Genomic DNA, 288,358 nt, shown 5'->3' with positions numbered 1-288,358 from the left:
GGGCAAATTCTTGGATATATACTCTCTCAGTACTGCCGTGATGTTTTCCTTAATCAAAAGTGCAACTCTATCCAGATAAGTCTCAAATGTCACTAACGTGTTTGCCTCAACCACCTCACTTGGCAGTGCACTCCAGGCCCCCACCACCCTCTTTGAAAAAAACCTCCCCCCCGCACATCTCTACTGAACCTTCCCCCCCGCCCCACCCCCCCACTTACCTTGTTCTTGTGCCCATTTGTAATTGTCATTTTTGCCTGGGAAAAAGCTTCCAACTGTTCATCTTATCTATGCCCCTCATAATTTTATAAGCTTCTATCACATCGCCCCTCAGACTCCGTCTTTCCAGGGAGAACAATCCCAGTCTATTCAATCGCTTCTCATAGCTAATACCTTACATACCAGGCAACATCCTGGTAAAGCTTTTCTGTACTCCCTCCAAAGCCTCCACATCGTTCTGGTAGTGTGGCGACTAGAATTGGACATAGTATTCCAAATGTGGCCTAACCAACGTTTTATATAACTGTATCATGACATTCAGGAGTATTAACTGTATTCACACTCCTGGACTATGGAACTTGTACATGGAATTAATGAATCATTGTAGGTTGCACCATGGCATTCCATATCTGTGGATAGATGTCGTTTAGAATTTGTAGAGGTAGTATTTTGACAATTGTCCCTGTGTCAATCTTGACCAATAACAAATAGTTACCAACTTTCTTAGGGAAGGTACTTTAAATCTTCGGACGGTGAGATGGCACCTATGTTTTCCATGAGGTTTATAGTATGAAACACATTCACCACTCTTCATCTCCTCATACACTTCTTCATTTTTTGGGTTGTCAATCACCTTATATATATTTTTCTGATCGGATACTGGATGATCATTCTTACGCTTGAATGTACCCATTGTATACAGTCTGTTTGGGTCAGTGCATGGCTCTTTGTAACTGCATCTGCCTATGCTCGAGTGCACTGCCGCTGCCAATGGCTCTTTCTACCAAGTGCTTTGCAGAGTTGCTAGAAAGCTGGGCATTTCCTTAGTTCATACAGAAGACCACATTTTCGATGTGCCTTTCTAGATTTAGGTGTTCTTGTGAGTTAACAATTGGGGTTGTGCTTAGGACCTGTTGAATTGAACCTGAGTCCCTGGTACTGCCAACCTTTGCTTCACTTTATACTTATTTCCATCCTTGAATCACTGTTTGATGTTAGATGTTTTGGGCTTGTCTAGCAGATCTTTCTGGAATGATTCCATAGGAGGGGATGCAATCGTCAACTCAACAATTCTGTCTGCTGGCTCTGCATTTGAAAAATCACAGTTTCTATCCTTTTCTCTGCTGACAAAGTGGTTCCTGTAAGCTGCTGTCAAAGAGACATTATCTCTAGTTGATGAATAGAGAAGTTTAACCTGATTCTGAAGCAGTTTTCCAATGTAGACCATAGTTTTTGGAGTTCCCCCAGCTCTTCTACCGTTAATCCTGATGTGTTCTGCCTATGTAGACTTTCATTTCCATTTGGCAGGTGAATTTTTATGACTTGCTTGTCTGGTTCAGATACACCTGAATCAAGAGACCATAGCTCCGTATGCTATTTAAGTATTCTGAATTTGGATGGTAGGTCAGCTCAGGCTAGGGAATTTTGTGGACATTTTGACAATATCCCTTTGACCTTCCTTCTCCTGTAATTGTTGGGATGAGTGTCATTGTAGCCACTTTTGTGCAGTTTTCTGAAACTCCACTAGTTATAATCGCTACTTTCTCTGGCCCGGTTTTTATGATCATTTTGGGTTTTATTGTTTGACTCTCCCTCGCTCACTGTCAATCCAACTCACACTCTGGTCACTCGCCTTGCCTGACTGAACTAACCTCGTGCTGGGCCTTTTGATGTACTGTCCCATTGACTGAAATGACAGGGTTCACGCTTGTGGTGAACCATCGTTGGTTACCACTGGGGGTTGTTATTATGTTACTGTTGGGCTAGGGTGTTGTCACTGTGGGGGTTGTACAATGTTGTTGGGTTAGGGTGTTTACCTGTTATAAGTGTTATCATGGCACATCCCGGTGGGGCCCCGCCTCCGGTGGCGAGGTATAAGACCCTCTGCTCCGGCAGGACCCCTTCAGTCTGAACTGGTGTATTCGTGTTAGTAGTTCAATTGTTAGACAATAAAAGCCTTCAATACCGAAGCCTTGTTCCACGAGCTTGATTGTCGCGCATCAATGCTGCAATTTCACCATGAGAGATCCAACTGCCTACCAGCTCTATATTTGAGTACTGTTCCATCACAGCTTTTCTGTGCAGTCACCATGCTGTGATTTAGACACCCTCCAATGGTGTAGCTTTGTTGTGATCTGACCAAAACATCGAGGGTTTTCTCATGCAGCATGATCTAAGAGTGTTCACCATGTCGTACCTGTGCTGAACCTTGCTGCCAGACTATGTACCATGTCATTTAGAAAGAACCAGTACTGCTACACGTATTTTAAAAATGATGTAAAGACAGCAATCACTCAATAGGGATTGGGTAAACAGGTCGTGGGTTCATTTATTAAGACTAGGCATGTGAGAACAGAGATAGAAAGATATGAAGCTTGATGACACATCAGCAGAGCTGTCTGTGCTGTGCTCTGCTTAAGAGCAAAAGTGAAACTAAACTGGATTGTATGATGTGCTTCCTTTCCAGTGATGTCATGCTTGTATAGTTTAATGGCCACTGGGTGGCTGAGGGCACCCTGCACTCCCCACAGCTAAATGTGCTCTGGGGAGCTGGGCTGCCAGGATTTGGGACATTACCACCTGCACTCTAAGATTATATTGGCTGAGCTCCTAATTGAATTTTACACTTTCAGAAACTCCCTATAATATGTGCCTCCTTACAGGGAATGTCGAGAGGTCAGAGGCCAAACCTGCCTGGGTCACTCCCATAGACTCATAGTTAGAGTCATAGATTTACAGCGTGGAAACGGGCCCTTCGGCCCAACTTGTCCATGCCGCCCCTTTTTAAAAAAACTCCTAAGCTAGTCCCAATTGCCCGCGTTTGGCCCATATCTCTCTATACCTATCAAAGTTCATAGGTACTTTGTGGCATCTTATGCTCCATATGAAAAAGTCCGACTGTTAAAAAACAAAGCCAGAATTTCATTAAAAGTTATGAAATATCTGCAGTCATCAGGAGTCAGCAATTGTATCACAAAAGGATAAGATGCATATCAAAGCACTGCTGCTTCACAGCACCAGGGACCCGGGTTTGATTCCCAGCCCGGGCCACTGTGTGTGGAGTTTGCACACTCTCCCCGCATCCGTGTGGGTTTCCTCCGGGCACTCCGACTTCCCCCCACATCCTGAAAGACAAGCTGGTTAGGTGCATTGACCCGAACAGGCGCCGGACTGTGATGACTAGGGGATTTTCACAGTAACTTCATTGCAGTGTTAAAGTAAGCCTTACTTGTGATTAATAAATAAACATTAACTTTTAAGCAGATGCCCAAACCTGGTGACTGACTCAGCACATAACCACCTCATCACCCACCGAAAAGATTATATCAACCTGACCATCCCAGCACAAACAACGATAAAAGCAAAATACTGCGGGATGCTGGAATCTGAAACAAAAACAGGAAATGCTGGAAAATCTCAGTAGGTCTGACAACATTTGTCGAGAGAGAATAGAGCCAATGTTTCAAGTCAGAGCTCTGACGAAGGGTCGTCCAGACTCGAAACGTTCACCATATTTATCAGGACTGCTTAAATACATGCTTGCAAACTTTACAGTATCCAAGAGCTGTCTGGCTGCCTCTGCACAAAGCACTGTGGAGAAACATTAATACACTAGAGTGGCCTTGCAATTTAAATTAGGTTCTGGTGAACAATGACATTGGCCTGGCCTATAATCACATGTGGGAAATGATGGAGTGCCACATCAGAAGTAGTGAAATAAGGGTGGAACACCATTTTGCATTGAATGTATCTGAGCGGTAATTGGGTACTAATGAGGAGACTTTAATTTTTTATTCTTTCTTGCTCTCGTTCCGTGGGAAGAGCCATGGATTGCTACTGGTGCAGAATAGAGAAGCACACTTTTCTCAGGTAAGGACGGGACTAGGACTGGGGTTAAACTCCAGTGACTACATTTTTCAAAGGGTTCATTGTGGTATCATAGAACCCTACAGTGCAGGGGGAGGCCATTCGGCCCATCAAGTGTGCACCAACCACAATGCCACCCAGGCTCTATCCCCATAACCCCATGCATTTACCCTACCTCATCCCCTGACACTAAGGGGCAATTTAGCATGGCCAATCCACCTAACCTGCACATCTTTGGGGTGTGGGAGGGAACCGGAGCACCCGGTGGAAACCCTCACAGACCCGGGGAGAATGTGCAAACTCCACACAGACAGTGACCCAAGCCGGGAATTGAACCCGGGTCCCTGGTACTGTGAGGCAGCAGTGCTAACCACTGTGCCACCATGCCGCCCAGTGGGCAATCGTCTTGTTTCCATTCCTAGAATTAGCCTGTATGCAGGAGTTTCTGTCGACATGAATATATAAAAAAAGAACTTTGGTCATATAATTATAATTCAATTTAAATGGAATTTAAATGATTAAACATGATGAGTTCCCCAAATAAGCAGCACTATTCACACCAAATGTTTAATAAACAGATTTTAAAAATGTACAATAAGACCTTTATTTGCGATCAGATCATCTCTGGAGAAAAGTTGGTAAAATATCAGCCGATGAACAAGTATGTTGGAAAATCACAGCGAATAATAATACTGCTGAAAAAATGGGTCAAAATGACAGAGAGCAGCTGATGATTGCCATTTGCTAGAGGCTTTTAAGAGTATTAATGGGTGAATTATAATCATATGACCAAAGGTTTTTTTTATATATCCATGTAGACAGAAGCTCCTCTGCATACAGGCTAATTCTAGGAATGGATACAAAATGATTGCCCTCGATACCACAATGAAGCCTTTGAGGAATGTAGCCACTGGAGTTTAACCCCAATCCTAGTTCCGGCCTGACCTGAGAAAAGTGTGCTTCTCTATTCTGCACCGGTCACAATCCAGGGCTCTTTCCACGGAATAGGAGCAAGAAAGAATAAAACATTGCAGTCTCTTTATTACTAGCTAATTACTGCTCCATCAAACAGTGTGTTTCTCAGAGTGTTCAGTTCCACATTATCACCTTTAGATCCTCTTTAAACCCTCCTCAGATCTTTGTTGGGTTCTCTTTCAGCCCTCATTAGTCCTTCTTTAGAAGCTCGTTAGATTCTTGATATCTAGGGGATAGACATCAGTTGTGATGGAGTTACTGTTTTCTGGCCCTAACCATGCTTGAGGGTAGCATGGTGGCACAGTGGTTAGTTTTGCTGCCTCACAGCTGCAGGGACCTGGGTTCGGGTCACTGCCTGTGTGGAGTTTGCACATTCTCCCCGTGTCTGCATGGATTTCCTCCGGGTGCTCCGGTTTCCACCCACAGTCCAAAGATTAGCCATGGTAAATTGCCCCAAAGTGTCCTTGGATGCATAGGTTAGAGGGATTAATGGGGTAAATATGTGGGGTTACAGGAATAGGGCCTGGGTGGGATTGTTGTCAGTGCAGGCTTGATGGGCCAAATGGCCTCCTTCTGCACTGTAGGGATTCTATGATTAGTACAAGTAGTAACATTTAGGCTGGGGAAAATGTCAAGTGGTGAGGTATTGTTTCTTTTCAGTTCTGTTCATTTTGGGAAATGGAAATTGCTGTTCCTGCTTCTTGAGCGTCCACGACTTGCAGAGTCCTCAGTTGACAGGTGGCTTGTGTGTTAAAAGCTGCAAAGGAATTTGGAAGGTTCACTCAGTGACAGATCGATGGTGTTGCAGTAAAAGGATATTGTACAAGCTGCTCTCCTTATATAACCCCACAGCCAATTATATATCAAGTCTGCAAAACTGGCCTTCTGTACACTTTCTGTGAATATTAAGAGAGTTGAGATACAGAGGTACAAAAAGCAACCAAAAGTCACTCCATATATGGAAGAGTTTATATAATGAGATACACCGCTTTCCCTATGTCGCAGGGGTGATATTTATCAGAAGAATTCCGGAAATAGTCAGTTTTGTTTAATTCATTCGTGGGACATGGGCGTCGCTGGCTGGCCAGCATTTATTGTCTATCCCTAGTTGTTCTTGAGAAGGTGCTGGTGAGTTGCCTTCTTGAATTGCTGCAGTCCATGTGTTGTGGCTTGACCCACAATGCCGTTAGGGAGGGAATTCCAGGATTTTGACCCAGCGACTGCGAAGGAACGGCGATATATTTCCAAGTCAGGACGGTGAGTGACTTGGAGGGGAACTTGCAGGTGATGGTGTTCCCATGTATTTGCTGCCCTTATCCTTCTAGATGGAAGTGGCCGTGGGTTTGGAAGGTGCTGTCTAAGGATCTTTGATGAATTGCTGCAGTGCACCTTGTAGGTGGTACACACTGCTGCTACTGAGCGTCGGTGGTGGAGGGAGTGGATGTTTGTAGATGTGGTGCCAATCAAGCGGGCTGCTTTGTCCTGGATGGTGTCAAACTTCTTGAGTGTTGTTGGAGCTGCACCCATCCAGGCAAGTGTGGAGTTTTCCATCACACTCCTGACTTGTGCCTTGTGGATGTTGGACAGACTTTGGGGAGTCAGGAGGTGAATTACTCGCTGCAGTTACTTGGCATTGCCACCCACCGTTGCCTGTTGTTTATGATCACACTTGAAGAATCACCACTTCAATTTAATTCTGACAATTAAACTGGCAATTGGCCCAATTAGTCCGTTATAGTATTCACCCTCCATACAAAGCTCTAACCACATGTGGCTGTTCTGTACCTCTTATCTCCACAGAATGGCAAGTACCAGACACCTTCTAAAACCATTGCAAACAATGAGTTGCTACCATCAGAAAAGCAAACGTGAAAAGAGAAGGACATTTGGCCAAAATACAAATTATTGCCTATGGCTGTGTGTACTTCTCAGGGACCAGATTCACTTGGGTGAAGCAAGCTGGTGCAGCGGAATGGAATCCAGTGTTGGCAACAAGCATTCCCAGGTTACCGGCAGCAGATACAGGGTAAAGTTCCCTTGAATTCTTTCAGCACCGAAACACTGCCACCTACTGCACTAGTCTAGCTTTTTCCTCTTTCTGAAACCATGCTGTGTTTTGAATGGTGATTCTCAGTATCAGCGTTGTGTTGGGGCTCCATGCCCCAGTGTGTCTGGAAGCAGAGGGGACTCATCCTAGAAATCCAGTTTGCAATTGACTCCATGATCCGGGAGTGAAAGGGCAGAGTCGAAACCACTGCACAAATTCACCCTGTCCCCAATTCCAACTCCTCCCTGAATCCACCCCCACCCCCTCCCCAAATCCACCCCCTTCTCAAATCCACCCCTCCCCAAACTCACCCTCTCCCCAACTCCACCCCTTCCCTGAATCCACCCCCTCCCCATATCCACCCCTTCCCAACTCCATCCCCTCCCCAAATCCACCACCTTCCCAAACTCAGCCCCTTCCCAAATCCACCCCCTCCCCAAACCCATCCCTTCCCCAAATGCAACCCCCTCCCAAAATCCAACCCCCTCCCCAAATCCACCCCCTCCCCAAATCCACTCTCCTCCTCAATTCCACCCTCCTCCCCGAATCCACCCCCTCCCCAAATCCACCCTCCTCCCCAAATCCACCCTTCTCCCCTTTGTCCTGAGTTGCTAATTCTTATGTGCAATAAATCAGGATTTCAATGCTACAAGTGAAGAAATGAAAGTTTTGAAATCACCACGAGAAGCAATGCAAACAAATAGACCAGGTACAAATAACTAACAAATTGTACTTACGTACACAGGCATTTGGAGCAAGTAAGAGTAACATCTGTTGTGAAATTGAGTAGAGTAATTGTCAAATTTGGTGTTTGTAAAATTATTTTTAAAAATGTAAAATGCTAAGAGCAGAAAGCATTGCATGGTCCCACATAAGAAGCCCAGAATGAAACATTTGTATCGGAAGGCCAAGCAGCAGGGTTGCCTTGGTAACAGGATTTCAGGCTTTTTGAATTTTTTTGAATTCAACCAATCAGTTTAAATCAGGCACTTGGATACCAGCAACCTATTAGATTTAAATTTGATGTTGTGGTAACCTGGGACCAATCCTATTGTGGGGGATGTTGATAAGTCATCACAGGTATAAAAGAAGAGGATAGTGGGACAATAAGCAGGGAGAGCAACTGCCATCTGTCAGAGTAACAGCCTCATTTCTGCCTTAGAAAGACTCATCTTGATAGCGAAGGTACCAGAGAAGACAGATGTCCCAGACAGAAGAATCAACAGAGAAAGCCCAGAATATTCCGGAAGATGCTAAACCTGATTGTAATTCAGAGAGTGACTAAAATTCTATTTTTTTGTTAATAAGTGGAAATTGTATTTATCTGAACAGCATTCCATTAGAATCGTGTTTTATTCAGTTTGTTAATAGTTTAGTTAACTTGTTCATTGTTGGTTAGATAAATAAGTTGTTACTTGTTGACTTTAGACAGTGTGTCAGGGAGTTATTTTGAAATGCAGATCGTACTAGTTCACACTCACTTTAACAGATTATGAGGTGAAGTACTCCTCTTTGAGCATAGGTATTAGTTCTCAGAGGGGATCCACCTCCGCTTCATAACACATCATTGAGGGAGTTTTGCTTTTGCAGGAGAAATTTGTGACAATTCTGTCTGATTAATTCTCTTTATTGCTGCAGGTGTTCTAAATTTTTTCCCAAGGTGGAATTAAGGCAAATTACATTTGGAGTCCACCATCTTTCCTCAGGGAAGATGGAGGCAAGAGTGGCACCAAGCAACATGGATAGGGTCAGAGCACTGAACTTTTCCCGTGTAATTCAGATAGGTGAATGTTATCCGTGTGCACAGAGGTTCTATGTGGAGTTCAATTACTTTTCTTGGATAGTTCAGGTCAACATCTCACACAACAGTTCCACAGCATCAATGAGCATTAAGCTGCTGCCTGACATTCAAGGTGAAACTGAGCTAACGGGAAATGTTGAAGTGCAATTGCAACAGTTTTTATATCGTTGGAGTTATGGAGACCATTAGGATCAGTCTGGTGAGCGGGCATGTTTTGTGATAACATCTATTCTGATCAAATGTTGTTATATGAATCTGAGTGTCACGTACAGTTTTATCAGATTTGCTTTATGAAACACATGGAAATATAGAAAATAGGAGCAGGAGTAGACATTCAGCCCTTCAAGCCTGCTCCACCATTCATTATGATCATGGCTGATCATCCAACTCAATAACCTGTCCCCGCTTTCCCCTATATCCTTTGATCCCCTTCACCCTAGAACCAAATTTAAATCATTCTTGAAAACATACAGGGGGCTGTTCTCCCAGCCTGCTGTGCTGCTCTAGCAGAGCAATGGGCCAGGAGACATCAGTGGAGGCCGTTTTGCGGGTTCCCGCTGGACGCCATGGCCTCTGCGAGTCTCTGGGACCAAGTGGCGCGGAGCTGATTTCAATATTCTAATTCGGATTTCCATCTGATTAGTGGGCCTGGGACTGAGGTCTCTGGACCAGCTAGCGTCTCCCCCACCACCCCCGGCCCACCCGCTCCTCCCCCCTCACCCAACGCCAACAAGGGTGGTTCACTCCAGCGGGGTTTACAACAGGAGGCCTGACCCCACGGAGTGAAGAGAGGCCAAGAGGTTGGAGGTAAGGTGGAGGGGGGGGGGGTGACCCATGGGCAGGCCAGCCTGGCCCCCTGGTACTGCCCAAGGGGCAAACTGGCACTGCCCACTAGGCATTGGACAGTGCCAAGGGCATGGGACCTATTGTGGGGCAATCGGTGGAAGTAGGGGAGTCCCACTGCCACTTTGCACAGGCAGACAGAGGGAGGACGGCGATCGGGGCTGGCCATCGGGGTGGGGGGGTCACGGCTGTGCGGGGTGGGGGAGCAGTTGGAGAGATCGGGACTGGCCCGGAGAGGTCTGGGAGGCCAGCAATCAGGGGGTGGGAGGGTCGGAGGGGCAGAAATGCGGAGTCCGGGACTGGCCAGCAATCAGGGCCACTGCACATGCGCCAACCTTGACATTGACAGATTGGCGCATGCACAGTGGCCTGCTCAGCACTATGCTGCTGGCCTCTCAGGCGGGAATAAGCCCCATTCCTTGATTTTCAGAGGGAATCCTGCTAGGACACTCTGTGATGCACAGAGTGTCGGAGATTCAACCTGAAAATCACGCTAAAAAAACTAGTGGGAGTAACTTCCGATTTTGCGAATTGGGAACTTCGAAATTTTTTGAAGAATCCTGGCCTCAATGTTTGGCCTCAACTGCTTTCTGTGGTAGTGAATTCCACAAGCTTACCTCTCTCTGGGTGAAGAAATTTCTCCTCATCTCAGTCCTAAATATCCTTAGAATGTGAACCTTGGTTCTAGACTCCCCCACCATTGGGAACATCCTTCCTGCATCTACCCTGTCTAGTCCTGTTAGAATTTTATAGGTTTCTATGAGATACCCCTTCATTCTTCTGAATCCAGTGAATATAATCCTGACTGACTCAATCTCTCCTCATACATCAGTCCCACCATCCCAGGAATCAGTCTGCTAAACCTTCTCCGCACTCCCTCTATAGCAAGAACATCCTTCCTCAGATAGGGAGACAAAAACTGCATGCAATATTTCAGATATAGTCTCATTAAGGCCAACATACCATTTGCCTTCTTCACTGCCTGCTGCACTAAATGCACTACATGAATGCAAGTTGTTATTTTGGTATTCCTTGCTTCAAGTCAGGAAATTCCCTTTGGGTTAACACAATCACCCGAAGATTGTGTATGCCTGCACTGAGATCTCTTTATTCTGCCCAAATTTGCCCTTGTGACTTACTTTCAGCAATTTTGTACAAGGACCCCCAAGTCTCATTGCACATTCCCTTCTCTCAATCTATAGCCATTCAGATGATAACCTGCCTTCCTGTTTTTGCTACCAAAGTGGATAATCTCATCTTTATCCACATTATGCTGCATCTACCATGCATTTGCCCACTCACTCAATTTGTCCAAATCACAGTGAAGGATCTCTGCATCTTCCTCACAGCTTACCCTCCCACCCAGCTTTGTGTCATCTGCAAATCTAGAGACATTACATTTAATTCCCTCATCTAAATCATTAATATACATAGTGGATAGCTGGGGTCTCATCATTGATCCCTGTGGTACCCCACAAGTCACTGCCTGCTCCTTAGAAAAATACCCATTTATTCCTACTCTTTGTTTCCTATCTGCCAACCAGTTTTTTTTATCCATCTCAATACACTACCCCCATCCCATGTGCTTTAATTTTACAAACCAATCTTTTATGTGGGACCTTGTGGAGTCCATTTCATTGAGTGAGCTCCCCCTGCTGGAATTTCAGAAAGGTTACCCTGTCACAAATCATGGTTCAGGCCTGCTGTCACTGGGAATGTTTGTTTTTAATTTGGGCATGGTATTTGCTTTACGAATAGAATTACCGCCTTATGTCAAGTCCCTGTCTAGACAGACAGGAGGAAAGTGAAATGTTAGGTCTCGGGGTCAGGAGATTTTCTTGATTGTAGATGAGACTTCATGGGAAACCTTCTAAAGCTCTCCACATTGAGATGAGACACTGAAGTAAATGGTTGGCGTTTTCCAAATAATAGACTGTTTTGAGCTGATTTTCCAAGAATCTGCTGCTGGCTAGAACCTTGGTCGCTGTCTGCACTGGTTCAAAAAGAGGGTTGGCAACTTTGCACACCCAATTCCTGATAAGCTTTAATTGCCTCAAGGGTAAATTTGGGCAGAATAAAGAGATCTCAGTGCAGGCATACACAACCTTCTGGTGACTGTGTTAACACAAAGTGAATTTCCTGACTTGAAGCAAGGAATACCAAAATAACAACTTGTATTCATGTAGCGCATTTAGCATGAAAAAAATCTCCCGAGGTGCTTCACAGGACCCCTGTGAAACAAAATATGATAAGAGTTTTAACAACACCAGGTTAAAGTCCAACAGGCTTATTTGGTTGCAAATGCTATTAGCTTTTGGAGCGCTGCTCCTTCATCAGATGGAGTGGAAATCAATGAAGATTTCCACTGAGATTTCCACTCCATCTGACGAAGGAGCAGCGCTCCGAAAGCTAATGGCATTTGCTACCAAATAAACCTGTTGGACTTTAACCTCGTGTTGTTAAAACTCTTACTGTGTTCACCCCAGTCCAACGCCGACATCTCCACATCAAAACAAAATATGATACAGAGACACATAATGAGATATTAGTTAGACCAGCTGACCAAAAGCTTGGTCAAAGAGATAGGTTTTAAAGACCGTTTTAAACAAAGGAAGAGAGGTAGAGATCAGAGAGAAATGGGGCGGGAATTCCAAAGCTTGGAGCCTACCTAACTGAAGTTGCAGCTACCCAGAGGTGGTGTGGTTAAAATTGGGAATGCTCAAAAGGTGAGAAATATCAGAGAACAGAGATCTGGCCATTTATGCAGCTAGAGGTGATTTACCTTTTGGCTAAGGTCAAGCCCAAGATGGAATGCAATGTCTTATCTTGTCAGCTTGGATCTTGTTTGTGTCTCTTGTGGGGACCTTGAATTGGATTCAATTGGAATGTGAATTTGGTTTTTGGAGCAAGCAAGGCATGGATTTGGGTTTGTCCAGTCCACGCTAAGCATTGGCTTTGTAACTTTAAGATTACAGAGATAAGGAGCAGCAAGGACATGGAGAAATCTGAAAATGAGGGTAAGAATTTTGCAATGAAGGTGCTTCTTGATCAGGAGCAGTGGGACTTAGGGCAGACCTTGAGCATAGGAGATAGGAACATGGGACTTAGGGACATAACTATTAGTCCCTTGTCTATCAACAATCTGTCTAACTCTGCCTTAAGTGAATTCAGTGATCCAGCTGCCACTTCCACAGACTGACGACCCTTTGAGAGAGAAAAGTTCTCCTCATCTCTGTCTTAAACGGAGATTAAATTTAAATTTAAACCTTAAACTTGGGAGATCAGTCAAGAGCTCATTGAAATAATCAAATCCAGAGGTAATAAAGGTTTGAATAATGGTTCAGTAGCAGGGAAGCTGAGGGAAGGGCAACAACTGGTGGTTTCAGTGACATGTATTAGGATGTTCATCTCAATATATAATAATCTTATCAATATAGAAATGATAACAACGGTCATATAAATACACTTCGAATCGTTTTCTTTGAGGTAAGGATAAGTTGCACATTTGTTGTGCAGTGTAAGTTTTGTGTTCAATTTTGCTTTATTTTTTTCTGAGCTCAGTTTGCTGAACAGCTGGTGAGTGATGCAGAGCGATGCCAACAGCTTGGGTTCAATTCCCGTACCGGCTGAGATTATTCATGAAGGCTCCGCCTTCTCAACCTTGCCCTTTGCCTGAGGAGTGGTGACCCTCAGGTTAAATTGCCACCAGTCAGCTCTCCCCCTCAAAGGGGAGAGCCTATGGTCATCTGGGACTATGGAGCCTTTATTGTTTTCTTAGCTAAACCGCAATTATTTTCCTTGCCTTCCTTCATTGTTATAGGGTAGCTGTGATCATTTAAATATATGTAAAGTGAAGATGGAATTTCTTCAACAGTCCCAGTTGTGTTCCATGACTCAGCTGAAGAAGATGGTTTGTGTGAGGACAACAAGGTGGCAAGGTGGCACAGTGGTTAGCACTGCTGCCTCACAGTGCCAGGGACCCGAGTTCAATTCCCAGCTTGGATCACTGTCTCTACGGAGTCTGCACCTTCTCACCATGTCTCCCATAGTCTAAAAGACATGCTTGTTAGATGCATTGGCCATCCTAAATTCTCCCTCAGTGTACCCGAACAGGTGCCAGAGTGTAACGACTAGGGGATTTTCACAGTAACTTCATTGCAGTGTTAATGTAAGCCTACTTGTGACACTAATAAATAAACTTTAAAAACGTTAAGCTTTCATTCTGGGATGTGACTATCCCCTCCCCCTTTGTGGGGTGGATGGTGCATGATATGGACAGTCTCCAGAAAGAGAAGCAACACGCAAGGAAATGTTAACCGCTCAAATATCCTCAAACATCTGAACTATATCTCCTTAGGCCACAATCCATCATCACAACTCACTATATCCTTTCCCCAATTATTACTATTATTTTAATGCCTTAATAATAAGACTGGAAATCCTTTCCAAATCTATAGATACTCGCACAGTGCAATCTTCACAACATAATCTTGTGTAATTGGTCAAACAAACCCTCTGATAGCAGTTTTGTTTTGACCAGCATAAGGATCTTGCACAGTCCATTATTTTGCACTCTTCTTGTGGAAGTGACAACTCACCGCTCCAAAGAAAACACCCTTCGAGGAGTAACATTTAAAAAATAAAATTTACTATCTATCACAACAATTGGTGAAATGAATAAGATGAACAGTGCAGTGTCATTTGGCACATACATACTTAATTTGGACTCCTGGTTTCCCAACTAGGTGTCTGGAGTTTGAATACCAGTCTTTGTTGTCATTCACAGCTTAGCCTAGGTGCCTCAGCATCTATTTGCTGTTTTCCCCTCTTGACCACCTTTTGGAAAAGGATGCCCAAGAGTGAAGGAAAAGAGGCAATGGTTCCTCACGACAGATCAAATGGTATCTCTAAGAGGATGTGGCAGTTCACAACTTGTGGAATAGAATCACAGAATCCCTACAGAAGGAGGCCATTCGACTCATCAAATCTGCCCCAACAACAATCCCACCCAGGCCCCATCCCCGTAACCCCACGTATTTACCCTGCTAATTCCCCCGACACGAGGGTCAATTTTGCATTGCCAATCACCTAACCCGCGCATCTTTGGAATGTGGGAGGGAACCGGAGCATCTGGAGGAAACCCACGCAGACACGGGGAGGACGTGCAAACTCGACACAGACAGTCACGGGCGGCTGGAATTAAAATCGGGTCCCTGGTGCTGTGAGACAGCAGTGTTAACCACTGTGCCACTGTGCTGCCCAAACTTAGATTTCCTTCATTGTCAACAGCCTCCACAATAAATGTGACCACAATTCTGTCTCTTTGCTCACACCAGCAAACAACTTCTTCAATTGAAGTCACACAAGGGAGACTGGATGGTATTTTTAGACAATCGAGATCATGTTAGGTCATGAGCTAGGAGCTGTCACATGAATATTCACTGGACGGTAACCGCCAGCCCCGGTTACACACTCCCCTTTGGTGCCCCTCCAGCAGCAGAGCCTCCAACCCATCAGCATTAAGAGTAGAGCAGGGCCACATGTCAACTCGAGGCACACTTTTTCTATCACCACTACACTTTCCCCATCAATGGTGACTTATGCGTCTTACAGAGCTGTTGCATCACTAGATTCCACTCTGCCAATCCCTGTGCACTACAGGTTAAGGATCCTGTGCAAGATTGTTCAGGTACTTTCAGCCTATTTAGATTATTGGTAGGCTTAGAAGAATCATAGAATCCCTACGGTGCAGAAGGAGGCCATTTGGCCCATCAAGTCTGCATCGACCACAATCCCACCCAGGCCCTATTCCCATAACCTCACATATTTGCCCTGCTAATCCCCCTAACACTAAGGAGCAATTTAGCATGGCCAATCAACCTAACCCGCATATCTTTGCTCTGTGGAAGGAAACCGGAGCACCTGGAGGAAACCCACACAGACATGGAGAGAATGTAAGGCTTAAGGTTATCAACCCTTCAAGACTGGCCTGAAGGAGTCTCCAGGAATTGAAGATCAATCTCCAGTTCACTGCTCTGTGCGACCCTGGAAAAGAATCATCGGGACATTAAAGAAGTACTTTGTCATTTTTCTTTGAACTTTTCTCTTTACCAGATACAAAAAAATTGAAAATGGGAGGAAAAGGCTGTTTGACTGATGTTGGCTGATGAATGTCTGGATTGTAGAGGCAGGTCATGTGCTGAAACCTCCAGGAATACATAGAAGCGCAGTTGGCAACCCTCTGTAGGGACTTCCATTTAGACCCATCCTGTGAGCCAAAGTGAGCCTGCTCTCACCCATGGCTGAAACCCATTTTTGTTTTTCCCAATATACTTCTTAGAAACTTAAGACCATAAGACCATAAGACATAGGAGCGGAAGTAAGGCCATTCGGCCCATCGAGTCCACTCCACCATTCAATCATGGTTGATTTCAACTCCATTTACCCGCTCTCTCCCCATAGCCCTTAATTCCTCGAGAAATCAAGAATTTATCAATTTCTGTCTTGAAGACGCTCAACGTCTCGGCCTCCACAGCCCTCTGTGGCAATGAATTCCACAGACCCACCACTCTCTGGCTGAAGAAATTTCTCCTCATCTCTGTTCTAAAGTGACTCCCTTTTATTCTAAGGCTGTGCCCCCGCGTCCTAGTCTCCCCTGTTAATGGAAACAACTTCCCTACGTCCATCCTATCTAAGCCGTTCATTACCTTGTAAGTTTCTATCAGATCTCCCCTCAACCTCCTAAACTCCAATGAATATAATCCCACGATCCTCAGACGTTCATCGTATGTCAGGCCTACCATTCCTGGGATCATCCGTGTGAATCTCCGCTGGACCCGCTCCAGTGCCAGTATGTCCTTCCTGAGGTGTGGGGCCCAAAATTGCTCACAGTACTCCAAATGGGGCCTAACCAGTGCTTTATAAAGCCTCAGAAGTACATCCCTGCTTTTGTATTCCAAGCCTCTTGAGATAAATGACAACATTACATTTGCTTTCTTAATTACGGACTCAACCTGCAAGTTTACCTTTAGAGAATCCTGGACTAGGACTCCCAAGTCCCTTTGCACTTTAGCATTATGAATTTTGTCACCGTTTAGAAAATAGTCCATGCCTCTATTCTTTTTTCCAAAGTGTACGACCTCGCACTTGCCCACGTTGAATTTCATCAGCCACTTCTTGGACCACTCTCCTAAACTGTCTAAATCTTTCTGCAGCCTCCCCACCTCCTCAATACTACCTGCCCCTCCACCTATCTTTGTATCATCGGCAAACTTGGCCAGAATGCTCCCAGTCCCGTCATCTAGATCGTTAATATATAAAGAGAACAGCTGTGGCCCCAACACTGAACCCTGCGGGACACCACTTGTCACCGGTTGCCATTCTGAGAAAGAACCTTTTATCCCAACTCTCTGCCTTCTGTCTGACAGCCAATCGTCAATCCATGTTAGTACCTTGCCTCGAATACCATGGGCCCTTATTTTACTCAGCAGTCTCCCGTGAGGCACCTTGTCAAAGGCCTTTTGGAAGTCAAGATAGATAACATCCATTGGCTCTCCTTGGTCTAACCTATTTGTTATCTCTTCAAAGAACTCTAACAGGTTTGTCAGGCACGACCTCCCCTTACTAAATCCATGCTGACTTGTCTTAATCCTTCTGGTCAAACTTCTGGTCAAATAAAGGAATGCGGATGAATGCAGCTGCGTTATCTTTCGAAGAGGACGGCTGGAGAATGTTATAATACTGTAGATTTGATTCTCCAACCCACACTGACTTTCAGAGCACTGGATCACCTTAGAGAGAAAGAGGAAAGGAATAAATTAAAGAAAGCCATGCACACTAAAAGAATACTTCACAGAAACATTTATACTGTACTCAGGACGCAGTGTTAATTCAATGTTCAGAGGAAGAAACCAGGGCCATGTTGAGATGCCTGTTTATTTCACATGAAGTCACATAATGCAGAGAATCACCCATAAAAACTCAAATCTGTGAGTGGAGCTCCACTCATTGTCCATTCTCATTGTGCAGCATTACCCAAAGGTCACTCTCTCTGTGTGGAGCGTTATTCAATGGTCACTCTCTCTCTTTGGAGCGTTATTCAATGGTCACTCTCCCTGTGCGGAGCATTATTCAATGGTCACTCTCTCTGTGTGGAGCATTATTCAATGGTCACTCTCTCTCTTTGGAGTGTTATTTAATGGTCACTCTCTCTGTGTGGAGCGTTATTCAATGGTCACTCTCTGTGTGGAGCATTATTCAATGGTCACTCTCTCTCTTTGGAGCGTTATTCAATGGTCACTCTCTCTGTGTGGAGCATTATTCAATGGTCACTCTCTCTCTTTGGAGTGTTATTCAATGGTCACTCTCTCTGTGTGGAATGTTATTCAATGGTCACTCTCTGTGTGGAGTGTTATTCAATGGTCACTCTCTGTGTGGAGCGTTATTCAATGGTCACTCTCTCTGTGTGGAGCGTTATTCAATGGTCACTCTCTCTGTGTGGAGCATTATTCAATGGTCACTCTCTCTGTGTGGAGCATTATTCAATGGTCACTCTCTCTGTGTGGAGTGTTATTCAATGGTCACTCTTGCTGTGTGGAGCATTATTCAATGGTCACTCTGTGTGTGGAGTGTTATTCAATGGTCACTCTCTCTCTTTGGAACGTTATTCAATGGTCACTCTCGGTGTGGAATGTTGTTCAATGGTCACTCTCTGTGTGGAGTGTTATTCAATGGTCACTCTCTCTGTGTGGAGTGTTATTCAATGGTCACTCTCGGTGTGGAATGTTGTTCAATGGTCACTCTCTCTGTGTGGAGCGTTATTCAATGGTCACTCTCTCTGTGTGGAGTGTTATTCAATGGTCACTCTCTCTCTTTGGAACGTTATTCAATGGTCACTCTCTCTGTGTGGAGCATCTTTCAATGGTCACTCTCTCTCTTTGGAGTGTTATTCAATGGCCACTCTCTCTGTGTGGAGCATTATTCAAAGGTTACTCTCTCTCTTTGGAACGTTATTCAATGGTCACTCTCTGTGTGGAGCATTATTCAATGGTCACTCTCTCTTTTTGGAGCGTTATTCAATGGTCACTCTCTCTGTGTGGAGTGTTATTCAATGGTCACTCTGTGTGGAGCATTATTCAATGGTCACTCTCTCTCTTTGGAGCGTTATTCAATGGTCACTCTCTGTGTGGAATGTTATTCAATGGTCACTCTCTGTGTGGAATGTTATTCAATGGTCACTCTCTCTGTGTGGAGCATTATTCAATGGTCACTCTCTGTGTGGAACGTTATTCAATGGTCACTCTCTGTGTGGAATGTTATTCAATGGTCACTCTCTGTGTGGAGTGTTATTCAATGGTCACTCTCTCTGTGTGGAGCGTTATTCAATGGTCACTCTCTCTGTGTGGAGTGTTATTCAATGGTCACTCTCCTGTGAGGAACTTATTCAATGGTCACTCTCTGTGTGAAGGTGATTACATGGCTCTCTCTGTCTGTACACTTCTTCCTTTAGTTCGCAGGACATGTGGCTCAATTCTACATTAACAATAAGTATCGAATGCCAGATGAAGACATCAACAAGTTGATCGCTGTAGCCTCTGTGATGGATGCTGCTGGCCACTTTTAATCATGTTTAGGAGCACCCAACATATCTGGATACCTTGCAGCAAAACATCTCTCAGAATTACCCCATTATCTGGTGAGCGTCCACAATGATACAAGCTCATGTGCATTGAAGTGTACGTGAGTATCGGAGCATGTGTACCAGTGTACGAATGTATGTGTATGGGAACTCATTTCCTAAACCTAGGTGCACAATGGCCATGAAGTTCCAACCATTATAATGAACAGACAGACCGCTGTCTGTGGTCTGGCCTTGTAAAATTGTCCTTTATTCACTCACACCAACAGTGCTCAAGGCTCACAACTTCCTGTAGTAAAACTGGCATTAAAAATAGGAAGATAGGAACTGCAGAAGACCATTTGATTCCAAGAGCTTTTTTCTATATTCAATTAGATCAATTCCATTTATCTGCCTTTGCTACATATCCCTTTATACTTTTACCTAAAATTAATCTCTCAGTTTCGAACATTTCAATTGACTCGGTATCCAGAGGTTTTTTGCGGACAGAGTTTCAGATTTCCACTATCCATTGTGTGAAATTAATGCTTCCTAAATTCACTCCCATAAGGTCTTGCTCTCATTTTAGGATTATGCCACTTTTCTCTGGATTATCCCACTGGAGGAAATTGCTTCTCTGTATTTACTTGATAAAATCCTCTCATCGGTTTAAACACATCGATTAGATCACTGCTCAACTCTTTAAATTCAACGGAATAAAGAGTTCATACAATCAGTCCTCATAATTTAGCCCTTCAAGCCCTGGTATAATCCTGGTGAATCCGCACTGAACCCCTCCAAGGACAACATTGTGATCTAAGCTGAATGAAGCGCTCTAAATGGGGCCCGACCAAGGGTAGTCTGATTTCCATGTTTGTATTGAAATAAAGGCCAATGTTACATCAGCTTTTTTTCATTTTTTTAGTCTCCTGCGGATGACCTATGTATCTGCACACCTCAATTCCTTTACTCCTCCACAGATCCTGGTTTCTCATATTTAAGAAATATTCCAATGTGGCTCGAGTTTTCCACAAGTTTTCCACATTCCTTCATCCAAGTCACTAATATATCCGGTTAAAAGCTAAGACTGGGAGACATCAATAGTCACATCCCACCAATTCATGCTTCAAGTATACAAAACTCTCCTTAGACCATACCTAGCGTACCATGAGCAGTCCTCTAGTTAGGAACATAGAAACAGGAGTAGGCCACTCGGCCCTTCAATGCTGCTCTGCCATTTGATAAGATCACTGCTGATCTGTTCATGGTCTCATTTCCACTTTGTTGCCTGACCCTCATAATGCTGGATTTAAAAATTTGTCTAACTCCACTCTGAAATAGAGTCAATCACCCAGCCTCCACTACTTTCTGGGGAGGAGAACAAATTCTCCTCACTTAGTGGTAGGGGCGCGGATGGGGCAGAGTTTGTAAGGAGCATCCAGGAGGGCTTCTTGAAATAGTATGTAGATAGTCCAACTAGGGAAGGGGCCATACTGGACCTGGTATTGGGGAATGAGCCCGGCCAGGTGGTCGACGTTTCAGCAGGGGAGCAGTTCGGGAACAGTGACCACAATTCAGTAAACTTTAAGGTACTGATGGATAAAGATAAGTGTAGTCCTCAAGTTAAGGTGCTAAACTGGGGGAAGGCCAATTACAACAATATTAGGCAGAAACTGAAGAATGTAGATTGGGGGCAGATGTTTGAGGGCAAATTAACATCTGGCATGTGGGAAGTTTTCAAGTGTAAGTTGATAGGGATTCAGGACCGGCACATTCCTGTAAGGATGAAGAATAAGTATGGCAAGTTTTGGGAATCTTGGATAACGAGAGATATTGTGAGCCTAGTCAAAGAGAAAAAGGAAGCATTTGTCAAAGTTAGGATGCTAGGAACACATGAAGTAAGTGTGAAATACAAGGAAAGTAGAAAGAAACTTAAGCAAGGAGTAAGAAGGGCTAAAAGGGGTCACAAAAAAGCATTGGCCAGCAGGATTAAGGAAAATCCCAAGGCTTTTTACACATATGTAAAGAGCAAGAGGGTAGCCAGGGAGAGGGTTGGCCCACTCAAGGACAATGGAGGGAATCTATGCATGGAGCCAGAGGAAATGGGCGAGATTTTAAATGAGTACTTTGCATCAGTATTCACCAAAGAGAAGGACTTGGTGGATGATGAGTCTGGGAAAGGATGTGTAGATAGTTTGAGTCATGTTGAGATCAAAAAGGAGGAAGTATTGGGGTTTTTGAGAAACATTAAGGTAGACAAGTCCCCAGGGCCTGATGGGATATACCCCAGAATATTGAGAGAGGGGCCTTGAAAGAAATCTTTGTATCCTCACTGGCTACAGGGGAGGTCCCAGAGGATTGGAGAATAGCCAATGTTGTTCCTTTGTTTAAAAAGGGTAGCAAGAATAATCCAGGTAATTACAGGCTGGTGAGCCTTACATCAGTGGTAGGGAAATTATTGGAGAGGATTCTTCGAGACAGGATTTGTTCCCACTTGGAAATAAGTGGACGTATTAGTGAAAGGCAACATGGTTTTGTGAAGGGGAAGTCGTGTCTCATGAACTTGATCATGTTTTTCGAGGAAGTGATGAAGATGATTGATGAGGGTAGAGCAGTGGATGTTGTTTACATGGACTTCAGTAAGGCCTTTGACAAGGTTCCTGATGGCAGACTGGTCAGAAGATGAAGTCGCATGGGATCAGAGGTGAGCTGGCAAGGTGGATACAAAACTGGCTCAGTCAAAGAAGCCAGAGGGTAGCAGTGGAAGGGTACATTTCAGAATGGAGGGCTGTGACAAGTGGCGTTCCTCAGGGATCAGTGCTGGGACCTTTGCTGTTTGTAATATATATAAATGATTTGGAGGAAAATGTAACTGGATTGATTGGTAAGTTTGCGGACGACACAAAGGTTGGTGGATTTGCAGATAGCGAGGGGGACCATCAGAGGATACAGCAGGATATAGATCAGTTGGAGACTTAGGCGGAGAGATGGCAGATGGAGTTTAATCCGGACAAATGTGAGATAATGCATTTTGGAAGGTCTAATACAGATGGAAATATACAGTAAATGGCAGAACCCTTAAGAGTATTGATAGGCAAAGGGATCTGGGTGTACAGGTACACAGGTCACTGAAAGTGGCAATGCAGGTGGAGAAGATAGTCAAGAAGGCATATGGCATGCTTGCCTTCATCGGCCGGGGCATTGAGTTTAAAAATTGGCAAGTCATGTTGCAGTTTTATAGAACCTTAGTTAGGCCACACTTGGAATATAGTGTTCAATTCCGGTCGCCACAATACCAGAAGGATGTGGAGGCTTTGGAGAGGGTACAGAAAAGATTTACCAGGATGTGGCCTGGTATGGAGGGCATTAGCTATGAGGAGAGGTTGGAGAAACGTGGTTTGTTCTCACTGGAGCGACAGAGGTTGAGGAGAGACCTGATAGAAGTCTACAAGATTATGAGAGGCATGGACAGAGTGGATAGTCAGAAGCTTTTTCCCAGGGTGGAAGAGTCAGTTACTAGAGGGCACAGGTTTAAGGTGTGAGGGGCAAGGTTTAAAGGAGATGTACAAGGCAGATTCTTTACACAGAGAGTAGTGGGTGCCTGGAACTCGTTGCCGGGGGAGGTAGTGTAAGCAGATACGGTAGTGACTTTTAAGGGGCATCTTGACAAATACATGAATAGGATGGGAATAGAGGGATATGGTCCCCGGAAGGGCAGGGGGTTTTAGTTCAGTCGGGCAGCATGGTCGGTGCAGGCTTAGAGGGCTGAAGGGCCTGTTCCTGTGCTGTAATCTTCTTTGATCTTTGTTCTTTGTTCTATCTAAGTCTTTAAAGGAATCATCCTCCTGGTATCTACCTATCTAGTCTCCTCAGAATCTTATGTTTCAATAAAATCACCTCTCATTCTTCTAAACTCCAGTTGGTATAGGCCCAGCCTGTTCGACCTTACTTCAGAGGAGAAACCCTTCATCCCAGGATGAGCCTTCGCTGAACTGCATTGAACACAATTCTATACTTTTTCAAATAAAGAAAATAAAACAGTACACGGTATTCCAAATGTACTTTCACCAAGGCCTTGTACAACTTCAGGTAATCTTCCTTACTTTTATATTGTACTGTAAGAAGTCTCACAACACCAGGTTAAAGTCCAACAGGTCTATTTGGTATCATGAGCTTTTGGAACGCTCTCCTTCATCAGGGGAGTGAGAATTATGGAACTACGCCACCTACATGCACACCAAGATCAGGGAACTTGAGAAACTCAGCATCACCACCAGCAGCAACCAAGCCTCCCCACAGTAGAAAACAGTGCCACTGCAGGGAGGTACATTGTCAACTTGTTGGACTACACCCTTCAACCGGATGAAATCAAAGTTCTCAGCCAAGGGCTCAATTTCTGCCCCACCACCAAAATGGACCCCATTGGTCTCGTGGCAGACACAGAGGAATTAATCAGGCGAATGAGGCTCCGGGAGCTCTTCCACAAACCCCAAGAGGCCAACAGTGAACCCAATGAGAAGCCACTTACCTGATGAAGGAGCAGCGCTCCAAAAGCTTGTGATACCAAATAAACCAGTTGGACTTTAACCTGGTGTTGTGAGACTTCTTACTGTGTCCACCGTCCAATGCCGGCATTTCCACATTATATTTTACAGTTAGTGAAGGGCTATGACCCAACAATAATGAAAGAGTGGTGATATAGTTCCAAGTCAGGATGGTGTGCTACCAGGACTTGCAAGTGGTGGTGTTCCCATATATCTGCTGCCTACATCCCATGCCATAGAGGTTTGGAAGGTGCTACCGAAGGAGCCTTTGTGAGTTGCTGCGGTGCATCTGGTGGATGGCACACACTGCTGCCACTGTGCGCCAGTGATGGAGGAAGTGAATGTTGAAAGTGGTGGATGGGCTGCCAATTAATGGGCTGCTTTGTCTTTGACGATGTCAAGCTTCTTGAGTGTTGCTGGAACTGCACTCATCCTGGCAAGTGGAGATTGTTCCATTACACTCCTGATTTGTGCTTTGTCGATGGCGGACAGTCTTTGGGGAGTGAGGAGGTGAAATACTTGCCTCTGATTTCCCAATCGCTGGCCTGCTCTTGCAGCCACAGTATGTATTCAGCTGGTCCAGTTAGGTCTCTCATCAATGTGAGCCACAATAATGTTGATGGTGGGGATTCCATGAAGGTAATGCCCTTGAATATGAAGGGGATATGGCTGGAGTTTCTCATGTTGGAGATGGTAATTGCCTGGCACTTGTGTTGCAAATATTGCCTGCCATTTTTCAGCCCAAGCTTGAAAGTTGTCCAGGTCGTGCTGCAGGTGAGCACAGAATGCTTCATCTGTATAGTTGTAAATGGTACTGAACACTGTAATTATCAGCAGACATTCCCATTTCTGGCCTCATGTTGGAGGGAAGGCCATTGATGAAGCAACTGAAAATAGTTACACCTTGGAAACCACCCCTCACTCTGAGGAACGCTTGCTGTAATGTCCTAGGATGGGATAATTGGCCTCCAAAAACTACAACCATCTTCATTTGTGCTGGGTATGACTCCACCCAGTGGAGAGTTTTAATCGATGCCCATTAACTTCAATTTTGCTGGGCTTCTTGATGCCACAGTCAAATGCTGCCTCGATGTCATCTCTCCTCTGGAGTTCAGCTCTTTTGTCAGTGATTGGACCCAGGTTATAATGAGATCTACAGCAGAGTTGTCCTAGCCACCCAATTCCTCATTCAACCACAGAACGAAAGTCCTCCCTGTATGTACAAAATAGGGGTGCTATTCCAAATGAGTACGTTTGATGCTAAAACTTCATAAGAAAACTGTTCCACTCTTCAGGACTGAAATTCTTCACGGTGATGAACACAAATTATTCACCCTTCTCCTCCAATGCATGAGGACAATCTCTGGTCTAATACTTCTTAGCATTGCTATTGCAGTCAATAAGAGGCTGCTCTCTGAGGTATACGCTAACATAATCTGGCATTAGAAGCCAAAGTGAGATTGGCAGAGGGAAGGCGCCAGGGAAAAGAGCAGCGGTGGATGGTTGGAGGAAATCATGAGGTGGTTGAGGAGAGTCAGGCAGATTGCCACAGTGGTTTGGAGGGATGGGGCTGGGTGACAGCAGCAGTGATTAACGCCTGCGGCAATTCATTACAGTTCACCAGCTGCATCCCTAAACAGGGATTTCTTTTGTTTCTTTGCAGGTAATAAAATCTTTGCCACAATTTTGGCAATGCCAATACTTCAGGGAAACTCGATGAGCACTTGTTATGATGATCACTGGAATGAAGTACAGATACACCGCTTGTAAACATCCTTCAAATTAGAGCAGTGCAGAAAGGAAACAAAACAACTTAAGTCCATTGTGTGAGTCCAAGTGGTTTATAATTGCATATCTGCGCATATGTGTGTTTTGAGGATGTGTGTTAATGATTATACTTCTATATTGGTGAACTAATCTTCTGCAAATACAAATACAACCAGTTGTGATCGTGTGTTTCCTACAACACAATAGTGACTGCACTTCCAAAATAAGCCATTGGTTGTAACACACTTGAGGCATCCTGAGATTGCCAAAAGAGCTAGATAAATCTAAATAAGCAAAAGCAACTTGTATTTATAAAGCATAGAATCATGGAATCCTACAGTGCAGAAGGAGGCCATTTGGCCCATCAAGTCCTCACTGACCACAATCCCACCCAGGCCCTAACCCCATAATCCCATGCATTTACCCTGGCTAATCCCCCTGACACTAAGGGGCAATTTAGCATGGCCAACCCACCTAACCCACATATCTTTGGACTGTGGGAGCAAACTGGAGCAAACCCACGCAGACACAGGAAAAATGTGCAAACTCCACACAAACTAATGGTGGAGTGATTAAATTCAGGCTGCTCAAGAGGCTGGAATTAGAGGAATGCAGACACCACGGAGGGTTGCAGGGCTGGAGGAGGTTACAGAGATAGGGAAAGATGATAGAAGGATTTGCAAATAGTCGAAGAATTTTAAAATCAAAGCCTTGCTTAAATGGGAGTCCGTGTAGATCACTGATCACAGGGGCAGTGGGTAAATGGGACTTACTGCAAAGAGAGCAGTAGCAGAGTTTTGGATGATCTGAAGTTTACAGAGGTAGAGGGTGAGGGAGAACAGTCAGGAATAATCTAATCTCAAGGTAGCAAAGACATGGATGAAGGTTTCAGCAATGGGCTGAGACCAGAGTGAAGCTGAGTAATATTCTGGATGTGGCAAAAGGTGGTATTAGTGATGGTGTGAATATTTGGCTGGAAACTCATCATGGAGTTAAATATGAGCAAGGGGGGATTCTCACCAGAATTTGGCAAAGTGTCATTACTGGTGAGAAAACCAGTGTGGAACTCTCCAGCTCCACTGGACTGTTTTCTCCTGGAATAGTCACACGCCGATAGCAACAAAAAGAGTGGGTGGAGTTTGTGCCATTACACTGGCGGGACAGGGCGGGGACTCTTAGAGCTGGAAAAGCCAGCTGCACAGAGATCGGGGAACCCTTTTGAAAAGTCACCCCAATCTCCAAACAGAAAGTTAATTCCCTCTAACCCCCACATACCACAGAGGTATCAGGGGCTCCCCGCCCCCCCCCCCCCCCCCCGCCACACTGCCCCCACCAGCAATCATTCTTAGCATCCAGCCCCCGCACCCCCACAATCGTCAGCAGAATCCCCATTCTCCTCCCCACTGCCCCATGATCATCACCAGCATCCCTATTCCACGCCTCCCCCCTCTCAGTGCCTCCCTCTCCCCACACCACACATAAATGAAACCCCCCCCCCCATGGGGATCCCACTTGGGCCTGCCCCCAACAATGCCTTCTGGCAGTGCCAACCTGGCAGGGCAGTGCCAAGGCACTGCCTGCCCATGTCCCTCTCCTTTCGGGGACTATACTTACTTTTGTGCCCCGGGAGGGATCCCATGTTTGGGTAAGCCTGTTGAGAACCTTGCCAACGTGATGTTATTTATGAAAATGTATTAAACTCAGATTCTTGCCCATTATGGGATTGAACCTGATTATGGCATCGGTGAGAGCCAATGAAAATTAGAAAGTGCGGGCATGCCAGAGTGAACCAGGCTTTTTGATTCTCACGGAAGTTTGACCCCACTCCCCCAATCCCGCACACGGAGAATACAGGGTCAAAATCTCCCCCCTCCCCCAAGGGTGTGAGGAGTCTGGTTTAGATAATCATAGAATCATAGAAACCCTACAGTGCAGAAAGAGACCATCTGGCCCGTCGAGTCTGCACCGACCACAATCCCACCCAGGCCCTACCCCCATATCCTTACATATTTTACCTGCTAATCCCTCTAACCTACACATCTCAGGACACTAAGGGTCAATTTAAGCATGGCCAATCAACCTAACCTGCACATCTTTGGACAGTGGGAGGAAACAGGTGCATCCGGAGGAAACCCACGCAGACACGAGGAGAATGTGCAAACTCCACACAGACAGTGACCCAAGCCGGGAATCAAACCCAGGTCCCTGGAGCTGTGAAGCAGCAGTGCTAACCACTGTGCTACCGTGCCGCCCTCCATCCATGTCCTTCATCCATGTCTTTGCTACCTTGAGATTAGCTTTGGATTGTTGCCAGAGAACATAAACAAAAGTTTTATTATCTGGAGCCTGAAGATATGCATGTGCCAGCATGTTTGCCCTTTGTAGCATGAATTAGGGCAAACTTGTTACCATGCCAGTTTGAGTCAATGTTGGTTTGTTAAATGTGCAAGTTGGTTTGTTAAATTTGGTTGAGTGTAGCAAAGTGCATTAGTCTGAGTGCAACTGAGGGTAAGTGAATGTTCCCCGCACTGTGCTGGTGGGGTGTGGGAGAGACGGGGGAAGCACTGTTTTGAGTCAGAGTTTCATTATTGGGAAATTTAAAACTTGGCTTCAAGAAAGTTGAAATTAAATTGTTACTTTGCTGAAGAAATTTGCGTAGTGCCAAGGGCAGTTTAAATTATTAATGACCTATTACCATCAACATCAATAAGTAAAGTATACGTGAACCAATTAATATTGATTGTCATAAAATATTACTGATACTGTTTGTAATAGTGGAATAAAAGGTTTTATTCATGTTGTGTGGCTGTTTAAATGAGGGCTCTGATGGTACTCAGTGCATTTTATCGATTCAGTCTGGAGTATTGCAGCTAGTTTGTGACCAGTGTATCTCAAACCCTCACTAAATGTTTTGACAAAAGTATTCTTGTAAATTATAATAAATAGATTTGTCCCATGAGGACTGCACATGGCAAATATGGAAAGCTATTTGTATTTTGTAAATATATTAACCACATATAACAGGGTTAACTGTGCTTTTGAAATACCTGTGACAGTCGATTTAATGAATTTACCCTTCCAATGGGAGGCTTTGCCCACTAGGGTAGCATGTTGGAAAATTGTGTTTGAGCTTCTAATTTCTCCAGAACATTCCGGTCAGAGGACCCACAGTCTCCAGATATGTACCTCCTTGGGATAAGGTGCCCAACTGGTGAGATAACTCCTCAGAGGCCAGTGTCCTTGCACAGATTCCCTTTATTTACAAACTCAATTCCACTCCTAGAGTGCTTCAGGTACAAAGTCAGAATCTGGACTACAAGACAACCTGACACTCTCAGTTATATATACAGGTGAGGCTCCTTGATTGGACAGACAATTATGACCTCAATCAGGGAGTTCATACTCCAAGAGGCCAACCTCATGTGCCCTGCTGGAGTGGCATGGTGGCACAGTGGTTAGCAATGCTGCCTCACCAGTGACCCAGGTTCGATTCCCAGCTTGGGTCACTATCTGCGCGGAGTTTGCACGTTCTCCCCGTGCCTGCATGGCTTTCCTCCGGGTGCTCCGGTTTCCTCCCACAGTCCGAAAGATGTGCTGGTGAGGTGCATTGGCCATGCTAAATTCTCCCTCAGTGTACCCGAACAGGCACTGGAGTGTGGCGACTCGGGGATTTTCACAGTAACTTCATTGCAGTGTTAACGTAAGCCTACTTGTGACACTAATAAATAAACTTTAAACATTAAAACCTTCACAACCGGGAGCAGGCTTTTGTAAAATGAGCCCTCCTAAGTCACGATGGATGCTGTCACCTTATTAAACTCTAAGATGGAGGCGCAGTCACTATTTTGTTTGATCTGTATTATGGTGCAGAAGCTTTGACCAAGGTGAATAACACTCGGCTAAGCTTCAATATCGATGTGTGGCCTACACAAGTTGTGATCGTCTGTGGATCAAGTCCTTTCTCAGTACTTTAGCCCATCCTGTCTTTTTGGCCAATTTAATTGGCACCTCCATAATCAGAGGCCTTTTTATCTGACGTATACCGCTGGAAACAGAAACTTTCCTCAATGCTTTCAGCTCAGGTTGGTTAACTTTCTGGATAACTGGAGGCACACAACAGATCAATAACCTGATGCTACCACAGTAAAGTCTGAGCCAATTTGAGATCTGGGGCTCATTATATTAAACCAGAAAGCAGCAGCAATCCTGCTTGTCCTGGTTCCACCAAAAAATATCCATTTCCCTAGTAGCCGTCAGTGAATCATCGGTTAGTCTAATCAACATCTGGTACAAATAGGCAGAGCCTGCATCCATTTGTGCCTCATAATTATTGAACCTTCACTGTGCGGCCTCCAACGCAAGCCTATCCTTTCTTAAATATGGAGACCAAAACTGCACACAGTGGCCGCGATTCTCCCAAAAGTGCTGAATTGGCAAGAAAACCGTTCTAAATCCCGACTGTTCGGTCAGTTCAGCTCTCACCTGAATCTCCGCACTCAGGGAAACTGAAGAGGTCCCAGTTGGGGGCGGGGTCTACTAGGGCCGGAATTCGACAGTTCTGGAACTCTGCGCATGCGCAGAGGCCCCAAACTGTCAACCTCCCGTTTGTTGGTCAGCCCAGTTCGGGACCCCCACATTGCTGCCCCTCCAGCCCTCCCTACAGCCCGATCATGGCCCCCACAACAATTTCCGGGCAGCCCCGACCCCCTCCGCCCAGAGTGCCCCGATGTTCAGGCTCCAACCCCAGCAGTGGCGATCCCCCCACCACCCCTCACCCTGGCAGACCCCACCCCCACTGACCACCCCCCCCCCCCCCCCCGGGGTCAAACCCCCCCAGAGGCAGGCCCCTCCGTCAGACCACTCCTCCCAGCCCACCGCAATCACTGCCCTCTCTCCATCCCAGACCAATCCCAATGCAGAGTGGCAGTAGGACCCCCCACCCATCGCACTTAGGCCCCGCCCACAGTAGGCCCCTCCCCCTTGGCCATTGTCTGCTGGGCAGTGCCAAGGTGCCGCATGGGCATGGGCACTGTCCCTTGGGCAGTACCAGGGGCACAGGCTGGCACTGCCAAGATGCCCGTGCCCAGGGGGCACCACTTCCCCACCGGCCCAGGGCCCCGATTGCCCCCCCTTCATTCCGGCAGGGTCTCCAGCTAGTTCCCCAAATGTGGGGAGCTACTCTAAGCCCTGCCTGAAAGGTCCTGATAATGAACAAATATACATATTTAATATACATGCAGAAAAGATTTAAATTACTTACCTGCATCCTGTTGGCTTCCAGTATGGTCTGGCCGGCGACTGTTCACCAACTCTGGGAGATGCGCATGCATTCCCTGCGCATGTGCAAATCCTTATTCAAGGCCGCAGACACGCATCTCCCACCGCGAACCGACAGAAAAGTTGTGGGTCGCAATGGGAGAATCGTGGCCAGTATTTCAGATGTGGTCAAATCGACAGCAAGAAGCGATATAGGATCAGAAGGCATGGAATCTCTGAGGGTAGAGTTGAGGAATCGCAAAGGTAAAAAGACCCTGATGGGAGTTATGTACAGGCCCCCTAGCAGTGGTCAGGATGTGGGGCAGAAAATAAATCAAGAGATAGAAAAGGCATAAAAAAAAGGCAATATTACAATAATCATGGGGGACTTCAACATGCAGGTGGACAGGGAAAATCAGGTAGGTGGTGGATCCCAAGAAAAGGAATTTGTGGAATGTCTAAGAGAAGGTTTTTTGGAGCGGCTTGTGACAGAGCCTACTCGGGAACAGGCTATTCTGTATTTGATGATGTGTAATGAGGCAGACTTGATTAGGGAACTTAAGGTGAAGGAACCCTTAGGGGAGCAGTGACCACAATATGATAGATTCTACCCTGCAGTTTGAGAGGGAGAAGCTGGAATCAGATGTAACGTTAATACAAATAAATAAAGGTAACTACAAAGACATGAGGGAGGAGCTGGCCAGAGTTGATTGGAAAGGAAGCCTAGCAGGGAAGACAGTGGAACAGCAATGGCAGGAGTTTTGGGGGGTTATTCGGGAGGCACAACAGAAATTCATCCCAAGGAGGAGGAAACATGCTAGGGGGAGGACGAGCCATCCATGGTTGACGAGGAAAGTCAAGGACAGCATAAAAGCAAAGCAAAAGAAAAAGCGTACAAAGTGGCGAGGATTAGTAGGAAACCAGAGGATTGGGAATCCTTTACAAGTGAGCAGAGGATAAAAAGCAATCAGGGGGGAGAAGTTGAAATATGACTGTAAGCTAGCTAGTAATATAAAGAAGATAGGAAGAGTTTTTTTCAATATATAAAAGGTAAGAAAGAGGCAAAAATAGACACTGGACCACTGGAAAATGGGGCTGGAGAAGTAATAATAGGAAACAAAGAAATGGCAGAGGAAAGTGAATAGTTACTTTGCATCAGTCTTCACGGTGGAAGATACCAGTGGGATGCCAGAGCTCCAGGAGAGTCAGGGGGCACAGGTGAGTGTAGTGGCCATCACTGAGGAGAAGATTCTGGGGAAATTAAAGGTGGATAAATCACCTGGACTAGATGGACTACACCCCATGGTTCTAAAAGAGATAGCTGAGGAAATTGTGGAGGCATTGGTGATCTTTCAGGAATCACTGGAGGCAGAGAGGGTCCCTGAGGACTGGGAAGTAGCTAATGTAACACCGCTGTTTAAGAAGAGAGGGAGGCAGCAGACAGGACGTTCGAGGTTGGTTAGCCTGATTTTGGTCATTGGCAAGATTTTAGAGTCCATCATTAAAGATGAGATTGCGGAGTACTTGGAAGTGCATGATAAAATAGGACTGAGTCAGCACGGCTTTGTCAAGGGGAGGTCATGTCTGACAAATTTGTTAGAGTTCTTTGAGGAGGTAACAAGGAAGTTAGATAAAGGAAAATTTATTTAGATTTCCAGAAGGCCTTTGACAAAGTGCTGCATAGGAGACTGTTATATAAGTTAGGAGCCCATGGTGTTAAGGGTAAGATCCTGGCACAGATAGAGGATTGGCTGACTGGCAGAAGGCAGAGAGTGGGGATAAAGGGGCTTTTTTCAGGATGGCAGCTGGTGACTAGTGGTGTGCCTCAGGGGTCGGTGCTGGGACCACAACTTTTCACAATATACATTAATGATTTGGAAGAAGGAACTGAAGGCACTGTTGCTAAGTTTGCAGATGATACAAAGATATGTAGAGGGACAGGTAGTATTGAGAAAGCAGGGGGACTGCAGAAGGACTTGGACAGGCTAGGAGAGTGGGCAAAGAAGTGGCAGATGGATTACAATGTGGAAAAGTGTGAGGTTATGCACTTTGGAAGGAGGAATTGACTATTTTCTAAATGGGGAAATGCTTAGGATTTCAGAAACACAAAGGGCCTTGGGAATCCTTGATCAAGATTCTCTTAAGGTTAACGTGCAGGTACAGTTGGCAGTTAAGAAGGCAATGCAACGTTAGCATTCATGTTGAGAGGGCTAGAATACAAGAGCAGGGATGTACTTCTGAGGCTGTATAAGGCTCTGGTCAGACCCGATTTGGAGTATCGTGAGCAGTTTTGGGCCCTGTATCTAAGGAAGGATGTGCTGGCCTTGGAAAGAGTCCAGAGGAGGTTCACAAGAATGATCCCTGGAATGTAGAGCTTATCGTAAGAGGAACAGTTGAGGACTCTGGGTCTGTACTTGTTGGAGTTTGAAAGGATGAGGGGGGATCTTATTGAAACTTACAGGATACTGCGAGGCCTGGATAGAGTGGATGTGGAGAGGATGTTTCCACTAGTAGGAAAAACTAGAACCAGAGGGCTCAACCTCAGGCTAAAGGGATGATCCTTTAAAACAGAGATGAGGAGGAATTTCTTCAGCCAGAGAATGGTGAATCTGTGGAACTCTTTGCTGTAGGAGGTTCTTGATTAATAAGGGGATCAGGGGTTATGGGGAGAAGGCAGGAGAATGGGGATGAGAAAAATATCAGCTATGATTGAATGGTGGAGCAGACTCGATAGCCAAGTGGCCTAATTCTGCTCCTATGTCTTATGGTCTCACCAGAACCCTGTACAACTGAGCAAGACTTATTTATTCTTGTACTCCAATCCCCTTGCAATAAAGGTCAACGTGCCATGTGCCTTCCTAATTGCTTGCTGCATCCGCATGCTAACTTTCTGCATTCCTTGTGCAAACACAACCAAGTTTCTTTTAAAAAAACATTCTGCATTTTTATTCTTCTCACCAAGATGAATAACTTCTCACTTCTCTATTTTATACTCCATCGCCATCTTGTTGCCTTCCCAGCACCAACAAAGTTTGATGTATTACTCTCGGTTTCTTCATCTAAGTCATTAATATAGATTTGAATAGCTGAGGCCCCAGCACTGATCCTTACAGCGCTCCACTATTCACTGTCTGCCAACTTGAAAAAGCCCCCTCTGTTTCCTATACGTTAACCAATCCTGTATCCATGCTAATATAGTACCCTCGACTCCATGAGCCCTTATCTTATCTATTAATCTTTTCCGCGGCATCTTATTGAATGCCTTTTGGAAATCCAGGTATACTACATCTACTAGTTCCTATCTCCAGTTACATCCTCAAAAATATCTGATAGTTTTGTTAAACAGCATTTCCCTTTAGTAAAACCATGTTGGCCTGTTCCAATCATACTATGTTTTTTTAAGTGCAATGTTAAGATTTCCTTAATAATAGATTCTAGCATTTTCCCAATAACTGATGTTAGGCTAATTGGCCTTTGGTTTTTTTTTTTCCCCTCTTCCTCCTTTCTTGAAAAAGCCAATTTACAATCCAATGGGACCATTCCTGAATCTAAGGAATTTTGGAAAATCATAGTCAGCACCTCTACTATCTCTGCAGCTATCTCTTTCAGAACCGAAAGTGTAGGTATCAGGTCCTGGGGATATGTAGGATTTTGGTCCCTTAAGTTTCTCCAATACTTTGTTGATATTTATCTCCTTACTCTTCTTAGCCCCTAAATTACAGTCTATTTCTGGTATGAAACTTATGTCTCCTACTGTGAAGACAGACACAAAATATTTGTTCAATGCTTCTGCCATTTCTTCTTTGCCCATGATAATTTCTCTTGTCTCTGCTCCTAAGGCACCAATGGTTACTTCAGCTCCTTTTCCATTTTTTAATATAAAAGTTCTTGCAATCTGTTTATATATTCTGGGCTAGTTTACTCTCATATTCTGTTTTTTTCCCTTTATATCAACAGTTTGGTGGCCCTTTGCTTTTTTCTAAAACACCCCCAATCCTCAGAGTTGCAACTTTTTTTTTGCAACATTGTAAACCTCTACTTTTAGTCTAATATTATCCTTAACTTTGAGTGAACCACAGAAACATCTTCCTCACTGAGTTTTTGTTTTTCAATGGAATGTATTCTTGTTGAACATTTTGAGTTGTTTCTTTAAATGTTTCCCATTGCTCATTTACCACCATACCTTTTGCTCTATTTACCCAATTAACCTTCGCCAGTTCTCCCTCATACCTCTGTATTTGGCTTTGTTTAAGTTTAAGATTTTTCTTTGCAATTGAAATATGTCACTTTCAAACTTAACATGGAATTGATATTATGGTCACTATTTCCCAGTGGAGCTTTTACTATGGCATTACTAATTAACCCTGATTCATTACACAGTACTGGATTTAAGATAGCTTAAACCCTAATTGGTTGCAGTACATACTGCTTCAAGAAACTGACACAAACCATGCGACAAACTCATCTTCTAGACCACTCTTGCCAATTAAATTTTCCTAGTCTGAATGTAGATTGAAGTTCCCCACATTATATTTCTTTTGTTACACATTCCAATAATTTCTTGTTTAATGCTCTGCCCAATGGTATAACTACTGTTAGGAGGCCTAAACACTACTCTCATTAGCTTTTTCTGACTTGCTAATCCTGAATTTCCATCCACACTCATTCTACTTCACGATCTTCAGAGGCCAGATCCTTTCTCACTAATGTCCTTATTCCATTCCTTACTAGAAGGGCTATCCCTCCTCCTTCACCATTCTGTCTGTTTTTCTAAAGTATTGTGTTGCCTGGAATAGTTATTTCCCAACCTTGATCACCTTGTAATCACATTTCTGTAATGGCAATTAGATCAAAATCATTTACCTCTATTTGTGTCACAGATACCAGGCACGAGTCCTCAAATGTTGACCCCATGGTCTCTTCAATGGACAGAAATATCCATTCTGTGGTAACATCAAAACAGGAAGTCCAGAGTTTCCAGCAGTTTTCTCACCCAGTGTCGTATATTAACAGATTTCAAATAACTATATTCCAAAGATACTTTAATCCCTTGTAGACTAATTCTATTTTTATTGTTTTGTAAGTATTGGTATCTTCAATAGCTTATTATATACTCCCCCATCTGTGTAATCATTTGACTGGCAAGTAATCCTATTAGTCTTTTGTTCCAATGGCAGGGGCACACTGGATCCTCCCATACAGTCTTTAGTGTGATATATTGTAAGCAAGAAGCAATGTTTATTCCCCTAATGTGCTATTCCACTCATTATGCACAAAATAGTGCAGATCTTGGTTTAAAGAAAACTGGCTGTGTTGGAAAATGTCCCCTTGCTGAGAAAACAAGATCAAGAAAGGCCCAAATCATAACAAAAATACACGAAGCAATGCAAAAAATAGTAACTCAATAATTGCCTTAAAAATAACCCGATTGGTAAATCATTTATACTTGCATTTTCTCAAAGGAGGTTAAATTCATGCAGCATATCTTGCAGTTAACTCCCAATTACCTCTTTTATTCCCTGTGGCTTTGTGTTTGGTAATGATGTCTTCAGTATATCTGCTGTGTCTGGTGTTCTCTTCTAATCATGTGTGCACTGAAAACATTGACAAGGGATAGAGATGGTGCTTGGCTTATTGTCATTGGAGGTGAATAAAAGTGTTTAATCAGAACTTGCAAACCACTTAGACACTGTGGAGGAACACACATCAAATTCACCAGAATGATCCTGTTAAATAATGAGGACAGGCTGCAAAGATCATTGTATTCCCTGTCTCATCAGAAGTAACTCTTCAAATGCAGACAATAAAAATAGAACAAAACTTACCCCAACTTATAAATCAAAGAAAGGATTTAATAAAGAAACATCATTACTCCAAACTTGGGGCCTCACCCTGGGCCAATCCAAGCTTCCCACAATTCTACACCGGTTCTTATTTACAGTGAGTCAGCTGACTGTTACATCATTCTGTAATTGGTTCCATGGTTTACTGGGTCAGCTGACCGTTACATCTTGTTGCCATTGGCCACATTACATCCAATACAAAGTTGTCACCCGTTCCATTCTAACACATTCCCTTTATTTTTAATTTTTTTTCCAAAATAATTTCAGACAACCATCCTCCAGTATTCTCAATAACCTCCCAGTAAAACAGTCGGATACCTGTAGATTTGCATCAGCCCAGTTAAGTTTGGAAACTTCCTTGTTTTCCAGCATTTGTTTAATGCTGGCCAAATCAATCCTTAGTCGTTTTTCTGTTACACTTTTTGTTGAGTGAACGTTGTCCACATAACACTCAATTGGCACTTTCTTACCCAATGTGCCCATAAAAAATAATTCCGTTAACGTGTCAGACAAATATATCCCCATATCCAACGCTTCCACTAACACAAGAGTTTCAGCCGCCAATGTGCTTTTGACTACCCTTCTTATTTTCTTTGCTTCCCAGGCCAAAGAGCAACATTTTCCTTCCTTACCTACCAGGAACCTTATGAATCCAGCACCGCTCGAATGCCCACCTGGTAGATTGGCATGTGAAGCATCATTAAACACAACCAATTTCATATCTTCTGGTTTTCCGAGTGCTGGGAATTTAATTACACACTCCTTTAATTTTAACTTTTTTAACGTTTTATTAGCCTGCAAGATCTCTGTGACTGTGGTGCACTTCAACATATTACTGAGCTCTAGGACATTATAGCTCCCATCTGGTCTTGTCTGTGTGCATAGCCAATTTAGCTGTCCTGTCATACTCCTCAACAATTCTGTTTCTTCTTCGTTGGCCCATTCCTCTTTTTCCATTGACCTTTCTCTGGTGATGGGAATGGGACCAATACTGTTTAGATATCCTTGTTGACTCATCGTTACACCAGAGGTACTTTGTCGGATATCAAGACCAAGATATCGAAAAGCACCAGCTGCTTGACTCCCTTCTTTAAATTCTGAAATCATCCACATGCATCACAAAAATTCCAGCTAATTTTCCTTTAGTCTTCCAGTAAAACATTGCTGGATCTGCTTTTAACTGGACACAGCCAGTCTTCAGCAATACAGATCGTACAGAGAAATATCAAATCCTTGATGCATCACTTAACCAATTGACGCATTTGTTCAATTTCCACAAATGACCCCGTATATTACCTGCTTCTTTGGATGGCCTCAAAAAAACTTTTCTCTGAAATGTTTCACCCTGCAGAAACGCTGCTTTGATATCAATTGATTTACACATCCAATTATTAGATACTAGAACAGCAAAAAAAAATTTCAGTGTCACTTTCCCTGCTGTGGGTGAATCAACCCTAATGTTTCTCCCATCCAAATGTTCCTCATACCTACGGGCTACTAATCTGGCTTTAGCTTTATACGTTCCATCTTGCAAAACTCTCTCTGTGCAAACCCACCTATGGGACAAAGCAGGCTGCCTTTCATCTAGTACCTCGGTGTACACCCCAAACTCCTTCCAACTGCTCAGCTCCCTTTGTTTGGCCTCTCTTCCTTCTGCCAGTTCCATTTTGTTTGCAGCTATCAATACTTCCTTATCATGGGGGCTTCTGCTCCAATTCCTATCATTGGTTTGATTACTAGCCTTCCTCGTTAAACTCCGGCCTCTACTGCAGTGTCTGTTTCTGTCAGGGCTGCTACTCTCAGACCGCTGTCCTCTGTTGACACGCCTTCAGTCTTAGATTCGTGACTTTTTCCTGGGTTCACGAATACTTACTGTCTCATCCTCAGGACTTAGGTCTCGCTTTTTTTGCTTCCATCCAACCATCCCATTTTCTCAATCTATAGCTTTGGCTTCTTACCCTCGCTTTTGAATGTTGAGCCAGTGTTTGTATTTTCCTGAGGCCTTTCCTGCTTTCCCGATTATAGTGACCTCCCTCCACTCGCTTGACCCTTCAGTTATGTATGATACCACTGTGCCTACTTTGGGTAGCTGAATCTTTGAAGTAGCAGCTTCATCCCCTGCTTCACTGGTACTTTGTTGATCATCAGATTCCCTCTCATCTATCATTGACTGCTCCTCATAATAGTTCAGGGTATGTGCATGTGAGGTACAAGGTGCCTCCTGCACTTCTGCATCTTGCTCAGATGCTCCAAATTCAAACCCAAGTCCCACTACTCTCGAAGAGTGGGCTCGCACTGTCTTGCACCATAACTACCTTGCCATCTGTTCCTATCACTTTCCCAGGTCCTTTCCACTCTTTTTTGCTCTCTCTTTTATAGTAGACCCTATGCCCTTTCTCAAAATATACCCCCGATGGTCTTATCCGATGTGTTAGGACCCTTCTTATCGTTCTGAAACCTCAGCCTTAATAAAGGCTTTTCTCCCTGCATGTATAGCGTTTAAGTGTGCGGAAAACATGGAGCTAATGCTTGCCCCTTCTAGCGCCAGGGGAGCATCTGCTAATACTGACAGCAACTTTGGATTCCTCCCATATACCAACTGGTATGGACTATAGCCCCCCCACCATTTGTAATGAATTTTTCGTGTTCACTGCCCTTGTTAATGCAACTTGCCTGGTTGACCCGCCAAAATTTTTTGCAACCTGTCATCTATAACTGCGTGATTCTTTTCACAGAGGCCATTGCTGAATGGGCTCTCTGCTGCAGAGTGCATTATTACAATATTTAAATTTTCGCACATAACTTGAAACTCATCATTTGTGAATTCGCCCCCATTGTCCGTCACAAATTTAGACGGTGCTCCCAATCCTGTTCCAATCCAGTGTGTCATAATTTTATCTATAATGGTCTTTTTATCTTTGCTGTAAATCACCGTAGGTATGCTAAACCGGGTGGTCATGTCTATTGTGCAAAGATAGACACCTTTGTCCTTGTCCCATGTCTTTAGATCCATCGCCACTTCATCATTGAAATCTCGTGCTAACAGTAGACTCACGACTGGACACGGGGACGTCCTTCTAAATTTTATGTAAATTTCACACTGGGCTGATATTTGTTCTATGGGATCATTATATCCTTTGTCCAGCGCACCGCCATCCTGCAGCAGTGCTCTCAGTCTCTGTGGAGCTGGATGCGCAAATTGCTTATGGAGTTTCAGAATAATCTTCTTTTTGTCCATCATGCTGTTGTCTGTTAGCGACACTGATGCCTCATGAATCCTTTGGTCTGATAATTTTGGTTCCCTTAAAGGAAGACAATAATGGCCAGATCTTGTAAAACGTAGGTCCACAGCTTTCCCAAATACCATAGCTTTATCCTGTTTCGAATTGATGGTCATCTGAGCTTTCTTTATTGCAGACCTGCTTATCAACAAAGGTATATCACTGGAAACTACATCTGTACTTATAAATAAACCGATTCCCGCAATCTGATAGGGAAGTACCAACCTTTTGGAGGATGTTATAGTGTTGTCATCTGCAGATCTAAGGCAGGTGGAACTATCTTGTTCTTTTACTTTGTTTCAGTCTTTATGATCAAGAGACCCTAAATAACAATTTAGCCAATCTTGGCTGCAGACAGTGGACGTACATCCACTATCTAAACAGCACAGTTGAAAGAGTCTATCATCAGGACGCTCATTATGGGACTCAACTTTTCTGCCACCAGAACAATGCCTTCCTGGTCCTTATCCTCGTCACCGTCGGTTTCCACGTATTCTGCGTCACATGTGGTTTCAAAGACACAATTTCTTCTTTTCGGATAGTTTGCAATGTAGTGGTCTGGGGAATCACATTGGAAACAGCAATTCACAATCCCTCTAGCATTCCTTCGATTTAAACGTCTTCTATCAGTTTCCCATGTGCGTCTTCTTTTCCTATTTTCAAATCGGTTATAACCGTTTTCAACACTAGGTCTGTTATTAATGTAACTCTCTGTTTAAACGCCTTCGTGCACCATTTGGTCTGGCTCGCGCTTGAGTCACCATTGACTCCTCCGTTCTGGGCACTATGGCATTCCAGTCTGTATTGAACAAGGTGGCGGGGAAGGATTGTTTCCCGAAAAGCTTTTTTAATGATGCTGCCATTTGATCGAAGAGGGGCGCTGTTCCCCTTAATTGTACTCCAGTCATCACTAAAAGAGTATCCATGTGTGACAGACATGCACAGTCCAACAACTTAAAGGCCAATACTGCATCTGGAATCTCCAAATTAAATTTCATTAGCCTGTTACAGCCCCTATCAAAATCCATGATATACTCTCTCATCGACTGGGTGTCTTGATCACCCATCCTTCATAATTCTCCAAGAACTCATCTTTTTGGTAAAACTTATCTAAGTATTGTATCAGGAGCTGTAGCCCTTCTCTATTTAGGACATCTGCCGTCCAATCGGAAAATACTTTGCTTCTTATTTTGTTCCTAATTGGAAGTAACAAAGCTAATGTCATGCCTTGCTTTTTTTTCGGTATTATGGTGACAACGGTCCGCATTTCCACTGCTGTCTTCTATTGCCGATATGGTTCGGCATCTGAAAACACAGGGGGACAATCCAATCCCACTGGTTTACTTCTACCTTCTGCCATGTTTGTAACACTTCTTCAAAAACAAACACCAAATTATGATGGGTTTTCCTCTGCTACCAATAAGAACATAAGAACATAAGAAATAGGAGCAGGAGTAGGCCATCTAGCCCCTCGAGCCTGCCCCGCCATTCAATAAGATCATGGCTGATCTGAAGTGGATCAGTTCCACTTACCCGCCTGATCCCTATAACCCCTAATTCCCTTATCAATCAGGAATCCATCTATCCGTGATTTAAACATATTCAACGAGGTAGCCTCCACCACTTCAGTGGGCAGAGAATTCCAGAGATTCACCACCCTCTGAGAGAAGGAGTTCCTCCTCAACTCTGTCCTAAACTGACCCCCCTTTATTTTGAGGCTGTGCCCTCTAGTTCTAGCTTCCTTTCTAAGTGGAAAGAATCTCTCCACCTCTATCCTATCCAGCCCCTTCATTATCTTTATAGGTCTCTATAAGATCCCCCCTCAGCCTTCTAAATTCCAACGAGTACAAACCCAATCTGCTCAGTCTCTCCTCATAATCAACACCCCTCATCTCTGGTATCAACCTGGTATCAATGTCTCATCAGAAGTAACTCTTCAAATGCAGACAATAAAAATAGAACAAAACTTACTCCAACTTATAAATCAAAGAAAGGGTTTAATAAAGAAATATCATTACTACAAACTTGAAGCCTCGCCCTAGGCCAATCCAAGCTCCCCACAATTCTACACGGGTTCTTATTTACAGTGGGTCAGCTGGTTAGCTGATTATTACATCATTCTGTAATTGGTTCCATGGTTTACTGGGTCAGCTGACCCTTACATCTTGTTGCCATTGGTCACATTACATCCAATACGAAGTTGTCACCAGTTCCATTCTAACATTCCCATGAGGATTGAAGATCAAGGGGTGATCTAACTGAAGAATTTAAGATGATTAAAGGGGTGACAGACAGGAGGAACAATTTCCTCTGGTCGGAGTGTCCAGAAAAAGGGGGCATTTCATTAAGATTAGAGCTAGCTGGTTCAGGCGTGGTGTTAGGGAGATTAGTGTAGTAGAAATCTGGAATTCTGTCCCCTAATGTCCTGTTGAGGCTAGCCCAATTGAGAATTTCAAAACAAATTGGTAGATATTTTGCAGGAGGGACGGTTACATCACCGAAGCAGGCGGCACAGTGGTTAGCACTACTGCCTCACTGTGCCAGGGACCCAGGTTCAATGCCAGCCTTGGGCGACTGACCGTGTGAAGTCTGCACGTTCTCCCACTGTCTGTTTGGTTTCCTCTGGGTGCTCCAGTTGCCTCCCACAGTCCAAAAATGTGCAGGCTAGGTGGATTAGCTATGCTAAATTGCCCCTTAATGAGCCAAGGTGTGTAGGTTAAATGGATTAGCCATTGTAAATGTGTGGGATTATGGGGATAGGGCAGGGGAGAGGGCCTGGGTAAGATACTCTGTCAGAGAGTGGGTGCAGACTCAATGGGTCGAATGGCCTCTTCTGCACTGTAGAAATTCTATGATTCTAGATGGTGTTCAGATCAGTCATTATCTAATTGAATTAGCTTGAAGGGCTGAATGACTCCAGTTGCTATGCTCCTACTTTGGAGACAGCTAGTGCATTGTAGATCCCTCAGTAGGCTGCTTTAAGAAGTCTTCCTTACCTCTCCCTTCATTCTGCTCTTTGTGCTATTCATTACAAACTAATGTGGCAAGTACAGATTAACAATGAAAACAAGCTGAGCAAAAGAGCAAACATAAAAACATAGAAACATAGAAAATAGATGCAGGAGTAGGCCATTTGGCCCTTCGAGCCTGCACCACCATTCAATATGATCATGGTTGATCATGCACGTTCAGTATCCCACTCCCATTTTCTCCTAATGTCATGCCTTGCTTTTTTTTCGGTATTGTGGTGACAAGGCTCCACATTTCCACTGCTGCCTTCCATTGCTGATATGGTTCAGCATCTGAAAAGACAGGGGGACAATCCAATCCCACTGGTTTACTTCTACCTTCTGCCATGGTTGTAACATTTCTTCAAAAACAAACACCTTGATCCCTTTAGCCACAGGGACACATCCAGCTTCCTCTTGAACATACCTAACGAACTGGCCCCAACAGCTTTCTGTGGTAGAGAATTCCATAGGTTCACAATCTCTGAGTGAAGAAGTTCTTCCTCATCTCAATCCTAAATGGCTTACCCCTTATTCTTAGACTGTGACCCCTAGTTCTGGACTTCCCCAACATCGGGAACATTCTTGCTGCACCTAGCCTGTCCAGTCCCATCAAGATTTTGTATGTTTCTATGTGATCCCCTCTCATTCTTCTAGGAATTCTTCAAAGGAGAAAGATTCCAGAGGATAAATAAGGATAATAGAAAGAATGAAAGAAAATATATTTGAGGGACAGCGAGTTGTACATTAGATAGTTTTTAAAGCTATTATTACTTTCATAGAAATTTCATAGAAACCCTACAGTACAGAAAGAGGCCATTCAGCCCATCGAGTCTGCACCAACCACAATCCCACCAAGGCCCTACCCCCATATCCCTACATATTTTACCCGCTAATCCCTCTAATCTACGCATCCCAGGACACTAAGGGGCAATTTTTTTTTAGCATAGCCAATCAACCTGACCCGCACACCTTTGGACTGTGGGAGGAAACCGGAGCACTCGGAGGAAACCCACGCAGACACGAGGAGAATGTGCAAACTCTACACAGACAGTAACCCAAGCCAGGAATCGAACCCAGGTCCCTGGAGCTGTGAAGCAGCAGTGCTAACCACTGTGCTACCGTGCCGCACTTTAATGCTTTAGTCTAACACACAGAGTATACAGACAAGAATAAGCCCTTTGAGCCTACTTTGAGTCCAGGTTAGATGGATTAGCCATGGTAATTACCCATGGGCCTGGGTAAGATGCTCTTTTGGAGAGTCGGTGCAGACTCAATGGGCCAAATAACCTCCTTCTACACTGTAGCGTTTCTATGGTTCTATAGTCCTATGATACTTCGCCATTCAATAAAATCATGGCTGATCTTCTATCCCGACTCCACCTTCCCGCATTATCCCCATATGCCTTAATTTATTTGTGTCATTCATTATCTGGAATATGTTCAACAGCTGTGAATCCACAGTTCTCCAGGGTAGAAATTCCCAAGACCCACGACTCTCTGGTTAACGAAATTTCTCCTCGTCTCAGTCCTGAATGGCCAACCCCTTATTCTGAGAATGTCACCCTTAGTTCTAGGCCACAGTCAGAAGAAACATCTTTCCAGCATTCAGGCTTTAAGAATTGTATGTGTTTCAATGAGAATACCTCACATTTTTCTAAATTCTAGGGAAAATGGGCCTAGTCTACTCAATCTTGCCTCATAGGACAATCTTCTCATCCAAGGAACAAGTATAGTGAACATACATTGCACTCCCTCGAAGGAGTCTTTCAGTAAGACTTATACTCTAAATTCCTTTTTCATGAAGGCTAAAATACTTCCCTAATTGCTTGCTATACCTATTACACAGGCAGAGGAGATTAAAGATTTGTCTTTAGATACATGATCTTTGAACCTCTAATCTTATCTATCTTGGTCACTTCACTAATATTGATGTCACAAGGATATTGATAATGGACACCATATTGGTGAGGTAATGTGTAATGTATTTTCGTTTAATAAAACAAAAAGCCCTACAGGCTTATCCCAGCATCTTTGGCCAGTGAGTATCTGAGCTACTCAGATTAAGGTTTCAGATTCACGCCCCATTCTGGATGAGCTGATCACATGTGGTTACAATTGGCTTGGAAGCTGACTCATCCATTCTCTATAGCTGTTTGAGGACAAGATCTTTTCCTTTGGGTTGTCGGCGATGATAGTCGAGGACTATGTCATGAGGAACATCCAGGTTTTCAATGATTGATAGGATATCGCCCCTTGTGAGTCTGTTGGCTCTGAAAATGGCTTCCTGCTCGATATCAGTTGAAAAGAGTTTTGGTGGTGGTGTGTTACAGATCACTCAGGGAGTCTGAGGCAACATACACTTTTACATACATGTTGCACTCTGAAGCTATGGATGGTGATGGCAGAGGCTTCAACTTTCACAGAATTCCTACAGTGCAGAAGGAGGCCATTTGGCCTATCGAGTCTGCATTGACCCTTTGAAAGAGCACCCCCACCTGGGCCCACTTCCCTGCCCTATCCCCACTCATTTACCATGGTCAATCCCCCTAACCTGCACATCCTTCGACTGGGAGGAAACCGGAGCACCCAGAGTAAACCCACACAGACCCGGGGAGTATGTGCTAACTCCACACAGTCACCTGAGGCCAGAATTGAACCCAAGTCTCTGGTGCTGTGAGGCAGCAGTGCCAACCACTCTGCCACCGTGCCACCCTTTCTTTCCATCACACGGCTGACCAGGAATCTCTTGCATTCTTACCACCTGACATTGGTTTGTGTTTGTTGGAAGGATTTGCAGGTTCATTCTTTCATTCATGTGCATCCTATTTGGCCGCATTGTCCACACACCTTCCTTAGCCAACAAGTCCTGGGGTGGGACTCGAACTCAGAGCTCCTAGCTCAGAGGCAGGGATGCTATCCACTGTGCCAGAAGAACTCTTCACAATTGAATGTTAGGAAAAATTAGGCAGGTCGCCCACTCCTGACAGAAGCAGACTTGACCTGGTTGTCCTCTGCAGTTGAACAGATTGCCACCTCGTGCACGAATAATGCAAATTTAGGGGAGAATCTGGGCGGCAGTTGCCATAGAATTATATCCCAGAAAGAAACCACTAATGTTCAGGAAGGGAGGTAAGAGAATTGTGAAGTTTGGTTAGGGGGAAGACCTCAATTTGAGTTCTTTCACCTTTTGAAAATGTAATGATCGTCTATGAAAGTAATCTTATATTAGGGCAGCTGTGATTCAAGCTTTGAGGATCACAGCAATTTTTTAATACAGTCCTTATTCTACTCAAATCCAATTTAGAATTATTTTGTGAAATTTAATTCTCCCAGACCTGGTCCAAAAAACCAACTGAATTTCTCAGGTCAAGCATTGGATTAGTTGGAAGCACGAAGAAAGATCTGCTGCAGTCTAACCCGATAAATAAACTGTTTTTTTGGATCATTGTTTGAAACATTCTGACTTTGCTCTCCGCCCACATGACAGGGTCACTCTCCCACACAGCCATAGAGACACAAATCGACAATTCTAAGAATCGTGATGATTTTCCACTCTTAACAATCTCCACTATTCTGTAAGCTGAGGGAACAGAAGCTGCATATTCATATTTATACCATTCCCTCATTCTCAACAAGTTTCTCTTTAGTTATAGTTCCGACATTTCTCCTCAGTATTTCATTAGTGCTTTGGACCTTCCTTTCCCTGCACACTCAGATTTATTTCACATTTTCTTTGAAGTTTCATTCTTCTTCCTCTGTTGCTGTTTCCCTCAAGCTTTTCCCCCACTCGAATGTGTCGTTTCTTGGTCTCGATTTCACGTGGCCCTGACCTCCCTTGCATCCTCACCTTTCTTGCATTACCTGGTTGATCATTTTTGTGTCCACCCACGTTGTCACCGAATGAGGAGATCCTACTTTGATTCTCAGCATTGATTCTTTTTTTGACTGTTTGTTTTGTCCAGGTAGCCACTGTTGTTGCCGGATTCTGTTCTGCCTTCCATTCCCGTTGAAAACCCAGTGTTTTTCTCGTAAAAATGGAGGCAGCTAGATAAAATGCAGAAGTGGACAATAAAGGACTGTACGGTTCAGAGGACATTTACTGGATTGATACCTGGAAAGAGCGGGTTATCTTCCGAGGAAAGGTTGGACAGATTGGGCTTGTTTCCACTGGTGTTTAGAAGAGAGGGGTGACTTAACTGAAGTGTATAAGATCCTGAACAGTTTTGTCAAGCTGGACGTGGGAAGGAGTCTTCCTCTTGTGGGTGAAGCCAGAACTCGGGGCACTGTTTTAATATTAGGGGTTGCCCTTATAGGACAGAAATGAGAAGTGACTTTTCTCAGAGAGTTGTGCAACTTTGAAACTCTCTGCATCAGAAGGTGGTGGAGGTGTTGTCACTGAATATTTTTAAGGCAGAGGTAGATAGATTCTTGTTAGGCAAGGGAATCAAAGGTTATTGGGGGTAGATGGGAATGCGGAATTTGCAGCATAAATAGATTAGTCATAATTTTATAGACTGATGGAGCAGGCTCGAGGGGCCAAATGGCCTCTATTTGGTGTGTTTACCAGTTCATATGTAAAGGATGTGAATGTACGGAAGCAGACAAAGTAAATCAAGTAGTACAAATGAGACGATTCCCAGTGTGGGTTTTAAAACATCGGCACGATGTCAGAAAAGGCAAGAGAGCTGTCTCCATGCATCAGGCCTGCATTTTCATCCGGCATCTTCCCCTATCCATCTTTTCCAAGGATCTCTTTGCAATCTGCCTTTATCAGTATTTCTAACACTGTGTTCCTGTGCGTTCAGGTTGCCTCCATTGCTTGCTACACAGTGGATAATAAGCCATTGAATAAGAGGAGCACAAGTCCAACTAGAGGTTTATTTTGATGTAAACCACTCAGTCCTGCTGTGTCACCGTATGTTTTAAATAGAGGTGCTGACTCTGAATAGAGCTGCTGTGGGGGGAGCAGCTGTGAGTAGCTCAGCGAGTTGGCCAAGGTCAGATGGAGCTGTGAGGCTTTACTGTGAAGGAGTCAACAGAAAGGGATGGATGACATAATGATGACAGATATAGGGAAGCAAGGAACATACTCCACAGAGACAGACCAGAGAAACAGGCAGGTCAGAAACTCAGATGCAAGACTGCTGAGATTCAGGCTTGGATAGTTTTGAGGGACAGGTTTCAAACATTAATTATTTTTTAATATCTAGAGCTTGAAAGAGGAAGAGTTGTGGGAAAGTGATAAATCCTAGATCCGGTGTAGCATGAATCAGGCATATCGTTTCTTTCATTCACTGTCCTCCCCTTCCCCCTCCAGTTCTGATAACATGAGTGATAACACAGCAACAAAAAACCTATTTCTACAGGGCACCAACAATTTGCCCCAAATTCAATGGCGGAAACATGTCCTAGAATCATAGAATCCCTACAGTGCAGAAGGAGGCCATTCGGACCATCAAGTTTGCATCGACTCTCCAACAGAGCATCCTACCCATTAACCCCACATATTACCCTGCTAATCCCCCTAATCTTGGGACACTAAGGAGCAATTTAGCATGGCCAATCAACCTAACCCGCACATCTCTGGACTGTGGGAGGAAACCTATGCAGACACCAAGAGAACGCGCAAACTCCACACAGTCATCCAAGGCCAGAATTGAATCCGGGTCTCTGGTGCTGAGGCAGCAGTGCTAACCACCATGCCACCCTCAGTTGCATTTCTAAAACCAGCTAGCGGGACCTTATACCCACCACCCTTCCCCGCCCCCCCACACCCCAGGGATGCAATTCTGAGCAGCTCTCCAACAGAAATGAGTATTTTGAAGGGGCAAAAAAGGCAGAGCTGATTTTTGCAGTACCATGAAGTCTCAGTGCGTATCAGAGATGTTGTGCAAATCAATAAAGGGTGCACGAGGAAACTGGAGAATGTGTCTGAGGCAGATAGAGACCAAGTGAAGAACGAATTGGGTTCTTGCGGGAATTCAATACATGGGAGAAAGAGGTGCTTCAAGTAAGTTTTATTGCAACTTGTAAAATGTGTTAAGTTTTAGTCGGATTTATCAGTACTAGTGAGCGCTATCAATAGTTGTCAGCTTTATTAAGTTACAGTAAAGGAAAATTAATTTAAGTAAACCAAATAAAATAAAGTTAATGTAAGTGAAGTTAAGAAATGGCAGGGCAGCTGGGTCACATAGAATGCGTGTCCTATATACTTGTGGGAATTCATGAACATTACCAGTGATCTAGATGACCACATGTGCAGGAAGTGTCACCAGCTGCAGAAACTTGAGCGTCGGATTTCGGCACTCAAACGGCGGAGTCACTATGATGCATCCACAAGTCTGAGAGCTACCTGGATAGCACATTTAAAGAGGTGGTCACACCGCAGGCTAGGAGCATGGAAACAGAAAGGGAATAAACGACCACTAAGCAATCTAAGAGAATAGGGCAAGTACTGCAGGAGTCTCTTGAGATCCCGCTCACTAATCGTTTTTCCGTTTTGGATGCTGGTGAAGGCATTAGTTCCTCGGAGGAGTGTGATGTGAGCTAAGTTTGTGGTACCATAGGGCTCAGTTGTACAGGAGGGGCTGAAGAGAAGAGCAATAGTAATAGGAGATTCATTAGTTAGAGGGACAGACAGGTGCTTATGCGGGCACACACGTAATTCCGGGATGGGATGCTGCCTCCCTGGTGCCAGGGTCATGGATTTAACTGAACAGCCTCCATTCTGGAAATGGAGGGTGTACAGCCAGAGGTTGTGATCCACATTGGTACCAACAATATAGGTAGAAAAAGAGATGAGACCCTGCAGGCTGAGTTTAGGAAGTTAGGTAAGAGAATAGCAACTAGATCTCAAGGGTAGTAATCTCCTGATTACTCCCAGGGTGGGGTGCTAGTGAGGATAGAGCTAGGAGAATACACCAGATTAGTGTGCGGCTGGAGAGAAGACGCAGGAGGCAGAGCTTCAGATCTCTGGGGCTTTGGGACTAGCTCTGGGGAAAGGGAAATCTGTGCAAGCCAGATGGTCTACACTTGAACGGGACCAGGACAAATGTCCTTGTAGGGAGATTTGCTAGTGTTGTTGGGAGGGTTAAATTGGATTGGCAGGGGGTTGGAACCTGAGGGCAAATTTGGAGCCGAGAATGGGAGACAGAAAATCAACGAGTGATTCTGCAAGATAGAATATCAAAGGTTAAAAAGTGGACAGCACAGGAATTTGGCCATGTTAAAAGGTATATATTTAAACGCAATTTGTATAACAAACAAAGCCAATGAGCTGAGGGGCATAGATAGATATGTGGCAGCATGATATCATTGACTTAAAGAAGGACAGAATTGGTCGCTCAATATTCCTGGGTATAGTGTTCAAACAGGAGAGAGAGGGAGCTAAAAAAAGTGGGGGTGTAGCATTGTTTGTAGAAGAACTAATTACAGTTGTGAGGAGGGATGATAAATTAAATGAATCAAAGGAGGCCATATCACTTAAGTTCAGAAATAAAAAAAGGGGCATCGACATTAGTAGGAGTGCACTATAAACCCCCAAATAGTGAGAGGGAAATAGAAGAGAAAATACATAGGCAAATTTCGGAGTGCAAAAACAATAGGATAATAATAGTTGGGGACTTTAACCATCCTCACATCAATTGGCACAGAGTGTGAAGGGTACAAAAGGCACAAAATTCTTAAACTGCATTCAAGAATTTTTTTTTAGCCAGAATCTAACAAGCCCAGCGAGAGAGCACAATTTTAGATTAAGTCTTAGGAAATGAAACTTGGTCATAGAGTCATAGGTAAGTGGATGAAGTAACAGTGGGGGATCATTTTGGAGATAGTGACCATAATACGGTTAGCTTTAGCATAATTGTGGATCAGGATAAAGATAGAACAGGAGTAAAAGTTCTAAAGTGGAGAAAGGTCAATTTGACAAAAATGGACTGGATATAGCTACTTGGAGGGGGATTAGCGATGGACCTGTGGGATTCTATGGGCACAGTGTAGGCATATCCCCACAAAGAAAAATGATGGTACTACCAAACCTAGAGCCCTCTCATTATCTAGAAGCATACAGGCCAAGATAAAGCAGAAAAAGAAAGCCTATGACAGAAAGCCTAGAGGAGTATAAAAATATATATAGGGGTGAAGTAAAAAATAGAATCAGGTAAATGAAAAAATATTGGGAGGTAAAATCAAGGAAAACAGAAATATTTTATCAGTACATTAAGAGCAAGAAGATAATCAAGGAAAGGGTAGGGCCTACCAGGGATGTACAGATAACCTACGCCTTGATGCAGAAGATATGGGCAAGGTTCTTAATGAGTTCTTTACCTCTGTCTTCACAAAGGAGAGGGATGATGCAGTAGAGGATTGTGAAATATAAGATACAATAAGCATAACGGGAGGGGAAGTATTGGAAGGCCTGACACTCTTGAAGATGGATTGTATCCCAGGCTATTAAAAAGGAAGCTGGGGAGGAAAACGTGGATATCCTGAGGATCATTTCCCAATCCTCACTAGATACAGGTGAGGTACCAGAGGATCGGAGGTCTGCGATTGTTATTGTTTTGAAAAGGCACGAGGGAGAAGCCAAATAATTATAGACCAGTCAGCATGTCTTTGGTGGTGGGCAAATTATGAGAATCAATTCTGAGACGCAGGATAAACTATTACTTAGAAAGGCAAGGATTAATCAGAGATAGTCAGCATGGTTTTGTTAAGGGAAAGACTTACTAACTTACTTACATTTTTAGAGGAAGCAACAAGGAGGATTGATGAGGGTAAAGCACTCAGTGTGGTCTACACGGAGGCATTTGACAAGGTCCCAAATGGCAGACTGGTCAGAAAGATAAAAGCCCATGGGATACACAGGAATGTGGCGGGTTGGATCCAAAATTGGCTCAGTGACAGGAAACAAAGTATAATGATTGACGGATGTTCCAGTGAACGGAAAGTAGTTTCCAGTGGCATTCCACCGGGCTCAGTGTTGGAACCCTTGCTGTTTGTTATATATATTAGTGATTTGGATTTAAATGTGGGTGGCATGGTTAGGAAATTGGGGGGGGGGGGGTGGGGTGGATAGAGGAAGCTTCAGGGCGTGTCAACAGGTCCCTGAAGGTGACAGGACAGGTAGATAAGCTGTTAAAGAAAGCTATGGAATGCTTTCCTATATTGCAGTAGGTATAGAATACAAAAGCAGTAATGTAATGCTGCAACTGCATAAAACTCTGGTTAGGCAACAGCTGGAGTATTGTGTACAGTTCTGGTCGCCACATTACAGGAAGGACATAATTGTTCTGGGGAGAGTGCAGAGGAGATTTACAAGAGTATTGCCAGGGCTTGAAAATTGTAGCTATGAGGAGAGATTGGATAGGCTGGGGTTGTTTTCTTTAGGAGGCTAAGGGGTGACATAATTGAGGTATACAAAGGAAAGACTTGTTTCCCATAGTGGAAAGGTTAATTACCAAGTGGCACAAATTTAATTGGTAGAAGGATTAGAGGAGACATGAGAGAAAGCTTCTTCACCCAGAGGGTGATGGGTGTCTGGAATTTGCTGCCTGGATTGGTGGCTGAAGCACAAACTTTCAGTTCATTTAAAAGGCACCTGGATCTGCAACGGGCCAGGTGCTGGAAGGTGAAATTAAAATGGGTGGCTTATTCTTTTTCTAGCTGGCGCAGACACGATGGGCTGAATGGCCCCTTTCTGTGCCATATCCTTTCTATGGTTTCTCTGAACTGGTTTGTAGTTGAAGTTCAAAACAAATGGTGAAACCAACATGAAAAGCAGGTGAAGGGGATGAAAGATAACCAAACTACTGACATTTTGCAATAAACTACTAAAATGGGGAGACTATCATTACCGGCACAGAATGGACAGTTTGAAACATCATCTTTGCTGGACTAAATCCTGAAGGAAGCTATGGTTTGACCTGCAGATGCAAAACATATGGCATTATGGGATAGAGCCAGCTCCCCTCTGATCTATTTTTCATTGCCTGTCTCAATTCTTCATCTTCAAGAGAAGTCCGGATTTTTAAAAAGTTTTTTAAAAAGGCAAATATGAGTTACAATTGTAATCTGATGAATTTTGGAGTGCTTATACAAAGACAAATGATCCTACTTGGCAATGCCTTCCTTGAATGATATGCATCATCCACATAATACAGTTTGACTGGTTAGGTTCTGAAGAACTCATATCCTGACTACAGACTCACATTGTGATCATGTTACTGGATTAGTAACCCTTGACTCATAAACTCAAATCTCACCATGGCAGCTGAGGATTTAAAATTCAGTTAATTAAATAAATCTGGAGTATATTTTAAAAATGCTGGTGTCAGTATATGGTGACCATGAAACTACCAGATTGTTGGGAAAAAAAATCTTTGCTCTGCCCTTTATTATTCATATCGGACCTGGTTTATACACGACTCCAGGCCCACAACAATGCAATTAACTCTTAACTGTCCTCTGAAATGGCCAAGCAAGCTACTCAGTAATATTGCAAGGGCAATTGGGAATAAACAATAAATGTAGACCTCATCAATGATATCCACATCCTGTGAATGAATAAAAAGTGTTGTCACGATCTTGCACACAGTAAGTGATGCTCTTGTTACCTCACCATACAAGGCCAGAATATCTGGGGACGATTGCTTTAATCTGAAAATAATTAAGCCTTCATTCAACTTCCCCCTCCTCCCTGTAAGTCAATAGAGTCTGTGGGCATTGGAGAATGTGTGGAGGATTCAGCAGAGTCTGTGGGCATTGGAGGATGAGAGGAGGGGTCGGTAGTGTCTGTGGGCATTGGAGGATGAGAGGAGGGGTCGGTAGTGTCTGTGGGCATTGGAAGGTGTATGGAGGAGTCGGTAGAGTCTGTGGGCACTGGAGGACGTGTGGGGAAGTTGGTAGAGTCTGTGGGCATTGGGGAATGTGTGGAGGAGTCGGTAGAGTCTGTGGGCATTGGAAGGTGTGTGAAGGAGTCGATGGAGTCTGTGGGTATTGGAAGATGTTGTGTGGAGAACATACTTCATTTGAAGGTAGGTCAACTTTTGACATTCTGCCTCTTCCACCTGACACATTGTTGTTATTTCCACTGGAATAGGAAAGAGCTACATGGAGATTTAATAGGATATTTAAAATTAGGAAGGGATTTGATGGGGAAAGCTAGAAAGACTATTTCCTCTGGTTGGACAGTTAGTAACAAGGGGTCCTCAATTTAAAACTGATTGGCAGTGCATAGAGTTGCAGGGAGAAATGTCTCTCCCCAGAGTTGTTGAAGTACAGTGTTTTGTCACAGGCAGTGGTGGAGAATATTTGTACAGTTTAAAGAGTAGATAAATATTTGAAGCAGTTAGCTAATGTCTCTGTGAGAGACAGATTTACAGCAGGTTTAGTATTCACATGTTCTCTGTCAGCCGGTGCCAACAACCCAACCATCGACAGGCGTAGCAGGGTCTTTGCTATTACTCAGTAGTTTTATTATACTGGCACCAAGCCAAAGCCATGACATGCCGCTGCTTCCTCTATGCATGCTCAATGATGCTAGAATATAATTGGGTGCATTTTAGTCTTGTTACAGTTATCTTCCTTTAAATACAAAGATAATAATAAGGTCGGGTGTGCCCATTCCACTAATTGAAGAAATTCTGGGAGAAATCTTCCTGCTATCCAAGTTAACATTCTGCTCTCAACATCACCAGAAAAAGAAATATTGTTTCTTATAAAACCTGACCAAAACTATCATGGCAACTCAAAAGTAATTTGAATTTGAGTCACTTTGGAACCTTTACAGGATGCATAATGTGATATAAATCCTAGTTACTTTCACATCGACCTTGTCCGGAAGAGTGTGTTTGTGGTAGTGACTTTCCCACGAGACAGTTCCTGAATGAGGCAAATCTGACAGGTCACGTCATGTTTAGGTGACATGCATTTCATGCCATGTTTGAGAGTTTCATCTATACAGTATGGTGTTAAAGGTCACAGTACATATAGCATGTGGGTAGATGTCGACGCTGAGTTGCTAACCCACCTTAAAGAGACAGTGGGTTGGATTTTCATTTCAGGTTCAGGATCCGGCCAAGAAAACTTTCAACTTCCAATCCTGCGTTGTGTCTGGGTGCGACGTGATTTATTTTAGGGACGGTCAGTTAGTGGTCAGGGAGTGTGCTCACTGTCCAATTAACAAAGTAAGAGTTTTAACTACATCAGGTTAAAGTCCAACAGGTTTATTTGGTAGCAAATACCAATTAACAAAGTGTCAGTCAGTGTCTTCCCCCCCCCCCCCCCCCCCCCCGCCTTTTCTGAGATTTAATTGGCTAACTGCTGCTTACAGTTGGGTAGCTCTCACCCCCATCTCCATCAGCCAGCCACTTTTAAAATGGCTCGAAGCTAACAATATGCTGCTGAAATCTGCTCTCGAAGGCTTAGTTTCCAGCCTCACGCGTCCAGTCTTACCTCTCACACAAATCAGAAATCCAGTCTAGTCTGTTTGCTGCAAGTAGTGTATTCTAACTTCTTTATCGTACCATAGTTCTCCGCCTTCTTTAGGTTTGGTTATGTCACAGTGTGTCTGCCACACTTTCAATGTGGCTTCAAGGAAACACAATCACCCACAACCCCAAAAACCTACCATTGTTATCGTACAATCTTAGAATGCTACCACAGTTCATTTGGCCCACCAAATCTTTGCCTGGCCTTTTAGCACTCTCGCGCTCAGTCCCAGTACTACCCTTTCATAGTTTTCTTTTCCAAGGAATTCATTTTTAAAAAAAATTTCGAAGTGCTGAATTCGCGGGAAAACTGGTATAAATCACGATTGTTTTTTCGTTGGGAGTTCAGACTCGAATTTCCTACACTCTGTGCAATGCAGAGGTCACAATCGTGAATATCATTAAAAACTCGGGGAAGCAGGGCCTATTCACGCTGGAGTCTGACAGTTCCAGAACTGTGTGCATGCGCAGTGGCCCCGAAATGTCAGCCTCCCGTTTGCTGGTCAGCTCGATTACTGGCCAGCCCAGGACCCTCACAACGTTGCCACCCTAACCCTTCCACGGCCTGATTGCGGCCCCCACGACCATTCCCAGGCTAGCCCCGACCCCCCACACCCCTCCCCCCCACCCCGATCTCCAGCCCATCCCCTCCCCAGTAGAGATGATTGTGCCCCCCCCCCCCCCACCCCAACAGGAGGCAGGCGTATCCCCCCCACCCGGCAGACTACTCCCAACCCGCTCTGATCATTGGCCTCCCTCCACCACTGACCAAGTCCCAATGCAGAGTGGAAGCGGGACCCCCTACCCCCACCGATAGCCCCTAGGCCCAGCCCACAATAGGCCCTGCCCTCAGCACTGCCCCATGCCAAGTGGGCAGTGCCAAGGTGCCCCTAGGCACAGGCACTTTTCCCCTTGGGCAGTGCCAGGGGGCATAGGCTGGCACTGGCAGGGTGCCCATACCCAGGGGGCACCACCCCTCTGCCACCCGACCCCCTGAGGGACCCCCATTGCCCCCCTTCACTCCAGTGGGGTCTCCCGCTAGTTCCCCGAATGTAGGGGGCTACTCTAAACCCTACCAGAATGAAATAATCCTGGCGGGATGGGAGATGCTATTGGGCCTGGGTCCAATAATGACATCTAAGTGACATTAAAAACAGATTAAAATCACTTACCTGGTCTTCCCGCCGGTTTCCAGCGTGGTCTCGACTGCGCCTGCTCTCCGGCAGTGGGAGACGCGCATGTGTTCCGGACGCATGCACGAATCCCGCGAAATGGCCGACACGCGCATTTCCCAACCCGAAAAAGGTGCGCCAAAAAAGGTGCGGGATTTTCCGGCCCCCCATGACATGTTTCCCGCCGGTGCAGGTGGCTCCCAGTTGGCCGCCTGCGGGATCTTTCAGTCCTGCCTGGTGTTTATATTGTTTTGGGTGGCTTGACCCCTCTGCCAACAGGGAACCAGCCACAGCGGGGCGTCATTGGGGGCACCAGAAGCTCCAGCCAGCAGGAAGGGCTGGAAAGTTCACCCAATGGGCTTTGTTTGAAGAATGCTTTGCACAGGACACTGTGGCCAACAGTCATGTATCTTTTGGCTCTTGTGGCCCTCATTTCTAGGACAGCCTGTGGGAGACTGAGCCTGCTAGTCTCCTCTTGCTTTTGATCTTTGTGAGCATGCACGCCAGAAGGGTGGTTAAGGTCACAGCAACCACCCCCGCACCTCTCACTCCAACATCCCCTTCTCTACACCTACCCCAACACAACACGCCTGCTCCACCCCAACACCTCTTCCACACCCCCATCCCAATACCCCTTCCCCACCCTCGCCCAGCCTTGTGCTGACCAGCTAACCAACTCCTGTCAAAACGTTCATTTTATTTTATAAGAATTGATCACCTCATGAGAGAACTTACCAAGCATCCTTAGACAGCACCTGCCAAACCCACAACCACCGTCATCTGGAAGGACATGGGTCGCAGACACCATCGCCACATCCAAGCCACACACTTTGGGACTGTATTGCTGTTCCTTCACTGTCACTGGGTCAAAATCCTGGAATTTCTTTCCTAACAGCACTGTGGGTGTACCTACGCCACATGGACAGCTGGCCACTGCCATCTAAAGGGCAATTATGGATTGGGCAATAAATGCTGGCATGGCCAGCAACACCCACATCACAAGAATGATTAAAAAGAGTCCCTGTAAAAGCGGAGACAAAAAAGCAATTTTAGTATCTCCCCAATTTCCTCACTCTTCACTTCAGGTTTGCTTTCTGCTTTTGATGACAATACTACAAACATAGAAGATCGTTTTACTGCCTAATGGGCCTTCATAAGGCACCTCATTTTTATTTTATTAATTTAAACTCTTTTTGTACCTTTTCAATATTCTATCTTGGCTTTCATTTTTATTATCTGCTCCATAAATACTTAAAGTTTCACATTTGATTTAATTTCACTATTTATCCATGGAGCCTCAGATTGAATATGCTCCTCATTTGCCTTCTGCATCCTTTCAATCCCCCCAATTAAATATTTCCCTTACTGACTCGGGTTTTATTTGCCAATTTTTCCTTCCATATAGTCCAAGTCTGGTTCTTCTCGTTAAAATTTGCTTTAATCCTCAAGTACCTTTGTTCTTGATTTTTTTACCTTGTGCGTGCAAGGACTTAATCCAAGTCTATTACAGTCACTGTTCCCAAGTATTCCATCACTTTTCAGTTGTCTATTTGCCCTGCTTTATACATTCACAGATGTTTACAGCACAGGAGGAGGCCATTTGGCCCATCATATCCAGATGTGCTCATCCTATTACCCAGACAAGGTGCGAGGTTTAAGCAAATTACTGTGGATGCTGGAATCTGAAACAAAAACAGAAAGTGCAGAAAATCTCAGCAGGTCTGACATCATCTGTGGAGAGAGAATAGAGCTAATGTTTCGAGTCAGGATGACCCTTCGTCAAAGCAAGGTTTGTCTGATTGCCTTGAACAGTCTGATAACATGGCTTTGAGAAGCTCCTGGTATTAATATCTTTTGCTTTGAGGAGAAAGAAAACAAAAGATTTTGATATACATAGCACTTTTCACAACTACTGGATGTCTCAAAGAGCTTACGAACCAATGAAGTACTTTCAAAGTGTAATCATTGTTGTAAAGTAGAAAACACGGCACTAATTTGCCCACAGCAAATTCCAGCAACAACAATTTGGTAATGACCAGATAATGTGTCACTGTGATGTTGATTGAAGGATAGGTATTATGGAATCATAGAATCCTATAGTGCAGAAGGAGGCCATTCGGCCCATCGAGTCTGCACTGACAACAATCCCACTCAGGCCCATCCCCAAAACCCCATGCAATTACTCTAGCTAGTCCCCCTGACATTAAGGGTCAATTTAGCATGGCCAATCCACCCAACCCTCACATCTTTGGACTGTGGGAGGCAACCAGAGCACCCGGAGGAAATCCATGCAGACACGGGGAGAACATGCAAACTCCACACAGGCAGTGACCCAAGCTGGGAATCGAACCCGGGTCCCTGGCGCTGTGAGGCAGCAGTGCTAACCACTGTGCCACCTTCCCAGATTGACTCCCGACCCCCCCCCACCGCTCCCGCGCACCCTTTCTCCTGCTCCCACGCAATCTGTTCCCGGCAGGCCTTGACTTCTCAGACACTAACTCCTTCAGTGTTCCTTAATGCCGAACTCCAATTCACACCGACTGCCACAAGGCCTGACATCCACAGAATATTACTTTCACAATACCCGATCCAGACTACATCTCAGAACGTGGTTAGATGCCTTTGTATTCCATTAACGTGGGCATTGCAGTCAGTAATATTTTGGAATGGGCCTTCCAATAGTTGGCACCCCTCATGTATAATTCCTGTCCTCTTGACCTACACCCTCGACGATCATATCTCCCCCAACATCGGAACACCAACATAACTGATATAGACAATGGTAATAATACAATGAGCCTATGTGCATAACCACTGTAATAATCATTACAACCAAATAATCAGTGCCTGAAGACAGTAAATGAAAACACATAGTGAAATGTTTGCTGAAAGGCTGTCATTCAGACAGAACCAACAGCGGAAAGAAGCTAAGATTCTGCACTATTGGCCTTGTCTCCACTGATGGTAATCCTGCTCTTTCACACTGTCAGGCTTTGTAGCTCTTAAGATTTATTTGCAAGCTTACTTCTTAATAAATTTGATTTGGGGGTTGTTAGCTTCCTATGTTTTTTGCCAGTCTCAAAGATCAGGGGCCTGAAACTGGTTGCCAAAACAGGACATGGGCAAAATCTAGTTTCCTGCCCATTATCCACCTGAATTCTGGCAGCATCGGACAAGACACAATTGATCATCCACAACTGGATGTGGTATTGTGATGTTATGAATGTGAGGGCATGTGAGCATGCCTGATCCTTGGCATTACTGTGGGCAGCATTGGGTATTAATCATGGTAGTCGACTGATTGCTTTGGGGAAACTGGGCTCCAGTGAAAACTGCAACATTTTTTTAGGCTCCAAAGTTCAGCTCCACCCTATCCCTGAGCTCACCTACCCAGCAGTGGAACACTGCAGGGAATTTGCAACCTCATCTCCAGTGGGCATCACATCAGCACTTTAGATGATGCAGACACTACACTATATTGGCTGGGATACCAGGGAGATCTCCCTTCTCCTTTGCAAACTAGTGCCATGGGACACCTGAGAAGGCAGACTGGGTCTCAGCTTAATGCCTCATTGAAAATCGGCACCTGCAACAATGCAGCACTCCCTCAGTATTGCACTGGAATGTCGGCCTTGATTTTTGTCCAGGAGTGAGGCTTGAAGCCGGAACATTTTATCTCTGAGGTGAGGGCGCTATCAAGTCTGAGCTACAGCTAACATCTGAATGAAGTAACACAAAAGCCCTGTTAATCAGAGTAGATGGATGTCTTGGGGTTTATATGCTGGAGGAGGACATCATTGGCTGTGGCACCAAACATCTGGAAAGCCATGACATGATCTACATCTCAAAGCCAAAGCCATGGAAAAGCAGGATCGAGTTATAGGCAGTGACCTAATCGAGGGGTCCAGATAGTGAAAACCATTAGACAAAAGATCCGCGCTGCTACACACGATGATTTAACCGGAAAATGCCAACAAAAAATTGCTGCAATATTGAATTTAACAGATGTGAATTTATTTGCATTATGTATAAACAAAACTTGTATTTGCACAGCATTTCAAGTAGAGAAATTAAAACATACACAGCACCTGATGCACTGCTCTCCATTTCGAGCCTTTCAGTAAAACATGAAGCAGCAAAGATGAAGTCAGATACACAGCCATGCAAATCGGTTTGTACGTGGAGAACATTTCCTGAACATTGCACGGGTTTCTCCAAACCGAGAACATACCATGATGAACGTCTACACTTTGTGGTTCTCATTTTACCATCAGTGGAATTGATTGACAACATATATTTATTTGGCTTTGAGATGGCGTCTCAATGAGCATTCTGAATACTGACAATACAAGGAGCAGACAGATGTCAGTGCAGTTTGAATAGAAACAGATGAGTATAAAACACATACTGCACATACAGGGAAGGCTCATACATTTAGCGCAAATGGTACAGGCAAACAAATAGGGGAGATTTTAAACCAGGTTTTTTAGAACTCTTGAAGCACGTTACTTTAAACAATGGGGAACTGGGTGGTGTAAGGGGATGAGTAGCGGTCTTTCCACTGCAGACTCTGGATTTAGACCCAGCCCAGATTGATGGCCTATTTTGTCTCTATGGGTCTGATGTAAAATAAGGTTGGGCAGTAACACTACGTCCTCATTTAAAACTACCCAACTGGCACTGACAAACCCACCCTGAGATCCCATGCACTGCCCGGAGCTGCAAAGTGTCACATTGTTGTTGTGGAGGGTGCTCATTTAATTGAGTTCAAGACAGTGTTGAGACAGCGACAGCTTTACTTGACATCAGTGTTCAATGAATGTTTGATGCAGATACAGGATGTCATTAAAGAGGTCACAACACAAACAGAGTAAAAGATAAACTGCAGTGCAGTAAAGACTGTCTCTTTTCATACAACTCAAAGCCACAAGCAGCCAACTGACACACAAAGAAAAAAAAACTTGCATTTAGGTAGCAACTTTCACAGCCATAGCTCATCCCCAAGTGCTTCCTAGCCAATGAAGTACTGCTTTTTTGAAGTTTGGTCATTGGAATAACGTAGGAAACACAGCGGCCGAGTTGAGCAGAGCAGGTTTCGCCAACAGCTATGTGATGATAATCAGTTCACCTGTTTTATGTGATCTTGGTTGGGGGATAAACAATGGCTGGGGTACCAGGAGAATTCCATTGCTCTTCTTCAGATTGTGCCATGGGGTCTTTCACATTCACTCTCAAAGGGCAGACAGGGGTCTTGGTAAGTGTCTGATCTGAAAGATCCCTGGCCCTGGCAATGTAGCACTCCTTGGCTCTAGACTGAAGTGGCAGGCTGCATTGCACGCATCTCCCTGGTGTGGGACTTGAACCAATAATATTCTGACTTACCGGCGAGAGAGCTCCCATTGAGCCTCAGCTGAACTCAAGTTGCAATCTTAATGCTGAGGGCACAGAAAAGTCACTTCCCAAAACAGCGAAAAAAACCAACGTCAGAGCAGACTGGTTTAGTGTACTTCCTGGGTTTTAGTTATCATGCAACATAAGAGCACATTGTCTGGGTGCCCTCTGGACCAGAGATTACTGTATGCACCAATGAATCGAAACACGTCAGAATTACACTTTAGGATTTAGTTTCCTGTGCACAGTCCCAGTTAGTCAATCTTCTGGCAAGCATTCTATCACTCATTAAAAGAACCATCACCTCTGGGGCTCTCCTACAATAGCACAATAAACCTGATGTAACTGCAGTTGAAATCATTACCGCCAATTATAGGATGTCCATTGCCATGCATCATTGATTACTGAAAGAAGAGGCCAGAATTTCTCCCAGATTCATTAGTTGGGAGTTCTTTGCTTTTAAGCAGTTCTCCCCATCTGGACCCACAGTATGGGAAGCTGCGAGGTCAAATGTTTCCTTCTCTTTGTCGATGATCAGGCCCACTGATCTACCGTGATCGAACGCACTAACATCCAAGGAATTTTACCAGTGTTTTTGGGATTTCATTCCACATGGAATACACTTCGCTGGGACAACGAAGGGGCCTTGTCCATAATAAATAAACCCAAAACTACAAGGGATCAGCTGCACATTAGTGGGCTCTTTCTAGGATGGATTCAACAGTTTGCACTAGCTGCTGCTGTTGTGCAAATCTCAGGTAGATGCTGCTTTTTAAATCACGTATTTGAGATTGCAAATTGTCCCACCCAGTCTGTGACCTTCGGCGAGTCAAGTCTACTTAAGAACGAGCATATTGCATAGTATATGAATCATTCAGAATTTATCTGTTTCAAATGGGTGGAATGGAGAGGGAAAGATGTCTTGATCCTAATATCGCCGTGTTATTTTAGGAGGGAAAGAGCATTTGCGCCCAAAGTGAGGTAGGAAACTCTTCCCATTTCGGTCATGCATCTACCACTCCCAGGAGAGGTCCAAAGGATTAACAGCAGAGTTAAAGCTTCAAAACAGTTATATCCTGTTCCTCCCCCTACAAACACCTCATTCCCCAATCCCAGAAGAGTACCCCATATTATCCTTTGGCCTGGCAATGATACAATACAATCCAGTACCAGATCTGGGACAAGTTTGTGCTGCTGGCCTATTACCCGCCAGGGATTAGAAGGAAACTGCCAACTTCCATATAGCTAGTTGACAGAAGAGATTTTCATCTGAGAAACATCTGATATTAATGTGAGAAAAAAAACACGGTTGCCTACACTCAGGGCAGAACTCATGAACTTGGCTTTGGTCAGGATGAGAAAAAATATATATAATAATTTGCACTGCAGGTCTTGGCCAAGTCTTTCTCCATAACAATACTGGTTAAAAAGAAAACAGAATTAGCCATTCTGAAATGTACTCAATATAATTATGCGCACCGATACTTTTGTCTAGCTTACAATTAATATGCATGTTGATTTGCAAATCAACCTAGAAAATATTGTGGAGTATGCATTAAAATATATAAATGCAAAAATGCTAACAAGGTACAGTGATTTTTTTAATAAAAAACTGCTTTTGAACTCGGAAGGAAGTGAACAGCCCCAATGCAAGACACACCTCGGTCATAAATGATGAGATTAAGGAACTGATTTGCTTGGAAGCAATGATTAAAGTTGATGCAAGTAATAAAATTCTTCACCTGCCCACATTTTCCCTTTAGTTTTACACCGCGCCATGAAATATTTCATTGTCTCACCTTAGTTGCACTCATCTCCTAATTATTCGAGGTGTTCAGCAAAAGCTCAATAACTCCGACCAGTTCGCTCTCCTCCAAAGCTCTGATCAGCCGACTCATTGTAGCTTTCTTGCCTTCACACTGAATAAACTTGAGCAGCATTTGGTATGCCTGTTCATACAATCCTTCCCGCTCATACTCAAAGGCTATATTGTCGATGGTGGGATCCCGAAGACCTCGGCAGCTTTTCTGTAACATGCGACCCACCTGCTTCCAGTTCCTGCCCACGGTTTTGGCAAAGGTGTAGTGATCCTGTGTACTCAAGACATGGTCATCTGGGGGCAGAAAGATAACAAAAACATTACCGAGGGGGAAGACGCAAATTCAATCACTGCATTGCTGCTGTGTAATAATTACTTTGGAAATAAAACAAACCAATAAATTTATCCAAAAAGCTTTGGTCAGATTGCATTGTATTTACCAGCGTTACAAAGGGGCAAGACGACGATGCCAGGCCATCAATGCTGCAACAAGGGTAACTGTCAATTCTCAACTCACGGTCAATCTGGAGCACATCATTGCAGAATTAGCATCCATTAAGTCGCCAATTTAGTTCCGTGGAGATGCAAACTGCTTATGGAAGCTGACTAAGTTACAGCAGGTCTATGCCTGCAAACTCTATGTTTAACTCTCAATCTTAGGCACTGTGCCAAGAGGGGAGATCAAAGAAAGGGCAGTAAATTAAGAGGATCCCTATGCCCCACTTGTATGCTGACAGCAAGATCAAAAGCAACAATCACATTGACCTTATTAGGTTCATTTCCTGTACCTCTCACTGTTACACATTCTACTGACTGACCTACTAAAAGAGAGTAAAATATATCAGATAAATTTGCATAGAATTGTTTATTTTTAAAAAAAAACTTATTTCACTCGCTGGATCAAGGAGTCAATTACAAAGCCAACTTTAACTGCCACAGGCCCTCATTGCCTTCATGAGGGTGGTGATGAGCTACCTTGAGTTGCGGCAGTCTGTGAGGTGAAGGTACATCCACAGTGCTGTTAGGATTTTGACCCAGTGCTGATGAAGGAACAGCAATATCAGATGTGTGATTTAGAGGAGAACTTGCAAGTGATGGTATTGCCATGCACCCACTGCCCTTGTCCTTCCAGGCACTGGACATCGCAGGTTAGAAAGGTGCAGCCAAAGACCCCTTGTGGAGTTGCTGTAGTGCATCTTGTAGACGGTGCGGGTGGTGAAAGAAATAATAGATAGATAGTGGATGGGTCCTAATCAAGGAATCACTTTGTCCTGCGTCATTACTGAAAATTTAATAACACCCACTGAGGAATACCTAACTCTTAAATGAAATTGATGGAGCAGCCTTGAGGGTGATAGCAATGATTCTCTATTACCCCATGGGTAGTTTTCAATAACTGCAGGTGTGTGGAGACTGACACTCACCAAATAAAACACCCCGAAATTCAAAACGGTCTGTCGAGCGAAGTGAGCTTCCGTTTGCTTCTATTGAAGACGGAGAAGATGGAGACAGACTTGATGAAGCTGGTGAGGATGGCGATAGGGTTGAGGCCGTGGGTGATATTTCGGAATTGGTGCTGCACAGAGTTCCAGCATTCTGGCAGTTTGAATTGTATTCGAGAACCAGCCGCCTAATGTCTTCTTCCAACCTGCTGACCTCATCGTCGCGGAGGTGGTTCGGCTGAAATATATTTTGGAAAATACTTGAATTACTAAAAGGTCAGGCTCAGGCCTGTACAGTAGACCAACAGAACAGGCTAAAAGGCTCAAAACTGTCCTTGCAGCAGTTACATAATACTGTTGGGCATATCAGTGGGGCAATGACAGAGGACAGAATGAAAGTGCACAGCCCCTTCAGCGAGGAGGAAGCTTGCTTTCTTTTGAACCAAATGTAGATTGCTCCATAAATCTACCTCAACGTTTTGGATCAATTAAAGACAATTTTAAAACTTGCATTTATATAGTGCCTTTCACATTCTCGTCCAAAATGTTTTATGATGAAATGGAGTCACATATGATTTTCACAGGAAGTGGCTGCTCAGCTCATTATCCCTGTGCTACTCTGGTAGAGTCATCCAATTAGTCCTGTTCTTTCCCAAAACTCGATTAAAACGCTTCCCTTCGAGAATTTACCTAATTATTTTTTGAAAGTTACTTCTGAATCTGCTTCCACCGACCTTGCCTCTTAATCTGCTCTGTTCCAAGATGAATACATCCCAGCTTCTCAAAGCCCTCCACACAACTAAAGTCCCTTGACGCCAGGTAAATAGTTTCTGCATCCTCCCCAAGGTCTGGACACCCTTCCTAAAATGTAGTTGCCAACACTCCAGCTACGGCCTAACCAGTGCTTTATAAGGTTTAAGCATTATTTTTGTACCGTCTTCATTTGCAAAGTCAAAGATCCAATATGTCTTTTTTTTAAAACAGACTTCTCAACCAGCCCTGCCACTTTCAATGTTTGTATACATACAATCCCATGTCTGTTCCTACGATTGTACCTCCTCCTACTTATTGGTAATTTTTGTCCCAAAATGTATGGTTTTGCACACAATTTCATTAGCCATGTTTCAGACCAATCTATTTCCTCTTACAACCTGTTACTAGCCTCCTCCTAGTTTACCATGCTTCTGACGTTTGTGTCATTTGCAGCTTTGAGATTTGTTCTGTGTTCCTGGGTTCAGGTCATTGACAAACATCAGAAAGAGCAGTGATCCTAACACCCTGCAGAACTTCCACTGTATACTTTTCCCGGGTCTGAAAAACAGAAGTTAACCACAACTCTCTGCCGAACTGTGGCTTTATCAGTTTTATATCCATTGGGCCATTAAAATGAAATACTATTGAAGTGCTGTCACTGTGGTAACATTGGAAATTTTAACCTGTTTAACCTGATAACCTGTTTTATTGACATTGGTTGAGGAATAAATAGTGGCTGAGACACCAGAAAGAAATACTCTGCTCTTTTCCAAAATAGTACCAGGGGATCTGTTGCAGGTTAACGGGGGTTTAACGGGGGTGGCACGATGGTACAATGGTTAGCACTGCTGCCTCACTGCGCCAGGGACCCGGGTTAGATTCCTGCCTTGGGTCACTGTCTGTGCGGAGCCTGCATGTTCTCCCCATGTCTGCGTGGGTTTCCTTTGGGTGCTCCAGTTCCCTTCCACAGTTCGAAAGGTGTGCTGGTTAGGTTCATTGGCCATGCTAAATTCTCTCTCAGTGTACCCAAACTGGCGCTGGAGTGTGGCGGCTAGGGGACTTTTGCAGTAACTTCATTGTCCTGATAATGCTTGCTCTCTTATTTTCCCTTTGTAATTAGTTGCACTGAAGACAAAAACAAGGCAGTTATGTTAAATTTACACAAATCTCTGGCCCCACTTCAGCTAGTATACTGCGTAGAAATCTGGTCTGCACAACTTAGGAAGGATGTCAAAGCCTTATCAAGGCTTACCAAGGCATTAGCAGGGATGACGGACTTCAGTTATGGTAGAACAATTCCAGAAACTGGGATTGGTCTCCTTGGGCCAGGGTGGATTAAGGGACGACATAATGGAAGTATTCTAAATTGAGGGGCTTTGATGGATCCAAGAGGCTGAAGTGTGTTTCCCCTGGTTAGTGGGTTAATTGGATCACAGATTTAAAATAATTGGAAGATCCAGAGTGGAAATGAGTAAATATATTTTCACGCAGAGGATTGCTAAGATCTGGACTGAAGTGGTGGAAACAGGTACCATAAGAACTTTCAAAAGATAATTGGAATTATTCTTGAAGAGGACTAGTTGGCGGAGTTACAAGGAGGGACGTGGGTCTCACAGTAGGACAACTCACTTAAAAGAGGTTTGATTTATTATTGTCACATGTATTAGTATACAGTGAAAAGTATTGTTTTGTGCACGCTATACAGATAAAGCATACTGGAAGGAAAGGAGAGAGTGCAGAATGTCGTGTTACAGTCATAGCTAGGGTGTAGAGAACGATCAACTTAATGCGAGATAGGTCCATTCAATGGTCTGAAGGCAGCAGGGAAGAAACTGTTTTGAGTCAGTTGGTACGTGTCAGACTTTTGTATCTTTTTCCCAACGGCAGAAGGTGGAAGAGAGAACGTCTGGGGTGCATGGGGTCCTTAATTATGCTGGTTGCTTTTCCGAGGCAGCGGGAAGTGTGGACAGTGTCAATGGATGGGAGGCTGGTTTGCGTGATGGCATGGGCTACTCATGATCTTTTGTAGTTTTTGCGGTCTTGGGCAGAGCAGGAACCATACCAAGCTGTGATACAACCAGAAACAACTCTACGCTGCATCTGTAAAAGTTGGGGAGAGTTGTAGCGGACACGCCAAATTTCCTTAGTCTGCTGAGAAAGTAGAGACATTGGTGGGCTTTCTTAACTATAGCGTTGACATGGAGGGATCAGGCAGATTGCTGGTGATCTGGACACCTAAAAACTTGAAGCTCAACCATTTCTACTTTGTCTCCAATGTAGACTGGGTCATGTTCTCCACCACGCTTCCTGAAGTCGATGACAATCTCCTTTGTTTTGTTGACATTGAGGGAGAGATTATTGTCGTCGCATCAGTTCACCAGATTCTCTATCTCTTTCCTCTACTGTCTTGTCATTGTTTGAGATTTGACCCACTACGGTGGTGTTATCAGCAAACTTGAAAATCGAGTTGGTGGGGAATTTGGCCACACAGTCGTAGGTGTGTGAGTATTGTAGGGGGCTGAGGACACAGTCTTGTGAGGCACCGGTGTTGAGGATGATCGTGGAGGAGGTGCTGTTGCCTATCCTTACTGATTGTGGTCTGTGGATTAGAAAGTTCAGGATCCAGTCGCAGAGGGAGGAGCCGAGGCCCAGGCCATCGAGTTTGGAGATGAGTTTCATAGGAGTAATGGTGTTGAAGGCTGAGCTGTAGTCAATAAATAGGAGTCTGAAATAGGTGTCTTTGTTATCTAGGTGTTCCGGGGTTGAGTGCAGGGCCAGGGAGATGGTGTATGCTGTCGACGTTTTGCGGCGGTAGGTGAACTGTAGTGATGGTCTTGTGATGGTGCATTGGTGTCCCTGCCTCTGAGCCAGAAGCTGAAGGTTCAAGTTCCAGCCCAAGGCATGATAGCCAAGGAAGGTGTGAAGATGGCACGGCCACATGGCAGGTGGTAAGAGCAGGAGAGGTTCCTGGTCAACCATGTGGTGGAAGCAAATTGGAGCCTCTACCATCACTATCCATAGCTCTGGGACTACAACATGTGTTAGAGTGCATGTTGGCACAACTACTTCGACTCTACTTGGTAAAGGGTGGAGGGGGCTCAATTGGCTGGACAGCCCGGTGTGGATCAGATTGATGCCAACAACAAGGGCTTTGTCCCTATCTGGCCTGGGTGGATTGGGGACGTGTCATCAAGATTGTGGCTTTGTGGTCTGGGACCTGCCTACGGGAGACACATTTAAAAGCATTAGTATAAGACTGATGGGCCAAATGACCTCATTTCTGTGCTGTAAAACTCTATACCCACCTCATTCTCTTTGATGTGTCTTAGGCAGGTGTCTGGATTATCCAGGATATCATCCAGCGTCATCGTACCAGCCTTCAGCTCTGTCCTGAAAGTGGTATTGGGTATAGATTGGTTTTGAAAATGATACCCTAAAGCTTGCTGGAGTTTGTCATTTTTGTAACTGTGAAGAAACTTCCTGCATTTCTCTTCTTCTGTAAATTTCAACTGCAGTCCAAAGATACTTCCATAAATTTTCAGGATTTCGTAACCTCCTGCACTGCCGGTGGCATCTGTAAAAGAAATGATTGCACGTTAACCTTTCAGACACTTCCACTTACACAGGCTGCATGTAGATTTGAATTGCCTCATGGAATTGCAAAAGAAGAGTTTAGGATTTCTTCTAAAGTTTTGAGTCCAGAGAGATGCATCAAATATTCACTTGGTAGTTCAGAACCCCAGTGTTGCTGGAAAAAAAAGACATGCTGTCGAAGCTTTTTGTCTTGCACTCATCAAGATAGATTCGCAGGAATGCTTATTGGATAGGGAACACTAATTTATACTGCATGAGAAGAGAGTGCTGATTGGTTCGCTAATGGACACTTGGTTGAGGTGTTGCCATGGAGAAGACACCAGGGAACAGTTAACTGCCAAGCTTTTGTTTAAATTCAAACTAGTCAGGTTGACTCTGGTCGAGGCATTGCCCTTGGAATGAACCAAGGAAGCTGTCCCCCACAATTCCGTTTAGTTGAAAAAGGTGCAATTCGTGGACGCGTTCCTTCTGTCTGGAAAAGACCAAGCCCCGTGTTTGAATTATGTAAATTCCAGCACGCGCAAGTGAGCCATTCTGCAAGCTTCACCGTTGATCTTAAATTGGTTGTCAGTGTAATTACCACAAGATTGGTGCCAGCAGCAAGGGCTTTGTAAATACCACAATTCAGGATTGTTTAGCAAATGTTGTCCAATCGCTGAATCACATTTCATGTTGGACATTACAGGAGGATTTGCCGCACCTCCTACAGCTGCGGGAGGCAGCCGCTGTTGGCTGGTGTGGGATTTTTTAGTCCCACTATTGCCAATGGATTTCCCATTTAAACTGCCCCATACCGCCAGGAAACCCATGGCAGGGGTTCATTTTAGGCAGGACCAGAAGATCCCGCTGGCAAGAACAGCCGGAAAAATTCCAGCCTATGTTCTGAGTTTTGCAAGAACAGGGTGGTTGGATATGGTCAGTACTTTGCCTATTGTAAACAGCCAAAGGTATGTATTGTTTTATACAGTCCTCCAATCATTTGGAGGTATGGCCTTCGTACCTGGCATGACAATGGCACTGACTTCACATTATTCTACATCGTAACAGTGTGCAACGGTTACTTTCAATTGTTGCTCAAATTGATACACTTTACCCTTCCCAAGGTAATCTAAGGTAGACCAGGCACTTGTCAGGCCCAAAAGCAACTTTAGACCCATTCATGAGTTTGGCCAATATACAGTGAGCATGGTGGTTAGCACAGCTGCCTCACAGTGCCAGGGACCTGGGTTCGATTCCTGGCTTGGGTCACTGTCTGTGCGGAGTCTGCAAGTTTTCCCAGTGCCTGCGCGAGTTTCCTTTGGGTGCTCCAGTTTCCTCCCACAGTCCGAAAGACGTGCTGGTTAGATGCATTGGCCATGTTAAATTCTCCCTCAGTGCACCCCAACAGGCACCGGAGTGTGGCGACTAGGGGATTTTCACAGTAACTTCATTGCAGTGTTAATGTAAGCCTACTTGTGACACTAATAAATAAACTTAAACAATGATCTGCCCAGGGTAGTCACTATCCCGCAGGATGTATTTGATGTGCTCTATTTCAGCATTAAGCTTGCATGGTGAGCAGATGGCTCAGGCCCTATTGACAAGGTTTTCAATAAGACCAATCTTATAGCGTGTGGAACTGTAGGAATCCCAAATGCCCATCTTGACTAGTAAAGATATTGTCCCCTTTCTAAAGCATAAAGATCTTTCCTATTGTGTAGAGCCAAAGTACCTACCTCTTGAAGTCTTTTTATACAGGCTCATCAGTACTTTATTTTTATATTCAATGCTTTGAGATAAAATTTTGAATTTTATTAGCTTATTTCACTGCCCAATTGACCCAAGGTTTTGTCTTCATGCCCTGCTATTTCCTTTCAGAGTAAATATCTAACACGATTTCTTATCATAATTCCTGAATCCCTGCACTGGTCTCTTACTCTATTTCCTTCTCCCTCTTTCTATGAGACCACAAGGCAGATATTTGTGATGAAAATAGAAGACTTTTCAATATTTTATTAATATTAATCTGCGCATGTGCACGTGCGGTAATATTGCTGGAATTTTATAGATTAAAATCCATTAGGACTGTTGCCTAAAATGGATAGTGAGCTGAGTTACTTAAACAGAAATCATTGTGGAAAATGTTTGTAGAAGTATTATTAACTGTGTAAATGTAATCTTGTCTTCAAGTTTCATTTTTTTCCCTTTTTTAATAAATGCTAAATTTAGTTTTAAATCTTCACAAGTGGTTTGAAATTCAGATAGCTTCTCATAAAATTGTTTGCGCTTCCCTTTGGGATTTGGGCAGTCTGACACACTCACCATCATTTCCAAATATTTTCCAAATGAAGTCATCAAATTAGTGGATTATCTACACAGACTACTCAAATCATTTTGCTAAAGTTCCACAATGGCATTCTACAATGCCAAGAAGCAAAGGCAAGAATAAGCAGAATGGGTGGGTGTTATCTACAAGACATTTTTTGGCAAAACAAAGTGTACAATTTTGTTTTGGTTTCTTACATTACAACAATGACTACATTCCAGATGTACTTAATCAGCTGCAAGTGTTTGGGAAAGTCCTTTGGTCATGAACCATGCTATATAAATGCAATTTCTTTTTAAACTATATCCAGATTGGACTCCTCACATTTTGTCTAATTGGTCTCATTTTCCACTTATCCCAGGAGATAACCTGTCTTTCCAGTTGGATATACATGGCGATGCACTATATTTAAGGAAATATACAACCATAAATGTTACATTTCCTGATCTTATCCCTGGATATTTTCCCTCTGGTTCATATTGGCAAATATGCTATCAACATATTCAGGGAAATTGATGTCTCTTGTATTGCATTTTTGTTTCTCTACGGACAGAAGTGGAACATATTTGCTTCAGATCATTCAAGGCACGTGGAAATGGTCTACCTGAACAATTTGGAGAAAGCCAACCCAATCTGAACCTCACCTTCCTCTCACCTGATGCTGGCTACTGTATCCAAGACTGTATTGTATCCATGTCCAATATACTTTCCCATTTGAATCAGACAGTGAGAAAGTTGGCCCCAACAAACTCTCTCTAACAATACAGTTGTTGGAAATCTAGAAACTGGATCAAAAACAGATATTTTGAGAGATTGAAAATCTGATAAACGTAATATTCTGGTGGTTTAAGTTGTTCGATAAAGCCCCTCAGAAAGAGGAGTTAAATCTGGACTGGTTTATCTCATGGACCAAATAGTTTCCTCAAATATAAACGATCTGGAAGAAGGTGTAACTGGGGTGATCAGTAAGTTTGCGGACGACACAAAATTGGCAGGACTTGCAGATAGTGAGGAGCATTGTCAGAAACTACAGAAGGATATAGATAGGCTGGAAATTTGGGCAAAGAAATGGCAGATGGAGTTCAATCCTGATAAATGCGAAGTGATGCATTTTGGTAGAAATAATGTAGGGAGAAGCTATACGATAAATGGCAGAACCATAAAGGGTGTAGATACGCAGAGGGACCTGGGTGTGCAAGTTCACAGATCCTTGAAGGTGACGTCACAGGTGGAGAAGGTGGTGAAGAAGGCATATGGTATGCTTGCCTTTGTAGGACGGGGCATAGAGTATAAAAGTTGGGGTCTGATGTTGCAGATGTATAGAATGTTGGTTCGGCCGCATTTGGAATACTGCGTCCAGTTCTGGTCGCCACACTACCAGAAGGAGGTGGAGGCTTTGGAGAGAGTACAGAGGAGGTTTACCAGGATGTTGCCTGGTATGGAGGGGCTTAGTTATGAGGAGAGATTGGGTAAACTGGGGTTGTTCTCCCTGGAAAGACGGAGGATGAGGGGAGACTTAATAGAGGTGTATAAAATGATGAGGGGCATAGATGGGGTGAACGGTGGGAAGCTTTTCCCCAGGTCGGTGGTGACGTTCACGAGGGGTCATAGGTTCAAGGTGAAGGGGGGGAGGTTTAACACAGATATCAGAAGGACATATTTTACACAGAGGGTGGTGGGGGCCTGGAATGCGCTGCCAGGCAAGGTGGTGGAGGCGGACACACTGGGAACGTTTAAGACTTATCTAGACAGCCATATGAACAGAGTGGGAATGGAGGGATACAAAAGAATGGTCTAGTTTGGACCAGGGAGCGGCACGGGCTTGGAGGGCCGAAGGGCCTGTTCCTGTGCTGTATTGTTCTTGTTCTTTGTTCAAAGATACTCACTATACACTGTGCACACCGCTGAAAGCTATGGAGAACAGAAATAGCATCTTGCACTCCAGCTTATTTACAATAACTAGCACAGAGATGGAGAACACCACCATACCGGACAGCTGGAAGTTGCAACTTACCAGCAAGAGTCAGTTTCAGGGCTTTATAAATTCTCAGCTGTATCTGGGGGTCCCGGTACAAGGCCGATAGATCCATCTCGTCTGAATGAATGAAGAGAAAGACACTGCCCACCCAGGCTGGAGCCACAGAGTCCATCCTCAGCCCCTGCAACCAACACAAACAAACAGTTCACTCAAACCAGTGAGATTGTCTCGCGTACACTGAACGCCCGGTGACTGGAGTGTAGGTGGAAATGCACACACTTAACATAGAGAAATATGGGTCCTTCTCCAATACCAACTTATTACCAAATCATCCAGAAAACCTGGAGGTACTGGAGAACACAAGATTTCACCACTGACCGCATGAGCCTTAGAGCTAAGAATGATTTATAACATGAATGAAGATTGTGTTTGGTGAAACTCTGCTACTGCAAACTTAATGAAATGCTCACTTAGCCTTATATTTTGAGTGTGACCCCCCCCACCCCCAAAGTGCCACTTATATATTTTGTGTATTATTTATATATTGATGCTCAAGGGCAGAATGTCAGAAATATATCAACTTTTGTCCATTCTGACACCTTCATAGAATGATCGTAGAATCCTGCGGTGCAGGAGGCTGCCACTCGGCCCATCGAGTCTGCACTGACCACAATCCCTTCCAGGCCCTATCCCCATAACCCCATGCATTTACCTTAGCTAGCCCCCTTGATAATAAGGGACAATTTGGCATGGCCAATCCACCTAACCTGCACCTCTTTGGACAGTGGAAGGAAGCCGGAGCACCTGCAGGAAACCCACACAGACAGGTGGGAAATGTGCAAACTCCACACAGACAGTGACCCAAGCTGGGAATCGAATCCAGGTCCCTGGCGTTGAGGCAGCAGTGCTAACCTTTGTGCCACCGTACTGCCTTGAATGAACAAAAATTACTCTTAAAGATTGGACCAGACAATTTCTATTTCCTGGGTAGTTTGAAGCCTCAGTGTTATATACAGGCTCAGGCAAACACAATCTCTTATTTATAAGTCCAGATAATTCAGTCAAGCACATTGCCAGGCTGACAACTACTCTGAGTAAGCTGAAGCTGATTACCCAGGGGAGTGCTACCCCAGGAGCACGTGATATCTGCAGCAAGCTGGGAGGATCAGAGGTAGAAATGTGAAATGAAACACAGTAACACTGATGCACTGCAGTATTACATAGAAATAATAGTCACTGACAGAAACAATAAAACAAGAAATAAGTTTCTAAGTTGTACAAAGAGAATGCCATCACCTCAGGTTTACCTTCCAAGCCATTAGTGTAAGCTTTCCTATATCACTGACCTGCCATGCTATGGCCTACCTGAGTGAGATCAGCTATTTCGTGCTAACATATGCCATACTATTTTGCCCCGTGGACCATTTCTGAAAGAAATCTGCTACTGCCCAATCTAATGTCAATGGGAAACCACAAAGACCCACGGAGAGGACCTTCCATCAACCGGACGGAATTCAAAACTGGCGCCCTGGGGTGGAAGGTCAGTGGCTCACTACTGCCAATTTCCCCCTGTGGGGGAATCTAGAACTACAGCACACAGTTTCAGAACAAGACAGAGACGAGGACGAATTCCTTCTGAGAGTGCCTTCAATGTTTGGAGTTCTCGCTTCCAGTGAGCAGTGGAGGCTGGATCATCAAATACATTCAAGGTTGAGTGAGACAGATTGTTTATTGTCAAGGGTTGTAGGGGACAGGCAGGGAAGTGGAGTTAAAGCCAGATCAGATCAAGCAAGACTATACTGACTGGTGGGGCCGAATGGCCTATTTCTGCTCCTATTTCTTAAGTTCAATCAGCCCTTACCTTTCTGACAAATATAACCGAATGGCACACCCTTGAATACAACTGATTAAAATGTACCCATGTATTTCACCAAACCCACATCCGCCTAGGAAATACAGAATCTATGAAGAAACTTTCAAACTGTAGCATAGCAGTTTGGGATTTTTAGTTTCAGTCTCTAAGCTCTATCAACACCTGATGTTTTCACAGGCCCTTCCTGCTCTGGGTACATCCGGTAACTAAATGAATCAGGCTTCCTGTTCAAGCCTTAGGCAGACAATGTTTTTTCCACATTTTTATAATGAGGGCTCCTAGCAAGAACAAGCACATTAATTGTAATTCCCACACCCTCTTCTGAATGTTGGGGCATGTTCTTTAAACTTAAAACTTATCCCAAGCATTTCTTTCTAGAAAGCAGTTCTGCTAATTGTTCTCTGCCTCCCATACTGGGAGCCTCCTTTCGACAGTCCAGCTGAGATCGGGAGCACACAGCGTGGCAATCTGCAGATACAGACACGTATGCTGCCTCACCAGGCAGTGTACTGGCAGAGTAACTCAACAATCCTATTGGGAAAACCTTTCAGCTTGAGTGTGTGTGTTTACTGGCCCAACCTCAAAACAACTGGGCAAGCCAGTTGCCATGCGGTCCATCGAGCATGCTCTGCCACCCAATATGACCATGGCTGATCTTGTGTGTCAACTCCATTTCCCCACCTGCTCCCCATATCCCATGATTCCCCAAGAGACCAAAAAAATCTACATTTCTGCCTTCTGGGGGTGGAGAGTTCCGAAGATTCACAACCCTTTGAATGAAGTGATTTCTCCGCATCGCATTCCTAAATGATTGACGCCGCCTCTCGAAGCTTTTAGATTCTCCGACCAGTGGAAACAATGAACTGTGACCCCTGCCTCAGGCACATAAGCAAGAAGTGTCTGGCCTTTCATTATATAGTGTGGGGGGGGGGGGGGGGGTGTCAGGGAAAAGGAACCATCACCAGTTGTTACTGTACAGTACAGTTAATGTCCTCAGTTGTTCATGTTAAAAGCAGCATTGCTGCCAAGATAGAACCTCCCTCTTATAACACTTTTGCATTGCTGTATTTGAGAAAAATCACAATTTTACAGCCCTACATATTGTATACTTATGCCCCTTGTGGAGGAACAGGAGAACCAAGACATCTAATAATCTATTGAAAAGACTTTGAAGCATCCACTGGGATTTTCACATCAATTACACATCACACTGAGGAAAGACACAATTTCCTGTTTTTTTGGAATTCAAAATCCTTCCAATTCTGGTCATTTGAGAGTTTCAAAGTTCTGTCATCATAACTTTAGCTGCCAAGGTCCTAAACTCCGGAATTTCCTCCCTAAACCTCCACCTCACTTTCCCTCTTCAAGACACGCTTTAAAACCTTTGACCAAGTTGGGGGTCACATGTCCTAATATCGCTTTATGTGGTTTGGAGTCAAATTTTTGTCAAATAACGTTCCTGGAAGTGCTTTGTAAAGTCCCACTAAATTCAAGGTGTTATGTAAACACAAGGTGCTATAAAATTTAACCAACTCGGCTTGTGCAGATGCCAGTCTTTTTTCATGGTGTACGACACAACGCCCCCCCCCCCCCCCCCCCGAGTTAATATAATTTTCACTGGAACAATCCTTGCTCTTCAGATGAAAAGAACAGCCTGAATTTTAACCGTGGTTAATATTCCAGTTTCTACTAAATTTCTGCAAGTGGATGGGGCGGGGAAGGAGCTATTTCGAAGATTAAAAAACAACCTATTATTAGCTTTTTGTTCTGGACTTTATACCTGGGTTTACAGAGTCACAGCACCACCTGCTAGCAGGAAGACAGTCTCACATTGGCACAAACATTCTCCCAGCTGAAAACACCACATTCCACTGCCATCCTGTTGAGAGAGACAATTTTCCCTGACCCTCACTGACGATATACTTGCAGGAATAGTGCCCAGCTCAAGCACCAGTTAATGTGACAGCTCCTTTGAGGTGCAAGATATCCTGAGTCTATAAAATCATCCTTCATCTATCTGTGCACATAATTACAAATTTTGCATTTGATGTGCATCTGCTGCTGTGCCTTGCAAACCTGCCACACCTACTTAAAGTTGTTTTTTAAAAAATCACAACTCAATTAACAAACTACCAAATACTCGACTGGCTAAATGTGAAAGAATCACTAAGTGTTTTCTTCATGTAAAAAGCAGAAATAAAATATTGCAGTTTCCCCACCCGATAACATCTGAAAGCAATTTGTCTGCCACAAAGCCCATATCATTTTGTCGTCTCATGGTCATCTCTCAGTGTGCTGGAAGTGGCAAAATGCTTCACCACAGATTCAGAGTCTGACTCTAGGTGGGGCTTCTCTAAGCTATTGCATGTGAAGTACAAATGGTATCAATGCAGCACTGCCACAGAATCCTGGACCCCATTTTCCCTGGGATCCTAGCTTGATCCTCACTCCAAACAGTAATGATTCTATACAGACACCACCTATGCTCTTCCAATCTAAGCCTGCCAATCCTGCCCAGGCGAGCAGTGCAATGAAATAGCCCCCACCTGCCTGGATGAGCGCTGCTCCAACACTCGAGCAACTCGACACCATGCAGCACAAAGCATCCTGCTTGATCAGCACCCCATCCACCAACTTAACTATTAATTCCCTGCATGGCAGCAGCAGTGTGTACCCTGTACAAGATACACTGCAGCAACTCATCAAGCCTCTTTCAGTCACACCTTCCAAACCCATGGCCTCTACCACCTAGAAGAACAAGGGTAGCAGGTGGATGGGAACAACACCTAGGGTTACTATCCTTCCTGGATTGGCCTGGAGTCTCCAAGAATTGAAGATCAATCTCCAGGACATTGCCAAGTGCAACCCTGGAGAAAAATCTCAGAGCATTGAAGATTTCTATCCATTTTCTTTGAAGTTATTTTCTTTACCAGAAATAAAAGTACTGAAATGGGAGTGAAAGTCTGTTTGGCTAACAGTCAAGCATCATCCAATTGGGTAATGAGTCTCTGACGAAAGGTCATCCAGACTGGAAACGTTGCCTCTATTCTCTCTCCATAGATGCTGCAGACCTGCTGAGATTTTCCAGCATTTTCTGTTTTCGCTGTGGGTAATGAGCGTTTTTGCTTTCCAGTTGACAGAGGAAGGCAGAGTGTCACAAGGACGAATATGTTGGCGGATTAATGGCTGGAATGTGGAGGAAAGTCATGTGATGAAACCTCCAGAATTCCATAGAAGCACAGTTGGCAACCCTAACACCACCACCACCTGCAATGTTCTCCTCCAAGACACAAACTAATGCGACTTGGAACTATGTTGCCATAATGTCACTGCATCAAAATTCAGGACAAATTCAGGGAAATGCCTCCCTAACAGCACTGTGGATGTACCAAGACCACCTGGACTGCAATGATTTAACACCGTGACTCCTCACCATCACCACAAGGATAATTAAGTGCTGGCAATAAATCCTGGCTTTGCAGGCAATGCTGACAGTCCCTGACTGAATATTTAAAAAGATCTACTGCAGATGACTCCACGGTATCCAATCCTGCCAATTGGCAAATTAAAACATTAACAGAAAATAAAACACAGGCCATCTTGCTTTGTCCATACTCTCCTTCCTGTGAACCAGAATCAAAAGAATTCTGCCCACAGATTTACTAACTAACTCCAAGCTTCTTCTGTTCATCGGAATTTTTTTTAAAAACCCACAAAATGGAGGGCATAAGCAAAACAAGCCGGACGCTCAAGGCTTTAGATCCTGCAATGAATTGTAAAAGATGCAATTCTGCAAACATATCACCATCAGCTGCCAGAGTGAGCATGGCACATGTGGTGAACAGTTTATATTTCTGAAATATAAATACTGGAGACTGGCTTTAAAAAGGAAGAGCACTTAATTTGCAGCTTTTACAAAAACAGAAATATCTCAAGCCCAGCTGATCCTGCCTTTTAGTTTGCCTGCTGCACACGTCAACATGTCACCCGTTGCCTGGGAAACAGGATCTACTGTAGCGAGGTGGAACTTAGCTGCAATCCTTCTGCCCAAAAGGAAAACCATACCAATTTTTTAAGATACAAAATTATCTCATGCAATTCTTTTGACAAAATTGATACAATCACCGGTTACAAGAGGGCATCAATGGAGCGGGCTGCCTTTGACGTAATGTGTTTTCCCCAAACACTGCTGCAATGATCAGTGCCAGTCACTGGTGAAGTGGGTCATTTATAGGGAATGTTGCTTTAAGAGACTCCTGTTAGTTGAGGGTAAGGTCACAATGATAGGGAAGCAGCAAGCGAATCTTATTCCACTTCTTGCAATGAGAGTTCAGCTCCATCCTGCTGACGATCTGTCAGTATCCTCAGGCACAAATTCAAGCAGACTTTGCGTCTATTTATTTTGTCAGCCACTGCAAGCATCATCTGTGACAGCGACTATTGTAAAAGTATGCGTGCATTTTGGATAATGTTTAAATCCTTGAATAAGCTATCGTATCCTTAGGCACAATCCTATCTTCAGCACTAGAATGGCACTGGCGCATAAAGATTCCTCTCTCAGGACTAACCCACGCTCATTCCACTGACCACCAAACATGTTCTAGGAGAGTTGTTCTCAAATAATGAACACCGAAATGGCAAGCGCTCTTTCATAAACACACACCAGCTCTAATGCAATCCTTCTCATACATCTCTCATTTCTGCAAATCGCATAAAATCATAGAACCCCTAGTGCAGGAGGAGGCCATTTGGCCCATTGAGACTGCACCGACAACAATCTCACCCAGGCCCTATCCTCACATACTTACCCTGTTAATTCTCCTGACACTAAGGAGCAATCTAGCATGGCCAATCAACCTAACTCGCACATCTTTGGAACGTGGGAGAAAACTGGGGCACCCAGAGGAAACCCACACAGGCACAGAGAGAACATGCAAACACCACACAGTGACCCGAGGTCAAAATTGAACCTAGGTCCCTGGTGCTGTGAAGCAGCAGTGCCAACCACTCTGTCACCATGCAAAATCTCTCCAAATAAATTCATTCCAGTGAATAGTATTAAGAGATCTTTTATGCTCACTGGAGGGACAAAGCAGGGCTGTGGTATAATATATCAGCTGAAAGACAGCATCTCCAACAGTGCAGGACTCTTTCAGCATTTCATTGCAGCATCAGTCTAGGTAATGTGCTCAGTATGGGATTTGAACCCACTAACCCACAGTCAAGCGTTACCATAAAGCCATGGCTGATATAAATGGCATTTCTGTCAGTGCCAAAGTATTAATCATCATCATGAGATTGCAGATGGTCTTATTAATAAAGAGTTGAGCATTGAATGAAGGTCCCCGATCTTGCTAGAGTGAAAGGCATAAATGAGATGAATATTGAGGTTATAGATGTTGATCCTGACAAGGTGAGAAAGCAGGCTGAAAATGTTAGGATTTGCAGCAATAAATGCCACATTGAAAGATAATAAGCAAGGCACAGAGCTCTTTCAAGAGACACTCAAAAGTAGACCAGGGACTAATTTGAGTATGGATCAAGAAGGAATGTGATGGAGACAGAGTAAACGGAATTGGAGAATGGCTGGGTGGAGAAGGGAACATAACAGGTGGACAACCAAGCGCACAATGTGCAAGTAAGAGGGCTTGAATATGGCACAAGTATGTGTGAAAACGGAGATGTTAGGTTATGTCGAAGGAGCGGTATGAGCACTGGGCTTGTTCCAGGTATTAGGCCTGATACAAAATAGGAAAATCAGTTCAAGATTTTAAAAAATGTATTATTTCACAGGATGTGGACATTGCTGGCTAAGGCAGCATTTATTACCCATCAAAAGGTAATGATGAGTCACCTTCTTGAACCACTGCAGTTGATGTGGTGTAGGAACACCCACAGTGCAGCTAGGAAGGGAACTCTAGAATTTTGACCCAGCGACAGTGAAGGAATGGTGATATATTCCCAAGTCAGGATGGTGAGGAACTTTCCAGGTGTGGTGTTCCCATGTGTTTGCTGCCCTTGTCCTTCCAGACTGCAGTGGCTGTGGGTTTGGAAGGTGTTGCCTAAAAGACTTTGGTGAGCTGCTCTCGTGCATTCTGAAGCAAGAAGAGCTAGGTTCTGCTCAGCTTCCAAACAAGCAGATGCAGCGGTGTGAGGATTCAAAGCAGCAGCAGGTAGAGGTCAGGTTAGAAACTTCCCCAAACTTCAGAAGTGTTGTCTTAAATACAAAGCAGATGGTGTTTATCGGCAACTGGCTTTCTTCTTTTATATGACTGCAATTATAAAATCTAACTCAGATATTCAGGCCAAAGCTTCCCGTGTATATCTTGTAGGTGGCCTGTGACTTGGCCTCAGAGGTCAATGTTCAATGATGTGCTCGATGGTCTAATTAGTAGCTCCTGACACATGATGGGAGCATTTTAATCTTTGACCAACAGAGAAGGAAACATTATCTACCATGACCATTTCTGAAGTGATTGGTCACTGTTAATGGGCAAGGTTAAATCACTCAGGTTGTCCAGTTGGTTCTCCTGTGAGAAATCATTTCATAGAATTCCTACAGTACAGGAGACCATTCAGCTCATTGAGTCTGCACCAACTCTTCAGTAGAACATTTTATGCAGACCCACCCCCCCACCTTTTCCCTGCAGCCCGACACATTTACCCCACTAATCCCCCTAACCTATATATCTTGGGCACCAAGGGACAATTTAGCATGTCTAATCCACCTAACCTGCACGTCTTTGGACTGTGGGAGGAAATCAGAGCACCCGGAGGAAACCCACCCAGACACGGGGAGAACATGCAAACTCCGCACAGTCATCCAAAGCTGAAATCGAACCTGGGTCCCTGGTGCTGAGACAGCAGCACTACCCATTGTGCCAACATGCTACAGTTCCTCCAAGCATTGCACTGTTATCAATGCTGAAAGGCTTTGGCGACAGCCCAAATTGGCCTCGATTGCAAATTGGTTAGCCAAGATGCTCATGTCAAACTGGATTGGTATGTCTTTGTTGATGTGACACTTGTACTCTCTTGAGATTTCAGATTCAAGGCTTCAGTGTGGTGATATGAAGTTTGTCAGTACATGCACCCAGGGTGCTGGTGTGGATAAAAGCATTCTAAAATAATTCTCATATTGACATATTTGAGATGCAGAATGAATAGAATAGAATAGAAACCCTACAGCACAGAAAGAGGGCATTCGGCCCATCGAGTCTGCACCGACCACAATCCCACCCAGACCCTACCTCCATATCTCTATATATTTACTCACTAATCCCTCTAACCTACGCATCTCAGGACACCAAGGGCAATTTTAGCATGGCCAATCAACCTAACCCACACATCTTTGGAATGAATACCCATTCCAGGGAGCAGTGCTTTTCTGTAGAATAAATCAGGATGTGTGATGTCATACGCAGGTTTTTGAAGGTTCTGGAGAAGTTGTGTATATCACAAGGAGCCATTATGTTTGATGTGGGGTAACTGGTGGCCATAAGACTTCCTAGGCTTAGTTTGCTTGATGGGTGTTAGGTGGAATGTCGAAGTGACGTTTGCGTGCCTGCATGCACAGCCAAAGTCGCCATTGGCTGAAGTAGACCCTCATCCTTTGTAAATCACAGGTCTGGGCTTCCTCAGGCCGATTCTTGCAAGGCAATGCCACACACATATATCCATTTGCAGGACACTGCTGCAGGCAAATCGTTGGTGTAAACGCTGGGTAACAGGCTGCCGGGACTGATTTGAATCTGTTGTTCAGCATTGTGTATCTGCTCGCCTGGATGATTGCTCAACCCTGTTACGCAATCTTAAGTCACAACAAATGTCAGCACAAAGGACATTGAACGTTTGAGTAAATCAACTAATCGGTTCGACAACACATTGATAAAGATCTGCTCATCCACATACACACATTCTCACTCCGTTATATCTGCTGGTTCCCATAAGTAGGAAATAGTCACACTTTAAACTTAAAATGCTGGAGTTCCATCAAATGAATTTTTTTCAGCTCTCTGGTGGGCTGAAGACTGATACATTGTTACCCGGCACATGACTGCAATGTGACACAGAATGTGCCCCCCCAGGATATACTCTTCTGAAATAAAATGAAAATCGTGAGGGGGGAGTGACAGCCCCTGGTGGGGCACTGTAACTAAAACAAAACATCAAAAAGAAACTTACAGAATCAAACCAATCTGCCATTCCGGGTTTTGGGGGGGGGGGGGGGGGGGTGCGATGGTGATTGATGCACTCCAGCCCCTGTGGTGTCCACCGGTTGTGGAAAGTCTGGTGTGCCAGTGGACACCTCATGCTCCATCTCCAAAGTCACCTGACCGCAAACATAGCCATGGTAGTGGGACAGAGAGTCGGCTCGGACGAACCCCTCGACCACCCGCAGCCTAGAGCTCTGAGATATATATTCACATAACAATTAGCTCCAAGCTCTTTATGAACAATGCAACAGTATTACAATAAAAGGTCATCCATTCTGGGCCGATAACTCCTCCTCAAGAGATGTCAATCATATTGGCATGAAAACATCTCCATACTCTAGTGACAAGCACCATTGTCAAAGCAAGTTCACTGTTCAAAAGGTCACTTCAAACTACCTGAGTGACTCCCCCATTGCTAATGGAAATTGACCAAGCATTAGTTCAGAACTTTCAAGAAAGCAAGTTACTAAAAAGCAATGTACATCAAGGAGTTCATGCTCAACATTGTCTCTCCATCCCCAATCCCAGTGTTGACCAATACATCCTTTCTAGATGGTGAATCTGCCTTCTTGATAAGCAACTAGCCTTAGGGTCAGTGGAGACAGATACTCAGTTAGGTTGGTGCATGAACTGCTTGCCAACAATGAGGAAAGGTTCATGTTGCAGCACTTCCCATTTCCAAAAAAGTAGACCAAGTACACTTAGCAAATATAGAACCTCAGTTCTTGCTCCACTCTCTCTGTTATGAATCATAAGACAACAATCATAACAACACTTATACAGGTATTGAAAACAAAAACAGCCAATCCTGTTGATCAACCGTGCATGCACGTGATTGGTTATTCATTTTGACATAAACGGAGATTTCTTAAGGACCCATGGATACTGGAAAGCAACCTTTATCACATCACTGGATAAATTTCCTCACCAGTTTGTAGAGGGGTTGTCCAATCATTCATCATTCTCAAAGTCTCTCAGATTTCTGTTTACCATTTTCCTTTTTTAAACAAAAAAATAGGATCTTGCAAAATCCAAAGGTGCTTCCACTCAATCTCGGTCTTGATCCTCCATCTGGATCCTGCAGACTCTATGTCACTTCATTAAAAAACTCAATCAAATTTGTGTGGTACGACCTTCCCTCTATGAGGGGGTGCAGTGCTACTTTAATCCATCATCATCATAGAAATCATAGAAACCCTACAGTGCAGAAGGAGGCCATTCGGCCCATCGAGTCTGCACCGACCACAATCCCACCCAGGCCCTACCCCCACATATTTTACCCGCTAATCCCTCTAACCTACACATCCCAGGACTCTAAGGGGCAATTTTTTAACCTGGCCAATCAACCTAACCCGCACAGCTTTGGACTGTGGGAGGAAACCAGAGCACCCGGAGGAAACCCACGTAGACACAAGGAGAATGTGCAAACTCCACACAGACAGTGACCTGAGCCGGGAATCGAACCCGGGACCCTGGAGCTGTGAAGCAGCAGTGCTACCGTGCCACCTGAACAGCCCTTATTCTACCACTGTCTGATCACACACTAAGCTGAGAGTTTTGTACCATTTTCTGCAGGGCTGAATTAAAAATGTCCTTAAACTACAAATTGTGCATTCAATTTCACTCCAGGCTGTGAGCACACATCTGCTTTGACATTTTAACACAGTACTGAAGTCAAGTTGTCGGAGGTGTCTCCTGGGGGATTTTCACAGTAACTTCATTGCAGTGTTAACGTAAGCCTACTTGTGACACTAATAAATAAACTTTAAAAACGTTTCCTCCAGGTGAGTTATTAAATCCTCCCCCTCTGCTGCAGTTATCAAAGATGCAATGGTACCAATCTAGGTACAGCCAATATTCTCACCAACATTCCTTCCTCACCCCAAAAAAACTAGATTACAGTCATTTCTGTCATGGCTATTTGTGTGGGTAAAATGGCGGACGTTCTCCTGCAGAGATGAATGCATAACAAAGCAGGAGATGTTTCTGAGACACGAGAAGGGGGTGTTTAAATTCAAACTTCGCCTTTCTGAAAGGTAGCCACAAGTCTGAGGCCTTCCAAAAACTGGGACTTAACTATTTCGAGATAAGAAAAACAGATAAAGTTTAAAAAAACAGCGTGAGCATAGATCACTTTTAAAATTGTCCATTCAGTTAGACAGGAAAGACCCCTTCACTACTCCGCCCTGCAAACCGGTTGGGCCAAACTTGCCGTGGGTGGAGAAGCACTAACACCTTCCCAAGGGTTAATGCTGGGAACTGGTGTGAGAGGCACAGCAAATCCAGCCCTTCCCCATCAGACTGATCATGTCTGTCTCACTGACGACACAAGCGGCCCAGCTCTGGGGGACAAGGCACGCTGCTCCAGCCGAGCGAGCGGCCCCTTGGTACCTGGTTGCTAGGTGACCCTCCCCGGTACACCCCCTCCCCCCCGCGTTTACCTACCGCGAGCTCTCCGCCGCCTGCTCAGCCCACTTCCGCCCCCCCAGCGTCACAGCATCTTTGCTCTTGCGCACTTCAGTCTGTCTGGAAACGTTCCGCTTTGTCATCCACTGTCTGAATGAAAGGCCCTTTTAGGAAGCCGCCCGCCCTGTTTAAAAAAACATTCGGAAAGGGAATTTGCAACGCTTTGTTGCAGCGTTCAAAATGCCTTAAGAGTGAGTGAGCCCACGCCTTTCCCTCTCGGGTTTGATAGGCGCGGTAATGGAAGTAGGGAAGGACCACAATACAAAGTGTCAGAGAAACTGCTCTATGTTTCCTAAAGGATGCCGCTCTGCATTGTGGGACTGGCAGGCGGCACATGCGCATTGCAGGCTCAGTTATTTCCGGCCCCGGGCCCTCTCGCACGCCCCCTGCCGCCTTGGAGGTTGGTTCACCGGCGCCTGTTGTTGCTGTGTCCAGGACAAGTGGCCTATGGTCCCATTGAGAGCCTTTCCCCACCCCCAATAAATCAGAGGTAAGGATAATGGAAGGGAGACGGGCAAAGACAGCTGGAAAAGGCGAGTGGACTAAAGAGAGAGAGGTGGAGCTTTGCACTTCTCCAAAATAGTGCCATGAAATATTGAGAAGTCAGACAAGGCCTTGTGAGTTTAGTGCCTAATAGATAGGAAAGGGGTGAAGGAGATGAGAAGAGGAAGAGAATAACTTGCATTTCTAAAACACTTCTTTAGTCTCACAACCAATAATTTACTGTTGCATTCACTTATGTTGTAACAGCCATGGCAGACATAGCAAAGTCCCATTAATAGTGATCCAATAAAATAACTCCCTTGGTTGGGGAATGAATGTTATGATGTGGAGACAGTAAGAAGTTTAACAACACCAGGTTAATGTCCAACCTTGGACTTTAACCTGGTGTTGTTAAACTTCTTACTGTGTTTACCCCAGTCCAACGCCGGCACCTCCACATCATGATGTGGAGATGCAGGTGTGCACTTACGATGCCAGTGCATACAAGGCTAGGACCAAGTGTTGGAAAATGGGATTAGAATAGTTTGTCTTTCACTGGGGCAGACACGATGGGCCAAAGGGCCTTTTTCTGTGTTGTAGACATCTATGACTCTAAACCAGTCGCACACTCAGCTGATGTAGCATCTTTTAAGCCACTAGAACAGGGAGGCAGGATCTTGGTCTAATATTACAACAGAATGTGCTGGAAAAACGAAGCAAATCTGGCAGCATCTGTGGAGAGAGGAACAAAGTTAACATTTCAAATCTAGTATGACTTTCTGTTTTTATTTCAGGTCTCCAGCATCTACGTTATTTTGCTTTTATTCTCGGTTCAGTATGTTTAATCGGGAAAGACAATGCAGCACCCCAATAGTTCTGCACATGAGCGTCAGTCTGGAATACTCACTTAAGTCCTGGGATGGGGCTTGACCCTGCAGCCTTCTGAAGTTGAGGCTGGTGAGCTAGAAATTGTAGCAAGCTGAGGCTAAGTGAGAAAGAAACACGCAGAGAAAAGAAAGAGTGTTTTCTTCAGGCATAATTAGCACTTGTGGAGCTGGTTAGAACATAGAACATAGAACATTACAGCGCAGAACAGGCCCTTCGGCCCACGATGTTGCACCGACCAGTTAAAAAAAAAAACTGTGACCCTCCAACCTAAACCAATTTCTTTTCGTCCATGAACCTATCTACGGATCTCTTAAACGCCCCCAAACTAGGCGCATTTACTACTGATGCTGGCAGGGCATTCCAATCCCTCACCACCCTCTGGGTAAAGAACCTACCCCTGACATCGGTTCTATAACTACCCCCCCTCAATTTAAAGCCATGCCCCCTCGTGCTGGATTTCTCCATCAGAGGAAAAAGGCTATCACTATCCACCCTATCTAAACCTCTAATCATCTTATATGTTTCAATAAGATCCCCTCTTAGCCGCCGCCTTTCCAGCGAAAACAATCCCAAATCCCTCAGCCTCTCCTCATAGGATCTCCCCTCCATACCAGGCAACATCCTGGTAAACCTCCTCTGCACCCTCTCCAAAGCCTCCACATCCTTCCTGTAATGTGGGGACCAGAACTGCACACAGTACTCCAAGTGCGGCCGCACCAGAGTTGTGTACAGTTGCAACATAACGCTACGACTCCTAAATTCAATCCCCCTACCAATAAACGCCAAGACACCATATGCCTTCTTAACAACCTTATCTACTTGATTCCCAACTTTCAGGGACAACATTCGCTAACCTCCAATCTTCTGGTACTATACCAGAGGCCTTCTTAACAACCTTATCTACTTGATTCCCAACTTTCAGGGACAACATTCGCTAACCTCCAATCTTCTGGTACTATACCAGAGGCCAACGACGACCTGAAGATCAGAGCCAGAGGCTCTGCAATCACTTCTCTTGCCTCCCAGAGAATCCTTGGATAAATCCCATCCGGACCAGGGGATTTATCTATTTTCAGACCCTCCAGAATATCCTGCACATCCTCCTTATCAACTGTAATACTGTCTATTCTACTCCCTTGCAACCCAGTGTCCTCCTCAGCTATATTCATGTCCCCTTGCGTGAACACCGAAGAGAAATATTGGTTCAATGCTTCACCAATCTCCTCCGGTTCCACACATAACTTCCCTCTGCCATCTATAACTGGCCCTAAACTTGCCCTAACCAACCTTCTGTTCTTGACATACCTATAGAACGCCTTAGGATTCTCTTTAACCCTATCCGCCAAAGTCTTCTCATGTCCCCTTTTAGCCCTTCTAAGCTCGCTCTTCAACTCCCTCTTAGCCAATCTAAAGCTTTCTAGTGCACTACCCGAGTGCTCACGTCTCATCCGAACATAAGCCTCCTTTTTCTTTTTAACCAACAAAGAAACTTTTTTGGTGCACCACGGTTCCCTAGCCCTACCAATTCCTCCTTGCCTGACAGGGACATACCTATCACAGACTCGCAGTAGCTGCTCCTTGAAAAAACTCCACATGTCGGACGTTCCCAGTCCCTGTAATCTCCTAGTCCAACCTATGTTTCCTAATTCTCTCCTAATAGCCTCATAATTACCCTTCCCCCAGCTAAAACCACTGGCCCGAGGTTCATGCCTATCCCTTTCCATCACTAAGGTGAACGTAACCGAATTGTGGTCACTATCACCAAAATGCACACCAACTTCCAAGTCTAGCACCTGGTCTGGCTCATTTCCCAGCACCAGATCCAATATAGCCTCACCTCTAGTTGGCCTGTCTACATACTGAGTCAAAAAACCTTCCTGCACGCTTTGAACAAAAACTGACCCCTCTAACGAGCTAGAGCTATAACAATTCCAGTCAATATTAGTCAAGTTAAAATCCCCCATAACAATTGCCCTATTACTTTCACTCCTAAGCAGGATTGACTCCGCAATCCTTTCCTCAACCTCTCTAGAACTTGTCAGAAAAGTTTCCATTTTGGGCACAACTGAATCAGACTATTGGATTCTAGATTTATTGTTGAGGTTATTGCATCAGTAAATGTTGTGAGCAAATATGGGCTTAAGAGTATTGAAATATTTTTATTCCACAGTTCTAGATTTTGCATCAGTAACATTAAATTAGCCCACTCCTACCAAATTGACTAGCAGGCGTGCAGTGGGATCCCGCCCGAGCGTTCCCCTGCTCGGACGGAATTCCACATTGGCCCGAAGCCTAGACCTCCCCCCCCTGGGTCAGGTGCCCCACTGTGTGTGCCGCCTCGCGGAAATGCCCTCCGTGCCCTTTTCCACCGCGTGGAGGCGTTTCCTGTACGGGCTGCTGCTGCACACCTTTCACTACCGCGTCGTCGCCCGGATACACCTTGGCGGGCCTTGTTGCCGCCGGGCGGCGGAGGTCCCCAGTGGAGGTCCCTCTACGGAGGGATCTCCCCCAATTATCTCGGGGACCTGGGGTGGAGGGTGCTGCACGCAGCAGTGCCGTGCAACCGTAGGTTTTTCCGGTACACGGGCTCCCGAGACTGCCCTTTCTGTGGCCTCGTGGAGTCCGTGGACCATGTCTACGTTCTGTGTTTTAGGCTGCACACCCTTTTTGGTTTCCTCAAACACCTCTTATTGATGTTTTGTTTGCACTTCAGTCCCACGCTCCTGATCTACGGGCACCTGGTGCGGAGAGGGGCGGGTCGGGATGCCGACCTCCTCGTGAACCTGGGCCTGGCGAGACGCGCCATCAATAGGTCCAGGCAGCGGGCGATCGACGGGGCCGTCCATCCCGACTGTCTGCCCCTCTACCGCGGCTACATTCGCGGCCAGGTGTCTCTGGAGAGGGAGTATGTGGTGTCCACGGGCGCGATTGACGCCTTCCGCGACCGCTGGGCGCCGCAGGGGCTGGGGTGTATTATCGACCCCGATAATACACCCCCTTCCTTTTGGGGAGCCGCCCCTTTTACTTTGTCCCTAAGTTAATTTGAGTTCGTTTACTTGATTGGTATCGAAAGAGCTACCAAATTGACTAGCAAAAATGCAGAAACACATCTGGCCATTGTCACTTTATTTCATAATTTCATCAATTCTGTGTATAGTTCAGCGCAAAGGTTGTCAATTGGATTAACTGTTCAACAGTGGGAAGTTGCCAAGTCTTATGCAACCATGGTGACATTTAGGATATGCATGACATTTATAAAAATTCAATCCAGAGCTGAAGGAACTGACAAGAGAAGACAGGAAATGGATCATTTTCAAATAGTGAGAGGCCTCGCTTCGCAACCCATTCCCAAACAGTGAGACACTTGCACTATGAACCAAATCACCTCCAGGAGAAGGAGTTTGGGTTTGCCAATCTAGAGACACCAAGGTTAAGTAACATCACTAGCTTTCAAAAAGAACCTTCAAAAGCATCATCAGAACCAAAGCTAACAGAATCTTACATTACTGGAGGAGGCCGTTCAGCCCATCATGTCTGTCCTAACTTTACAAGAACAGTCGAATTATAGGCCCACACTCCAGCTTCCTCCACAAAACCCTGCAAATTGATTCTCTTCCAATTGCCTTTTCAAATTTCCTTTGGCATTTAATCCTCTCAGGCACTTCAATCCCAATCTTAGCAACCCCACATGAAAAATATTATTTTTCATTCCCCCTTAGTTCTTTTGTCAATTATTTTAAACCTATGAGACCTGCTACCAACTCTTGTGCCAAAGGAAACAGGAGAGGGATAAACCTGGTAACTACAGGCCAATCAGCTTAATGCCAGTGGTGGGAAAACCATGAGAAACCATTGTCAAAATAAAATTAATTCTCACTTGGAGAAGCATGGGTTGCTAACGGACATAGAACATGGACCTGTTAAAGGCAAATAATGTCTGATTAAACTGATCGAGTTGCTTGAATGGCTGTATTTTTCTGACTGTAGAGAAGTATTCTCCAGTATTAGGACCATTCTTATAAAAGTAACCTGGACTTCGGTATAGTGAGTAAAATTTCCAAGTTTGCAGATAAAAAAACTTGGCAAGATAGTAACTACTGAGGAATGGCAGCTGACTTCAGTGGGACAAAGACAGACTGTGAAATGTGTAGACGCATGACAGATGCAATATAATGCAGTTAAATAGGAAGTGATATGATTTGGGTGGAATAACATGGGAGACTGTATAATCTAAAATTGTAATTGGCTTTGTAAATAGGGGTATTGAATACAAAGGCAAGAAAGTTCTGCTAAACCACAAAAAAACACTGGTTGGACCTGAACTTGTGAACCACGATTTCGGAAGGATGTCCTGTTTTTGGAGAGCGTACACATGAGGTTTACCAGGAAGACATCAGGGATGAAGGACTTCTGTGATATGGAGAGTGGAGAAGCTGAAGTTGTTCTTCTTGCAGAGAAGGGTAAAGGGATTGGGGGGGGATCGAATAGTTATTCAAGATCATGAGGATTTTTGATAGACAAAATAGGGATAAACTGTTTCCTTTGGCTCGTGGGGTGGTAGCAGGTGTCACAGATTTAAAATAATTGAGAAAAAAATTAAGGGGAATGAAACATAATATTTTTCACGTGTGGTTGCTAAGATCGGAATTGAAGTACCTTGAGAGGATTAAATGCCAAAGGCAATTTGAACAGGCAATTGGACAGATGGGCAAATGTACTGGAAGAGAATCAATTTGCAGGGTTTTGTGGAGGAAGCTGGAGTGCAGACCTATAATTGGACTGTTCTTGCAAAGTTAGGACAGACATGATGGGCAAAATGGCCTCCTTCAGAATCTTGTAAGATTCTGTTCGCTTTGGTTCTGTTGATACTTATCCTCGTGTTTAACTCTCGTACATTAAAACTAGCATGTGGTGTATTCTGAGTCCACAACCTGGGATGGCACAGTGGTTAGCACTGCTGCCTCACAGTGCCAGGGATCTGGATTCAATTCCCGGCTTGGGCCACTGTCTGTGCAGAGTTTGTACGTTCTCCCCATGTCTGCGTGGGTTTCCTCCGGGTGCTCCGGTTTCCTCCTACAATCTGAAAGACGTGCTGGTTAGGTGCATTGGCCGTGCTAGATTCTCCCTTAGTGTACCCGAACGGGTGCCGGAGTGTGGCGACTAGGGGATTTTCACAGCAATGTCATTGCAGTGTTAATATAACCCTACTTGTGACAATAATAAAATAAACTTTTTAAACAGTCCAGCTGGCCAGTTAATCTTTGCAATTGCTCTGACTCTTTAGATATAACATCATCTTCCTGTGATGACCCAGCGCGATTAAGCAGCAGGATTGGAGTAACACTCTCAAAATAAGATCATTGATTTAAAGTTACCGTACGTCCCCACTTAAAGTTGTTTGATTTTGCATTGTCCTACTTTAATATTACGGATATACTGGAGCCGGTACTTGTGCTGAACATTCTGACTTCTGTTGCTTTGCATAGCGTCCCATGAACTGATTGGTGCCATCTTGGAATGAGTGTGAGGAGAGATGTTTGGTCACGTTCGAGTCTTTGCTGCAAACTCTGCAGTACAGTGCTGTACAAAGAAACACTACATACTCAATGTATTTTTTTTTCAGGGTGACATTGAAGTTGGGGCTGCTCACTTTAATGCAGTTCCTGACTCTGCAATCCTCCCAGGTGTGGTGGCTATGCAGCTGTGTGGCGGGCAAGGCAGAGAAGCCAGTTTGAAGTCATTGAGAGAGGCATTTGCTGCAGGTAAAATTGGTTTCCTTGGCTCTGGGGCTTGTTTTGGGTGAAAGATACAGGATGCAGTACTTGCCCTTCAGGACTCTTCTGATTAATTTTGGAGCCCTGAATGTGGTCTTGTTCAACGCTGCATTGGGTGGATGCAGATAAGTCATTTGAGATTGTTTTGAGTGTTTGATTTAGTGCTTCAATCCCTTGGAATCACTCTGAAACATGAGTCGAAAGCATCCAGCAGGTGATGGCAGTGAGTCTGCTGCTGCTAAGAAAACAAGAAAAACTATCACTTTGGAAATGAAGTTGGAGGTTTTAAAACGTTTTGAGGCTGGAGAACAAGCTGTCGCAATTGGCCGAGCTCTTGGGCTACCCGCTACGACAGTGAGAACAATCCGTGGTAACGCCGACAAGATCAAACAGAGCGCACAAAGTGTCACACCCTTCAGTGCCGGCAGGATCAGCCGGACTAGGAGCAGCATCATGGAAAATATGGAAAGACTTTTGGAAGTCTGGATCAAAGATCAAAACCAACGCAAGGTGCCTCTTAGTTTAGTGATCATCCAAGCAAAAGCGAGAAGCTTTTATGACAAGTTACAGAATGAGCAGGGTGGGAATTCACAGTCGGAGAGTTTCAGTGCTAGTCGTGGTTGGTTTGAGCGTTTCAAGAAACGTTCCTGTTTGCACAACATTAAAGTGACCAGTGAAGCAGCTGCTGCTGCGGCTGATGAATTTCCTTCCCAGTTGGAGGGAATTATTGAAGAAGGCGGTTACTCATCGAAACAAGTCTTTAACTTTGATGAGACGGGACTTTCCTGGAAGCGTGTGCCACAGAGAACATACATCTCCAAAGAGGAGAAGACCGAGTATGCCAGCAACCTCAAAGGGCCAGGTGACACTGTCCCTGAGGTTCAGCATCAAGCCATCACCGTGGCAAGGGAAGTCGGCTTTGATGAAGTGGACAAAGCTGACATGGTGGAATCGCTTGGGTCCCATGGAGAGAAATCATCCAGTGAAGATTTGATGCAGCTAGCGAGTCAACCAGCTGAAGAGGAAGTTGGCGCTGAAACATCCCCCCCTCGTGTTTTATCAACCAAACGACTATCGAGAGCTTTCCAACTCATCGAAGAGGCATTGGAAATCTTCACAGAGAGCGACCCAAACAAAGAGCGCAGTGCCAAAGTGAATCGGGCAATCAATGATGGCATTAGCTGCTACAAGGAGATTTACCGGCAGAAGAAAAGAGAAACCGTTCAACAGTCCTTGGATAAATTTTACAAGGTCGTTGATGAGCCTGGCCCTTCTTCCCATTAACTCTAACAGTATCTGTCTGTGCAACTTATGCTGCCTTTCATTCAAGACCAAAATAACTCCAGCTATCAGTATCAGTGAGTATCGGTATGCAGAAGACACTTTTGAGTGCAGTCAGAAAGCATAGAAGAAAATGGACCTTTCACTAAACATCTGGAAAATGAAGGTCCTCTTCCAACCAGCTCCCACAGCACAACATCTCTCCCCTTCGATTCAGATCAACTGAGAGATTCGAAACAATGTGGACCATTCTCTATATCTTGTAAGCCTCCTTTTGAAGGCAGACAGACAATGAGATCCATCATTGCCTCCAATGTGCCAGCTCAGCCTTTGGCCACCTGAAGTTAAGAACATTTGGTGATCAGGTTCTCAAACCTGATCCTAGGGTCAAGCTTCACCAGGCAGCAGTGACCCCTGCACATCCTACCTATACTTCTAAGACCTGGATAACCTGCAGAAGGGATCTCGAAGCACCATTAACGGTGCCTTCACAAGATCCTCCAAATTTCGTGTCAAGAAAGGCAATCCAACAACAGCATTCTCTCCCAGGCCAATGTGCCAATCATTGCAGCATCATCTCAAAGCATTTCTGAAGAGATCAAACATCTCCACCGACTCCTGGAAGCCCCTGGCTTGCGACCGGTCAAAGTGGAGAAGATTCATTTGGGAAGGCACTGACATGTCGACAGACAATGTCAGGAACATGCAGGGGCGAAGTCAGGGCATCGGAGACTCTGCACAGACTCCCAAGCTCCCTGGCCCTGCAAGAAGCACCTGCCTCATGGACAGTGCTCTGCAGATGGCACCTTGGATTCATCAGCCATCTCAGAACCCTTTGAACCAGACTGGAAGCAAGACATCCTCAAATCTGAGACACTTTAAGAAGAAAGAATGACCGGTGAGTGTTATCTCATTTGAATTTATACAGTAATTCATTTATATTTAGTGATTTATTTTACAAGTTATTTCTTTTAGGAATGCACATTACTGTCCATGCAGTGTACAGTATTTCAACTTGCGATAAATTTTTCCAGATGAGAAATGTCCAAAAGAACCGAGCTCCAGTTTATACATTGATTCCTTTGGGAGCCTCTGATTCACTTAAAGCTGTTTCATTTATAGTCGCAATTTTAAAGAACGCAGCTAGTATTTAATTGAGCAATTACTGTTTTCCAGATCTACTTTACTTAATATCGAAATCAATATATTTGAAAGTCCCACAAGCTTGACGGCCAATTTTAAATTCTGCTCTAGTCTTATTAATAAGATGCTTTGCAAATTCCACTGGGCCACCTCGTAAGAAATCAACATGCATCTTGAAAGTGCCAAAATGGTATGGTCTTTACTTCTTTTATGGTGCCAATGCAACATTGCGGGATCTGCTTTTAGCTGAACACAATCTTTATTCAGCAAAACCATCTCACCAAAATATACCATACCCTGTTCCAGTTCTGGAGGAATCCACTCCAACCTCTATCACTGAATCAGTCTTCAATACTCCCAGCAACCAGCCTGTCTTTAGCCTTATAAGTCCTGTTTCCATATCTCTTTTTCAGTGCAAATTTCTTGTGACAAAGCTGGTCGATCCTTATTTGGTAGCTCAGTAAAGTCCAAACTATCTCCAACTATCTTACCACTTTGTTCTGGCTCTTTTATTGGTTTATTTTCATGTTTTTGGCAGCCACCAAAACATCCTGAGAAGTTCTGTTTCGAGTTCTGTTCTAAGATTATTCTGTGGCTTTTATTTCATCATCTAATCAAGTTGAGCTATCACCCTTAATACCACTTTTGTGTCTTTCAGAACTCCTACGATGAAATCTCCCTCTTGCACAATTGGTGAGTTTTCACTGAAAGGTCATCTTTTTCTTACACTAGAGTCACTTGTCGACCCACTATCAGTACATGGACTGTGCTTTCCTACTCTCCACTCTTTCACCCCATTCTGCCAATCTACGGCCTTCCTTCTTGACCATCATCCTGGACATGCAACTAATATTGAAACTTACCAGTTGCCTTTCTTGTACATTCCACAACTGTCACATCCCTCCACTCATTCAACCACTCTGGAATGTATGTCATCTGAGAACTCACTCTGGGTCATTGGCCTTTGGATGTGATAATTCTGTCATGTGTGTCGAGGTCACTTGCATTACCACTACAAAGAATCTCGAACTAAAAATCTAATGATGACCATGAAACCATTATCGATTGTTGTAGCAACCCAGCTAGTTCACTAATGTCCTTTAGAGAAGGAAATCTGCCATCCTTACCTGGTCTGGGCTACATGTGACTCCAGAGCCACAGCAATGTGGTTGATTCTCAAATGCCCTCTGAAATGGAGGGCAATTAATACTTTTGGAACACTCTGATAATAAACATCAGGTTTTGTTAAGGGTATACAATAATGTCTGAGCTGTGTAGTTCCACTGACTTTCCAAAATCAATGACCTCATCATGTCCCATGTCAAGTTTCATTTGTTCTTTTTTCATAGAAAGTGTACTGAACAGCACAGGTATAAAAGTACCATGTGGTTTGAGAATGACATCACCTTGAGGTCACTAAAGAGAGTAGTAATGCCTTGTAAAATAGCTGCAGTAAGTCATTCTATAAATACTGATGTGGTTTCTACTGAGCTACCTGCGCTGAACGAAAGCAAAGCTCTGTTTCAATTAAAAGCCACTTAACAATATCCTCAAAAGTAATTGCTACTCACTTTCACCCATAGGTGTTGTTCTAGCTGAACTCGCAAAAGTGAAACAGTTCACCACCGTGAACCCAAAGAATTGAACTTAACATGAGTTGTCAGCTGAAGAATGTGCCATCTATCATTTCAAAATTGTTAGGATGATACATTGCTGTGGAATTTCTGCAGCTCACAATGAATTTTGAGGAAGCTGTAAGCTATAGAAATGCCAAAAGACATGAGGCATTTAAAATAGAAAGCCAGGAGGGGCTTACTGTTCTAATGAATGACCGTTTAGACTAGGTTACAGATGAATGGGACCACAGCAACTGGAGGATCTAATGAGGCAATGCTAATAAAAAGGTATCAGAGTGAAGCAGGAATACAAGAGATTAAAGGAAGGAGAAGTGAAGTATGTGGGCCTTCAACTCTGAGGATGGCCTCTAATCAGATGCTGCAAATGAAGGATCCATAGAATCCTTGGATTGACTAACTACGTCAAGCAGGTCAGACCTGCCCATACGTAAGCCTGTCTCTCGGTCAGCTATTGGAGATAGAACATAATGTTACATAGGACAACCACAGGAGGTGTTCTCATTCAGTTAAGAAAGTCAACTACCAGCTAGCAATGTTATCGCAATAAATACATTTGGCAATGTAACACATATCATGCAGAAAAATAAGGTAATTAGCCACAGACCATGAGGGGGCATTGGCATCTTTTCTGTTAGAGAGAAACAAGTGGCTATATATTGACTCTTAGTTAGGGGATAGGACAGGGAAGGGGGCTTGAGTAAGGTACTCTGTCAGAGAGTCAGTGCAGACTAATAGAATCATAGAATCCCTACAGTGCAGAATAGGCCATTTGGTCCATCAAGTCCGCAGGCTAATAGAATCGTAGAATCCCTACGGTGCAGAATAGGCCGTTCGGCCCCATCAAGTCTGCACCGACTCTCTGACAGAATATCTTACCCAGGCCCTCTTCCCCCATCCTATCCCTGTAACCCCACACATTTACCATGGCTAATCCATCTAACTTAGACATCATGGGACACTAAGGGGCAATTTAGCATGGCCAATCCACCTAACCTGCACATCTTTGGAGTGTAGGTGCAAACCTACGCAGACACAGGAGAATGTGCAAACTCCACAAAGACTGCTATCCAAGGCTGGAATTGAACCAGGAGCTGTGAGGCAGCATTGCTAACCACTATCACCGTATGATTCAATGGGCCAAAGAGCCTCTTCCTACAGTGTAGGAATCTATGATTCTGCACCACGGACTAGCCATCAAGTCAACCCCCCCTCCCCCGCCCCCATGTCCAAACGAAAGGGAAAATTATAATGTTCAAATTGAAAACAAACTTATCGCCTCTGTTCCTGGTTTGGAAAAATTAAAAGTGTACTTCTTTGGAAAGTGATCACAAGCCACTTGAAACCAAGTTTGGAAAAAGAGTCCAAATGACTGTAGTGAAGTTGCCTGTGAAGGAGGCAAGAAAAAGTTTCCAGTAGACCCACACTGCCAGAAAGGTAGATAATAATGGGATTGTGCCAATAGACTCCAGTTTGGCAGTGGCAAAAGTAAATAAACGCCAGGAATCTGAATTACTTACCCCTACCCAATGACTGAGACTTAGTAAGCGAGTTGGTGAAGATTTGAAAATGTTAGAAGTGATAGTAGGCAAAACTCTGACTTGCCACAGAGAGAAGTGGCACCCAGATTGCTGGATATTGAAATATTAGAGAGGAACAGGATGGCCTGATACTCAAAGTAAATGAAGTAACTAAATCACTGTCTGAGACAGCAGGACGTCTGGAGACCATGTTGAAATCCAAAGTTATCTTTGGAAGCTGGAGAAGTGATTTACTGACCTCTAGTGGAGCTAGACGCATGGACATGCATACCTATGTGTGATAATGAAAGGTGTTTCAAACAAAACAATAAAATCAACCAAAGTGGATGGCCCTAGCTTCTATAGTTGCACAACTACAATAAATGGGCACAGAAGAGACTGAGGCTGCCCTTCAGCAAAACAGTGAGTGAGGACTAAACCAGCACAGCTATAAGAAACTTGGGTGTTCTGGAGCCAAGACCTCACTCGATATTTTTATAAAATATATATATACAACTCCCAGACTAATCTCGAACTTTTAAAAACTGGACAAAGACTTCAAAATGACTGAAGCCATAACTGGCTATGACTCAAACAAAAGGAACTTGCTGGCAATCTGAACGGCTACCACCTTGTTATCTCTAAAGAGCCACTAATGCCCCCTCTGACTGCAGAGGTCAAATCCAAAGGAGGATTTGCAATTTGGTGTAGGAATGAAGATCCACAATTTGGGAACTTCCAATAAGAAATCAAAACGGCAACAAGCATGTCATTCCTCCTAGTCTGCAAGGATGAGTTCTTGAACAACTACATTAAGGACATCCTGGTATAGTCCAGATGAAGGAATTGGCATGCAGTTATTTTTGGATAGTTTGGATGCTCAGATTGAAGAAAAGTTGGAACAGTGTCAATTCTGTGCACAAATAAGAAATACACCACTATTGTCTCCTTTACAATGTTGGGAGTAGCCTAAAATGCCATGGCAATAATTGCATGCATATTTTGCTGGTTCGTTTAAAGGTTACATGTTCTCAGTCATAGTTGATGCACACTCAAAGTGGCCAAAAGCTGCTATCATGAGATTTACTACAACTGAACAAACTATTAGAAACTGGACAAATCTTTTGCAAGATTTGGTAAACCGGAACAGAATGTTAGTGATAATGGTTTACTTTACAAGAGTTCGAGGATTATCTTAAAATAAATGGTACTCCCCACGTAAAATCCATACCAGATCATCCATCAACTAATGCATTCGCTGAAACAATCCTTGAAACATTTTTTAGAAGCTTCAAAAGAGCAAAGTTCGATATCACATCATATGAATAGCTTTTTGGCATCTTATAGAAACACTACTCATGCGACTGCACAAAGTTCACCTGCATTACTACTCTTAGAGAAAGTTGAGAATTACATTTGATTTGTTTATTACCTCCAAAAACTTCAAAGATAGTAGAGCATCAACATCTCACGTTACGCTGTTTAAGAAAGGGAATAGAAATGACCCTGGTAATTATAGACCGGTTAGTCTTACTTCGGTGGTTGGTAAATTGATGGAAAAGGTCCTTAGGGATGGGATTTACGACCATTTAGAAAGATGCGGATTAATCCGGGATAGTCAGCACGGATTCGTGAAGGGCAAGTCGTGCCTCACAAATTTGATTGAATTTTTTGAGGAGGTAACTAAGTGTGTTGATGAAGGTAGGGCAGTTGATGTCATATACATGGATTTTAGTCAGGCGTTTGATAAGGTCCCACATGGTCGGCTTATGATGAAAGTGAGGAGGTGTGGGATAGAGGAAAAGTTGGCCGATTGGATAGGTAACTGGCTGTCTGATCGAAGACAGAGGGTGGTGGTGGATGGAAAATTTTCGGATTGGAGGCAGGCAGGTTGCTAGCGGAGTGCCACAGGGATCAGTGCTTGGTCCTCTGCTCTTTGTGATTTTTATTAATGACTTGGAGGAGGGGGCTGAAGGGTAGATCAGTAAATTTGCTGATGACACCAAGATTGGTGGAGTAGTGGATGAGGTGGAGGGCTGTTGTAGGCTGCAAAGAGACATAGATAGGATGCAAAGCTGGTCTGAAAAATGGCAAATGGAGTTTAACCCTGATAAATGTGAGGTGATTCATTTTGGTAGGACTAATTTAAATGTGGATTACAGGGTCAAAGGTAGGGTTCTGAAGACTGTGGAGGAACCGAGAGATCTTGGGGTCCATATCCACAGATCTCTAAAGGTTGCCACTCAAGTGGATAGAGCTGTGAAGAAGGCCTATAGTGTGTTAGCTTTTATTAACAGGGGGTTGGAGTTTAAGAGCCGTGGGGTTATGCTGCAACTGTACAGGACCTTGGTGAGACCACATTTGGAATATTGTGTGCCGTTCTGGTCACCTCACTATAAGAAGGATGTGGAAGCGCTGGAAAGAGTGCAGAGGAGATTTACCAGGATGCTGCCTGGTTTGGAGGGTAGGTCTTATGAGGAAAGGTTGAGGGAGCTCGGGCTGTTCTCTCTGGAGCGGAGGAGGCTGAGGGGAGACTTAATAGAGGTTTATAAAATGATGAAGGGGATAGATAGAGTGAACGTTCAAAGACTATTTCCTCGGGTGGATGGAGCTATTACAAGGGGGCATAACTATAGGGTTCATGGTGGGAGATATAGGAAGGATATCAGAGGTAGGTTCTTTACGCAGAGAGTGGTTGGGGTGTGGAATGGACTGCCTGCAGTGATAGTGGAGTCAGACACTTTAGGAACATTTAAGCGGTTATTGGATAGGCACATGGAGCACACCAGGATGATAGGGAGTGGGATAGCTTGATCTTGGTTTCAGATAAAGCTCGGCACAACATCGTGGGCCGAAGGGCCTGTTCTGTGCTGTACTGTTCTATGTTCTACTTGACAAGATGTAAAACAGTGCTCATTTCAACAAGGAGATTGAATGTTGGTGCGTAAGTGTGCCATAAATGAGAAATGGGTACTAGCCATAATTTTAGCAGAAACAGGTCCAATTTCTTACATGGTTCATTTCTTCCATTGATTCATTTTTTCCATCCTTTTTTAAAATCCCACTTTCCATCTTTCTTCTCTTCCCACTGTCTCCCCTCCGCCCACCCCACTAGGACCAAGTGTTACCTCTTCCAGGTTATCACTTGACACTCTGCTTATCTTTGCTCTGCCATTAACGTTCTGATATCTTATTGTGTTACTGTCAACACCCTTCTCAGCCATGATCACCAATATTTATATTCCCCTTGGCTTTTTGCCCATGACATCTTTGTCAATCTCTCCCCAGCCTCCACCTATTACTGACCCTCTATCGCTGCCCCTATTGCTCCATCCACCCCACTTCCCCCTCCCCTCAACAGTATAAATCGCATCCTATTTCCAGTTATCTTTAGCTCTGATGAAGAGTCATCTAGACTTGAAACATTAGCTGTGTTCTCTCTCCACAGATACTGTCAGACCTGCTGAGATTTTCCAGCATTTTATGTTTTTGTTTCAGATTCCGTAATAATTTGCTTTTATTTGGGCAGGGAGGGTTGTTTTCCTCAGAACAGAGAAGACTGAGGGTTGATTAGATTGAGGTGTGCAAAGTTATGAGGGGCCTGGAGAGAGTAGTCTAGGAAGACTTGTTTCCCCTTGTGGAGAGGTCAGTTACCACGGACCACAGATTTAAGGTGATTACTAGAAAGATTAGAGGGGAAACTTTTTCATCTACAGGATGAAACCGTATGAGGATGTTCTACAAACTTTATAGCAACAAAATTACAATATAACCACTCTGAGGCAGAGAGAGAACACATGGTGATGTTAAGTGAGGGTGAATTTCAATCTTTAAAACAATAGGTCAAACACAAATTGGCCAGTGTGCAACTTCCTGAATGTATGTTGCTATGAAAGAGCCTTATTCATCAAATGCACATAGCAGAAAGTCTAGGGCACATTCCTCACCATTTTCTGTCGATTAACTTTACTATGGATGGAAAAGCATGGGCACCCGCACCTGTGGTTTCCATGGAGGGCAAGGCTCCATCTTGGAATAAAACATTCCCAATATTGTTAACAGAGTGTAAATTAGTGACACCTGATCAGAAAATTTGAGTCGGGCTGTGAATTATTTTATTCCTATCGAATCAGATTTGACAGTGGATAAGCTCCCGGGTGAGTCACAACATTAGTGAACAGTGCTCAGGATAACATGTTGCAGAAAAGGCTGACAGTCATACAACCTATAACAATGTGCAAATTCCTGTCAGCTACTATTGAGGAATGTCTGTCAACTGAATTACAACCTGCCAACTGCTCATTGCTTAGCCTTTGGTGTTCCAGAGGCAGTGAAATAGTCTGTGCAACCTTACAGCTCTTACTCTGTGGGAAGTCAGATCTTATAAAAAGAAAGATTCAGACATGGCTCAGAAACAGTTCTGCAGTAACTAATGTCTTTATTGTTGCAAGGTACCCCTGTGCACATTTGCCATCTCCCAAGGAGTCGCGTTTGTGTCTAACTAGCAAGACAGCTAACCCAAATGAATGGAAATCCCCGAGGAGGTCCTGGCCTTGATATTTTCCTACTTGTCGGTGTGTGAGAGGCACTCAGCCTCACAGGTCTGCAGAAGATGGGCAGAGGCTGTTGTTTCTCCTGCTGTGTGGTATTATACGGTAGTGAGGTGAGTTGTCATTCTGCTGGATTTTTATCTGCAGATGGGTCAGAACCATTTCATGCTGTCTGTTTGCAGATAACCCTTTAAATGTTGGATTTGGAATTTTGCAACTTGCTTGTCACTGAACAAATAAAACCTTTTTTTTAGTTTTGAATGTTCCATTCAAGTTGAATCCTTGCTGGGGCATAAGTGTTGAGATAGAGACTGGTAGTTAGTGAACCCCTTCATCGCATTACACATTTGTCCAAGTTGCTTATATGTAGTGTGTTCCTTTAAACAGATACAAAATGTAAAGATGGAATTATGATGGTTAGCACTGCTGACTCACAGTGCCAGCGACCTGGGTTCAATTCCAGTCTTAGGTGACTGTGCAGACTCCCCGTGTCTGTGTGGGTTTCTTTCGGGTGCTCTGGTTTCCTCCCACAGTCCAAACATGTGGATTGGCCATGCTAACTTGCCCCTTAGCGTCAGGGAGATTCGCAGGGTATGTGGGGTTAGGGGGATAGGACCTGGGAGGTACTGTTGTCAGTGCAGTCCTGATGGGCCAAATGGCCTCCTTCTGCACTGTAGGGATTCTATGATTCTATATAGTACAGAAGGAAACCATTCGGCCCATCCTATCTGTGCCAACTCTTGGAAAGAGCTGTTTAGTGTCACTCCCCTTCTTTTACCCCATAGTCCTGCATTATTTTCCCAAGTATGTATCCCATTCACCTTTGCAAGCTGCTATTGAAACTCTCTACACCACCCTTTAGGCAGTGCAACCCACATCAGAACACCTGGAAAAATAGAGATGCGGCAAAATCTTCTGCCCTTAGGCTCTGAACGTTTTTTGGTCCTGACTCCAGTTGGACCGTCAGGTCACCAGCCTGTTGGATCTTCCCAAGGCTGCCTCTGGGCTACCATCCAATTAAGGACAAAGGGACAGGTTCCTCTGGGTGCAAGTCGAATCAGAGAGCCTGCAGTCTTGGAGGGATGGCAGTCCAGTCCCACCACCAGAGATGGGCGCTGCCACTATCAGAGAGGGAACACGAGGGCACCTCCCATCTCCAGGACCCCTCTGAGGAGTTATTTGTTTCACTTAAATAACCAGTAGGCACAGTTGTGAGGTAAATGCCATGTTGGCCTTTACTAAAGAGGTTTGGAGTGCAGGAATCAAAAGGTCTTGCTACAGTTGTACAGGACTTTGATGAGACCACACCTGGAATGCAGTGTGTGGTTTTGGTCCTCATGTTTAAGGATTTATTTGCATTGGAGGAGATACAGTGAAGGTTCACAAGGTTGGTCCCTGGGAGGAAGAGGCTGTCTTATGATGAGAGGCTGGGTAAATTGGGCCCATAGTCTCTGGAGTTTAGAAGAATGATAGGGATTCTCATTGAAACAAGCAAGATTGTGAAGGGCCTGACAGGGTCTACACTGATGATTATTCCCTGGTTGGGAAATCTAAAACTTGGGTCTCAGGATAAGGGATTGATCATTTAGGACTAAGGTGAGAAGGAATTTCTTCACTTTAATGGTTGTGAATCTTTAGAATTGTCTACCCTAGAGCATTGTGAATGCTCCATGGTTGACTATATTTAATTCTGGGATAGACAAATGTTTGGCGCCTCAGGGAGCAAGGAATATAGGGAGTGGTTGGGAAAATGGAGTTAAAGCCTCAGATCAACCATGATTGTATTGAAAAGTGGAACAATCTTGATGGGACATGTGGTCTACTGCTACTCCTATTCTCTTTTATTCTTGTGCTGCCTCAGTGAAAGGGAAACCTCTCCACAGAATGGCTGGCGGCAGCATCTATGGTCTAATGATAGCTGTGGCTCTGGTAGGACCGTATTTAGCACTTGAGACCTTGCCGCTCCTCTAGCCAAGCTGCTGGAAAGCCTCCTTCAGGCACCTGGTGGACTTGGCCATCAGTAAGGCGGACGGCTCTCTCCAGGAATATCCCAGCGGGGACCTCAATGAGCCCACAAATAAGCACGTAATGATGGAGATTGACAACTCGCAGCTGCTGAATGGGTAAGCTATGCAGGTACTGAGCTGCCCGGGAAGGTCCTCTGAAGGTGCACAGACTCACCATGTCTTTCTCGGAATATTCTCCCGATCTTACTTTGTGAAACCCTCCCTGTGGTACCGGGAAGATTCTGCCCAAGGCACCATCCATAAAAATGCAACATACACAGAGCTTTACTTGGCGACATATTTTGGGGGTAGCACAAATCTGTGCTTTTTAGAAGCATTTTAAGTGCTACCAACAAAGTCTGCCCTGCAGTAATCTACGTGCAATAGAGCTTCACATACTGCCTTATTGAGGCTGCAACAGACTGAAAGTAAACTCATTGTGACATAGATCCTGTGGCTACACATTATGACTAGGCATGTTCTGACTTGGAGGTGAGAGCATTACTGCTGAGCCATGGCCAACACTTTGAGGTATCCCTTGGCTCCAAACCCCTCCTGCAGCAGCAGATGAAGGGCAGCATTTTCAAGTGGGCCAGGATTTCTCTCCAGATTCCATTGCTCCACAATCCAAATGGTAATTTGCTGGTTTTATTGCAGCTAACATTCGGAGTCACTGCTTTCTCTCTGTCTTACCCACAGGCCCCAAATCAGCACACACCCTGTGCCTTGGGCAATCTTACAATGAATGTACATTTTCTTACACAGGGCACACAGTGTTTTCACTGTGACCTTGTCCCTGCAGCAGCATTGCTGGATCTGGAATACCTACCCTGAGATTCTCATGGATTGGAAACTGACACATCCTAAATCCAAAGGTATTGGTGCCCTTAAAAATATTGTTGTAAAAATATAGTTTGGTTTTGGTGGAGGGCGGTGTGGTGGTGGTTAAAATAGATGCGGCACGGTAGCACAGTGGTTAGCACTGCTGCTTCACAGCTCCAGGGTCCCGGGTTCGATTCCCGGCTCGGGTCACTGTCTGTGGAGTTTGCACATTCTCCTCGTGTCTGCGTGGGTTTCCTCCGGGTGCTCCGGTTTCCTCCCACAGTCCAAAGATGTGCGGGTTAGGTTGATTGGCCAGGTTAAAAATTGCCCCTTAGAGTCCTGAGATGCGTTGGTTAGCGGGATTAGCGAGTAAATATGTGGGGGTAGGGCCTGGGTGGGATTGTGGTTGGTGCAGACTCGATGGGCCGAATGGCCTCCTTCTGCACTGTAGGGTTTCTATGATTTCTATGAGATGCAGATGGTATGGAGTTCATTCGATTAAAAATGACATGACTCAAAAACAAATGACAGGATCCCTGAGATCAACACAAATATATGGCTGTGGGTGAAAGTTGCATTCATTCTATTTGATGGGAATGTCAGTTCATTTGTACGTTTAACTTTAAAGCAGACCTCTTATTCAGCCAAATGAAATAATTGACAGGATCTTATCCACAGGGTGTGTCCTAGGTAAAGATTACTTCACTGATTCCACTCTGTTTTGTGAAGTTTATGTGCAAAAGTGTGCACAGAATTGGTCTGGTAAATGTCCCATTTGAGAAGAGATCTGCATATTTTGAAAGATGAAAAAGTGAATATTTGCACAGTGGGCAATAAGGACAGCCTGAGAACTCAGGTTGGCAGTGTTGGAAAAGATTCTGCATTATTTATAATTCCCGTGTAGTTTTAAAGATGGTCTATTTTAAACTCAGTGGCATAGTGCCAGGTGAACCATCAGAGAGGAAATACAAGGTGCACAGAGCACTGGGAGTGACAAACCGCATTGGATTAAAGAGTAGTTCAGAAATAGGAGGAATCAGCCAGGGTAAAAATGCCAAGCTGATTAAGACATGTTTGGGATGCAAGTATGTAATTACACAATGTAATAGATAAGGCCAGTGAGCTATGGCACAGTTATATAGTGGCAATAATGGAGGCCTGGCTACAGGGTATTAAAGGACAGATAAAGGCAAAAGAAATGTTGTGGGTGAGTAGCAGGATTAATTAAAGATACTGTTCAAGTAATGAATGATATATTTAAGTGTTCAAGAATGGAATTAATTTGTTTAGAATTAAGGAACAAAGTAGTGATAATGGGAGACCCTAATCATCCAATATGATTCTAGCCTCTTGAGGAAGCAAACAATACTGGGTCTAGTTATGGACAATGGAGCAGGTAAAGTGGAGCATGTTTCATTGCAGAAGCATTTAGGAAGCAGTGATCACAACATCATTATGTTGAAAATAGTTGTGAAAAAGGACAAGGAAAAATCGCACGTGAAAGTATTCAACTGGAAAAGGGCTAAATTCACTGAGTTGAAGAGAGATCTGGCCCAGGTGAATCAGGTGGTAAAACAATAAAAGAGTAGTGGGAAACCTTCAAAGAGGAGATAGTTCAGATTCAGTCTAAATATATTCCCAAGAGGGGGGAGGTTAGGCCATTGAATAACTCAAGATACAGTTTTAAAAATGAAACAGACAAAGGAGCCTTATGATAAATGTCCAGTTCATAATATGGTAGAGAACCAAGTTGAATAAAATACAAAGGGGAACTGATGAAGGAAATAAGAGGACAGCATATAAGAATATATCAGTGGGGAATTTAAAAGCACATTCTAAACTTTGTTTTGTAAACATATAAATAGCAGTAATAAAGGAAGCGGGGATGGAGGTGGGGACTGCTTAGGGACCAAAAGAGTTTTTATTTTGAAGGTAAATTGCATGGCTGATGTACTGAGTACTTTGCACCTGTATTCACTAAATAAGTTGTTGCAGGTGTCGCAATGAAAGAGGAGATGGCAGAGAAATTTGGATAAGTTTAAAATAGATAAAGAGGAGGCACTTAAATGGTTGGCAGTGCTGATAGAAAAGTCACGCAGTCCACATGTGATACATCCTAGGTTGCTGAAAGATGTAAAGGTGGAAATTGTAAAACTCTGGCCCCTTAGATATAGGAGTGCTGAGGGATTGCAAATGTTACACTTCTGTTCAAAAGCGGAGAGAGGGATAAACCCATCAAATACATGCCAGTCCATGGAGAAAACTTTTATAGATAACAATTCGGGGATCCTTAATTGGGACAGTATCTCAAAACCAGTAAACTGGGACCGGGACTAAGACACATTTCAGATCTTGCTAGATTTTAGACCGGTCGGTTCAGGCCAAGCCAGGTCTGATGAGGTCAAGGGTTGCTTGGAGTGCGGGAAAAGATTGGCAGGCAAGCGGCAAGGCAGATAACTAGTATGGTACCACGCTACACCAATGCAGCGCCTAGCTGTATTGTCCAGGTTAGTTCAATTTTATTTTACTTGAGTAAATTGATGCAATGCACATTGTAAAAATGTCTGATTTTCAGACAACTCCAGTTTTTGGACAGCCTGATTTGCGACACTGTGTCTGTACTTGGAAAAATATGGGATAGATAATGAAGGAACAAACAGCAGAGTGTGGTGACTAGGGGATTTTCACAGTAACTTCATTGCAGTGTTAATGTTAGCCTACTTGTGACGCTAATAAATAAACTTTAAACTTAAAGAGACATCCATTTATTTGATGAGAGTGGTGCAGTTGATTTTGTGTATCTGGATTTTCAAAAGGCATTTGATAAAATACCACATAGTAAACAGTTTAGCAAAATTAAAAGCTGTGGGATTACAGGTGCAGTGGCTCTGTCAGTGGAAAATTGGATAAGGATCGTAAAGTGGAGAGCAGTTGTAACATTGAAGGGAGGTATACAGTGCTGTCCCCCAGGGGTCAGCATTTCCCTGAGCATGGGTAAATAGGGCATAATTTCAAAGCTTGTAGATGGCGCAAAACTTAGAAATGCAGTATACAGTGAGAAGAATATTGACAGACTTCAGTTGGAGACACATTGGTGAAATGGACAGACACGTAGCAGATGAAATTTTGTGGAGAGAAGTGTAAAGTTCCACATTTTGGTAGGGAGATTGAGGAGAAATGTCTGAAATGGTGGTTGGAGCAAATTCAACAGTAACGGTGAAAAGGAAATTGGATAAAGTTGCAGAGCTATGGAGAAGGATCCAGGGCATGAGGACCATTGGAAAGCTCTTTCAAGGGGCTGGCACTGGCATGATGGGCTGAATAGCCTCTTTCTATCCTGTGGCATTCTATGACCATATCGCGAGCTACTTATGACTTTCATTTAATTCTATGATTCTGTTTTTAGTCCAGAGGGAACAGTTGGGACTATTAACTGGGCAAAGCGAAGTCTGTTTCTGTGGCCCCACTTAATCCTTTTATGCTTCATGTTCACATACAATAAGCTGGATCAGTGCTTGTGCATGATCCTGAAATAACATTTCTGTCAGCCTCTGAACACATTTTTGAGATGATTAAATCCTTATTAAGCTCTAATTTGATCCTACAGTAGTCAACACTGGAGCAGTCAGCGGATTGTGTGTAGTCTTACTATGTTGTGGTCCTGGCTTATAGCAAGAGCACATTCCATTCACCATTTTCTCTTTGGATTGTTTGTTCCTAACGTATTAACGTCTTGCTATGCTTTCGATTGACAGGTGTGACTCCGGAGAGGAAAATGACCGGAATGTGCATTTTTGCCAACAGTTCCAGCGTAATGTGAAATATCTGAAGATTTTGTGTGATCAGTCTTTGAAGGCAAATCGCAAGAACTTTGCCCAAATTCTGCACAACATGTCTGAATTGGCGACTGATCTGTTGGGCCTCTCCATGGTGTGCACTGGCGAAAATCCTTACTTCTATTCTGGACAAGACTTGCTGCAAAGTGTCAACAGTTTATTCAAAGCAAACTCCTGTTTACGCCTCCGACACATTGACTTCCGAAAAATGCCGTTCAATTTGGATGATGGCACCATTCAACTTGTCACCAGCAGAAGTCCATGTTTGGAGAGTCTATTCATCAATAATAAGACATTTGTGTGTACAGTGACTTCAGAAAGCCTTAAGGAGGCCCTGAGGTGTTGTCCAAATCTGTCTGCTCTGGGATTGTTTTATTCAAGCTTGACAGAAGAAGTCCTTGCTGAGCTGCTAAATGACAAGCGCCCACCCCTGAAACTCCTTCAGCTGCACTGTGAGCGTATGGATAAATACAACCCAGCTATCTCCGCTGAGATGTGGGAGGCTGTGGCAAAGAGACACCCGACTCTCTCTGTGGACGTGGAGCTGGATCATACAGTCCCTGCTAAGAAAATACCCCAAATCCTGCAGCCTGCTATCCCCGTGGCTCGTATAGAATTAAACACCTTCACATTTATGGTGCAACAGGTTAGCTTTATCTCTCAAAACTACCACAGCACTTTGAAAAGGATAGTCCTGCAAACAACGTCCTCTGATAAACTGAACCAGGCCTTGATACAGCTAGCATCTTGCTGCCTGTCGTTGGAGGAGATTCATTGCTACTGTGTGGTGTCTGCGGATGTCGTGCAAGCTTTCCTCCTCCACTGCCCCAGACTCTGCAAATATACACTGAAGACATCCATAGAGCCACATCCCTGGCTGCCTGAAATTCTACAATGAATTTGGAAGTTGACGAAAGTTGTCTTCTGACATGAGAATGGATCATCCATCGATTTTGCTTGACTTCGAAAGTGCGCTCAGGATCTGTTTTGCAGGAACTCCGTCCAAGAGAAAACCTGTTTGTTTTGCAAGTTGAAAAAATATCAACTTTGAACAAAAAGATCCAGTTGAATAAAAAACACCCAACAAGTTGAAACTTTCCAACTTCTGCAAAGCAAACATCCTTGAAAATCATTGTGTAACTGCTGGGAGGAAGATGAGACGGATAATTGTCTCCTAACCCTATTTCCCCCCCCTTCTGTATCTCTCTACTCTCTTCCCCCCCGCTCCCGCTTCCCCACCCTCCCGCTTGCCCCCCCCTCCCGCTTGCCCCCCCTCCCGCTTGCCCCCCCCTCCCGCTTGCCCCCCCCCCCCGCTTCCCCCCCTCCCGCTTCCCCCCCCTCCCGCTTCCCCCCCCTCCCGCTTCCCCCCCCTCCCGCTTCCCCCCCCTCCCGCTTCCCCCCCCTCCCGCTTCCCCCCCTCCCGCTTCCCCCCCCCTCCCGCTTCCCCCCCCCCTCCCGCTTCCCCCCCCCCCCGCTTCCCCCCCCTCCCGCTTCCCCCCCCTCCCGCTTCCCCCCCTCCCGCTTCCCCCCCCCTCCCGCTTCCCCCCCCCCTCCCGCTTCCCCCCCCCCCGCTTCCCCCCCCTCCCGCTTCCCCCCCTCCCGCTTCCCCCCCCTCCCGCTTCCCCCCCCCCCCGCTTCCCCCCCTCCCGCTTCCCCCCCTCCCGCTTCCCCCCCCTCCCGCTTCCCCCCCCTCCCGCTTCCCCCCCCCTCCCGCTTCCCCCCCCTCCCGCTTCCCCCCCCCTCCCGCTTCCCCCCCCTCCCGCTTCCCCCCCCTCCCGCTTCCCCCCCCTCCCGCTTCCCCCCCCTCCCGCTTCCCCCCCTCCCGCTTCCCCCCCTCCCGCTTCCCCCCCTCCCGCTTCCCCCCCTCCCGCTTCCCCCCCCTCCCGCTTCCCCCCCCTCCCGCTTCCCCCCCCCTCCCGCTTCCCCCCCCTCCCGCTTCCCCCCCCTCCCGCTTCCCCCCCCTCCCGCTTCCCCCCCCTCCCGCTTCCCCCCCCTCCCGCTTCCCCCCCCCTCCCGCTTCCCCCCCCCTCCCGCTTCCCCCCCCCTCCCGCTTCCCCCCCCCTCCCGCTTCCCCCCCCTCCCGCTTCCCCCCCCTCCCGCTTCCCCCCCCTCCCGCTTCCCCCCCCCTCCCGCTTCCCCCCCCCTCCCGCTTCCCCCCCCTCCCGCTTCCCCCCCCTCCCGCTTCCCCCCCCTCCCGCTTCCCCCCCCTCCCGCTTCCCCCCCCTCCCGCTTCCCCCCCCTCCCGCTTCCCCTCCCCTCCCGCTTCCCCCCCCCTCCCGCTTCCCCCCCCCTCCCGCTTCCCCCCCCCTCCCGCTTCCCCCCCCCTCCCGCTTCCCCCCCCCTCCCGCTTCCCCCCCCTCCCGCTTCCCCCCCCTCCCGCTTCCCCCCCCTCCCGCTTCCCCCCCCCTCCCGCTTCTCCCCCCCCCTCCCGCTTCTCCCCCCCCCTCCCGCTTCTCCCCCCCCTCCCGCTTCCCCCCCCCCTCCCGCTTCCCCCCCCCTCCCGCTTCCCCCCCCTCCCGCTTCCCTCCCCCCTCCCGCTTCCCCCCCCTCCCGCTTCCCCCCCCCCTCCCGCTTCCCCCCCCTCCCGCTTCTCCCCCCCCGCTTCCCCCCCCTCCCGCTTCCCCCCCTCCCGCTTCCCCCCCCTCCCGCTTCCCCCCCCCTCCCGCTTCCCCCCCCCTCCCGCTTCCCCCCCCCTCCCGCTTCCCCCCCCCTCCCGCTTCCCCCCCCCTCCCGCTTCCCCCCCCCTCCCGCTTCCCCCCCCTCCCGCTTCCCCCCCCCTCCCGCTTCCCCCCCCTCCCGCTCCCCCCCCTCCCGCTTCCCCCCCTCTCTCCTCCCCCTCCCTCCCCCTCTCTCTCTTCCCCCCCCACCCCTCCCTCCTCCCCCTCTCTCTCCCCGCCTCTCTCTCCCTCCCTCCCCTCCCGCACACAGTTATTTCTCTGGTGGTGGTCCTTACTATGTTTTAGTATCCTGCTCAGTCGGCAAAACTCTCTCCTTAGTCTTCAAAACATAGCAGAATCAATTGAGTGCATGATTTACATCATAATGTGAAATGAGGTTGTGACACACCAGGCCCACTCAGCCTCTTTTCATCAGCCCAGAAATTCCATATTTTAAAATCAACTCACTTGTAAGCCCACTGATCAACAAGTATTTTGGAAAATAAGCAGCCAGTTTCTGAGCAGGTGAGAAGCAAGGCTCTCCATTTTATAAAGTAGCCTTCAGAGGGCATAAGACCACATACAACACAAACAGCAGTACAGACCTGACCACCGCCTGAGTTGCCAGGTGGATAGTCGACTCACTCTATATTCTCCAGTTCAGAGCCACATCAATAGAAAGTGTAATCAGAGTTACACATCTTGTGGTACTTAAAATAACAAACTCCAGTGTTTCACTCTCTCCTCATTCCCCCTGCACAGTCATCACTTTTGACTTTTTTATTATCTTAATTTTACTTTTGCAGAATGCAAGGGTATCTGCATAAATGAAGCACATAATCAAAAGAGCCCAGAAATGGAATTTCACTGTTTGACCATCTATTTACTTTAAGAAACAATCTTTCCTTTTTCATAAACAGACTTTATAATCTGTTGGAGAGTTTGTTCTAGTGACCATTTGTGACTGTTAGCAGAGGGGAATCACTCAGGAGTGCCAGAACCTTAGTTTTATAAAATATATTGTTCCTAATTCTAACTATTAGCTATACAGAGTGTTCAAAAAAATCTAGAATCTATAAACTACATTTAAAAAAAAATTACAGTTAGAATTCAAGACATCAGATAAACAAATGCAATAATCAAAAAAGTTAAAATACTTTATTTTTGTTAGACATTAGTATTGTTCTCTTGAATGTAAACTGCCAAGCAGGAGCCTTGCAAACGATGAATAATTTTCTGTAATGGAGATATGACCAGTCTATGAGCCTCACTGAATCCCACAAACATATTCTTTGATCTTGGGTGTCGCTTTTGTAATGTAAATCTCTAGATCACCTTTCTATTCTCATAACCTTGAAAGTGATAAGGAAGTATCATGTTGTAAGGTCCTTCTTAATTGTTGAAAATAACTGAAGTGTCATTTCCATTCTGAATACATTTGTAGATAAGTGCTGATCCATGATTAAGGGCCTCACCATCCCTGTAACCTCCTCCAGCTGTATAACCCTTCTAAATCTCTGAATTCCATTCATTTTGGCCTCTTTCATATTGCCAGTTTTAATCGCTTCCTTATTGGTGGCTGAGGCTTCAGCTACCTGGGTTCTAATCTCCCGCAGCAAACCTCTCCCATCCTTTCAGATGCTCTTGGAGCTCATTTTTATTATCAAGTTTTTGGTCACCTACCCCAATATTTCTTAAACCAAAAGAGAAAACGCTGGAAAATCTCAGCAGGTCTGGCAGCATCTGTAAGGAGAGAAAAGAGCTGGCGTTTCAAGTCCAGATGATTCTTTGTCAAACCTGCTGAGATTTTCCAGAGTTTTCTCTTTTGGTTTCAGATTCCAGCATCCGCTGTAATTTGCTTTTACCCAATGCTTCTTCTGTAGCTCAGTTTGACAGTGCTCATGTGAAGTGCCTCAGGATGTTTTACTGCACTGAAGGTGCTATTAGTATAAGATTTTGTTGTTGAGAGACTCTTAATCCATCAGTCAGTGATGGTGCAAGTACTATATGCTGTGACTGTCACACTCCTATATTAATACATGATTCATTACTGGGTATAAAGCACTTCTGTATTTTTAAAAATTCTTTCATGGGATGTGGATGTTATTGGTAAGACCAGCATTCTTTGCTCCCTAATTGCTTTTGGAAAGGTGATGATGAGCTTCCTTCTTGAACGCACAGTGCTGTAAGAAAGGAATTCCAAGAATTTAATCTAGCGATAGTGAAGGAACGGCGGTAAGTTCCAAGCCAGGATGGAATGCAGCTTGGAAGGGAACTTGCTGGTGGTGATGCTCCATTGCATCTGCTGCCTTTGTCCGAGATGGTAGAATCATTGGTGAGTCACAACAGTGTGTCTTGTAGATAGGAAATTCTCCTGCCACGGTGCATCAATGGTGAATGGGATGCTGATCAAGCGGATTGCTTTGTCCGGGATGGTGTCGAGCTTCTTGAATTTTGTTGGAGCCACATTTATCCAGGCAGGCACGTGGAGTGTATTCCATCATACTCCTGACTTGTGCCTTGTAGATGGTGGACAGGCTTTGGGGAGTCAGGATGTGAGTTAGTCACTGCAGAATTCCCAGTCTCTGACCTGCTCCTGGAGCCACAGTATTTATATGGTTGGCCCAGTTCAGTTTCTAGTCAATGGTAAACCCCAAGATGTTGACGGTAATGCCATTGAATGTCAAGAGGAGATGATTGAATTCTGTCTTGCAGGAGATGGTCATTGCCTGGCACTTGTGGAGCATGAATGTTATTTGGTTCTTTTCATCCCAAGCCTGAATGTTGTCAAGGTTTTGCTGCATATGGACACTGACTGCTTCCGTATCTGAGGGGTTGCATATGGAACTGAACATTGTGCAATCATCCTCACTTCTGACCTTATTGTATGATCATAAGAAATAGGAGCAGTTGTAGGCCATTTAGCCCATCTAACCTGACCCAGCGTGCACTGCTGCTTGTGGAATTTCAAAGACTAACGACCCTATGGGAAAAGAAATCTCTCCCCATCTCTGTCTTAAATTAGAGACCCCTTATTTGTCAATGGTGTTCCCAACTTCTAGATTCCCCCATGAGGGGAAACATTCTCTTAGCATCAACCCTGTCAATCCCTTTCAGAATCTTAAATATTTCAATAAGATCACCTCTTATTCTTCTAAACTCTAACGAGTATAGGCCCAACCTGTTTGAAGACAACCCCTTCATGCAGTCTAATGAACCTGCTCTGAACTGCCTTCAGTGTAAGCACAGTATATCCTTCCTTAAATAAGGAGTCCAAAACTGTACCCAGTACTCTCAGTGCAGCCTCATCAATGACCTGTACAGCTGTGTCAAGACTTCTCTATATTTACATTCCATTCCCCCTTGCCATAAAGGTTAATATACCTTGTGCTGCCTTAATTACTTGCTGTATCTGCATGCAGACTTTTTGTGATTCATGTGCAAGGTCACCCAGGGGTCCCTCTGTACCACAGCATTCTGCAATCTCCGTCCATTTAAATAGTAAACTCCTTTTCTAATATTTCTGCCAAAGTGGACAATTGCCTACGTTCTACTCCATCTGCCAAATTTTAGGCCACTCAATTGACCTACCTATATTCCATTGCAGACTCTTTGTATCCTCCTCACAACTTACTTTCCTACCTACCTTTGCATCGTTAGGCACTCCCTTCATTGAAGTCATTCATGTAGATCGTAACTAATTGAGACCCCTGCACTGATCTCTGCAGCACTCCACCAGTTACAGTTTGTCAACATAATGTTGCATTTATCCTGACTCTCTGCTTCCTATTAGCTAGCCAATCCTCTATCCATGCTAATATATCACCTCCAATACCTTGAGCTCTTATTTTGTACAGTTATGATGGAGGGAAGATCATTGATGAAGCAGCTGTAGATGGTTGGGCCTAGAATTCTGCACTGAAGAACTCTGGCAGATACGTATTTACAAATCATTTTAAGATATTAATTTCTTAAGTTCCAGTCCTTTGGGTTTTGATATGTGGCACATTCCGTGTATCTGTTATCGAAGATCCCTCACTGAGCTACGTTGAGTTGCTATTTTAATTGCAGCATTGATTTTGAGTTGGGCCTCTCTAAGTATAACTGGAGTTTTTGATTTGGCTAATCCAATTGGTTAATCTATTACAGGTTTTATCTCAAGGCTGCATTAAAACAGCAGAATCATTATGATGATGACTTCTTTACATGTGCTGAATGTTGTGAAATGCCGCACATATCTCTATCTGTGAACATACTTTAGCTTAATTTTAATAAACAAGAATAAAACTATTTGGAAGACCAATTAAAAGTTTGTCCCCTTGTCACACCATCTGTTGCATTTGGTATAGCACTTCATGCAATGTCCCATGTCACAGATGCAGTCGACTGGGTGTATTAATATCTCCGCAGTGTGGCTGGTTTATTGAGATTAATTGTGAAGTTTGTATTCATGCTGTTCTTCATTGATGACGATGTCAGCTTTGAGTAGGAACACAGGACAGAATTTGCTTTGCTGAGCTGGCTATCCAGAGTAATGATGTCGTGTGCACTGGCACACTGCCAGCCCTGTCCACACAGCTGTTAACCCCATGAGGATTCAGCACTCTCTCACATTTTGTATTGCTTATGCTAATCATTCACGAGAATGGCCAAAGTTAATTGTCTGCATTTCAGGAAGAGGGGAGGTATTGAATGGAGTGATTGGGGCGTTTATCAGCTCCGGATCACACAGCATTTGATCAGACTAAAAAACCAATGATTGTGATGGGTCAAGTGGTCTTTCACTTAATATTCTTAATTTACTTGTGGCCTTTATCAATAAAAGTTTGGGTGGGTTCAGTCAACCACCTTACAAATAATGTTCTGACTCACTCCAACTATTCAAAATATTGTATCTGTTCCTTCTGGCTCAACACACACCCAAACAACATGGAAGATGTTGCAAACCTTTCACTGAATCAAAGTATCCTCATTAATCTTTAAAGTATGGAGTTTATTCCAATGCTTTGCCATCATAATTTGTGAGCCTGGAATTTGAAGCATTCCTTGGATGTGGGTAATGCTGGCAATTGACTGCCCATCTCTAGTTTCCCTCAGAAGGCAATGGTGAGATTACTTCTTAAACTGTTACGTCCTTGTGCAGATGGTGTTTCCATAATGGTGTTAAGTAGGAAATTCCAGAATTTTGACCCAGTGACTATGAATAAATGAATAGTTCCCCAAGGCTGAGTGGTCTGTGATTTGGTGGGGAACGTAACCCGTTCACTTACCCTTTTTAATATGGGTTGGGGGGATGGGGAGAGAAGTTGCTGGAGGGAGGAAAGAATTTGGACTGAAGTTCCAGCCGTGAACAGAGGAGGGGGGAGTCCAGGATAAAGGTGACCTAAAGTTTCCACATGAGTCTTGGAGTGGCACCTGGTGCGCAAGGCCACCTATAAGAAAGTTTCAAAACTTAAAATCAAAAAAGAAAATGCTGGAAAACTCAGCAGGTTTGGTAGCATCTCTGGAGAGGGAAATGGTTGACGGTTTCGAGTTTGTGTGACTTATCTCCCTGGGTCTCCTCTGATACATGATCCCCCTCTCATCAAGTCAGGTTTGACAGGGACTCGGTCACTACTCCCAAGTTCAGGTGCTCGCCTTGTATTGAAGTTGGACCCCAATCATGTAAGTTTAAATTGGATTCCTTTTCTGTTGGTGTCCTGCTCACTTACTGAACCTGCTCACTTACTGAAAAGGACAAGTTAAGATTGAGATATGGTGGAAAGGCAGTGGGATCAGAGGGACTGGCTTAAGGTGTTATTGTTCAATTCCCCATCCTTGGAAGAAGCGGTTGGGCCTTTTCCTGTTTAAATTGAATTCTGACCTTTAACTGGAAGGGAGAGTGGCAGAAACCCCAGATGGGGAATTTATTTTTTTACAGAATTTCTCCAAGGTTTAATTGCAGGTCTCCAGTCAAGCAACCATGGGGTAGCCCCACGGCATTTTAGGAGTATTGTGTGGGAGAGCTTTTCTGTGAGTCTATTTGGTGCTGAGCTGGCAGTATTTGTTGGGGGCAGTGGAGAGGGAGCTTTATCTTGTATCCAGCCAGGATCGCTATAATCTGTCAGGCTCAATGCTGACTTTGGACTTTAAGGTTTGTGTACATCAGTGAAGAGTTTGGCATGAAATGGAAGTTTGTATTGGAAACTATTTTACTTTGCTGCTCTCATTAGGGCCCCACTTTGTGAAAAGGTGACAGTCTTATTGGATAGTTTTTTAAAAAACAATTAAATATCAAAAAATAGAGGGGCCAGATGGCATATTTTGCATGTAAAACGAATTTCCATACAGTTAAATTAATCTGATATACGGAGATAGTGGGAAGTGCCATTTAAGTGACTTCTTTCCCCAGATATGAGTTTGAGGGGAGTTTTTTTGTTTCCATGTGTTGGTTATGTTAGGTGAAATACGGTAACATTGGCTGAGACCCACTATGTTTGAGGTCCTCTGCCCACTGTTGGTTGGGCAAAGCTGAAACGCAGCGTTTGCTTGTAATTCTTCGTGGCCTGACTGTTGTGTGAAGTGTTTGCAGTGTTGGGAGCATGTACATGGATGGAGCCATTGTTCTGGACGAGTGACTGTGCAGGAGAGGGGATGGATGGTTTGCTCTTGTCATACTGGGGTCAGGTGGTGTGTAAAGCGGGTCAGTGTCAGGTGGCATTGTATTTGGGATCAGTGTTTGGTGGTGTTATCCTGGAGGTCAGTGTCAGATGATGTTGCACCGCTGGTGCCGCGGTCAGGGTCAGACGCTGATGCATTGGGACAGTTTTTGGAGCGAGCTGAGAGTTTGGATGTGATGAACGCAGCGAGGCGCAGTCAGTGCTCTGGGTCATGGATGGATACAGCAGTAACGTGCCCGCTTTCCTCACCAAGCTGTGGACTCTGGTGGAGGATCCCGAGACCAACGACCTGATCTGCTGGAGTGAGGTGAGTCCCTGAGACCCCAGGTCGGGAGAGAGGGGGGATTGCAGTCTGGGGGCTGCTCAGTGGAGCCAGTGTGTGGGAGAGATCCGGGATCCCCATCCCAACAGCAACAAGTCTTAGCAGAGCAGGGAGGCAACGGGTGTGAATGTTAGCACAATTTGGACATACAACCCAGCCCGTCAAATGTTCCATTTTAAATCACTGGACCGATTTCTAATTTAAAAACCCTAGTTTACTTTCAAAAGGCGAATTATTTTTTAACCCGCTGAGAATTTTTTTTATTGGAGAAAATGACATAGAAATCCACGTTTCAGTTTGGCTGTAGGGTCTCTGGCCGATTGGATAAGGTTCTCGCTTGGTCCCTTGTCCCGGGCAGTTTGCCAGTCTGGGTTGTATCGACTTTGAGCACCCACTTAATAATAACCCCTGTTCTCATGTGCTGTGGGGTTGTGCTAGTGCCCTGTCCTTCTCACAAATTAAAAGTCAATCCAACCATTCTCATTTCAACCTCTAGCCCTGGATTCAAGAACAAGGAACCAGCAATTCCTGAAATCATGTCATAGGGGATCCAGCAGATCCCAAGAACCATCGTATAACCACTCCCAAAATCCACCGTGTGACTCAGCTCACTACCCCAAAGCAAATCTTGTCATATCATTAAGATAAAATCCAGTAAGTCACAAAACAATATACACCTTTCCACAAACATCCCCTTTCACTCTGCAATTTCAAATCACTCCATCAAAAAAAAGGGTAACCTTTATCCCCAGTATACTGTCAGCAACAGGGCCTGGTCCAAAACTCTAAAGCCTGGTGTGTGAAGAACACACACGGCAGGGCAGGCCAAAGATTACGGGCGATTCTCTCTATCCCTGCCTTAATTGCCAACAGATTACCTGCATTATTATAGTGGTTAGACTTCAAGAGTACTTACATTGGCTGTGACATGCTTTGGGATGTACTGAGGATGTGACAGATGCTATACAAATGAAAAATTTTGAGCCTCTCCCACATACCCCCCCCCCCCCCCACCCCCCTCTTAGCATTGATAGCATTGACTGTTCCCCACAGTTCCACTTTGGTGATTCCAGCTGCCTCAACTCTCGTGTTGGCACCTGGGTCCCAGTTCCTTCCCTGACCCTCCTACATCCCTAGAGCAAGACATCACCGACTTGGCTCCATCCTCTCAGTATTGGCAAGCTAACCACCTGACCAAAATGACAATGATGCTTGGATACAGAGTGATGAGAGTTATTCCTCTGCCTCGAACAATAGATTCCTTCAAATCGGAAAAGTACCCAATTTGAAATGGATCAAGAACTGCAAAAATGAAGAAGGGAAGAAGACTGAAATAGATCCCAAACTCTTGCAGTATGATCAGCTTTCACCTTGCTCCTACAGTTTCAGATATTCAGGCTTTGCATCTTTTTTATATTAATCAGGGGATGTGGACATCACAGGTAGGCCGGCATTTATTGTCCACTCCCAGTTGCCCATGAGAAGGTGATGATGTGACATCTTCTAGACTGGCTGCTGTCTGTATGGTGGAAGTACTCCAGTTCAGTTCATTCATTCCATCTCTCTCTCTCTTTCTCCCTATCTCTATCTGTCTCCTCTCTCTTTCTCCCTATCTCTATCTGTCTCCTCTCTCTATCTCTCTCTCTCTCCAACCCTCTCCTTTCTTTCCCAATTTTGTTAGTCAGGAGTTCCACGATTTTGACTCAGCATCAACGAAGGAACAGTGATCAATGCATGTCCTTGTCAGAATAGAGTCATGGGGGTTTACGGCATGGAAACAGGCCCTTCGGCCCAACTTGTCCATGCCACCCTTATTTTTTTTCAAAAACCCCTAAGCTAATCCCAATTGCCCGCATTTGGCCCAAATCCCTCTATACCCATCGTACCCATGTAACTATTGAAATGCTTTTTAAAAGATAAAATGGTACCCGCTCTACTACTACCTCTGGCAGCTTGTACCAGACACTCACCACCCTCTGTGTTAAAAATTTGCCCCTCTGGACACTTTTGTATCTCTCACCTTAAACCTATGCCCTCTAGTTTTAGACTCCCCTACCTTTGGGAAAAGATATTGACTATCTACCTTGTCTATGCCCCTTGTAATGTTGCATAACTGGCGGGAGCTTGGATGTGATGGTTACCTCCTGCACCAGCTGCCTGTTTCCTTTCAGGTGGTGGCAGTTGTGTGTTTGGGAAATGCTGTTGAAATGCTGCTGAGTGTCCTATAGACAAAATACATTGTGACCACACTGAGCTGGTGGTGGAGAGAGTGAATCTTTAGCCTGGTGGATGATCTGATCAACTTGGATGGCTTTAAACTCCTTGAGTGTTATTGGGGCTGCACCCATCCATGCAAGTGGAGGGTTTTCCATCACTCCTGACTTGATGCCTTGTAGGTGGTGGAGAGGCTTGAGGGTGTCAGAAGATGAACCACTTGGAAGAATGCATCTGCAGCGAGAATGGGTCAAGCCTGTGATTTAACTGTTCATTTTCATGCATGGAGGATGTCATTGGTTGAATTCCTGGCCAGTTTTCAGCTAATCAGAAGCCAGTTCTCGAGGTGAAATAAGAGGTTGAGAAACAAATTTAGTTTTTCAAAAAATGGAAATGTTGTCTATAGTTTTTGGGTAGTTCTTGGTTTGTTTCCATAATGGGTCACCACGCTGTAAGAATTGTGCATTGTAAGAGGTTCTTTGAAATATTTCCATGGGATCAAACAATAAATAAAGGTAACTTTTCTAATATTGTTTGTTACAAAAAGTGGAGGATAAACAATGTGGTAGATAGTGTGACATTACTTGTATACAGTAATTCTAGAGAAGAAAATTGGAATTTTTGTGTGTCTCTCACAATCTCTAATTCTTTCTCAGTGTTTCACTCTTCCCATCTCTCCTTTTGCATGCGTCTTGTCCACTTTCTCTCATTGTTGCCCTGGTCTCCTTTTTATTAAATATTCCTGATAATTTTATAGCCCCTCTACAGCCTGGATTTTCATGGCATTGGAGAGCCTCCATGGAAGTGTAAAGATGGTGGCTGGGACGCGAGTGCTGGATTTCCAACCCAATTCCCAGCACTCCCAATTTTCGCCAGCATTGGTTAAGGGTGCGGGCTAGTGTGGGCCACAAGCCCGCATCCCTGCACTCCGACCTGGCCAGTTCCATAGTGGGCATGGATAGGCATCCCCTAGTCCCCTGCAGATATGTCATAAAACATAGTCTGGATCAGGGAATCTTTTGAAAGCTAAAATTCAAAAGGTCTTACCCAAACCCCTCATGTCAAGCTAATGTCCCTCCTCATCCACCCGCCCCCCCCCCCCCCCCCCCCCCCCCCCCCCCCCCACCCCGGCCCTTCATACCCTCCATGCCAAACACCACTACTCCATCCGCACCCGTGGCCCCTTACACCCTCCATTCCAAGCTATGACCCACCACCTGCTCCCCCAATAGCCCCTCATACCATCCATGCCCATCTATGACACTACCATATCTATTCACCACTCTGTACAGAAGCAATAAACTCTATGGTAAAAGTAGGATGTATGAGAAAGTTTAATTAAACAGTAATTCATTCACAAATATCTACTTTCTTAAACTCTTTTTATCAATCAATCAGACCCTTTAAAGCATGAATATCAGCAACTGCAAGAAATTGAAACATCTTTATCTTGTGTAAATAAACATCATACAGTTGACAGAATAGATCATAGAACAAGAGGTCAATCAAACAATGTTTTCCCTGGGATGCAGATATTTCAACAGTCTAATGGATGCCTGGGCACTTAGCCAAAAATGCAAAATGAGGTTTTTGCTATCGATACTTAAAATGGTCTGGATATTTAACATTTATAAAGCTTGTTTACACCTCATCGTTGTTGCAGTAAGATTCAGCCATGATTGAATGACGGAGCAAACTTGATAGGCCGAATAGTCTAATTCTGCTCCTATATCTTATGGTCTTTGATAAGAGGGGCATGAGATCATGAGGAACATGGATGCTGCCTCCAAACTCTTTCTGGTGTTGGCAGGCCTGACCCTTGATATCTCCCCCGCCCACCCCCCCCCCCCCCCCCCCCCCCCCCCCCCAAAAACCTGGAATGAAGATCCTGCGTTCACTGGCACTTTCCCTGAGATGAATCAGCCTCTGCACTTGGTGTGCCTCCCTCGAGGATGAACGTCCAACCCTACATGCCTGGTTTGCACATTTCCTATTTTCATCTCTTTCTGCTATTTTTCTTTTTTCTGATTATTCCTTCCCCCGCGCCCCCCCCCCCCCCCCCCCAACCTTCAGAAGCTTTTTAAAACGTATAAACAGATTGCAAGAATCCCAAATAGATTTTTTAAAAAATGCTGCAAGAAAATATTTAAAAGAGAGCTAAAGTTGGGTTAGGACTGTTCTGGCCTGGCAGTCTATGGCAGTACCGAGGAAAAGCGGCATTGACACAAGTGCCTCCCTCCAAATCAGACTTTTAAGATGTTCAGATGGATATTACAGGTTTTATCGGACCCTTTTACATACAGAAAGCAGATAGTTTTTGTGTTAATCCAGCCAGTTTTCCCTTCTCATCCCATCTATAAACAGAGTAACTGGTCGTTCATGACATGGCTGATTCAGAATAGTTGCTTAATTTGCCTACATAACAAGACATAATTTCATAGCGTAATTCATTGTGTCAGTGTTTCAGATATGATAGGGTAAATGCAAGTGGTAGTACTGGGGGGCCCAAAGGAGGTGAACCCAGGCAAGTTTACTTAAAGTGAATATAAGTTTATTTAGTAGCATCACAAGTAGGCTCACTGCAATGAAGTTACTGTGAAAATCCCCCAGTTGCCACACTCCAGCGCCTGTTCGGGTACACTGAGGAAGAATTTTAGCATGGCTAATGCACTCAACTAGCATGTCTTTCGGACTTGTGGCAGGAAACTGGAGCACCCGGAGGAAACCCACGCAGACATGGGGAGAACGTGCAAACTCTGGGTACTTGGTGCTGTGAGGCAGCAGTGCTAACCACTGAGCCACCATACTGCCCATCTTTGGATATCTAAGGGGGGGGGGGCAGGGGGCCCATCTAAGGGAGGGGGGGCAGGGGGTGGAACTGGGTGAAAAATACCTTTTTTAAAAAGGTTACAATGGTTCTTGCATATTTTTAACCCGTGCAATGTTTCACTTGATTCCACACTTGCTACTTTCACTTCCCAAAATAGTTCATTCATAAAATGGAGCTCTTTCTTTGCACATGATCAACTTTCCAAAGGTGGTTCTATCTTGAGTCATAGAGGTTTACAGCATGGAAACAGGTCCTTCGGCCCAACTTGTCCATGCCGCCCTTATTTTTTTTTAAAAACCCCTAAGCTAATCCCAATTGCCCACATTTGGCCCGTATCCCTCTGTACCCATCATACCCATGTAACTATCTAAATGCTTTTTAAAAGATAAAATGGTACCCGCCTTTACTACTACCTCTGGCAGCTTGTTCCAGACAGTCACCACCCTCTGTGTGAAAAAATTGCCCCTCTGGACACTTCTGTATCTCTCCCCTCACCTTAATCTACCTTTGGGAAAAGATAATGACCATCTACCTTGTCTATGCCCCTCATTATTTTATAGACCTCTATAAGGTCACCCCTCAGCCTCCTACGCTCCAGAGGGAAAAGTCCCAGTCTATTCAGCCTCCTTATAACTCAAGTCTACGGTCATTATTTGCAGTAAAAACCATAAATGTCCTTTCGCAAATCAAATCTCAAACACACATTGTGATAGATGAATACAATTAATTCAAACTATCCACGCACAGTTAAAAGATTGTGTTGTATGCTTGGGAGGGTAACCACTGGACATGCATGTAATAAAGCCTGATTGTCTAGTGATCACCATTGAGCTTTGGAGCTAACACTTAGTTATGTGAACTGTCTGTCTGATGGTAGAGGGAAATGGGTGCTTTACTCTCTATCTAAGTAACTATACCTTAGAGTTTAAGATGCTAAAAATGGCCAAAGAGTGGTCAGGTGTCCAATTCCCAGCACTGACTGAACAAGCATAATGCCACACAAATGGAAAACCATGTAGTGGGCATCAGTTGTTTTGATTATGGGACAATAGTTTGGCATGGTTAAAGTTTATTTATTAGTCACAAGTAGGCTTATATTAACACGGCAATGAAGTTACTGTGAAAATCCCTGAGGCGCCACACTCCAGCGCCTGTTCAGTTACACTAAGGAAGAATTTAGCATGGCCAATCCACCTAAGCTGCACATCTTTGGATTGTGGGAGCAAACCGGAGCACCCGGAGGAAACCCCTACGACAGTTGGATAACGTGCAGACTCCACACAGACAGTGACCCAAGCCGGAAATCGAACCCGGGTCCCTGGCGCTGTGAAGCAGCAGTGCTAACCACTGTGCCAAGGTAAGGAATGGATTATAGTTTATGTTCCAAAGCAAAACAGAAAATTATGTCAACTAAACTGACTCTTATAAAAACTAGCTCTTTATAGCAAGTTTGAAGGGCTGAATGGCCTACTCCTGCTCCCAAGTCCTCTGTTTCCACGTCGACTCTCGGCGGTATCTCTGGCATTTCCCTGTATTCAGTGTGAACAGTGAATTGTAGAGTATGAGGCGTATGACTGAGATTCAATGCATGACACCTGCAGTGGAACAAACCATTGAAAGTCAAATGCATTTAAAGGTACGTTTTCAGAATTGGAAATGACTGAAATTTATTATAATAAGGGACTGTTTCGTTTCAGAATTTTATCCTCAATAAAGGAGCTGCAAACCATGGTTGAAAATCAGATATTTGATGCCCAAACCCTGGCTTTAACCAGTCTGAAAATATTTTACTTCTGAAACATAAAGAAAATGTTTTCATTGAGCTGATTTATTCCTAAAAGTTCCAGGACCACAATAAAGAAGTGATTATCCAAGCAGTCAGGCTAGCCTATTCTGCATTCAGTAAAGGTCACAGTAACACGTCTAATGGATTGCAGTCTGCTGCCAGCCAAGGTTCCAGTGATTTCATCCAAAATCAAATGATTGACTCTTGCAACATCCAACTTTAGTTACGGGTTACTGGGGAAGAGTTTTGAGTGATGAGAGACTAATCCATTGAACGAAATACTGACCAGTCATGATTTAACATGGGAAAAGCTGACTAAAGTTGCAAGCAATTGTGGTGGGCACTTTTTTTTTTAACCGCCTCATTGAGTTTCATCTTGCTGATGTTAACACTTCAACCCATGTCACTAAAACTAATCTCCCACCCTCTCAAAAGTGAAGTTCTTTCCAACTGGGCAGTTAACCATACAGTTTTAAATAAAAGTATTTGTAAGCAAGGTGTTACGAAACCCCGTTCATGTTATGTGTGAGAATGTCCCAACCTAAAACTAGTTTCCCGTGGTGTATTAGCGAGAAACATTGGCAGAAACAGTCAGAACTCTGAGTTTACTTGCATTAAACAACAAATAAAAAGTATTTATTAAAGTAGGAGAAAGAAAATAAAACACTACAAGGAACAACCTTTTAATTCAGCAAGTTAACAATAAGCACTTAGTCCCTCAAAGACTGAAAACCTGAAAGTATCTGTTTCCCCCATAACCCTAAACTCTGCTGAGACTCCCGTTTCCCAAATAACAGACATATTGGTCAATTCTAGCCGGTCATTACCAAACCGGACAGCTTAAATGACCAGGATTGGGAATGGTCTTTGTCTCAATGAAAAGAACGATCTTTTATGCAAACTGGAGTAGTCGGTGCCGGTTAGGGAGCGGTCGATGCCGGTTAGGGAGCGGTCGATGCCGGTTAGGGAGCGGTCGATGCCGGTTAGGGAGCGGTCGATGCCGGTTAGGGAGCGGTCGATGTCGGTTAGGGAGCGGTCGATGCCGGTTAGGGAGCGGTCAGTGCCGGTTAGGGAGCGGTCGATGCCGGTTAGGGAGCGGTCGATGCCGGTTAGGGAGCGGTCGATGCCGGTTAGGGAGCGGTCGATGCCGGTTAGGGAGCGGTCGATGCCGGTTAGGGAGCGGTCGGTGCCGGTTAGGGAGCGGTCGGTGCCGGTTAGGGAGCGGTCGGTGCCGGTTAGGGAGCGGTCAGTGCCGGTTAGGGAGCGGTCGATGCCGGTTAGGGAGCGGTCGATGCCGGTTAGGGAGCGGTCGATGCCGGTTAGGGAGCGGTCAGTGCCGGTTAGGGAGCGGTCGATGCCGGTTAGGGAGCGGTCGATGCCGGTTAGGGAGCGGTCAGTGCCGGTTAGAGAACGGTCGATGCCGGTTAGGGAGCGGTCGATGCCGGTCAGGGAATGGTCGGTGCGGGTCAGGGGGCGGCCGTTCCGGTTTGGGGGGCGGCCGGTGCGGGTCAGGGGGCGGCCGGTGTGGGTCAGGGGGCGACCGGTGCTGGCCAGGGGTCGGTCGGTGCCGGTCATGGGGGGGGGGGTCGGTGCCGGTCAGGGGGTGGTCGGTGCCAGTCAGGGGGCGGTCAGCGCCAGTTAGGGAGTGATTGATGCTGTTTAGCGGGCAGTTGGTGCTGATTAAGGAATGATTGATGCTGTTGAGGGGGCGGCCGGTGCCGGTCAGGGAATGAGTGATTTAGGTCAGGGAGTCGTCAGTGCCAGTTAGGAAGCGGTCAATGCCGATTAGGTGGCGGTTGGTGCCGGTTAGAGAGCGGTTGGTGCCGGTTAGAGAGCGGTTGGTGCCGGTTAGAGAGCGGTTGGTGCCGGTTAGAGAGCGGTTGGTGCCGGTTAGAGAGCGGTTGGTGCCGGTTAGAGAGCGGTTGGTGCCGGTTAGAGAGCGGTTGGTGCCGGTTAGAGAGCGGTTGGTGCCGGTTAGAGAGCGGTTGGTGCCGGTTAGAGAGCGGTTGGTGCCGGTTAGAGAGCGGTTGGTGCCGGTTAGAGAGCGGTTGGTGCCGGTTAGAGAGCGGTTGGTGCCGGTTAGAGAGCGGTTGGTGCCGGTTAGAGAGCGGTTGGTGCCGGTTAGAGAGCGGTTGGTGCCGGTTAGAGAGCGGTTGGTGCCGGTTAGAGAGCGGTTGGTGCCGGTTAGAGAGCGGTTGGTGCCGGTTAGAGAGCGGTTGGTGCCGGTTAGAGAGCGGTTGGTGCCGGTTAGAGAGCGGTTGGTGCCGGTTAGAGAGCGGTTGGTGCCGGTTAGAGAGCGGTTGGTGCCGGTTAGAGAGCGGTTGGTGCCGGTTAGAGAGCGGTTGGTGCCGGTTAGAGAGCGGTTGGTGCCGGTTAGAGAGCGGTTGGTGCCGGTTAGAGAGCGGTTGGTGCCGGTTGGGAAGTGGTCAGTGCCGGTTAGGGAGCGGTCGATGCCGGTCAGGGAGCGGTCAGTGCCGGTCAGGGAGCGGTCGATGCCGGTTAGGGAGCGGTCGATGCTGGTTAGGGAGCGGTTTATCAATAAATCTGAAAACAAAGAAGGACTTGCATTTTTGCAGCACTTTAATAATTTCAGCACATCTCAAAGCTCTTTACAATGAATGAAGGAACTTTGAACTGTTAAGACCACCCCCCCCCCCACCCCCACCCCCACCCCCATCCCACCAGTAAAATCATCAGATTTTATTTTTATGATATTGGTTGAGGGTTAAACGTGGTTCAGGGTACTGGGAAAACCTCCTCTCTCCTTTGGATAGGTCCATGAAATTGTTTAGTCCACATGAGAGGAGAGAAGGAACCTTGATTTAACATCTCAACTTAAAGATGGCATCTCCGGCAGTGCAGTACTCCCTCAGTACTGCACAAAAATATCAGCCTCTAGTTTGTGCTCATATCTCTGGAGTAGAACTTGGAACTGATAAGTGTCTGACTCGGGGTGGGATTACTACCACTGTAGGGTTTCTATGATTTCTATGAACTAAGGTCTGGCTGAAAATCATACTTGCAGGATGCTGCAATGTGGCAAATAATTTACACCAATCATGATCTCCACTGGAGTGAGTGGTCAGTGACATCCTCGGGATTGGGGAGTGCTCCCCTGCAGTATAACCCGGGCAATTTCCCTTAACTTGTTGACTAACCTCACATTACACACGTCCTACAGCACAGAAAGGCCCTTCGGCCCATCACGTCTGCACCAGTCAGAAACAACCACTTAACTATTCTAATTCTATGTTCCAGCACTTGGCCCATAGCCTTGTATGCCTTGGCATTGCAAGTGCATTTCTAAATAGTTATTAAATGTTATGAGGGTCTCTGCCTCCACCACCCTGTCAGGCCGTAAATTCCCAACTGGGTGAAAAGGTTTTTCCTCACTCCCCCTCGGAACCCCCTGCCCTTTACCTTAAATCTATGCCCTCTGGTCATTGATCCCTCCACCAAGGGGAAATGTTCCTATCTATCAATGCCCCTCATAATTTTCTAGATCTCAATCATGTACCCTCAGTCTCCCTTGTTCCAAGGAAAGCAACCCCAGTCTATCCAATCTCTCTTCATAACTAAAACTCTCCAGCCCAGGCCACATCCTGATAAATCTCCTCTGCATCCTTTCCAGCGCTATCACATTCCTCCTATAACGTGGATTCCAGAACTGCACACACTAACGCTAGCTGTGGCCTAACCAAAGTTTTATACAGTTCCAGCATAACCTCCCTGCTCTTAAACTCTATGCCTCGGCTAATAAAGGCAAATATCCCATACAACTTCTTAACTGCTTTATCCACTTATCCCAATACCTTAAGAGACCAGTATACATGCATACCAATGTCCCTCTGATCCTTGGTGCTTCCCGGGATCCTGCCGTTCATCATCTATTCCCATGTCTGTTTGTCCTGCCAAAGTGCATCGCCTCACACTTATCTGGATTGAATTCCATTTGCCACTGATCAGCCCATCTGACCAGCCCGTCTATATCATCCTGTAATCTGAGGCTATCCTCCTCACTATTTACCACCTCACCAATTTTCATATCACCCGCAAACGTACTGATCATCCCTCCCTAAATCATTTGCATAAACCTCAAACAGCAAGGGCCCCAACACTAATGTCCCCACTGGACACAGGCTTCTGTTCAGAAAAACACCCTCAACCATCACCCTCTGCTTCCTGCTAACTCTGGATCCAATTTTCCAAAGTTTCTCGGATCCCATGGGCTCTTACCTTCGCTATCAGTCTCACATGTGGGACCTGCAGTGAGTATTCTAACCTCACTGACTAAACAGCACTTCTGTATAGTTACATATTAAGTCACTCTTATGCAAGAACTCTATAGTTGTGTAGTGACGATTCCTCCCTTATCGCTCCAAGTTACACAGTAAGCAACCCTTACCCTGCTGAACAAACGGAATTTCTTTATATTTATACTGAACAGGCAATAAATCTTGCCTTGCTGAATGAAGGGTTGCTCTGCCCAGTGTCTAAGAGAATCATTCTTACTCAGCTCCCAGCTCCCCACCCCTCCTGTCCCAATTAGTGGCAGATTTTCAGCTGCTTCGGTCCTAATCTCTGAAACTTCCTGCTCGAACCTTTCCATCTTTTCAAAACCTCAAAACCTATTTCCAACCAACCTTTCACTCATGCCTCCTAATCTCTCCCTTCCTTGCTTAGCATCTGTTTCCTTTTTCCTATTTGTCAAGTTGCCTCAGTCATTTCTTTACACTAATGACACCCAGGGTGGGATTCTCTGATCTTGCCCATACCGCCCCACTGCAAATGAGAGCGAGAGTTTGGAGTCCCAGCCAAAACTCCATTGACTGCAGCGGCACCAGGGAATCTCAGCCGCGAAGGAGGAGGAAAGTTTACGGCACTAATAAATGAGTTTTATTTTTAAAAGTGGGATTTGGGTGTAACACAATATTTATTTCCTATTACGTTGTCATTCTGAACACATGAAGAGTCAACCCCGTTGTAGAAATGTGAAGTTTACACTTTAGTAGGATTCATATTATTTTCAAAAGATGAAGAGACTGGGGAAATGTTGATATTTAGGTGGACCTGGGTGTCCTTGTACATGAATCGCAACATTCTTTTGCAGCTATAGCAAACAATTAGGAAAGTAAATCATAGAATCCCTACATGCTGTGTGATACAGTGCAGAAGGAGGCCATTCGGCCCATCGGGTTTGCACCAACTCTCTGGGCGGCACGGTAGCACAGTGGGCGGCACGGTAGCACAGTGGGCGGCACGGTAGCACAGTGGTTAGCACTGCTGCTTCACAGCTCCAGGGTCCCGGGTTCGATTCCCGGCTCGGGTCACTGTCTGTGTGGAGTTTGCACATTCTCCTCGTGTCTGCGTGGGTTTCCTCCGGGTGCTCCGGTTTCCTCCCACAGTCCAAAGATGTGCGGGTTAGGTTGATTGGCCAGGTTAAACAATTGCCCCTTCGAGTCCTGGGATGTGTAGGTTAGAGGGATTAGCGGGGAAAATATGTGGGGGTAGGGCCTGGGTGGGATTGTGGTCGGTGCAGACTCGATGGGCCGAATGGCCTCCTTCTGTACTGTAGGGTTTCTATGATTTCTATGATTTCTATGACAGAGTATCTTACCCAGGTCCTCTTCCCTGCCTATCCCCGAAACCCCACACACTTATCATAGTTAATCTATTTAATCTATGCATCTTTGGACAGTAAGGGGTATTATAGCATAGCCAATCCACCTAACTTACACATCTTTGGGAGGAAACTGGAGCACCCGGAGGAAACCCACGCAGACACAGGGAGAACATGCAAACTCCATACAGTCATCCGAGGCCGGAAACAAACCCAGGTCCCTGCCGCTGTGAGGCAGCAGTGCTGACCATTACTAACTAATCATATGTTATATTTTGTTATAAAGGGATTGGAGTATAGGATTAAAGAAGTCTTACTGCAATTGCGTAGCAGTTTTGTGAGACCACACCTGGGATACCGAATATAATTTTGACCTCCTTATCTAAAGAAAGATATATTTGCCTTTGTGGGGAGTGACCTCTGAGCTGCGATTGAGTAGACCAAGCCCCTATTGACTAGAGTTTAGGGGAATGAAGAAGCTTGACATGGTGGATCCTGGGAGGATGTTTCTGCTGGCTGGATCGTTGTCAAAAGCCTCAGGGCAAGGCGTCAGCCATTGAACACTGAAGAGAAATTTCTACACTCAAAATCTTTGGAATTCCTCACCCCAGAAAGCTGTGGATTATCAATCATTGAGTGTGTTCAGGACAGAGATTGATAGATTTTTGGACAGTAAGGGAATCAAGGGAAAGGAAGGTAGAATGGGAAGCCAGATATTTGATAGATCAGCCATGATCTTATTAAAATAAAAACAGAAAATGCTGGATAAGCTCAGCAGGCCTGGCAGCTTCTGTGTTGAGGGAAACAGGATTAAAGTTTCAAGTCCATACGACCCTTCTACAGAACTGTTTCTCTCTCCGCAGATGCTGCCAGACCTGCTGAGTTTATCCAGCATGTTCTGTTTTTATTTCAGATTTCCAGCATCCACACACAGTATTTTGCTTTGATATGATCTTATTGAATGCTGGAGCAGGTTCAAAAGGCAGAGTGGCTTAGTCCTGTCCCTAATTCTTTTCTTATCTACATGGGTCTGGAGTTTTGTGTAGGCTGGACGAGGTGAGGGAACTCGGAATGATACTAGTCGAACTATTTGTATTTTGACAACAATCCAGCAGCTTTAATGGTTATATTCTGTTCTGATGCCCACCCATCCATCGCTGCATTTACTGAATTCACAGTGAAAACAAGATGCTGTGCTAATGGAGTGGTGTTGTTTCGTGAGAAACCCACTCGCATTGTTCTCTGCTTCTCTCCAGAAGGCAGTGACTTTGTGCTGGGGTGTGGCTTTGCAGTATTTTATTCATCTTCACGTTTGAGTGTTGGCAGCCTATTTTACTGTGAGGTCACCATCACAGATCGACCTTGGCCACAGGATCTAGATTCATGCTTTATGTAACGTGGGGTGTCTGGATAGCGGTCAGGACTGAGAACCCTGTCTGTGACTTTCCACTCCCCTTCCTGAACCTGTAGATACGGAGGCAAAGGTTATTGGCCTGGCCACTCCTTTCGCTAACAGCGCAGATCAGGGATCAAATCTGGAAACCTCAGCCTCAGTATTAAATTGTTTATCCACTTGAGCATTCACTGAGCATTATTAGGGGATGTTTTATACACGCAGATTGTTTCATTATTTGTCTAAATTCTTCGGCTGTTCATGCTGGCAGGATTCTCCAGTCCCTCCGGCAGCCCACCCCTGCCTGCGGGTTTCCCGCTGGTGTGGGGTGACATCAATGGGAATTCCCATTGAAGCTGTGGGACCAGAGAATCACGCCACTAGCAAACAACGCGCCACCTCCCACCAGCGGGAAACACACGACTGGGAGGCTGGAGGATCTCGCCCAATATCTGCATTTATTGACCATATGCTATTTATTATAATTTACACTGATCTCCAAAATGTTAATATTCTGCAATACATAATTTATATTGTTTGTTAGTTTTATATGTAAAAATATATATAATATAGTTTGAGCAGCGCTTGTCTACAGAAAAACTTCCCAAACAATAGAGAATAGCTTCTCTTTGGTAGCAGGTTGTGTTTAGTTACAGCAACTGGAGTTTGCAACCTTTCCCAAATGTCCTCATTTATAGAATGTATACTGACTATATGATATACAGCATTATATAATATACAATATTGAATGGGGCAGAAATTGTGGTAAATATTCTATCTTGATGGTTAGGAATAGGCAATCATGCAGTCTGTAGACTACTATAGACTACTGTAGACTACTCGTGCTAGCCAACACCATCCTTTTTCCTCGGATGGTGTTGGCTAGCACGAGGGGACATAGCTTTAAATTGAGGGGTGAGAGATATAGGACAGATGTTAGAGGTAGGTTCTTTACTCAGAGAGTAGTAAGGGCGTGGAATGCTCTGCCTGCAGCAGTGGTGGACTCGTCAATGTTGAGAGCGTTCAAGTGGCTATTGGATAAACATATGGATGATATTGGAATAGTGTAGATTAGAGGGGCTTTAGATTGGTACCACTGGTCGGCGCAACATCGAGGGCCGAAGGGCCTGTACTGCGCTGTAATGTTCTATGTTCTATAGATAGAAACTGTCTAATAATGTTTTCTGACCAGTGGAGTACCTCTGTTGCTCCAACAGTAAGTAACATAATGTACTATATAAGGACAGGTGTAAGGACAAATGTATTATACCGGGGGACGCTCAATATGTTATTCTACTGCCAAGAGATGATGCAAAGGAAATGCCGCAGGTCTCTCGAAAGCCACATTGTCAATTCACTGCAAATAGGCACATCCTCAGTTAACATCATGGTAAATCAGGTATTTTATTCAGAGCTGGTGGTGCTCACCAAAGATCTGATAAATCCTTTTCAATTCCTTCTGCTTTGCATTCATGTTGGGCATCCTGGATTGGACTTCTTGGCAAGTCAGCATTTTGATTATACAAGGGGCAATGTTATGAGCCTGCACTGCCATTGGGGTCCCTCGTGCTTACAGAGCAGTTCAAATGCACACTGACTGTTGGTTAGAAAATCATGGACAGGAAACACACAAAGTCCCAGTATTCACTGCCAGTGCCCGACTCATCACATGACCCCTCAACCCCTTGCTTTATACCGGTGTTTTGATTCTGGTGGAGCTTGAGAATGTGCTTTAATATAAACCAATCTTCACACACCCTCAATTGGAGGACAGCAGTAATGGTTGGGATTTATGTGTTGATATGAATATTGATTCTCTTCATTGCCCTGTGATTCAATGACGTGACAAGTGTGCTTTCTCTCTTTTTTTTGAATTTTTATTTCTAGAGTGGGACCAGTTTCCATGTCTTTGATCAGGGCAGGTTTGCTAAGGAAGTGCTGCCCAAATACTTCAAACACAACAACATGGCCAGCTTCGTGAGGCAGCTAAACATGTGTAAGTGATACAGCCACCCGACTGAGGGTCATAGACAGCTGCTCTGGATACACTAACATATCCTTCCAAATGTGCAGTGCCCAGAACTGAATGCAATTCTCCAGCTACCGTCAGACCAAAGCTGTATATGACTAGAGCACAACATCCATCCTTTCATATTCCAGCCCCTCGAAATAAAGACCAACATTTCATTAGTCTTTTAAATTACTTTGTGTACCTGTTAACTAGCTTATGGTGATTTTTATACTTGAAACACAAAATCTTTCTGCTCCTCCACAATCCCTACCCATGCACCATTTAGAAAATATATCCATCTTGCATGGGTCTAACGTTGTTGATCTCAAACTTCCCCACATTGAAATACATCTGCCACAATTTTGCCCATTCATTTAATCTACCATTATCCCTTTCCAACTTTCCGATCTGGACTACAATCTTTAACATGCCTATGAACTTAAGTGCTTTACATTGGAGTAATTACCAATTAAATGATGGGAAATTGTCCACACACACTCCCCACTCATAAGCTTGTTAACTTTTGATTAACCTCTGTTGTCTCGAATTATAAGCACAATGCTCGGCGTGCAAATTCTTTCAACAGATTAGTGTTTGTAAGTGATGTTTGAAGGTGGCTTAGAAAAACAAACATTTAAAAAGAGTGTGGCTCCAAAACCACTTTATGGGTTGCTGAAAGACAGTTGCCACCAGCAATCGGGTAAGGCAGACACCAGTTTGCTTAACAGCCGTAATACAGCAGGAAGGAGGATGAAATATCCCAGGATACAGGAGTGAGCTTCAAGCTGGGTGACCAGGATTGGGAGTAGGAGAGGGGAAGGGGAGCTCCCAGAAGCAGCAAAGCTGCTGACATTGCTACTTTGGCTTTCACAATAATTTTCTGAATGAAAAAAGAAGTGTCACAGCAGCAAGAGAAGCAGCAGAATACCTTCATATTAGGGGGAGAAGGTGCTGTAGTGGTAATGCCACTAGTAATCCGAAGGTCCACCTGAATGCTCTGGGGACGTGAGTTCGAATCCCACCATGGCGTCTAGTGGAATTTAAATTCAATAAATAAATCTGGAATTAAAAGCTAGTCTCAGTAAGGGTGGCGGTGAAACCATCATCAGTTGTCGTAAAAACCCAGCTGGTTCAGTAATGTTCTTTCGGTAAGGAAATCTGCCCTGTGATGACGTAGAGGTTGACTCTTGATTGCCCTCTGAAAAGGCCTAGCAACCCACTCAGTTTAAGGGCAACTGGGGATGGGCAACAAGTGCTGCTCCAGCTAGTGATGCCCACATCCGTGAAAGATGAGAGAGACAGATAGAGAGAAGCTTAGGGTGAGACATTGAAACACATTGAGAGGTAGCATTACACAGGGAGTCAGAAAGATCCAACTACAATGGCATTGTTGACTAATGCCACCTTTGCCATGATCCAAAATGTCTTCCTTCTTAATTATGATAGCCGAACTGTGCATTTCTATCTGCCATTGATTATCATATTCAGTTAGTTTCCCAAACGCTCACCTATAGATAGGCTGGGACCAACTTTCTTTTTCCACAATCAACCTTCTGGACCTTGCATTAGAATTTCTGCTGTAACTGCAGTGGGAGATTGGAAAAGCCGCCTTTGGAAACTCCAGATGGAAATCTCCGAACAATCTCAAGAAAGAAGGTGAAAGACTGACCAGGTTTGAAATATCTTTCAGAAGGCACTGCAACTCCTTATAAATGAGCCACCAGAAAGTAAGAATACTTCCTGCCTTTCCATAGGAAAAGAACTTAAGTGTTGGGAAGATGCAAAATGGTCAAATCTACTCATTATTTTTCTGATGAGACAATTTAACTGTTGGTCAAGAGAACGGAGAAACTTTGCAACAGAAATTGTGACTTGAGAAGTCAGTTGGAGACCATTTGGTCATTGTTCTGGACAGTCAGATGAATGAAGAAATGATGAGATTTCCTGCACCCCTACCTATCCCTCACTTCCCTCCCACCATGATGACTTTGAGCAATAACAGTGGAGGGAATCATCATCGTAAGGACTGTTTGAAGATTCTGATTGACAAAGTCCAGGACATTATCCTTAAATAAACTGAACAAGTGTGAATTCAGTCACCTTATTTTCCTAATGGCAAACCAAGCTGGAAAAGAAATAGGAGTTGACATTGCTGTGCTGATTCCCTGACCTTGTGCTGTCTTTGAATCGTAGAATCACTACAGTACAGGAGGAGTCCATTTGGCCCATCGAGCCTGCACTGATAATAATCCCTCCCAGGCCCCATCCCCATAACCCCACATACTTACCCTGCTAAACCATCTGACACTAAGGTGCAGTTTGTCATGGCCAATCAACCTAACCTGTACACCTTTGCACTGTGGGAGGAAACCGGAGCACCCGGAGGAAACCCACACAGACATGGGGAGAATGTGCAAACTCCACACAGACAGTCACCCAAGGCCGGAACCGAATCCAGGACCCTGGTACTGTGAGGCAGCAGTGCTAACCACTGCTAACCATCTGTCTTAATAGCTGCTTAAGTGGTTCAGTGTTGAATGTTGTTTGATAATGATCCTGTGATGGGCCTTTATGACATTAAAGACACTTTATAAATACAACTTGTTCTTGTTCCTTCGATCCACTATCCAGCCTATTTGATAATTGCCCCGGAGCCCTCCCTATCTGCTGCTGCAGCTTCACGGGATGTCAGATGCAAATCCCATTCGTGAATTTAATTGAGGTTTTGGCTGTAATTCTGGCAAATTGACGGCAGCAAAGTGAGCGCAGCTGGGAGGAACATCCCGCTGAGGTCTCGAGAGTGTGAGATAAAGATCTATATTTATAACAATTTGAATGATGTATAACAAAGTTACCAGTGCCTTGAGATGTGCTGTACAAAATAATTATTTGATTTATAAGATGTATTATTTAACTGGGCAAATCTTGGAAATAGTCGAAACAATGTTGATTATATTGAAGGTGCTTCCAGTGGCAATAGCATAGCATCTGATTTGTAATAAGTGATCATTTTTTTCTCAATATCTTCAAAAATTGCTGATTTACAAACCAACCTAAGGCAGTATTTGTTCATCGCAAGGGCCGACCCTGGAATATGTCAGAGATTAAGAGGAGCCCTGTTGTAATATTTGAATGATTATTTCAAATTGGAAAGGTGAACTTTCCTGAAGAATTGACTGTTACAATAGGCTGGCTGGACTGTTAGCCACATTCCACCGAAGAGTGCAGATATTTGGGTTCACAGAAACATTACAGCACAGAAGAGGCCATTTGGCCCATCGTGCCTGTCTCTGAATGAGCAATGTATCCGGTGATGTGAGGAATTGCTGCAAGAATCTACATCATCTTTACCTGAAAATAATCAACATGATAGACAGCGCTGCCTTACTTACCTCTTTCTTTCATCTCCTCCTTCAGTTCTTTCACAAGGTTTGAAAGTTGTGCCCTCCTTACATGGAGCTTGCCTCTTGCACCTGACAATTTAGATTTCTTGAACCCACGTCAAACTTTGCCTCAGTTCCTCCTTCACGTGCTCCAATTTACTCGTCCATTTTCATATCCTTACATCTATTATTTTTTCAGTTCTAGCTTGCTGCTGCTTCAGGTCAGCCGACAAGATTTCAGTTCCTTTTTCAGTCTTATGGGCCAGCCTTCAGTATTGATTAACATGTCTTTATGTCTTTCTGGGTGGCCAGGAGAACTGATTTCCGATCAATCATTAGTTGCTTTGCCAACCCAAGCAGCAATCATCCCTTCTCTCTGACCCTCTCTTCCGCTTGAACACACTGCCCCTGACACTGAATGTGATGGATTACTGATTCGGCACTCAGCAGCGACTTTACATTGCATGGTGCATCCCACAGAAAGCAATGTGAGACTGAGGGTCGAGAATTATAGGAGGCTTTTGAAGAGAGGTGAGTTGGTGAGTGATACTATAGAAAGATTCTTGCAGAGAGTAGGCAGAATTACCAACGCAAGTTCCTTCTCAATTTTGTACAGGATATTCATTATTTCTTCAAAAGGACCTGCTTGTATTCATTGTTTGGCCCCAGAAACCATTGATTATTTACTCAAAACAGATTGGGTATGATAGCCCAATAACCTCAGTACTGAATCAACAATCCAATGATTGCGAGTTCAAAATGCAAGGTGGGAATTTGTGGAATTTGAATTGTATAGAATCCCTACAGTGCAGAAAGAGGCCATTCGGCCCTTCGAGTCTGCATTGACCACAATCCCACCCAGGCCCTACTCCCATAACCCCACATATTTACCCTGCTAATCCCCCTGACACTATGGTCAATTTAGCAAAGCCACTCCACTTAACCCGCATCTTCGGACTGTGGGAGGAAACCCATGCAGACACGGGGAGAATGTGCAAACCCCACACAGACAATGACCCAAGGCTGGAATTGAACCCGGGTCCCTGGTGCTGTGAGGCAGCAGTGCTAGTGTTGGTGTGAACTGGAATACTTTTTTTCATTCATTCATGGGACATGAGCGTCACTGACTGGCTAGCATTTAATGCCCATCCCTAGTTGCCCGAGGACAGTTGAGAGTCAACCGTATTGCTGTGGCTCTGGAGTCACATGTAGGCCAGACCAGGTAAGGATGGCAGATTTCCTTCCTGAAAGGACATTAGTGAACCAGATGGGTTTTTCTGACAATCGACAATGGTTTAAACGTGGTCATCAGTAGATTCTTAAAACTTCATTGCAGTGTTAATGTAAGCCCATTTGGGACTAATAAATAAACTACTTTTTTAAATTCCAGATATTTTTTATTGAATTCAAATTCCGCCATCTGCTGTGGCGGGATTCAAACCAGGGCCCCCAGAACATTAGCTGAGTTTCTGGATTAATAGTCTAGTGATAATACTACCATCGCCCTCCCCACATCAGTTGTCGGTGAGCACCAAAAGAACAAAAGAACAGTTGTTTTATTAATGTTCTTCAAGCAGAGACTAACCACCTCTGGTCTTGTGAACATATGATCCCAGTGAACATATGATCCCAGTGAACGTATGATCCCAGTGAACGTATGATCCCAGTGCCACACCATGTGGTTGACTCTTAATTATGGCAGTTATTCTATCTGCTCAACAATGTCAGGAATTCTGTCTATATTTACCTGGGGATAAGACCACTCCCAAATAATAACCAGCTTATCATATTAAGGGATCATCAGTTGCTAGGTTTAAGGACCATTCCATTGCCATCAGCAATTGTGTGAAACCTGTCTGACAACTATTGTTCAGGAGAAGCACTGGTGCTTGTGAAAAAGTTTCAATTCTAGTGTGAATCCTTTATTCTTTGTTATCAACAACACCAAAATAATTTCAATAATGATTTGTTCATCATGCCATTTTTCCTTTGATTAGAATTAAAATGCAAACAATTTTAATTCCTATCTGGGATTGAACAAATCCACGGGGAATGGGGAGACAGCATTTTAACTGTCATATATCTATATTTCACATCCTTTGTTTCTGCACTGCAACGAATAAGACACATGTAAATTTTCAAATATTTGCATATTGTTTGAAGCATACTTATTTATGGCTAAAATATTTGTTTGACACATTGACAACATTCTCCCGACAAACAGAATTTGGTTATTTTTACGATGGATCAGTTTCATTCCACATTCAGGTCAATTTTGTCACCTTGGGTTAAGATATAGTAGTCATGACAAAATAAATCCTCATTTGGCACTTGGGTGATATTTTGTGCTGGTTTAGGTCAAGCATTTCTGAGAGTGAGTAAGATTCTTTGAAGCTATTAGAGTCAAAGTTGATGATTAAAAAAGCACCTTCCTCCATCTTGTTAACATTGCCTTTCTCCATCTTGTTAACATTGCCTTTCTCCATCTTGTTAACATCGCCTTCCTCCATCTTGTTAACATCACCTTCCTCCATCTTGTTAACATCGCCTTCCTCCATCTTGTTAACATCGCCTTCCTCCACCTTGTTAACATCACCTTCCTCCATCTTGTTAACATCGCCTTCCTCCATCTTGTTAACATCGCCTTTCTCCATCTTGTTAACATCGCCTTCCTCCACCTTGTTAACATCACCTTCCTCCATCTTGTTAACATCACCTTCCTCCACCTTGTTAACATCACCTTCCTCCACCTTGTTAACATCACCTTCCTCCATCTTGTTAACATTGCCTTTCTCCATCTTGTTAACATCACCTTCCTCCATCTTGTTAACATCACCTTCCTCCATCTTGTTAACATCGCCTTCCTCCATCTTGTTAACATCGCCTTCCTCCACCTTGTTAAAATCACCTTCCTCCATCTTGTTAACATCGCCTTCCTCCATCTTGTTAACATTGCCTTTCTCCATCTTGTTAACATTGCCTTTCTCCATCTTGTTAACATCGCCTTCCTCCATCTTGTTAACATCACCTTCCTCCATCTTGTTAACATCGCCTTCCTCCATCTTGTTAACATCGCCTTCCTCCACCTTGTTAACATCACCTTCCTCCATCTTGTTAACACCACCTTCCTCCATCTTGTTAACATCGCCTTCCTCCATCTTGTTAACATCGCCTTCCTCCACCTTGTTAACATCACCTTCCTCCATCTTGTTAACATCACCTTCCTCCACCTTGTTAACATCACCTTCCTCCACCTTGTTAACATCACCTTCCTCCATCTTGTTAACATTGCCTTTCTCCATCTTGTTAACATCACCTTCCTCCATCTTGTTAACATCACCTTCCTCCATCTTGTTAACATCGCCTTCCTCCATCTTGTTAACATCGCCTTCCTCCACCTTGTTAAAATCACCTTCCTCCATCTTGTTAACATCGCCTTCCTCCATCTTGTTAACATTGCCTTTCTCCATCTTGTTAACATTGCCTTTCTCCATCTTGTTAACATCGCCTTTCTCCATCTTGTTAACATCGCCTTCCTCCATCTTGTTAACATCACCTTCCTCCATTTTGTTAACATCACCTTCCTCCATCTTGTTAACATCGCCTTCCTCCATCTTGTTAACATCGCCTTCCTCCACCTTGTTAACATCACCTTCCTCCATCTTGTTAACATCACCTTCCTCCACCTTGTTAACATCACCTTCCTCCACCTTGTTAACATCACCTTCCTCCATCTTGTTAACATCGCCTCCCTCCATCTCGCTAACATCGCCTTCCTCCATCTCGTTAAGATCGCCTTCCTCCATCTCGCTAACATCGCCTTCCTCCATCTTGTTAACATCACCTTCCTTCTTCCTCCATCTTGTTAACATCGCCTTCCTCCATCTCGTTAACATCGCCTCCCTCCATCTCGCTAAGATCGCCTTCCTCCATCTCGTTAACATCGCCTTCCTCCATCTTGTTAACATCACCTTCCTTCTTCCTCCATCTTGTTAACATCACCTTCCTCCATCTCGTTAACATCGCCTTCCTCCATCTCGCTAACATCGCCTTCCTCCATCTTGTTAACATCACCTTCCTTCTTCCTCCATCTTGTTAACATCACCTTCCTCCATCTCGTTAACATCGCCTTCCTCCATCTCGCTAACATCGCCTTCCTCCATCTCGTTAACATCGCCTTCCTCCATCTCGTTAACATCGCCTTCCTCCATCTCGTTAACATCGCCTTCCTCCATCTCGCTAACATCGCCTTCCTCCATCTTGTTAACATCGCCTTCCTCCATCTTGCTAACACTGCCTTCCTCCATCTTGTTAACATCGCCTTCTTCATCTTGTTAACATCACCTTCCTCCATCTCGTTAAAATCACCTTCCTCCATCTGGTTAACATCGCCTTTCTCCATCTTGTTAACATCACCTTTCTCCATCTTGTTAACATCACCTTCCTCCACCACTTTCTCGGTTAACTGCAGTTGAAATTCTTCTTTTGCAGCTATGAAGTTCTGCTGGTCAGCCTCCTATTCTCAGAGCTCTGCGAGCTTCATCTCACCCTAACCTCTGTTGTCCTCTATCCTGTATCAAATGTCGCTCACATATCACAGAGACCTGAGTCTCGAGTGAGACCTCAGACAAACCTGTGTACGGGAGATTAATATCATCTTTTGCATAGACTGCTGTACTGGAGAAATCTATCAATCATTGACGTAACTGCCATGTGTCTAAAGTGTTGACTGTCTGAAAATGTAGCGTGTTGGTGTGAACTGGAATACTAAGCAAACCTTTTTGTAAGTGGAGCTTAACGTTGGTCTCTCGAGCTGGCATAGTCGTGTTCCAGTTAAAATGTAACTTTTCTCGAGTGTTGATTGATGTCAGGACTAGAAAATTCCACATGCTAAAACACCAAGGCCAAAGCTATTCTCCTACTTCAGTGAAGCTGAGAGCAAAGCAACATTCCAGCTTAAATCAGTGACCATGATCCCCATCTGATATAACCTTCAGTGTATTTGCTTCTTCATATTCAATCATACAAGACTCAAGTGTATTTCCACAACCAGTCCCTCCATTTATTCTTCCTGCCTTTTTCAAACAAACATTGAAAGGCCTGACTCTCCATTCTTCATTTTCTCTCCGTTTGTTTCCCTCTTCTATCTGGCCTTGTCTCTTCTGTTTCTATTCTTCCTACACATTGATTGAATTTTTCGAGGAGGTGACTAGGTGTATAGATAAGGACAGTGCTGTTGATGTAGTCTGCGCGGACTTCAGTAAGGCTTCTGACATGGTCCCACGTGGGAGACTGATCAAGGAGGTAAGAGCCTGTGGGATCCAGGGTAATTTGGCAAATTGGATCCAAAATTGGCTTAGTGGCAGGAGGTAGAGGGTGATGGTTGAAGGTTGTTTTTGTGACTGGAAGCTTGTGTCCAGTGGCGTACCGCAGGGATCAGTGCTGGGTCCCTTGTGGTGTACATTAATGATCTAGATGTGAATGCGGGGGGTATGATCAGTAAGTTCGAAGATGACAGGAAAATTGGTGGTGTAGTAAATAGCGAGGAGGAAAGCCTTAAATTACAGCATGATGTAGACAGGTTGGTCAGATGGACAGAACAGTGGCAAATGGAATTTAACTCTGAAAAGTGCGAGATGATACATTTTGGGAGGACGAACAATGCAACGGAATACACAATCGGAAGCACTCGGAAGTACAGAGGACCAGTAGGATCTTGGGGTGCATGTCCAAAAATTCCTGAAGGCATCGGGGCAGGTAGAAAAGATGATTAAGAAAGCATATGGGATACTTGCCTTTATTAACCGAGACATAGAATATAAGAGCAGGGAGGTTATAATGGAGCTGTATAAAACATGGAGTACTGTGTGCAGTTCTGGTCGCCACACTTTAAGAAAGACGTGATTGCTCTAGAAAGGTTGCAGAGGAGATTCACCAGGATGTTGCCTGAACTGGAGCATTTCAGCTATGAAAAGAGGCTGGGTAGCCTGGAGTTGTTTTCCTCAGAGCAGAGAAGGTTGAGGGGGGACCTCATTGAGGTATACAAAATTATCAGAGACATGGATAGGGTAGATAGGAAGAAACTTTTCCCCTTAGTAGAGGGGTCAATAACCAGAGGTATAGCTTTAATGAGCGAAGTTGGTGGTGTCTTCTTTTGAGAAGAGGTTGAGAGAAGATTTGATTTGATTTATTATTGTCACATGTATTAGTATACAGTGAAAAGTATTGTTTCTTGCGTACTGTACAGACAAAGCATACTGTTCATAGAGAAGGAAAGGAGATGGTGCAGAATGCAGTGTTACAGTCATACTTGAGGTGTAGAGAAAGATCAACTTAATATAAGGTAAATAGAGCATTGTTAAAGAGTCTATAAGAATTAGAGTTTTAAAAGCATAGAATGAGAGTAAAAGATATAATTAGAGGGTGTGCTGGGAACAGCTCATGAGAAGTTATCACACTCTGGCACCACCTTGAATTCAACAATGTAACTAAAGAACAAAGAACAGTACAGCACAGGAAACAGGCCCTTCAGCCCTCCAAGCCTGTGCCGCTCCTTGGTCCAACTAGACCAATCGTTTGTATCCCTCCATTCCCAGGCTGCTCATGTGACTATCCAGGTAAGTCTTAAACGATGTCAGCGTGCCTGCCTCCACCACCCTACTTGGCAGCGCATTCCAGGCCCCCACCACCCTCTGTGTAAAAAACGTCCCTCTGATATCTGAGTTATACTTCACCCCTCTCACCTTGAGCCCGTGACCCCTCGTGATCGTCACCTCCGACCTGGGAAAAAGCTTCCCACTGTTCACCCTATCTATACCCTTCATAATCTTGTACACCTCTATTAGATCTCCCCTCATTCTCCGTCTTTCCAAGGAGAACAACCCCAGTTTACCCAATCTCTCCTCATAGCTAAGACCCTCCATACCAGGCAACATCCTGGTAAACCTTCTCTGCACTCTCTCTGACGCCTCCACGTCCTTCTGGTAGTGCGGCGACCAGAACTGGACGCAGTACTCCAAATGTGGCCTAACCAGCGTTCTATACAGCTGCATCATCAGACTCCAGCTTTTATACTCTATACCCCGTCCTATAAAGGCAAGCATACCATATGCCTTCTTCACCACCTTCTCCACTTGTGTTGCCACCTTCAAGGATTTGTGGACTTGCACACCTAGGTCCCTCTGTGTTTCTATACTCCTGATGACTCTGCCATTTATTGTATAACTCTTCCCTACATTATTTCTTCCAAAATGCATCACTTCGCATTTATCCGGATTAAACTCCATCTGCCACCTCTCCGCCCAATTTTCCAGCCTATCTATATCCTGCTGTATTGCCCGACAATGCTCTTCGCTATCCGCAAGTCCAGCCATCTTCGTGTCATCCGCAAACTGGCAGGGGATTTAGAGGGGATTTGAGGAAAAACGTTTTTACCCAGAGGGAGGTGGGAAGCTGGAACTCTCTCCCTGAAAGGATGGTAATGGTGGGAACCCTCACAACACTTAAGAAGCATTTAAATGAGCGCTTGAAACGCCATAACATACAAGGCTGTGGATCAAGTGCTGGAAAATGAGATTAGAATAGATAGGTGTTTGATGGCTGGCACAGGCACGATGGGCCGAAGGGCCTCTTTGACATTGACATGAAAGTTGTGTTTAACTCGCGTGACAGTTTAAATAGTTTTCTGCCAAAAAGTTAATTTGGGAAAAACACAGTTTTGGAAACTGCAGTTTAATATTGAAACATGTTTTTCCATATTGGCTTAAAGAAACCTATTAATTCTGGGTGAATGTTCTGCATTCACTGGTTAAGCTCTGCAGTGTGGTATTCATCAGGTACACACCAGTGACTCTTCACACAACCATCCTGATCTTCGAATCAGGCAGGGTCAAGGTGAGGTCACACGATTCTTAATGTTGGCAGCTTAAAACCAGTCAGCAAAACATCCCGGAACATTCCAGTCTGATCATAGCAATTGATTACAAAGTGGTGAAGGAGCTGGAGCAGATTGGTGAGTCCTTTCAGAGAGCACCCAACAATGATATCTATTGACTCAAAGATATTTGATTTAAAGCAGAGTTTTATTTCTCCTTTTCTTGTCTTTGGCCAGATGGTTTCCGGAAGGTGGTGAATATTGAACAAAGCGGCTTGGTGAAGCCGGAACGAGATGACACAGAATTCCAGCATCTGTACTTTCTGCGAGGCCAGGAACAACTGCTGGAACACATCAAGAGAAAGGTGGGACTTTTCCTCCGCCCAAAAACAGGAGCCTGGATTTGGCTCAGACAAAGGGTCATCCAGACTCGAAACGTTGGCTCCATTCTCTCTCCACAGAGGCTGCCAGACCTGCTGAGATTTTCCAGCATTTTCTGTTTTTGTTTCAGATTCCAGCATTTGCAATTTGACCTGTATTTGGGTTCAACTCACATTGGACCAACGTCAAACGTCAATGCTGTTATAAGAGGGTTCGCAAGGAGAGTTCTAGAACTGATCCCGGGCTGAACTGAGGAGCATCTTAATGTAGTTGAACTTGGTGTGAACCCACACAACAGATTGCTGCGAATTTGGCTTTGGGAATGATACTGTGTGGGATGTAGGGCACTGGTGGTGATGCTGTGTGGGATGTAGGGCTCTGGGGGTGATACTGTGTGGGATGTAGGGCACTGGTGGTGATGCTGTGTGGGATGTAGGGCTCTGGGGGTGATACTGTGTGGGATGTAGGGCTCTGGTGGTGATGCTGTGTGGGATGTAGGGCACTGGGGGTGATACTGTGTGGGATGTAGGGCTCTGGGGGTGATACTGTGTGGGATATCGGGCTCTGGGGCTGATACTGTGTGGGATGTAGGGCTCTGGGGGTGATACTGTGTGGGATATCGCGCTCTGGGGCTGATACTGTGTGGGATATAGGGCTCTGGGGGTAATACTGTGTGGGATGTAGGACTCTGGGGATGACACTGTGAGATGTAGGGGGTGGGGTAATGTATTGGCATGGATTGAAGATTGGCTAGGTAACAGCACAAGGAGAGTTGGCATAGCTGGGTCTTTTTCAAGTTGGCAGGGTGTGACAAGTGGTGTATTACAGGGATTAGTGCTGGGGCCTCAACTTTTTATAATTGATATAAATGACGGGTGAAGGAACTAAAGGTTGCTAAATTTGCTGATGACGCAAAGATGGGTAGAAGAGTCAATTGTGTAGTGAATGGAAGGAGGCTTCATAGGGACATAGGTTAACTGATGGGCAGAAATCTGGCAAATGGAGTATAATATGGGCAAATGTGAAATTCTCCATTTTGGCAGAAAAAATAAAAAAGAAGCATATTATCTAAATGGTGAGAGTTTGCAGACCTCTGAGAGGCAGAGGGACCTGGGTGTTCGAGAAAATAAATCAAAATTACAGCAAGTAATTAGGAAAGTTAGATGAATGTTACTGTTTATCGTGAGGGGAATTGATTGCAGAAATTATGCTTCAGTTGTACAGGACTGGAGTATTGTGTATAATATTGGACTAATTTAAGGAAATATGTAAATGCATTAGAAGCAGTTCAGAGAAGGTTTATTAGACTAGGGTGGACACAGTGGCATAGTGGTGAGCATTGCTGCCTTATTGCGCCAGGGACCTGGGTTCGATTCTGGCCTCGGAGCACTGTCTGTGCGGAGTCTGCACGTTCTCCCCGTGTCTAAGTGGGTTTCCTCCAGTTCTTCAGTTTTCCTCCCACAGTCCAAAAGACATGCTGGTTAGGTGGATTGGCCATGCTAAATTGTCCCTCAGTGTACCCGAACAGGCGCCAGAGTGTAGTAATTAGGGGATATTCACAGCAACTTTACTGCAGTGTCAATGTAAACCTACTTGTGACACAAATAAATGAACATAAATAAAATAAATAAATAATAGACAATACAAGGTGGGCTGCCTTAAGGAAAGGTTGCAGAGATTAGGTTTGTATCCACTCGAGTTTAGAAGAGGAAGAAGCAATTTGATCAAAGCCTTTAAGATCCTGAGTGGTATTGACAGGATGGATGTGGAGAGGAAGTTTCCGCTTGTCGGAGAACGAGGGGGTCACTGTTTAAAAATAAGGGGTCACTGATTTAAGACAGAAATGAGGAGAAATATTTTTCTCTGAGGGTTGTGAGCATCTGGAACTCTTCCTCAAAAGGCAGTGGAAGCAGAGCAGTTGAATACTTTAAGGCTCAGCGAGACAGATTCGTGATTAATAAGGGGCTGAAAGGTTATCGGGGGTAGGCAGGAATGCGGGGTTGAGGGTACAATCAGATCAGCCATGATCTTACTGAATAAAAGAACAGACTCAAGGGATGGGTGGTCTGCTTCTGCTCCGAATTTGTATCTTTGTATGGAATGCAATGCCCTGTGGGAGGTGAGGTGTGGGTTTGAGTGCCTGGGGAGATATTGTGTGCGCTGGAGGGCACTGGGGAAAGTGTTGTGTGAGATGCAGCACTCTGGGGAAAGTGTGTGAGATGCAGCACTCTGGGGAAAGTGTGTGAGATGCAGCACTCTGGGGAATGTGTGTGAGATATAGCGCTCTGGAGCAAGTGGGTGAGAAGTAGCGCTATGGGGAAAGTGTTTGAGATGTAGCGCTCTGAGGAAAGTGTTGTGTGAGATGAATTACTCTGTGGAAAGTGTGGTGTGACATGTATCACTCTGCGACAGTGTTGTGTGAGATGTAGCACTCTGGGGAAAGTGTGTGAGATGTAGCACTCTGGGGAAAGTCTGTGTGATGTAGCACTCTGGGGAAAGTGTGTGAGATGTAGCATTCTGGGGATACTGTGTGAGATGCAGCACTCTGGGGAAAGTGTGTGAGATGTAGCGCTCTGGGAAATGTGTGTGAGATGTAGCGCTCTGGGGAAAGTGTGTGAGATGTAGCACTCTGGGGAAAGTGTGTGAGATGTAGCATTCTGGGGAAAGTGTGTGAGATGTAGCATTCTGGGGATACTGTGTGAGATGCAGCACTCTGGGGAAAGTGTGTGAGATGTAGCGCTCTGGGGAAAGTGTGTGAGATGTAGCACTCTGGGGAAAGTGTGTGAGATGTAGCGCTCTGGGGAAAGTGTGTGAGATGTAGCACTCTGGGGAAAGTGTGTGAGATGTAGCATTCTGGGGAAAGTGTGTGAGATGTAGCATTCTGGGGATACTGTGTGAGATGTAGCACTCTGGGGAAAGTGTGTGAGATGTAGCACTCTGGGGAAAGTGTGTGAGATGTAGCACTCTGGGGAAAGTGTGTGAGATGTAGCGCTCTGCGGAAAGTGTGTGAGATGTAGCACTCTGGGGAAAGTGTGTGAGATGTAGCGCTCTGGGGAAAGTGTGTGAGATGTAGCCCTCTGGGGAAAGTGTGTGAGATGTACCACCCTGGGGAAAGTGTGTGAGACGTAACACTCTGGTGAAAGTGTGTGAGATGTAGCGCTCTGGGGAAAGTGTTTGAGGCGTAGCATTCTGGGGTAAGTGTTGTGTGAGATGTAGCACGCTGGGGAAAGTGTGTGAGATGTAGCACTCTGGGGAAAGTGTGTGAGATGGAGCGCTCTGGGGAAAGTGTGTGAGATGTAGCGCTCTGGGGAAGGTGTGTGAGATGTAGCACTCTGGGGAAAGTGTGTGAGATGTAGCGCTCTGGGGAAAGTGTGTGAGATGTAGCGCTCTGGGGAAAGTGCGTGAGACGTTACGCTCTGGGGAAAGTGTGTGAGATGTAGCACTCTGGGGAAAGTGCGTGAGACGTTACGCTCTGGGGAAAGTGCGTGAGATGTTGCGCTCTGGGGAAAGTGTTGTGTGAGACGGAGCACTCTTGGGGAAAGTGTGTGAGATGTAGCGCTCAGGGAAAAGAGAGTGAGAAGTTGCACTCCGGGGAAAATGTATGAGAAGTCGCACTCTGGGGAATGTGCGTGAAATGCAGCACTCTGGGGAAAGTGTGTGAGATGTAGCGCTCTGGGGAATGTGCGTGAGATGTCGCTCTCTGGGGAATGTGCGTGAGATGTACCACTCGGGAAAGTGTTGTGTGAGATGTCGCACTCTGTGGAAAGTGTGTGACATGTAGCCCTCAGGGAAAAGAGTGTGAGAAGTAGCACTCTGAGGAAAGTGTGTGGGATGTTGCACTCTGGGGAAAGTGTGTGAGATGCAGTACTCTGGGTAAAGTGTTTTGTGAGATGTAGTGCTCTGGGAAATGTGTGTGAGATGTAGCACTCTGGGGAAAGTGTGTGAGACGTAGCACTCTGGGGAAAATGTGTGAAATGTAGCGCTCTGGGGAAAGTGTGTGAGATGTAGCACTCTGGGGAAAGTGTGTGAGATGTAGCACTCTGGGGAAAGTGTGTGAGTTGCAGCACTCTGGGAAATGTGTGTGAGATGTAGCACTCTGGGGAAAGTGTGTGAGATGTAGCGGTCTGGGGAAAGTGTGTGAGATGTAGCACTCTGGGGAAAGTGTTTGAGTTGCAGCACTCTGGGGAAAGTGTGTGAGATGTAGCACTCTGGGGAAAGTGTGTGAGATGTAGCACTCTGGGGAAAGTGTGTGAGATGTAGCACTCTGGGGAAAGTGTTTGAGATACAGGATTCTGGGGAAACTGAGTGACATGTAGCACTCTGGGAAAAGTGTTTGAGACGTAGCACTCTGGGGAAAGTGTTTGAGACGTAGCACTCTGGGGAAAGTGTGTGAGATGCAACTCTCTGGGGAAAGTGTGTGAGATGTAGCACTCTGGGGAAAGTGTGTGAGATGCAGCTCTCTGGGGAAAGTGTGTGAGATGTAGCGGTCTGGGGAAAGTGTGTGAGATGTAGCACTCGGGGAATGTGCGTGAGATGTAGCACTCTGGGGAAAGTGTTGTGTCGAATGTAACACTCTGGGGAAACTGTTGTGTGAGAGGTAGCACTCTGGGGAATGTGTGTGAGATGTAGCGCTCTGGGGAATGTGCGTGAGATGTAGCACTCTGAGGAATGTGTTGTGTGAGATGCAGGACACTGGGGAATGTGTTGTGTGAGATGTAGCACTCTGGGGAAAGTGCGTGAGACGTTACGCTCTGGGGAAACTGAGTGACATGTAGCACTCTGGGGAAAGTGCGTGAGACGTTACGCTCTGGGGAAAGTGCGTGAGATGTTGCGCTCTGGGGAAAGTGTTGTGTGAGACGGAGCACTCTTGGGGAAAGTGTGTGAGATGTAGCGCTCAGGGAAAAGAGAGTGAGAAGTTGCACTCCGGGGAAAATGTATGAGAAGTCGCACTCTGGGGAATGTGCGTGAAATGCAGCACTCTGGGGAAAGTGTGTGAGATGTAGCGCTCTGGGGAATGTGCGTGAGATGTCGCTCTCTGGGGAATGTGCGTGAGATGTACCACTCGGGAAAGTGTTGTGTGAGATGTCGCACTCTGTGGAAAGTGTGTGACATGTCGCCCTCAGGGAAAAGAGTGTGAGAAGTAGCACTCTGAGGAAAGTGTGTGGGATGTTGCACTCTGGGGAAAGTGTTGTGTGAGATGTAGCACTCTGGGGAAAGTGTGTGAGATGTCGCGCTCTGGGCAAAGTGCGTGAGATGTAGCACTTTGGGTAAAGTGTTGTGTGAGATGGAGCGCTCTGGGGAAAGCGTGTGAGATGTCGCGCTCTGGGCAAAGTGCGTGAGATGTAGCACTTTGGGTAAAGTGTTGTGTGAGATGGAGCGCTCTGGGGAAAGCGTGTGAGATGTCGCGCTCTGGGGAAAGTGTGTGAGATGCAGCACTCTGGGTAAAGTGTTTTGTGAGATGTAGTGCTCTGGGAAATGTGTGTGAGATGTAGCACTCTGGGGAAAGTGTGTGAGATGTAGCACTCTGGGGAAAGTGTGTGAGATGTAGCACTCTGGGGAAAGTGTGTGAGTTGCAGCACTCTGGGGAAAGTGTGTGAGATGTAGCACTCTGGGGAAAGTGTGTGAGATGTAGCACTCTGGGAAATGTGTGTGAGATGTAGCGCTCTGGGAAATGTGTGTGAGATGTAGCACTCTGGGGAAAGTGTGTGAGATGTAGCACTCTGGGGAAAGTGTTTGAGTTGTAGCACTCTGGAGAAAGTGTGTGAGATACAGGATTCTGGGGAAACTGAGTGACATGTAGCACTCTGGGAAAAGTGTTTGAGATGTAGCACTCTGGGGAAAGTTTTTGAGACGTAGCACTCTGGGGAAAGTGTGTGAGATGCAACTCTGGGGAAAGTGTGTGAGATGTAGCACTCTGGGGAAAGTGTGTGAGATGTAGCGCTCTGGGGAAAGTGTGTGAGCTGTAGCACTCTGGGGAAAGTGTGTGAGATGTAGCGGTCTGGGGAAAGTGTGTGAGATGTCGCACTCGGGGAATGTGCGTGAGATGTAGCACTCTGGGGAAAGTGTTGTGTCGAATGTAACACTCTGGGGAAACTGTTGTGTGAGAGGTAGCACTCTGGGGAATGTGTGTGAGATGTAGCGCTCTGGGGAATGTGCGTGAGATGTAGCACTCGGGGGAAAGTGTTGTGTGAGATGCAGGACACTGGGGAATGTGTTGTGTGAGATGTAGCACTCTGGGGAAAGTGTGTGAGATGCAGGATTCTGGGGAAACTGAGTGACATGTAGCACTCTGGGGAAAGTGTTTGGGACGTAGCATTCTGGGGAAAGTGTGTGAGATGTTGCACTCTGGGGAAAGTGTGTGAGATGCAACTCTCTGGGGAATGTGTGTGAGATGTAGCGCTCGGGGGGAAGTGTGTGAGATGGAGAACTCTGGGGAAAGAGTGTGAGATGTAGCGCTCGGGGGGAAGTGTGTGAGATGGAGAACTCTGGGGAAAGAGTGTGAGATGGAGAATTCTGGGGAAAGTGTGTGAGATGTAGCACTCTGGGGAAAGTGTGTGAGATGTAGCACTCTGGGGAAAGTGTGTGAGATGTAGCGCTCGGGGGGGAAGTGTGTGAGATGTAGCACTCTGGGGAAAGTGTATGTGATGGAGCGCTCAGTGGAAAGTGTGTGAGATGTAGCACTCTGGGGAAAGTGTGTGAGATGTAGCGCTCGGGGGGAAGTGTGTGAGATGGAGAACTCTGGGGAAAGAGTGTGAGATGGAGAATTCTGGGGAAAGTGTGTGAGATGGAGCGCTCTGGGGAAAGTGTGTGAGATGTAGCGCTCTGGGGAAAGTGTGTGAGATGTAGCACTCTGGGGAAAGTGTGTGAGATGTAGCGCTCTGGGGAAAGTGTGTGAGATGTAGCACTCTGGGGAAAGTGCGTGAGACGTTACGCTCTGGGGAAACTGAGTGACATGTAGCACTCTGGGGAAAGTGCGTGAGACGTTACGCTCTGGGGAAAGTGCGTGAGATGTTGCGCTCTGGGGAAAGTGTTGTGTGAGACGGAGCACTCTTGGGGAAAGTGTGTGAGATGTAGCGCTCAGGGAAAAGAGAGTGAGAAGTTGCACTCCGGGGAAAATGTATGAGAAGTCGCACTCTGGGGAATGTGCGTGAAATGCAGCACTCTGGGGAAAGTGTGTGAGATGTAGCGCTCTGGGGAATGTGCGTGAGATGTCGCTCTCTGGGGAATGTGCGTGAGATGTACCACTCGGGAAAGTGTTGTGTGAGATGTCGCACTCTGTGGAAAGTGTGTGACATGTAGCCCTCAGGGAAAAGAGTGTGAGAAGTAGCACTCTGAGGAAAGTGTGTGGGATGTTGCACTCTGGGGAAAGTGTTGTGTGAGATGTAGCACTCTGGGGAAAGTGTGTGAGATGTTGCGCTCTGGGGAAAGTGTGTGAGATGCCGCGCTCTGGGCAAAGTGTGTGAGATGTAGCACTTTGGGTAAAGTGTTGTGTGAGATGGAGCAGTCTGGGGAAAGTGTGTGAGATGTAGTACTTTGGGTAAAGTGTTGTGTGAGATGGAGCGCTCTGGGGAAAGCGTGTGAGATGTCGCGCTCTGGGGAAAGTGTGTGAGATGCAGCACTCTGGGTAAAGTGTTTTGTGAGATGTAGTGCTCTGGGAAATGTGTGTGAGATGTAGCACTCTGGGGAAAGTGTGTGAGACGTAGCACTCTGGGGAAAATGTGTGAAATGTAGCGCTCTGGGGAAAGTGTGTGAGATGTAGCACTCTGGGGAAAGTGTGTGAGATGTAGCACTCTGGGGAAAGTGTGTGAGTTGCAGCACTCTGGGAAATGTGTGTGAGATGTAGCACTCTGGGGAAAGTGTGTGAGATGTAGCACTCTGGGAAATGTGTGTGAGATGTCGCACTCTGGGGAAAGTGTTTGAGATACAGGATTCTGGGGAAACTGAGTGACATGTAGCACTCTGGGAAAAGTGTTTGAGACGTAGCACTCTGGGGAAAGTGTTTGAGACGTAGCACTCTGGGGAAAGTGTGTGAGATGCAACTCTCTGGGGAAAGTGTTGTGTGAGACGGAGCACTCTTGGGGAAAGTGTGTGAGATGTAGCGCTCAGGGAAAAGAGAGTGAGAAGTTGCACTCCGGGGAAAATGTATGAGAAGTCGCACTCTGGGGAATGTGCGTGAAATGCAGCACTCTGGGGAAAGTGTGTGAGATGTAGCGCTCTGGGGAATGTGCGTGAGATGTCGCTCTCTGGGGAATGTGCGTGAGATGTACCACTCGGGAAAGTGTTGTGTGAGATGTCGCACTCTGTGGAAAGTGTGTGACATGTAGCCCTCAGGGAAAAGAGTGTGAGAAGTTGCACTCTGAGGAAAGTGTGCGGGATGTTGCACTCTGGGGAAAGTGTTGTGTGAGATGTAGCACTCTGGGGAAAGTGTGTGAGATGTCGCGCTCTGGGCAAAGTGCGTGAGATGGAGCACTTTGGGTAAAGTGTTGTGTGAGATGGAGCGCTCTGGGGAAAGCGTGTGAGATGTCGCGCACTGGGCAAAGTGCGTGAGATGTAGCACTTTGGGTAAAGTGTTGTGTGAGATGGAGCGCTCTGGGGAAAGCGTGTGAGATGTCGCGCTCTGGGGAAAGTGGGTGAGATGCAGCACTCTGGGTAAAGTGTTTTGTGAGATGTAGTGCTCTGGGAAATGTGTGTGAGATGTAGCACTCTGGGGAAAGTGTGTGAGATGTAGCACTCTGGGGAAAGTGTGTGAGATGTAGCACTCTGGGGAAAGTGTGTGAGTTGCAGCACTCTGGGGAAAGTGTGTGAGATGTAGCACTCTGGGGAAAGTGTGTGAGATGTAGCACTCTGGGAAATGTGTGTGAGATGTAGCGCTCTGGCAAATGTGTGTGAGATGTAGCACTCTGGGGAAAGTGTGTGAGATGTAGCACTCTGGGGAAAGTGTTTGAGTTGTAGCACTCTGGAGAAAGTGTGTGAGATACAGGATTCTGGGGAAACTGAGTGACATGTAGCACTCTGGGAAAAGTGTTTGAGATGTAGCACTCTGGGGAACGTTTTTGAGACGTAGCACTCTGGGGAAAGTGTGTGAGATGCAACTCTGGGGAAAGTGTGTGAGATGTAGCACTCTGGGGAAAGTGTGTGAGATGTAGCGCTCTGGGGAAAGTGTGTGAGCTGTAGCACTCTGGGGAAAGTGTGTGAGATGTAGCGGTCTGGGGAAAGTGTGTGAGATGTCGCACTCGGGGAATGTGCGTGAGATGTAGCACTCTGGGGAAAGTGTTGTGTCGAATGTAACACTCTGGGGAAACTGTTGTGTGAGAGGTAGCACTCTGGGGAATGTGCGTGAGATGTAGCACTCGGGGGAAAGTGTTGTGTGAGATGCAGGACACTGGGGAATGTGTTGTGTGAGATGTAGCACTCTGGGGAAAGTGTGTGAGATGCAGGATTCTGGGGAAACTGAGTGACATGTAGCACTCTGGGGAAAGTTTTTGGGACGTAGCATTCTGGGGAAAGTGTGTGAGATGTTGCACTCTGGGGAAAGTGTGTCAGATGCAACTCTCTGGGGAACGTGTGTGAGATGTAGCGCTCGGGGGGAAGTGTGTGAGATGGAGAACTCTGGGGAAAGAGTGTGAGATGGAGAATTCTGGGGAAAGTGTGTGAGATGTAGCACTCTGGGGAAAGTGTGTGAGATGTAGCACTCTGGGGAAAGTGTGTGAGATGTAGCGCTCGGGGGGGAAGTGTGTGAGATGTAGCACTCTGGGGAAAGTGTATGTGATGGAGCGCTCAGTGGAAAGTGTGTGAGATGTAGCACTCTGGGGAAAGTGTGTGAGATGTAGCGCTCGGGGGGAAGTGTGTGAGATGGAGAACTCTGGGGAAAGAGTGTGAGATGGAGAATTCTGGGGAAAGTGTGTGAGATGGAGCGCTCAGGGGAAAGTGTGTGAGATGTAGCGCTCTGGGGAAAGTGTGTGAGATGTAGCACTCTGGGGAAAGTGCGTGAGACGTTACGCTCTGGGGAAAGTGTGTGAGATGTAGCACTCTGGGGAAAGTGCGTGAGACGTTACGCTCTGGGGATAGTGCGTGAGATGTTGCGCTCTGGGGAAAGTGTTGTGTGAGACGGAGCACTCTTGGGGAAAGTGTGTGAGATGTAGCGCTCAGGGAAAAGAGAGTGAGAAGTTGCACTCCGGGGAAAATGTATGAGAAGTCGCACTCTGGGCAATGTGCGTGAAATGCAGCACTCTGGGGAAAGTGTGTGAGATGTAGCGCTCTGGGGAATGTGCGTGAGATGTCGCTCTCTGGGGAATGTGCGTGAGATGTACCACTCGGGAAAGTGTTGTGTGAGATGTCGCACTCTGTGGAAAGTGTGTGACATGTTGCCCTCAGGGAAAAGAGTGTGAGAAGTAGCACTCTGAGGAAAGTGTGTGGGATGTTGCACTCTGGGGAAAGTGTTGTGTGAGATGTAGCACTCTGGGGAAAGTGTGTGAGATGCCGCGCTCTGGGCAAAGTGCGTGAGATGTAGCACTTTGGGTAAAGTGTTGTGTGAGATGGAGCGGTCTGGGGAAAGTGTGTGAGATGTCGCGCTCTGGGGAAAGTGTGTGAGATGCAGCACTCTGGGTAAAGTGTTTTGTGAGATGTAGTGCTCTGGGAAATGTGTGTGAGATGTAGCACTCTGGGGAAAGTGTGTGAGACGTAGCACTCTGGGGAAAATGTGTGAAATGTAGCGCTCTGGGGAAAGTGTGTGAGATGTAGCACTCTGGGGAAAGTGTGTGAGATGTAGCACTCTGGGGAAAGTGTGTGAGTTGCAGCACTCTGGGAAATGTGTGTGAGATGTAGCACTCTGGGGAAAGTGTGTGAGATGTAGCACTCTGGGAAATGTGTGTGAGATGTAGCACTCTGGGGAAAGTGTGTGAGATGTAGCACTCTGGGGAAAGTGTTGTGTCGAATGTAACACTCTGGGGAAACTGTTGTGTGAGAGGTAGCACTCTGGGGAATGTGTGTGAGATGTAGCGCTCTGGGGAATGTGCGTGAGATGTAGCACTCGGGGGAAAGTGTTGTGTGAGATGCAGGACACTGGGGAATGTGTTGTGTGAGATGTAGCACTCTGGGGAAAGTGTGTGAGATGTAGCACTCTGGGAAATGTGTGTGAGATGTAGCGCTCTGGGAAATGTGTGTGAGATGTAGCACTCTGGGGAAAGTGTGTGAGATGTAGCACTCTGGGGAAAGTGTTTGAGTTGTAGCACTCTGGAGAAAGTGTGTGAGATACAGGATTCTGGGGAAACTGAGTGACATGTAGCACTCTGGGAAAAGTGTTTGAGATGTAGCACTCTGGGGAAAGTTTTTGAGACGTAGCACTCTGGGGAAAGTGTGTGAGATGCAACTCTGGGGAAAGTGTGTGAGATGTAGCACTCTGGGGAAAGTGTGTGAGATGTAGCGCTCTGGGGAAAGTGTGTGAGCTGTAGCACTCTGGGGAAAGTGTGTGAGATGTAGCGGTCTGGGGAAAGTGTGTGAGATGTCGCACTCGGGGAATGTGCGTGAGATGTAGCACTCTGGGGAAAGTGTTGTGTCGAATGTAACACTCTGGGGAAACTGTTGTGTGAGAGGTAGCACTCTGGGGAATGTGTGTGAGATGTAGCGCTCTGGGGAATGTGCGTGAGATGTAGCACTCGGGGGAAAGTGTTGTGTGAGATGCAGGACACTGGGGAATGTGTTGTGTGAGATGTAGCACTCTGGGGAAAGTGTGTGAGATGTAGCACTCTGGGAAATGTGTGTGAGATGTAGCGCTCTGGGAAATGTGTGTGAGATGTAGCACTCTGGGGAAAGTGTGTGAGATGTAGCACTCTGGGGAAAGTGTTTGAGTTGTAGCACTCTGGAGAAAGTGTGTGAGATACAGGATTCTGGGGAAACTGAGTGACATGTAGCACTCTGGGAAAAGTGTTTGAGATGTAGCACTCTGGGGAAAGTTTTTGAGACGTAGCACTCTGGGGAAAGTGTGTGAGATGTAGCGCTCTGGGGAAAGTGTGTGAGCTGTAGCACTCTGGGGAAAGTGTGTGAGATGTAGCGGTCTGGGGAAAGTGTGTGAGATGTCGCACTCGGGGAATGTGCGTGAGATGTAGCACTCTGGGGAAAGTGTTGTGTCGAATGTAACACTCTGGGGAAACTGTTGTGTGAGAGGTAGCACTCTGGGGAATGTGTGTGAGATGTAGCGCTCTGGGGAATGTGCGTGAGATGTAGCACTCGGGGGAAAGTGTTGTGTGAGATGCAGGACACTGGGGAATGTGTTGTGTGAGATGTAGCACTCTGGGGAAAGTGTGTGAGATGTAGCACTCTGGGAAATGTGTGTCAGATGTAGCGCTCTGGGAAATGTGTGTGAGATGTAGCACTCTGGGGAAAGTGTGTGAGATGTAGCACTCTGGGGAAAGTGTTTGAGTTGTAGCACTCTGGAGAAAGTGTGTGAGATACAGGATTCTGGGGAAACTGAGTGACATGTAGCACTCTGGGAAAAGTGTTTGAGATGTAGCACTCTGGGGAAAGTTTTTGAGACGTAGCACTCTGGGGAAAGTGTGTGAGATGCAACTCTGGGGAAAGTGTGTGAGATGTAGCGCTCTGGGGAAAGTGTGTGAGCTGTAGCACTCTGGGGAAAGTGTGTGAGATGTAGCGGTCTGGGGAAAGTGCGTGAGATGTAGCACTTTGGGTAAAGTGTTGTGTGAGATGGAGCGCTCTGGGGAAAGCGTGTGAGATGTCGCGCTCTGGGCAAAGTGCGTGAGATGTAGCACTTTGGGTAAAGTGTTGTGTGAGATGGAGCGCTCTGGGGAAAGCGTGTGAGATGTCGCGCTCTGGGGAAAGTGTGTGAGATGCAGCACTCTGGGTAAAGTGTTTTGTGAGATGTAGTGCTCTGGGAAATGTGTGTGAGATGTAGCACTCTGGGGAAAGTGTGTGAGATGTAGCACTCTGGGGAAAGTGTGTGAGATGTAGCACTCTGGGGAAAGTGTGTGAGTTGCAGCACTCTGGGGAAAGTGTGTGAGATGTAGCACTCTGGGGAAAGTGTGTGAGATGTAGCACTCTGGGAAATGTGTGTGAGATGTAGCACTCTGGGGAAAGTGTGTGAGATGTAGCACTCTGGGGAAAGTGTTTGAGTTGTAGCACTCTGGAGAAAGTGTGTGAGATACAGGATTCTGGGGAAACTGAGTGACATGTAGCACTCTGGGGAAAGTGTGTGAGAAGTAGCGCTCTGGGGAAAGTGTGTGAGCTGTAGCACTCTGGGGAAAGTGTGTGAGATGTAGCGGTCTGGGGAAAGTGTGTGAGATGTCGCACTCGGGGAATGTGCGTGAGATGTAGCACTCTGGGGAAAGTGTTGTGTCGAATGTAACACTCTGGGGAAACTGTTGTGTGAGAGGTAGCACTCTGGGGAATGTGTGTGAGATGTAGCGCTCTGGGGAATGTGCGTGAGATGTAGCACTCGGGGGAAAGTGTTGTGTGAGATGCAGGACACTGGGGAATGTGTTGTGTGAGATGTAGCACTCTGGGGAAAGTGTGTGAGATGTAGCACTCTGGGAAATGTGTGTGAGATGTAGCGCTCTGGGAAATGTGTGTGAGATGTAGCACTCTGGGGAAAGTGTGTGAGATGTAGCACTCTGGGGAAAGTGTTTGAGTTGTAGCACTCTGGAGAAAGTGTGTGAGATACAGGATTCTGGGGAAACTGAGTGACATGTAGCACTCTGGGAAAAGTGTTTGAGATGTAGCACTCTGGGGAAAGTTTTTGAGACGTAGCACTCTGGGGAAAGTGTGTGAGATGCAACTCTGGGGAAAGTGTGTGAGATGTAGCAACTCTGGGGAAAGTGTGTGAGATGTAGCGCTCTGGGGAAAGTGTGTGAGCTGTAGCACTCTGGGGAAAGTGTGTGAGATGTAGCGGTCTGGGGAAAGTGTGAGATGTCGCACTCGGGGAATGTGCGTGAGATGTAGCACTCTGGGGAAAGTGTTGTGTCGAATGTAACACTCTGGGGAAACTGTTGTGTGAGAGGTAGCACTCTGGGGAATGTGTGTGAGATGTAGCGCTCTGGGGAATGTGCGTGAGATGTAGCACTCGGGGGAAAGTGTTGTGTGAGATGCAGGACACTGGGGAATGTGTTGTGTGAGATGTAGCACTCTGGGGAAAGTGTGTGAGATGCAGGATTCTGGGGAAACTGAGTGACATGTAACACTCTGGGGAAAGTGTTTGGGACGTAGCATTCTGGGGAAAGTGTGTGGGATGTAGCGCTCTGGGGAAAGTGTGTGAGATGCAACTCTCTGGGAAAAGTGTGTGAGATGCAGCACTTTGGGGAAAGTGTGTGAGATGTTGCACTCTGGGGAAAGTGTGTGAGATGCAACTCTCTGGGGAACGTGTGTGAGATGTAGCACTCTGGGAAAGGTGTGTGTGATGGAGCACTCTGGGGAAAGTGTGTGAGATGTAGCGCTCGGGGGGAAGTGTGTGAGATGTAGCACTCTGGGAAAAGTGTGTGAGATGTAACGCTCGGGGGGGGAAGTGTGTGAGATGGAGCGCTCGGGGGGCAGTGTGTGAGATGGAGAACTCTGGGGAAAGAGTGTGAGATGTAGCGCTCGGGGGGAAGTGTGTGAGATGGAGAACTCTGGGGAAAGAGTGTGAGATGGAGAATTCTGGGGAAAGTGTGTGAGATGTAGCACTCTGGGGAAAGTGTGTGAGATGTAGCACTCTGGGGAAAGTGTGTGAGATGTAGCGCTCGGGGGGGAAGTGTGTGAGATGTAGCACTCTGGGGAAAGTGTATGTGATGGAGCGCTCAGTGGAAAGTGTGTGAGATGTAGCACTCTGGGGAAAGTGTGTGAGATGTAGCGCTCGGGGGGAAGTGTGTGAGATGGAGAACTCTGGGGAAAGAGTGTGAGATGGAGAATTCTGGGGAAAGTGTGTGAGATGGAGCGCTCTGGGGAAAGTGTGTGAGATGTAGCGCTCTGGGGAAAGTGTGTGAGATGTAGCACTCTGGGGAAAGTGTGTGAGATGTAGCGCTCTGGGGAAAGTGTGTGAGATGTAGCACTCTGGGGAAAGTGCGTGAGACGTTACGCTCTGGGGAAACTGAGTGACATGTAGCACTCTGGGGAAAGTGCGTGAGACGTTACGCTCTGGGGAAAGTGCGTGAGATGTTGCGCTCTGGGGAAAGTGTTGTGTGAGACGGAGCACTCTTGGGGAAAGTGTGTGAGATGTAGCGCTCAGGGAAAAGAGAGTGAGAAGTTGCACTCCGGGGAAAATGTATGAGAAGTCGCACTCTGGGGAATGTGCGTGAAATGCAGCACTCTGGGGAAAGTGTGTGAGATGTAGCGCTCTGGGGAATGTGCGTGAGATGTCGCTCTCTGGGGAATGTGCGTGAGATGTACCACTCGGGAAAGTGTTGTGTGAGATGTCGCACTCTGTGGAAAGTGTGTGACATGTAGCCCTCAGGGAAAAGAGTGTGAGAAGTAGCACTCTGAGGAAAGTGTGTGGGATGTTGCACTCTGGGGAAAGTGTTGTGTGAGATGTAGCACTCTGGGGAAAGTGTGTGAGATGTTGCGCTCTGGGGAAAGTGTGTGAGATGCCGCGCTCTGGGCAAAGTGTGTGAGATGTAGCACTTTGGGTAAAGTGTTGTGTGAGATGGAGCGGTCTGGGGAAAGTGTGTGAGATGTAGTACTTTGGGTAAAGTGTTGTGTGAGATGGAGCGCTCTGGGGAAAGCGTGTGAGATGTCGCGCTCTGGGGAAAGTGTGTGAGATGCAGCACTCTGGGTAAAGTGTTTTGTGAGATGTAGTGCTCTGGGAAATGTGTGTGAGATGTAGCACTCTGGGGAAAGTGTGTGAGACGTAGCACTCTGGGGAAAATGTGTGAAATGTAGCGCTCTGGGGAAAGTGTGTGAGATGTAGCACTCTGGGGAAAGTGTGTGAGATGTAGCACTCTGGGGAAAGTGTGTGAGTTGCAGCACTCTGGGAAATGTGTGTGAGATGTAGCACTCTGGGGAAAGTGTGTGAGATGTAGCACTCTGGGAAATGTGTGTGAGATGTCGCACTCTGGGGAAAGTGTTTGAGATACAGGATTCTGGGGAAACTGAGTGACATGTAGCACTCTGGGAAAAGTGTTTGAGACGTAGCACTCTGGGGAAAGTGTTTGAGACGTAGCACTCTGGGGAAAGTGTGTGAGATGCAACTCTCTGGGGAAAGTGTTGTGTGAGACGGAGCACTCTTGGGGAAAGTGTGTGAGATGTAGCGCTCAGGGAAAAGAGAGTGAGAAGTTGCACTCCGGGGAAAATGTATGAGAAGTCGCACTCTGGGGAATGTGCGTGAAATGCAGCACTCTGGGGAAAGTGTGTGAGATGTAGCGCTCTGGGGAATGTGCGTGAGATGTCGCTCTCTGGGGAATGTGCGTGAGATGTACCACTCGGGAAAGTGTTGTGTGAGATGTCGCACTCTGTGGAAAGTGTGTGACATGTAGCCCTCAGGGAAAAGAGTGTGAGAAGTTGCACTCTGAGGAAAGTGTGCGGGATGTTGCACTCTGGGGAAAGTGTTGTGTGAGATGTAGCACTCTGGGGAAAGTGTGTGAGATGTCGCGCTCTGGGCAAAGTGCGTGAGATGGAGCACTTTGGGTAAAGTGTTGTGTGAGATGGAGCGCTCTGGGGAAAGCGTGTGAGATGTCGCGCACTGGGCAAAGTGCGTGAGATGTAGCACTTTGGGTAAAGTGTTGTGTGAGATGGAGCGCTCTGGGGAAAGCGTGTGAGATGTCGCGCTCTGGGGAAAGTGTGTGAGATGCAGCACTCTGGGTAAAGTGTTTTGTGAGATGTAGTGCTCTGGGAAATGTGTGTGAGATGTAGCACTCTGGGGAAAGTGTGTGAGATGTAGCACTCTGGGGAAAGTGTGTGAGATGTAGCACTCTGGGGAAAGTGTGTGAGTTGCAGCACTCTGGGGAAAGTGTGTGAGATGTAGCACTCTGGGGAAAGTGTGTGAGATGTAGCACTCTGGGAAATGTGTGTGAGATGTAGCGCTCTGGCAAATGTGTGTGAGATGTAGCACTCTGGGGAAAGTGTGTGAGATGTAGCACTCTGGGGAAAGTGTTTGAGTTGTAGCACTCTGGAGAAAGTGTGTGAGATACAGGATTCTGGGGAAACTGAGTGACATGTAGCACTCTGGGAAAAGTGTTTGAGATGTAGCACTCTGGGGAACGTTTTTGAGACGTAGCACTCTGGGGAAAGTGTGTGAGATGCAACTCTGGGGAAAGTGTGTGAGATGTAGCACTCTGGGGAAAGTGTGTGAGATGTAGCGCTCTGGGGAAAGTGTGTGAGCTGTAGCACTCTGGGGAAAGTGTGTGAGATGTAGCGGTCTGGGGAAAGTGTGTGAGATGTCGCACTCGGGGAATGTGCGTGAGATGTAGCACTCTGGGGAAAGTGTTGTGTCGAATGTAACACTCTGGGGAAACTGTTGTGTGAGAGGTAGCACTCTGGGGAATGTGCGTGAGATGTAGCACTCGGGGGAAAGTGTTGTGTGAGATGCAGGACACTGGGGAATGTGTTGTGTGAGATGTAGCACTCTGGGGAAAGTGTGTGAGATGCAGGATTCTGGGGAAACTGAGTGACATGTAGCACTCTGGGGAAAGTTTTTGGGACGTAGCATTCTGGGGAAAGTGTGTGAGATGTTGCACTCTGGGGAAAGTGTGTCAGATGCAACTCTCTGGGGAACGTGTGTGAGATGTAGCGCTCGGGGGGAAGTGTGTGAGATGGAGAACTCTGGGGAAAGAGTGTGAGATGGAGAATTCTGGGGAAAGTGTGTGAGATGTAGCACTCTGGGGAAAGTGTGTGAGATGTAGCACTCTGGGGAAAGTGTGTGAGATGTAGCGCTCGGGGGGGAAGTGTGTGAGATGTAGCACTCTGGGGAAAGTGTATGTGATGGAGCGCTCAGTGGAAAGTGTGTGAGATGTAGCACTCTGGGGAAAGTGTGTGAGATGTAGCGCTCGGGGGGAAGTGTGTGAGATGGAGAACTCTGGGGAAAGAGTGTGAGATGGAGAATTCTGGGGAAAGTGTGTGAGATGGAGCGCTCAGGGGAAAGTGTGTGAGATGTAGCGCTCTGGGGAAAGTGTGTGAGATGTAGCACTCTGGGGAAAGTGCGTGAGACGTTACGCTCTGGGGAAAGTGTGTGAGATGTAGCACTCTGGGGAAAGTGCGTGAGACGTTACGCTCTGGGGATAGTGCGTGAGATGTTGCGCTCTGGGGAAAGTGTTGTGTGAGACGGAGCACTCTTGGGGAAAGTGTGTGAGATGTAGCGCTCAGGGAAAAGAGAGTGAGAAGTTGCACTCCGGGGAAAATGTATGAGAAGTCGCACTCTGGGCAATGTGCGTGAAATGCAGCACTCTGGGGAAAGTGTGTGAGATGTAGCGCTCTGGGGAATGTGCGTGAGATGTCGCTCTCTGGGGAATGTGCGTGAGATGTACCACTCGGGAAAGTGTTGTGTGAGATGTCGCACTCTGTGGAAAGTGTGTGACATGTTGCCCTCAGGGAAAAGAGTGTGAGAAGTAGCACTCTGAGGAAAGTGTGTGGGATGTTGCACTCTGGGGAAAGTGTTGTGTGAGATGTAGCACTCTGGGGAAAGTGTGTGAGATGCCGCGCTCTGGGCAAAGTGCGTGAGATGTAGCACTTTGGGTAAAGTGTTGTGTGAGATGGAGCGGTCTGGGGAAAGTGTGTGAGATGTCGCGCTCTGGGGAAAGTGTGTGAGATGCAGCACTCTGGGTAAAGTGTTTTGTGAGATGTAGTGCTCTGGGAAATGTGTGTGAGATGTAGCACTCTGGGGAAAGTGTGTGAGACGTAGCACTCTGGGGAAAATGTGTGAAATGTAGCGCTCTGGGGAAAGTGTGTGAGATGTAGCACTCTGGGGAAAGTGTGTGAGATGTAGCACTCTGGGGAAAGTGTGTGAGTTGCAGCACTCTGGGAAATGTGTGTGAGATGTAGCACTCTGGGGAAAGTGTGTGAGATGTAGCACTCTGGGAAATGTGTGTGAGATGTAGCACTCTGGGGAAAGTGTGTGAGATGTAGCACTCTGGGGAAAGTGTTGTGTCGAATGTAACACTCTGGGGAAACTGTTGTGTGAGAGGTAGCACTCTGGGGAATGTGTGTGAGATGTAGCGCTCTGGGGAATGTGCGTGAGATGTAGCACTCGGGGGAAAGTGTTGTGTGAGATGCAGGACACTGGGGAATGTGTTGTGTGAGATGTAGCACTCTGGGGAAAGTGTGTGAGATGTAGCACTCTGGGAAATGTGTGTGAGATGTAGCGCTCTGGGAAATGTGTGTGAGATGTAGCACTCTGGGGAAAGTGTGTGAGATGTAGCACTCTGGGGAAAGTGTTTGAGTTGTAGCACTCTGGAGAAAGTGTGTGAGATACAGGATTCTGGGGAAACTGAGTGACATGTAGCACTCTGGGAAAAGTGTTTGAGATGTAGCACTCTGGGGAAAGTTTTTGAGACGTAGCACTCTGGGGAAAGTGTGTGAGATGCAACTCTGGGGAAAGTGTGTGAGATGTAGCACTCTGGGGAAAGTGTGTGAGATGTAGCGCTCTGGGGAAAGTGTGTGAGCTGTAGCACTCTGGGGAAAGTGTGTGAGATGTAGCGGTCTGGGGAAAGTGTGTGAGATGTCGCACTCGGGGAATGTGCGTGAGATGTAGCACTCTGGGGAAAGTGTTGTGTCGAATGTAACACTCTGGGGAAACTGTTGTGTGAGAGGTAGCACTCTGGGGAATGTGTGTGAGATGTAGCGCTCTGGGGAATGTGCGTGAGATGTAGCACTCGGGGGAAAGTGTTGTGTGAGATGCAGGACACTGGGGAATGTGTTGTGTGAGATGTAGCACTCTGGGGAAAGTGTGTGAGATGTAGCACTCTGGGAAATGTGTGTGAGATGTAGCGCTCTGGGAAATGTGTGTGAGATGTAGCACTCTGGGGAAAGTGTGTGAGATGTAGCACTCTGGGGAAAGTGTTTGAGTTGTAGCACTCTGGAGAAAGTGTGTGAGATACAGGATTCTGGGGAAACTGAGTGACATGTAGCACTCTGGGAAAAGTGTTTGAGATGTAGCACTCTGGGGAAAGTTTTTGAGACGTAGCACTCTGGGGAAAGTGTGTGAGATGTAGCGCTCTGGGGAAAGTGTGTGAGCTGTAGCACTCTGGGGAAAGTGTGTGAGATGTAGCGGTCTGGGGAAAGTGTGTGAGATGTCGCACTCGGGGAATGTGCGTGAGATGTAGCACTCTGGGGAAAGTGTTGTGTCGAATGTAACACTCTGGGGAAACTGTTGTGTGAGAGGTAGCACTCTGGGGAATGTGTGTGAGATGTAGCGCTCTGGGGAATGTGCGTGAGATGTAGCACTCGGGGGAAAGTGTTGTGTGAGATGCAGGACACTGGGGAATGTGTTGTGTGAGATGTAGCACTCTGGGGAAAGTGTGTGAGATGTAGCACTCTGGGAAATGTGTGTCAGATGTAGCGCTCTGGGAAATGTGTGTGAGATGTAGCACTCTGGGGAAAGTGTGTGAGATGTAGCACTCTGGGGAAAGTGTTTGAGTTGTAGCACTCTGGAGAAAGTGTGTGAGATACAGGATTCTGGGGAAACTGAGTGACATGTAGCACTCTGGGAAAAGTGTTTGAGATGTAGCACTCTGGGGAAAGTTTTTGAGACGTAGCACTCTGGGGAAAGTGTGTGAGATGCAACTCTGGGGAAAGTGTGTGAGATGTAGCGCTCTGGGGAAAGTGTGTGAGCTGTAGCACTCTGGGGAAAGTGTGTGAGATGTAGCGGTCTGGGGAAAGTGCGTGAGATGTAGCACTTTGGGTAAAGTGTTGTGTGAGATGGAGCGCTCTGGGGAAAGCGTGTGAGATGTCGCGCTCTGGGCAAAGTGCGTGAGATGTAGCACTTTGGGTAAAGTGTTGTGTGAGATGGAGCGCTCTGGGGAAAGCGTGTGAGATGTCGCGCTCTGGGGAAAGTGTGTGAGATGCAGCACTCTGGGTAAAGTGTTTTGTGAGATGTAGTGCTCTGGGAAATGTGTGTGAGATGTAGCACTCTGGGGAAAGTGTGTGAGATGTAGCACTCTGGGGAAAGTGTGTGAGATGTAGCACTCTGGGGAAAGTGTGTGAGTTGCAGCACTCTGGGGAAAGTGTGTGAGATGTAGCACTCTGGGGAAAGTGTGTGAGATGTAGCACTCTGGGAAATGTGTGTGAGATGTAGCACTCTGGGGAAAGTGTGTGAGATGTAGCACTCTGGGGAAAGTGTTTGAGTTGTAGCACTCTGGAGAAAGTGTGTGAGATACAGGATTCTGGGGAAACTGAGTGACATGTAGCACTCTGGGGAAAGTGTGTGAGAAGTAGCGCTCTGGGGAAAGTGTGTGAGCTGTAGCACTCTGGGGAAAGTGTGTGAGATGTAGCGGTCTGGGGAAAGTGTGTGAGATGTCGCACTCGGGGAATGTGCGTGAGATGTAGCACTCTGGGGAAAGTGTTGTGTCGAATGTAACACTCTGGGGAAACTGTTGTGAGAGAGGTAGCACTCTGGGGAATGTGTGTGAGATGTAGCGCTCTGGGGAATGTGCGTGAGATGTAGCACTCGGGGGAAAGTGTTGTGTGAGATGCAGGACACTGGGGAATGTGTTGTGTGAGATGTAGCACTCTGGGGAAAGTGTGTGAGATGTAGCACTCTGGGAAATGTGTGTGAGATGTAGCGCTCTGGGAAATGTGTGTGAGATGTAGCACTCTGGGGAAAGTGTGTGAGATGTAGCACTCTGGGGAAAGTGTTTGAGTTGTAGCACTCTGGAGAAAGTGTGTGAGATACAGGATTCTGGGGAAACTGAGTGACATGTAGCACTCTGGGAAAAGTGTTTGAGATGTAGCACTCTGGGGAAAGTTTTTGAGACGTAGCACTCTGGGGAAAGTGTGTGAGATGCAACTCTGGGGAAAGTGTGTGAGATGTAGCAACTCTGGGGAAAGTGTGTGAGATGTAGCGCTCTGGGGAAAGTGTGTGAGCTGTAGCACTCTGGGGAAAGTGTGTGAGATGTAGCGGTCTGGGGAAAGTGTGAGATGTCGCACTCGGGGAATGTGCGTGAGATGTAGCACTCTGGGGAAAGTGTTGTGTCGAATGTAACACTCTGGGGAAACTGTTGTGTGAGAGGTAGCACTCTGGGGAATGTGTGTGAGATGTAGCGCTCTGGGGAATGTGCGTGAGATGTAGCACTCGGGGGAAAGTGTTGTGTGAGATGCAGGACACTGGGGAATGTGTTGTGTGAGATGTAGCACTCTGGGGAAAGTGTGTGAGATGCAGGATTCTGGGGAAACTGAGTGACATGTAACACTCTGGGGAAAGTGTTTGGGACGTAGCATTCTGGGGAAAGTGTGTGGGATGTAGCGCTCTGGGGAAAGTGTGTGAGATGCAACTCTCTGGGAAAAGTGTGTGAGATGCAGCACTTTGGGGAAAGTGTGTGAGATGTTGCACTCTGGGGAAAGTGTGTGAGATGCAACTCTCTGGGGAACGTGTGTGAGATGTAGCACTCTGGGAAAGGTGTGTGTGATGGAGCACTCTGGGGAAAGTGTGTGAGATGTAGCGCTCGGGGGGAAGTGTGTGAGATGTAGCACTCTGGGAAAAGTGTGTGAGATGTAACGCTCGGGGGGGGAAGTGTGTGAGATGGAGCGCTCGGGGGGCAGTGTGTGAGATGGAGAACTCTGGGGAAAGAGTGTGAGATGTAGCACTTTGGGGAAAGTGTGTGAGATGCCTAACTCTGGAGAAAGCATGTGAGAGGTAGAGCTCTTCGGAAACTGAGTGAGATGTAGCACTCTGCGGAAAGTGTTGTGTGAGATGTAGCACTCTGGGACAAGTGTTTTGAGACGTAGCAATCTGGGGAAAGTGTTGTGTGAGATGTAGCACTCTGGGGAAAGTGTTTGAGATGGAGTGCTCAGGGAAGATTGTGAGATGTAGCACTCTGGGGAAAGAGAGTGAGATGTCGCGCTCTTGGGAAAGTGTTGTGTGAGATGATGAACTCTGGGAAATCTGTGTGAGATGTAGCACTCTGGGGAATGTGTGTGTGATGGAGCGCTCTGGGGAAAGTGTGTGAGATGTAGCACTCTGGGGAAAGTGTGTGAGATGTAGCACTCTGGGGAAAGTGTGTGTGATGGAGCGCTCAGTGGAAATTGTGTGAGATGTCGCACTCTGGGGAAAGTGTGTGAGATGCAGCACTCTGGGGAAAGTGTGTGAGATGTAGCGCTCGGGGGGAAGTGTGTGAGATGGAGAACTCTGGGGAAAGAGTGTGAGATGTAGCACTCTGGGGAAAGTGTGTGAGATGTAGCACTCTGGGGAAAGTGTGTCAGATGCAGCACTCTGGGGAAAGTGTGTGAGATGCCGCTCTCTGGGGAATGTGCGTGAGATGTACCACTCGGGAAAGTGTTGTGTGAGATGTCGCACTCTGGAAAGTGTGTGAGATGCAGCACTCTGGGGAAAGTGTGTGAGATGTAGCGCTCTGGGGAAAGTGTGTGAGATGCAGCGCTCTGGGGAAAGTGTTGTGTGAGATGTAGCACTCTGGGGAAAGTGTGTGAGATGTAGCGCTCTGTGGAAAGTGTGTGAGATGTAGCGCTCTGGGGAAAGTGTGTGAGATGTAGCACTCTGGGGAAAGTGTGTGAGATGTAGCACTTTGGGGAAAGTGTGTGAGATGTAGCACTCTGGGGAAAGTGTGTGTGATGGAGCGCTCTGGGGAAAGTGTGTGAGATGCAACTCTCTGGGGAACGTGTGTGAGATGTAGCACTTTGGGGAAAGTGTGTGAGATGTTGCACTCTCGGGAAAGTGTGTGAGATGTAGCGCTCTGGGGAAAGTGTGTGAGATGTAGCGCTCTGGGGAAAGTGTGTGAGATGTAGCACTCTGGGGAAAGTGTGTGAGATGCAGCACTCTGGGTAAAGTGTTGTGTGAGAAGTAGCACTCTGAGCAAAGTGTTTGGGTGTAGCGCGCTGGGGAATGTGCATGAGATGTAGCACTCTGGGGAAAGTGTTGTGTGAGATGTAGCACTCTGGGGAAAGTGTGTGAGATGTAGCGCTGTGGGCCAAGTGTATGAGATGTATCGCTCTGGGGCAATTGCATGAGATGTAGCACTCTGGGGAAAGTGTGCGAGATGTAGCACTCGGGGGAAAGTATTTGAGATGTAGTGCCCTGGGGAAAGTGTGTGAGATGTAGCACTCGGGGAATGAGCGTGAGATGTTGCGCTCTGGGGAAAGTGTTATGTCGAATGTAACACTCTGGGGAAACTGTTGTGTGAAAGGTAGCACTCTGGGGAAAGTGTGTGTGATGGAGCACTCTGGGGAATGTGCGTGAGATGTAGCACTCTGGAGAAAGTGTTGTGTGAGATGCAGGACACTGGGGAGGTGTTGTGTGAGATGTAGCACTCTGGGGAATGTATGTGAGATGTAGCACTCGGGAGAAAGTGTGTGAGATACAGGATTCTGGGGAAACTGAGTGACATGTAGCACTCTGGGGTAAGTGTTGTGTGAGATGTAACGCTCTGGGGAAAGTGTGTGAGATGCAACTCTCTGGGGAATGTGTGTGAGATGTAGCACTCTGGGGAAAGTGTGTGAGATGTAGCACTCTGGGGAAAGTGTGTGAGATGTAGCACTCTGGGAAAAGTGTGTGAGATGTCGCACTTTGGGGAAAGTGTGTGAGATGTAGCACTCTGGGGAAGGTGTGTGAGATGTCGCGGTCTGGGGAAGGTGTGTGAGATGCAGCAAACAGGGGAAGGTGTGTGAGATGTAGCGGTCTGGGGAAAGTGTGTGAGATGTAGCACTCTGGGGAAGGTGTGTGTGATCTCGCACTCGGGGGAAAGTATTTGAGATGAAGTGCCCTGGGGAAAGTGTGTGAGATGTAGCACTCTGGGGAAAGTGTGTGAGATGTCGCGCCTTGGGGAAAGTGTGTGAGATGTAGCACTCGGGGAATGAGCGTGAGATATAGCGCTCTGGGGAAAGTGTTGTGTCGAATGTAACACTCTGGGGAAACTGTTGTGTGAGAGGTAGCACTCTGGGGAAAGTGTGTGTGATGGAGTGCTCTGGGGAATGTGCGTGAGATGCAGCACTCTGGAGAAAGTGTCGTGTGTGATGCAGGACACTGGGGAAAGTGTTGTGTGAGACGTAGCACTCTGGGGAAAGTGTGTGAGATGTAGCACACTGGGGGAATGTGTGTGAGACGTAGCACTCTGGGGAAAGTGTTTGAGATGTAGCACTCTGGGGAAAGTGTGCGAGATACAGCATTCTGGGGAAACTATGTGAGATGTCGTACTCTGGGGAAAGTGTGTGAGATGTAGCACTCTGGGGAAAGTGTGTGAGATGGAGCACTCTGGGGAAAGTGTGTGAGATGTAGCACTCTGGAGAAAGTGTGTGAGATACAGGATTCTGTGGATACTGAGTGAGACGTAGCATTCTGGGGAAAGTGTTGTGTGAGATGCAGCTCTCTGGGGAAAGTGTGTGAGATGTCGCGCTCTTGGGAAAGTGTTGTGTGAGATGGTGAACTCTGGGAAATGTGTGTGAGATGTTGCACTCTTGGGAAAGTGTGTGAGATGTAGCGCTCTGCGGAAAGTGTGTGAGATGCAGCACTCTGGGGAAAGTGTGTGAGATGTCGCGCTCAGGGAAAAGAGAGTGAGAAGTTGCACTCTGGGGAAAGTGTGTGAGATGTAGCACTCTGGGAAATGTGTGTGAGATGTTACACTCTCGGGTAAGTGTGTGAGATGTAGCACTCTGGGGAAAGTGTGTGAGATGTAGCACTCTGGGGAAAGTGTGTGAGATGTAGCACTCTGGGGAAAGTGTGTGAGATGTAGCACTCTGGGGAAAGTGTGTGAGATGTAGCACTCTGGGGAAAGTGTGTGAGATGTAGCGCTCTGGGGAAAGTGTGTGAGATGTAGCGCTCTGGGGAAAGTGTGTGTCATGTAGCGCTCTCGGGAAAATGTTGTGTGAGATGATATACTATGGGAAATGTGTGTAGGATTTTGCACTCTGGGGAAAGTGTGTGAGATGTCGCACTCTGGAGAATGTGCATGAGATGTAGCACTCTGGAGAAAGTGTTGTGTGAGATATAGCAATCTGGGAAAAGTGTTTCAGACGTAGCATTCTGGGGTAAGTGTGTGAGATGTAGCACTCTGGGGAAAGTTTGTGAGATGTAGCAATGTTGGGGAATGTGCGTGATATGTAGCACTCAGGGAAAAGAGTGTGAGCTGTCGCACTCTGGGGAATGTGTGTGAGATGGAGCACTCTGGGAAAAGTGTGTGAAATGGAGCGCTCTGGGGAAAGTGTGTGAAATGTAGCACTCTGGGGAATGTGTGTGAGACGTAGCACTCTGGGGAAAGTGTGTGAAATGGAGCGCTCTGGGGAAAGTGTGTGAGATGTAGCACTCTGGGGAAAGTGTGCGTGATGTAGCACTCTGGGTATAATGTTGTGTGAGATGATGTACTCTGGGAAATGTGTGTAGGATTTTGCACTCTGGGGAAAGTGTGTGAGATGTAGCACTCTGGGGAATGTGTGTGAGATGTTGCACTCTGGGGAATGTGTGTGAGATGTAGCACTCTGGGGAAAGTGTTGTGTGAGATGATGTACTCTGGGAAATGTGTGTAGGATTTTGCACTCTGGGGAAAGTGTGTGAGATGTAGCACTCAGGGAAAAGAGAGTGAGAAGTTGCACTCTGGGGAAAGTGTGTGAGATGTAGCACTCTGGGGAAAGTGTGTGAGATGTAGCATTCTGGGGAAAGTGTGTGAGTTGTAGCGCTCAGGGAAAAGAGAGTGCGAAGTTGCACTCTGGGGAAAGTGTGTGAGATGTAGCACTCTGGGGAAAGTGTGTGAGTTGTAGCGCTCAGGGAAAAGAGAGTGCGAAGTTGCACTCTGGGGAAAGTGTGTGAGATGTAGCATTCTGGGGAAAGTGTGTGAGATGTCGCGCTCAGGGAAAAGAGAGTGCGAAGTTGCACTCTGGGGAAAGTGTGTGAGATGTAGCATTCTGGCGAAAGTGTTGTGTGAGATGATGTACTCTGGGAAATGTGTGTGAGATGTTACACTCTCGGGTAAGTGTGTGAGATGTAGCACTCTGGGGAAAGTGTGTGAGCTGTCGCGCTCTGTGGAAAGTGTGTGAGATATAGCACTCTGGGGAAAGTGTGAGATGTAGCGGTCTGGGGAAAGTGTGTGAGATGTAGCGCTCTGGGGATATTGTGTGTCATGTAGCGCTCTCGGGAAAATGTTGTGTGAGATGATGTACTATGGGAAATGTGTGTAGGATTTTGCACTCTGGGGAAAGTGTGTGAGATGTCGCACTCTGGAGAATGTGCATGAGATGTAGCACTCTGGGGATATTGTGTGTCATGTAGCGCTCTCGGGAGAATGTTGTGTGAGATGATGTACTATGGTAAATGTGTGTAGGATTTTGCACTCTGGGGAAAGTGTGTGAGATGTAGCACTCTGGGGAAAGTGTGTGAGATGTAGCACTACTGTGCAAAGTGTTTGAGATGTAGCATTCTGGGGAAAGGGTTGTGTGTGATGTAGCACACTGGGGAAAGTGTGTGAGATGCAGCACTCTGGGGAAAGTGTGTGAAATGTAGCACTCTGGGGAAAGTATGTGACATAGAGTGCTGTGGGGAAAATGTGTGAGATGTAGCGCTCTGGGGAAAGTGTGTGCGATGTAGCACTCTGGGGAAAGTGTTGTGTGAGATGATGTACTCTGGTAAATGTGTGTAGGATTTTGCACTCTGGGGAAAGTGTGTGAGATGTAGCACTCTGGGGAAAGTGTTGTGTGAGATGTAATACTCTGGGGAAAGTGTTGTGTGAGATGTAGCACTCTGGGGAAAGTGTGTGAGATGCAGCACTCTGGGGAAAGTGTGTGAGATGTCGCACTCTGGGCAAATGCTGTGTGAGATGATGTACTCTGGGAAATGTGTGTGAGATGTAGCGCTCTGGGGAAAGTGTGTGAGATGTAGCACTCGGGGGAAAGTATTTGAGATGTAGTGCCCTGGGGAAAGTGTGTGAGATGTTGCACTCTGGGGAAAGTGTGTGAGATGTAGCACTCGGGGAATGAGCGTGAGATGTAGCGCTCTGGGGAAAGTGTTGTGTCGAATGTAACACTCTGGGGAAAGTGTTGTGTGAGATGTAACACTCTGGGGAAACTGTTGTGTGAGAGGTAGCACTCTGGGGAAAGTGTGTGTGATGGAGCGCTCTGGGGAATGTGCGTGAGATGTAGCACTCTGGAGAAAGTGATGTGTGAGATGCAGGACACTGGGGAAGGTGTTGTGTGAGATGTAGCACTCTGGGGAATGTATGTGAGACGTAGCACTCTGGGGAAGGTGTGTGAGATGTAGCACTCGGGAGAAAGTGTGTGAGATACAGGATTCTGGGGAAACTGAGTGACATGTAGCACTCTGGGGTAAGTGTTGTGTGAGATGTAGCGCTCTGGGGAAAGTGTGTGAGATGCAACTCTCTAGGGAAAGTGTGTGAGATGTAGCACTCTGGGAAAAGTGTGTGAGATGTAGCACTCTGGGGAAAGTGTGTGTGATGTAGCGGTCTGGGGAAAGTGTGTGAGATGTAGCACTCTGGGGAAAGTGTGTGAGATGTAGCACTCTGGGGAAAGTGTGTGAGATGGAGCGGTCTGGGGAAAGTGTGTGAGATGTAGCACTCTGGGGAAAGTATGTGAGATGTAGCACTCTGGGGAAAGTGTGTGAGGTGTAGCGCTCTGGGGAAGGTGTGTGTGATTTCGCACTCGTGGGAACGTATTTGAGATGTAGTGCCCTGGGGAAAGTGTGTGAGATGTAGCACTCGGGGAATGAGCGTGAGATGTAGCGCTCTGGGGAAAGTGTTGTGTCGAATGTAACACTCTGGGGAAACTGTTGTGTGAGAGGTAGCACTCTGGGGAAAGTGTGTGTGATGGAGTGCTCTGGGGAATGTGCGTGAGATGTAGCACTCTGGAGAAAGTGTCGTGTGTGATGCAGGACACTGGGGAAAGTGTTGTGTGAGACGTCGCACTCTGGGGAAAGTGTGTGAGATGTTGCACTCTGGGGAAAGTGCGCGAGATACAGCATTCTGGGGAAACTATGTGAGATGTCGTACTCTGGGGAAAGTGTGTGAGATGTCGCACTCTGGGGAAAGTGTGTGAGATGTCGCACTCTGGGGAAAGTGTGTGAGATGTAGCACTCTGGGGAAAGTGTGTGAGATGTAGCACTCTGGGGAAAGTGTGTGAGATGTAGCACTCTGGTGAACGTCTGTGAGATGTAGCGGTCTGGGGAAAGTGTGTGAGATGTAGCACTCTGGGGAAAGTGTGTGAGATGTAGCACTCGGGGAATGTGCGTGAGATGTAGCACTCTGGGGAAAGTGTTGTGTCGAATGTAACACTCTGGGGAAACTGTTGTGTGAGAGGTAGCACTCTGGGGAATGTGTGTGAGATGTAGCGCTCTGGGGAATGTGCGTGAGATGTAGCACTCTGGGGAAAGTGTTGTGTGAGATGCAGGACACTGGGGAATGTGTTGTGTGAGATGTAGCACTCTGGGGAAAGTGTGTGAGATGCAGGATTCTGGGGAAACTGAGTGACATGTAGCACTCTGGGGAAAGTGTTTGGGACATAGCATTCTGGGGAAAGTGTGTGGGATGTAGCGCTCTGGGGAAAGTGTGTGAGATGCAACTCTCTGGGAAAAGTGTGTGAGATGTAGCACTCTGGGAAAAGTGTGTGTGATGGAGCACTCTGGGGAAAGTGTGTGAGATGTAGCGCTCGGGGGGAAGTGTGTGAGATGGAGAACTCTGGGGAAAGAGTGTGAGATGGAGAATTCTGGGGAAAGTGTGTGAGATGTAGCACTCTGGGGAAAGTGTGTGAGATGTAGCACTCTGGGGAAAGTGTGTGAGATGTAGCGCTCGGGGGGAAGTGTGTGAGATGGAGAACTCTGGGGAAAGAGTGTGAGATGTAGCACTCTGGGGAAAGTGTGTGTGATGGAGCGCTCAGTGGAAAGTGTGTGAGATGTAGCACTCTGGGGAAAGTGTGTGTGATGGAGCGCTCAGTGGAAAGAGTGTGAGATGGAGAATTCTGGGGAAAGTGTGTGAGATGTAGCACTCTGGGGAAAGTGTGTGAGATGTAGCACTTTGGGGAAAGTGTGTGAGATGCCTAACTCTGGAGAAAGCATGTGAGAGGTAGAGCTCTTCGGAAAGTGTGTGAGATGTAGCGCTCTGGGGAAAGTGTGTGAGATACAGCATTCTGGGGAAACTGAGTGAGATGTAGCACTCTGCGGAAAGTGTTGTGTGAGATGTAGCACTCTGGGAAAAGTGTTTTGAGACGTAGCAATCTGGGGAAAGTGTTGTGTGAGATGTAGCACTCTGGGGAAAGTGTTTGAGATGGAGTGCTCTGGGAAGATTGTGAGATGTAGCACTCTGGGGAAAGAGAGTGAGATGTCGCGCTCTTGGGAAAGTGTTGTGTGAGATGATGAACTCTGGGAAATCTGTGTGAGATGTAGCACTCTGGGGAAAGTGTGTGTGATGGAGCGCTCTGGGGAAGGTGTGTGAGATGTAGCACTCTGGGGAAAGTGTGTGAGATGTAGCACTCTGGGGGAAGTGTGTGTGATGGGGCGCTCAGTGGAAATTGTGTGAGATGTCGCACTCTGGGGAAAGTGTGTGAGATGCAGCACTCTGGGGAAAGTGTGTGAGATGTAGCGCTCGTGGGAAGTGTGTGAGATGGAGAACTCTGGGGAAAGAGTGTGAGATGGAGCACTCTGGGGAATGTATGTGAGATGTAGCATTTGGGAGAAAGTGTGTGAGATACAGGATTCTGGGGAAAGTGAGTGACATGTAGCACTCTGGGGTAAGTGTTGTGTGAGATGTAACGCTCTGGCGAAGGTGTGTGAGATGCAACTCTCTGGGGAAAGTGTGTGAGATGTAGCACTCTGGGGAAAGTGTGTGAGATGTAGCACTCTGGGGAAAGTGTGTGAGATGTAGCACTCTGGGAAAAGTGTGTGAGATGTCGCACTTTGGGGAAAGTGTGTGAGATGTAGCGGTCTGGGGAAAGTGTGTGAGATGTAGCACTCTGGGGAAAGTGTGTGAGATGCAGCACTCTGGGAAAAGTGTGTGAGATGTAGCGGTCTGGGGAAAGTGTGTGAGATGTAGCACTCTGGGGAATGTATGTGAGAGGTAGCACTCTGGGGAATGTATGTGAGATGTAGCATTCGGGAGAAAGTGTGTGAGATACAGGATTCTGGGGAAACTGAGTGACATGTAGCACTCTGGGGTAAGTGTTGTGTGAGATGTAACGCTCTGGGGAAAGTGTGTGAGATGCAACTCTCTGGGGAAAGTGTGTGAGATGTAGCACTCTGGGGAAAGTGTGTGAGATGTAGCACTCTGGGGAAAGTGTGTGAGATGTAGCACTCTGGGAAAAGTGTGTGAGATGTAGCACTTTGGGGAAAGTGTGTGAGATGTAGCGGTCGGGGGAAAGTGTGTGAGATGTAGCACTCTGGGGAAAGTGTGTGAGATGTAGCACTCTGGGAAAAGTGTGTGAGATGTAGCGGTCTGGGGAAAGTGTGTGAGATGTAGTGGTCTGGGGAAGGTGTGTGTGATCTCGCACTCGGGGGAAAGTTTTTGAGATGTAGTGCCCTGGGGAAAGTGTGTGAGATGTAGCACTCTGGGGAAAGTGTGTGAGATGTCGCGCCTTGGGGAAAGTGTGTGAGATGTAGCACTCGGGGAATGAGCGTGAGATGTAGCGCTCTGGGGAAAGTATTGTGTCGAATGTAACACTCTGGGGAAACTGTTGTGTGAGAGGTAGCACTCTGGGGAATGTGTGTGTGATGGAGTGCTCTGGGGAATGTGCGTGAGATGCAGCACTCTGGAGAAAGTGTCGTGTGTGATGCAGGACACTGGGGAAAGTGTTGTGTGAGACGTAGCACTCTGGGGAAAGTGTGTGAGATGTAGCACTCTGGGGGAATGTGTGTGAGACGTAGCACTCTGGGGAAAGTGTGTGAGATGTCGCACTCTGGGGAAAGTGTGCGAGATACAGCATTCTGGGGAAACTATGTGAGATGTCGTACTCTGGGGAAAGTGTGTGAGATGTAGCACTCTGGGGAAAGTGTGTGAGATGTAGCACTCTGGAGAAAGTGTGTGAGATACAGGATTCTGTGGATACTGAGTGAGACGTAGCATTCTGGGGAAAGTGTTGTGTGAGATGCAGCTCTCTGGGGAAAGTGTGTGAGATGTCGCGCTCTTGGGAAAGTGTTGTGTGAGATGGTGAACTCTGGGAAATGTGTGTGAGATGTTGCACTCTTGGGAAAGTGTGTGAGATGTAGCGCTCTGCAGACAGTGTGTGAGATGCAGCACTCTGGGGAAAGTGTTGTGTGAGATGATGTACTCTGGGAAATGTGTGTGAGATGTAGCACTCGGGAGAACGTGTGTGAGATGTAGCACTCTGGGGAATGTGTGTGAGATGCAGCACTCTGGGGAAAGTGTGTGAGATGGAGCACTCTGGGGAAAGTGTGCGAGATGTAGCGCTCTGGGGAAAGTGTTGTGTGAGATGATGTACTCTGGGAAATGTGTGTGAGATGTAGCACTCGGGAGAAAGTGTGTGAGATGTAGCACTCTGGGGAATGTGTGTGAGATGTAGCGCTCTGGGGAAAGTGTGTGAGATGTTGCACTCTCGGGAAAGTGTGTGAGATGTAGCGCTCTGGGGAAAGTGTGTGAGATGTAGCGCTCTGGGGAAAGTGTGTGAGATGTAGCGCTCTGGGGAAAGTGTGTGAGATGTAGCACTCTGGGGAAAGTGTGTGAGATGCAGCCCTCTGGGTAAAGTGTTGTGTGAGAAGTAGCACTCTGAGCAAAGTGTTTGGGTGTAGCGCGCTGGGGAATGTGCATGAGATGTAGCACTCTGGGGAAAGTGTTGTGTGAGATGTAGCACTCTGGGGATAGTGTGTGAGATGTAGCGCTGTGGGCCAAGTGTATGAGATGTATCGCTCTGGGGCAATTGCATGAGATGTAGCACTATGGGGAAAGTGTGTGAGATGTAGCACTCGGGGGAAAGTATTTGAGATGTAGTGCCCTGGGGAAAGTGTGTGAGATGTAGCACTCGGGGAATGAGCGTGAGATGTAGCGCACTGGGGAAAGTGTTGTGTCGAATGTAACACTCTGGGGAAACTGTTGTGTGAAAGGTAGCACTCTAGGGAAAGTGTGTGTGATGGAGCGCTCTGGGGAATGTGCGTGAGATGTAGCACTCTGGAGAAAGTGTTGTGTGAGATGCAGGACACTGGGGAAGGTGTTGTGTGAGATGTAGCACTCTGGGGAATGTATGTGAGAGGTAGCACTCTGGGGAATGTATGTGAGATGTAGCATTCGGGAGAAAGTGTGTGAGATACAGGATTCTGGGGAAAGTGAGTGACATGTAGCACTCTGGGGTAAGTGTTGTGTGAGATGTAACGCTCTGGCGAAAGTGTGTGAGATGCAACTCTCTGGGGAAAGTGTGTGAGATGTAGCACTCTGGGGAAAGTGTGTGAGATGTAGCACTCTGGGGAAAGTGTGTGAGATGTAGCACTCTGGGAAAAGTGTGTGAGATGTCGCACTTTGGGGAAAGTGTGTGAGATGTAGCGGTCTGGGGAAAGTGTGTGAGATGTAGCACTCTGGGGAAAGTGTGTGAGATGTAGCACTCTGGGAAAAGTGTGTGAGATGTAGCGGTCTGGGGAAAGTGTGTGAGATGTAGCACTCTGGGGAATGTATGTGAGAGGTAGCACTCTGGGGAATGTATGTGAGATGTAGCATTCGGGAGAAAGTGTGTGAGATACAGGATTCTGGGGAAACTGAGTGACATGTAGCACTCTGGGGTAAGTGTTGTGTGAGATGTAACGCTCTGGGGAAAGTGTGTGAGATGCAACTCTCTGGGGAAAGTGTGTGAGATGTAGCACTCTGGGGAAAGTGTGTGAGATGTAGCACTCTGGGGAAAGTGTGTGAGATGTAGCACTCTGGGAAAAGTGTGTGAGATGTAGCATTTTTGGGGAAAGTGTGTGAGATGTAACGGTCGGGGGAAAGTGTGTGAGATGTAGCACTCTGGGGAAAGTGTGAGAGATGTAGCACTCTGGGAAAAGTGTGTGAGATGTAGCGGTCTGGGGAAAGTGTGTGAGATGTAGCACTCTGGGGAAAGTGTGTGAGATGTAGCGGTCTGGGGAAGGTGTGTGTGATCTCGCACTCGGGGGAAAGTATTTGAGATGTAGTGCCCTGGGGAAAGTGTGTGAGATGTAGCACTCTGGGGAAAGTGTGTGAGATGTCGCGCCTTGGGGAAAGTGTGTGCGATGTAGCACTCGGGGAATGAGCGTGAGATGGAGCGCTCTGGGGAAAGTATTGTGTCGAATGTAACACTCTGGGGAAACTGTTGTGTGAGAGGTAGCACTCTGGGGAATGTGTGTGTGATGGAGTGCTCTGGGGAATGTGCGTGAGATGCAGCACTCTGGAGAAAGTGTCGTGTGTGATGCAGGACACTGGGGAAAGTGTTGTGTGAGACGTAGCACTCTGGGGAAAGTGTGTGAGATGTAGCACTCTGGGGGAATGTGTGTGAGACGTAGCACTCTGGGGAAAGTGTGTGAGATGTAGCACTCTGGGGAAAGTGTGCGAGATACAGCATTCTGGGGAAACTATGTGAGATGTCGTACTCTGGGGAAAGTGTGTGAGATGTAGCACTCTGGGGAAAGTGTGTGAGATGTAGCACTCTGGAGAAAGTGTGTGAGATACAGGATTCTGTGGATACTGAGTGAGACGTAGCATTCTGGGGAAAGTGTTGTGTGAGATGCAGCTCTCTGGGGAAAGTGTGTGAGATGTCGCGCTCTTGGGAAAGTGTTGTGTGAGATGGTGAACTCTGGGAAATGTGTGTGAGATGTTGCACTCTTGGGAAAGTGTGTGAGATGTAGCGCTCTGCGGAAAGTGTGTGAGATGCAGCACTCTGGGGAAAGTGTGCGAGATGTAGCGCTCTGGGGAAAGTGTTGTGTGAGATGATGTACTCTGGGAAATGTGTGTGAGATGTAGCACTCGGGAGAAAGTGTGTGAGATGTAGCACTCTGGGGAATGTGTGTGAGATGCAGCACTCTGGGGAAAGTGTGTGAGATGGAGCGCTCAGTGGAAAGTGTGCGAGATGTAGCGCTCTGGGGAAAGTGTTGTGTGAGATGATGTACTCTGGGAAATGTGTGTGAGATGTAGCACTCGGGAGAAAGTGTGTGAGATGTAGCACTCTGGGGAATGTGTGTGAGATGTAGCACTCGGGAGAAAGTGTGTGAGATGTAGCACTCGGGGGAATGTGTGTGAGATGTAGCATTCTGGGTAAAGTGTGTGAGATGTCGCGCTCAGGGAAAAGAGAGTGAGAAGGTGCACTCTGGGGAAAGTGTGTGAGATGTAGCACTCTGGGAAATGTGTGTGAGATGTTACACTCTCGGGTAAGTGTGTGAGATGTAGCACTCTGGGGAAAGTGTGTGAGATGTAGCACTCTGGGGAAAGTGTGTGAGATGTAGCACTCTGGGGAAAGTGTGTGAGATGTAGCACTCTGGGGAAAGTGTGTGAGCTGTCGCGCTCTGAGGAACGTGTGTGAGATATAGCACTCTGGGGAACGTGTGTGAGATGTAGCACTCTGGGGAAAGTGTGTGAGATGTAGCGCTCTGGGGAAAGTGTGTGAGATGTAGCGCTCTGGGGAAAGTGTGTGTCATGTAGCGCTCTCGGGAAAATGTTGTGTGAGATGATATACTATGGGAAATGTGTGTAGGATTTTGCACTCTGGGGAAAGTGTGTGAGATGTCGCACTCTGGAGAATGTGCATGAGATGTAGCACTCTGGAGAAAGTGTTGTGTGAGATATAGCAATCTGGGAAAAGTGTTTCAGACGTAGCATTCTGGGGTAATTGTGTGAGATGTAGCACACCGGGGGAAGTGTGTGGGATATAGCACTCTGGGGAAAGTCTGTGAGATGTAGCAATGTTGGGGAATGTGCGTGATATGTAGCACTCAGGGAAAAGAGTGTGAGAAGTAGCACTCTGGGGAAAGTGGGTGAGCTGTCGCACTCTGGGGAATGTGTGTGAGATGGAGCACTCTGGGGAAAGTGTGTGAAATGGAGCGCTCTGGGGAAAGTGTGTGAGATGTAGCACTCTGGGGAAAGTGTGCGTGATGTAGCACTCTGGGTATAATGTTGTGTGAGATGATGTACTGTGGGAAATGTGTGTAGGATTTTGCACTCTGGGGAAAGTGTGGGAGATGTAGCACTCTGGGGAACGTGTGTGAGATGTAGCACTCGGGGGAATTTGTGTGAGATGTAGCATTCTGGGGAAAGTGTGTGAGTTGTAGCGCTCAGGGAAAAGAGAGTGCGAAGTTGCACTCTGGGGAAAGTGTGTGAGATGTCGCACTCTGGGGAAAGTGTGTGAGCTGTCGCGCTCTGTGGAAAGTGTGTGAGATATAGCACTCTGGGGAAAGTGTGAGATGTAGCGCTCTGGGGAAAGTGTGTGAGATGTAGCACTCTGGGGAAAGTGTGTGAGATGTAGCGCTCTGGGGAAAGTGTGTGAGATGTAGCGCTCTGGGGAAAGTGTGTGTCATGTAGCGCTCTCGGGAAAATGTTGTGTGAGATGATGTACTATGGGAAATGTGTGTAGGATTTTGCACTCTGGGGAAACTGTGTGAGATGTCGCACTCTGGAGAATGTGCATGAGATGTAGCACTCTGGAGAAAGTGTTGTGTGAGATATAGCAATCTGGGAAAAGTGTTTCAGACGTAGCATTCTGGGGAAAGTGTTGTGTGAGATGTAGCACACGGGGGGAAGTGTGTGAGATGCAGCACTCTGGGGAAAGTGTGTGAGATGTAGCGCTCTGGGGAAAGTGTGTGAGATGTAGCGCTCTGGGGAAAGTGTGTGAGATGTAGTGCTCTTGGGAAAGTGTTGTGTGAGATGATGTCCTCTGGGAAATGTGTGTGAGATGTTGCACTCGGGAGAAAGTGTGTGAGATGTACACTCTGGGGAATGTGTGTGAGATGTAGCAATGTTGGGGAATGTGCATGATATGTAGCGCTCAGGGAAAAGAGTGTGAGAAGTAGCACTCTGGGGAATGTGTGTGAGATGGAGCACTCTGGGGAAAGTGTGTGAGATGTAGCACTCTGGGGAAAGTGTGTGAGATGTAGCACTCTGGGGAAAGTGTGTGAGATGTAGCACTCTGGGGAAAGTGTGTGAGATGTAGCACTCTGGGGAAAGTGTGCGTGATGTAGCACTCAGGGGATAATGTTGTGTGAGATGATGTACTCTGGGAAATGTGTGTTGGATTTTTGCACTCTGGGGAAAGTGTGTGAGATGTAGCACTCGGGGGAATGTGTGTGAGATGTAGCATTCTGGGGAAAGTGTGTGAGATGTCGCGCTCAGGGAAAAGAGAGTGAGAAGTTGCACTCTGGTAAGTGTGTGAGATGTAGCACTCTGGGGAAAGTGTGTGAGATGTAGCACTCTGGGGAAAGTGTGTGAGATGTAGCGCTCTGGGGAAAGTGTGTGAGATGTAGCGCTCTGGGGAAAGTGTGTGTCATGTAACGCTCTCGGGAAAATGTTGTGTGAGATGATATACTATGGGAAATGTGTGTAGGATTTTGCACTCTGGGGAAAGTGTGTGAGATGTCGCACTCTGGAGAATGTGCATGAGATGTAGCACTCTGGAGAAAGTGTTGTGTGAGATATAACAATCTGGGAAAAGTGTTTCAGACGTAGCATTCTGGGGTAAGTGTGTGAGATGTAGCACACCGGAGGAAGTGTGTGAGATATAGCACTCTGGGGAAAGTTTGTGAGATGTAGCAATGTTGGGGAATGTGCGTGATATGTAGCACTCAGGGAAAAGAGTGTGAGCTGTCGCACTCTGGGGAATGTGTGTGAGATGGAGCACTCTGGGAAAAGTGTGTGAAATGGAACGCTCTGGGGAAAGTGTGTGAGATGTCGCACTCTGGGGAATGTGTGTGAGAGGTAGCACTCTGGGGAAAGTGTGTGAAATGGAGCGCTCTGGGGAAAGTGTGTGAGATGTAGCACTCTGGGGAAAGTGTGCGTGATGTAGCACTCTGGGTATAATGTTGTGTGAGATGATGTACTCTGGGAAATGTGTGTAGGATTTTGCACTCTGGGGAAAGTGTGTGAGATGTAGCACTCTGGGGAATGTGTGTGAGATGTAGCACTCTGGGGAATGTGTGTGAGATGTAGCACTCTGGGGAAAGTGTTGTGTGAGATGATGTACTCTGGGAAATGTGTGTAGGATTTTGCACTCTGGGGAAAGTGTGTGAGATGTAGCACTCAGGGAAAAGAGAGTGAGAAGTTGCACTCTGGGGAAAGTGTGTGAGATGTAGCACTCGGGGGAATGTGTGTGAGATATAGCACTCTGGGGAAAGTTTGTGAGATGTAGCAATGTTGGGGAATGTGTGTGATATGTAGCACTCAGGGAAAAGAGTGTGAGCTGTCGCACTCTGGGGAATGTGTGTGAGATGGAGCACTCTGGGGAAAGTGTGTGAAATGGAGCGCTCTGGGGAAAGTGTGTGAGATGTAGCACTCTGGGGAATGTGTGCGTGATGTAGCACTCTGGGGAATGTGTGTGAGATGTAGCACTCTGGGGAAAGTGTTGTGTGAGATGATGTACTCTGGGAAATGTGTGTAGGATTTTGCACTCTGGGGAAAGTGTGTGAGATGTAGCACTCTGGGGAATGTGTGTGAGATGTAGCACTCTGGGGAATGTGTGTGAAATGTAGCACTCTGGGGAAAGTGTTGTGTGAGATGATGTACTCTGGGAAATGTGTGTCGGATTTTGCACACTGGGGAAAGTGTGTGAGATGTAGCGCTCTGGGGAAAAGAGAGTGAGAAGTTGCACTCTGGGGAAAGTGTGTGAGATGTAGCACTCGGGGGAATGTGTGTGAGATGTAGCATTCTGGGGAAAGTGTGTGAGTTGTAGCGCTCAGGGAAAAGAGAGTGCGAAGTTGCACTCTGGGGAAAGTGTGTGAGATGTAGCACTCGGGGGAATGTGTGTGAGATGTAGCACTCTGGGGAAAGTGTGTGAGTTGTAGCGCTCAGGGAAAAGAGAGTGCGAAGTGGCACTCTGGGGAAAGTGTGTGAGATGTAGCATTCTGGGGAAAGTGTGTGAGATGTAGCGCTCAGGGAAAAGAGAGTGCGAAGTTGCACTCTGGGGAAAGTGTGTGAGATGTAGCATTCTGGGGAAAGTGTTGTGTGAGATGATGTACTCTGGGAAATGTGTGTGAGATGTTACACTCTCGGGTAAGTGTGTGAGATGTAGCACTCTGGGGAAAGTGTGTGAGCTGTCGCGCTCTGTGGAAAGTGTGTGAGATATAGCACTCTGGGGAAAGTGTGAGATGTAGCGGTCTGGGGAAAGTGTGTGAGATGTAGCGCTCTGGGGATATTGTGTGTCATGCAGCGCTCTCGGGAAAATGTTGTGTGAGATGATGTACTATGGGAAATGTGTGTAGGACTTTGCACTCTGGGGAAAGTGTGTGAGATGTCGCACTCTGGAGAATGTGCATGAGATGTAGCACTCTGGAGAAAGTGTTGTGTGAGACATAGCAATCTGGGAAAAGTGTTTCAGACGTAGCATTCTGGGGAAAGTGTTGTGTGAGATGATGTACTCTGGGAAATGTGTGTGAGATGTTACACTCTGGGTAAAGTGTGTGAGATGCAGCACTCTGGGGAAAGTGTGTGAGATGTAGCACTCTGGGGAAAGTGTGTGAGCTGATGTACTCTGGGAAATGTGTGTGAGATGTTACACTCTCGGGTAAGTGTGTGAGATGTAGCATTCTGGGGAAAGTGTTGTGTGAGATGATGTACTCTGGGAAATATGTGTGAGATGTTACACTCTCGGGTAAGTGTGTGAGATGTAGCACTCTGGGGAAAGTGTGTGAGCTGTCGCGCTCTGTGGAAAGTGTGTGAGATATAGCACTCTGGGGAAAGTGTGAGATGTAGCGCTCTGGGGAAAGTGTGTGAGATATAGCACTCTGGGGAAAGTGTGAGATGTAGCGGTCTGGGGAAAGTGTGTGAGATGTAGCGCTCTGGGGATATTGTGTGTCATGTAGCGCTCTCGGGAAAATGTTGTGTTAGATGATGTACTATGGGAAATGTGTGTAGGATTTTGCACTCTGGGGAAAGTGTGTGAGATGTCGCACTCTGGAGAATGTGCATGAGATGTAGCACTCTGGAGAAAGTGTGTGAGATGTAGCGCTCTGGGGAAAGTGTGTGAGATGTAGCGCTCTGGGGAAAGTGTGTGAGATGTAGCGCTCTGGGGAAAGTGTGTGAGATGTAGCGCTCTGGGGAAAGTGTGTGAGATGTCGCGCTCTGGGGATAGTGTGTGAGATGTAGAGCTCTGGGGAAAGTGTGTGAGATGTAGCGCTCTTGGGAAAGTGTTGTGTGAGATGATGTCCTCTGGGAAATGTGTGTGAGATGTTGCACTCGGGAGAAAGTGTGTGAGATGTACACTCTGGGGAATGTGTGTGAGATGTAGCATTCTGGGGAAAGTGTGTGAGATGCAGCACTCTGGGGAAAGTGTGTGAGATGTAGCACTCTGGGGAATGTTTGTGAGATGTAGCAATGTTGGGGAATGTGCATGATATGTAGCGCTCAGGGAAAAGAGTGTGAGAAGTAGCACTCTGGGGAATGTGTGTGAGTTGGAGCACTCTGGGGAAAGTGTGTGAGATGTAGCACTCTGGGGAAAGTGTGTGAGATGTAGCACTCTGGGAAAAGTGTGTGAGATGTAGCACTCTGGGGAAAGTGTGTGAGATGTAGCACTCTGGGGAAAGTGTGTGAGATGTAGCACTCTGGGGAAAGTGTGCGTGATGTAGCACTCGGGATAATGTTGTGTGAGATGATGTACTCTGGGAAATGTGTGTTGGATTTTGCACTCTGGGGAAAGTGTGTGAGATGTAGCACTCGGGGGAATGTGTGTGAGATGTAGCATTCTGGGGAAAGTGTGTGAGATGTCGCGCTCAGGGAAAAGAGAGTGAGAAGTTGCACTCTCTGGTAAGTGTGTGAGATGTAGCACTCTGGGGAAAGTGTGTGAGATGTAGCATTCTGGGGAAAGTGTTGTGTGAGATGATGTACTCTGGGAAATATGTGTGAGATGTTACACTCTCGGGTAAGTGTGTGAGATGTAGCACTCTGGGGAAAGTGTGTGAGCTGTCGCGCTCTGTGGAAAGTGTGTGAGATATAGCACTCTGGGGAAAGTGTGAGATGTAGCGCTCTGGGGAAAGTGTGTGAGATGTAGCGCTCTGGGGATATTGTGTGTCATGTAGCGCGCTCGGGAAAATGTTGTGTGAGATGATGTACTATGGGAAATGTGTGTAGGATTTTGCACTCTGGGGAAAGTGTGTGAGATGTCGCACTCTGGGGAACGTGTGTGAGATGTAGCACTCTGGGGAACGTGTGTGAGATGTAGCACTCTGGAGAAAGTGTTGTGTGAGATATAGCAATCTGGGAAAAGTGTTTCAGACGTAGCATTCTGGGGAAAGTGTTGTGTGAGATGTAGCACACCGGGGGAAGTGTGTGAGATGCAGCACTCTGGGGAAAGTGTGTGAGATGTAGCGCTCTGGGGAAAGTGTGTGAGATGTAGCACTCTGGGGAAAGTGTGTGAGATGTAGCACTCTGGGGAAAGTGTGTGAGATATAGCACTCTGGGGAAAGTGTGTGAGATGTAGCACTCTGGGGAAAGTGTGCGTGATGTAGCACTCAGGGGATAATGTTGTGTGAGATGATGTACTCTGGGAAATGTGTGTTGGATTTTGCACTCTGGGGAAAGTGTGTGAGATGTAGCACTCTGGGGAACGTGTGTGAGATGTAGCACTCTGGGGAACGTGTGTGAGATGTAGCACTCTGGGGAAAGTGTGTGAGATGTAGCGCTCTGGGGAAAGTGTGTGAGATGTAGCGCTCTGGGGAAAGTGTGTGTCATGTAGCGCTCTCGGGAAAATGTTGTGTGAGATGATATACTATGGGAAATGTGTGTAGGATTTTGCACTCTGGGGAAAGTGTGTGAGATGTCGCACTCTGGAGAATGTGCATGAGATGTAGCACTCTGGAGAAAGTGTTGTGTGAGATATAGCAATCTGGGAAAAGTGTTTCAGACGTAGCATTCTGGGGGAAGTGTGTGAGATATAGCACTCTGGGGAAAGTTTGTGAGATGTAGCAATGTTGGGGAATGTGCGTGATATGTAGCACTCAGGGAAAAGAGTGTGAGCTGTCGCACTCGGGGGAATGTGTGTGAGAGGTAGCACTCTGGGGAATGTGTGTGAAATGGAGCGCTCTGGGGAAAGTGTGTGAGATGTAGCACTCTGGGGAATGCGTGTGAGAGGTAGCACTCTGGGGAAAGTGTGTGAAATGGAGCGCTCTGGGGAAAGTGTGTGAGATGTAGCACTCTGGGGAAAGTGTGCGTGATGTAGCACTCTGGGTATAATGTTGTGTGAGATGATGTACTCTGGGAAATGTGTGTAGGATTTTGCACTCTGGGGAAAGTGTGTGAGATGTAGCACTCTGGGGAATGTGTGTGAGATGTAGCACTCTGGGGAATGTGTGTGAGATGTAGCACTCTGGGGAAAGTGTTGTGTGAGATGATGTACTCTGGGAAATGTGTGTAGGATTTTGCACTCTGGGGAAAGTGTGTGAGATGTAGCACACTGGGGAAAGTGTGTGAGATGGAGCACGCGGGGGAATGTGTGTGAGATGTAGCATTCTGGGGAAATTGTGTGAGTTGTAGCGCTCAGGGAAAAGAGAGTGCGAAGTTGCACTCTGGGGAAAGTGTGTGAGATGTAGCACTCGGGGGAATGTGTGTGAGATGTAGCACTCTGGGGAAAGTGTGTGAGTTGTAGCGCTCAGGGAAAAGAGAGTGCGAAGTTGCACTCTGGGGAAAGTGTGTGAGATGTAGCATTCTGGGGAAAGTGTGTGAGATGTAGCGCTCAGGGAAAAGAGAGTGCGAAGTTGCACTCTGGGGAAAGTGTGTGAGATGTAGCATTCTGGGGAAAGTGTTGTGTGAGATTATGTACTCTGGGAAATGTGTGTGAGATGTTACACTCTCGGGTAAGTGTGTGAGATGTAGCACTCTGGGGAAAGTGTGTGAGCTGTCGCGCTCTGTGGAAAGTGTGTGAGATATAGCACTCTGGGGAAAGTGTGAGATGTAGCGGTCTGGGGAAAGTGTGTGAGATGTAGCGCTCTGGGGATATTGTGTGTCATGTAGCGCTCTCGGGAAAATGTTGTGTGAGATGATGTACTATGGGAAATGTGTGTAGGATTTTGCACTCTGGGGAAAGTGTGTGAGATGTCGCACACTGGAGAATGTACATGAGATGTAGCACTCTGGAGAAAGTGTTGTGTGAGATATAGCAATCTGGGAAAAGTGTTTCAGACGTAGCATTCTGGGGAAAGTGTTGTGTGAGATGATGTACTCTGGGAAATGTGTGTGAGATGTTACACTCTGGGGAAAGTGTGTGAGATGTAGCACTCTGGGGAAAGTGTGTGAGATGTAGCACTCTGGGGAAAGTGTGTGAGCTGTTGCGCTCTGTGGAAAGTGTGTGAGATGTAGCGCTCTGGGGAAAGTGTGTGTCATGTAGCGCTCTCGGGAAAATGTTGTGTGAGATGATGTACTATGGGAAATGTGTGTAGGATTTTGCACTCTGGGGAAAGTGTGTGAGATGTCGCACTCTGGAGAATGTGCATGAGATGTAGCACTCTGGAGAAAGTGTTGTGTGAGATATAGCAATCTGGGAAAAGTGTTTCAGACGTAGCATTCTGGGGAAAGTGTTGTGTGTGATGTAGCACACCGGGGGAAGTGTGTGAGATGCAGCACTCTGGGGAAAGTGTGTGAGATGTTGCGCTCTGGGGAAAGTGTGTGAGATGTAGCGCTCTGGGGATAGTGTGTGAGATGTAGCGCTCTGGGGAAAGTGTGTGAGATGTAGCGCTCTGGGGAAAGTGTTGTGTGAGATGATGTCCTCTCGGAAATGTGTGTGAGATGTTGCTCTCGGGAGAAAGTGTGTGAGATGTACACTCTGGGGAATGTGTGTGAGATGTAGCATTCTGGGGAAAGTGTGTGAGATGCAGCACTCTGGGGAAAGTGTGTGAGATGTAGCACTCTGGGGAAAGTTTGTGAGTTGTAGCAATGTTGGGGAATGTGCATGATATGTAGCGCTCAGGGAAAAGAGTGTGAGAAGTAGAACTCTGGGGAATGTGTGTGAGATGGAGCACTCTGGGGAAAGTGTGTGAGATGTAGCACTCTGGGGAAAGTGTGTGAGATGTAGCGCTCTGGGGAAAGTGTGTGAGATGTAGCACTCTGGGGAAAGTGTGTGAGATGTAGCACTCTGGGGAAAGTGTGTGAGATGTAGCACTCTGGGGAAAGTGTGCGTGATGTAGCACTCATGGGATAATGTTGTGTGAGATGATGTACTCTGGGAAATGTGTGTTGGACTTTGCACTCTGGGGAATGTGTGTGAGATGTAGCACTCTGGGGAACGTGTGTGAGATGTAGCACTCTGGGGGAAGTGTTGTGTGAGATGATGTCCTCTGGGGAAAGTGTGTGAGCTGTAGCAGTCTGGAGAAAGTGTGTGAGATGTAGCACTCTGGGGAATGTGTGTGAGATGTAGCGCTCTGGGGAAAGTTGTGAGTTGTCGCACTATGGGGAAAGTGTGTGAGATGTAGCGCTCTGGGGAAAGTGTTGTGTTAGATGACGTACTCTGGGGAAAGTGTGTGAGATGTAGCACTCTGGAGAAAGTGTGTGAGATGTAGCACTCTGGGGAATGTGTGTGAGATGTAGCGCTCTGGGGAAAGTTGTGAGTTGTCGCACTATGGGGAAAGTGTGTGAGATGTAGCACTCTGGGGAACGTGTGTGAGATGTAGCACTCTGGGGAAAGTGTGCGTGATGTAGCACTCAGGATAATGTTGTGTGAGATGATGTACTCTGGGAAATGTGTGTTGGATTTTGCACTCTGGGGAAAGTGTGAGATGTAGCACTCTGGGGAAACCTGTGTGAGATGATGTACTCTGGGGAAAGTGTGTGAGATGTAGCACTCTGGAGAAAGTGTGTGAGATGTAGCACTCTGGGGAAAGTGTGTGAGATGTAGCGCTCTGGCGAAAGTGTTGTGTTAGATGTACCACTCTGGGGAAAGCGTTGTGTGAGATGTAGCACTCTGGGGAAAGTGTTGTGTGAGATATAGCAATCTGGGAAAAGTGTTTCAGACGTAGCATTCTGGGGTAAGTGTGTGAGATGTAGCACACCGGGGGAAGTGTGTGAGATATAGCACTCTGGGGAAAGTTTGTGAGATGTAGCAATGTTGGGGAATGTGCGTGATATGTAGCACTCAGGGAAAAGAGTGTGAGCTGTCGCACTCGGGGGAATGTGTGTGAGATGGAGCACTCTGGGGAAAGTGTGTGAAATGGAGCGCTCTGGGGAAAGTGTGTGAGATGTAGCACTCTGGGGAATGCGTGTGAGAGGTAGCACTCTGGGGAAAGTGTGTGCAATGGAGCGCTCTGGGGAAAGTGTGTGAGATGTAGCACTCTGGGGAAAGTGTGCGTGATGTAGCACTCTGGGTATAATGTTGTGTGAGATGATGTACTCTGGGAAATGTGTGTAGGATTTTGCACTCTGGGGAAAGTGTGTGAGATGAAGCACTCTGGGGAATGTGTGTGAGATGTAGCACTCTGGGGAATGTGTGTGAGATGTAGCACTCTGGGGAAAGTGTTGTGTGAGATGATGTACTCTGGGAAATGTGTGTAGGATTTTGCACTCTGGGGAAAGTGTGTGAGATGTAGCACACTGGGGAAAGTGTGTGAGATGTAGCACTCGGGGGAATGTGTGTGAGATGTAGCATTCTGGGGAAAGTGTGTGAGTTGTAGCGCTCAGGGAAAAGAGAGTGCGAAGTTGCACTCTGGGGAAAGTGTGTGAGATGTAGCACTCGGGGGAATGTGTGTGAGATGTAGCACTCTGGGGAAAGTGTGTGAGTTGTAGCGCTCAGGGAAAAGAGAGTGCGAAGTTGCACTCTGGGGAAAGTGTGTGAGATGTAGCATTCTGGGGAAAGTGTGTGAGATGTAGCGCTCAGGGAAAAGAGAGTGCGATGTTGCACTCTGGGGAAAGTGTGTGAGATGTAGCATTCTGGGGAAAGTGTTGTGTGAGATGATGTACTCTGGGAAATGTGTGTGAGATGTTACACTCTCGGGTAAGTGTGTGAGATGTAGCACTCTGGGGAAAGTGTGTGAGCTGTCGCGCTCTGTGGAAAGTGTGTGAGATATAGCACTCTGGGGAAAGTGTGAGATGTAGCGGTCTGGGGAAAGTGTGTGAGATGTAGCGCCCTGGGGATATTGTGTGTCATGTAGCCCTCTCGGGAAAATGTTGTGTGAGATGATGTACTATGGGAAATGTGTGTAGGATTTTGCACTCTGGGGAAAGTGTGTGAGATGTCGCACTCTGGAGAATGTGCATGAGATGTAGCACTCTGGAGAAAGTGTTGTGTGAGATATAGCAATCTGGGAAAAGTGTTTCAGACGTAGCATTCTGGGGAAAGTGTTGTGTGAGATGATGTACTCTGGGAAATGTGTGTGAGATGCTACACTCTGGGGAAAGTGTGTGAGATGTAGCACTCTGGGGAAAGTGTGTGAGATGTAGCACTCTGGGGAAAGTGTGTGAGCTGTTGCGCTCTGTGGAAAGTGTGTGAGATATAGCACTCTGGGGAAAGTGTGAGATGTAGCGCTCTGGGGAAAGTGTGTGAGATGTAGCGCTCTGGGGAAAGTGTGTGAGATGTAGCGCTCTGGGGATATTGTGTGTCATGTAGCCCTCTCGGGAAAATGTTGTGTGAGATGATGTACTATGGGAAATGTGTGTAGGATTTTGCACTCTGGGGAAAGTGTGTGAGATGTCGCACTCTGGAGAATGTGCATGAGATGTAGCACTCTGGAGAAAGTGTTGTGTGAGATATAGCAATCTGGGAAAAGTGTTTCAGACGTAGCATTCTGGGGAAAGTGTTGTGTGAGATGTAGCACACCGGGGGAAGTGTGTGAGATGCAGCACTCTGGGGAAAGTGTGTGAGATGTAGCGCTCTGGGGAAAGTGTGTGAGATGTAGCGCTCTGGGGATAGTGTGTGAGATGTAGCGCTCTGGGGAAAGTGTGTGAGATGTAGCGCTCTGGGGAAAGTGTTGTGTGAGATGATATCCTCTGGGAAATGTGTGTGAGATGTTGCTCTCGGGAGAAAGTGTGTGAGATGTACACTCTGGGGAATGTGTGTGAGATGTAGCATTCTGGGGAAAGTGTGTGAGATGCAGCACTCTGGGGAAAGTGTGTGAGATGTAGCACTCTGGGGAAAGTTTGTGAGATGTAGCAATGTTGGGGAATGTGCATGATATGTAGCGCTCAGGGAAAAGAGTGTGAGAAGTAGAACTCTGGGGAATGTGTGTGAGATGGAACACTCTGGGGAAAGTGTGTGAGATGTAGCACTCTGGGGAAAGTGTGTGAGATGATGCACTCTGGGGAAAGTGTGTGAGATGTAGCACTCTGGGGAAAGTGTGCGTGATGTAGCACTCATGGGATAATGTTGTGTGAGATGATGTACTCTGGGAAATGTGTGTTGGATTTTGCACTCTGGGGAATGTGTGTGAGATGTAGCACTCTGGGGAACGTGTGTGAGATGTAGCACTCTGGGGGAAGTGTTGTGTGAGATGATGTCCTCTGGGGAAAGTGTGTGAGATGTAGCACTCTGGAGAAAGTGTGTGAGATGTAGCACTCTGGGGAATGTGTGTGAGATGTAGCGCTCTGGGGAAAGTTGTGAGTTGTCGCACTATGGGGAAAGTGTGTGAGATGTAGCGCTCTGGGGAAAATGTTGTGTTAGATGACGTACTCTGGGGAAAGTGTGTGAGATGCAGCACTCTGGAGAAAGTGTGTGAGATGTAGCACTCTGGGGAAAGTTGTGAGTTGTCGCACTATGGGGAAAGTGTGAGAGATGTAGCACTCTGGGGAACGTGTGTGAGATGTAGCGCTCTGGGGAAAGTTGTGAGTTGTCGCACTATGGGGAAAGTGTGTGAGATGTAGCACTCTGGGGAACGTGTGTGAGATGTAGCACTCTGGGGAAAGTGTGCGTGATGTAGCACTCAGGGGATAATGTTGTGTGAGATGATGTACTCTGGGAAATGTGTGTTGGATTTTGCACTCTGGGGAAAGTGTGTGAGATGTAGCACTCTGGGGAACGTGTGTGAGATGATGTACTCTGGGGAAAGTGTGTGAGATGTAGCACTCTGGAGAAAGTGTGTGAGATGTAGCACTCTGGGGAAAGTGTGTGAGATGTAGCGCTCTGGCGAAAGATTTGTGTTAGATGTACCACTCTGGGGAAAGCGTTGTGTGAGTTGTAGCACTCTGGGGAAAGTGTGTGAGATGTAGCATTCTGGGGAAAGTTGTGAGATGTTGCACTATGGGGAAAGTGTGTGAGATGTACCACTCTGGGGAAAGCGTTGTGTGAGATGTACCACTCTGGGGAAAGCGTTGTGTGAGATGTGGCATTCTGGGGAAAGTGTGTGAGATGCAGCACTCTGGGGAAAGTTGTGAGATGTTGCACTATGGGGAAAGTGTGTGAGATGTAGCGCTCTGGGGAAAGTGTTGTGTGAGACGATGTACTCTGGTAAATGTGTGTAGTATTTTGCACTCTGGGGAAAGTGTGTGAGATGTAGCGCTCTGGGGAAAGTGTGTGAGATGTAGCACTCTGGGCAAAGTGTGTGAGCTGTAGCGCTCTGGGGAAAGTGTGTGAGATATAGCACTCTGGGGAACGTGTGTGAGATGTAGCACTCTGGGGAAAGTGTGTGAGATGTTGCACTATGGGGAAAGTGTGTGAGATGTAGCGCTCTGGGGAAAGTGTTGTGTGAGACGATGTACTCTGGTAAATGTGTGTAGTATTTTGCACTCTGGGGAAAGTGTGTGAGATGTAGCGCTCTGGGGAAAGTGTGTGAGATGTAGCACTCTGGGCAAAGTGTGTGAGCTGTAGCGCTCTGGGGAAAGTGTGTGAGATATAGCACTCTGGGGAACGTGTGTGAGATGTAGCACTCTGGGGAAAGTGTGTGAGATGGAGCGCTCTGGGAAAAGTGTGAGAGATGTAGCGCTCTGGGGAAAGTGTGTGAGATGTCGCGCTCTGGGGAAAGTGTGTGTCATGTAGCGCTCTCGGGAAAATGTTCTGTGAGATGATGTACTATGGGAAATGTGTGTTGGATTTTGCACTCTGGGGAAAGTGTGTGAGATGTCGCACTCTGGAGAATGTGCATGAGCTGTAGCACTCTGGAGAAAGTGTTGTGTGAGATATAGCAATCTGGGAAAAGTTTTTCAGACGTAGCATTCTGGGAAAAGTGTTGTGTGAGATGTAGCACACCGGGGGAAGTGTGTGAGATGCAGCACTCTGGGGAACGTGTGTGAGATGCAACACTCTGGGGAAAGTGTGTGAGATGTAGCACTCTGTGCAAAGTGTTTGAGATGTAGCATTCTGGGGAAAGGGTTGTGTGTGATGTAGCACACTGGGGAAAGTGTGTGAGATGCAGCACTCTGGGGAAAGTGTGTGAAATGTAGTACTCTGGGGAAAGTATGTGACATGTAGTGCTGTGGGGAAAATGTGTGAGATGTAGCGCTCTGGGGAAAGTGTGTGCGATGTAGCACTCTGGGGAAAGTGTTGTGTGAGATGATGTACTCTGGTAAATGTGTGTAGGATTTTGCACTCTGGGGAAAGTGTGTGAGATGTAGCACTCTGGGGAAAGTGTTGTGTGAGATGTAACACTCTGGGGAAAGTGTTGTGTGAGATGTAGCACTCTGGGGAAAGTGTGTGAGATGCAGCACTCTGGGGAATGTGTGTGAGAGGTCGCACTATGGGCAAATGCTGTGTGAGATGATGTACTCTGGGAAATGTGTGTGAGATGTAGCGCTCTGGGGAAAGTGTGTGAGATGTAGCACTCGGGGGAAAGTATTTGAGATGTAGTGCCCTGGGGAAAGTGTGTGAGATGTAGCACTCTGGGGAAAGTGTGTGAGATGTAGCACTCGGGGAATGAGCGTGAGATGTCGCGCTCTGGGGAAAGTGTTGTGTCGAATGTAACACTCTGGGGAAAGTGTTGTGTGAGATGTAACACTCTGGGGAAACTGTTGTGTGAGAGGTAGCACTCTGGAGAAAGTGTGTGTGATGGAGCGCTCTGAGGAATGTGCGTGAGATGTACCACTCTGGAGAAAGTGTTGTGTGAGATGCAGGACACTGGGGAAGGTGTTGTGTGAGATGTAGCACTCTGGAGAATGTATGTGAGACGTAGCACTCTGGGGAAGGTGTGTGAGATGTAGCACTCGGGAGAAAGTGTGTGAGATACAGGATTCTGGGGAAACTGAGTGACATGTAGCATTCTGGGGTAAGTGTTGTGTGAGATGTAGCGCTCTGGGGAAAGTGTGTGAGATGCAACTCTCTGGGGAAAGTGTGTGAGATGTAGCACTCTGGGAAAAGTGTGTGAGATGTAGCACTCTGGGGAAAGTGTATGAGATGTAGCGGTCTGGGGAAAGTGTGTGAGATGTAGCACTCTGGGGAAAGTGTGAGGGATGTAGCACTCTGGGGAAAGTGTGTGAGATGTAGGACTCTGGGGAAAGTGTGTGAGTTGTAGCGCTCAGGGAAAAGAGAGTGCGAAGTTGCACTCTGGGGAAAGTGTGTGAGATGTCGCACTCTGGGGAATGTGTGTGAGAGGTCGCACTCTGGGCAAATGCTGTGTGAGATGATGTACTCTGGGAAATGTGTGTGAGATGTAGCGCTCTGGGGAAAGTGTGTGAGATGTAGCACTCGGGGGAAAGTATTTGAGATGTAGTGCCCTGGGGAAAGTGTGTGAGATGTAGCACTCTGGGGAAAGTGTGTGAGATGTAGCACTCGGGGAATGAGCGTGAGATGTAGCGCTCTGGGGAAAGTGTTGTGTCGAATGTAACACTCTGGGGAAAGTGTTGTGTGAGATGTAACACTCTGGGGAAACTGTTGTGTGAGAGGTAGCACTCTGGAGAAAGTGTGTGTGATGGAGCGCTCTGAGGAATGTGCGTGAGATGTACCACTCTGGAGAAAGTGTTGTGTGAGATGCAGGACACTGGGGAAGGTGTTGTGTGAGATGTAGCACTCTGGGGAATGTATGTGAGACGTAGCACTCTGGGGAAGGTGTGTGAGATGTAGCACTCGGGAGAAAGTGTGTGAGATACAGGATTCTGGGGAAACTGAGTGACATGTAGCACTCTGGGGTAAGTGTTGTGTGAGATGTAGCGCTCTGGGGAAAGTGTGTGAGATGCAACTCTCTGGGGAAAGTGTGTGAGATGTAGCACTCTGGGAAAAGTGTGTGAGATGTAGCACTCTGGGGAAAGTGTATGAGATGTAGCGGTCTGGGGAAAGTGTGTGAGATGTAGCACTCTGGGGAAAGTGTGAGGGATGTAGCACTCTGGGGAAAGTGTGTGAGTTGTAGCGCTCAGGGAAAAGAGAGTGCGAAGTTGCACTCTGGGGAGAGTGTGTGAGATGTAGCACTCTGGGGAAAGTGTGTGAGATGTAGCACTCTGGGGAAAGTGTGTGAGATGTAGCGCTCTGGGGAAGGTGTGTGTGATTTCGCACTCGTGGGAAAGTATTTGAGATGTAGTGCCCTGGGGAAAGTGTGTGAGATGTAGCACTCTAGGGAAAGTGTGTGAGATGTCGTGCCTTGGGGAAAGTGTGTGAGATGTAGCACTCTGGGGAAAGTGTGTGAGATGTAGCATTCGGGGAATGAGCGTGAGATGTAGCACTCTGGGGAAAGTGCTGTGTCGAATGTAACACTCTGGGGAAACTGTTGTGTGAGAGGTCGCACTCTGGGGAAAGTGTGTGTGATGGAGTGCTCTGGGGAATGTGCGTGAGATGTAGCACTCTGGAGAAAGTGTCGTGTGTGATGCAGGACACTGGGGAAAGTGTTGTGTGAGACGTAGCACTCTGGGGAAAGTGTGTGAGATGTTGCACTCTGGGGAGAGTGCGCGAGATACAGCATTCTGGGGAAACTATGTGAGATGTCGTACTCTGGGGAAAGTGTGTGAGATGTAGCACTCTGGGGAAAGTGTGTGAGATGTAGCACTCTGGAGAAAGTGTGTGAGATACAGGATTCTGGGGAAACTGAGTGAGACGCAGCATTCTGGGGAAAGTGTTGTGTGAGATGTAGCATTCTGGGGAAAGTGTGTGAGATGTAGCACTTGGGGTATGTGTGTGAGATGTAGCATTCTGGGGAAAGTGTGTGAGATGTCGCACTCAGGGAAAAGAGAGTGAGAAGTTGCACTCTGGGGAAAGTGTGTGAGATGTAGCACTTGGGGGGTATGTGTGTGTGATGTAGCATTCTGGGGAAAGTGTGTGAGATGTCGCGCTCAGGGAAATGAGAGTGAGAAGTTGCACTCTGGGGAAAGTGTGTGAGATTTAGAACTCTGGGGAAAGTGTGTGAGATGTAGAACTCTGGGGAAAGTGTGTGAGATGTAGCACTCTGGGGAAAGTGTGTGAGATGTAGCACTCTGGGGAAAGTGTGTGAGATGTAGCATTCTGGGGAAAGAGTGTGAGATGTAGCACACTGGGGAAAGTGTGTGAGATGTAGCATTCTGGGGAAAGAGTGTGAGATGTAGCGCTCAGGGAAAAGAGAGTGCGAAGTTGCACTCTGGGGAAAGTGTGTGAGATGTAGCATTCTGGGGAAAGTCTTGTGTGAGATGATGTACTCTGGGAAATGTGTGTGAGATGTTACACTCTCGGGTAAGTGTGTGAGATGTAGCACTCTGGGGAAAGTGTGTGAGATGTAGCACTCTGGGGAAAGTGTGTGAGCTGTCGCGCTCTGTGGAAAGTGTGTGAGAGAGAGCACTCTGGGGAAAGTGTGAGATGGAGCGCTCTGGGGAAAGTGTTGTGTGAGATATAGCAATCTGGGAAAAGTGTTTCAGACGTAGCATTCTGGGGAAAGTGTTGTGTGAGATGTAGCGCTCTGGGGAAAGTGTGTGAGATGTAGCACTCGGGGGAAAGTATTTGAGATGTAGTGCCCTGGGGAAAGTGTGTGAGATGTAGCACTCTGGGGAAAGTGTGTGAGATGTAGCACTCGGGGAATGAGCGTGAGATGTAGCGCTCTGGGGAAAGTGTTGTGTCGAATGTAACACTCTGGGGAAAGTGTTGTGTGAGATGTAACACTCTGGGGAAACTGTTGTGTGAGAGGTAGCACTCTGGAGAAAGTGTTGTGTGAGATGCAGGACACTGGGGAAGGTGTTGTGTGAGATGTAGCACTCTGGGGAATGTATGTGAGACGTAGCACTCTGGGGAAGGTGTGTGAGATGTCGCACTCGGGAGAAAGTGTGTGAGATACAGGATTCTGGGGAAACTGAGTGACATGTAGCACTCTGGGGTAAGTGTTGTGTGAGATGTAGCGCTCTGGGGAAAGTGTGTGAGATGCAACTCTCTGGGGAAAGTGTGTGAGATGTAGCACTCTGGGAAAAGTGTGTGAGATGTAGCACTCTGGGGAAAGTGTATGAGATGTAGCATAGAAATCATCATAGAAACCCTACAGTGCAGAAACAGGCCATTCGGCCCATCAAGTCTGCACCGACCACAATCCCACCCAGGCCCTACTCCCATATCCCTACATATATTACCCACTAATCCCTCTAACCTACGCACACTAAGGGGCAATTTTAGCATGGCCAATCAACCTAACCCGCACATCTTTGGACTGTGGGAGGAAACCGGAGCACCCGGAGGAAACCCACGCAGACACGATGTAGCGGTCTGGGGAAAGTGTGTGAGATGTAGCACTCTGGGGAAAGTGTGTGAGATGTCGCACTCTGGGGAAAGTGTGTGAGATGTAGCGCTCTGGGGAAAGTGTGTGAGATGTAGCACTCTGGGGAAAGTGTGTGTCATGTCGCGCTCTCGGGAAAATGTTCTGTGAGATGATGTACTATGGGAAATGTGTGTTGGATTTTGCACTCTGGGGAAAGTGTGTGAGATGTCGCACTCTGGAGAATGTGCATGAGCTGTAGCACTCTGGAGAAAGTGTTGTGTGAGATATAGCAATCTGGGAAAAGTTTTTCAGACGTAGCATTCTGGGGAAAGTGTTGTGTGAGATGTAGCACACCGGGGGAAGTGTGTGAGATGCAGCACTCTGGGGAACGTGTGTGAGATGCAACACTCTGGGGAAAGTGTGTGAGATGTAGCACTCTGTGCAAAGTGTTTGAGATGTAGCATTCTGGGGAAAGGGTTGTGTGTGATGTAGCACACTGGGGAAAGTGTGTGAGATGCAGCACTCTGGGGAAAGTGTGTGAAATGTAGCACTCTGGGGAAAGTATGTGACATAGAGTGCTGTGGGGAAAATGTGTGAGATGTAGCGCTCTGGGGAAAGTGTGTGCGATGTAGCACTCTGGGGAAAGTGTTGTGTGAGATGTAGCACTCTGGGGAAAGTGTGTGAGAGGCAGCACTCTGGGGATTGTGTGTGAGATGTCGCACTCTGGGCAAATGCTGTGTGAGATGATGTACTCTGGGAAATGTGTGTGAGATGTAGCGCTCTGGGGAAAGTGTGTGAGATGTAGCACTCGGGGGAAAGTATTTGAGATGTAGTGCCCTGGGGAAAGTGTGTGAGATGTAGCACTCTGGGGAAAGTGTGTGAGATGTAGCACTCGGGGAATGAGCGTGAGATGTAGCGCTCTGGGGAAAGTGTTGTGTCGAATGTAACACTCTGGGGAAAGTGTTGTGTGAGATGTAACACTCTGGGGAAACTGTTGTGTGAGAGGTAGCACTCTGGAGAAAGTGTGTGTGATGGAGCGCTCTGAGGAATGTGCGTGAGATGTACCACTCTGGAGAAAGTGTTGTGTGAGATGCAGGACACTGGGGAAGGTGTTGTGTGAGATGTAGCACTCTGGGGAATGTATGTGAGACGTAGCACTCTGGGGAAGGTGTGTGAGATGTAGCACTCGGGAGAACGTGTGTGAGATACAGGATTCTGGGGAAACTGAGTGACATGTAGCACTCTGGGGTAAGTGTTGTGTGAGATGTAGCGCTCTGGGGAAAGTGTGTGAGATGCAACTCTCTGGGGAAAGTGTGTGAGATGTAGCACTCTGGGAAAAGTGTGTGAGATGTAGCACTCTGGGGAAAGTGTATGAGATGTAGCGGTCTGGGGAAAGTGTGTGAGATGTAGCACTCTGGGGAACGTGTGTGAGATGTAGCACTCTGGGGAAAGTGTGTGAGACGTAGGACTCTGGGGAAAGTGTGTGAGTTGTAGCGCTCAGGGAAAAGAGAGTGCGAAGTTGCACTCTGGGGAAAGTGTGTGAGATGTAGCACTCTGGGGAAAGTGTGTGAGATGTAGCACTCTGGGGAAAGTGTGTGAGATGTAGCGCTCTGGGGAAAGTGTGTGTGATTTCGCACTCGGGGGAAAGTATTTGAGATGTAGTGCCCTGGGGAAAGTGTGTGAGATGTAGCACTCTGGGGAAAGTGTGTGAGATGTCGTGCCTTGGGGAAAGTGTGTGAGATGTAGCACTCTGGGGAAAGTGTTGTGTCGAATGTAACACTCTGGGGAAACTGTTGTGTGAGAGGTAGCACTCTGGGGAAAGTGTGTGTGATGGAGTGCTCTGGGGAATGTGCGTGAGATGTAGCACTCTGGAGAAAGTGTCGTGTGTGATGCAGGACACTGGGGAAAGTGTTGTGTGAGACGTAGCACTCTGGGGAAAGTGTGTGAGATGTTGCACTCTGGGGAGAGTGCGCGAGATACAGCATTCTGGGGAAACTATGTGAGATGTCGTACTCTGGGGAAAGTGTGTGAGATGTAGCACTCTGGGGAAAGTGTGTGAGATGTAGCACTCTGGAGAAAGTGTGTGAGATACAGGATTCTGGGGAAACTGAGTGAGACGCAGCATTCTGGGGAAAGTGTTGTGTGAGATGTAGCATTCTGGGGAAAGTGTGTGAGATGTAGCACTCTGGGGAAAGTGTTTGAGATGTAGCACTCTGGGGAAAGTGTTGTGTGAGATGTAGCATTCTGGGGAAAGTGTGTGAGATGTAGCACTTGGGGGGTATGTGTGTGAGATGTAGCATTCTGGGGAAAGTGTGTGAGATGTCGCACTCAGGGAAAAGAGAGTGAGAAGTTGCACTCTGGGGAAAGTGTGTGAGATGTAGCACTTGGGGGTATGTGTGTGTGATGTAGCATTCTGGGGAAAGTGTGTGAGATGTCGCGCTCAGGGAAATGAGAGTGAGAAGTTGCACTCTGGGGAAAGTGTGTGAGATGTAGAACTCTGGGGAAAGTGTATGAGATGTAGAACTCTGGGGAAAGTGTGTGAGATGTAGCACTCTGGGGAAAGTGTGTGAGATGTAGCATTCTGGGGAAAGAGTGTGAGATGTAGCACACTGGGGAAAGTGTGTGAGATGTAGCATTCTGGGGAAAGAGTGTGAGATGTAGCGCTCAGGGAAAAGAGAGTGCGAAGTTGCACTCTGGGGAAAGTGTGTGAGATGTAGCATTCTGGGGAAAGTCTTGTGTGAGATGATGTACTCTGGGAAATGTGTGTGAGATGTTACACTGTCGGGTAAGTGTGTGAGATGTGGCACTCTGGGGAAAGTGTGTGAGATGTAGCACTCTGGGGAAAGTGTGTGAGCTGTCGCGCTCTGTGGAAAGTGTGTGAGATATAGCACTCTGGGGAAAGTGTGAGATGTAGCGCTCTGGGGAAAGTGTTGTGTGAGATATAGCAATCTGGGAAAAGTGTTTCAGACGTAGCATTCTGAAAGTGAGCGTGATGTAGCACTCATGGGATAATGTTGTGTGAGATGATGTACTCTGGGAAATGTGTGTTGGATTTTGCACTCTGGGGAAAGTGTGTGAGATGTAGCACTCTGGGGAACGTGTGTGAGATGTAGCACTCTGGGGAAAGTGTTGTGTGAGATGATGTACTCTGGGGAAAGTGTGTGAGATGTAGCACTCTGGAGAAAGTGTGTGAGATGTAGCACTCTGGGGAAAGTGTGTGAGATGTGGCGCTCTGGGGAAAGTGTTGTGTGAGATGATGTCCTCTGGGAAATGTGTGTGAGATGTTGCACTCGGGAGAAAGTGTGTGAGATGTACACTCTGGGGAATGTGTGTGAGATGTAGCATTCTGGGGAAAGTGTGTGAGATGCAGCACTCTGGGGAAAGTGTGTGAGATGTAGCACTCTGGGGAATGTTTGTGAGATGGAGCAATGTTGGGGAATGAGCATGATATGTAGCGCTCAGGGAAAAGAGTGTGAGAAGTAGCACTCTGGGGAATAGAGTGGCTAGAGTGAATGTTGGACCCTTGGAGGATGAGAGGGGGGAGTTAATAGTGGGAAATGAGGATATGGCTGAGTCTTTAAATAAGTTTTTTGTGTCGGTCTTCACGGTGGAGGACACAAATAGTTTGCCAAATATTAACGATAGAGGGTTGGCAGCAGGAGAAATACTTAATACCATTAATGTTACCAGAGAGGCAGTGCTGGGTAGACTAATGGGACTGAAGGTGGATAAGTCCCCGGGTCCGGATGGAATGCATCCCAGGGTATTGAAAGAAATGTCAGAGGTAATAGTGGATGCGTTAGTGATTATTTATCAAAACTCGTTGCATTCTGGGGTAGTGCCGGCTGATTGGAAAACGGCTAATGTTACGCCGCTGTTTAAAAAAGGAAGGAGACAAAAGGCGGGTAACTATAGGCCGGTCAGCTTAACGTCTGTAGTATGGAAAATGCTGGAATCCATTATTAAAGAGGAGATAGCAGGGCATCTGGATAGAAATGGTTCGATCAATCAGACGCAGCATGGATTCATGAGGGGAAAGTCGTGCTTGACGAACATGTTGGATTTTTATGAAGATGTGACTAGGGCGGTTGATGGAGGAGAACCGATGGATGCGGTGTTTTTGGATTTCCAAAAGGCGTTTGATAAGGTGCCCCATAAAAGGCTACTGAAGAAGATTAGGGCACACGGAGTTGGGGGTAGTGTGTTAAAGTGGATTGGGGACTGGCTATCCGACAGGAAGCAAAGAGTCGGAATAAATGGGTGTTTTTTCCGGTTGGAGGAAGGTAACTAGTGGCGTGCCGCAGGGATCGGTACTCGGGCCGCAACTATTTACCATTTATATAGATGATCTGGAGGAGGGGACGGAGTGTAGGGTAACGAAGTTTGCAGACGACACAAAGATAAGTGGAAAAGTGAATCGTGTGGAGGACGGAGAAGATCTGCAGAGAGATTTGGACAGGCTGAGTGAGTGGGCGAGGATATGGCAAATGGAGTATAACGTTGAGAAATGCGAGGTTATACACTTTGGAGGAAATAATAACAAATGGGATTACTATCTCAATGGAAACAAATTAAAACATGCTACCGTGCAAAGGGACCTGGGGGTCCTTGTGCATGAGACGCAAAAGCCCAGTCTGCAGGTACAACAGGTGATCAAGAAGGCAAATGGGATGTTGGCCTATATTGCGAAGGGGATAGAATATAAAAGCAGGGATGTCTTGATGCACCTGTACAGGGCATTGGTGAGGCCGCAGCTGGAATACTGTGTGCAGTCTTGGTCCGCTTATATGAGGAAGGATATATTGGCATTGGAGGGAGTGCAGAGAAGGTTCACCAGGTTGATACCGGAGATGAGGGGTTTGGATTATGAGGAGAGGCTGAGGAGATTGGGATTGTACTCGTTGGAGTTTAGAAGGATGAGGGGGGATCTTATGGAGACTTATAAGATAATGCGGGGGCTGGATAGGGTGGAGGCGGAGAGATTCTTTCCACTTAGTAAGGAAGTTAAAACTAGAGGACACAGCCTCAAAATAAAGGGGGGTCGGTTTAAGACAGAGTTGAGGAGGAACTTCTTCTCCCAGAGGGTGGTGAATCTCTGGAATTCTCTGCCCACTGAGGTGGTGGAGGCTACCTCGCTGAATATGTTTAAAGCGCGGATGGATGGATTCCTGATCGGTAAGGGAATTAAGGGTAATGGGGATCAGGCGGGTAAGTGGTACTGATCCACGTCAGATCAGCCATGATCTTATTGAATGGCGGGGCAGGCTCGAGGGGCTAGATGGCCTACTCCTGCTCCTATTTCTTATGTTCTTATGTTCTTATGAATGTGTGTGAGATGGAGCACTCTGGGGAAAGTGTGTGAGATGTCGCACTCTGGGGAAAGTGTGTGAGATGTAGCACTCTGGGGAAAGTGTGTGAGATGTAGCACTCTGGGGAACGTGTGTGAGATGTAGCACTCTGGGGAAAGTGTTGTGTGAGATGATGTACTCTGGGGAAAGTGTGTGAGATGTAGCACTCTGGGGAAAGTGTGTGAGATGTAGCACTCTGGAGAAAGTGTGTGAGATGTCGCACTCTGGGGAATGTGTGTGAGATGTAGCGCTCTGGGGAAAGTTGTGAGTTGTCGCACTATGGGGAAAGTGTGTGAGATGTAGCACTCTGGGGAAAGTGTTGTGTTAGATGTACCACTCTGGGGAAAGCGTTGTGTGAGATGTAGCACTCTGTGGGAAAGTGTGTGTGATACAGGATTCTGGGGAAACTGAGTGAGACGTAGCATTCTGGGGAAAGTGTTGTGTGAGAAGCAGCTCTCTGGGGAAAGTGTGTGAGATGTCGCGCTCTTGGGAAAGTGTTGTGTGAGATGGTGCACTCGGGGAAATGTGTGTGAGATGTTGCACTCTCGGGAAAGTGTGTGAGATGTAGCGCTCTGCGGCAAGTGTGTGAGATGCAGCACTCTGGGGAAAGTGTGTGAGATGTAGCAGTATGGGGAAAGTGTGTGAGATGGAGCGCTCAGTGGAAAGTGTGCGAGATGTAGCGCTCTGGGGAAAGTGTTGTGTGAGATGTAGCACCCTGGGGAAAGTGTGTGTGATGTCGCGCTTTGGGGAAAGTGTTGTGTGAGATGATGTACTCTGGGAAATGTGTGTGAGATGTTACACTCTCGGGTAAGCGTGTGAGATGTAGCACTCTGGGGAATGTGTGTGAGATGTAGCACTCTGGGGAAAGTGTTTGAGATGTAGCACTCTGGGGAAAGTGTTGTGTGAGATGTAGCATTCTGGGGAAAGTGTGTGAGATGTCGCGCCCAGGGAAAAGAGAGTGAGAAGTTGCACTCTCGGGTAAGTGTGTGAGATGTAGCACTCTGGGGAAAGTGTGTGAGATGTAGCACTCTGGGGAACGTGTGTGAGATGTAGCACTCTGGGGAAAGTGTGTGAGATGTAGCACTCTGGGGAAAGTGTGTGAGATGTAGCGCTCTGGGGAAAGTGAGTGTCATGTAGCGCTCTCGGGAAAATGTTGTGTGAGATAATATACTATGGGAAATGTGTGTAGGATTTTGCACTCTGGGGAAAGTGTGTGAGATGTCGCACTCTGGAGAATGTGCATGAGATGTAGCACTCTGGAGAAAGTGTTGTGTGAGATATAGCAATCTGGGAAAAGTGTTTCAGACGTAGCATTCTGGGGTAAGTGTGTGAGATGTAGCACACTGGGGAAAGTGTGTGAGATATAGCACTCTGGGGAAAGTTTGTGAGATGTAGCAATGTTGGGGAATGTGCGTGATATGTGGCACTCAGGGAAAAGAGTGTGAGAAGTAGCACTCTGGGGAAAGTGTGTGAGCTGTCGCACTCTGGGGAATGTGTGTGAGATGGAGCACTCTGGGGAAAGTGTGTGAAATGGAGCGCTCTGGGGAAAGTGTGTGAGATGTAGCACTCTGGGGAAAGTGTGCGTGATGTAGCACTCTGGGTATAATATTGTGTGAGATGATGTACTCTGGGAAAAGTGTGTAGGATTTTGCACTCTGGGGAAAGTGTGTGAGATGTAGCACTCTGGGGAATGTGTGTGAGATGTAGCACTCTGGGGAAAGTGTGTGAGATGTAGCGCTCTGGGGAAAGTGTTGTGTGAGATGATGTACTCTGGGAAATGTGTGTAGGACTTTGCACTCTGGGGAAAGTGAGTGAGATGTAGCACACTGGGGAAAGTGTGTGAGATGTAGCACTCGGGGGAATGTGTGTGAGATGTCGCACTCTGGGGAAAGTGTGTGAGTTGTAGCGCTCAGGGAAAAGAGAGTGCGAAGTTGCACTCTGGGGAAAGTGTGTGAGATGTAGCATTCTGGGGAAAGTGTGTGAGATGTAGCGCTCAGGGAAAAGAGAGTGCGAAGTTGCACTCTGGGGAAAGTGTGTGAGATGTAGCATTCTGGGGAAAGTGTTGTGTGAGATGATGTACTCTGGGAAATGTGTGTGAGATGTAGCACTCTGGGGAAAGTGTGTGAGATGTTGCGGTCTGGGGAAAGTGTGTGAGATGTAGCGCTCTGGGGTTATTGTGTGTCATGTAGCGCTCTCGGGAAAATGTTGTGTGAGATGATGTGCTATGGGAAATGTGTGTAGGATTTTGCACTCTGGGGAAAGTGTGTGAGATGTCGCACTCTGGAGAATGTGCATGAGATGTTGCACTCTGGAGAAAGTGTTGTGTGAGATGTAGCAATCTGGGAAAAGTTTTTCAGACGTAGCATTCTGGGGAAAGTGTTGTGTGAGATGTAGCACACCGGGGGAAGTGTGTGAGATGCAGCACACTGGGGAAAGTGTGTGAGATGTAGCGCTCTGGGGAAAGTGTGTCAGATGTAGCGCTCTGGGGATAGTGTGTGAGATGTAGCGCTCTGGGGAAAGTGTGTGAGATGTAGCGCTCTGGGGAAAGTGTTGTGTGAGATGATGTCCTCTGGGAAATGTGTGTGAGATGTTGCACTCGGGAGAAAGTGTGTGAGATGTACACTCTGGGGAATGTGTGTGAGATGTAGCATTCTGGGGAAAGTGTGTGAGATGCAGCACACTGGGGAAAGTGTGTGAGATGTCGCACTCTGGGGAAAGTGTGTGAGATGGAGCACTCTGGGGAAAGTGTGTGAGATGTAGCACTCTGGGGAAAGTGTGTGAGATGTAGCACTCTGGGGAATGTGTGTGAGATGGAGCATTCTGGGGATACTGTGTGAGATGTAGCACTCTGGGGAATGTGTGTGAGATGTAGCACTCTGGGGAAAGTGTTTGAGATGTAGCACTCTGGGGAAAGTGTTGTGTGAGATGTAGCATTCTGGGGAATGTGTGTGGGATGTAGCGCTCTGGGGAAAGTGTTGTGTGAGATGATGTACTCTGGTAAATGTGTGTAGGATTTTGCACTCTGGGGAAAGTGTGTGAGATGTAGCACTCAGGGAAAAGAGAGTGAGAAGTTGCACTCTCGGGTAAGTGTGTGAGATGTAGCACTCTGGGGAAAGTGTGTGAGATGTAGCACTCTGGGGAACGTGTGTGAGATGTAGCACTCTGGGGAAAGTGTGTGAGATGTAGCGCTCTGGGGAAAGTGTGTGAGATGTAGCGCTCTCGGGAAAATGTTGTGTGAGATGATATACTATGGGAAATGTGTGTAGGATTTCGCACTCTGGGGAAAGTGTGTGTCATGTAGCACTCTGGGGAAAATGTTGTGTGAGATGATATACTATGGGAAATGTGTGTAGGATTTTGCACTCTGGGGAAAGTGTGTGAGATGTCGCACTCTGGAGAATGTGCATGAGATGTAGCACTCTGGAGAAAGTGTTGTGTGAGATATAGCAATCTGGGAAAAGTGTTTCAGACGTAGCATTCTGGGGTAAGTGTGTGAGATGTAGCACACCGGGGAAAGTGTGTGAGATATAGCACTCTGGGGAAAGTTTGTGAGATGTCGCAATGTTGGGGAATGTGCGTGATATGTGGCACTCAGGGAAAAGAGTGTGAGAAGTAGCACTCTGGGGAAAGTGTGTGAGCTGTCGCACTCTGGGGAATGTGTGTGAGATGGAGCGCTCTGGGGAAAGTGTGTGAGATGTAGCACTCTGGGGAAAGTGTGCGTGATGTAGCAATCTGGGGATAATGTTGTGTGAGATGATGTACTCTGGGAAATGTGTGTAGGATTTTGCACTCTGGGGAAAGTGTGTGAGATGTAGCACTCTGGGGAATGTGTGTGAGATGTAGCACTCTGGGGAATGTGTGTGGGATGTAGCGCTCTGGGGAAAGTGTTGTGTGAGATGATGTACTCTGGGAAATGTGTGTAGGATTTTGCACTCTGGGGAAACTGTGTGAGATGATGTACTCTGGGAAATGTGTGTGAGATGTTACACTCTCGGGTAAGTGTGTGAGATATAGCATTCTGGGGAAAGTGTGAGATGTAGCGGTCTGGGGAAAGTGTGAGATGTAGCGGTCTGGGGAAAGTGTGTGAGATGTAGCGCTCTGGGGATATTGTGTGTCATGTAGCGCTCTCGGGAAAATGTTGTGTGAGATGATGTACTATGGGAAATGTGTGTAGGATTTTGCACTCTGGGGAAAGTGTGTGAGATGTCGCACTCTGGAGAATGTGCATGAGATGTAGCACTCTGGAGAAAGTGTTGTGTGAGATATAGCAATCTGGGAAAAGTGTTTCAGACGTAGCATTCTGGGGAAAGTGTTGTGTGAGATGTAGCACACCGGGGGAGGTGTGTGAGATGCAGCACTCTGGGGATAATGTGTGAGATGTAGCGTTCTGGGGAAAGTGTGTGAGATGTAGCGCTCTGAGGATAGTGTGTGAGATGTAGCGCTCTGGGGAAAGTGTGTGAGATGTAGCGCTCTGGGGAAAGTGTTGTGTGAGATGATGTCCTCTGGGAAATGTGTGTGAGATGTTGCACTCGGGAGAAAGTTTGTGAGATGTACACTCTGGGGAATGTGTGTGAGATGTAGCATTCTGGGGAAAGTGTGTGAGATGCAGCACTCTGGGGAAAGTGTGTGAGATGTAGCACTCTGGGGAATGTGTGTGAGATGGAGCACTCTGGGGAACGTGTGTGAGATGTAGCACTCTGGGGAAAGTGTGTGAGATGTTGCACTCTGCGGAAAGTGTGCGAGAAGTAGCACTCTGGGGAAAGTGTGTGAGATGTAGCACTCTGGGGAAAGTGTGCGTGATGTAGCACTCGGGATATTGTGTGAGATGATGTACTCTGGGAAATGTGTGTTGGATTTTGCACTCTGGGGAAAGTGTGTGAGATGTAGCACTCTGGGGAACGTGTGTGAGATGTAGCACTCTGGGGAAAGTGTTGTGTGAGATGATGTACTCTGGGGAATGTGTGTGAGATGTAGCACTCTGGAGAAAGTGTGTGAGATGTAGCACTCTGGGGAAAGTGTGTGAGATGTAGCGCTCTGGGGAAAGTGTTGTGTTAGATGTACCACTCTGGGGAAAGCGTTGTGTGAGATGTAGCACTCTGGGGAAAGTGTGTGAGATGCAGCACTCTGGGGAAAGTTGTGAGATGTTGCACTGTGGGGAAAGCATGTGAGATGTATCGCTCTGGGGAATGTGTTGTGTGAGATGATGTACTCTGGTAAATGTGTGTAGGATTTTGCACTCTGGGGAAAGTGTGTGAGATGGAGCACACTGGGGAAAGTGTGTGAGATGTAGCGCTCAGGGAAGAGAGAGTGGGAAGTTGCACTCGGGGAATTGTGTGTGAGATGTAGCATTCTGGGGAAAGTGTTGTGTGAGATGATGTACTCTGGGAAATGTGTGTGAGATGTTACACTCTCGGGTAAGTGTGTGAGATGTAGCACTCTGGGGAAAGTGTGTGAGATGTAGCGCTCTGGGGAAAGTGTGTGAGATGTAGCACTCTGGGGAAAGTGTGTGATCTGTAGCGCTCTGGGGAAAGTGTGTGAGATATAGCACTCTGGGGAACGTGTGTGGGATGTAGCACTCTGGGGAAAGTGTGTGAGATGGAGCGCTCTGGGGAAAGTGTGTGAGATGTAGCACTCTGGGGAACGTGTGTGAGATGTAGCACTCTGGGGAAAGTGTGTGAGATGTAGCGCTCTGGGGAAAGTGTGTGAGATGTAGCGCTCTCGGGAAAATGTTGTGTGAGATGATATATTATGGGAAATGTGTGTAGGATTTCGCACTCTGGGGAAAGTGTGTGTCATGTAGCACTCTGGGGAAAATGTTGTGTGAGATGATATACTATGGGAAATGTGTGTAGGATTTTGCACTCTGGGGAAAGTGTGTGAGATGTCGCACTCTGGAGAATGTGCATGAGATGTAGCACTCTGGAGAAAGTGTTGTGTGAGATATAGCAATCTGGGAAAAGTGTTTCAGACGTAGCATTCTGGGGTAAGTGTGTGAGATGTAGCACACCGGGGAAAGTGTGTGAGATATAGCACTCTGGGGAAAGTTTGTGAGATGTCGCAATGTTGGGGAATGTGCGTGATATGTGGCACTCAGGGAAAAGAGTGTGAGAAGTAGCACTCTGGGGAAAGTGTGTGAGCTGTCGCACTCTGGGGAATGTGTGTGAGATGGAGCGCTCTGGGGAAAGTGTGTGAGATGTAGCACTCTGGGGAAAGTGTGCGTGATGTAGCAATCTGGGGATAATGTTGTGTGAGATGATGTACTCTGGGAAATGTGTGTAGGATTTTGCACTCTGGGGAAAGTGTGTGAGATGTAGCACTCTGGGGAATGTGTGTGAGATGTAGCACTCTGGGGAATGTGTGTGGGATGTAGCGCTCTGGGGAAAGTGTTGTGTGAGATGATGTACTCTGGGAAATGTGTGTAGGATTTTGCACTCTGGGGAAACTGTGTGAGATGATGTACTCTGGGAAATGTGTGTGAGATGTTACACTCTCGGGTAAGTGTGTGAGATATAGCATTCTGGGGAAAGTGTGAGATGTAGCGGTCTGGGGAAAGTGTGAGATGTAGCGGTCTGGGGAAAGTGTGTGAGATGTAGCGCTCTGGGGATATTGTGTGTCATGTAGCGCTCTCGGGAAAATGTTGTGTGAGATGATGTACTATGGGAAATGTGTGTAGGATTTTGCACTCTGGGGAAAGTGTGTGAGATGTCGCACTCTGGAGAATGTGCATGAGATGTAGCACTCTGGAGAAAGTGTTGTGTGAGATATAGCAATCTGGGAAAAGTGTTTCAGACGTAGCATTCTGGGGAAAGTGTTGTGTGAGATGTAGCACACCGGGGGAGGTGTGTGAGATGCAGCACTCTGGGGATAATGTGTGAGATGTAGCGTTCTGGGGAAAGTGTGTGAGATGTAGCGCTCTGAGGATAGTGTGTGAGATGTAGCGCTCTGGGGAAAGTGTGTGAGATGTAGCGCTCTGGGGAAAGTGTTGTGTGAGATGATGTCCTCTGGGAAATGTGTGTGAGATGTTGCACTCGGGAGAAAGTTTGTGAGATGTACACTCTGGGGAATGTGTGTGAGATGTAGCATTCTGGGGAAAGTGTGTGAGATGCAGCACTCTGGGGAAAGTGTGTGAGATGTAGCACTCTGGGGAATGTGTGTGAGATGGAGCACTCTGGGGAACGTGTGTGAGATGTAGCACTCTGGGGAAAGTGTGTGAGATGTTGCACTCTGCGGAAAGTGTGCGAGAAGTAGCACTCTGGGGAAAGTGTGTGAGATGTAGCACTCTGGGGAAAGTGTGCGTGATGTAGCACTCGGGATATTGTGTGAGATGATGTACTCTGGGAAATGTGTGTTGGATTTTGCACTCTGGGGAAAGTGTGTGAGATGTAGCACTCTGGGGAACGTGTGTGAGATGTAGCACTCTGGGGAAAGTGTTGTGTGAGATGATGTACTCTGGGGAATGTGTGTGAGATGTAGCACTCTGGAGAAAGTGTGTGAGATGTAGCACTCTGGGGAAAGTGTGTGAGATGTAGCGCTCTGGGGAAAGTGTTGTGTTAGATGTACCACTCTGGGGAAAGCGTTGTGTGAGATGTAGCACTCTGGGGAAAGTGTGTGAGATGCAGCACTCTGGGGAAAGTTGTGAGATGTTGCACTGTGGGGAAAGCATGTGAGATGTATCGCTCTGGGGAATGTGTTGTGTGAGATGATGTACTCTGGTAAATGTGTGTAGGATTTTGCACTCTGGGGAAAGTGTGTGAGATGGAGCACACTGGGGAAAGTGTGTGAGATGTAGCGCTCAGGGAAGAGAGAGTGGGAAGTTGCACTCGGGGAATTGTGTGTGAGATGTAGCATTCTGGGGAAAGTGTTGTGTGAGATGATGTACTCTGGGAAATGTGTGTGAGATGTTACACTCTCGGGTAAGTGTGTGAGATGTAGCACTCTGGGGAAAGTGTGTGAGATGTAGCGCTCTGGGGAAAGTGTGTGAGATGTAGCACTCTGGGGAAAGTGTGTGATCTGTAGCGCTCTGGGGAAAGTGTGTGAGATATAGCACTCTGGGGAACGTGTGTGGGATGTAGCACTCTGGGGAAAGTGTGTGAGATGGAGCGCTCTGGGGAAAGTGTGTGAGATGTAGCGCTCTGGGGAAAGTGTGTGAGATGATGTACTATGGGAAATGTGTGTAGGATTTTGCACTGTGGGGAAAGTGTGTGAGATGTCGCACTCTGGAGAATGTGCATGAGATGTAGCACTCTGGAGAAAGTGTTGTGTGAGATATAGCAATCTGGGAAAAGTTTTTCAGACGTAGCATTCTGGGGAAAGTGTTGTGTGAGATGTAGCACACCGGGGGAGGTGTGTGAGATGCAGCACTCTGGGGAAAGTGTGTGAGATGCAACACTCTGGGGAAAGTGTGTGAGATGTAGCACTCTGTGCAAAGTGTTTGAGATGTAGCATTCTGGGGAAAGGGTTGTGTGTGATGTAGCACACTGGAAAAAGTGTGTGAGATGCAGCACTCTGGGGAAGGTGTGTGAGATGTAGCGCTCTGGGGAAAGTGTGTGAGATGTAGCACTCTGGGGAACGTGTTGTGTGAGATGTAGCACTCTGGGGAAAGTGTGTGAGATGTAGCGCTCTGGGGAAAGTGTGTGAGATGTAGCACTCTGGGGAAAGTGTGTGAGATGTAGCACTCTGGGGAAAGTGTGTGAGATGTAGCACTCTGGGGAAAGTGTGTGAGACGTAGCGCTCTGGGGAAAGTGTTGTGAGAGATAATGTACTCTGGGACATGTGTGTGAGATGTTGCACTCTCGGGTAAGTGTGTGAGATGTAGCGCTCTGGGGAAAGTGTGTGAGATGTAGCACTCTGGGGAAAGTGTGTGAGATGTAGCGCTCTGGGGAAAGTGTTGTGTGAGATGTCGCATTCTGGGGAATGTGTTGTGTGAGATGTACCACTCTGGGGAAAGTGTTGTGTGAGATGCAGTATTCTGGGGAAAGTGTGTGCGATGCAGCATTCTGGGGAAAGTGTGTGAGATGTCGCACTCTGGGGAAACTGTGTGAGATGTAGCGCTCTGGGTCAAGTGTTGTGTGAGATGTAGCACTCTGGGGAAAGTGTGTGAGATATAGCACTCTGGGGAAAGTGTGTGAGATGTAGCACTCTGGTGAAAGTGTGTGAGATGTAGCACTCTGGGGAACGTGTGTGAGATGTAGCACTCTGGGGAAAGTGTTGTGTGAGATGATGTACTCTGGGGAAAGTGTGTGAGATGTAGCACTCTGGAGAAAGTGTTGTGTGAGATGTACCACTCTGGGGAATGTGTGTGAGATGTAGCGCTCTGGGGAAAGTGTTGTGTGAGAAGTACACTCTGGGGAAAGCGTTGTGTGAGATGTAGCGCTCTGGGGAAAGTGTGTGAGATGTAGCGCTCTGGGGAAAGCGTTGTGTGAGATGATGTACTCTGGTAAATGTGTGTAGGATTTTGCACACTGGGGAAAGTGTGTGAGATGTAGCACTCAGGGAAAAGAGAGTGAGAAGTTGCACTCTGGGGAACGTGTGTGAGATGTAGCACTCGGGGGAAAGTGTGTGAGATGTAGCACTCTGGGGAAAGTGTGTGAGATGTAGCACTCTGGGGAAAGTGTGTGAGATGTAGCACTCTGGGGAAAGTGTGTGAGATGTAGCACTCTGGGGAAAGTGTGTGAGATGTAGCACTCTGGGGAAAGTGTGTGAGATGTAGCACTCTGGGGAAGGTGTGTGAGATGTAGCACTCTGGGGAATGTGTGTGTGATGTAGCATTCTGGGGAAAGTGTGGTGTGAGCTGTAGCACCCTGGGGAAAGTGTGTGTGATGTCACGCTTTGGGGAAAGTGTTGTGTGAGATTATGTACTCTGGGAAATGTGTGTGAGATGTTGCACTCGGGAGAAGGTGTGTGAGATGTAGCACTCTGGGGAATGTGTGTGAGATGTAGCACTCTGGGGAATGTGTGTGAGATGTAGAACTCTGGTGAAAGTGTGTGTGATGTAGCACTCTGGGGAAAGTGTGTGAGATGCTGCACTCTGGGGAAAGTGTGTGAGATGTAGCACTATGGGGAATGTGCGTGAGGTGTAGCCCTCTGCGGAAAGTGTTGTGTGAGATATAGCACTCTGGGGAAAGTTTGTGAGATGTAGCAATGTTGGGGAATGTGCGTGATATGTAGCGCTCAGGGAAAAGAGTGTGAGAAGTATCACTCTGGGGAAAGAGTGTGTGATGTCGCACTCTGGGGAATGTGTGTGAGATGTAGCACTCTGGGGAAAGTGTGTGAGATGTAGCACTCTGGGGAAAGTGTGTGAGATGTAGCACTCTGGGGAAAGTGTGTGAGATGTAGCAGTCTGGGGAAAGTGTGTGAGATGTAGCAATCTGGGGAAAGTGTGTGAGATGTAGCACTCTGGGGAAAGTGTGTGAGATGTAACACTCTGGGAAAAGTGTGTGAGATGTAGCACTCTGGGGAAAGTGTGTGAGATGTAGCACTCTGGGGAAAGAGAGTGAGAAGTTGCACTCTGGGGAATGTGTGTGTGATGTAGCATTCTGGGGAAAGTGTTGTGTGAGATGATGTACTCTGGGAAATGTGTGTGAGATGTAGCACTCTGGGGAAAGTGTGTGAGATGTAGCACTCTGGGGAAAGTGGGTGTGACGTAACTCTGGGGAAAGTGTTGTGTGAGATGTAGCACTGTTGGGGAAAGAGTATGAGATATAGCGTACTGGGGCAAGTGTGTGAGAAAAAGCACTCGGGGAGTGTGCGTGAGAAGTATCACTCTGGGGAAAGAGTGTGTGATGTTGCGCTCTGGGGACAGTGTGTGAGATGTAGCGCTCTGGGGAAAGGTGTGAGATGTAGCACCCTGGGGAATGTGTGTGAGATGTAGCACTCTAAGGAACGAGTGTGAGATGCAGCGCTCAGAGGAAAGTGGGTGAGGTGTCGCACTCTGGAAAGAGTGTGAGACGTAGCACTCTGGGGAAAGATTGTGAGATGTAGCACTCGGGGAAGTGTGTGAGATGTAGCGCTCTGGGCAAAGTGTGTGAGATGTAGCGCTCTGGGGAAAGCGTCTGAGATGTAGCACTCTGGGGAAAGTATGTGTGATGTAGCACTCTGGGAAAAGTGAGTGAGATGTAGCGCTCTGGGGAAAATGTGTGAGATTTCGCACTATGGGGAATGTGCGTGGGATGTAGCACTCTGGGGAAAGTATGTGTGATGTAGCACTCTGGGGAATGTGTGTGAGATGTTGCACTCTGGGGAAAGTGTTTGAGATGTAGCATTCTGGGGAAAGTGTTGTGTGAGATGCAGCGCTCTGGGGTAAGTGTGTAAGATGTAGTACTCTGGGGAAAGTGTGTGTGATGTAGCGCTCTGGGGGAACTGTGTGAGATATATCACTCTGGGGAAAGTTTGAGATGTAGCGCTCTGGGGAAAGGGTTTGAGATGTTGCGCTCTGGGGAAAATGTTGTGTGAGATGTCGCACTCTGGAAAGAGTGTGAGGTGCAGCACTCTGGGCAAAGTGTGAGAGGTCGCACTCTGGGGAACGTTTGTGAGATGTAGCGCTCTGGAGAAAGTGTTGTGTGAGATGCAGCACTCTGGGAAAAGTATGTGAGATGTAGCGCTCTGGGGAAAGTGTGTGAGATGTAGCACTCTGGGGATAGTTTGTGTGATGTCGCACTCTGGGGAATGTGCGTGAGATGTAGCACTCTGGGGAAAGTGTTGTGTGAGATGCAGCGCTCTGGGGAAAGTGTGTAAGATGTAGTACTCTGGGGAAGGTGTGTGTGATGTAGCGCTCTGGGGAAAGTGTTGTGTGAGATGATGTACTCTGGGAAATGTGTGTGAGATGTTGCACTCTGGGGAAAGTGTGTGAGATGTCGCGCTCTGGGGAATGTGCGTGAGATGTAGCACCCTGGGGAATGTGTTGTGTGAGATGTAGCGCTCTGGGTCAAGTGTTGTGTGAGATGTAGCACTCTGGGGAATGTGCGTGAGATGTAGCACTCTGGGTCAAGTGCTGTGTGAGATGTAGCACTCTGGGGAAAGTGTGTGAGATGCAGCACTCTGGGGAAAGTGTGTGAGATGTAGCATTCTGGGGAAAGTGTGTGAGATGTCGCACTCTGGGGAATCTGTGTGAGATGTAGCGCTCTGGGTCAAGTGTTGTGTGAGATGTAGCACTCTGGGGAAAGTGTGTGAGATGCAGCATTCTGGGAAAAGTGTGTGAGATGTAGCACTCTGGGGAAAGTGTGTGAGATGCAGCACTCTGGGGAAAGTGTGTGAGATGTAGCACTCTGGGGAAAGTGTGTGGGATGCAGCACTCTGGGGAAAGTGTGTGAGATGTCGCACTCTGGGGAAAGTGGGTGAGGTGTCGCACTCTGGAAAGAGTGTGAGATGTTGCACTCTGGAAAGTGTGTGAGATGTAGCACTCGAAGGAAACGAGTGTGAGATGCAGCGCTCAGGGGAAAGTGTGTGAGATGTCGCACTCTGGGGAAAGTGGGTGAGGTGTCGCACTCTGGAAAGAGTGTGAGACGTAGCACTCTGGGGAAAGATTGTGAGATGTAGCACTCGGGAAAGTGTGTGAGATGCAGGACTCTGGGGAAAGTGTGTGAGATGCAGCACACTGGGGAAAGTGTGTGAGATGTAGCATTCTGGGGAAAGAGTGTGAGATGCAGCGCTCTGTGGAAAGTGCTGTGTGAGATTATGTACTCTGGGGAATGTGTGTGAGATATAGCGCTCTGGGGAAAGTGTGTGAGAAGTAGCGCTCTGGGAAAGTGTGCGAGATGTTGCGCTCTGGGGAAAGTGTGTGAGATGTATTGCTCTGGGGAAAGTGTTTTGTGAGATGTAGCCCTCTGGGGAAAGTGTGTGAGATGTAACACTCTGGGGAAAGTGTTTGAGATGTAGCACTCTGGGGAAGGTGTGTGAGATGTAGCATTCTGGGGAAAGTGTGTGAGATGTAGCACTCTGGGGAAAGTGTGTGAGATGTAGCATTCTGGGGAAAGTGTGTGAGATGTTGCACTCTGGGGAAAATGTGTGAGATGTCGCACTCTGGGGAAAGTGTGTGAGATGTCGCACTCTGGAGAAAGTGTGTGAGATGTCGCACCCTGGGGAAAGTGTGTGAGATGTTGCACTCTGGGGAAAGTGTGTAAGATGTCGCACTCTGGGGAAAGTGTGTGAGATGTCGCGCTCTGGGGAAAGTGTGTGAGATGTCGCACTCTGGGGAAAGTGTGTGAGATGTCGCACTCTGGGGAAAGTTTGAGATGTTGCGTTCTGGGGAAAGTGTTGTGTGAGATGATGTACTCTAGGAAATGTGTGTGAGATGTAGCACTCTGGAGAAAGTGTGTGAGATGTAGCACTCTGGGGAAAGTGTGTGAGATGTAGCGCTCTGGGGAAAGTGTGTGAGATGTAGCGCTCTGGGGAAAGTTTGTGAGATGTAGCACCCTGGGGAAAGTGTGTGAGATGTAGCACTCTGGAAAGTGTGTGAGATGTAGCACTCTGTGGAACGTGTGTGAGATGTTGCACTCTGGAAAGTGTGTGAGACGTAGCACTCTGGGGAACGTGTGTGAGATGTAGCGCTCTGGGGAAAGTGTGTGACATGTAACAGTCTGGGGAAATAGTGTGAGATGTAGCACTCTGAGGAAAGTGGGTGAGGTGTCGCACTCTGGAAAAAGTGTGAGATGTAGCACTCGGGAAAGTGTGTGAGATGAGCACTCTGTGGAAAGTGTTGTGTTAGATGATGTACTCTGGGAAATGTGTGCGAGATGTAACACACTGGGGAAAGTGTGTGAGATGTAGCACTCTGGGGAAAGTGTGTGAGATGTAGCACTCTGGGGAATGTGCGTGAGATGTAGCACTCTGGGGACAGTGTGTGAGATGTAGCACTCTGGGGACAGTGTGTGAGATGTAGCACTCTTCGAAATTGTGTGAGATGTAGCACTCTGGGGAAAGTGTGTGAGATGTACTGCTCTGGGGAAAGTGTGTGAGATGTCGAGCTCTGGGTAAAGTGTGTGAGATGTCGCTCTCTCGAGAAAGTGTGTGAGATGCCGCACCCCGGGAAAGTGTGTGAGATTTAACACTCTGGGGACAGTGTGTGAGATGTAGCACTCTGGGGAAAATGTGTGAGATGTGGCACTCTGGGGAAAGTGTGTGAGATGTCGCACTCTGGGGAAAGTGTGTGAGATGTCGCACTCTGGGGAAAGTGTGTGAGATGTCGCACTCTGGTGAAAATGTGTGAGATGTAGCATTCTGGGGAAAATGTGTGAGATGTGGCACTGTTGGGGAAAGTGTTGTGTGAGATGTAGCGTACTGGGGCAAGAGTGTGAGAAAAAGCACTCGGGGAGTGTGCGGGAGATGTATCACTCTGGGGAAAGAGTGTGTGATGTAGCACTCTGGGGAACGTGTGTGAGATGTTGCACTCTGGGGAACGTGTGTGAGATGCAGCGCTCAGGGGAAACAGTGTGAGATGTTTCACTCTGGAAAGTGCGTGAGATACCGCACTCTGGGGAAGGTGTGTGAGATGTAGCACTCGGGAAAGTGTGCGAGATGCAGCGCTCTGGGGAAAGTGTTGTGTGAGATGATGTACTCTGGGAAATGTGTGTGAGATGTAGCGCTCTGGAAAAAGTGTGTGAGATGTAGCGCTCTGAGGAAAGTGTGCGAGATGTAACGCTCTGGGGAAAGTGTGTGAGATGTAGCGCTCTGGGGATAGTGTGTGAGATGTATTGCTCTGGGGAAAGTGTTGTGTAAGATGTAGCGCTCTGGGGAAAGTGTGTGAGATGTAGCACTCTGGGGAAAAGGTGTGGGATGTCGCGCTCTGGGTAAAGTGTGAGATGTCGCTCTCTCGAGAAAGTATGTGAGATGTAGCACTCTGGGGAAAGTGTGTGAGATGTCGCGCTCTGGGTAAAGTGTGAGATGTCGCTCTCTCGAGAAAGTGTGTGAGATGTAGCACTCTGGGGAAAGTGTGTGAGATGTGGCACTCTGGGGAAAGTGTGTGAGATGTTGCACTCTGGGGAAAGTGTGTGAGATGTGGCACTCTGGGGAAAATGTGTGAGATGTCGCACTCTGGAAAGTGTGTGAGATGTAGCACTCTGGGGAAAGAGTGTGAGATGTAGCACTCTGGGGAAAGTGTGTGAGATGTTGCACTCTGGGGAAAGTGTGTGTGATGTATCATTCTGGGGAAAGTGTGTGAGATGTTGCACTCTGGGGAAAGTGTGTGAGATGTAGCACTCTGGGGAAAGTGTGTGAGATGTTGCACTCTGGGGAAAGTGTGTGAGATGCCGCACCCCGGGGAAAGTGTATGAGATTTGACACTCTGGGGACAGTGTGTGAGATGTAGCACTCTGGGGAAAATGTGTGAGATGTAGCACTCTGGGGAAAATGTGTGAGATGTGGCACTCTGGGGAAAATGTGTGAGATGTGGCACTCTGGGGAAAGTGTGTGAGACGTCGCACTCTGGGGAAAGTGTGTGAGATGTCGCACTCTGGTGAAAATGTGTGAGATGTAGCATTCTGGGGAAAATGTGTGAGATGTGGCACTGTTGGGGAAAGTGTTGTGTGAGATGTAGCGTACTGGGGCAAGTGTGTGAGAAAAAGCACTCGGGGAGTGTGCGGGAGAAGTATCACTCTGGGGAAAGAGTGTGAGATGCAGCGCTCTGGGGAACGTGTGTGAGATGTTGCACTCTGGGGAACGTGTGTGAGATGCAGCGCTCAGGGGAAACAGTGTGAGATGTTTCACTCTGTAAAGTGCGCGAGATACCGCACTCGCGGGAAAGTGTGTGAGATGTAGCACTCGGGAAAGTGTGCGCGATGCAGCCCTCTGGGGAATGTGTGTGAGATGCAGCGCTCTGTGGACAGTGTTGTGTGAGATGATGTACTCTGGAAAATGTGTGTGAGATGTAGCGCTCTGGAAAAAGTGTGTGAGATGTAGCGCTCTGGGGAAAGTGTGCGAGATGTAGCGCTCTGGGGAAAGTGTGTGAGACGTAGCGCTCTGGGAATAGTGTGTGAGATGTATTGCTCTGGGGAAAGTGTTGTGTAAGATGTAGCGCTCTGGGGAAAGTGTGTGAGATGTCGCACTTGGGGGAAAGAGTGTGAGATGGAGCACTCTGGGGAAAGTGTGTGAGATGTAACACTCTGGGGGAAGTGTGTGAGATGAAGCGCTCTGGGGAAAGTGTGTGAGATGTAACACTCTGGGGAAAGTGTGTGAGATGTAGCACTCTGGGGAATGTGTGTGAGATGTCGCGCTCTGGGTAAAGTGTGAGATGTCGCTCTCTCGAGAAAGTGTGTGAGATGTGGCACTCTGGGGAAAATGTGTGAGATGTCGCGCTCTGGGTAAAGTGTGAGATGTCGCTCTCTCGAGAAAGTGTGTGAGATGTAGCACTCTGGGGAAAGTGTGTGAGATGTGGCACTCTGGGGAAAGTGTGTGAGATGTAGCACTCTGGGGAAAGTGTGTGAGATGTGGCACCTTTGGGAAAGTGTTGTGTGAGATGTCGCACTCTGGGGAAAGTGGGTGAGATGTAGCACTCTGGGGAAGGTTTGTGAGATGTCGGACGCTGGGGAAAAAGTGTGAGATGTTACGCTCTGGGGAAAGTGTGGGAGATGTGGCACTCTGCGGAACGTCTGTGAGATGTATCGTTCTGGTTAAGTGTGTGAGATGTAGCACTCTGGGGAAAGTGTGTGAGATGTGGCACCTTTGGGAAAGTGTTGTGTGAGATGTCGCACTCTGGGGAAAGTGGGTGAGATGTAGCACTCTGGGGAAAGTTTGTGAGATGTAGGACGCTGGGGAAAGAGTGTGAGATGTAGCGCTCTGGGGAAAGTGTGGGAGATGTCGCACTCCGGGGAAAGCCTATGAGATGTAGCACTCTGGGGAATGTGTGGGAGCTGGGGCGCTCTGGGAAAAGTGTGCGAGATGTCGCACTCTGGGGAAGGTGTGTGGGATGTAGCACTCTGGGGAAGGTGTGTGAGCAGTGGCGCTCTGGGGAAGGTGTGTGGGATGTAGCTGTGGTGACCCACTGTAACTACATGTTGTATGTCTGGACACACCCCTGCTGCGTTTGACCCGAGACTCCTCCCTTTCCACCTGATTGAGGTGTAAAGGTGACAGTCCCTCCCCTCTGCCTCAGTCTGGGCCAGGCTGACTCCAAGGGTGTGTTCCAGTTCTTTGCGATTAAAAGCCTGTTATATTTCACTCACTCGCTGGAGTCCTCGTAAATGGAACAAATTTTGAAGCCCGACAAGTTAGACCTGGATCCTCAAGCTGTGGGAGCTGCCAACAGCTTCGATCACTGGCTGAAGTGCTTTGAAGCCTTCCTCGAAGCCTCCGCTGTCGTCCAGTCTGAAACAGACAAGCTGCACGTGCTCCACGCCCGGGTAAGCGACGTGGTATGTTCCACCATCCGCGACGCAGAGACGTACAGGGACGCGCTAGAGCTCCTAAAGAGCCAGTATAGTAAACAGACGAACGAAGTCTACGCCAGACACCTTCTGGCTTCTCGAAGATAACGGCCGGAGAATCGAGTGCCCAATTCTCCGCGAACTACGGGTACTCGGCAGGGCCTGTAATTGCAAGGCTGTATCCACCGCGCAGTACACGGAGGACTTAATCCGCGATGCCTATGTTACGGGCATCGCATCCAACTACATTCGGCAGCGACTGCCGGAGCAGGGAGGGCTGGACCTACCGAAAACAGTGGCGCTCGCAGAATCTTTAGAGGTGGCTTCCCGTAACCTCGAGGCTTACTCACCCGACCACGTGGTTGCATCGTGGGCATCACGGCCGCTGCCACCCCAGTATCTAGGAGGGCCGCAGACTTACGCCACACCGCGCCCCACCAACGACTCGACTGCTGCGGCTGTTGCAGGTCCAAAGTGTTATTTTTACGGCCTGGGGAAGCACCCCTGACAACGCTGCCCGACTGGGAAGGTGTTCTGCTCTGGGTATGGGAAGAAGGGCCACTACGCCAAGGTCTGCAGGGCAAAGTCGTCCTCGAAGCCCAACAGTGCCGCGTGCGACCCGAGGGAGCCGCCATTTCGGACGCTATTGGCCGCGTGTGAGTCAAGGGAGCCGCCATTTTGGACGCCATTGGCCGTGTGTGAGACAAGGGAGCCGCCATTTTGGACGCCATCGGCCGCGTGTGAGACAAGGGGGCCGCCATTTTGGACGCCGGCAACTGCGGCCGACCACTCTCCAGGATCCAGCTAGATCAATCCCGTCCGCATCAACTCGCCAGGTCCATGATGGACATCCAGGTAAATGGCCACGTGGGAAATTGTTTGTTCGACTGCGGGAGTACGGAGAGTTTCATCCACCCCGATACGGTGAGCCACTATGCCCTTTCCGTGAGGCCAGTTAAACAAACAATTTCCTTGGCCTCAAAGTCCCGCTCGGTGGATGTCCTCGGCTACTGTGTGGTGACCCTTACGGTTCGGGGTACCGAGTATGAAAATTTCAAGCTCCTGGTGCTGCCACACCTCTGCGCTCCTGTACTCCTGGGGCTCAATTTCTTGACCCATCTCAGGAGTGTCACGTTGCAGTACAACGGGCCTCTTCTCCCACTCTCCGTCTGCAAACCAGAGTTCTTAGACTGCCCACCACGCACCACTTGCAGCCTCTCAACCCTTCAAGTCACCCCTCCCTCACTATTCAAACACCTCACCCCCAAATGTAAGCCTATTGCCACCAAGAGCAGACGGTACAGTGCGGGGGACAGGACCTTCATTAGGTCCGAGGTCCAGCGGCTCCTGAAGGAAGGGATCATTGAGGCTAGTACTAGCCCCTGGAGAGCAGAAGTGTTGGTGGTCAAAACTGGGGAGAAACACCGTATGGTCATCGATTACAGTCAGACCATCAATCGGTACACGCAGCTGGACGCGTATCCCCCTTCCGCGCATATCTGACATGGTCAATCAGATTGCGCAATACCGGGTGTTCTCCACTATTGACCTTAAATCGGCTTACCACCAGCTCCCCATCCGCCCAGAGGACCGCCAATATACTGCTTTCGAGGCGGATGGTCGCCTCTATCACTTCCTTAGGGTCCCCTTCGGCGTCACCAACGGAGTCTCGGTTTTCCAGCGTGAGATGGACCGAATGGTAGACCAGAACGGGCTGTGGGCCACCTTCCCGTACCTGGATAACGTCACCATCTGCGGCCATGATCAGCAGGACCACGACGCCAACCTCCACAAGTTCCTCCACACGGCCGCTCTCCTTAACCTGACCTACAATAAGGAGAAGTGTGTCTTCCGCACTCACCGCCTCGCCATCCTGGGGTATGCAGTGGAAAACGGGGTCATCGCCCCGATCCTGACCGCATGCGTCCCCTCCTGGAACTTCCCCTTCCCACCAATCTCAAAGCACTGAGGAGATGCCTGGGCTTCTTCTCATACTACGCCCAGTGGGTCCCTAATTACACGGATAAGGCCCGTCCGCTTATCAAATCCACCCTTTTTCCCCTGTCGGGAGAGGCCCGCTTGGCCTTCGACTGCATCAAAGCGGACATCGCGAAGGCCACGATGCACGCTGTGGATGAGTCAATCCCCTTCCAGGTGGAGAGTTCTGCGTCTGACTTCGCCCTGGCCACCACCCTTAACCAGGCGGGCACACCCGTGGCCTTCTTTTCACGAACCCTCCAAGGCTCGGAAATTCGACACTCCTCTGTCGAGAAGGAGGCTCAGGCCATCGTCGAAGCAGTGCAACACTGGCGCCATTACTTAGCTGGCCGACGGTTCACTTTGCTCACGGACCAACGTTCGGTGGCTTTTATGTTCAACAACACGCAGAGGGGCAAGATTAAGAATGATAAGATACTGAGGTGGAGGATTGAGCTCTCCACCTACAATTATGATATCTTATACCGGCCCGGGAAGCTCAATGAGCCTCCGGACGCTCTGTCTCGCGGAACATGTGCCAGCGCACAAGTGAACCAACTACAGACTCTCCACAATGACCTCTGTCACCCGGGAGTCACCAGACTCTACCATTTTATTAATGCCCGTAACCTGCCCTATTCTGTTGAGGACGTCCGGTCTATAACCGGACATTGCCCGGTCTGCGCGGAGTGTAAGCCGCACTTCTATCGGCCGGACAGGGCACACCTCATCAAAGCCACCCGCACCTTTGAACGCCTCAGTATTGATTTCAAAGGGCCCCTTCCTTCTTCTGACCACAACATCTATTTACTCAACGTTATAGATGAGTATTCCCAATTCTCTTTCGCCATTCCCTGCCCGGATATGACTTCAGCCACGGTCGCAGGGCCCTGCACAGCCTCTTCACCGTGTTCGGTTTCCCTCGCTACATCCATAGCGACCGGGGATCCTCCTTCATGAGTGATGAGCTGCGTCAGTACCTGCTCTCTAAAGGCATAGCCTCGAGTAGGACTACCAGCTACAACCCCAGGGGAAACGGACAGGGAGAAAGGGAGAACGCGACAGTCTGGAAGGCTGTTTTACTAGCGCTACGGTCTAAAGGTCTTCCAGTCACCCGCTGGCAAGAGGTCCTCCCTGATGCACTGCACTCAATTAGGTCACTCCTGTGTACGGCTACCAATACTACCCCTCATGAGCGGATGTTTGCTTTCCCTAGGAAGTCCTCCTCGGGAATCGCACTACCGTCGTGGCTGACGTACCCAGGCCCCGTTCTGCTCCGGAGGCATGTCCGGGCCCATAAGTCGGACCCCCTGGTCGAAAGGGTCCAGCTCCTCCACGCCAACCCCCAATATGCCTATGTGGCGTACCCCGATGGGCGGGAGGACACGGTCTCTATCCAGGACCTGGCACCTGCGGGTGCCCCGGAGCCCACTATGACCCCCCATCCCACATCCCTAGACCCCACATCCCTAGACCCCTCTGTTGTTCAGGTAGCACCAGGTCCGCTTACTTCTTTGTCCCCTGTATGCAACTCGCCTGAGCCCCCAGAGTCACTGCACAGTACCCGACCAGAAGGGACGACGGCGGACTCGAGCGGTTTCACCCTGCCACCTGAAACAACACCACAACTGGTACTACAGCGGTCGCAGCGACGGATCAAACCGCCCGACAGGCTGAACCTGTGAGGGGTCGACGTCTTACTTCAGCCGTGACTTTTGTATATATTTCGTGCCTTTGTATATATTGTTCCACCCATCTCACCCCCGCCGGACTCTTTTTTAAAGAGGGGGTGAATGTGGTGACCCACTGTAACTACATGTTGTATGCCTGGACACACCCCTGCTGCACCTAGCCCGAGACCCCTCCCTTTCCACCTGAGACTCCTCCCTTTCCACCTGGTCGAGGTATAGAGGTGACGGTTCCTCCCCTCTGCCTCAGTCTGGGCCAGGCTGACTACAAGGGTGTGTTCCAGTTCTTTGCTATTAAAAGCCTGTTGTATTTCACTCACTCGCTGGAGTCCTCGTAAATTGATGGTGCATCAGTAGCACTCTGGGGAATGTGCGTGAGATGTAGCGCTCTGGGGAAAGTGTGTGAGATGTAGCACTCTGGGGAATGTGTGTGAGATGATGTACTCTGGGGAAAGTGTGTGAGATGTAGCGCTCTGGGGAAAGTGTGTGAGATGTAGCGCTCTGGGGAAAGTGTGTGAGATGTAGCACTCTGGGGAATGTGTGTGAGATGTAGCGCTCTGGGGAATGTGTGTGAGATGTAGCGCTCTGGGGAATGTGTGTGAGATGTAGCACTCTGGGGAAAGTGTGTGAGATGTCACACTCTGGGGAAAGTGTGTGAGATGTCACACTCTGGGGAAAGTGTGTGAGATGTAGCACTCTGGGGAATGTGTGTGAGATGTAGCACTCTGGGGAAAGTGTTATGTGAGATGTAGCACTCTGGGGAAAGTGTTATGTGAGATGTAGCACTCTGAGCAAGGTATGGTGTAAGGTGAGGAAAAGAACAAACATAATGAAGACTCCCGTATTTAACATGCACAGATTACAATTTGTACAATCCTGAGGAAAATTTAGCTTATTTAAAAATGATAGAATTTGGAGAGAAAAGATGAAAGGTTTTTCGGGCGTTTGAAATGAAGAGCATAAATTGATCAGCATTGTCCCAAGTTGGGATGTTCTTTGTCTAATGGTTGCAGTCAGCTCTTGTGCTTTGAATGTCTGCCAATCCTCGGTTCAATATAACCTCCTCAACTCCATCTCCATTTCCTGTATCCCTAGGTGTCAGTTGTGAAAAGTGAAGAGACGAAAGTGCGTCAGGAAGATGTCAGCAAGCTGCTCTATGACATGCAGCTGATGCGAGGTCACCAGGAGAGCATGGACTGCCGTCTGAAGGACATGAAACAGTCAGTATCCGTCTGCAGGGCTTTGGACTTGGCCTGAGTTCAGACAGATGGTCGCAGAATTGAATAAAATCTGGTTGAATCCAACCATTGGAGGAGTGGATGGGAGCTTTGGGCGGGATTTTCCAGCCCCATCCACTACTGGGATTTCCCAGTCCCGTCAAAAGTTGATAGACTTTGGGCTGGGCCGGTCCCACTACGTCGGGGCTGGAAAATCCCGGCCTGTAACTTTGGGTCTTTGGTTTGAACCTTCCTGTCATCATGTACTGACGTAGAATGTTCTGGGAAATTGTAATCCACTCCCAAGTGAATGTGATTCCATGCCATCAATCAAACAAAATTTGACGCTAAATTAAGAAGCCAATAAAAGTAACGATTAGAAAATAGATGTGTCAGAGGTCACAGAGATTCCTCCTTTGAGATCAGAATTAAAGTTCTATACATATAAAGTTCTATACGGGGAGGCGATGGCCAAGTGGTTTTTATTGCTCGACTATTAATCAAGAAACTCAGCTAATGTTCCGGGGACCTGGGTTCGAATCCCGCCATGGCAGATGGTGGAATTTGAATTCAATAAAGAAAATCTGGAATTAAGAATCTACTGATGACCATGAAACCATTGTCAATCGTCAGAAAAGCCAATATGGTTCACTAATGTCCTTTAGGGAAGGAAATCTGCCGTCTCAACTGCCCTCTGAAATGGCCGAGCAAGTCACTCTGTTCAAGGGCAATTAATGATGGGTAATAGCTGCTGGCCCAACCAGCGTCGCCCATGTCCACGAATGAATAACATAAAACGTGGACATTGTAATGAGAGCTACCCCTTGCAACAAATCCGTTTGGGAGAGCCTGGTGTGACAATGAGTGTAAAACCAGGAACATGCTCGATGAGCTCAAAATTCACTTCCTCCCAATTGCTCCCAAAAAAGAAGTGGGACAGTTTGGCAATGAACTGCAGCCCAGTACAGGCTTGGATTGGACGCCAATAAACACTTAGTGTATTAGTTGTCATGCTATTTATATTGTTACACAATAGCTGATAGTACATGCTGTGAGGGACCTTATTCAGGGTTTCCTTTTGAATGCCTTTGCCATTGGCACCTGTTTAACACTCTGTTTTTCTTCAGTCAGAATGAGGTTCTATGGCGAGAGGTTGTATCTCTTCGACAGAAACATACCCAGCAGCAGAAGGTGATTAACAAGGTAAGTGTCTCTGTTCAGGTCCAGTCTCTGCTGACCCCTTCCAGAAAGAGCTCTTGATTTTTGGTCTCATTTGCCCTCCGTTATATAGGACTGGGAGAATTTGTGGGACACCTGCTCCCATGTCCTTGGAAACTTATCTCCAAAACCAGACACTGGGAGATACAGAAAAGTAATCATTGTCTTAGGGTGGGATTTTATGGCCTCGCTTATCCTGAGACCTTAAAATCCCACCCAAGGTCGATGGACCTTTCCATGGTCTGCCCCTCGCCCGCTCCCATTCCCGTGGCAGGCGGGCCGATAAAATTCCGACAATTGAGTTTTACAGCACAAAAAGAGGCCCTTTGGCCATTGTGTCTGTGCTAGCCACCAAGCACTTATCTATTACACTCCCATTTTCCAATCCTTGGCCCACAGCCTTGTATGCTATGGCGTTTCAAGTGCTCATTTAAATGTTTCTTAAATGTTTTGAGTGTTCCCGCTTCTACCACCCTTTCAGGCAGTGAGTTCCAGATTCCCACCATCCTCTGAGTGAAAAAGGTTTACCTCAAATCCCCTCTAAATCTCCTGCTCCTTACCTCAAATCTATGCCCCCTGGTTATTGGCCCCCTCTACTAAGAGGAAAATATTCTTCCAATCTATGTCCTTTATAATTTTGTACACCTTAATCAGGTCACCCTGAGCCTTTTCTGCTCTAAGGAAAACAACCCAAGCTTACCCAGCCTCTCTTCTTGGCTGAAATGCTCTATCTCAGGCAACATCCTGGTGAATCTCCTCTGCACTCTGTGCAATCACATCCTCCCTGTAGTGTGGCGACCAGAACAACACACACTACCCCAGCTGTCCTTTCCTTTAACTTCCTTTCCTCTGTCTCTTTGGAGCAAACAGTATTAATGATTTGGATGAGAATATAGGAGGCATGGTTAGTAAGTTTGCAGATGACACCAAGATTGGTGGCACAGTGGACAGTGAAGAACGTTATCTCCAATTGCAACGGGATCTTGATCAATTGGGCCAGTGGGCTGACAAATGGCAGATGGGGTTTAATTTAGACAAATGCGAGGTGATGCATTTTGGTAGATTGAACCAGGGCAGGACTTACTCAGTTAATGGTAGGGCGTTGGAGAGAGTTACAGAACAAAGAGATCTAGGGGTACATGTTCATAGCTCCTTGAAAGTGGAGTCACAGGTGGACAGAGTGGTGGAGAAGGCATTCAACATGCTTGGTTTCATCGGTCAGAACATTGAATATAGGAGTTGGGACGTCTTGTTGAAGTTGTACAAGACATTGGTAAGGCCACACTTGGAATACTATGTACAATTCTGGTCACCTTATAGAACGGATATTATTAAACTAGAAAGAGTGCAGAAAAGATTTACTAGGATGCTACTGGGACTTGATGGGTTGAGTTATAAGGAGAGGCTGAATAGACTGGGACTTTTTTCTCTGGAGCGTAGGAGGCTGAGGGGTGACCTTATAGAGGTCTATAAAATAATGAGGGGCATAGACAAGGTAGAGAGTTAATATCTTTTCCCAAAGGTAGGGGAGTCTAAAACTAGAGGGCATAGGTTTAAGGTGAGAGGGGAGAGATACAAAAGGGTCCAGAGGGGCAATGTTTTCACAGAGAGGTGGTGAGTGTCTGGAACAAGCTGCCAGAGGTAGTAGTAGAGGCAGGTACAATTTTATCTTTTAAAAAACATTTAGACAGTTACATGGGTACGATGGGTATAGAGGGATATGTGCCAAATGCGGGCAATTGGGATTAGGTTAGGGGTTTTTAAAAAAAGGGTGGCATGGACAAGTTGGGCCGAAGGGCCTGTTTCCATGCTGTAAACCTCTGACTCTATGACCTCTAGTTCTTTTTGTGCAGCCTGAAAATTGCACAAGTGACTGAAAACATTCAGTGTTATCAAGTTTTTTAACATTCCATATTTGTGCCCCAACAACTCACCCATTAGCAATGAGAAAATCCTGTCCTCCTCTGCACATTCTCGGTGCTTAATTAAAGATCAGGCTGACACACTGGGCTGGTGACACCCTTGTCATCTAACCTACAGCTCTCAGCTATCAGAGAAAGGATTAAAAAGGAGCTAGCGGCTTCCATACAGAAATAGGTGAATCCTTCCCTCCCTACGAGACTTGTCCACAACCTCAACCTTCACTGTGACTTTGGAAAAGCCTCATAGTTTCCTGCCATTTAAACTCAAATAATCCCTGTCCAGAGGGACTTGTGGGAGGACTGCGTTTGTGCTTGAGGATAGAGGCAATTGAGAGATTATTTGAGGGATGAGGTAGATGTATAGTTGGGGAGAGAGGTGATTGAGGGATTGTTTGGGGGGTGGAGGTAGATGTATAGTTGGGGGGAGAGAGGTGATTGAGGGGGGTAGTTGAGACATGGGTGTGTATTTTGAGGGGGAAGAGAAGAATTAATTTGAGAACAGGGTTGTGTGGTTGGGAGATGAGGGGCTGCCGGTAATGATTGAGCTTGTGTGGTTCGAGGCTGAATCTGTACAATTGACATCACTCTTGCCTCAATGATTAACACGAGATCGGGAAAATGACCTGCTGTTGGTGAGTGACCTGCCCTGTAATGATATGCTGACTCACTGCGCTAACACCTGCCTCTGATCTCTGTTAACAGCTGATTCAGTTCCTGCTCAGCCAGCTCCAATCAAACCACAACAGTATCGGGCTGAAGAGAAAGCTGTAAGTACTGAGGGCAGCGGAGTGTGACTGATCCCCATTCACCGTCCAGGCCCGATTCTGAACGATCAGGTGACCTGTTACCATGTGAACGCTGAGTGAATAGGTTCAGAATGCTGAGTAAGATCTGATGACCCAATTCATTCAGCACTCTGTGCTGTGGTGAGCAGATATCAGAGCGCACTACACAATAAAGCTTGCCAACTCAGGCTCTATTGTTTTAGGGACTTGGGCCTGAGGCGAAGAGGAACATTTGTTCTCTATTGAATTCGGTCAGGATCACGGAGAAGGAAGATGATGATCACTTAAATTCAAAATGTCAGAGCAGTAAGCTGATCATTTTTCCTTCAATACCATCTCAAAACGTTGATTTTTGAGAACACATAAATGATTAAAATGTTGGGGCTCAGCTTGGAGCAGCCTCGAGATGAATGCCCAGAGCCCACTAAAGATGATGACAAAGGCAGACTTGGCCTGAATGGAATAGTCCTGGCTGGTGTGCCAATGTCCCAATGCCGTTCCCAGCACTCTCCATTTTAGAGGAGGTGGGTTTAGGCAAGCAGGGCCAGCTACCTCTGTGAGGTGGGTATTGATGATTAGACTTGTTAAGAGTCGTCTTACTCCAGTACTTCAATCTGGCCTCTTTTTCCTGAAGCAGCAGCAGGTAGTTTAACTCTCTGGAGGTGGACACCCAGCAGACGGCTGGGCTGGGGGTTGGAGGTGTTCCAGGTGGGTCTGTAGGTGTGGAGACACACACACACACACACACACACACACACACACACACACGTAATATGGAACTGTGAACAAACACGCATATATGCAGGCACATGCACACATGCAGACACACACACATGTAGGCACACACACACCCGCAAACTTAATCCTACTGCAGGAACCAATTGCATTTACAGATGTTTTAAAAGTTGTTGAGAGGCTGCCTCCACATTGAAGGCTCTTCTCGATTACTTTGCATCCATCTCTTTATGTGGCTCAGTGCTGAATTGTGTTTGATAATGTTGTTCATAGAAGAATCACAGGAAGAATCCGTGATTCTATTCATTCTTCTAGCATTTGTGATCAAAATATCCCATATCTTACTGATGCTGTTTCGTAGGCGTAACATTTACCTACCTTTTTTGGAAGTGAGCCACGGTGGCACAGTGGTTAGCACTGCTGCCTCACAGCACCAGGGATCTGAGTTCAATTCCGATCTCGGGTGACTGTGTGGAGTTTGCACTTTCTCCCCAGGCTGCGTGGGTTTGCTCCGGGTGCTCAGGTTTCCTCCCACAGTACAAAGATGTGGGGTTAGGTGGATTAGCCATGCTAAATTCCCCCTTAGTATCCCAGGATGTCTAGGTTAGGGGGATTGGCCATGGTAAATGCGCGGGATTATGGTGATAAGGTGGGGGGAGGGGGGCATGGGCCTGGGTAAGATGTTTTTTCAGAAAGTTTATGTAAACTCGATTAGCCAAATTTAGCCGCCTTCTGAACTGTAAGGATTTTATGGAAAAGATACAAATAATTAAAAAATTGTTCTTTCTTCCCTAAAACCTCCAATTCCCAGTAATTTTCATCATAATTTTATTTTGCTCGTCAATGAATTTTTGGTTAGTGTTAAAGATGTGAGCAGTTTATTTGTTTCTTCTGCCTTCCCAATTTAGAATAATTTCTCTGTTCACACCATTGCAAAAGCAAATTGTTCTTCTGACAACCTCATATTGCCCATGGTGTTATCCTTTCTGAAACCATTGGAAGTCATGTTGACTATTGACAATAATGTTAAACGGACAATAATGCGGGCTTGAGTATCCGGGAAACACTTGTTCTGTTTTCCTTTAAAAACAAGCTGACATTGCCTGATTTACACTACCGTTTAAGCCAAGATTGATTCCATTGTGTTGTAGCATTATCTGAGGTTTGCTCACTCTGCTTAGTCACATTCCTGGAGGTTTAATCACATAATCCTCTGCCTCCAACTGCCCGGTCAACAGCCTACCTTCCCATCTCGAATGTGTTCATTGATAGTTAGATCATTGTTTTTTTATATATATAAATGATAGGAAGAAGGGGCAGAGCCTTGTGATGATAATGCAAATTAAACAAGTAATCATGATTCATGACACAGTTACAATCATTGAAATGAGAATACATTTGAACTATTAAATCGTGAAAAGGATTGCACAATTATGATCATTTCAGCAAACAAATAATTTGTTTACATTGCTGGAGTGCAGGCCTAATAAAAGTGGAAAAATGAATGAATGCATCTGAAGAATATAGGAAAGCACACCATTCCAAAATGCCCCGTGCTTGCAGCAGTATCTAACAGATTCATCTTTATTAATTCAGACCCACTTCAGCAAACATTGGTTAGACAGGCAACCTTATTACGCATGTCTTCCTCAAATGATCAATAACTCATTGTATGATCATTTGTCATTGGTGAAAACATGATATATTTTTGATTATTTTGCCACATTTGTAGCTATTGTTATATAGAAGCAGCATGACACCAACATTGCTGAATATACATCTCTCTTTGGACACAGGAAAGTTCCCACCGGTGTCAGAATTCCTGAAATTTGGCACCTGGTGTCATGTGACAGGGTTGTCACAGTGCTCTTGTAGTATCATGGTTCCAGAATAGTGTGACGGAACCTACAACTCCCATAATGCAACTGTCTCCCTGTCTACAACAACGGGAAACCTCTGGGACCCATGCTCCAGCTGATGGAGTTTTTAACATTTACTTTTTAAAATTATTTTTATTGGATGCGAGTATCACTGGCAAGGCCAGCATTAATTGCTCATCCCAAATTGCCCTTGAGCCATCTTCTAGAACTATTGTAATGTGTCTGGTGTAGGTACACCCACAGCTCTGCTAAGGTGGGAGCTACAGGACTTTGACCCTGGGACAATGATGGTATGACAATGTAGTTCCAAGTCAGGATGATATGTGGCTTAGAGTGGAACTTGCGTGTGATGATGTTCCCATGCATCTGCTGCCCTTGTCTTTCTTGGCAGTAAAGGTCACAGATTTGGAAGATGCTGCTGAAGGAGCCTTGGCAAGTTTCTAGTCATCAACTTGTAACAATATGGATTGCTTCCTGAGTCCTGAGCAAGTTTGTACAGGGATAAACCAATTAGAAAATTAACTGCATGGCTGATGGTGAAATATCAGGGTTTGCAGTGTAAAAGCACGTCCGGAAGCAATCTTTTCTCATAAGATAACCCACCCATTTCTGGTATGAGTCTAGTAAAGCTTCCCTGAACTGCCACCAATGGATTTCTTAAATAAGAAGACCGATACTGGACGCACTACTCCAGATGTGGTCTCACCAATGTCCTGTATAACTGAAACATAGACTCCCTACATTTCTATTCAATTCCCATTGCAATACATGTTAAATTACTATTAGCTTTCCTAATTACTTGCTGTACCTGCATATTAACCTTTTGTGATTCATGCACTAGGACGCCCAGATCTCTCTGCTTCCCAAAGCTCTGCAATTGCTTATCATTTAGAAAATATATTTCTCTTTTTATTCTTCCTGCCAACATGCAAGTCATTTATATAAATTGTAAAAGGTTGAGGCCCCAGACTGATCTGTCACTCATTGCAGCTTGCCAACTAGAAAAAAAAACCCATTTATATCTACTCTCTGTTTCCAGTTAGCGAGCCAATATTCTATCCTTGCCATTACGTTACCCCCTACAACATGAGCCTTTATTTTCCACAGTAACGTCTGATGTTACACCTTGACTGGAATTCTCCAGTAGATCACACCCCTTCGCTGCTGGCAGCAAGAGCAGAGAATTTGGCGCTCAGCCAAATCTCATTCACTGCAGCAGGACCGAAGAATCTCAACTACGGGTGAGGTTGGAGAATCCGGCCCCTTATCAAATGCCTTCTGGAAATCTAAGTACAGTACATCCACCAGTTCCCCTTTATCCACAGCACGTGTTATTTATAGAATCATACAATGCGGAAGGCGGCCATTAGGCCCATCGGGTCTGCACCGACCACAATCCCACCCAGGCCCTATGCCCATAGCTCCATGCATTTACCCAAGCTCGTCCCCCTGACACTAAGGTGCAATTTACCATGGCCAATTCACCTCATCCACACATCTTTGGACTGTGGGAGAAAACCGGAGCACTCAGAGGAAATCCACGCAGACACAGGGAGGACATGCAAACTCCACACAGACAGTGACCCAAGCCGGGAATCGAACCCGGGTCCCTGGCGCTGTGATGCAGCAGTGCTAGCTATTGTGCCACTGTCAAAGAACTCCACCACGCGGTTAAACATGATTTCTCTTTCACAAAACCATGTTGATTCTGCCTGATTACCTTGAATTTTTCTAAGTGCCCGACTGGAATGTCTTTAGTGGGTGGCACGGTAGCACAGTGGTTAGCACTGCTGCCTCACAATGCCAGGGTCCCGGGTTTGATTCCTGGCTTGGGTCACTGTCTGTGTGGAGTCTGCACGTTCTCCCTGTCCCTGCGTGGGTTTTCTCCGGGTGCTCCGGTTTCCTCCCACATTCTGAAAGATATGCTGGTTATGTGCATTGACCCGAACAGACGCCAGACTGTGGCGACTAGGGGAATTTCACAGTAACTTCATTGCAGTGTTAATGCAAGCCTACTTGTGACCAATAAATAAACTTCAAATAAATAAACTTTACTTTAATAGCCTTTCTAATATTTTCTCTGTGAAAGATATTAAGCCAACTGGCCTGTAGTGTCTTGCTTTTTGTCTCCATCTCTTTTTGAATAAAGGAGTTACATTTGCTATTTTCCAATCTAATGGAAAAGAATCTTCAAGGCTGTGGAAGAGAGTAACGATTTGGATAAAAATAAGCAGGTTATTTGAAATCTAGTATTGTGCAGTGAAACAGAGTTAATTAAAAATCTAATTGTAAAGGAATCTCTGGGCAAGATTGGTCATAATATGATAGACTGTTATATTCAGTAACCATTTGGCTAAAAATAAGCAGATTGGATCAGGATGATCTGTTAGTGACTTGGGGAAGCTCAGGGAGAAATAGGAACAAATTAAAGCTAAAGGCATTATATTTAAATGTGCAAAGCATTCACAGCAAAATAGATGAATTAATAGCAAAGATTGAAATGAATGTGTCTGATCTGGTTTTCATTGTGGGCTGCTTCCAGAGCGACAAGGATGGGAATGAACTATTCCAGGATATTTAACTTTTAGATGAGACAGAGAAATGGAAAATGGTTACTCCGATAATAAAGGATGGGATGAAGACTGTGGAAAGTTTGTTTGGAAAATCAAGTTATAGAAGCAATTTGGATGGAGCTCAGAAAACACCGATGAGAGTAATTCCTAAGAACAAAGGACTGTACAGCACAGGAACAGGCCCTTCGGCCCTCCAAGCCTGTACCAATCACATTGTCCTATCTAGACCTATCTAGCTTATATCCCTCTATTCCCCGTCTGTTCATGTGTCTATCCAGATAAGTCTTAAATGTCGCTAACATATCTGCCTCAACCACCTCACTTGGTGCATTTCAGGCCCCCACCACTCTCTGTATAAAAATCTGCCCCCGCACATCTCCACTGAACCTTTACCCCCTTATCTTGAACTTGTGCCTCCTTGTAATTGTCATTTTTGCCCTGGGAAAAAGCTTCCAATTGTTCACCCTATCCATACCCCTCATAATTTTATAAACTTCTATCAGGTCACCCCTCAGCCTCCGTCTTTCCAGGGAGAACAATCCCAGTTTATTCAATCTCTCCTCAAAGCTAATACCCTCCATACCAGGCAACATCCTGGTGAATCTTTCCTGTACTCTCTCCAAAGCCTCCACGTCCTTCTGGTAGTGTGGTGACCAAAATTGGACACAGTATTCTGAATGTGGCCTAACCAACATTTTATACAACTGTAACATAATTTGCCAACTTTTGTACTCAATGCCCCTTCCAAGCATGCCATATGCTTTCTTAACCATTTTTTCCACTTGTGCTGCCGCTTTTAAGGATCTGTGGACCTGTACTCCCAGATCTCTCTGTGTGTCTATGTTCCTGATGGTTCTGCCATTTATTTTATAATTCCCACTCAAATTGGATCTACCAAAATGCATCACCTCGCATTTGTCCAGATTAAATTCCATCTGCCATTTCTCCACCCAATTTTCCACCCAATAAGGACTGGCAGCGCAATGTTCCAGGATACAGATGTTATAGGAAAGATAGAACAGGAGGTAAGAGAGGAGGGGGAGTTGCACTTTTGATTAGGGAAAACATCACGGCCGTATTGAGAGGAGATATATCCGAGGGTTCGGCCACTGAGTATGGGTAGAACTGAGAAATAAGAAGGGGGAAATCACTTTGATAGGTTTGTACTATAGGCCCCCAAATAGTCAGCGGGAAATTGAGGAGCAAATATGTAAGGAGATTAGAGATAGCTCCAAGAAAAATAGGGTGGTAATAGTAGGAGATTTTAACTTTCCCAACATTGACTGGGACAGCCATAGTATTAGAGGGTTGGATGGAGAGAAATTTGTTGAGTGTATTCAGGAAGAATTTCTCATTCAGTATGTGGATGGCCCGCCTAGAGAGGGGGCAAAACTTGACCTCCTCTTGGGAAATAAGGAAGGGCAGAAGACAGAAGTGTTAGTGAGGGATCACTTTGGGACCAGTGAGCATAATTCTATTAGTTTTAAGATAGCTATGGAGAATAATAGGTCTGGCCCAAAAGTTAAAATTCTAAATTGAGGCAAGGCCAATTTTGATGGTATCAGGCAGGAACTTTCAAAAGTTAATTGGGGGAGTCTCTGGGAAGGCAAAGGGACATCTGGTAAGTGGGAGGCTTTCAAAAGTGTGTTTTAACCAGGGTTCAGGGTAAGCACATTCCTGTTAGAGTGAAGGGCAAGGCTGGCAGAAGTAGGGAACCCTGGATGACTTGAGATATTGAGGCCCTGGTCAAGAAGAAGAAGAAGGAGGCACATGACATGCATAGGCAGCTGGGATCAAGCGAATCCCTTGAAGAGAATAGAGGGTGTAGGAGTAGAGTTAAGAGAGAAATCAGGACGGCACAAAGGGGACACGGGATTGTTTTGGCAGATAAGGCAAAGGAGAATCCAAAGAGCTTCTACAAATACATAAAAGGCAAAAGAGTAATAAGGGAGAGAGTAGGACCTCTTAAGGCTCAGCAAAGTCATCTATGTGCGGATCCAGAAGAGATAGGTGAGATCTTAAATGAATATTTCTCATCAGTATTTACTGTTGAGAAAAGCATGGATGTTAGGGAACTTGGGGAAATAAATAGTGATGTCCTGAGGAGTGCACATATTTCAGAGAAGGAGGTGCTGGAAGTCTTAAAGCGCATCAAGGTAGATAAATCCCCGGATCTAATGAAGTGTATCCCAGGACATTGTGGGAGTCTAGGGAGGAAATTGCGGATCCCCTAGCCGAGATATTTGAATCATCGATAGTTGGTGAGGTGCCTGAAGATTGGAGGGTGGCAAATGTTGTCCCTTTGTTTAAAAAGGGCTGCAGAGAAAAGCCTGGGAACTACAGGCCAGTTAGCCTCACATCTGTGTTGGGTAAGTTGTTGGAAGGTATTTTGAGAGACAGGTACTTAGAGATGTAAGGACTGATTAGGGACAGTCAACATGGCTTTGTGAGTGGAAAATCATGTCTCACAAATTTGATTGAGTTTTTTGAAGGAGTAATCAAGAAGGTAGACAAGGACAGTGCAGTTGATGCTGTCTACATGGACTTTAGCAAGGCCTTTGACAAGGTACCGCATGGTAGGTTGTTGCATAAGGTTAAATCTCATGGGATCCAGGGTGAGGTATCTATTTGGATACAAAATTGGCTTCTTGACAGGTGGTTGTAGAGGGTTGTTTTTCAAACTGGAGGCCTGTGACCAGCGGTGTGCCTCAGGGATCAGTGCTGGGTCCACTGTTATTTGTCATTTATATGAATGATTTGGATGAGAATATAGGAGGCATGGTTAATAAGTTTGCACATGACACCAAGATTAGTGGCATAGTGGACAGTGAAGAAAGTTATCTCAGATTGCGACGGGATCTTGATCAATTGGGCCAGTGGGGCTGACGAATGGCAGATGGAGTTTAATTTAGACAAATGCGAGGTGATGCATTTTGGTAGACTGAACCAGGGCAGGACTTACTCAGTTAATGGTAGGGTGTTGGGGAGAGTTACAGAACAAAGAGATCTCGGGGTACATGTTCATAGCTCCTTGAAAGTGGAGTCACAGGTGGACAGAGTGGTGAAGAAGACATTCAGCATGCTTGGTTTCATTGGTCAGAACATTGAATATAGGAGTTGGGACGTCTTGTTGAAGTTGTACAAGACATTGGTAAGGCCACACTTGCAATACTGTGTACAGTTCTGGTCAGCCTATTATAGAAAGGATATTATTAAACTAGAAAGAGTGCAGAAAAGATTTACTAGGATGCTACTGGGACTTGATGGTTTGAGTTATAAGGAGACGTTAGACTGGAACTTTTTTCTCTGGAGCGTAGAAGGCTAAGGGGTGATCTTATAGAGGTCTATAAAATAATGAGGGGCACAGATCAGCTAGAAAGTCAATATCTTTTCCCAAAGGTAGGGGAGTCTAAAACTAGAGGGCATAGGTTTAAGGTGAGAGGGGAGGGATACAAAAGTGTCCAGAGAATTATTCTTTCACACAGAGTTAGTACTAGAGGCGGGTACAATTTTGTCTTTTAAAAACATTTAGACACTTACATGGGTATAGAGGGATATGGGACAAATGCGGGCTATTGGGATTAGCTTAGGGGTTTAAAACAAAAGGCGGCATGGATTGGTTGGGCCAAAGGGCCTGTTTCCATGCTGTAAACCTCTATGACTCTATAAGCTCCGTAACATTAGTTGTATTATCAGGCTGAGTATAAATTAGAAATGAATGGTGCACGTAACAAGCATAGAAAAGTAATCATGGAGATCCTGAATCTTCATGTAGAAAGGGCAAACTACATTTGCAGTAATATTGTAGAGAAAAAATTCATGGAGTCTATTGAAGATCATTTTCTGGATCAGAATGTAAAGAGTGAAACAGGGAACAAGTTTTTGAAATCCATTATCGTGCAATGAAACAGAATTAATTTGTTACTTATGTTATATTACTTGGTACGTAAAGGAATGTCGGGGAGCAATTGGTCACAATATGATAGAATAGGGCTTAAATCTGAACAAATTAAACTACATAGGGATGTGAAATCGGCTATGGTAGCGGAGTGTGAGAGAGGAGGACACAGAGTCAGGCAGTCAGTCCCTAGCGGAGTGTGAGAGAGGAGCACACAGAGTCAGGCAGTCAGTACCTAGCGGAGTGTGAGAGAGGAGGACACAGAGTCAGGCAGTCAGTACCTAGCGGAGTGAGAGAGGAGGACACAGAGTCAGGCAGTCAGTCCCTAGTGGAGTGTGAGAGAGGAGGACACAGAGTCAGGCAGTCAGTCCCTAGCGGAGTGTGAGAGAGGAGGACACAGACTCAGGCAGTCAGTACCTAGCGGAGTGTGAGAGAGAGGACACAGAGTCAGGCAGTCAGTATCTAACGGAGTGTGAGAGAGGAGGGCACAGAGTCAGGCAGTCAGTACCTAGCGGAGTGTGAGAGAGGAGGACACAGAGTCAGGCAGTCAGTACCTAGCGGAGTGTGAGAGAGGAGCACACAGAGTCAGGCAGTCAGTACCTAGCGGAGTGAGAGAGGAGCACACAGAGTCACGCAGTCAGTCCCCAGCGGAGTGTGAGAGAGGAGGACACAGAGTCAGGCAGTCAGTACCTAGCGGAGTGTGAGAGAGAGGACACAGAGTCAGGCAGTCAGTATCTAACGGAGTGTGAGAGAGGAGGGCACAGAGTCAGGCAGTCAGTACCTAGCGGAGTGTGAGAGAGGAGCACACAGAGTCAGGCAGTCAGTACCTAGCGGAGTGAGAGAGGAGCACACAGAGTCACGCAGTCAGTCCCTAGCGGAGTGTGAGAGAGGAGGACACAGAGTCACGCAGTCAGTCCCTAGCGGAGTGTGAGAGAGGAGGACACAGAGTCAGGCAGTCAGTCCCTAGCGGAGTGTGAGAGAGGAGCACACAGAGTCAGGCAGTCAGTACCTAGCGGAGTGAGAGAGGAGCACACAGAGTCACGCAGTCAGTCCCTAGCGGAGTGTGAGAGAGGAGGACACAGAGTCACGCAGTCAGTCCCTAGCGGAGTGTGAGAGAGGAGGACACAGAGTCAGGCAGTCAGTCCCTAGCGGAGTGTGAGAGAGGAGGACACAGAGTCACGCAGTCAGTCCCTAGCGGGGTGTGAGAGAGGAGGACACAGAGTCAGGCAGTCAGTCCATAGCGGAGTGTGAGAGAGGAGGACACAGAGTCAGGCAGTCAGTACCTAGCGGAGTGTGAGAGAGGAGGGCACAGAGTCAGGCAGTCAGTCCCTAGCGGAGTGTGAGAGAGGAGGACACAGAGTCAGGCAGTCAGTACCTAGCGGAGTGTGAGAGAGGAGGGCACAGAGTCACGCAGTCAGTCCCTAGCGGAGTGTGAGAGAGGAGGACACAGACTCAGGCAGTCAGTACCTAGCGGAGTGTGAGAGAGGAGGGCACAGAGTCAGGCAGTCAGTCCCTAGCGGAGTGTGAGAGAGGAGGACACATACTCAGGCAGTCAGTACCTAGCGGAGTGTGAGAGAGGAGGACACAGAGTCAGGCAGTCAGTACCTAGTGGAGTGTGAGAGAGGATGACACAGAGTCAGGCAGTCAGTACCTAGCGGAGTGTGAGAGAGGAGGACACAGACTCAGGCAGTCAGTACCTAGCGGAGTGTGAGAGAGGAGGGCACAGAGTCAGGCAGTCAGTCCCTAGCGGAGTGTGAGAGAGGAGGGCACAGAGTCAGGCAGTCAGTACCTAGCGGAGTGAGAGAGGAGGAGACAGAGTCAGGCAGTCAGTCCTTAGCGGAGTGTGAGAGAGGAGCACACAGAGTCAGGCAGTCAGTCCTTAGCGGAGTGTGAGAGAGGAGCACACAGAGTCAGGCAGTCAGTCCTTAGCGGAGTGTGAGAGAGGAGGACACAGACTCAGGCAGTCAGTCCCTAGCGGAGTGTGAGAGAGGAGGACACAGACTCAGGCAGTCAGTCCCTAGCGGAGTGTGAGAGAGGAGGACACAGACTCAGGCAGTCAGTACCTAGCGGAGTGTGAGAGAGAGGACACAGAGTCAGGCAGTCAGTATCTAACGGAGTGTGAGAGAGGAGGGCACAGAGTCAGGCAGTCAGTACCTAGCGGAGTGAGAGAGGAGGAGACAGAGTCAGGCAGTCAGTCCTTAGCGGAGTGTGAGAGAGGAGCACACAGAGTCAGGCAGTCAGTCCTTAGCGGAGTGTGAGAGAGGAGCACACAGAGTCAGGCAGTCAGTCCTTAGCGGAGTGTGAGAGAGGAGCACACAGAGTCAGGCAGTCAGTCCTTAGCGGAGTGTGAGAGAGGAGCACACAGAGTCAGGCAGTCAGTCCTTAGCGGAGTGTGAGAGAGGAGCACACAGAGTCAGGCAGTCAGTATCTAACGGAGTGTGAGAGAGGAGGACAGAGAGTCAGGCAGTCAGTCCTTAGCGGAGTGTGAGAGAGGAGGACACAGAGTCAGGCAGTCAGTCCCTAGCGGAGTGTGAGAGAGGAGCACACAGAGTCAGGCAGTCAGTCCCTAGCGGAGTGTGTGAGAGGAGGACACAGAGTCAGGCAGTCAGTCCCTAGCGGAGTGTGAGAGAGGAGGACAGAGAGTCAGGCAGTCAGTCCTTAGCGGAGTGTGAGAGAGGAGGACACAGAGTCAGGCAGTCAGTCCCTAGCGGAGTGTGAGAGAGGAGCACACAGAGTCAGGCAGTCAGTCCCTAGCGGAGTGTGTGAGAGGAGGACACAGAGTCAGGCAGTCAGTCCCTAGCGGAGTGTGAGAGAGGAGGACACAGAGTCAGGCAGTCAGTCCCTAGCGGAGTGTGTGAGAGGAGGACACAGAGTCAGGCAGTCAGTACCTAGCGGAGTGAGAGAGGAGGACACAGAGTCAGGCAGTCAGTCCCTAGCGGAGTGTGAGAGAGGAGGATAAGAGTCAGGCAGTCAGTCCCTAGCGGAGTGTGAGAGAGGAGCACACAGAGTCAGGCAGTCAGTCCCTAGCGGAGTGTGAGAGGAGGACACAGAGTCAGGCAGTCAGTCCCTAGCGGAGTGTGAGAGAGGAGGATAAGAGTCAGGCAGTCAGTCCCTAGCGGAGTGTGAGAGAGGAGCACACAGAGTCAGGCAGTCAGTCCCTAGCGGAGTGTGAGAGAGGAGGATAAGAGTCAGGCAGTCAGTCCCTAGCGGAGTGTGAGAGAGGAGCACACAGAGTCAGTCAGTCAGTACCTAGCGGAGTGTGAGAGAGGAGCACACAGAGTCAGGCAGTCAGTCCCTAGCGGAGTGTGTGAGAGGAGGACACAGAGTCAGGCAGTCAGTCCCTAGCGGAGTGTGAGAGAGGAGGACACAGAGTCAGGCAGTCAGTCCCTAGCGGAGTGTGTGAGAGGAGGACACAGAGTCAGGCAGTCAGTACCTAGCGGAGTGAGAGAGGAGGACACAGAGTCAGGCAGTCAGTCCCTAGCGGAGTGTGAGAGAGGAGGATAAGAGTCAGGCAGCCAGTCCCTAGCGGAGTGTGAGAGAGGAGCACACAGAGTCAGGCAGTCAGTCCCTAGCGGAGTGTGAGAGAGGAGGACACAGAGTCAGGCAGTCAGTCCCTAGCGGAGTGTGAGAGAGGAGGACACAGAGTCAGGCAGTCAGTACCTAGCGGAGTGAGAGAGGAGGACACAGAGTCAGGCAGTCAGTCCCTAGCGGAGTGTGAGAGAGGAGGACACAGAGTCAGGCAGTCAGTACCTAGCGGAGTGTGAGAGGAGGAGACAGAGTCAGGCAGTCAGTCCTTAGCGGAGTGTGAGAGAGGAGCACACAGAGTCAGGCAGTCAGTCCTTAGCGGAGTGTGAGAGAGGAGCACACAGAGTCAGGCAGTCAGTATCTAACGGAGTGTGAGAGAGGAGGACAGAGAGTCAGGCAGTCAGTCCTTAGCGGAGTGTGAGAGAGGAGCACACAGAGTCAGGCTGTCAGTATCTAACGGAGTGTGAGAGAGGAGGACAGAGAGTCAGTCCTTAGCGGAGTGTGAGAGAGGAGGACACAGAGTCAGGCAGTCAGTCCCTAGCGGAGTGTGTGAGAGGAGGACACAGAGTCAGGCAGTCAGTCCCTAGCGGAGTGTGAGAGAGGAGGACACAGAGTCAGGCAGTCAGTCCCTAGCGGAGTGTGAGAGAGGAGGACACAGAGTCAGGCAGTCAGTACCTAGCGGAGTGAGAGAGGAGGACACAGAGTCAGGCAGTCAGTCCCTAGCGGAGTGTGAGAGAGGAGGACACAGACTCAGGCAGTCAGTCCCTAGCGGAGTGTGAGAGAGGAGGACACAGACTCAGGCAGTCAGTCCCTAGCGGAGTGTGAGAGAGGAGGACACAGACTCAGGCAGTCAGTACCTAGCGGAGTGTGAGAGAGAGGACACAGAGTCAGGCAGTCAGTATCTAACGGAGTGTGAGAGAGGAGGGCACAGAGTCAGGCAGTCAGTACCTAGCGGAGTGTGAGAGAGGAGCACACAGAGTCAGGCAGTCAGTACCTAGCGGAGTGAGAGAGGAGCACACAGAGTCACGCAGTCAGTCCCTAGCGGAGTGTGAGAGAGGAGGACACAGAGTCACGCAGTCAGTCCCTAGCGGAGTGTGAGAGAGGAGCACACAGAGTCAGGCAGTCAGTACCTAGCGGAGTGAGAGAGGAGCACACAGAGTCACGCAGTCAGTCCCTAGCGGAGTGTGAGAGAGGAGGACACAGAGTCAGGCAGTCAGTCCCTAGCGGAGTGTGAGAGAGAGGACACAGAGTCAGGCAGTCAGTATCTAACGGAGTGTGAGAGAGGAGGGCACAGAGTCAGGCAGTCAGTACCTAGCGGAGTGTGAGAGAGGAGCACACAGAGTCAGGCAGTCAGTACCTAGCGGAGTGAGAGAGGAGCACACAGAGTCACGCAGTCAGTCCCTAGCGGAGTGTGAGAGAGGAGGACACAGAGTCACGCAGTCAGTCCCTAGCGGAGTGTGAGAGAGGAGGACACAGAGTCAGGCAGTCAGTCCCTAGCGGAGTGTGAGAGAGGAGCACACAGAGTCAGGCAGTCAGTACCTAGCGGAGTGAGAGAGGAGCACACAGAGTCACGCAGTCAGTCCCTAGCGGAGTGTGAGAGAGGAGGACACAGAGTCACGCAGTCAGTCCCTAGCGGAGTGTGAGAGAGGAGGACACAGAGTCAGGCAGTCAGTCCCTAGCGGAGTGTGAGAGAGGAGGACACAGAGTCACGCAGTCAGTCCCTAGCGGAGTGTGAGAGAGGAGGACACAGAGTCAGGCAGTCAGTCCATAGCGGAGTGTGAGAGAGGAGGACACAGAGTCAGGCAGTCAGTACCTAGCGGAGTGTGAGAGAGGAGGGCACAGAGTCAGGCAGTCAGTCCCTAGCGGAGTGTGAGAGAGGAGGACACAGAGTCAGGCAGTCAGTACCTAGCGGAGTGTGAGAGAGGAGGGCACAGAGTCACGCAGTCAGTCCCTAGCGGAGTGTGAGAGAGGAGGACACAGACACAGGCAGTCAGTACCTAGCGGAGTGTGAGAGAAGAGGGCACAGAGTCAGGCAGTCAGTCCCTAGCGGAGTGTGAGAGAGGAGGACACATACTCAGGCAGTCAGTACCTAGCGGAGTGTGAGAGAGGAGGACACAGAGTCAGGCAGTCAGTACCTAGCGGAGTGTGAGAGAGGAGGACACAGAGTCAGGCAGTCAGTACCTAGCGGAGTGTGAGAGAGGAGGACACAGACTCAGGCAGTCAGTACCTAGCGGAGTGTGAGAGAGGAGGGCACAGAGTCAGGCAGTCAGTCCCTAGCGGAGTGTGAGAGAGGAGGGCACAGAGTCAGGCAGTCAGTACCTAGCGGAGTGAGAGAGGAGGAGACAGAGTCAGGCAGTCAGTCCTTAGCGGAGTGTGAGAGAGGAGCACACAGAGTCAGGCAGTCAGTCCTTAGCGGAGTGTGAGAGAGGAGCACACAGAGTCAGGCAGTCAGTCCTTAGCGGAGTGTGAGAGAGGAGGACACAGACTCAGGCAGTCAGTCCCTAGCGGAGTGTGAGAGAGGAGGACACAGACTCAGGCAGTCAGTCCCTAGCGGAGTGTGAGAGAGGAGGACACAGACTCAGGCAGTCAGTACCTAGCGGAGTGTGAGAGAGAGGACACAGAGTCAGGCAGTCAGTATCTAACGGAGTGTGAGAGAGGAGGGCACAGAGTCAGGCAGTCAGTACCTAGCGGAGTGAGAGAGGAGGAGACAGAGTCAGGCAGTCAGTCCTTAGCGGAGTGTGAGAGAGGAGCACACAGAGTCAGGCAGTCAGTCCTTAGCGGAGTGTGAGAGAGGAGCACACAGAGTCAGGCAGTCAGTCCTTAGCGGAGTGTGAGAGAGGAGCACACAGAGTCAGGCAGTCAGTATCTAACGGAGTGTGAGAGAGGAGGACAGAGAGTCAGGCAGTCAGTCCTTAGCGGAGTGTGAGAGAGGAGGACACAGAGTCAGGCAGTCAGTCCCTAGCGGAGTGTGAGAGAGGAGCACACAGAGTCAGGCAGTCAGTCCCTAGCGGAGTGTGTGAGAGGAGGACACAGAGTCAGGCAGTCAGTCCCTAGCGGAGTGTGAGAGAGGAGGACAGAGAGTCAGGCAGTCAGTCCTTAGCGGAGTGTGAGAGAGGAGGACACAGAGTCAGGCAGTCAGTCCCTAGCGGAGTGTGAGAGAGGAGCACACAGAGTCAGGCAGTCAGTCCCTAGCGGAGTGTGTGAGAGGAGGACACAGAGTCAGGCAGTCAGTCCCTAGCGGAGTGTGAGAGAGGAGGACACAGAGTCAGGCAGTCAGTCCCTAGCGGAGTGTGTGAGAGGAGGACACAGAGTCAGGCAGTCAGTACCTAGCGGAGTGAGAGAGGAGGACACAGAGTCAGGCAGTCAGTCCCTAGCGGAGTGTGAGAGAGGAGGATAAGAGTCAGGCAGTCAGTCCCTAGCGGAGTGTGAGAGAGGAGCACACAGAGTCAGGCAGTCAGTCCCTAGCGGAGTGTGAGAGGAGGACACAGAGTCAGGCAATCAGTCCCTAGCGGAGTGTGAGAGAGGAGGATAAGAGTCAGGCAGTCAGTCCCTAGCGGAGTGTGAGAGAGGAGCACACAGAGTCAGGCAGTCAGTCCCTAGCGGAGTGTGAGAGAGGAGGATAAGAGTCAGGCAGTCAGTCCCTAGCGGAGTGTGAGAGAGGAGCACACAGAGTCAGGCAGTCAGTACCTAGCGGAGTGTGAGAGAGGAGCACACAGAGTCAGGCAGTCAGTCCCTAGCGGAGTGTGTGAGAGGAGGACACAGAGTCAGGCAGTCAGTCCCTAGCGGAGTGTGAGAGAGGAGGACACAGAGTCAGGCAGTCAGTCCCTAGCGGAGTGTGTGAGAGGAGGACACAGAGTCAGGCAGTCAGTACCTAGCGGAGTGAGAGAGGAGGACACAGAGTCAGGCAGTCAGTCCCTAGCGGAGTGTGAGAGAGGAGGATAAGAGTCAGGCAGCCAGTCCCTAGCGGAGTGTGAGAGAGGAGCACACAGAGTCAGGCAGTCAGTCCCTAGCGGAGTGTGAGAGAGGAGGACACAGAGTCAGGCAGTCAGTCCCTAGCGGAGTGTGAGAGAGGAGGACACAGAGTCAGGCAGTCAGTACCTAGCGGAGTGAGAGAGGAGGACACAGAGTCAGGCAGTCAGTCCCTAGCGGAGTGTGAGAGAGGAGGACACAGAGTCAGGCAGTCAGTACCTAGCGGAGTGTGAGAGGAGGAGACAGAGTCAGGCAGTCAGTCCTTAGCGGAGTGTGAGAGAGGAGCACACAGAGTCAGGCAGTCAGTCCTTAGCGGAGTGTGAGAGAGGAGCACACAGAGTCAGGCAGTCAGTATCTAACGGAGTGTGAGAGAGGAGGACAGAGAGTCAGGCAGTCAGTCCTTAGCGGAGTGTGAGAGAGGAGCACACAGAGTCAGGCTGTCAGTATCTAACGGAGTGTGAGAGAGGAGGACAGAGAGTCAGGCAGTCAGTCCTTAGCGGAGTGTGAGAGAGGAGGACACAGAGTCAGGCAGTCAGTCCCTGGCGGAGTGTGTGAGAGGAGGACACAGAGTCAGGCAGTCAGTCCCTAGCGGAGTGTGAGAGAGGAGGACACAGAGTCAGGCAGTCAGTACCTAGCGGAGTGAGAGAGGAGGACACAGAGTCAGGCAGTCAGTCCCTAGCGGAGTGTGAGAGAGGAGGGCACAGAGTCACGCAGTCAGTCCTTAGCGGAGTGTGAGAGAGGAGCACACAGAGTCAGGCAGTCAGTCCCTAGCGGAGTGTGAGAGAGGAGGATAAGAGTCAGGCAGTCAGTACCTAGCGGAGTGTGAGAGAGGAGGACACAGAGTCAGGCAGTCAGTACCCAGCGGAGTGTGAGAGAGGAGCACACAGAGTCAGGCAGTCAGTACCTAGCGGAGTGAGAGAGGAGGACACAGAGTCAGGCAGTCAGTACCCAGCGGAGTGTGAGAGAGGAGGACACAGAGTCAGGCAGTCAGTACCTAGCGGAGTGTGAGAGGAGGACACAGAGTCAGGCAGTCAGTACCTAGCGGAGTGTGAGAGAGGAGCACACAGAGTCAGGCAGTCAGTACCTAGCGGAGTGTGAGAGAGGAGGATAAGAGTCAGGCAGTCAGTACCTAGCGGAGTGTGAGAGGAGGACACAGAGTCAGGCAGTCAGTACCTAGCGGAGTGTGAGAGAGGAGCACACAGAGTCAGGCAGTCAGTACCTAGCGGAGTGTGAGAGAGGAGGATAAGAGTCAGGCAGTCAGTACCTAGCGGAGTGTGAGAGGAGGACACAGAGTCAGGCAGTCAGTACCTAGCGGAGTGTGAGAGAGGAGGATAAGAGTCAGGCAGTCAGTACCTAGCGGAGTGTGAGAGGAGGACACAGAGTCAGGCAGTCAGTCCCTAGCGGAGTGTGAGAGAGGAGGACACAGAGTCAGGCAGTCAGTCCCTAGCGGAGTGTGAGAGAGGAGGACACAGAGTCAGGCAGTCAGTACCTAGCGGAGTGTGTGAGAGGAGCACACAGAGTCAGGCAGTCAGTACCTAGCGGAGTGTGAGAGAGGAGGACACAGAGTCAGGGGGTCAGTATCTAATGTCTCACAAGAAACTAAAGTTAATTGGTTGGTGAGAAACCACTTGTTCGGGAGGATCATTCAGTAAGTAACTGAGAAGTAAAAAAATACATTTTTTAAAAATCAGGAGTTACTTACACTTAAATAAGAAACACAAACAATAGGGAAATAAAATTAAGTTGAGGTTAGGTAAAATAAAGTCGTATAAGTAAACCAAAATAAAATAAAGTCAACATAAGTGAAATAAATTGAAGCTTTGACGTTCAATTGTGTAGAATGTGTGTCTTGTAGTATGTGGAAATTCTTGGATGCTCCTGGTGTTCTAGACTTCCACATGTGCAGGCAGTGTCACCAGCTGCAGAACCTTGAGCTCTGGGTTTCGGAGCTCAGCTGACAGCTGGAGTCACTGTGGCACATCTGTCAGGCTGAGAGCTACATGGATGCAGTGCTGAAAGAGGTGGTTACACGGAGTACGGAGGCAGAAAGGGAATGAGTGGCCGCCAGGCAGTCCATGAGAATTAGGCGAGTTAGTGCCGGAGTCCACTGGGGTCCTGTTCATCTATCTGTTTGCCACTTTGGACACCGGTGACGGCATTGGTTCCTCAGAGGAGTGCAGCCAGTGTCAAGCTTGTTGCATCACAAGTGGCTCTGCTATAGAGGAGGGGAGAAAGAGGAGGAGGAGGAGAGCATTAGAGATATGGGATTTCTGTGGTCACAGATGTGACTCCAGGATGGTGTGTTGCCTCCCTGGTGCCAGGGTCAAGGGTATCACAGAGCGGCTGCAGGACATTAGGCTTCTGGAGGAGGGTGATCAGCCCGAGGTTGTGCTCCATGTGGTACCAATGACTTGGGTAGCAAAGGGGGATGAAGTCCTGAAAGCAGACTTTAGGGAGCTCGGAAGGAGAATGAAAAGCAGGATGTCTGAAGCAGTAATGTCAGGATTACTCCCAGTCCCATATACAAGTGAGTACAGAAATGGGAGAATTGAGCAATTAATACGGCTGGAAAGCTGGTGTAGGAGAGAGGGTGTCAGAATTCTGAGGCAGTGGACCGGTTCTGGGACCTTTAAAAGACGGACGGTCTACACCTGAATTGGACTGGGGCGAATATGCTCACTGGGAGGTTTGCCCCCCCAGTTGTGGGGGGGTTAAACTAAATTGGCAGTGGGATGGGAAGCAGAGTGCAAATTTAGAGCAGGGGAAAGGAGATGGACAATTCGTGAGTGACCCTGAAGAACTGAAGCAACATAGGTTAAGAAGTGTACAGCACAGGGATCTGGCTGTGTTAAAAGGTAAACGCAAGGAGCATAGTAAATAAAGCTGATGACCTGAAGGCAGAGATAGACACATGGCAGCATGATATCATCGCTTTAATGGGAACGTGGCTTAAGGAGAGGCATAAATGGCAGCTCAACATCCCCGGATATAGTTTTCAGGCAGGAAAGGAGGGAGATAGAAAAAGTAGGGGTGTAGCATTATTGGCGAAGGAATCAGGGAGCGATAATATACTCAATGGATTAAATGAGGCCAATAAGGTTGAGCTCAGAATATTTAAGAAGGCAGCCACACTGCTGGGACTGTACTATAGACCCCCCCCCCCAACTAGTGGAAGGGAGTTAGGAGGGCAAACATGTAGATATATTTCTGTATGCAAATCATTCAGGATTTCAACTACGCTAATATGATTTGGGATACAAACAATGTGATGGGCACAGAGGGAGCTTCATCGATTCTGAGTGATGAAACCACTGAGGCCACACGTCTAGTTGACAGAGCTGGCACGTGCTACACAAAAACCTTCAATTTTATATGTATATATATATATCATATGAACCTTTCAATTTATAGGTTATAGCTTGGCTAGGTACCAGCTTGTCTTGTACAAGCTGCTCATGACTGCTGTGTTATTTGTGCAATCAATTATGAACACTGAGTTTGAGCAAATATCCTTTATTTAATTTAAACAGTGTTGACCTTGTCCCTAAAGCATTGCTCTCCATGTAAACTCTAACACCTGCATGTGCAGCTATGCAGATAAGTAGCAATGTGATGTTCTGAAGGGTTTAATTCTGGAGCAGTACAAAGCCTAGGTTTGATTAATGTTGCTGTTCTTCTGATAGGCCGCTGATGTTGGATAATGGAGGTTCTCCTCCTCCTGTGCCTAAATATGGTCGACATCTATCAATAGAACCTCTTCAGGACCCATATTTCATTCAGTCGGTAAGTGAAGCGCCATCTGGCTTGAAGCAAGTGATAAATACTGGCTGGTATTATACTGTTCTTCTCAGCGGCTCCATTCAGTCATAGTCATAGAGGTTTACAGCATGGAAACAGGCCCTTCGGCCCAACTTGTCCATGCCGCCCTTTTTTTTCAAAACCCCTAAGCTAATCCCATTTGCCCGCATTTGGCTCATATCCCCCTATGCCCATCGTACCCATGTAGCTATCTAAATGCTTTTTAAAAGACGAAATTGTACCCGCCTCTACTACTACCTCCGGCAGCTTGTTCCAGACACTCACCACCCTCTGTGTGAAATAATTGCCCCTCTGGACACTTTTGTATCTCTCACCTTAAACCTATGCCCTAACTTTTAGACTCCCCTACCTTTGGAAAAGATATTGACTATCTGGCTGATCTATGCCCCTCATTATTTTATAGACCTCTATAAGATCACCCCTTAGCCTTCTACGCTCCAGAGAAAAAAGTCCCAGTCTATCCAGCCTCTCCTTATTACTCAATCCATCAAGTCCCGGTAGCATCCTAGTAAATCTTTTCTGCACTCTTTCTAGTTTAATAATATCCTTTCTATAATAGGGTGACCAGAATTGCACACAGTATTCCAAGTGTGGCCTTACCAACGTCTTGTACAACGTCAACAAGACATTCCAACTCCTGTATTCAATGTTCTGACCGATGAAACCAAGCATGCCGAATGCCTTCTTCACCATTATGTCCACCTGTGACTCCACTTTCAAGGAGCTATGAACATGTACCCCTAGATCTCTTTGTTCTGTAACTCTCCCCAACGCCCTATCATTAACTGAGTACGTCCTGGTTCAATCTACCAAAATGCATCACCTCGCATTTGTCTAATTTAAACTCCAATTGCCATTCATCAGCCCACTGGCCCAATTGATCAAGATCCCGTTGCAATTGGAGATAACTTTCTTCACTGTCCACAATGCCACCAATCTTGTTGTCATCTGCAAACTTACTAACCATGCCTTCTATCTTCTCATCCAAATCATTAATATAAATGGCAAATAACAGTGGACCCAGCACTGATCCCTGAGGCACACCACTGGTCACAGGCCTCCAGTTTGAAAAACAACTCTCTACAACCACCCTCTGGCTTCTGTCAAGAACCCAATTTTGTATCCATTTAGATACCACACCCTGGATCCTGTGAGATTTAACTTTATGCAACAACCTACCATGCGGTACCTTGTCAAAGGCCTTCCTAAAGTCCATGTAGACAACATCAACTGCACTGCCCTCATCTACCGTCTTGGTTACCCCTTCAAAAAACTCAATCAAATTTGTGAGACATGATTTTCCACTCACAAAGCCATGCTGACTGTCCCTATCTGTCCTTGCGTCTCTAAATGCCTGTCGATCCTGTCTCTCAAAATACCTTCCAACAATTTACCCACCACAGATGTGAGGCTCACTGGCCTGTAGTTCCCAGGCTTTTCCCTGCAGCCCTTTTTAAACAAAGGCACAACATTTGCCACTCTCCAATCTTCAGGCACCTCACCCGTGACTATCGATGATTCAAATATCTCGGCTAGGGGACCCACAATTTCCTCCCTAGTCTTCCACATTGTCCTGGGATACACTTCATCAGGTCCCGGGGATTTATCAACTTTGATCTGCTTTAAGACTTCCAGCACCACCTTCTCTGTAATATGTACACTCTTCAAGACATCACTATTTATTTCCCCAAGTTCCCTAACATCCATGCTTTTCTCAACAGTAAATACTGATGAGAAATATTCATTTAGGATCTCGCCCATCTCTTGTGGATCCACACATAGATGATCTTGTTGGTCCTTAAGAGGCCCTACTCTCTCCCTTGTTACTCTTTTGCCCTTTATGTATTTGTAGAAGCTCTTTGGATCTCGTGTCTCCTTTTTGCCCGCCTGATTTCTATCTTAACTCTACTCCTACTTCCCCTATACTCTCTTCAAGGGATTCACTTGATCCCAGCTGCCTATGCATGCCATGTGCCTCCTTCTTCTTCTTGACCAGGGCCTCAATATCCCGAGTCATCCAGGGTTCCCTACTTTTGCCAGCAGTCCAGCAGGAAGGTGGGATAACAGTGAGGTTCTGTTCTAATGGAAATCTTGTATAAGATATGTAGAATCATAGAATCCCGACAGGCTGAATGGCCTCCTTCTGCACTATCGAGCCTGCACCAACAACAATCCCACCCAGACCCTATCCCCGTAACCCCAGGTATTTACCCTGCTAATCCTCCTAACCTACACAGCTTGAGACACCAAGGAGCAATTTAGCATGACCAGTCGGCCTAACCTGCATATCTCTGGACTGGCTGCACATATTGATCTCATGTCCCTGTTAGACCCATGGTTTGGATGTCTTTCGTACAATGAAGACTTCTTTCACCCCACTTCATCTCTGCTCCTCTCTTTAAAGTGCTGATTTTGCTGGAGGTTCACTCTTTTCAAAAGCCTTTATCTACCTTGCCCAAATGCCTGTTCTTCTTGTGTAACTCTAGCTAGTGAGTATTGGGGAACTATTTCATTATGTGCACATCTCAGCCTGATTTTATATGTACCCAAGCAGCATGCATTCAATTAGAATCATAGAATCCCTACAGTGCAGGGAGATGCCATTCGGCCCATCGCGTCTGCACCAATTCCTCATCTAACCATCGCTTGGCCGATCCCCGTAACTTCTAATCTGCACAACTTGGGACACTAAGGGCAATTTAGCATGGCCAATCAACCTAACTGGCTCATCTTTGGAGTGTGGGAGGAAACCGGAGCACCCGGAAGAAACCTACACAGACACGGGGAGAAAGTGCAAACTTCACACAGTCACCCAAGGCTGGAATTGAACCCGGGTTCTTGGAGCTGTGAGGCAGCAGTGCTAACCACTATGCCACCATGCCAGCCTGCTTTTAAGTTCTGCTTCTGTATGATATTCAGACATACCTGCATTTCTTGTAAGTTGGTGATGATGGTTTTACAAATCTTAATGATATTTCATTAGTAGTTTTGTTGAATTGCTCACTCCTTATTTGCAGCCGTCCACAGCAGCCGCGTCCTGCTCCAGTGCATACACCGACAGCCCTGTTCCTGGCGGGCCAATCATTTCAGATGTCACGGAGCTGCCCCCACCCAATGCTGCAACTATTCCGTCTGCAACAGAGGCGCAGAGGTGAGTCATTGCATCGTGGGTTCAAGACTTTCAGGAGGAGGAAAGTCACCTTCCCTCACACTGGCCTCCTTGCTGCCAAGGTGAAATATGGGTGCGGCAGCAATGTAAAAAATACATGGGTACACACTCAAACTGAATTCCATACAGCCGACAGGCTGTGAAATCTATTATCATGATTGATAATAAATTGAGGAAAAGCATCCCTTTCCACGTTTTAATGAAAGCCTATATGTGAGAATGATACGTAAGGTTACTAGCCTTGGCTCAGTGCTACCACTGTTATCTCTGAGTCAAGCTCCAAGCCCCACTCCAGAAAGTTCAGCAACAATCTGTGCTGGCTCCTCAGTGTAGTACGGGTGGGGGGAGGGGGGGCTGCCCTGTCGCAGGGACCACCTTTTGAATGAGGCATTACATGCCCTCTCAGGTGGGCATCAAAGATACCATGATTCTATATGAAGAAAAGCAAGGAGGTTATTCCGATGTCCTGGCCAATGTTTATCTCTGAGGCAACATCTAAAACAGATTAAAAACAGTAAACGCTGGATAAACTCCACAGGTCTGGCAGCATCTGTTTGAGTTCAGATTTCCAGCATCTGCAGTATTTTGTTTTAATTTACTACCTGAAACAGATTATCTGGTCCTGATCACATTGCTGTTTTTGGGAGCCAGCTGTGCACAAATGAGCTACTGTGTTCCTAGGCAACAGTTACTATGGGGGCGATTCTCCCATTGCGACCCACAACTTTTCTGGCGGGATCGGGCTGGGAGATGCGTGTCGTCGGCCTTTTTCCGGGATTTGTGCATGCGCCGGGAACGCATGAGCATCTCCCAGAGCCGGAGAACAATCCGAGTCCAGTCCACGCTGGGAAACCGGCAGGAAGGCAGGTAAGTAATTTGAATCTTTTTTTAATGTAGTTTAAATATGTTTAGCATTTCATTATTGGGAGCTTGCCAGTCCCGATTGAATCTCCCACCCCGCCAGGAGCACTTCATTCCGACGGGGTTTAGAGTAGCTCCCCATGTTCGGGGAACTAGCGGGAGACCCCACCGGAATGAAGGGGGGGGGGGCAATCAGGAGGTCGGGCGGCAGGGGGTGCTGCCCCCTGGGCATGGGCATGAAGGGTTTGTGGTCCAAGTAAGTACTGCACATATAGATTGCCGGGGAATGTAGATAAGGAGAGGACTGTAGGACCAGGAATGGGTCATTTAGTCCCTCAACTCTACTCTGCCATTGTTACGTTATGACTGATCTGAGGTATTTAGGAGTGGAGGTTGGGGGTTGACTACACTGACTGAAATTACACTTGGAATCACTTAGCTGTGGTTTACGATGATTATTCAGCATTCCATTACTGCCACGCTTCAAGCAAATAGTCAATTTTTAACCAAATCAGCAACATTGCCAAAACAGCCAAGTGTTCCTCTGGTAATAATCCATTTTATTTTTTATTTATTTGTTCACGGGGTGTGGGCGTCGCTGGCTGGAACAGCATTTATTGCCCATCCCTAACTGCCCTCCATATCAGACGGCATTTGAGAGTCAACCTCATTGCTGTAGGTCTGGAGTCGCATGCAGGCCTGACCAGGTAAGGACGGCCAATTTCCTCCCCTGAAAGACATTAGTGAACCTGATGGGTTTTTAAGACAATCGACAATGGTTTTGTGGTCATCAGTAGACTGTGAATTCCAGATTTTTATTGAATTCAAATTTCACCATCTGCCACGGTGGGATTTGAATCCGGGTCCCCAGAGCATTACCCTGGCTCTCTGGATTACTAGTCCAGTGACAGTACCACTAGCTCTGCCTCCTGAAGTGCCACATCAAAACTGTTCTAAAGTTGCTCGGTAGTTTGTTAGTGATTGCGATCCCCTCATCCCCCATCAGCTTCCTCACAAAGGGGAAAGCGGCAAATCCAGCTCTCGGTTTTTCAAACACTGGGCTCTGAATTAAACAGCAGCATTTGGGGTTTAGGCTCAGGACTTGACGGCACACTGTTTGGGAGACAGAAACCCAGTTGGAAATGACCCCAAATTGGCTCATTTGTGGCAACATGCTTCTGTCCAATGGGCTCTTGAAGCTGGAAGGTAATAGGCTCCTGTCCAGCTGAGAAGGGACAAAAGGCAGATTTATCAGGTTAGAGGCGGCGAGGCAGAGGAGAGGCGGCGAGGCAGAGGGAGGCGGCGAGGCAGAGGGGGGCAGTGAGAGAGGAAGGGAGGCAGAGAGAGAGATGGGGCAGAGGGGGGCAGAGAGACGAGAGGGATGCTGAGAGAGAGGGAGAAACAGAGAGGGAGACAGTGAAAGAGAGAGGGGACACCTCGTTCACTCTCCCTCTCTTTAATTGTCTAAATTTTGAATTTAAAATGGGGGCCACATTTGGGCCACCATTTTGGAGTGAAGTTGATACCTGTGACCATCGTTGTGGCTGGGGACATAGAGGGTGCTGGGAGCCAATCTGCAGTGCTGGGTCCCCTGGCCGGTAGCAAGGAGATTGCCTCTAGGCAACTCTCCTAGTCCCCGATGCCTCGGGGCACCCACAGGTCATCTGGGAAACTCCAGTTGGCTTTTTGGCAATGGGTCTTAATGAGCCTTTAATTCCCTTTAATTGGTCACCCTCTGTTTGTGAGTGGGGAACCCTGATGACTTCCAACCTGCCGGTGGGAAAATGGGCTCGGGGCAGGATTTTTAAAAATTCATTTATGGGATGTGGATGTCTCCCATCGTTGCCCTTTGGAAGGTGGTGGTGACCTGTCTTCTTAAACCGCTGCAGTCCCTAAGGTGTAGATAAACCCACTGTGCAGTTAGTGAGAGAGTTCTAGGATTTTGACCCAGTGATAGTGAAGGAATGGCGATATATTTCCAAGTCAGGACGATGAGTGGACAGGATGATGACAATTGGAGGGGAACCTCCAGGTGATGGTATTTCCAGGTATCTGCTGCTGTTGTCCTTCTAGATGGTAGAGGTTGTGATTTGAAAGGTGTTGCCTCTCGAACTTTGGTGAGTTCCTGCTGTGCATCTTGTAGATGGTACACACGGCTGTCACTGTGCATCGATGGTGGAGAGCGTGACTGTTTGTGGATGGGTACCAATCAAGTGGGTTGCTTTGTCCTGGATGGTATTGAGCTTCTTGAGTGCTGTTGGAGCTGCACCCAACCAGGCAAGTGGAGAGTATTCCGTCACACTCCTGACTTGTGCCTTGATGGTGGACAGCTTTGGAGCGTCAGGAGGTGAGTTACTTGCCACAGGATTCCTAGCAGGATAGTGCCAGCAAACTGGCACACTGGCTGGGCAGTACAAATCTTTGGCACCTGGCTGTCTTCATACTCACCCACATCTGGGGGTGAAAATCCTGCCCTGAAGCATTATTACAAAAGCTTCAGGTTCCATCTGAATCTTGTGGAATAGAATTTTCAGGTGTCTGATTACAATATCATAATGATATTTGTCATGTAACATAATTCACTTTTTACGATGGGTAATAGTCACCAAAAGCCATCTGCTCACACCTAATTACATGATTGAGTTGATTTATGGTGCGATGTGTGACTCTGTAGCTACCTCACACTTCTGTGTGGCTGATTTAATAAGGGCGATGATTTATCCTTGGTCCAAAAATCCTCAACACTATTTTTCAAATGTCTCAATGTATAGGGAGAAGTGCCTGATGGTTATTAAGGAGGAGCCAGCCAGTCCAGGAGTAGGAGTCCAGGTCCAAGCTGATGCAATGGTTCCAGGGAACCCATGTGGAGCGTGTCTGGAGCCACCTGTATTACCTGTATCAGTCGTGGAATCTGTTCTGGAGGGCAGGCCCACCTGCAACACAGTGCAGCACACAGATAAGAGGGGAAGGATAGCTGCTTTAGAGAGGTGAGATTTCACACAAAGCTGAGCATTCATGCAGCAATGAGTGGAATGAAACAACACTAAATGGCATACTGGGGCTTCCTTCACTCCAGTCATTGTTTAGGCTTTTTACTAAAAAGGAATTAACTTGCATCATAAAGTTGAAACGGGAAAGACACAGGCTCCTGAACCACCTCATCAGAACAGAGGAAACGGGAGCAGCAGTCTGCCGTTCAGTAAAACCATGGCTGATTTTTGATTTTGATTCCACTTTCCCACCTGATCCCCATCTCCTTTCATTCCCCTAAAGTCCAGAAACTTATCTCTCCATTTATAGCCTTGAGTTACTCAACAAGCACAGCCCCCTGAGGTAGAAAATTCTGAAGATCAGCAACTCTCTAAGTGAAGACATTCCTCCTCATCTCAGTCTTAATTCGATCGATTCCTTATCCTGAGAACATGCCCCCTCGTTCCACACTCTCACAGGATTGTTACAGTGCAGTGAGTCCATTCGGTCCATCATGTCTTCACCGGTTCTCTGAACGAGCAATTCACTTAGTGCCATTCTCCCTCCTTCTCCCCGTAACCCTGCACATTCTCCCTGTGCTGATAACAGTCTAATTCTCTTCTGAATGCTTCAATGGAACCTGCTCCACCAAACTCTCCGTCAGAGCATCCCAGACCGTAACCATTCACTGTGTGAAAAATATATTTCTCGTGTCCAGCCAGAGGAAATAATCTCTCAGCATCTACCCTGTCTACCCTGTCAAGCCTCCTCAGAATCTTGTATGTTTTAATGAAATCACCTCTCATTCTTCCAAACTCAAGCAAGTTTAGGCTCAATTTCTCACCATAGGACAAACCCTTCCATCACAGAAATCAATCCAGTGAATCTTTGCTGCACTGTCTTCCAGGCAAGCCAGGTATATTCTACCTGAGATAAGGAGATCAAAACTGTGTGCAGTACTCTAGCCGTGGTCTCACCAAAGGCCAGCAAGACTTCCTGACTCTTATATCCCAGCTTCCTTGCAGTAACGGCCAATACAGCATTTGCGTTTCAAATTGCTTATTGTACCTGCATGCTAACCTTCTGTGTTACTTATGCAACAACACTCACATCACTCTGAATGTCAACATTTTAAAGTTTTGTATCATCAGCAAACTTGGAATCATTACTTGCGGTACATTTATTGAAGACATTACTATCGATCACACCCATAGCTTCAAATTTATGGAACCTGTGAAACAGTTACGGTTAAATGGGAATTCTCTGGCCGGAGATGGAAGTGTTATGCCTGATGGGGGTAAACTACTTTCATTATTTTGTGCTGAAGTAGACAGCCTCCTACTTATTGCGTTCAATGTCAATGAAGCCCAACATTTCTAACCTCGAGCACTATAGATTCACCCTTTCAGCCCCATTTTCTTGTTAACTTTCTGTGCCCTTCACTGGCAAGTTCAGTGGGTAGGTGTTATGCCGTCAGTGTTCAGTGTCCAGCCACGCAATAAGGTATCTTCTCTCTAATTTTCATTTCATTACAAAGGGAAATGTGCATCACCTCAATTCAACTTGCAATGGGCCACGATTTTGAATTTGACATGTACAGAACCATGAGTGCAGATTGAATGTTATCGGCCCTTCCTCAAACTGGCTCAGAAACCTGCCTTGGCCATTGTGTGCTTTAAACATTCCTCTTGGCTGCACAACATATGAAAAGCAGGACCAAAACAATAGTTGCTTCATCTTCCAAGTTGCAAGAAAATGAAACAAAGACGATGAATAATCGCAAACAGAGAAAAGCAGATGCTGGAAATTTGTTTCAGTGAAACTCATTGCAAACTTGAGGAACAGGAGCTCACCTTTGGATTAGCCTGGAACCTTCCAGACTCAGCATTGAGTTCATACTATAAACCCGTCTTATTTCCTTTCCTTTGCTGCTCTTGGTTTTTCTCTTTCTTTCCGTCTTATTTTTGCTTTCAGACAACAGCACACCGACCCTCGGCACACCTTTTGTTTCTTTTTCTTTCTCTGTCACTATTCCCTTGAGGCCTTGAATAAGGAGACTAAAACTGCACTCAGTACTCCAGGTGCCATCTCACTAAGGCTCTGTGTAATTGCAGAAAGACATCTTTACTCCTGTATTGAAATCCTCTCGCCATGAAGGCCAACATACTGCCTGCCTTCCTAATTTCTTGCTGCCCCTGCATGCTATCTTTTACTGACTCATGAACAAGGACGTCTAGTTCCCTTTGAGCATCACCGTTACCAAACTCTTATCTTTTAAGAAATACTCTGCCTTTCCGTATTTCAACTTCACACTTATTCACATTATATTCCATCTGCCAAGTTATTGTCTATTCACTTAGCCTGTCCAAGTCTTCTTGAAGCTTCCTTGCATCCTGCTCACAACTTATATGCATACCTAGTTTTGTGTCATCATCAAATTTGGAAATATGATATTAGGTCCCCATATCCAAATCATTTATGTAGACTGCAACCACCTGTGGCCCCCGCACTGATCTGTGTGGTACCCCACGAGTAACAGCCTGCCATCCTGAGAATGACCTGTTTATTCCTACTCTCTACTTTCTGTCTGTTAACCAATTTGCGATCTATGCCAGTATATTACCTCCAATCCCATGTGCTCTAATTTTATTTACTAACCTCCTGCATAAGTCAAACAAGAAGCCTTCTGAAAATCTAAATACACCACATTCATTGGTTCTCCTTTATCTATGCTACAAGTAGCATCCTCAAAAAGCTCCCACCAGGTTTGTCAAATATGATTTCCCTTTCATAAATCCACGTTGACTCTGCCCAATCAAATGGTTATTTGTCAAGTGTCCAATTATCACATCCTTAGGTTGTAACATTTTCCCTACTACTGATGTCAAACTAACAGGTCTGGAGTTCTCTGTTTTCTCTTTCCTTCCTATCTTAAATAATGGAGCTACATTTGCTACTTTACAGTCTGTAGGAACCTTTCCAAAATCTATAAAATTTTGAAAAATAACCATCAGTGCATCCACTATCTCTATTGCAACCTCGTTCGACATTCTGGGATGTAGTTTATCTGTTCCAGGGGACTTATCATCCTTCAATCTAATTAATTTTTATTTCAGTTCCTCATTTTCAGTAGTCCCTCGGTTCCCTAATATTTCTGGGAAATTTTCTGTATCTTCCTCTGTGAAGACAGACACAAAGTAATTGTTTATTTTCTCTGGCGTTTCCCAAATCTCTGTTATATATTCTCTTGTCTCTGCCCGTAATGGTCCCACATTTGTCCTTGTTAATCTTTCCCTTTTCACGTTTTAACAGAATTCTTTTGGGTTTACAGGACCGAGGTACCTGACCACATACAGAGCATTGAGTTGAACCTAGATGGTTTGCATTCACTGCTTGGGAGCCAGCAATATAGCCTGGAGCATTCTACCATCATGCATGTAAGTTTTGGGCCAATATGCCACTCAAATAGGATTCAATTTGGATTTGAAACAGTTCTTTAAATATTCCAGCTCACTGAAAACTGAAGAAATAGTTGACTGTAAATACCATCCAGTCACTCCACCACTGACAACCAATGGCTGCATTGTGAACTATCCACAGGATCCATAGTCAAAACTTGCCAAGGCTTTTCTTGAGTTTTGGAGAAAAAAGGCTCAGCAGTGGCACAGTGGTTAGCATTGCTGCCTCAGAGCGCCAGGGAGCTGGGTTCAATTCCAGCTTTGGCTGACTGTGTGGAGTTTGCACATTCTCCCTGTGTCCGCATGGGTTTCCTCCGGGTGCACCGGTTTCCTACTATCCAAAGATGTATCCAGGTTAGGTGGATTGGTCATTCTAAATTGCTCCTTAGTGTCACAAGATGTGTAGGTTAGGGGGATTAGCCATGGTAAATGCGCAGCGTTACGGGGATGCGGGGGGGGGGGGGGGGGGGGGGGGGGTCTGGGTGGTATGCTCTTTTAGAGAGTAGGTGCAGACTCAATGGGCCGGATGGCCTCTTTATGCACGTAGGGTTTGTAAATGAACAAGGGCAGCAGACTTATGGGAACACCATCAAGGTACAATCCATCTTGATTTTAGTCATATATCGTTGTTCCTTAACTGGTCGCTGGATCAAAGCACTGGAACTTCAGACATGGAAGCTCTGTGAAAGCACTCTCATCAATTGCACTGATTCATAAAGAAGGCCCATCACTTTCTCAGTGGCAACTCCTGAATACTCATGCAATGAATACCACTGATGCCCACACTTAAGAATATTGTTTTAAATTACTGAGAGCAGTTTACATGGCAGCTACCACCAGCCAGTTTTTTTTAGATTGAAAAGTGTAAATTAAGGTGTGTTTTGTGGCTGTTTTTAAAAAACATTTCTGAGGTGTTTTTCAGCCGAAGGAAGCTCAGTTCAGAGCTGAAGGTTGAACAGTTTTTCAGCAGGTTGCTGGAAAACAGGAGTGATTTTAACCCAGCCAGCTGGTCATGTGAATAAAACTGTCTCTGAAATCCTCTAGCCCTACTCCCAACTATTGCCGACGTGCCTAGCAGGTATCTCATTAATGTATGTAAATCGGAGTCCTATGAAGCCATTAGGACCCTGATGCATTTCCACTCAAAGAATTGGAAGACCAACCCAGCATCTAACACACTGAGTAAAACTCGATGGGATTCATTTCAGAGGGTCGCATGAAGCATTATTTAAAGTGGCACTCGGGGACAACTACTTGAATCATAGGGATATAGGGTTATATCTGGTCTATAACAACCAGATCCAGCTCTGGTTGTCATAGAGTCATAGAGGTTTACAGCATGGAAACAGGCTCTTCAGCCCAACTTGTCCATCCTGCCCTTTGTTTTTACCACTATGCTAGTCCCAATTGCCCGTGCTTGACCCAGATCCCTCCATACCCATCTTACCCATGTAACTGTCTAAATGCTTTTTAAAAGACAAAATTGTACGTGCCTCTACTACTATCTCTGGCAGCTCGTTCCGGACACTCGCCACCCTGTGTGTGAAAAAATTGCCCCTCTAGACTCTTTTGTATCTCCCTCCTCTCACCTTCAACCTATGCCCTCTAGTTTTAGACACCCCTACCTTTCGGAAAAGAGATCAGCTATCTAGCTGATCTATGTCCCTCATTATTTTATAGACCTCTATAAGATCACCCCTCAGCCTTCTACGCTCCAGAGAAAAAAGTCCCAGTCTATCCAGCTTCTCCTTATAACTCAAACCATCAAGTCCCAGAAGCATCCTCGTAAATCTTTTCTGCACTCTTTCTAGTTTAATAATATCCTTTCTATAATAGGGTGAGAATCCAAAGAGCTTCTACAAATGCATAAAGGCCAAAAGAGTAACTAGGGTGAGAGTAGGGCTTCTTAAGGATCAACAAGGTCATCTATGTGCGGATCCACAAGAGATGGGTGAGATTCTAAATGAATATTTCTCATCAGTATCTACTGTTGAGAAAAGCATGGATGTTAGGGCACTTGGGGAAATAAATAGTGATGTCTTGAGGCGTGTACATATTACAGAGAAGGAGGTGCTGGAAGTCTTAAAGCGCATCAAGGGAGCTAAATCCCCGGGACCTGATGAAGTGAATTCCAGGACATTGTGGGAGGCTAGGGAGGAAATTGCGGGTCCCCTAGCAGAGATATTTGAATCATCGATAGTCACAGATGAGGTGCCTAAAGATTGGAGGGTGGCAAATGTTGTGCCTTTGTTTAAAAAGGGCTGCAGGGAAAAGCCTGGGAACTACAGGCCAGTGAGCCTCATATCTGTGGTGGGTAAGTTGTTGGAAAGTATTTTGAGAGACAGGATCTACAGGCATTTAGAGAAGCAAAGACTGATTAGGGACAGTCAGCATGGCTTTGTGAGTGGAAAATCATGTCTCACAAATTTGACTGAGTTTTTTGAAAGGGTAACCAAGAAGGTAGATGAGGGCAGTGCAATTGATGTTGTCTACATGGACTTTAGCAAGGCCTTTGACAAGGTACCACAAGGTAGGTTGTTGCACAAGGTTAAATCTTATGGGACCCAGGGTGAAGTAGCTAAATGGATACAAAATTGGCTTGATGACAGAAGCCAGAGGATGGTTGTAGAGGGTTGTTTTTCAAACTGGAGACCTGTGATCAACGGTGTGCCTCAGAGATCGGTGCTGGGTCCTATGTTATTTGTCATTTATATGAATGATTTGGATGAGAATATAGGAGGCATGGTTAGTAAGTTTGCACATGACACCAAGATTGGTGGCATAGTGGACAGTGAAGAAGGTTATCTTGGATTGCAACAGGATCTTGATCAATTGGGCCAGTTGGCTGATGAATGGCAGATGGAGTTTAATTTAGATAAATGAGAGGTGATGCATTTTGGTAGATTGAACCAGGGCAGGACTTACTCAGTTAATGGTAGGGCATTGGGGAGAGTTACAGATCAAAGAGATCTAGGGGTACAGGTTCATAGCTCCTTGAATGTGGAGTCACAGGTGGACAGAGTGGTGAAGAAGGCATTCGGCATGCTTGGTTTCATCGGTCAGAACATTGAATACAGGAGTTGGGACGCCTTGTTGAATTTGTACAAGACATTGGTAAGGCCACACTTGGAATACTGTGTACAGTTCTGGTCAGCCTATTCTAAAAAGGATATTATTAAACTAGAAAGAGTGCAAAAAAGATTTACTAGGATGCTACTGGGACTTGATGGTTTGAATTATAAGGAGAAGCTGGATAGACTGGGACTTTTTTCTCTGGAGCGTAGAAGGCTGAGGGGTGATCTTATAGATGTCTATAAAATAATGAGGAGTGTAAATCAACTAGATAGTCAATATCTTTTCCCAAAGGTAGGGGTGTCTAAAACTGGAGGGCATAGATTGAAGGTGAGAGGGAAGAGATATAAAAGGGTCCAGAGGGGCAATTCTTTCAGACAAAGGGTGGTGAGTGTCTGGAACAAGCTGCCAGAGGTAGTAGTAGAGGTGGGTACGATTTTGTCTTTTAAAAAGCATTTAGACAGTTACATGGGTAAGATGGGTATAGAGGAATATGGGCCAAATGCGGGCAATTGGGACCAGCTTAGGGGTTTAAAAAAAACGGTGGCATGGACAATTTGGGCCGAAGGGCCTGTTATCATGCTGTAAACCTCTATGACTCTATGACCAGAACTGTGCACAGTATTCCAAGTGTGACCTAACTTTAACAAGACGTCTCAACTCCTGTATTCAATGCTCTGACCAATGAAACCAAGTATGCCAAATGCCTTCTTCACCACTCTGTCCACCTGTGACTCCACTTTCAAGGAGCTATGAACCTACACCCTGACATCTCTTTGTTCTATAACTCTCCCCAACATCCTACCATTAAGTGGGTAAGTCCTGCCTGGTTCGATCTACTAAAATGCATGTTAATATTGCTGGCATTTATTGCCCATCCCTAGTTAACCTTTAGAGGATGATTATAGACCACCTTCCGAGGCGCTGCAGTTTATAAGGTGAAGATATTCTCATGGTGCTGTTAAATCGAGAATTCCAGAATTTTGAGTCAGTGATGAAGGAATGGTGATGTCTTTCCAAGTCAGGATGGTGTGTGTCATGGAGGGAATGGTGTTCCCCTCCACCTGCCACTTTCATGCTTTTAGATGGTGGAGGTTACGATTGTGCCTTTTGGATTTCCAAAGGATTTTTGAACTTGGAGATTTCTTGTGTCAGATTTTTGCTTTTGCCTCTCTGACTGAGATCATGGACTCTGAGCTTATCGTGGATTGTATTCTTGCTTCATTGTTTTAGTTGGAGGAAGAGGAACAGCAAAAGCAGCAGCGGTGCCTAAATCTCCAGGAGATGGGTCTCTTGGACAGCAGGGGGGTCATTCATTGGTGGTCATATGCAGCTATTGAATAATGAGTGAGAATAAATAGTGAATACTGTTAATGACTGCTGTGAAGGCAGCGAGTGTTAGTTCAGAATGAGAGGTAAGATAATGTGCCCATGCGATTGATAACACAGTGCAAGGAAGGGCATTGTTCAGGGTGCTGCAGGAGGGAGGAATAATTAGCCGGGTGCTATTAAAAAAGAGATGGAGAAATCGAAAGCTGGTTTCACCCCTGCTGTTCCTGTCAGGTTCAAATATTTCCTACATTGAATCCAGGTCCAGGAATTGATTCTTTTGGAATGGGCCATGTGGGATAATAAATTGTTACCATCTGATTCCCTGGATCCTGTCTAGACCCGGACACTCTAGATCCTGTGACATGACAGAACTACCATGTTGGATCTGAAGGCACCTTCTTGATCTTCCTCTCTTGATACTTACCTGAGCATAATAACCTAGGAGTCAGCTGTAAAGGAAAAGTGCTTTATTGCACAAAGTAAAAGTAAAGAAAGACCACAGGCCTGTGATGAACACATACTGGTCCCAACCAGGCTGTTACAACAATGGGCCCACTCAGGCTTTATAAAAGGCACGGGATACGAGTTCCACTTGGTAAGGTAATTACCAATCACCTGGGAGCTCGTATTCTACGAGTCCCACTGGGAGGTTAACAGGGATTCCCCATGTAAGTCCTGGGGTTAATCACACTGTCCTTGTCATTGCTGTGTTATGGGCATCCCCCCAACATTCTGCTGTGTTATACCCTGGTTTTGCTGTTTGTGTGGCAATATAGAAAAGGAATAACAAATATATATGAATGAGTAAAATAGCTCCTCTTCATTCACTAAATTAATTTCCTTGTCCTGCAGATCTTTAATCCGAATCTTCCTCTAAATGAGTTGAACCTAACCGACATGGAGGCAAACCTTGCAATGGTAAGAATAGGAATGAAGCAAAATGAACAATCCAGATGTGAGAACGAAGATCTGATTAATAACAAGAATTCAGTGTTTTGTAATCCAGTTCCTCACTGTGTACTCTTTACAACATGTATAAGTCCAGGGAAACCATTGTATGTGCTCACATAAACCACCATTGCTCCTAAATCTGGTGCAAACACAAATCTGCTGCAACCCCTCCAACACAAGAAGGAAGGATCAAGTTCAAGAATTCTCTCATTCTCTAAATTTCTCTAACACAGTGACTCAGTAAATGATAGAATCCTTACAATGCAGAAGGTGGCCATTCAACCCATCAAGCTTGCACCGACTCTCTGACACAGTGTCTTACCCAGGCCCTCTCCCCACCCCTATCCCTGTAACCCTGCACATTTACCATGGCTAATCCACCTCTTTGAGCACTAAGGGGCAATTTAGCATGGCCGATCCAGCTATCCTGCACATCTTTGGACTGTGGGAGGAAACCAGAGCACCTGGAGGAAACCCATGCAGCCTCAGGGAGAATGTGCAGACTCCATACAGACAGTCACCCGACGCTGGAATTGAACCTAGGTCCCTGGCTCTGTGAGGTAGCAGGGCTAACCACTGTGTCACTGTGTCACTGTGCCTCCCCTAAATGACAAAGTCAGTGACATGGGGATGGGCAGTAAATGCTGGCCAATGGCCAAATTCCATGCACAAATATAAAAGTTCAGAGGGAAAATAAATGGTATCAGTTCGAGACACAGTGCCCAGACAGACCAGAGGGCCCAGCCAGTGATGAGTTATCTGAGATCTGGAGGAACACTAGCTGATATGGTACAATTGCTCTCAGCACTCCTGGGCTACGTAACGTTAAGGATTCCTGCTTTCCCCCACCCCCATGCTGCATGTAATGGTGTCAGCCATTGTTCAGTTAGTAGCACTTTCGCCTCTTATTCACAAGGTTCTGAGTTCAGGTCTGACTGCACAAAATTCAAGCCCATCACTTTAGTGTAATGCTACAGGAGTGTTGCACTATTGAGAGTGTTATTTTTCAGGTGAAATGTTAAACCGAGGCCCTAACCAAGGCACTATGTCAAAGAACAGCTGGGGAAGTTATCCCTGGTGTCCTGCTCAACATTTTCCATAATCAGCATTATAAAAAAGATTATTTGGTCATTAACACGTCGTTATTTATGGAAGCTTGTTGTGTGCAATTTGGCTCCTCTATTCATTACTTTATAACAGTGACTACACTTCAGCTATGAAGTTCTTTGGGACATCCTATGGCTGTGAAAGACACAGGCTTTTTTTAACTTTAGTGGGCAAGTACTTTTCATACCCATCTCTAGTCATTCATAGGTAGCAGCTTGCCAGCCCACTGCAGAGGGCATTAAGTATCGTCCAGGGGGTGGACTAACCTGTTGACCAGTTGGATAGGGATGCCTAGTTCCCCTTTGTGAACCAGTTGGATTTTCACAACAATCTGGAATCTTGCATGGTTATTTTGTCTGGTGCTCTCACACAGTTATCCGATTTATTGAATTCAATTCAACAAACTGCAATGGTGGACCTTGAAATCACAATTTCTAAGATTAGCATAATGACCACCAGAGAATCATAGAATGTCTATGGAACAAAAGGAGGCCATTCAGCCCACCATGTCTCTGTCAGCACCTGCAACAGCAATCCAGTTAATCCCACATCTTTCCCTGCAGCCCTGCAATTTTGTTCTTCTCTTTAGATGCTTATCCAATCCCCTTTTGAAAGCTAAGATTTGATCTGCCTCTACCACACTCTCAGACACTGCATTCCAAATCAGAGCCACTTGCTGCACACAGAGGTTTTTCTCATGTTGCCATTAGATCTTTTGACATGCATTTTTAAATCTATGCCCTCTGCTTCTCAACCCTCTGCCAAAGGGAATGATTGCTCTCTGGACACTGCTCTCAACCGTTGCTTCTCTAAGGAGAATAACTCCAGCCTCTTCAATCTATTCATATAACCAATATCCCTCATACCTGAACAATTCTCGTAAATCTTCTCTGCATTCTCTCAGAAGCTTTCACATCATTCCTAAAGTGTGGTGACCAGAACTGGACACAATATTCCGGTTGAGACCAAACCAAAGTTTTATAAAGTTTCATCCAACCCTCCTTGCTTTTATACTCTTCTAGAGCCCAGGATTTTGAATGCTTTTTTAACCACTTTCCCAGTCTATTCTCCCACTGTCAATGATTTGTGCACAGATACCCTCAGGTCATAGAGGTTTACAGCATGGAAACAGGCCCTTCAGCCCAACTTGTCCATGCCGCCATTTTTTTTAAAAACCCCTAAGCTAATCCCAATTGCCCGCATTTGGTGCATATCCCTCTACACCCATCGTATCCATGTAACTATCTAAATGCTTTTTAAAAGATAAAATTGTACCCGCCTCTACTACTACCTCTGGCAGCTTGTTCCAGACACTCACCACCCTCTGTGTGAAAGAATTGCCCCTCTGGACACTTTTGTATCCTTCACCTCTCACCTTAAACCTATGCCCTCTAGTTTTAGACTCCCCTACCTTTGGAAAAGATATTGACTATCTACCTCGTCTATGCCCCTCACTATTTTATAGACCTCTATAAGGTCACCCCTCAGCCTCCTACACTCCAGAGAAAAAAGTCCCAGTCTATTCAGCCTCTCATTATAACTCAATCCAACAAGTCCCGGGAGCATCCTAGTAAACCTTTTCTGCACTCTTTCTAGTTTAATAATATCCTTTCTATATTAGGGTGACCAGAATTGCGCACAGTATTCCAAGTGTGGCCTTACCAATGTCTTGTACAACTTTAACAAGACGTCCCAACTCCTGTAATCAATGTTCTGACCGATGAAACCAAGCATGCCGAATACCTTCTTCACCACCCTGTCCACCTGTGACTCCACTTTCAAGGAGCTATGAACATGTCCCCCTAGATCTCTTTGTTCTGTAACTCTCCCCAATGCCCTACCATTAACTGAGTAAGTCCTGCCCTGGTTCAATCTACCAAAATGCATCACCTCGCATTTGTCTAAATTAAACTCCATCTGCCATTCGTCAGCCCACTGGCCCAATTGATCAAGATCCCATTGCAATTGGAGATAACTTTCTTCACTGTCCACTATGCCACCAATCTTGGTGTCACCTGCAAACTTACCTACCATGCCCCCTATATTTTCATCCAAATCATTAATATAAATGATAAATAACAGTGGACCCAGCACTGATCCTTGAAGCACACCGCTGGTCACAGGCCTCCAGTTTGAAAAACAACTCTCTACAACCATCCTCTGGCTTCTGTCATCAAGCCAATTTTGTATCCATTTAGATACCTCACCCTGGACCCCGTGAGATTTAACTTAATGCAACAACCTACCATGGGGTACCTTGTCAAAGGCCTTGCTAAAGTTCATGTAGACAACATCAACTGCACTGCTCTCATTTACCTTCTTGGATACCCCTTCAAAAAACTCAATTAAATTTGTGAGACATGATTTTCCACTCACAAAGCCATGCTGACTGTCCCTAATCAGTCCTTGCTTCTCTAAATGCCGGTAGATCCTGTCTCTCAAAATACCTTCCAACAATTTACCCACCACAGATGTGAGGCTCACTGGCCTGTAGTTCCCAGCTTTTCCCTGCAGCCCTTTTTAAACAAAGGCACAACATTTGCCACTCTCCAATCTTCAGGCACCTCACCCGTGACTATCGATGATTCAAATATCTCGGCTAGGGGACCCGCAATTTCCTCCCTAGCCTCCCACAACATCCTGGGATATACCTCAACAGGTCCCGCAGATGTATCTACTTTGGATTTATCTACTTTGATGCATTTTAAAACTTCCAGCACCACCTCCTCTGTAATATGTGCACTCCTCAAGACATGACTATTTATTTCCCCAAGTTCCCTAACATTCATGCTTTTCTCAACAGTAAATACTGATGAGAAATATTCATTTAGGATCTCACCCATCTCTTGTGGATCCGCACATAGATGACCTTATTGATCCTTAAGAGGCCCTACTCTCTCCCTTGTTACACTTTTGCCCTCTATGTATTTGTAGAAGCTCTTTGGATTGTCCTTTGCCTTATCTGCCAAAACAATTTTGTGTCCCCTTTTTGCCCTCCTGATTTCTCTCTTAACTCTACTCCTACACCCCCTATACTCTTCAAGAGATTCACTTGATCCCAGCTGCCTATGCATGTCATGTGCCTCTTTCTTCTTCTTGACGAGGGCCTCAATATCCCGAGTCATCCAGGGTTCCTGACTTCTGCCAGCCTTGCCCTTCACTCTAAGAGGAATGTGTTTACCCTGAACCCTGGTTAACACACTTTTGAAAGCCTGCCACTTACCAGACGTCCCTTTGCCTTCCCACAGACTCCCCCAATTAACTTTTGAAAGTTCCTGCCTGATACCATCTCTCTGGTCCTGCACCTCCTTTACCATTATCGTTTATATTGCCTCTTCTCATTCTTCCTGCCAAATGTATCACACTTCTGCATTAAATTTCATCTGTCACCTGTCCACCCATTCTACCAGCCTGTCGATGTGCGGAATTTTACCAATACGTCCGCCCGAGTTTCACATGATCCCGCCCAAGGCCAACGGAGAATGCTGTTCTCCGCGCCTCACCCGCCCCCGGAATCAGGGCACGCGTGCCGGTAAAATTCCGGCCTATGTCTGTTGTAGTCTATGACTGCCTTCCTCACAGCTCACAATACTTCCAAGATTTGTATCATCTGCAAACTTTGAAATGATGTGCCTATTCCCAAGTCTTTGTCACGAACATATATCAAGAAAGTCAAAGGTCCTAGCATTGTGTCCAGGGAACCCATTGTACACCTTCATCCAATTCAGAAAATAACCATTCACCTCTACTCTGTTTCTTGTCACTGAGCCAACTTCATATCCATGCCACAGCCTTCCCTTTTATTTCATGGGATTTAAGGGAAGGTGGTGGTGCAGTGGTATTGTCACTGGACTAGTAATCCAGAGACCCAGGGTAATGCTCTGGGGACCCGGGTTTGAATCCCACCACAGCAGATGGTGGAATTGTCAATTGTTGTAAATGGGAAAGAAATCTGCTGTTCCTAGCTGGTCTAGTCTACATGCGTCTTCAGATCCACAGCGATTTGGTTGAAATACCCTCTGAAATGGCCAGCAAGCCACTCAGTTCAAGGGCAAAAATGCTGGTCTTGCCAGAGATGTCCACCCCCATGAAAGAATAAAAAAAAATTGCTGGCAAATCTAATCTGTGACACTTTGTCAAATGTCTTTTAGAAGCCCGTATTGACCACATGAACTGCATTATCTACATTAGCCTGCTTTGCTACCAAAACACTCAATTAAGTGGATATGACACAATTTGCTTTTAACAAACCTGTGCTGATTTTCCTTAATTAATTCATGTTTGTCCAAATGATTATTAATTTTGCCCCCGTTTATTGTTTTTGAAAGAACTTACCCTTACACCTTTTCTTTGAACAAGGGTGCTCCAGTCCTCTGGTACCATACCTGTATCAAAGACTAAATGGAAAATTATGGTCAATCTCTCCAAAGTTTCCACCCTTACTTCCCTCAGATGCATTCTATTTGTTCCTTATTACCTACAAATAAAGCTAACCTTTCTAATGCCTCCTTTTCATCAATTTTTAGTTAATTTATTTCCTCGACTACTTCCTCAGTTCCTTGGTTAACACAAAGGCAAAATACCATTCAGGATCTCAGCCCCAATGTGGAAATCCCCTTTTTGGTGCCTAATTGACCCCATCCTACTCTTATTGCTCTTATATTATTTAGGTGCCTATAGAAGACTTCTGGATTCCCTTTCAAGTGAGCTGCCAATCTCTCCTCATGCTCTCTATTTGCCTCCCTAATTTCCTTTTCACTTCTCTGAACTTTCTATTTTTAGCCTCATTCTCACTTGTATTTCTGTCGTGGGTCCAGTTAGTTCAGTTGGTTTATGATTCAGAGCAACGCCAACAGCAATCCCAGTATCATCTGAGGTTACTTATGAAGGCTCCGCCTTCTCAAACTTGTCCCCTGCCTGAGGTGTGGTAATCCTCAGGTTGAATCACCACCAGTCAGCTCTCCCCCTCAAAGGAGAGAGCAGCCTGTGGTCATCTGGGACGAAGACGACTTTACCTTACTTGACCTATTTCTGTCATTTCCACCACTCTCCAGCTTCCTCTTATCCGCCATCTCTTTCATCACCCAGGGAACACTGGCTTTGGTTATCTTATCTTTCCCCCTCATGTGAATCCACCTTGACTGGAGCCGAACCATTTTCTCTTTAAAAGCGGCCTCGTGTTCCGTTACAGCCTTGCTTGCTATTAGTTGATTCTTATTTACATGGTACAGGCTCATCATCAACCCACTCCAATTCATTATTTACTATTTTTACTCCAGATTGCTTCTTGCCCTTTTCCATAGCTCAGATTAAATCTCAGGATACTATGATCACTGTTTCCTCAATGTTCCCGTACTGACACTAGATCCACTTGGCCCAGCTGTTACCCAGAACCTGCAATGTCACCTTCCTCATTGGGCCGGAAAAATACTGATCGAGAAAATTATCTACACTGCATTACCATAGTCTGAGTAGCCCTCTATTCCGTTCTCTTTAATATCTTTGTCCAACCTCCCCTTAAATGCATCAATACAACTGCTATATAAATAAATATGTTTGTTGTTATTGATGTACAGTGATTCTTGCTGGGATCCAATGTTGGGTGAAGACAACATCAAGCTCAGTCATCATTCAACCCCACAACCAAACAGCCTTCTCAATTTGCTGAAGCTCAGACAGGAGTAAGGTTCAAAGTAGTATCTGGTGCCCATGTAACTCTGTGCCAGCACAAGTGAGCATTGATAGGAGAGCAGGGAAGAAAAATCAGAAGTGAGGAGAAGAAACAGTAATTGAGAGTTCAGGTCACACGTGAAGTTGAAGCGATCACTTGTATTTGTTACAGTTCAAAGGCAAATGTTTCTGTTCATGCCTACACCATGCACCAACTGTAGATATAGCACCATTGAAGGATCATTTCACAAACATACCTGCTGATACTCTGATCAATTAAGCAAATCCCCAAAGGCTATTCTGGCTGGCCAGGAAGTAGCTAACATTTTGATATGAAAAGGCAAAGAACGGGGCATAACGTTGCACTATAATGTTACATTATATTGAAAAATATGTAGGACGCCAAACAGAAATGGTTTTCAGTTTTTTATCAGGATATTTACAAGATGACAGACAATGCCTCCTCTCAAAATGAATTCACTTCTTCAGAGGGAGAAAGATTACATTACCGATTACATATAAAAGCATTCTTCACATTTAATAGAATCTTGGAATAATAAGACACAGAGGGAAGCCTGTACTGGCTCTTTGAAAGAGCAATTTAATTAGTCTTGCTTCACTACTCTTTTCCCATTACCCTGCAAATCTTTCATTACTGGTGAAATCCTGAAAAGGAATAAAATGCATTTGCCCTGTTAAAACTATACAGAGTATTCGCTGGAGATAAGGAAATATAGAAATTAGTCCGCTTGGTGAGCTTTTCATGAAACATGCATTTTTCAGGGAGTTTTCTATTTTTTATATGTTCACAAATATGAATAAGACCTTCTCTGTCATGTTCAGTCCTAAAATAGCCAGGAGTGGGAGTGTATTGACAGGGTCGATTGTGTCCAATGTGGGAAAATGTTTCTGCATCCCTTAACATTACTCTCATGTTATGATGAGCAGTAGTGGCAATTGTCAGGAAAACCCAAGAAATTGTAACATTTTCTGTTGGTTATATTCTTGTCATATTTTTTCAACTGCTGGTGTATGTGAGTGGTATTCGAAGCAGAGATGGTGTGACTGAGAATCTAAGTTGTGGGTTTGATATGGTACTGAGCCTAGAAATACTTCAAACAGATGTTTATCAAGGTAATTTAGCCAGCATGCTTATGGAACAGGAGTAGATTTGAATAGGTTGTTGTGATTCAAAGGAGAATATATGCAGATGTAAAAGTAAGGTATCATGTGTAAAGCATGGATAGAGTGAGTTTACTTTTCTTTAGATTCTAAACGCTGAAGTAAAGAAATAGAGTCAATCAATTCTGAGAGACAGCAATTCTAAAGAAAACTGGGTGAGATAATGGAGAGATCAAAGGGAAAGAAGGTGTTTAAGGAGAAACCTATGGAGATAGCAGTTTTAGATCTCAGCAGACAACTGGAATCACTGGTCAACTCCCAGCAAGCAGTGTGAACAAAGCTAGGTCTGAAAATTAACTTCAGAGGGCATGTCAAGAGAAATTATAGGCAGTGTGTGATAAACATTACTGGCCTTTTGTAAATTTTAAAATCTATAAGGAGTTGTTGAGCAGATACAGGAAATAGTTAGCTTTGGAGGTAGTTAAATTAAGACTGTTTGGAACTGTTTTAAAGTATTGGTACTGTGTGAAGCCATTGTTGTGTTTAAGCATATTTCTATTTCTATTTTTAATTTCTATTTCTATTTCCCCATTCTAATCCCACCTTGCAGCACGCAGTCTGTAGCCCTACAAGTTCCAGCACTTCTTGTGTACATCCTCAATTGTCCTGTGGTATAATAAATGGTTAATTAGTTGTAAAGCATTGCCCCTCTCCGCTGGAGGGATCAGTGACCAAACATCATGGTTGTGTGACAGGGTGTGTGATAGGGACTGTGCTTCCTTTCCAGTGGTAAACCAGCTCTGATTCTAATCTGTGACTTGCGCTTTCCTAGATTCAGAAACTTATTGTGGATCCGGAGCTGAGGCAGATTGAACCGTCCAACAAAGCCCTGAAAACTGGAGCAAGCTCAGGTAAATCAGTGACCAGTGATTTCTGCAAACAGTGTACACAGCCTCTTAAAGCAATAAATGGGTCGAAGTCCAGAATGCTCTTTCTATTGCCACTAATTGATCCCAGATCTAACACATGGGAATACCTTCAAAACCACAAGATTGAAAAGTTCAAAATTCAATTCAGGCCAGGGCAAGAACTCTTTAGAAATGACAGTCCATGCAACTTGTCCTATTGAAGATAAAGCACTTAAATATTTAACAACAGGCTCTTATCAGGAATTTTGTCCATATTCTCATGAACAGGGAGAATGCTCAGGAAAAGCAATAGCCTGATGAACCATAGAATCCCTACAGTGCAGAAAGAGGTCACTCGGCCCATCATGTCTGCATCAACCCTCCGAAAGAGCATCGCACCCAGATCTTTCCCTCTGCCCTATCCCTGTAACCCTCCCCGCATTTACCAAGACTAATCCACCTAATGTACCTATCTTTTGACATTAAAGGGCAATTTAGCATGGCCAATCCTCCATAACTTAAATATCTTTGGAGTGTGGGAGGAAACTGGAGCACTCGAAGGAAGCCCATGCAGACATGGGGAGAACTCCACACAGACAGTCACCCAAGGCCAGAATTGAACCTGGGTCTCCGGTGCTGTGAGGCTAACCAATGTGCCACCATGCCACCCTTAAAGGTTTGGCTCAAGGGATGACTTTCATTAGATTGCGACGAGATAGCTGCTCTGCTCCGTATGAAACCCTGAAATACAAAATCCTTTATTTTTTTCAATCTACTGTCAGAGCAGGTTCACCCCCAGTACGGCTGCTGCACTCAGACCCTTCAAATTCATATTGTTGGACAAAGAATATTCGGGCCTTGCGATCACAAAAAAACATGTTTGAAATGGGGAATTGAGTAATTATCTTACTATAATTTGGGATATCATTCAGTACGTTCAACAAGTCAGAGATTCGCAGATTAGGAAATCGACTGGCGGTGGGAGGAATACTAACAGAAGTGAGACCATACTTATGTGAATAAGAGAAAGAGATGGAAGACTGAATGAGAGTAATAGTTAAATATTGCTGTTGGTTCTAAATTCCATGAGAGCTAAATGGGTGGAATGCGAAGGTTGAAAGCTGAATGGTTTGATCTCCTCAACCACCGGTCTCACCAAGTCTGCATTATTGCAACCCAGCTGCAAGCCAAGTGGACAAATAAAACTGTGGGAAACCGATGACACTGTCGCATCCCTGTGCAATGCAAAACCTTTGAAAAGTAGTGAGTGGAAGCAAACAGACAGCCCAGGTCTTCTTTGGCTGGCAAACAAATTAAGGTAATTCTGCCAGAATCAAGGATTTTTCGCTGCCTCTGCCTGGTTACCATCGCCGTGTCTTAATAGGACCAATAAGCAAACTGTGACAGCACCACAGCATTTCAGTGCTGACAGCATCACCCATAAATTAATTTATTACTTTTGTATTGACATCATGACACATGCTCAAGATATCAATTCTTCGACATGCAATCTGCCCAAAATGTCACAGCCAGCCTTGTGTGTCTGCCACTCATTTACTGTCAATTAAAGAGACTGGCAACTCTACTTAAAAGATACACTTTGGAATGCTGCTCTTGTACAGGATTACATTGGATACTCACCACAGAATCAGGCCATTCAGTGCAGCCAGTCGAGACTAGCATTTATGTTCCACTCGAGCCTCCTCCCATTTTTCTTCATCTAAGTCTATCAGCATAGCTCTCTATTCCCTTTTCTCTTAAATGTTTGTCTAGCTTTCCTTTAAATACATCTGTACTATTCATTTCAACCATTCCCGGGGTGGTAGCAAGTTCCACATTTTCACCCCTCAGAGCGAAGAAATTAGTTCTGAATTCCTAATTGGATGTCTTGGTGACTCTTATTTTGATGGCCTCTAGCTATGCTGTTCCTCGTACAAGGAAACATTCTCTCTTTATCCACTAACAAAACCTTTCTTAATTTTAAAGATCTCTATTAGGTCACCCCTCAGTTAACCGAGAGGAGACCCAGCCTGTCTGTTCTTTCCAGATGTGTATACTCACTAATTTCTGGTATCACCCTTGTAAATCTTCTCTGCACCCTCTCCAGTACTTCTACATCCTGTTTATAATATTGCAAGCAGAAATGCGTGCAGCGGTCTAAAGATGGCTTAATCAAGGTTCATTGCAGTTTGAGCATAATATCCCTACTTTTTCCTTCTAGAAACAAAACCTATTGCTCAAACCTATTTTCCAGCATTTTCTTTTTTGGTTTCAGATTTGAGCATCTGCAGTAAATTGCTTTTATCTATTGCTGGGTTAACCCAACTTTGTTTGTCTGCGGGATACACAACCACATTTTACAGAGGCAAGGCAAATGATTGGTTGTTCTCGCGGGTTGAAGTCCCTTTAAAGGATGGCCACTCTTGCCCCAACCCTCCCCACCCCCGCAAGGGCTGCTGGCCAATCAGAGGAGCAGCAGCTACACCAGGTGAGATGGCCACTGCTGTGATTACACTTGGAAGAGGAGGATGTCATGAAAGCACACTGCCTTCTCAACAGGGAAGAGGGATCCGGGTGCCAGGAATCAATCAGGCAGACAGTGAAGGGTGGGGTGGGGTGAGGATTTGCAGAGACAGATGGTACTTTCACAGTGTGGAGCTGCCACTGCCATTCTGGGGCACTTCCCTGAGTCAAAGAATTCTCGGATAGTGGACCCTCCCACAAACTCGGAGAGAAACCGGCAGGATTCACCTTGCAGTCTCCAAACGCAGTGGAGGTCCACCCATTACTGTAAAATGACAGCAGCAGTGGGAAGAGGACTCTAACTGGTCATCTAAGTGGTGCAATTGGCCTATGGGTCAGTGTGAAGGCCTCCACTTCCACTGACAAAATGGCATAGCAGCAAGATGTTCATGTCACATGTCTCCCACCTCTCCACATTGCCTTTGACAAGGGATAGGGGTGCAACGACCTTTGTATAGAGCTCTTTGAATTTGATCTTTGCATATAAAAGCACTCTTTAATTAGTGTCTCTTCAGAGGTAATGAGGTGCCAGTTTCTTTGATACTGCCATGTTAGCTCCATTTGTTTGAGGGTCACAGACTAACAACTTCAGCCATTTTAAAAGATCTTTGTGCAGTCTTTGTCCCCTCACAGTCCTTGTGACCTTGGAGAAAAAAATGACTTCTACTTTTTTATATATATATAGTCCCGTGAAGGAAAAATAGGAAAAGAAGGGTGGATTAATTTCTCATTCACACTGGTATGTCAGACACATAGCTAGTGGGGGCAATGCTTGCTCTCTGTTGTGTCTTTTTGAGGTCTAAATCCAGATGAGGCATTGTCCTTGCCTGCGGAATGGGTAAACTGACTTGAGAAGGTTCACAATTTGTCTTTTGGGGATGTCTATTTGGTGGGCGGTGCGGTGGCACAGTTAGCACTGCTGCCTCACAATGTCAGGGACCCGGGTTCGATTCCGGCCTTGTGTAACTGTGTGGAGTTTTCATGTTCTCCCCATGTCTGCATGGGCTTCTTCAGGGTGCTCCGGTTTCCCCCCCACAGTCCACAGATGTGCAGATTAAGAGATTAGCCATGGTAAATGCATGGGGTTATGGGATAGAGCGGGGCTAGGTGGATGGTGGGCCTGGTTAAGATACTCTGCCGGAGAGTCGGTGCAGACTCGATGGGCCAAATGGTCTCCTTCTGCACTGTAGGGATTCTATGATTCTGGAGTTCTTAATTTCCACTGTTAGGGATCAGGCATAAGCAAAGCCATTGGTATCAGAATTCTGCCTGTCCGACTCCTGATTAAGTATCCCCCGAAGTATCTGGGGGGTTTTACAGGGCGGTTAGCACTCGGAGGGTGAGTGATGGTCAAGCTGCCCTGGGCAATCCGCCAAAAAATTGCTCAGTATCTCACTCTGGGAGTACCAGGTCTTTTGATCATGGTGCTGACCAGCTCTTGTTCAGCTTAACTCCTCCCTGTCCACTTTGGTAACCTGTGGGTTCTGCTGTTCAAACCCAGGAGCTGTGTTTAAACTGATGGGATTGGCTTCAGTGTCTGGCTTGGGCAATAGCACAATTGGAGTGTTGCAGCTTCTGTTGCTAGGTGTTTTAGGTTGGCACGGCAACAGATAGCCTGCTCCTGAACTCGGGCCAGCCTTTCTGAACCTAGATAGGATGATGGCCTTCTGGAAGGGGTTTCCCCATAAAATTCCTACCGTGCAGAATGAGGCCATTTGGCCCATCAGGTTTGCACCGACTCTCCGACAGAGTCTCTTATCTAGGCCCTCTCCCCTGCCCTATCCCCATAACCCTGCGCATTTACCATAGCTAATCCACCTAACCTGCATATCCAGAGGGATCCGGAGCACCCGGAGGAAACTCACGCTGACACGGGGAGAATATCCAAACTCCACAGTCACCCAAGGCCAGAATTGAACCTAGAGCCCTGGCGCTGTGAGGCAGCAGTGCTCACCACTGTGCCACGTGCCGCATCCATACCAGGTAGGGATACAGTGCTGTATCCTGCAGGGGTTGTTACGGATCATTTTAATCGTGCTGGGAACTCTGTCAGGTTGCCTCGGGATTTTGCACTACAGTGGGTGGATATGGGACCCTGTCTGGTTGGGTCCCTCTGCTGGTCAATTGGGTCATCAGCTCCAAGTCTTTTGGAACACAAACCTTCTGGTGAATGGTCAGCTCTCGCTGTCCCTCACTGTCTCACTGTGGTTTTTCAACTAACTAACCTTCAGTTTCTGGGCCAATTTGGGAACCTTCCTGGTCTCCGTTCAAATTCTCCATAAAGCTGCCAGCTAAACCAATCATTAGCTTCCTAGCTGGGGCCTTAGTCTTTGGAAAAGGCACTCTCCTAACTTGTCCCATGTTCTCTGGAAAATGGAGGTGTGGGTCCACTTACACTCCTTTGTGGCTTTTCAACTGGGTGAGGTATCTCACTCCCTATCCGCTCGTCTGTTTGGGGACTCCCTATGCCTCTTTAAGTTTGGAACAAAGGCTTCTGCCAGCCATTTTGCAGGCATTTCCTTAACCTTTCCTTTTCCTGGTTAGTAACTTGCCTTCCTCCAGGCTCTTTGACTTCCTGGGGCATTTTCCTCACTATCTCTTTCCCGGCTCTGGAACTTCTCCAATCCCTGTTAAAATCCAGGATATCCTGTGAGTGTATTATAAATTCTATTCGTCTTCCTGGACCTGTTTGCCTTTACTCACCTGGCTTTGACCTCACTACTTTCAATCAGCTCTTACTTAATGTTTGTGTCTGCTATTCCACTATTATGGGTCTCTGAGCCTTCTTCAGCTTTCTGCTCTCCTGCAGATTTCTGCTGGCTGATATGGGCCTTTTCCTTTGCTGCCTAACACTTTACTGCCAGCCAAATAGTTTCCAAGGAGAAAATCAATTCCTGCTCCTGATAATTCAGGGGCAGTTTCTACCAAAACAAGGCCGTAAACAAGGTCACAGTCCAGGTGGATTCTATGATGGGTTGCAAACACAGATCCTTCTCCCACTCCACTGATTAGGGCTTTGGCCTTCAGGGAGGGCTCAGGGGTGTGTTTACGTTCGCCTCTAACATGAATGGCTGAGTGGTCCCAATGTCCTGGAGCAGTATAATAGACGTGCTCACATTTTGGGTAGGGGCAACACTATTCCTGAAAGGTCAAAAGTCCGGTAGTTCTAGGGGAGTTTGTTTGGCTCAGAAAAACACGGTGCCATGCCCTCCAGGGGGTAGGTTTCTGTAGTGAGAGTCTCTGCCTCACTATCCATTGGGACATCCTTCAAGGGGCTGCTCATATGGAGCCTCATTAGACTAACAGATTCCCCAGCAATCTACAGTTCTGACCTGGAATGGCCTGTTTTATTGTCTTGAGATCACGCCAGTCGCTGAGAGTTCTCACACCTCCTTTCATGCTTCCTTTTGTGGCTGGGGGACCTTTTCTCTCTAGATCATCCTGCCAATCTCTCTGATGCTCATGGGAATAGTTTGGAAAGGGTCTGCCTAGTTCTCCAGGCCTTTGGATGAGATCGTAGCTATCTGCTGTGACCGCTGTATCCCTGGCTGTGAGGATCCTTCTCTAAGTGCATCCTCAGGCTGGAGGGGAGGCAATTTTTAAATTCCTCTGAAAGTACAAACTCGCACATTTGCTGCGTGGGATTCTTAGGATTCTCACCCATCAGTCAAACGCAATTTGCTCCAACCGTTCAAACTCTATGTCAGTTTGTTTTGGTTTCTTACAAATGTTCCGGAATTGCTGGCGATATACCTCCAGGTCTAACTCGTGGGCACTGAGGAAGGCAGCCTTGGTCTTCTCATAATTCAGGGTCACATCAGTAGCCAGCATGGAGTAGACCTCTTGGTCTCTCCCTTACAGCTGACCTACAGCTATCTAAAAGATGTGCAAGTTAGGTGGAATGGCCATGGCAAATTGTCCCTTAGGTTGACAAGATGTGTGGCTAGCTGGATTAACCATGGTAAATGTTGCAACTGTACAGGAACTTGGTGAGACCACATTTGGAATATTGTGTGCAGTTCTGGTCACCTCACTATGAGAAGGATGTGGAAGCGTTGGAAAGAGTGCAAAGGAGATTTACCAGGATGCTGCCTGGTTTGGAGGGTAGATCTTATGAGGAAAGGTTGAGGGAGCTAGGGCTGTTCTCTCTGGAGCGGAGAAGGTTGAGGGGAGACTTAATAGAGGTTTATAAAATGATGAAAGGAATAGCGTGAACGTTCAAAGACTATTTCCTCGGGTGGATGGAGCTATTACAAGGGCGCATAACTATAGGGTTCATGGTGGGAGATATAGGAAGGATATCAGAGGTAGGTTCTTTACGCAGAGAGTGGTTGGGGTGTGGAATGGACTGCCTGCAGTGATAGTGGAGTCAGACACTTTAGGAACATTTAAGCGGTTATTGGATAGGCACATGGAGCACACCAGGATGATAGGGAGTGGGATAGCTTGATCTTGGTTTCAGATAAATCTCGGCACAACATCATGGACCGAAGGGCCTGTTCTGTGCTGTACTGTTCTATGTTCTATAAATGTCTGGGGTTACAGGGATAGGCAGGGGATACTGCCTGGGTAAGATACTCTGTCAGAGAGTCAGTGCAGACTCGATGGGCCGAATGGCCTCCTTCTGCACTGTAGTGATTCAATTAATTAGAAAGAATAAGATCGATGGCCATTTTAACTGTCCTCAAAAGTGGCAAAATATGACTCCACATCACTTTCTCTGGATTTGGGAATGAATCTAGTGGACTTGAGGGCCTCAGAGAGTGGTTCCAAGTCAGAGAAATAGAGTGTGCTACCCTCTCTAGAGAGAGATTTTCCCTCTCTGGCCTCTCTCCCTTTGAGCTGCTCACTCCATTCCCAGTTTTTGCTGCTGGAATTCTCTCTCCCATTGTCTCTTTTTCCCTCTCATGAATTCCAGCCGTATGCTGAATTTTTCCAGCTCAAATCTGGCCTGGGGAGTTTGAGCTCTGCGTCTAACTGCTCAATCAGTAATTTGAGATCCAAATGTTCAACCAACAATTGGATCAGTTCATCTTTCTTCACTTTACTGGGCAATCTGTACCTCTCGAGTTATAGCTCTCAGTTGCTCTATGCTCAGGGTAGCTAAAGTTTCACTGTTCAGATTTCCTTGCTGGGTCCGCATCTGGGTGTCAAAGGTTACCATTTTCTTAGTGTTAGGGAAAAGGAATTTGCTGTGGTAAGTTACTTGTGTTTTACAATGTGTTCCAGCCATCAAGTTGTCCCCTTTTGGTTTCCGATTGGCCCTTTGACCTCAGATTTGGCTCACGTCTTAATTTGGACTCTGGTCAAATTCAAATAGTGATCCCGGATTTGAGCTGCCTATTTCTGTTATGGACTGTGGGGGGGTGGGAGGGAGGTTCAATTCAAACAGCACTAATTTCTCCTCTCATCACGGGCGGAATTTTACCACCACGGGGCAGACGGAATTCTCCATTGGCCTCGGGCAGGATTTTACGAGCCTCACCCAAGTGAGGTCATAAAATACCAGCACACCTGTCCATAAACAGAAGGCTGCTTTTGATTAGCTTCCTCCTTTTTAAGTGGCGGCGTATTTCCCAATCATTTGGTATTAATGTGATCCGATATTTCTATGAATAACACCTCAGCAAACTCGAGATAAAGTGAACTCAAAGGGTTAGTTTATTTGCACACATGGGAGGAGGGTAGCAACATTGCCTCTGATGCGTTTACACAATAAAAGAGATAGAGATAAGGATTTACAGTACAGAGACCACAGAGAAAAGAAATATTGTTTCACATGGATTTGGAGTCGAGAAATAAAGCCCAATGAGGTATTTCTTCATGGAGGTCAGCGGGCTGAAAACTGAAACTGTATAATGTACTTTTCTGGTGAAGTTGACTTCACACAATGAGATAGGCATGTAGAGAGGAATCAATCTTGTGGACGAGGGTACAGAGGTTCCAGAGGAAGAGGTATAGATGGGACCTGATAATCAGCCTGGGAAGAGTCCCTTTTCTGTGAGGCTGCTTGTAGGATGGTAAAATGGCAGACTGAGCTTGCAGTCCCACATGGCAATATTATTGATTTCCCAAACTAGAGGTCCATGTCACATGACTCCCACCTCTCCACATTGTCTTTGATAAGGGATGTGTATTCCTCATCTGGGTCCCAACCATTAAGAATTGAAAGGAAGGCTCTGCACCCATTATCCTAGCAGACAAATAGATTCCAGTTGGCTAGCCTGGATTATGAAATGCAGATTGCCTTTGTGTACCTCTCTTTGATTTTGGACTTTGCAGCCAAAAGGGGGGTCATTAGTGTCTCTTCGGTGATAACGAGGTGCAAATTTCTTCAATACTGCTATCGTAGCTCATTTTGTTTGAGGCTCAGACCAACATAGCTTCAACCATTTTAAAAGGTATTTTCTAAAATTTTAAAGACTGGACAATAGCCACAAGGTAATCTATACATACCTTATAAAAGATAAACGGCATGAGGTTTTAGTTCTCTCGCAGCTGGATTAGAGAACAAAAAATATATACACTTATTACAAAAGCAAAGATAAATTGGTGTCCCTTGTCAAGCATAGACCATTTCATAGGAACAATGAGTGTGCTGTTCTCTGGTGCCAAACAAGCCTTTCAAGATATCTTTGGCAAGAACCCAGAAAGTAGCCCAACTGGCCGCAGATTAATGTGTTGGTCCTCTCCGTTATTTTCAAAACTCTAAGAAAAAGGAAAAAAATATTGTGCTAAGAGATGCTCTACTATTTGGATGTGAAGGAAGATAATTTCCACAGAATTATTTATTCTATAGCCTATCCAGCCCTTCCAACTCTCTTTCAGTTAGTGGATTTCAATTGTACGGGTGCACTTCAGGGTCTTGTTGAGATGACTGGTGATCCTCTGATCTCTTTCCAATTACTTCTAGGAAAGCCACACCTTCAGCAAACTACACCACATTTTCTTCAAGAGCCACATCTTCCAATAAATCATGAACTCTCCAATCTGGACCACGACACAGCTCTGTACGAGCTCACGGAGGATACAGGTACATATTTCCCAGATACCGAAGTGGGGCAGGAGGAATTCTAAGCAAACCTGGACTCAAAACAACAAGACCTGACAAGGCAGAGACACATGCCTCGACCCCTGCTGTGGTGTTCACACTAAGCAGATGTTCTTCAAGATTAAAAAAAAGAACCTGTTAGAGAATCCTGACAATGGTGGAGTCCTGCCCACCTACTGATTCCACAGGCACTGCCTGAAGGAAACGACTTCTCTGTTTGTCTCTTCCCCACCCCCTCCATTCTCCTCCCCCATGACTTTCCTCTTTACTGCACATTTCAGAAGGCTGGAGATGATGAATTCTGGCATTTCTACAGGCTGGGAAATGTAGGTACTGCCAGGAGGTAGATTCTACCCACAGTGTACCATGAGTTCTGTGGAGTCCTGCATATAGGAAATGAACCTGCAATGGTTCTTTGCAACAGCACAGAGATCTCGTCCACAACTATTTTTTTGCCTTGTGTGTAATTTGATCTTTGAAGGTTCTGTTTCAGAATTTTTGTTTTTGTGTTCTACATCTATGGTCAAAGACAGTAATAATTTTTTTATGTGTATATTACAGCACACTACTCAGCAGTTTTCTTTTTCCATTCTATATACCTTGCATTGGTTAAAAGTGCTGGACTTGACAGGGTTGGTTTTGATGTATTGATACTGCACTTGGATTATTTTTGATCAAGCTATTGTGATAAATCTTTACACATTCAATAAAAAAGTTGAACCGCTTTTTTTTGGCATGAGCCCCATGTTTCAGGGAACCTCTGCACGAGAATGGCTTTGCACCCCTTCTACAAAGGCTCATTATACCTTGCTTTAAGCCAGGCTCTCCGTACTCCTTCCATTCTCATTATAAAAGTTTGTTTCCAAAGGTGAGCCCGCATTCTCGAAAATCTGAATCTTATATGTTTCGTACACAGATTGCAATGGAGTAAACACTC

At 46.5% G+C, this 288,358-nt stretch overlaps 3 protein-coding genes across 13 annotated transcripts; 2 read left to right on the top strand and 1 right to left on the bottom strand.

The window, feature by feature from the left end:
• Nucleotides 1-15,844: 15,844 nt before the first annotated feature.
• On the bottom strand, nucleotides 15,845-86,886 carry tradd (tnfrsf1a-associated via death domain). Of its 6 annotated transcripts, XR_013497626.1 has the most exons (7): nucleotides 86,544-86,591; nucleotides 74,046-74,190; nucleotides 69,438-69,706; nucleotides 65,362-65,617; nucleotides 63,918-64,231; nucleotides 17,413-17,539; nucleotides 15,845-16,092 (listed from the first exon to the last, which is right to left on the bottom strand). XR_013497626.1 is itself a non-coding variant. In XM_078211061.1 (6 exons), exons 2-5 carry the CDS (start codon nucleotides 74,179-74,181, stop codon nucleotides 63,936-63,938), a joined length of 957 nt encoding a protein of 318 aa, XP_078067187.1. In that variant the 5' UTR covers nucleotides 74,182-74,190; nucleotides 86,544-86,591; the 3' UTR covers nucleotides 45,763-47,111; nucleotides 63,918-63,935. The 6 variants fall into 6 exon arrangements, 5 of the variants coding, with proteins under 5 accessions (XP_078067187.1, XP_078067188.1, XP_078067185.1 ...); XM_078211061.1 differs by lacking the exons at nucleotides 15,845-16,092; nucleotides 17,413-17,539 and adding an exon at nucleotides 45,763-47,111; XM_078211062.1 differs by lacking the exons at nucleotides 15,845-16,092; nucleotides 17,413-17,539 and adding an exon at nucleotides 60,722-63,537.
• Nucleotides 86,887-86,955: 69 nt separating this feature from the next.
• On the top strand, nucleotides 86,956-111,720 carry fbxl8 (F-box and leucine-rich repeat protein 8). Of its 6 annotated transcripts, XM_078211053.1 has the most exons (5): nucleotides 86,956-87,054; nucleotides 93,559-93,697; nucleotides 96,792-96,826; nucleotides 103,739-103,950; nucleotides 110,421-111,720. In XM_078211053.1, exons 4-5 carry the CDS (start codon nucleotides 103,814-103,816, stop codon nucleotides 111,397-111,399), a joined length of 1,116 nt encoding a protein of 371 aa, XP_078067179.1. In that variant the 5' UTR covers nucleotides 86,956-87,054; nucleotides 93,559-93,697; nucleotides 96,792-96,826; nucleotides 103,739-103,813; the 3' UTR covers nucleotides 111,400-111,720. The 6 variants fall into 6 exon arrangements, 4 of the variants coding, with proteins under 4 accessions (XP_078067179.1, XP_078067180.1, XP_078067183.1 ...); XR_013497625.1 differs by lacking the exons at nucleotides 103,739-103,950; nucleotides 110,421-111,720 and adding an exon at nucleotides 97,717-98,126; XM_078211054.1 differs by lacking the exons at nucleotides 86,956-87,054; nucleotides 93,559-93,697 and adding an exon at nucleotides 94,060-95,888.
• A 24,155-nt stretch (nucleotides 111,721-135,875) lies between these two features.
• On the top strand, nucleotides 135,876-288,144 carry hsf4 (heat shock transcription factor 4). Its single transcript, XM_078211052.1, has 12 exons — nucleotides 135,876-135,978; nucleotides 147,487-147,614; nucleotides 228,782-228,906; nucleotides 230,031-230,106; nucleotides 232,746-232,810; nucleotides 253,092-253,191; nucleotides 256,245-256,378; nucleotides 260,029-260,244; nucleotides 263,559-263,664; nucleotides 268,942-269,007; nucleotides 277,772-277,850; nucleotides 287,284-288,144. Exons 1-12 carry the CDS (start codon nucleotides 135,948-135,950, stop codon nucleotides 287,445-287,447), a joined length of 1,290 nt encoding a protein of 429 aa, XP_078067178.1. The 5' UTR covers nucleotides 135,876-135,947; the 3' UTR covers nucleotides 287,448-288,144.
• Nucleotides 288,145-288,358: the final 214 nt, after the last annotated feature.

This window comes from Mustelus asterias, chromosome 4 (genome assembly GCF_964213995.1).
Source record: "Mustelus asterias chromosome 4, sMusAst1.hap1.1, whole genome shotgun sequence".
NCBI classification, from domain to species: Eukaryota; Metazoa; Chordata; class Chondrichthyes; order Carcharhiniformes; family Triakidae; genus Mustelus; species Mustelus asterias.
This window is presented reverse-complemented; position numbering and strand designations above follow the sequence as displayed.

Coding starts and splice junctions, on each gene's coding strand:
- tradd (XM_078211058.1), bottom strand. CDS start 85,053: ATGATTGGACAACCCCTCTACAAACTG. Junction 74,191..85,026: donor GACAACCCCTCTACAAACTG/GTGAGGAAATTT, acceptor TGTTGGTTGCAG/GGGCTGAGGATGGACTCTGT. Junction 64,232..65,361: donor ATTTCGGGGTGTTTTATTTG/GTGAGTGTCAGT, acceptor TTCTGCCCCCAG/ATGACCATGTCTTGAGTACA.
- fbxl8 (XM_078211053.1), top strand. CDS start 103,814: ATGGAAATCCCCGAGGAGGTCCTGGCCTTGATATTTTCCTACTTGTCG. Junction 103,951..110,420: donor TGGTATTATACGGTAGTGAG/GTGAGTTGTCAT, acceptor TTCGATTGACAG/GTGTGACTCCGGAGAGGAAA.
- hsf4 (XM_078211052.1), top strand. CDS start 135,948: ATGGCCAGCTTCGTGAGGCAGCTAAACATGT. Junction 228,907..230,030: donor CGTCTGAAGGACATGAAACA/GTCAGTATCCGT, acceptor GTTTTTCTTCAG/TCAGAATGAGGTTCTATGGC. Junction 253,192..256,244: donor ACCCATATTTCATTCAGTCG/GTAAGTGAAGCG, acceptor CCTTATTTGCAG/CCGTCCACAGCAGCCGCGTC.